Source organism: Galleria mellonella, unplaced genomic scaffold, assembly GCF_026898425.1.
Source record: "Galleria mellonella isolate WM207_F2 unplaced genomic scaffold, CSIRO_AGI_GalMel_v1 utg65, whole genome shotgun sequence".
Classification (NCBI taxonomy): Eukaryota; Metazoa; Arthropoda; class Insecta; order Lepidoptera; family Pyralidae; genus Galleria; species Galleria mellonella.
The window spans coordinates 6,224,937-6,449,466 of record NW_026442138.1 but is presented as its reverse complement, the minus strand read 5'-3'; the positions used below and the strand labels follow the sequence as shown (position 1 = coordinate 6,449,466).

The window sequence follows — 224,530 nt, the reverse complement described above, 5'->3', positions numbered from 1 at the left end:
CAAAATTATTTATTTAATATATGTGTATGTTTATATTATATGAATTTATCAAATATTGCTTTTTTCTTTATTCAAAAATACATCGCCTATGCATTTCTCAGTTTGCCCAATGGTTGACTGTTAGAGAACACCGTCCGGTGTTATGCCCGCTAAATGTACATAGAATTCTACTGTGCATTAAAGTTTAAGTAAATAAATATCCTAACGATAGTTTTTTTTTGTGTTTTCAAAGGTGGCCAACAAGTATACAACCCGCACAATGGTAAACGTTCGCTGTAGCCTATGGACGCCTGCAACACAAGGAGTGTTACGTGCACGTTGCCAACCCTAGTAATAGTTTAATACAATTACTTAGTTAATTGTTGACTGCTTGAAAATCTAAATAATAAATGAATTGAAAGTAAAAAAGTACCTTAAAGAAAAGAAAACGTTTGCTTTCAGCTCTGTGTAATATGAAATTGTAAAGCACTCGCAGATTTATTTTTTTACAGTGTACCTAATGACTTCTAAAAATATCTGATGTTATGTCAAGTTACGTTACTTAATCGATCTCGGGCAATAAAAGGGCTTGATAATATAAAAGATATACTAGGTTATTTATAAAGTGTCTACGTGTTAGGGCAAGTCCTCATTCCTGTAATTGTATTGTAAGAGCGAAGCAATCATGCGGAACGGCAACAAGTTTCGCAAACAATCAGAGGATCTACCATGAAACGTATTTCAGAAGAAGTGCGTACGATGAAAAAGTTCACACTGAAATCGGACGCACAGAGTGACGTTTTGTTATTATCCATGCCACGAAATTGTACCACAGATTTTATAATACATTTTAACAGAATAATATTAATGACTCCGTGCTGAGGTCCTTATGCACTCGTAGGTTAATTTTTTCAATGAATAATAATTGCGCCTCCGGAAACCACAACTGTAAGTGTTATATCCCACACTGTTGCTATGTGTGACGGCCACATAGTGTCATTCTCTCCCTTCCCCTAAACTCTTATAATCCTTTCAAAACTCCACTTAAAAGTCTTTGTAAAAAATTCCAATGCAACCAACTCGTTCAGAGTTGCAACTTATTATATAAATTCCTCAATGAAGAGGACCAATAATGCGTGGTCCACAGGCATTGATGAAAGTCTATATCCATTAATGGATAGATACAGGCTGAAATGATGAGGATGATAATGACTGTCAGTGATGTTTTGTTTCGTTCAACATTGACATTTCTTTTACATTTTCATGATAGGTGGCGTTTTTTGAGATCAACACATATTCTGTTATTTATCTAGTTACCTAGTAAATACTAGATATATAAATTAAGTCGATCCCGACTTTAGCCAACCTATGTTTGCTAAATTTGAGATCGATTTTTTGCAGCAAAAAATAGAGATTTCATTTATTTTTAACTAATAGGGAATAATAATACCTATAGGAAACGTTAAATGAATACATCCTATAAAAGATGGGTCTTCGGTTTAATGAAGTCACGACAGGTTGTAAATTGTAACATTCACAGGGTCCCATGATTTATAACCTATTAAATGTCGGGTCCCTTTTCCCCAATTCGTTGGTTTTCGGACAAAACTTCATAGTTTCAAACTTTGATATTTTTAATGTTAAACTAACATACATATAAACTATATATAAATTAATATATAGATATAATATGCACACTAACACTGTGATTTGTGTGACGATCAATCACAGTTTCGTTGAATTGATACTGTAAAAAACTAATAGAATAATCCACTTAGCTCCTTCATTACTGATCTCTCTGAACTAAGAGGGTAGGTACCTAAATTTGATTTGAAATATAATTTATAAAGTTTACGCTTACAAGAGCATATGTAAGCACACATATCACAAAACACTGATTATACTGGTCTACGCCGCCGGCTTCAGTTTGCGGGCAAAAATATATTGAATATTCGCTAGCTAGCCAATACACTGGACGGCCGATGGTGTCGAGAGGTGTAGGGGGCACCCACCTCCCAACCGGTCCATTAAGCTCCCCAGCGCGTTTATTCGCAGGAATAGTGTGCAATAAAACGCGAGCTCCACCGGCCTCTGGCCGCAGCAAAAAATACAACCTAAATTTATTATTCTTTCGAATTGTACTAGCAGATTCTGAGTATTACCAGAGGGAGACTTTGTACAAAAGTCAATTGCTTGGGTACCTCTATCCTATTCGTGTTTCAACCGTGAAGCAGTTGTGTTTGCATAGCTGTGTTTCGGTTTGAAGGGTGGGATATGGCGTGAATTTACTGGGTACAGAGGAATAACACCTGAGTCCTCAGGAATGGCAACGTATGGGGGGTATCATGGACGAAACAGTATACCCTGTTATGTCCATGGTACTGCTCATGTCTATAGGCGACGGTTACCACTTTTCATCAGGTGGGCCGTCAGCTTGTTTGCCATTCTAAGTTGTATAAAAAAAAAAAAAAAGATTCTGAGTAGCAAATATGTACGCGCTGGATATATTAGTGATACCCGTAAAACTAATTTATTCATGGCATAGAATTTTTTGGGACAAAATTTCATGAATGATATATTAAAAAAATTTGAGCTTGTACCGCTTTAGTATGGAAAAACAAATTTTGTTTGGCGTTTATCGACCTATGTTCCTATGGTGAAATATTCAATTTCACTATTAGAACACCCTTAAAGAGATGTTTACGATTTCACCATGTGTATGCATCTTAGGCAGATGTAGAACTTTTACGACTGGAGAATATTATATACAACTAGTATATAGTATAAATAGGTTTTTTGAAGTCTAGAATACCAAGTTAACAATTAGGTAGGTACTCTTGTTGTGGTAGTTTCTAGGTAATTATTATCTGGATTTAAATTACTGTCACGTTATAATAATACATATCTAATATATTCAAATATTGGGGGGAAAGGGATTGTTAGTAATGGGGTCAAATAGCCCCATTACTAGCAATATAGGGTATATTGCTAGTCAGGTCGACCTCCACGCATGGTTCCCCCTGGAAACCATCGTGGCTAATTCTAGTAGAATTCGTCAGGATGGGCTAACTGACCTGCTTTCATCCTCATTAGTCATCTATCATTGGTGCCCGCTATATATATATATATATATATATATATATATATATATATATATATATATATATATATATATATATATATATATATATATATATGTGGTACAAAAAAATAAACTAAGAAAAAATATATGTCTACTATTGTATTCACTTTTTTCAATAAGTCTTAAATAACAATTGAAGCAGTTCTCTATTTTATGTGTTTTTGAAATTACAGTTGTCTTTCTAGATAGTGACTAAAGTAATATGTAACAAGTATAAAACTGTCAATTTTCTTATTTATTGGAGTCGGAAGTATATGAGGATAAATGGAGACTACACACTCCGGTACTACCAACATTAAAATTTAATATTGATATAACGCAGGTTCAATGCAAACGCTTTGTTTATTTTCGCTTACCATTTTCAGAATTGTCTCGAAAGTTCACAGTAATTTAATTTCTCTCTAAAACTGTTGCATGTTATTTTGTTTGGTTTTTAGGGGGGTGAAATGTTCATGTGAGTGCTGCGAACGCTCCGCCTGTCCATTGCACGCCTGTTTGGCGTTCTATGCAATATGTAAAATATTGTATATCAGACGAGGGTCATGTAAAATGTGAAAATAATATTTGAAATTGAAGTAGGATTCGTAGCCGGTTATGAAATTCAATTCCTTTTTCCATTATTTCGTTACCCAAAGGTTGCAGAGGATACCTCCTCTGCTGCCCAAAGATTGTCTTGAAAATATTTCTTTTAGCTATAAGCATGCTTTGTTACATTATCAGTTACTAGGGGGGGGGGGGGGGGGGGGGATTGTTAGTAATAGGGACTAACAGTCCCGTTACTAATAAAAACCATTGAGGTTAATTTTTAGGAATTTATCACGATAGACGAGTCTAAAAAAAGTAGTATAAAAAAAAAGACCAGTCAGACGATAGATCACATTTTTTTTTATGGATGGCACGGAATAGTTACCGCACCTTTTATCAGAGGGAGACTTTGTACAAAAGTCGATTGCTTGGGTACCTCTGTCCTATTCGTGTTTCAACCGTGAAGCAGTTGTGTTTGCACCGAAACACAGGCAGTTTCAGTTTGAAGGGTGGGATATGGCGTGAATTTACTGGGTACAGAGGAATAACACCTGAGTCCTCAGGAATGGCAACGCATGGGGGGTATCATGGGCGAAACAATATACTCTGTTATGTCCATGGTACTGCTCATGTCTATAGGCGACGGTTACCACTTTCCATCAGGTGGGCCGTCAGCTTGTTTGCCATTCTAAGTTGTATAAAAAAAAAAAAAAAAACTATCAGTTATTTCTATTATCTTATGTGCGATTCCTATTTTTATTCTTACCTAAATATGTGTGGTGTAAATAAAGCTTATTTTCTCATATTCTCTTAATTACCAAATAGACCAAAGGGATGTAAATAGACAGCTCAGACTCATTTTTTCTTCAATTTATTGTTATTATTATTTCTATGAGTTTATTGAGGAGTTATATTGAATTTGGGTGGTTAAGATTAAATGATTCATTGATAATTCCACGAGAGATGTCATTGTTTCAAGTAATACTCGTATCTATGTACTTAGTGCAGGGATTTTGTTTTATTTTAAAATACAATACTAATTAATACACGTTTAATTACTTAATTAATGTTGTAATTTTATTTAGAATTAACAACATCAATTAATACCTACATATCAAAAACCATAGACTGATTGGGTTTTGGAATGCTTGTATTAACAATATAGTTGATAACTTTATACCAATGTATTTTACTCACAGAGCTCCATCTAAATCAAACAATAGACGAATATATCTACTGTACAGTCGTGAGGCTGTGAGTAGATACCTTATTCTATGCTGAAAACCAAGCCTACCATATTACATCTATGTACGTATTTGGTTATTAAAGAAATGTTTGATGGCAATCTAATATTTTCGTGGCACGTTTTATCCTTAAGCTATGAATTTCGTAAATACATTAATCATTTTTATACGAGTATATAACAGAAAAATTCTAAGTTGTCTGTTGAAGTCAAATTTGTTTAAAAAAAATTATATAGTATAAGGTATAGTATATGCGGTCCTAATTTTGAATATAGATTTTCAGTGTACAAATACGCGAAGTGATAAAAGTATAAAAAAAAACCATTCGAAATAAATGTAGTTGTGGAATCACCAATTCAGATGTATATCTACCTATATATCTGTTAGTGGGGAAAGTGGTTGATTTTTTCATCCTTCCATCTCGCTAGCGTGGCACGTTGTATTATACTGTAAGTAATTTCTCTGCGTTACCGAGTAAAATTAAAACAGCGAGAATTCAATTAAATGTGTAAATGGTGCTCGAGCAAAAATCGCGGCGGTGAGCCCGCCCTCACCAGTCGAGTGCCCACTGCATCTGACTTAATTCATTATAGGCAGATTTAATGCATAGGTAATATAGATGGAGATTTCGCAAATTTTCCATCGCTGAATTTAAATATGGAATTATAATTTGAGATTGCTTCTATTATTACAAATGCCGGGTTTGAGTTCTATTTTTAAATTGAAGTAGGTACCTGAACACCTGTTATTTTCAATTCCATTTAAATTTCCAGTAAGTATTTCAATGGACTCCAGGACGTAGAATAAATATGTAGTATAAGAAATTTCAAGTACATACCTATATAATGTTGGTTTAAAAAGGGGTGAAATAAAAAAAATAAAATAAAATAAAGCTACTGATATATGAGAAAAGGGGAAGGTTTTCAATTATCTTGTATTTTTCATATGTACGTTACGAGCTTAGGCGACATCATGATTCTAATATTATCATAATTCTATTCATGATTCTAATTACGATTCTAATACTGTACGATAACTTTGGCAATTCTGCAGCGATTATTTTGTATCACTACTCATTGACAAGCTATATTATAGTATTCAGCAATTTCTAGACGATAAACTATAAATATTTTGTATATGTGTTTATTAACTTATTTATGTTTGTGAAGTTTTGTCCTTTATTTGTAATTGTATTGTGACATTTCATAAAATTGTATATATGTAATTTATGCGATATTTTTTTTAAATAATAATGATTGTATTTAAAAAAAATATGGATATAGGTATACTATCTTAAATTTTGTACATTTCTATATTGTAAACATCATAATAATCGGAGTTTCTTGCACATAAAATATTTGATTTGAATTGTATTCGATAGGTAGGTTTACAGTAGATAGACTTGTGCTAGTTTCATATACGATTAAAAAGTTTTATTCTGTAGAACAATAGCTTAATTTGGTTTCAACTGTTGCAGGCATCCGTTGTGATTTGGTATGATAGATGTGAACAAATGGACGATATGCGACAAAATAATCCAGATTACTCTGGGAAACCTTATAAAAGCTGGAATTATACACAAGCTTAGACACAAGTAATGCGCGATGTGCATTCAAGGAATCTATTTTTTTATTATTTTAGGCATTAGCTGTTTACTGCTGGACATAAGCCTTCCTCATAATGGGAGTTTTGTCAGTAGTGGCCACGCTTGGCATGTGGGTTGGTAACCGCAGTTAAGCTTTTGAGGATGTTTTAAGAGGGACGCTGCTGTCCATCCTTCGCCCTTAGTCACATCTTACGACACCCACTGGAAAGGAAGGGGTGGCCTATTCTATGCTTAGCACATACAGCAATCAACAAAGCAACAAAGGAATCTATTAATAACGCATAAAACGCATTATATTTTAGGTGGTAGCCTGTGCTCCTAAGAAAATTTACTTCCAAATTCTATTACCTTAACAACTATGTATCTAAACAAACAACATCCAGTCTTCCGTTTCCTCGCTATAGCGGCATTAAAGAATTTATTTTAAAGTGTCATGTTTATGGAGCATCTCGGACGAGCCGAAGATTGCAGAAATGTTAAACTTCCTTAAAGAATAAGGTGTCACATAAACCGTGGCTGGCATCTCGCGGGAAATGAAATTGCAAAATACGTCCTCGAGATGGAAGAGGCGTGTTTGTTACGGTTAGTACAGCAAGAGGATTTGAGCAAATCTACTGTCAGATAGACGAAAGTACATTCGGGGTTTCACACCGCATATCATTGGGGTAATAAATATGTTTATTTAGTTGTGTTGATTTCATATATTGGTAGGAGTATAAAAGTTTTAAATATTACAGATAACTAATTTTGCAGAATGGAAATTAGTTAAATTCGTCACTTTACACGTAGATTTAGTTTAGGGTAGTCTCGCGTATTTGCGTCTTTTAGTTTTTGTTTGTTCTGCCATATGTTTGACTGTGACTAAGTGACTAAAGGAACTTAATGATCGAGGGATTTATTTTATTTTATGCAACTTAGAATGGGAAACAAGTTGACGGCCCACCTGATGGAAAGTGGTAACCGTCGTCTATAGACATGAGCAGTACCATGGACATAACAGAGTGTACTGTTTTGTCCATGATACCCCCCATGCGTTGTCATTCCTGAGGACTCAGGTATTATTCCTCTGTACCCTGTAAATTCACGCCATATCCCACCCTTCAAACCGAAACATAGCTATGCAAACACAACTACTTCACGGTTGAAACACGAATAGGACAGAGGTACCCAAGCAATCGACTTTTCTACAAAGTTTTCCTCTGGTTGTGCTGGATGTGCAGCAACGTCTGTCTTAAAATATCATCAAAACAGAACTGCGGTTGCCAACCCGCCTGCTAATCGTGGCTACTAATAATAATAATAATCACCTCATGGGGTAGATTTATGTTCAACAGTGAACAATCAAAGGCTGATATGCTGAGATGATGATCATAATGATTTTTTTGTAAAAACCAATGACGGTAGATGGACTCATCGGAAGCCTGTTTGCTAATCACGTAATAACATGGCCATCTTGGTGAAAGTACAAGTAAATCTCACACTGCATTCCCAATCAGTTAAATTAAACCCAATCATATCATTTTGTGGCGTGCTTTATAGTTGAAGCGCGAATATAATAGTATAGTCAGTGCTGACCTTGATAAGCAGGAGCAGACTGCAATGTAAGTGGGATTTCCTTTGTCTCTATTCTTTTTTGGGTAACCAGTTTCTCTACAATCCTTCTAATTCGTGAGACACAGAAATGTTGTTGTTTAATTTCACTATAACTGACTGCAAGGTATAAAATTACACTGTAACTAGTAATCTGTGACACGCACTACACAAATGTAGCAATGCTGCAATTATTTATGATTAGTTATTAAAATATTTAAAAATAAAAATCATATTCCTATATTTGTAGTAGGTATGATTCAAAATATTGGCTAATTAATTTGGCAAATTTAATGTAGATTACAGAGGTTTTTAGTGAAGGAAAAGAGTGTAATATGGATTGTATAATGTGTCTATAGCTAAAGTCAACTAATATTTTTAACAATTATTATTATGTATATACATATATGAAAGAGATCGTTCTTAGCCTATTGTTTATTTAGTAATATTTTCTTGTAATTGTTTGTATTTATAATAGTAGTTTACTATTGTAATTTTATGGAAAAAACAATAAAGGATATCTATCTGTCTATCTATCTGCCTATCTATATATACACACATGTATGAATTAAGTTTACATGATACATTATTCACAAATTATATAGACATCAGTATTCACGAGAAAATTCTTGGATAAAAATGGAACGACGTAATGTTAAACATGAGATGCTGTCGAAAAAATAATACTGAATAAACATTGCTGGTTATAAATGAAGTGTTTAGCGAGATAAATGATTTAGCGAACGTATCGCATCACTGTCAGAAAATGAAAGTACAAAAACTTAGTTCTCAAAGTTGAGTTTTGTTTCGAGATTCAGCTTTCTATTTACCTACATATTTTGATAGTTTTTTTTTAAGGTTTTCAATTCTTTTATTTGCTATCTTTTACGTTATTTCGTTTGTATGACCGGGATATATAGTCATATATGCATTTTTATTTAAAATTAGCTGCTCGCCCCGGCTTCGCATGGGTGTATTAAATGAAGAAAATATGCAATATCTTTCATTTTTTTAATGCTGTTAACGAGTATGAACTTGTAATTTATCAATTTTTTGTTTTAACTTCCTTTTTGAATTAGAATACAGTCACTGAATTACATATGTTGATCTCACGTCACCAATACCTACTTGGTCGTACAAACACAATCCGCATACGTGGAAAGGAATATTTTTTCACGTGATCCCAGTAGTGATCTGCCGCGCCGGATCACGTCCTGAATTTATTGACCTCTCTAATAAAACAGAACACATTTTCTGCATTCTGGCATGACGTGCGCGCCAGGACCCCGGAGATTCGCTTGCTAATCAAAGATAGCTTAGATGTTTACATACAATTCGTGTAATTGGGAATGTTTCTTCGAGATTAGTTAATATATTATCTGTAGTTATGTATTTGTAATGATATACTATTATATTAATTTATGGCTTAGTGTTTCGAATGTTAAAGTTTTGAACGATTTACAAAAACATGAAAGTCCTTGATTAGTCTGTATTGTTTTATGGCTATATTACACTGTAATATTGGCAATAGTTTGGTATCATACTTAGATTATATAGTTAGGTAGTTAGAGTACGAGTATTAAGTGAAAAAAAAACGGGTCAACTTTTAATCAACCAAACGTCAGACTGGCTGATATTTTTTTAAAACTCACGACAAATGTACTTTTCTCAGTATTGCAAGTAATTAATTTAAAAATTTCCCAAATCAGGTTTACTTTTAAAATTTAGAATTGAGAACCATTTTTCTTATACAAATTGGCTTTTCTATAATTTGGCAGTGGTCCCAAGCCACCTATTGCGACTAGCTCCCGTGGGGGTCCTATATTGTCCTACATTGTGTATGCCTGTATGGAGTTGGGGCTGGAGAAGCATTTTTTCGTATTTGTTTTTTTGAGTTACGTGGCCAGCTTATTGTCACTTCATCTTGATTATTTTTCGGGTTATATCAACTACTTTGGTTCTGCAATATCCCCATTTCAGATTCTATTATACAGCGAAACTTCGAGCATAGCCCTTTTCACAGCTCGCTGAGCATTTTAGAACTTCTTACAGCTACTCCTGTAGGAAACTAGCTTAAAATCATATAAAATTACAATTAACTAAGAGCTAATAAATAGAACTTTTAATGATATGAATGGTCGAGGGATGGGCAGTAGCGTCTCTCTATAAGTGTCACCATAACCTAACTGCGGTTGCCATTCCACCTGCCGAGCGTGGTTACCACTGTTAAACTCCAAAATAGGGGGAAGTCTATATTCAGTAGTGGACGGTAACGGCTGATATGATGGCGATTATGATGTACTTTTTTATTTTATTTATCGTCGCTTATAAAGAAGTACAGAGTACAGAATTTTTTTTTGGATGATAATGGAATGACAAACCCGCCTGTGCTAACGGTATACGCTGGCGGGATACCAGTGAGGGATGATAGGTGAGAATGAAAAGGCAGTTTAGTTAGCCCATCGTAACGAATACACCTGGAATTCAGCACGACGGTTTCCAGGGGGACCACGTAGATGTCGACCTGATAGAGTATATTATTGTAACTGTAACTTTAATTTTTTTAACAAATGATATTGGAACAATTGAAGTCGATTTTTTTTGTAGAATACAGTTTTAAATTCTAGAATTATTTTAATGAAGTCGTTAAATCCTCAAGTGGTATATAATATATTAAACCAACATCTTTTCACATTTATAATATTAGTGAGAGCAACATAATATAAGTATCTCAAATCTGTCAATGGCAGGAATCAAATGTTTAATTTATGTCATGTATATAGACCTATATAAAAAGCAAGAATCTTTGGAATACGTATCGCCGCAATTTAGGCGTCGCCGAGAGGAAATTTGGTTTGGAGCGTTCAGCAAACAGTTTATCTCAATAAGTCATTTCAACTTACCTTTTCGATTCGGAGTACGAGGATTATGGAACTTGGTGCTGAATTTTTGTACTCACTTCGACTGTCATCTCCACTCGTGATGATAATTTATGTTTCTCGCTTTTATTCTTGGTTCTCTTATTATATTAAATGAAATAAATATTTTTTCTTTTCTTCTATTCAGACTTTTTTTATTACTGTATCATTAATTTATTTTAGACATTATTTATTTGAGATTTATATTAACTATAATACCTATTTATATATTATAATTGAAATTAATTATATTATTACTGTAAAGTGATTTAATAATATTACAGTTAAGAGAGGTTATTTGATATCGATTAAAAAAATAGAACAAATTAATACTTAACAAATAAAATAGTATTGTGCAATATAATTTATATGTAAAGTATTTGTACTGGCTTATTATATACTAAGAGGTATTTATTTTATAAAAAAAAAATCAATTTCCATACTTATTTCCTAAGGAATATAGCTTAAAATAGATAAATATTATACAAATTTTCTTCCACAAAGAAAAACAGTTTTTTTTTGTAATGACAATAAAATAAAAAGTTGAAATAGATTGAATCTCTACTCTCAATCCCTGACTAATGAACAGAATAAGTTCATTTATAGTATAAATAATTTAATTTATTCGATGACATATCATTGTAATGATATATTTTATTTTGAAAGTAACAAATTTGTTACAAATTATTATATGACGGGAGGTAATTTTTATCTTCCTAAAAAACAAAAAAAGACTATTGCTAGTTTACTAGCGTATAACATTTATGATCCCATTATAAGTAGTATAACGGGTTTAATTAGTAATATTAGTAATTATACTAATAATGTGACATGTGTTAATTTAAACTAACATCTACGACATTGGTTAAGCCACAGGATATGGTCATTATTCATCAAAATATTCGTGGCTTCTCCAGCAAAGAATTAGAATTAAGTCTTTTCTTAGAATCTAACAATGTACGGGTGTTATGTCTGACAGAACATTGGCTTAAACAATATGAAATAATTTGTCCTTTTGAACATTATAATATAGCTAGTTTTTTTGCTAGGAACAATGCCATTCATGGCGGGTCAATTATTATTTTAAAAAATGATGTAGAATATAAAAACCGTCAAGACATTGTAAATATTTCTATTGAGCAAACAATTGAACTATCTTGCGTAGAATTAGTTACTTGTATAATAATTTGCGTTTATCGTCCGCCATCGGCTTGTTTTGATTCTTTTGAACTGGCTATGGAGGAAGCATTGAGACGAGTCGCACGGAGGAATAAAACATTATTTGTATGTGGCGATTTTAATGTTGATTTATTATCGGAATGCTCAATAAGCTTAAGATTGATTAACTTATTTAAATCATTTAATTTGCACAATCTTTTTTTAGAACCCACTAGGGTCGCAGGAAATTCTGCCACTTGTATAGATAATGTTTTTTGTAATTGTGAAGTAAAGGTGAAAATGAATTTCGACTGTCTTGGATCTGATCATTACGGACAAAAAGTTATAATTGAAACTAAGGGATCCAAAGGGACTCAAACAATTACATGCAGACAAATAACACAAAAGAATTTGGCACGTTTTAAAAATAAAATTGAACATAAAATATCTAGTGTCATAGTACCTCAATATGACCCGGACATTGTATGTGAACATATTTTTAATTTAATTGAACATGAAGCTAGCAGTGAATTTAAAACAAAAACATTTTCAACTAGTGTAAAATCAAAGTTTTGTGACTGGGCCACGTTTGGTATTTATAAGTCTAGGGCTAATCTTTACGAACTTTACGAAAAACGAAGCTATATATCCGATCCCTTATTTCATGAACATGTAAAATCTTATTCGAAAATATTTAAAAAGGTTTGTCATACAGCTAAGTCTCTCTATTTAGGTAAAATAATAACTAAATCTAAAGATAAAATAAAAGCCACTTGGAAGGTAATAAATAGCGAAACTGGAAAAGTTAATTTTCAAAATAGCAAAATAGCTTTAAATATTAATAACAAATTGGTAAATTCCGACACAGAGGTCGCGCATACATTCGAATCTTATTTTACTAATATTCCATTAATTACGACACAGGCTCTAAAATCTTCCCCGTCTGCTGCTGAAACTTTACTAACAGACAATGTTAGCAAGTCATCAGCTATATTTAACTTTAGACATACATCATCAGTAGAAATAATGAAAATATTCAAACAGCTTAATAATAAAAAAACAGAGGATCTATGGCGTATATCTGTTAAAATACTGGATAGCATAATGGAAATTATTGCGCCCTCTCTTGCTTTTATTTTCAATAAATGTATAGATGAAGGTAAATTTCCTAACATAATGAAAATTAGTAAAATCATACCGCTTTTTAAATCTGGAGATAGGAGTGACCCAATAAATTATAGACCTATATCCATACTCCCTGCACTCAGTAAAATTTTTGAAAAAATAATCCTTATGCAACTTGTCAGTTATTTCAATTTAAATAATTTAATCCACAATAGTCAATTCGGTTTTTCCAAAGATCGTTCAACTACAGACGCAGGTGCAGAGTTGCTTAGACACGTATTTGCTGCATGGGAAACTAAAATGGATGTGATAGGTGTTTTTTGTGACCTTTCTAAGGCTTTTGATTGCGTTGATCATAATACATTGCTAAAAAAACTTGCTTTTTATGGCGTCAAAGACAATGCTTTAAATTTAATAAAATCTTATCTATCTGATAGAATACAGAAAGTGAAGATTAGCAACGCTACGTCTGACGGGTCACTTGTGCAAATGGGTGTACCTCAAGGATCTATTCTCGGTCCATTTTTATTCCTAGTTTACATTAATGATCTCCCATATGCCATGCAGGATAGATGCGGCATAGTATTATTTGCAGACGATACTTCATTGATTTTTAAAGTTAATAGAATGACTAATAATTATGACGATGTAAATAGTGCTTTGCGGCGTCTCCTGCACTAGTTTACAACTAGCAATCTTATGTTAAACGCTAAAAAAACAAAATGTGTTAATTTCTCTCTGTCTAAAAGTTTTAATACTAATTGCAATATTAAATTAAATGACGAATCTCTCGAATTTATAGAATCTACTGTCTTTCTAGGAATCACACTAGATAATAAAACACAATGGGGTGCACAAATTCAAAGCCTTGCAGCGAAACTAAGTTCAGCAGCTTTTGCCGTGCGTAAGGTTAGACAGTACACTGATACTGATACTGCTAGATTAGTCTATTTTAGTTATTTTCATAGTTTACTCTCTTATGGAATATTACTATGGGGAAAAGCGGCAGATATTAAGAATATATTCATATTACAAAAACGTGCCGTTCGAGCGATCTACTGTATGAAGAGTCGTGACTCATTAAGAGAGAAATTCAAAGAGGCAAATATTCTCACCGTTGCTTCTCAATTTATATATTCAAATATCCTATATGTTCATAAAAATCTTGACTTATTTCCAAAAAACAGCAATATTCATAATATTAATACTAGATTTAAAGACAAACTTGCTGTCCCCAAGTATCGTTTAGAAAAAGTTAATAGGTCTTTTATGGGAATAGGTATAAAAATTTACAATAAGATACCAAAGGATATGTTGGAATTACCCTTAAATAAATTCAAAACATCTGTTAAATCATATTTACTGAGCAAAGCCTATTACTCACTAAACGATTACTTGAATGACAAGTGTGCATGGCAATAGTTGTTCATGCACTGAATTTTCATTTAATGTTAGACATAGACACCTATATAAATATACATTGTAAATAAACTGGCTTTAAAAAAAAAAGTAATTCAATTGAGTTTCTTGCCAGTTCTTCTCAATTGGATCTATATACCGAACTGGACGGTAGGGAAAAAAATAAAATTATAATGTAAAAATTTGACGTTCATAAGCGGCTAAAATGTCCTACATGAATAAATGATTTTTGAATTTTGAATTTGAATTTTTTTGAAATTTTGAATACAAAATTAATTATAAAAATCGGTTAAAAATTGGCAAAAATCGTAACATACACACAAAAAAATATCTGCGAATCGAAAACCTCCTATTTTTCGAACTAGATTAATAATGAGAAGTTCGAAATATTTATTACTTATTCTCGTACTGCGTGAATGTATTTATGATGATTTGTCGATCTGTTAAACGCTAAGAAGTAGCAAATAAACTATTGTAGGCGTACCTCAAGGAATTATTTAAATTAATTAGGTTAAAAAAGTATTCCATAATCATGTTAATTTAGAATATGCTTAGTGTATCAAATTTAATTCAAACCATCTTTTTCACCTCTACGAGGTGCATTAAGGTTTTTTCAGTGTCGGCAACGCACACGTTTCGCCTCTAATGTTGAAGGTTACTGTAACCGTATACGAATAGAGGGGCTGTATGCTTCTATGCCACTTTCGTGGTACAAAAAAAATCTGTCTAATCAGTATTGCATTTTATGTGTGATTGAGTAACAAACATCTAAATATCTATACACACAAACTTACACATTTATAATTTAGTAGACAGGATTTTCACCTATTCATTTTCCTTGATGATAAGCTGAATACGTGTGGAAGTTATGTAGCGGCTAGAGATACAATTTTCGACAAGAATATGCTTCAGCTATCACAACACCCATAGACGTGGCGGGCCATTGAAGCGTACAGGTAAATTGGATTGGGTAAGGCGTTTCAAGAGTGTACCGTAGCTACATTTTTTCTTGGTTGGGATAAAGATGTTGGGTATATGTCCTTCATTTCGCTCTATGAATTATTTGATTCTGCTTCTTTCAGATTTCCTCTTTTAGATAATTACTGTTGGGTACGACTGGGTCTTTTTCCTTAATCTCCACATCGGTCGCTTTTATTTATTTACTTTCGCACGGCAAGATATTTTATGATATTACCATTTCGATATTTTTTTATTCCACTTTGATGGAAAACAAGTAAACGTCTATTTGATGGTAAGCGGTTGTCGTAACCTATGAACACTTGCAATACATTCATTTTTATGAAGACGCTTCTGATTTTTTATTACGATATTGAGGAGTTGCATGGAAATTTAAACATTTTGCGTCTCTTTAGTTTCATAGCTAAGTTACTGCGCCATGCTGTTATGGTAGGTTTGGAATTTTTAATCATTTCTCGATCTAGGTTTCTTTGAGAAAAATGCTTAATCACTGGAATGTGTTATTTGTTTATATTATATAGCTGAATCTCGTGGCTGCGGTCGCGTGAATAATATATAGAATGTATAAAGTATCCTATGTTTTAAATTAGGATATAACCTATCTGTATGGTAAATTTAATTCGAATCCGTTCAGTGACATGTGTATTGTGTGTGAAAGAGTAACAAACATCGATCTATACCTACACGCTTACAAACATTTGTATTTTTCTATGTAATAGAAGTTGCATTTACTTGTAAGTATAGGTACGTTATGTTCTATTTATCTATTTTATTGTTTTTTTCTCAATTTAAAATTTATGAAAGTATAAAGTCTTATATCGATGGAATATAAATAACATATTAGAAGTCAATTTAGATTCTTACGATCTCACACAGAAGTATGTTCGCGGTTGAGAAATATTTTTCTTTATATAACTAGGGTATTGATGGCCTTAAACGAAAGTATATTTAGGATAAATATTATATACATTTTTAACCAACTCCAAAAAGAAGAAGGTTTAATAAATGTAGGTACACATTTTGACACAAGATGTTTAAGAAAATTTATATAATTTAAAATAAATATCTAACACGTGCGTTGCGTTGTCAAGTAAGCTGGTGGAGCTAATTTCTTTGATTACATGACTGATAGATTATATGAGTAGTTTGTTAAAAGTTCTTTATATTTTTCAACAATCTTCAAAAACAAGAACGTTCTCAATCACATCTGAATTTTTTTTTATGTGTTTACCTCATTACTCTGTCTGGTATAAATTAATTTAGAAATGTCTTTTTTTATTTAAAAGGATATATCCTTTTCAAATTTTACCAAAAATCGCTTTAGTAGTTTAGTTCTTAAATTAAAATAGTTGCCTTTGCCGCAATTGAAGACGGTTTTTTGTGGATTATAATTTTAAATGATTAGGTAACAAATTGATCAGAAAGAGTAGATATAATTTGAGTTACTTGGATGTGGATGCTGACAAGATACTTATATAAAAAGCAAATTTCACACAGTTAAAGTAACAAACACAGCGATTATCAAATATTTACATACACTTGAAAAGTGAGTAATAAAGTTTTATTTAAGATCCGAATATTTTGTTGCAATCACGTTAATGGTTTTTGCCTTATCTTCCTTTTTCTTGTCATTCACGTTGGAATGTTGAATTATTCAGATAAGAAAGAAGCACGGAGTAATGTAATGGAAATGTCTCGAAGTTCAAGGGAAAAAATGTAATAAAACCAGTTTTTTTTATGTATGTTCAATTAAAATTATGTGTTCTGACATGCGTATGTAGCAGTATTTGGCTGCTCTCCAAAGTGTCGTTTGTTTGCTTTTTTTGTAGCAGACTTTTATATAGGTACATATCTGTACATAGGTATTTATTTATTTATAATATGTTATAAATATACACAACACATACTAACAATTTGTTTTGTAGGTATTAAAGATTTTATGCAACTTTAAAACAGCAAGCAAACTCGATGGAAAGCGGTAATTATTGCCTATAGATAAAACCAGCATAATGGGCATCATAGAATATTCTGTGACGATAATGGTTATCCTAATATGTTGCCATACTTGAGGACTGTGATGTTGCTGTATGGTCCCAGCATAGAATGGGCCACCCCTTTCTTTCCCGTTGACATCGTAACAGGTGATTAAGGGAATCTGAATAGTCGAGGGATGGACAGCAGCGTTCCTTTTAAAACATTACCAAAGTCTAACTGCGGTTGCCAATCCGCCTGCGAAGAATGCCAAATACTGTAAAAAACCCCTAATAGGGAGAGGCCAGTGTTCAACATTGGACAGTTAACGCCTGATATAATAATAATAATAAAAAAAATGGTGTAACGTCTCTGTACTGTGCAATTTCACTACATTATCTCATTTTTAAAACCGAAACACAACCATGCAAATATAGTTGTTTTATTGAAGAAATACTAGGAGGGCAGAGGTATCAAAGCAGACTAATTTTGTATAAAGTCTTCCTCTGGTAGAAAACGTGATGCTTAGTAAAATAAAGGTAAAAGTAAACTTGTTTTGAAAACATTTCGATGCACATAAATGAGAATCTACACCACGCTCATACTTTGTATTTTTCAGTGATTATAAACAAGGTAGGTAAATAAATTAATTTGAATCCGAAGACAGAGATACGAGTAGCTTCAACAAAATGTGTGCAAGTCTAATATTACGTTCACTACAACGGCATCAGTTAATAAAATATCTCTAAAAATCTTTGATTTTAGTCCTAAGTAAAATATAGTTTGGTTAATTATTAATATACAATGTGAAATAAATATTGTTAGTAAGTCCAACAAAGATGACGAAATAAGAATATTTATTCAACGTCGTAAAATTGAAATCTCAGGTGAGCGAACCACCAGTATTGTAGGTCCACTGTAAATTGAACTTCGTGTTTTCTCAAGTCAATACATTACTAGGGGAAAAAGAGATGTTTCGAGACGTTCGAGGGGTCTATTGAATTGGTTTTCCCACTTTAGATTTGTTCTCAGCAACGTGCCTTGCTTCCGGCCATCCGATCCGTTGTGATTTGGTAAAATCCCTATTGTAAATTGTTTTATTTTGTTCGAGTATGCATGGGATTTTAAAATATGGTAATATATAATTTAATGTTTTCTTATTTGAACCAGTATGGAGTTTTAAATATATTATATTTATAAATAAAATGACTTTTTTTATAGCAAGGTTTTATTACTCGTATATATTTATCTGTTACCTATAGTATAAATACAGAAACAGGTTAATGACCTCATCGAAAGCCGAAGGCTTAATATTCGTCCATAAATCTGTAGGCACCCCAAATGTGATGTATCTACTGAAGTTCGGTTATGGCTATCGTATGCTATAGATCTTTGCTATATTATAGAAATAAGTCTATTTATAAGGGGCAGTTGCAAAATTATGCCAGTACTGCGTATCACGTAAAAAAACTGAGCACAGCCCTCTCTATTAGTTTGTAACGTATACATGTCAAAGAATATACAATACATGTAAAACAATTTAGAATCAGTTCTAATAATAATATATAATGGGTATGTGGATATCTATTGCATTATAAAAGACCTGCAGGTAGGTAATAAAATGTCGATATAGACGGGAGACGAATTTTGCACGAAACGAGCACAAATAAGATTTGTAAGGGTACGTAAGTATGAAAGCGAATCAGTATATATATTGTAGGGATATACGAAACAATGTCTGTACAGAGAGCACTGTAAAATGTTCAATGTATTGGATGCTAGAAAAATCCAGATATAGTGTTATATGTTTAATACATAATACGGTTATAACTTGGATTTATTTATTAGATACCAAGTCTAGGTGTACAATACTGAGGTGCCGAGTGGGTCTTGTTTGGTGTTTAAATTTTTTTATAACATAGGCCGCAAATGAGTATACTTAATGGTAAATAATTATCACTGCTCCGAAACATCAGAGAAATTGCAAGTCTGTTGTGGGCCTTTTAAGATGGAGTGTAATTTTTTCTTGAAGGGTTCTTAAAAGAACTTATATGGGTATTCAAGTACTTCGTCGGATTCGATTAGTTTTTCAATTGGTTTTTGAAGCTTACATTTTAAATGAATGTAAATATTCAATAATTTTGATATTGAATTAGTAATCCCGTCTGCACTATCTGTTTAAGCTGATGGAGCACCAGTAAGGGATGATAGGCAAGTGTTAAAGCAGGTTAGTTGACCTATCGTAACGAATAAATCAAGAATTAACCATAATCTTTTCTAGGGGGACCGTGTGGATATTGGTCAGACAAACTATATTTATAATAATGGCCGAGTTACTAATAATCCCTCCCCCCACCAGTTAATCAGTTGTTACGGACGTATAAACGAAACATACTAGTAGTACTTATATATAAGCCTTTGTACAAAAGTCGATTGCTTGGGTACCTCTGTCCCATTCGTGTTTCAACCGTGAAGCAGCTGTGTTTGCATGGCTGTGTTTCGGTTTGAAGGGTGGGATATGGCGTGAAGTTACTGGGTACAGAGGAATTACACCTTACAAGAGTCCTCAAGAATGGCAACGCATGGGGGGTATCATGGGCGAAACAGTATACTCTGTTATGTCCATGGTACTATTCATGTCTATAGGCGACGGTTACCACTTTCCATCAGGTGGACCGTTAGCTTGTTTGCCATTCTAAGTTGTATAAAAAAAAATATATATATAAAAAAATTACTCGTATCATTCTAGTTAGGGAAGAATGTTGATTCTTGGTTCTATGTTGTAAGCAGTATATTTTATTACTGCAGCATATATCGAAGGAGAGTCGATCTGGAGAGGCGTCTGCGGATATTGGGATATAGGGAGTAACTTGTAGACTTGATGTTGCGTCAAGCGAGATTCTTACTGCTATGTCTACTATATGTTCTTTAGTGAATGTTTTTACCATTTATTTGATAACAGTTGTTATTAGAAATTTTCCAAGAACTGCAAAGTATATTTTAAGTAATATTTCTGAATACCTTAATATCACTACATAGTATAAAACAAAGTCGCTTCCCGTTGTCTGTGCCTATGTATGCTTAGATCTTTAAAACTAATCAACGGATTTTGATGCGGTTTTCTTTAATAGATGCAGTAATTCAAGAGGAAGATTTATATGTATAATATATCCATAATGTAGTAGAGAAACACTGACAACTTAGAGGTTTCTAATGTGATGTCGTAAATAAACGCATTTTTTTGCGCTTACATTGCAAACACTGGCTAAACCCAACGAGATATATAAAAATAATGTACTACAGTATTGTACACCTTAAAAAGGTCAACAAAAAAGTCCGCGATGGTGTATATTACATGCAGACGACTTTTATATTAGTCTTTTGTAATATTAATTCAAGAAATTAGTGTAAAGATAATTATGATATATGATAATAATGGTTTCATAATTCCTAATTATAAAAATTACAGACGAATTGATAACCTTCTATATTAAGTCAGATAAAAGGTCACCAATTTTACTGATAGGTAAGGCGAGAGTGACATTTAAAAATTCATTGTAACTACAGCTATTCATTTTACGAAATTGTACAGTCCGACCTCCATTTGACATAATTATAATTCGAATTGAATAGAAGCCGAAATTTTAATTGAAACATGAAACAGGGGTCTTTGGGGCGCGCTGTGGTTTTAACCCGCTGATTGAGGGCAAATACAATATATTATTTAATAAGGCAGTTGCTTATATACATATAAATATTTGTATATCAGATCTACTAAATACGAGAAGTAATTATTTAAAATTGTAATTTTTATATTTCCATTTTCAACACTACAATTTTATTTGCCACAAAATATTTTATAAAGACATTCTAAAAGTAGAAATATTCAATTATCCTTGTTCTTTCATTAATCCCACTCGTTTCTTTAGCACAGTTTTTACCCTTACTCTTACAAAATGATTATTATCATCGGTAATGGAAGTTTCCCACCGACGACCGAGCACCGTGAAAGATTTATTTACGCTTAGAAACTCATTTGCGGGCGAACCACGAAATAAAAAGCAACTCAACAGCTTGAAAAATATTATTTTGTTAAACGTGGGCGAGCGGAGGGCGTATCGCGTAATGTTGTCCTAATGTGCACGCATAAAAAACCCGCTCACAGCCGCTACCGGAGTACCGGCCGGGGGTATTCTTCAAATGGACTAAATTTTATGTAAATTTCTTTTATGATCTTTTGGCATTTGTCGCGAATTACCGCAATGGATGGTTCCCATTCACGTTATTCATTCACGAAGAAATATAACCACATTACGGAGTTATTGTATTTTGTTGGATTTATATAAATTGAGAATCGCGACTGAATGAACGCAATGGCATTATAGTATTCAAGTTAAAGTGGGTGATTTTATATAATATATAAAAGCTATCTAATTTAAAATTTTAAGTCGACATATGATACACATTATTTAAGGTTTCATATAAGTAATATTGCACTTTTTACGGCGTTGATAAATTTATCTTTTTACTAAGTTATTTACATGACGGGCACACTGAATAGAAACTTATCCTTACTTTCCATTTCTTGCTTTAGCTACTTTTATAACATAGCGTTTCCACTCTCCCCTCAAACAGCACACGGTTAATCAGATTATGAATGATTAGTAGGAATAAGCTTTTTTCGGTACATGCATCCTTGTACGTAATATGAAATACATTAAATAAATCAAAATAATCCGAGCGTTAGTGGTAGGTATGTTCGCCTACGCCACATTGAATTTGAATATAGCGAAATATGACAGACGAATGATATGTTCTACATTAAGGTTACACTGTTGATAATAGGTACAAACATTATATACATACCTACATACATTTCACTACATCACTTGAGGGCAATTTCTTCTTCTCTAGAGCGTTTTATTTTTAAATACCTATCTAAACTAAAATTATAAAGAGAACAGATAGAAAATACTTTAGTCGATTTAAAAATTATTTTACCTATAGATAGCTACATTATTAGCAAGTAATATGAGCTGTGTTTTGTTTAAAAAAGATTACAAAAAAAATTGTGGGTTGCTAGTATAACAACACTTATAGGAGTCAGATAAAATGAAAGTTAAAAGCCAATTAATTTTATCACTGCAAGGACTCAGGGAGAAAACTATTATTATTATGAAAAACTAGACAAATATTTGGAACATACAAATGTAAACATCCTGCTTTAAATTATCCTATTGAAAGCTTCGTTTCCTTCTTACTCTTTCTATAGGCACCCAAAATCGAATACGGAAATTAGTTTGCACGAAGCAATATACGAAGGCACGGGTGTCACGTCGCTATGTGAGATGCTAAATATTTTATAAAATATTACTATTTGCTGCCAACATTATTTGTGGTGATATAAAATTATCCATGTGCAAATAAAATAACATGGGGTTGTTTAATTTTATAAAGGATTAAATATTTTTTTTAAAACCTAAATTTTAAACTTAGAAATTAAGGTTCTCGATTCGATTTTTTTTCGTGTAAAAATACAGTATATATGATGACTTTGCCATTTATATACAGATTTTAATGATTCTGTCTACACTTGATAAGCTTTATAGAGTGAAAACAATAATGGTATCTACTTAAATTATAAAAGATTTAGTACCTAAACATCCGAACTTTCATTACTAATTTTAGCACATATTACAGAGAGACGTACATCCCATTGTACACGAACACACACGAACCACAGACACGAAGTTATTGTTTTATTTTTTATTCTATACTAATGGGTAAATGAAAAGATGATGCGGATAGAGCCACGAGATTGGAATACATTTAAAAACTCATTTCACTCAGCAAGTCATGTAAAAAATGCTATTTTTAACATGGTGCGGAACAATTTACCACTGTCTGGTTAGTTCATGTAAAATTATAATTTAAAATGTTGTTCCATCAAGAGAAAAAAAAACAATTTTAAGCTTCAACTTTAAAATAAAAAAAATATTTTAAAAGACTGTAGCATGAAGTTCTTCAAAAATGAAATAAAGAAATTTCATCAGAGTCGGCAGGCAACGCGCGTGTACTGCCCCTGGTATTGCAGGCGTTCGTAGGTTACGGTAACTGCTTACCATCAGGTAGGTTGTATGCTTGTTTGCCACCTGAGTGTTATAAAAAAACATGTACTAAACATATTACTACTAAACATTGATATTGATTGGTTAAGGATTAATTTCTATTATAGTATTGAATGAATATTATAGACAGTATTGTACTGAATTAATTCTTATCCAAAAAAATACTTTTATTACTTATACTATGTACAAAAGAAACAAAACAGTTAAAATATATACGAGATGTATGACATTTTTATGAATAAGGGGTAAAGATTATCTCTTTCACTGTACTAAGTTGTCTGAAAGAGATTTCTTACAGAGATAAGTCCACCCTTACTAACAAGTTGTTATAATAATCGCTGTGTTATTTTTTGAAGTGCAATAAAGAATATATATATATATATATATATATATATATATATATATATATATATATATATATATATATATATACATACATGTCACGCCTGTCTCCGAGAATGTATAAAATATTCAAATAATACTAAAGAACTGTACCTACAACTCAACGAAATCACATATGGCAACATGAAATAGACATCTCTCAGCCAGCAGTAAAGTCTAACTTAGCTATTTGCGGTTGAAACAAAAATCGTAAATTTCTTATAACAAGAGAAACAAAAGAACTGTTTGGCTACTTTATACGTTTAGTTACAAACTTTCTCCTATATCACGAATTACAACACTTGTGTAAGCTATCCATTTTATTTATTAGCTTATCTATTGGGGATAGAATAAATGCTTTTATTATTTCTCTCAATAGTAAGGTTTATTTTAAAAAATAGTCGTTATACCAAGATTCCTTTTGTTAAAGAAGTTGAATTTGGATAGTTAAGATGTTTGCTACTATTTCATGCGGCATTGCATGAAATTTATCAAGATAGATAGACTACGTGTATATTCTACAATTTATTCAATGAACCTAAAGGATCATAATAATTTATACGAGAAACGCCACGGGATACAGCTACATGATATAACTCGATATCTATTTATGTGTGTTCAAGTGATATTTTAAGGCAAGAGAATTGCTAGTAATGGGTACTAGCAGTCCCATGGCTAACTATACTCTGTAAGGTTCAGGTAATATAAAAAAGCCAAAATGTTATAAAATATCAAGACTAATAGAAATGAAAATAGCAAAGTCCTGCAGAGATAATATTTGAAATAAAAAGATGTTTCAAATAATGTCTCTGCCAATTTTTATTGAGTTTGGCTTTGAGTTCTAAATTCAAATATTTTAATTTTGATATATATAAAAAAACGTAGATGCTTAATCTAAGCTAAGAAACATTGTTTATTGATGTGTAATTTACGTTTTAAAATAGTTAAGTCATTATTCTATATTACTATTGATTTCAACATGTTTTGGTATTAATATTATCCACTTTAGGTACCATCATATCTGGATTCTACGGCCTGATTATGAAAGTACAGGGAAGTCGTTAGGACCGATGAAAAACTCGACGGTTACTCCTTTATAGGATTTGGTCTTAATTTAATTTGTAACGTACCTACCACAGACTTCACAATTAGTACAATTCGTTTAATTCGATTTTCTTCTAACCTTTAAATAAAATTTGTACTTCTAATTTTAAATAAAGCAATTAAGGAGGTAACAGTATTATGTGTCTATAATCCGGCTGGTTGATTGCGTTTCCTTTGGAGATGCCGATACCTAGTTTATCTAAATTTCCTTAAATTAAATTGAATCTTGGCCGGGTCGGTGACAGTTTATTGCATAAATAGTATAGGATAAATTTTGTCGAATTTGTATTAGAAATAGCAAAGGAGAGGATTGTTGATAATTTGATTCCCTGAAGATTATCGTGGTCAATTTCAGTTAATTTCATCCCAATGGGTCAACTGATCTGAGTTTATCTTTATCTATCATTCTCCACTGGTATTTCACCAGTGTATATCAAGAGTCATCATTCCAAAAATATATACACACACATACATACACATACACACACACAATCAAACACACACATATATATAGCTTCAAAATTTCTGTTAAATCCTACTATCTCTCCTTTTAAGCACTATATTCCTGCATTCTCTCTTCATCTTCCTCCTTTAATCTCTCCTATTGTAAGCGTGCTAATATGTATGAATATGTTTATATATTATTCATATATTAGTATCTATATTATACTGCGTTACCTACCCTTTGTATATTCTTACATACATACATACATATCTGTCACGCCCGTCTCCCATTAGGGTAGGCAGAAACAATGGAACGCCAAATGCTTCGATTCAAACAAACCTCTTTCGCTTCTTCCACATTCATCAATCTTGTCATACACGCTCGTCGGTTACGGGTACTTTTAATTTGGCCCTTCTTCATATCCCCTATATATTATATCTATCTACATACATCTTTATAGAAGAAGAAGATTACTGAGCGAGGCCGCTTTTGTATCGTCTCATTAAAATTTACTGTATTTATTTTATTCTTATAAATAGCACAATGTAATGTAAATAAATAATATGTTAACTAAAAATCTATCTGATTCTAAGTAAATATGGATAGTGAGTATGCATATTTTGTTGAGAATTATGCTAAAACTTTATTCATCTGTAAATGAAATACATTTTCAAGCAAATGGAAATATTAATTTATTAATCATTCAATTATATGAATATTGCATGAGATGTTTTGAACGGCATAATAAAAACAAGATCAAAAAGAATAATCAAAATACTTTCAGAATTGATGAATATCACGTAATATTATATATTTATAGGTATAAAAAAATACAGATGAATTAAGAATCTCCTGCTTTTTGATATAAAAATATCAAAGGTAAAGCAGGTATAGCTAATAAATTAATATGGATATAAAATTTTTACATGTCTTTGACAGTATTTGAATAAGTTAATCTTGTAGGTACTAAGGGATTACATAATGGAAAGAACATTGAAATTGAAAGAGATTTTATACGGAATCGTAATATTCAAACCTACTGTAATAAATAAATTACATTATTTTTAATGTAACTTCATGGTAACAATTAGTACCTGTAATTGTTCATTGATGAAGATAAAAAGGGGGGTTTTTTTTTAAGAAGAAGATGAATAAATCATCGTCCTTTAATAGGTAAGTATATTTTATAGAGTGCCATGTGGTTCCAGTATAGAACTCCACAATAGCCACCATTTCCTTTCCCGTGGGTGTTGTAAGAGGCGACTAAGGGAACTTAATAGTCGAGGGATGGGCAGCAACGTCCCTCATAAAATATCTACAAAAGCCTAACTGTGATTGCAAATTCATCTACCGTGGTAACAAATGGCAAAATCCCCCTTATGGGGGAGACCTATGTTTAGCAGAGGATAGTTGTTGGCTGAAATTGATGATATTTTATGGGTATATTTAATAGTAGTATTATATCAATAATGATTGTTTCAGCTTCATTTGGAAGTCTTCATCAGAAAGTGTACTACGCTTTACGACACAGCATCTCGTCTTGCAATTTTTGACGACAGACCAATTAATTTTATGGAATTTCTCGTTTATACTTACATATAGACATCGTTAAAATTGAACATAAGTTTTAAAAATAATAGTAAAATTATTAAGCAAACGAGGTGAAATTGATATCACTATCAGTTTCTTAAAATAGTATTTTATCAATGTTCATAGTCCTCAGGAATGGTAACGCATGTGAAGTACCATGAACATTATATTCCTATAAAGGCGACGGTTACCACTTTCCATCAGGTGAGACGTCAGTTTGTTTGCCATTATATGTATCATAAAAAGCGTGAAAATAAATAATTATCTAAAGAAATATACACTGAATAACGACATACCATTTTGAGCATCTTATTCTATCATAAAAGATGGATGTACTGTGTTAGTTTAAAAATAGACCTCAGTTGTTACAGTTTGTACGTATCTTTTCAACCAGATTCAAAAAAGGCGAAGGTTCTCAATTCGGTAATTTTTTTATATTTGTTACGTGATACTCTATCAGTTATAAACAGATTTGGAAAATCTTTTTTTAAGGCAACTTTCAAATTAGTCCCATACAAGTTTTATTAAAATCGGTTCAGTTGTTTAGTTTTTAAATCAAAATAAATATTTTTTTAATTTAAATGAATTGAATTTGCTACGATTCAAATAGGTTTTTTTTTTTGTGGAACACAAATTTTAAATAATAATAGATTCGTTTACCATTTGTTTAGAGAGCAGTACAAGTACAAGAGCAAACAGCCGGTAAAAGTTTCCTCTTGTTATGCCCAGTTGTGGGATATCAATGTAGAAAGTGGTAATGGTTACGACATTTAAATCAATCTTCGTTAAGGAAATATCAAATAAAATGTATTTTATTGTATTATGCTTGTTAGTTCATCGTTTTATCACTGTTTATTTTAACAATATCTGTAACTAACAATGAAAATTTATTTCACAGCATATGCACAATTTTAATACAGGCAATGGCTTCCAATGGGGGTTTATTGAGTTACCCATTATAAATATATGACGGGATTAACCTGCAGTTGATCGTAAGTCATAATAAGTGTATTGAAGTAAAGAATCGACTTGTAAATATTTGATTTAAAAATAAATTTTACTGCGAGATATTATAGATGGCAAGTGCTATTTAATAAATATTGTATGTACAGCTTGTACTCGTGCATACAAGTGTAGGAATAAACGTATTTAGCGTCTATTAAAAATAATTTGCGATTTCTATTGTGAATAAAAAATTGAAATAACAGTATTTTGTATTTCTTTGATTATATATATATATATATATATATATATATATATATATATATATATATTATATCATAAAGACATTGCTTAACGATGATGTCGCCCCTTGTCGGAAACTTTCCTGGAAAAACGTAAAATCTTATTATTATTATTTATTATTCCCATACAAACAGTTCCTGTTTGTCAATTCAAACAAATATTTGATTGGCAGAATGACGTCTGTTGCGCCCGTTAGTAATTTAAGAACAAGGCATAACATTAGTAACAAATAATAAAAAATGCGAAATGAGATGTTATAACGCTGAAACAAGAGAATGTAGAAATTAAATGGCTATTAAACAATATCGTGAGCATTTTAAGCAGCATATTATAAAGCTAATTAGCGCGTTAATCAAGCGCAAAAGCTTCCAGTAGCGCGGTAAGCGTGTCGGATGGGATGTCGTTCGCCGCCCGACCATGACAATAGGCTATTGAGTTTGAACAGGGCTGGCGATCTCTTTAGGCAATAAATAAATAAAAAAAAAATGATTGGTAAATGCATAAACTTAGAATAATATATAATAATCGATAGTCGGTTATTTAGAAACATAAGAAGACATACACATAGACATACACTCAAATATTTTTATGAGGAAGTTCAAACTTAGGTAAAATCTGGTGTATATTATATCTAGAAGTTGTCTCTTTCATTGTTTTAAATACTGACAAATTTCATGCGTACAAAGTAGCGGACAAAAACTAGGAAGAAATTAAGTTGGAAATAAGTAGTTCACCATCTATATAATTTATTTTTTAATTTAATTTTCATAATTTCATCAATTTGTTTTGGATTTTATCCTATTATTTTCGCTTTCATACAATTTGAAAATAAATGTTTATTCCATTTTCTCGGAGGTGGTAGTTTTTTTTTTACTTTTCGTTTTACTGTTTTTTTCCATGAAAATTTAATCATTGCTAGAAAATTGACATATTAATTTTATATTGACTTTCATTACTGTTTTATTATTTTTGATGTAATAACCACCGGTTTAACTGACGTGTAATTAGATCGAATAAGCTCGACTAGTTTTGGAATCAATTTATGATCTTTAGTCATGACTGTGACGCGATAACAAGCCTGACTGCGAGCTCGGTACACTGGGCGCGAGCTGTAAGCGCTTGCGGCATCGTCGCAGATAAGAAAGACCGCGTTCGGAATTCTTCGGGTAAGAACAGTTGGTCTCCGTAGGTCTTCCTCTTCGTCTGCTGTGTTATTGCTAATAGTTATGTCGATAAGCCATCGTGTATATATAGTGCTCACTTTTTTTATTTTATTTTACTTATTGTATTATTCTTTATTTTTAATAAAATTTTGTCAAATGTTTTGATTTCGACAACCCTATAATTACGGCATGTTTATCAGGAAAGCCGTGCGTGAATACATGTCCTTTTGCGCGATTGTCTTGCACAGTGGTATTACAGTGGTGTGCACCGCTACAGCGCGACTACGTTCAGAGATATACTCGTAATCTACAAAGTGAACGTGTCATTGTGTATACGTTGCAGGATGATCATTCGCTTAGTTTCTATTATACGTGCATATTTATAAATTATTTTCGTACTACAGGGGATGGTAAATAAAGCATAGTCTATATGTTGACTTCATTGTCTGTACTTTTTTTCAAGTTATTAAACTTGCTCTTTTGTCATTCAAATTGAAAAATAACAACGCACATCACATTGTGTTGTCTTCCTGTATCACTAGCTAGGATAGATATATTAGTACTTAAACTTTAAACTTGATGCATTATTCTCAGTTAGTACAAGTTTATTTCAATCAAACTGGCACACCAGAAGACGTGTAAATTTTATGAAGCGACACGCTCTGAGATGTAGGAGCCGATGATAGGTTAGGCAACCGAGTGGACCATAATACACCGACTATTCAGCTTGAAGTCAGTATAATATAGGGGAGCCAATATAGTATAGGCAGTATAGAACGTTAGAGATGGGGTCAGTCAACCAGAAATGAGCGTTGGTGAGCACATTGGCGGGCAGTCTAGCCGTGGGTGTTATGGTATGGTGTTTGCTATCCATTTCTAATAGCTCGAATATTTTTCACGCCGTTTGTTTGAGTTTATTTAGATCTCTAACTAGCTGATGCCACTTACTCGGTGGTTTATATATAAGATGTTTATGTTTATATTTAAGATCTTGATGGAATGAATTTTTCCAAGTGAATATTGTTCTTTCTATTTTTAATTAATTTGCTGTGAAATTTTGTAATAGAAGCAATTGACTTGACTATAAGAATTCTGCTGATACAATAGGTATTAATACAAATAAAAAATCAATAAATTTAATAAACATTTCGATTTGTTACTAATTTTATTTAAAGAGTATCTTTGAAAAATTTTTTGCAAAATTTGGTTGTTATTTCATTAGGTGTATAAGACTAGATAATAAAATTTTTACCTCAATGTATTGTGAATTGATACAAACAAACCTCTTTTTGTTATGATAATTTGTGTAATCATCCATTGTTCTAACAAAAGTCATGAGTATTGAATAAAGTATAGGTACAAGTGACTCTTAATTCAGTGAAAATCCACTGAGTTGAAGTTGGGAGTTTAATTAAAGCTGCAAGAGTGCATTATAAAATACCTAGGGCGGTAAAAGAACCGGGAGAGTTCCGGCTATTTCTTTGCATCGTGTATTTTTTGCTTGACGAATGAACACACACACGGGTTGAATTAAATAACGTGAACTCACCGTTCTTAAATACATATTTTCATGACCGTCATTAAAATTCACTTACCTATTTATATGTAATACAACCATACATATTTGGATTAAAAATGATGACATTTTTACTGTAGGTGTGTGTCTTGCTAAGTTATCGCTTTCTTTTTTTTTTGGAAATGATTGCTTATTTCTTATTCTATTTTGTACACTAAAACAAAATATCAGATACATAATTATTTTAATGTAACAAAGGTGAACTTATTTTCAAGAATAGGTCTATAGGGATATAGAAAATTGCTGTGTATATAGAAATATATAAGAAATAATTTGGTTCATCATTGTAACTAATCTTAATGTACAAAATCCGTGTCAAGATATCTAATCTTCGAAACCGCTCAACCGTTTTTAATAAAATTTTGTATTAATAAATATGTAGCATATTGCTTGCTCTATATCATATTTGAGAGATAAAATATTTTTTTCCGATTAACCCTAAAAGGAAAAATGCAGCTGGCTAGTGGAGGTAGGAGTGAAAACAGCGTTTTCCAAATCAGTTACTTTACTATAATTTATTGTTGTTGTTTTTTCAATATTCTAAAATAATAAAAAAATTGTAATAATAAAATACAATAATAGTTAACTCGTCTTACTTAAGTCTTAGTTTCTTCCTTTTTTCCAGTGTAAAAAACGGTAAACACGAACTTTACGGGTTCGTAGCGAATATAAATCCGTTTGTTTTCAATCCCAGTGGTAGTAGCACCAACAGATTGTAATTTAAACTAGCGCGGCTTACGTCGGGTTGCCGCTTGTTTCTCAATGAATTTCACTGTGAAAACGCGTAATTAAAGTCAACGAACTGTGAATACTGACGTACGGAAGTACCTACATAGAAATCGTAGACTGTGTCGGACATTCTTTACCTTATATGTTATAGAACTAAGTTTTGTCGAGTTTTTGTTTGTAAATAATAAAATTCAAGCATTAGTTTTTGTAATTCAGGGAATCAGTGGATGCAGGTGGCTCGAGACCGTTCCTTATGGCAGTTATATGTTCGGCAGACAGTTAACGGCTGATATGATTAGGTTTTTGATTGTGGCAACTAGAGCTTAAAATAGTCACTTCACATATTTTGTATAGGTATTATAATTTATACTGAATGCAAGTAGGTTAATTCTTATCATTATCTATTTGTTTGTTTTATTATTTGTTATCGTTTAGCGCTTTAGCAACGCATCCGATTGTCATAAAATTTAAAATAATTGAATTATAATGATGTAAAAGGGCTTAGGCTACTTTTTTTATTACGGATGAAGCTGCGGATAAAAATTAGTAGGTTTATAAAATAAAACAATTTAAAAATTATAAAAAACATGATTAACTTAACTACAACTCATCAACTTACAACTTATTAACGAGTGTGTTGAACATAAATATGTAGTACACGAACAAAACGCGCAAGCATTTCATAGCTATAAATAATAAAAATGACGGTAAGTCTGATGTCGATATTTGTACAGCATTATCCAGCTTTTCCCTTCGCTTTCATTGTTTCACAGAATAAAAACCGAGTTTTAAAATTACGCTGTGTAACAAAAGGATTTATTTGAAAAGGCTGCAGTGGTTTGCTGAAAACTGAAGTCTGGTAATGACCGGTGGGTATGTGGGCTTGAGTTTTAAAGTAGAATAAATTCTAGAATTCTAATATTAAAACTAAAAATTTGAAAGGATTTCAATAAAGTTTGATATCTACTTGGATAGTATGGACAATATATCAACACATAGGAGACTTTTTTATAATACTTCAAAGCTATGGGATACAAGTAGTTTGTGGTAGGTAGTACTATTATAAACTAGTTTTTACCTACAACTTTGTCCACTGGACCGGAACATATTGATTGACCGGCATAAAAGAGAGGGAGAAGAGACTTTTGTACAAAAGTCGATTGCTTGGGTACCTCTGTCTAATTCGTGTTTCAACCGTGAAGCAGTTGTGTTTGCATGGCTGTGTTTCGGTTTGAAGGGTGGGATATGGCGTGAATTTACTGGGTACAGAGGAATAACACCTGAGTCCTTAGGAATGGCAACGCAGGGGGGGTATCATAGGCGAAACAGTATACTCTGTTATGTCCATGGTACTGCTCATGTCTATAGGCGACGGTTACCACTTTCCATCAGGTGGGCCGTCAGCTTGTTTGCCATTCTAAGTTGTATATAATAAAAGGACTTATTTCTTTCTTCATCTGAAATACTTCAAATATACAAAATTTCATATTTGTTAAGTGCCAAGAGATACCAAAGAAACATATTAATATAATATTTATTATATTTGTAAGGATGTAAATATTTGTATTTTATGTTATTGTATCAACTGTAATTGTTGTTACAATAAATCTAGATAGGACTTAGAGGTCTTTGGACATGTTCCATCGTCGTATTACAGAAGCATTTTTACGCGGTTTGGATCGTGTCCAATTGTTGATTAAAGGCATCCATTTTTTTTATAATAATAATAATAATAATATTTCTTTATTTACGGATTACTAAGATCCATTTTTGTTAGTAACAATTGACTTAAACTATGTTAGTAGAGAAAAAAAAATACAAAATTCATTTTATGGCCCCTATAATAATTTTGACCCACAATGAGAGGATCGGGCTATCGTATTTATTACATAATGCCCTCAGAATGCCGTTACTGCTGCCACGCAATCAGTATAAAAGAGATGCAATCCGTTTGCGTCTGATGGCATAGAAGTCATCTGTCCATGCCGCTGCAAACATTGTGGATGCACTACAAAAACGTGGCAGCCGTAACAACACCCTGAAAACATTATTCTATTGAACACGCAGAGCGCTGTATGCCCGCTGTGTATAGTCAACCCACAGGCTGCTCATGTAAAAAGATTGGCAATATGCCTTGAACAATATTATTTTGACTTCAGTCGAGCAACGAGCAAACCTGCGAGCCAACATATCAACATTTTTAAACACGAACTAAATGTATCTTTATTCGTTTGTCACGTTAACTTATCAACATTGGCTGGTTAAGTCTATTGTTGGGACTCTACAATCTCAATTAAGCGACTTAAAAACTTATATAATGTTTGCGTTCAATCGTAGTTTTTTACAAATGGAAAAGTATTCCAAAAATAGACGCCCATCAAGCATTGAGCAGTTACAGTCTTCTAGTTTAATCTCCGTCGTATAAAATATCTTGCAATAAAGTTATTGCTCGAGGCAAAATTGATTTCTTCAATATTTCTCCTCCAAATACATGTGAGTGGGCTCGTTACTTATTGGCGCCTTAACAATTCAACTGATCTTCATGAAATTCATCAAATTTGCCATATGGGTAAAATGTAGCTAGGAGATTTAGATTACTTATTCTGTCAATTGTTCAAAATGAAAGCACACGCATAGTTATTTGATTATTATAATTTTTGTTTGTGAGTAGTAAAGAATCAGCTTTCTTACTTTTTACTAGTATAATAAAATTGTATTATAATTTATTTACTCATTTTAGGCAAAAATACAGTTTTAACAACACATATGACAATTACAAAATTAAATTATCAGCCAATAAAATATAATATATATGTTATAGATATTTAAGAAAAAAATATACAGGGGATCTTAATAAAAACAAGTAAAGCTAAAATAATTATTTTTAGAAGTTTTACCTGCCTAGATAGACATGCGTTTGTTCTGGAAATTATTAATTCAATTTAAGCATCTTGAAAAAACTACTGTTAAATTGAATGCCGTTTTTTTTTTATTTGGTACGAGTAGTTGTGGGTCGCGAAAATGGCAGAACAACCCGTCCTCGTTACTAGATACGGGCGATGGGTCAACTGGAAATGTGGGAGAATGAAAGTAGGAATGTATAGAGACGATGTAACAGTTGGATACGGTGTGGAGGAATTGGAGGGAAATTTGACATTAAAGTGTATTTAATTGAATGGATAATTATCGTTATGAATGTATACATAGGGTATAGTTAACATGGTTAGGTGCAAGTGAGGTAAGTGAACATATTAGTAAATATATTATATATTTGGTTTTATTTACACATAATTTTGATGGCGACGATTTGAAAGATTGAGAAGTATGGTTGAAGTGTGTTCAATACTCATGTATATTATACTGGTATTTGCAAGTTCTGCTGGCGGTGAAGATACTGACGAAGGATGTGATAAGTTAATTTTTTTATATTATTTTTTATATATCATCATCATCATCATATCAGCCTTTAACTGGCAATAGTTGCCATGCTTGGCAGGTGGATTGGCAACCGCAGTTAGGCTTAGGAGATGTTTTAAGAAAGACGCTGCTGGCCATCCTTCGCCCTTCTTTAGTCGCCTTTTACGATACCCAGTTTAATATTCATATTTTTATATGCAAAATGTACAATATATGCACTTATGCGGTTTACATTGGTTCCTGAGGATCTAACTTAAAAATCTAATATATGCTTAATTCTGATATGCTGTCTAGAACCGGTTATCTAATTTCAAAATCATTGCGATCAACGTTGCGGACAAAAGCTAGTATAGAACAATCATGTAACACAATTGAGTTTTCTCCTCATCAATTATCACTTTTCAATACTATCAAACAAAGAAATCTAACTCTTAGCATGAATACATAGCTATAATTTTTCAATGCAGTGTCCTGTGTGAATAGTCTCTAATGGCGGGTAATAAAAAAGCTTTCTTTTTCTTACTATAGCTTTATAGTAGGTGGTGTGATAAAGTTTTGTTTCCAGTGTCTGGTGAGTTAATAAATATCTACTACCGCAGCCACCCCCAGCTGGTTTTAGTCGTAAATCTGTTACTATTGCACAGGTAGAATTCTCTGCTGATCGCAGTAAACCACTCTTTGTTGTTGTATCTAACAAACGCAATCAAACACTAGAAATGACAATTATATTTCTCTTTATCTAGGATTTAATACAATTGTTTTCAGAGACGTTAAAATCGAAATTAAATACCTCCTATAACTTATATAATCATAAACAATAACTGGCTGTCTGTTCCGGCTTCATACGGGTGTACTTTTTTTATGATTTTTCTAACGTTTTCTTTTATATAAGTCTTGTTCTGCCATTTATAAACACAATTAAAATAAGAATTAGCTAAATAGGTGTAGCCATTTTGAAGTGATTCATTTACTTAAATTCGGTGATAAATTTTTAATTATATTGTTTCGGCAACTTATCAATTATAAAAATGTGGGCGATATTATGGATTGTATGTTGATGTAATTTAGTATAATTACTAGTGGGTATAAAGGAAAATGCTATAATAAAGAAAACTACAGAAGACAGACTACGAAAGTGATCATTGTCGTCGCTAAGTGACAATTATAAAAACAAAAAAGTATAATAATATTATAAAAGTAAAGTCTATAAAAGAACTAAGGAGTTTGCAATTTAAAAATATCGGTAGTATTATTAATAAAAATATGGATATGTGAATATTTAATTGTAAAAGGAGGAAAGCGCGTGTTTAAATGTCGCTCGTTTCAATTTTTTTTGCATTCGTGCAATAATTTTGAGATCGCCATAAAATAAACTAGATTTTCGTATAAGTTTTCATCGTCTCTATGCTCAACAAAAAAATAGATAGAGCAACAAAGTTATGAAAGGTCAGTCTGAGCCATGATTAGCAATACATATTTATAGGAATTATCGCGTCGAAGAGAAAATAATAAAGATAAAGCAAAATTGGTTTTCGGTATACATAAAAATATTACTTGGCTTTGCAGCATTGAAATTATTATTTATCCACTTTATAGACCACGCCATAATTATTTATTAGTATTGATTTGATTAAAATTTATGATCTTTTGTGGCTCAATTACTAAATACTTATAGTTTATTATAAATATATATCTTTTTTTATTTCAAATTCAATGTAGTATTGGGTATGTGCTTCTTCATTCTTCATTAATAAAAATTTATTTTATATTTTCGTATAATATACCTATAGAGAATGTCATTATCTTTATGCTGCATATTTGTAGTAAGCCATATCAAGTTTGAGTTTTATTTTACATTCGAATAAAATCAACGAGTACTCTCAGGCATTGCGAGTGTAAAAGTTGGTGAAGGCGTAACTTCGCAAATTGGATAGGTCGGTCCGAGCGAGTGCTTCAGGGAACCTTACTTTTTATTGAACATTTTTGTTCATATACTTCCCATTAAAAAGCCGAGACAAGAAAGTAAGAAATTGTTTTTACTTTCTTTAGCTTAGATTTTTTTTATTCAACCAACGCTACATTAACTAACTATATATCCAAGCTTTGTCCCTGATAATTAAAAGGAATGTAAAAAAAATTAACAGCATAATTTTTTATAGAAAACATACTAACGAGAATTAGTAAATGTGTTATGTTTTAACATTTTTTTTTCTATGTTGGACATAAAGTCTGCAATGTTATTTAATTTTTGTCAATCGAATAAACAATTTGTATTCAATTTACCAAAATGAGGAGGCTAACTTTCTTACTTCGGTGTAACAATATAGTATTATTAATAATTATTAAGTGCCGGATGCGATCAGGTCGAATTCAGTTTAATTTTTGGAAAATGTTTTATATTGTTCACAATCTCCGTTTTGCATATTTATCAGTTTAATAAAATATCATAATCGTTCGTCGTTTCCAATTCATTTTTACAAAAGTGCCATTTTCCATTTCGTTTCATTTGAATTACTTAATTCATTACGATTTTAATCTATTCCCCCCACCCCTTTCAAAGGTCCGCGGATTAACAAGATTGCGTTTGTGGACCCTTATTGAAAAACGTAATTTATAACACAAATTTTATATTCAAATTGTAAATAAATATAAAGGTATTTTATTATAATTATTACATTAGCCGTTAACTGTCTACTGCTGAACATAGGTTTCCTCCTAATGGGGAAATTTGCCAGTAGCTACCAAGTTTAACAGAAAGGTCGGCAACCGCAGTTAGGTTTTGGTGATGTTTTAAGACAGCGTCCCGCTGTTGCATATTTCTTGGCCATTAAGTTCCCTAAGTCGTCTCTGATGACACCCACGGGAAAGGAAGGAGTGGCCCAATCTATACCGAGATCACACAGTATTAAAAGTATAAAAATGTATATTTGATATATAAATATAATTAATGTTATTTTTTTAATAATGTAAGTATAGGTTTAACAAAAGGTAATTATTTATTTATTTTTATTTATTCGCATGCTACGTGATACAAATTGGTTATTATAATAAGTAAGCACATAAGACACGTGACACCCCGTAAGGGCACCGCAATTTACAGAGAGAACCATCCACTTTTGATTATATATTATAATTCTCCCGGCATCTGCATTTTCTGATAATAATATCATTATTCCTTATTTGTAACCAAAAGAATAATCAATGCTAGTGCATTGCTATTGGTCTAAATATCTATCTAACAGACTACCGTTAGGGAGATTCTTGAGTTGTATATATTTTTTGTGACGTATCACGCGATTACGCTATTAGGTTGCCGATTCTGAATCGATTTTGATTTTTTTTTGTAATCGATCCTAGTTATTAATACTCAATTTTTTACGGAGCAAACTCTTGTTTATTGTGAAGTAAAATTTACTCGATGAAAGTGTGCGTTCTAAATTCAAATATTTCAATTTAGTCTGTAAACAAAAATCATGTCGTTTCTTTAAAAATAATGAGATCATTAATCTGTGATAATTTTGTTACGACAGAAGATTGAAATACGAGTAGCTTTTTATTTGTGGAGCAAACTATTAAGAGAATTGCAATCTAGTAATGTAACCTTATGAGGAAATTTTAGTTCCATTGTAATATTAACTATTTACGAATAGAGAAAATACATTGTATTAAACACGCCATGATTCTAGTAGTTGTTGTGCTGGAACGTTTCGACATTTATTTATTGCAAAAGCATCCGTGAGAGTAATGCAGAAAACCTATATATTTTCAGGTAGATAAATAACATTGTCAGTGTATTGCTATATCATAATACATACATATATATTATCACTTATATTTTTGGAATATTAGACTAGCAGCTTTATTCCAGATCACATGGTTTTGCAGCGTTTGTTTTTTCGTTAATAAAAAAGTAATAAAATTTAGTACAATTTTTATTACTATATAACTAGTTATATCCTGCGGCATTGCATACTTAAATTAAAGTTAAAGTATTCTCTTTTAAATTCGTTAATCTTAAATATGAACTATCTATATATAAAATTTATTTTAAATCCGTATAACCGTTTTGGCGTGATTGAGTAATACCTTTTTTCCTATTTAGAATGCCAAGCAAACTGATGGCTTATTTGATGGAAACTGGTCTCATTAGACCAGGTTAACTAACCTTTAAGAAATGAGCATATATCTACATAAAAGCTTGGCAGTAAACTTGTTAATTTCTTCGGCGTTACAGTATTCGGGTTGCGGGCGGCGGTAGTCACTTAACACCTCTATGAGTAGCTTGCTCGTTTGCAACCTGTGTTATAAAAAAAGTTGTTGTTTGAACAGAACATGAACGTCATAAAGTGCGCTCTACGTATAATAAAGCTATCTATATGTATAATAACATAAATAGAATCCAACCAGTAAAAAGAAATAAAAATTCACGAGGATGAAGTTTTTATATTATTATGTACATAATTAAAAACAAAGAAAATATTTTTAATTAAAAAGTCACAGCGTACGTTCGCATTGATGGTTTCATTCATTATATTTTTCATATAATTTCGTAATAAGCATAATAGAGTTCTACTATAAAAGTAACGAAGTAAAATAAATACAATTAATATTGTATTTGTATTCTCATTTTGTATTTATGGTTTCGACAATATTCGTACACTATCAGCTTTCATAAAATAATATTAAACAAAGTATTTAATAAATTAATAAATGTTTATATCCTTTGAAAATATTATTCTGCAAAATTACAAACAAAAGCGATACAAGTAATTCAATATGTTTTCATAGAAATTTAATTTATGTTATTATAAAATAAAATAGATTTATTTTTTCATCAAAAATACCACAAAGTTTAAAGACGAAAATTTTTAAATAGTGCGCGTTGGCAATTGTGACTTATAGGACTGGATGGACTTGGAGGATGCTCCAAGTAGCTCAGTGAGTTCTTGGAGTTGGCTATTCTTGGAATTTCATTGTGTGATAGAATCCAAAATGAGGAAATTGAGAAGAAATAGTCATCGACATAGTTCGGAGAAACTACAAGCTGAAGTGGCAATGGGCTACAAATTATTTCTTTCGAACATATCTAGGCGTTGATTGATTTTTGAATAAATAATGATTTTGTGGTCAAAACTCAGTCGGTAAAAATAAATTATTTCATATTGTCGATGTAGTCTCGATTTCCGATAAATAATTTCGATAAGAATCTTTGCTATTTTTTTTTCATTCTTGGAAAATACTGTTACAAGAGCGATGACCTCGTTTTGTCGTCGCTCTGATTTTGTTGGGAGAACACTTTACGTCAAATTGAAACCATTAGAGGAAAACGTGTTTTTCGGAAGGGATAAGTACCTAAGCTCGTGCTATTGATGGAGTCAAGCCTGGCAAACGTATTTTTTGCTTGAATGCATAGGTAATAGCTTAATCATGTATTGGTGAATGGTCCTCATAAAACATGACGACATTTATTTAGTTAAAGAGATAGCTAATATATTAATAGTGCATAACTTCTTTATCTTTAAAATATATAAATATCTAGTACCTATTATATTATTTACGTTTGTCTATTAGTTTGTTTTACTTATATTATAGAAATTAGCTGGACGTTTTACTCTTGGCAATATTTAAACAGAAAAATAGGTAAATAGGTATTTTTGGTTAGCAGTTACGTATATGCAGCTTCTGTCAAAATCCATACACACGTCGTCAGATTATATACGTAATTTAAACAAAAATAATGAATAGTATGTTAAAATAAGAGATGACAGAACAGACAAACAAAACTTTGCCATTTGCAATTCCTAAGGTGATTTCATTACTATATCCCAACCTTCAAACCAAATCACAACTGCTTCACAGCAGAAACACATATGAGACAGAGGTACCCAAGCAGACGACTTTTGTACAAAGTCTTCCTCTGGTTCTACCTTAAAGCAGTTGTATTTACATGGCTGTGTTTCAATTAAAAGGGTGAGATTTTTTATGAGATTGCATGGCAGTAATTTTTACCCTTATAAATTCAAGCAAAACAGTTATTTAAACATATCTCACATCTTTATAGGCCAGAACACATGTACATTTTTTTTACTCTTTGTTCTTCTCCTCAGTTTTTTTTAGAGAAAACTTGTACGTTTTCTCCAGAGAAAATCACGAAGGTTACCAGTAACCTTCCTGGTTAATTCTAGACAAATTAAACATGATGGGCTAACCAATCTGACTACATCCTCACCTATTATCCTTAACTTGGGTCCCGTCAGCGTATACTAATAGCGCAGATGGTGCCACTATTTTATTAACTTTTTTATTTATTTATATATTTTTAATACATAAAAATATATAAATAAATAAAAAAGTTTTTTGTAAGAAAACTAATTAAAAAACCACTTCTAGATTATTAGATATTAAAATGTAAGAATACACCAGATTTTAAGTTAGACCTTTAAGAATACAACTGAGTTTATGCAAGATACCGTACAACGTATAGACAGACAAAGTGATAGACAAGAGTTTTCAGAAATTATTGTTTTGGCAGCTATTAGTCTTATCAAGACTCCTTGTATTAATTTTTTTAGATATCATGTACAGACGTCATCTAGTTTACAATTTTATTGTATTAAACAGATATTGTCTATTCAGTGTCTGTCTGTCAGACCAGTTTTTTTCTCCGTATCCACATTCTTTCACATTTTATATCTGTTTCGTAAACCTTATATCCGACATTTTTCTGCATGGCTGAACCACAGTACCTATATCTGTGTCTCTCCATATTTTTATACTGAAACTTTCTTTCAAAACAACTCGTTCTCGTATTACGTATGTCAAGATTATTTATTTATTTATTCATTGGTACATGTACATGTATGTGAAGACATTTAAAGAGCATACTAGAAGGAAAAATAAAGGGGAAAAAAGGAAGGGGAAGACCGAGAAATAACTGCGTGGGACAGATAAGGAAATCACTAGGTGTCATGTCGTTTAGGGAGATCAAAAATATAGCCTGAAATGGAGATGGCGGGAATAAAATACATGAATTGATTGCACTAAAAAGTAGAAACCTTTTAAATAAAGAAAGAGAGAGAGAGAGATAGAGAGAGAGAGAGAGAGATGCATGTGTACAAAGCGTACTTAATGCTAAAATATTTTCTCCCAGTCAATATTAGGAAAATGTTAGAAAAATCGAGTGCTGCGCTAGTAATATTTGATAAATTTACACACTACAAATTAAATCAAGGGTTACCAACCGGTCGATCGCGATCGACCATTAGTCGAAACAGTATACTCTCTTATGTCCATGATACTGCTTATGTCTATAGGCGACGGTTACCACTTTCCATCAGGTGGGCCGTCAGCTTGTTTGCCATTCTAAGTTGTATAAAAAAAAAGAGTATTCGACTATTAGTCTAGTCGATCGTCACAAGGCAAAAAATATAATATTTTGCTAATCTAACGGAAGATGCTCAGATGCAATACTCATACATAATAAGTACTTATTTAAATTAATTTTCTGTCTTATATTTTCTCTCTTAAGAAAATAAAAAGCACTACTATACTACATAATTGTGTACTGATCTATGTTGTTTCATTTGAGATTTCAAGAAGACTTTGTAGATTGCACAGGGTTTCGTCAGTAAACAGTAGATTTTGGGTCTAGTCAAGTCGGCCAACTCTGATTTATATTGGGGGGAAAGGGATTGTTAGTAATAGAGACTGAGAATCCCATTGCTAGCAATATACCCGACCAGGTCGACCTCCTCGCGGTTCTCCCTGGATACTATCATGGTTAATTCCTGATGAATTCATCATGATGGGCTAACTGGCCTGTTTTTATTCTCATCTATCACCCTTCACTGGTGCTCCGCCAGCGTATCCCGTTAGCGCAGGCGGGGTTACCATACCATTTTCACCCATTGAAAAAAAAAAACTCTGATTTATATACATAAACAAATAAATATATATGAATAACAAATGTACTTACATGTTAATTTAATTAAATATCTTTATCAATTTTCACATTGATTATACAGGATATAACTGGAATTTCATAGTAGAATGCCAGAATGGTTTATAACGAGTCAGTCAGCCGTAGCACGTTGTAGCGGCGTAGCATCGTAGCGGAGCCGTAGCACTGTAGGCTCAAGTAGTCTTTATGCGGAATAAAATGCTTGCAGATGTGGCAGTGTTACTCAACTGTAGTTTATCGTGGATTGCATATATGAATAAAATTATTTTTTTACCGACTTGAGGAGGAGGTTCACAATTCGCTTGTATTTTTTTAAACGTTCGAACCTCAGAACTTCGTCATTTATAAATTGGATTTTATTATTTAGAAGGATCTACTTTCAGATTGGTCTCATTTAAATTTGATTTAAATTGGTTCAGTAATTTAGTTTTAAGTAAAAGTAACTAATTTTAACGATTGGAGTCAGTGTTTTTTTTTGTAGGACATAATCTATTAATGATTTTATTAAATTCAAATAAAAATAAAATATTTCCTGTGTATAATATTAGTTTAACCATGAATGCATGTTTGTTCCTTTATCATGTTACAAGTATTTATGTCTGGAGAAATTCTTATGAAATTTTGTAAGTATATAAGTACGTATTATATGAAATTTATTTTAGAAACTTATTGTCTTAAGACAGACGCCGAAAGTTTCAGGTCAGGGTTTAAATTTTTTATTACTATATATTTGATAGATATATGTTATTAGCTGTAACTTTAATTTCGCTCGCATAATTGGCACATATAGAGTACCCAGAATACAAATAATCACATGGCCAATGGTATTCATTATTTCAAGTGTGCCTGTATGTGCATGTGAGCGTTTATGTGTGTATGTGTGCACGCGCGTGTACGAGTATGTGTGTGTGATTGCTTGCACTGTATTCAATACTAAATGCCATTCAAAATTTATGTCCTTAAGGTTTCAAGTTCTAATTTTGTTTTTAATGGGTGATAATGGAGTGGTAATCGCGCCTGCGCTATCGGTATATGTTGGCGGAGTACTAGTGAGGGATGATAGGCGAGGATGTTAGCCCATTGTGGCGAATTATATAAGATTTAACTAAGATGGTTTCCAAGAGGAACTAGAAAGTTGGTCTGATAGAGAATATGACTAGCAATGGGGTTGATAGAACCCCATTACTAATAATCCTTTTTCCCCGAGTCCGTCGTTTAGGGTCGCATTTACATGCGACCTACAAGTTGAGTACTTCTGATATATTCGCAGTGACATAAGTATAGTAAAGGGTGAAGAGGGTAAAATGGATATGAAATACTTATTATTGGATTTTGTAGTGCCATTTTTCTATGTACCATTTCTATTGTAATTTGTACATTTGTTGCTTTTTCTTGGATTTTCTTGCTCATAATTCTGAGCTTATCAGTTTAATAATATACGATACTTTTTTGTATTCTGATTTAGAGCAATTCTTCGGTATATAATTTAATGTTATTTTATTAATATTGTAATATTGTAAATTTAATTTATAATATTCTGTTTGTTATAAGATATATTAAAATATATACAAAAATAATTTAGAATTGAAAGCCTCTTTTACAATATGAATTTGTTTAAAGTAATGCACATTTCTCGTAGTACCTGTTTATACTCGGATTTGTTAATATGTAGTAGAATAAAAACATGTAGGATATTTTATGTAAATATTAATACTATATTTATATTACTTAAATAGGTATTATCTTACTTATTATGAGTTATGAATTATTTTGTTTAATCCCGATAACGTTAGTACATATGTGTTTGTCAACACTCGAAGATTCACTACCATTATTACTACCAGAAGTTCCACAACCTTCCATATTACCGCATACCGTTCTGTTCGTTCATTGGGTGTTCGTTTCGTAGTTTGGGTGCCAAACGGTTAATACTAGGCTCCGAGCAGGAATTTCACAATTTGTCTGAAGATTTTCATTTATCGGTGAAACACATGTCGCAAAACGTGTATAGCTGAAGTGTAAGTTGGAGATTGACGACTAATATGGAAGGTTGTATGAAGGTAAGTATACATACATACATATATATACACTTAGGCAATTTAAAATGGTAAACAAGCTGATGACTAACCTGATGGAAAGTGATAACCGTCACCTTTAGATATGAACAGTACCATGCACATAACAGAGTATACTATTACGCCCATGATACGCTCCATGCGTTGCCATTCCTGAGGACTAAGATATTATAACTCTGTACTCAGTAAATTCACTGCCATATCCTACACTTCAAATCGAAACACGGCCATGAAAACATAACTGCTTCACGGTAGAAATATGAATGGGACAGAGGTACCCAAGTAAACGACGTTTGTACAAGGTCTCCCTCTATGTATGCTAACATTAACATTTATAAAAATATGAGCGGGTATAAAAGGTCGGTACCTGTTTTTGTAGTGCATGTAATATGCATAACAGTAATTATTGCTATATCGATTTATTTTATTGTAATCTTAGTACTTATATTTAAAAAGGTTAATTAATTTTATTATTACTAGGTTTTCAGAATGTATAATTTTAAATTATATATTCTAAAAAACCTATAACAAATATATAATAAAGTTATAACAAATATATCATTTGTTGTAATTTTTAATAGTATTTTTTTTTTGCGTGTTTCCTTCACTTGTATTTACGCATCTGTATGTGCACACTTTATTGGCTGATAAATTATTTAATTGTATAATTATAATAATGTATTGTAAAAGTTGTATGTTTGCCTTAAATAAATAAAAAAATAAATATTACCCTGAAAAAATAAACATAAATTCCCAAAAAAGAAGGGATAATATTGACAAAAACTGCGAAATTGAATAACTTCGTTAAGTTAAACAGCACGATTAGATATTGTTGACTTTGAGATTTTCGTTTGCTCGTACCATGAGATCTTCATTCATGTCGAATTTCAAGATTCTGGGTCAACGAAAAGTGCCCTATAAGTTTTTATGATCAGACAGTCAGTATGCAAATCAGTATGAAAATACATGTTTGCAGTGCCATATCTTTTTATATTGGAAACCATAATGTTTACTGTTATATGTTTAAGTATAATAGGTATCATTTGCCATTCTGTGGAAAAACAATATTGTCCAATGATATTGAGGGAAATCTTTTTTGTTAATGTAATAAACTTTCTTACTAATGTAATAAAATTGTAACTGGGGGGGGGGGGAAAGGGGTTGTTAGTAATGGAGACTGAGAATCCCATTGCTAGCAATATACCCGACCAGGTCGACCTCCTCGCGGTTCTCCCTGGAAACTATCATGGTTAATTCCTGATGAATTCATCATGATGGGCTAACTGGCCTGTTTTCATTCTCATCTATCACCCTTCACTGGTGCTCCGCAAGCGTATACCGTTAGCGCAGGCGGGGTTACCATACCATTTTCACTCATAAAAAAAAATTGTAACTAGGCGATATCTGTACATGGGAGATATTTAAGAAACATTGTTTTGGAAACATTGGTACAGGGGTTAGGAAACTAAAACCATTTTTTTTTACTTTGTCTAGCCACATGTTTGTTCCGGCATCATGCAAAATTTACTGCTCCAAATTGGATGCGGTTTTCATAGTTATATTAACCTAAAACCTGGTATACGTTTTTTTTTACTTGATATATTATCTAAAAGTTGACTGTTTCATTTATTTCACAATTTGTGTAATCAATATGTATGAAGTAGCGGGTGAAAGACAATAAAGTGCATTTATAATATACCATTAAGAAAATGAAACTTTAAAAATAATAAGGATGTGCGCAAAATAGTAATTAGATTTTTTTCTTTCTAATAGAATGGAAAATTATTGCATTAAAAATATTAATTTTCCTTAAAAGTACCACGAAAAATTACTTTTTCGGTCTTGTTTTCAAAATTCTTTCAATCTCTATTTAATTATTTATAGGCCGTTCTGACAGATGTCTGTCCAAATAAAAATTTCGTCTTTTCCTTTACGCAAAATAAATTTATAATATTTGTTATTATAGACATAAAAAAAAATGTTAAATTGGTTCGGTCATTACCATGAGTTGGGTTTTTTATATAGATTCGAGCGACTGACAAGATAATAATAATTTTTTTTTTTAGAGTTTTCTCTTGTCGGAACAACTAATGCATCTTTCAGCCAGCTCTATCCTAGTCCATATCTTTGACTTCCCTATACGACATGATACCTAGTGTTTCTTTTATCTGTTCCATGTAGTTATAAGATAAATTTAATTACATGAAAATAATTTAACAATGTTAGTTTAGTTACTGGTATGGTATAAAAATATATAAAGATATCTGACAAAGATTACATATAAAGATCCGTCAGTATTCTACGACTATGACGATATTTCCAAAGCCGGATACATTTAAAAAAGTCAAAATTTGAATAATGATGACGGTTGTACTTTTTTATATGTTATATAATGTAAATAAAATATAGTAATATGTATTAAGTATCGTATAGTATATTAACATTTGTTTAACATATATACTAGCATGGTATTCCAATTTTAATATTTTTAACTTTTAGTCTTTACTTGTGACTTCGTTTGCATGATAGGGATATTTGATTGACTGGAATATACTGGAACATATGTAGTACTCTATATATAGCCGTCTTAAATAGGTACTATAATGGTGTGCGCTTAATTTCATGACGAGTAGTTGAAGCATTAAGGTGAGAAGAGGCAACAGACAAATAAACTCACTTTCATGTTTATAATATTAGTAAGATTAATGTTAATATATAAACGTAGTGAGGAACTGTGGCTTTTTATAAATGGATAATAATGGAATGGTAATCCCGCTTGTGGTAACGGTATACGTTGGCAGGCCACCAGTGAAGTATAATAGGTTAGTTTGAAAAGGAAGGTACGTTGTGATGTATTCACCTGGAATTGAACATGATGGTTTCGAGAAAGAACCAAGGTGGATTTGCTAGTAACGGGGCTACTAATCCCCATTACTAACAATTCCTTCTTCGACTAGGACTGTGGCTAGGTGGATTGACGACATACGTAGAGTAACTAGTAAAAACTGGAAATAAAGAGTAGTCGCGTTCAGTGGTATGCCTTATATGGAGAGGAGTATGTCCCGTAGTGGCCTGCAGTAGGCTAGTTATGTTGATAATGATATCAATATATTCCAAAAAATAAAAGTTAAAAAAACAAACGAGTAGTGAGTTTTTTTTTTATCGGCATTAGGTACATTTTTTAAGCACAAACAAGTGGCTTAAGCTTTGTGACGGAAATCGTTTCCGAGTAACTTTGTACAACAAAACTTTGGCAACCGTGGAAAAGCTTTTTACATTAATGGACCAAGCGTACAGCTTGTATTTGCATAGTTCTATTACTTCAAAACTTATATAACAATAAATATGGCGACCGTAAAAATTCACAATTCATTTTGCTGTCTGTTTTTTGTGTTTATTCTTTAAACCTGTTGAAAATGAAGAAATAAAAACAAGTTTATTTAAAATAATATCTTTTAAAATAATTTATTTATTTATTTATAAAAGACACACCAACAATATGCTCACAATAATTAAGCAGACGATATACAATGTTATAAGTAAGTAAAAGAGAAACACTACTATTCAAAAATGCTTAAATCTAAGTTTGAACAAAAACATCTTACTCCTCATTACCAAGCTTAAGGCCATATGAACACGTCAATTAAAGGTGTATACAGCTCTCACAGATAAGCGTCAATGTACACTAAGTAACAATTATAAAATTAGAAAAGACCTAACTACCAATCCATATTATTAATAAGTCTAGCAAACTGCACTAAAGAATTACCAAAGATACAAAATAGGTATATTTACTCATATTTAAAATCAACTTACAGATACTATATTTACTGACTGTAGTTTTTAATTATACTTTTATTTTATGAAATTTATTCAAAGAAAAATGTAGTTTTATTGAAATTAATTTAATATATTTAAATAAATTAACATTCAAATTAATCAATAACTGAAATTTTACTTTTTCTGTTTGCAAATGAGTGAAAACATATATAACAAGCTATCTACAATTATAATAAGACAAAATAAAGTAAATATCACGTATAGAAAAAAAAGAAAACTCATGAAAAGGTTTAAAAATATACAGTAAGTATATTTTTGTTGCGTACATTCGTATCGCATTTAGTAGAATGTTGTTGAGGTTGCCAAAACCACAAAGCCTCCAAACTGCATTTTAAATGTAACTTAATTTATTTATAGTCCCACTATAATATTTAATTCTTAAAAAAATAAACGGTTATTTTGTGTTAAACAAGAGTTTATGTTTTTAATTTACTATATTGAATAGAAACTGCTGTGTGGTTTCGACGTAGAATGGGCCACCTTTCTTTCTCGTGGGTATTGTAAGAAGAACTTAAGGAATATAAGGGTCGAGGGATGGGCAGCAGCGTCTCTTTTAATGTTACCGAAGAGAACCCGCTTGCTAAGCGTGGCAACTACAGGCAACACCCTCCTATATATTCTATGTTTAGCAGTGGCTATAAAAGTTGATACGATGATATTGTTATGGAAACAAAAACTACTCTACGGATTTTATCGAAACATAGTACAATTATTCTTCATACTCCTGGGCAGGTTATAGTATACTTTTTATCACGCTACGATCAATAGGAGCAGAGCAGTGAAGGGAAATGTGTCTGCTACATCAAAACCACTGAACCGTCTGGAAGGACATAGGCTACTTATTGTACGAAAAACGACAGAAACGCGGACGTAGTCGCGGGGAACAGTTAGTTCTTAAACTAAATTAACATGAATGACCAACTGTTTTGAATTGATTATCGGATATTAAGTTACATCAAATTATTTCTTTACTAGCTTTTACCCACGATTTCGTCTGCGTGGCTGGGATATGTTCACTGATCGGGATAAAAGTAATCTTCTCCATCCCACATAGTACGTGTATATAAAATTTTATAGTGATTGGTTTAGCCGTTAAAGCGTTAAGAGCTATCATACAAACTCACTTTCATATTTACAATATTGGTATGGATTAGACTAACAGAGTTTGTGTATCTTAATCTTTTAACTTTATTTAATATAAAAAACATAAATGCGAGTTTGTTCGTTTATTTGTTTTTTATCTTTTGGTGCAGTCCTGATGAAATTTGGTGAACACTTAGGATTTTGCATAGTAAAGGAAATAGGCCATGTTCTAGGTCCTTGAATTAATATATTCCGGTCACACGGATAAAGTTTAACTATATACATATTATCATTTACCGATAAAATAAGTAGGTAACTATTTTTCTATGCGTTTATTTAATTTTTTATAGTTTATAAGCTATTGAGAAACTTGTTAATATTGTAAATGCCAATGTTTGTAAGGACGGATGTACGAATGTTTATTGCTATTTTATGCAAGAAATATGGAATCAGGTTATGGAATAAGCTCCCTGCCGAGGTTTTTCTAAGAGACTATAGCATGGGGTTCTTCAAAAGGGGGATAAACAGGTTTCTTCAGGGTTGGCAATGCATACGTAATATCCCTGGTATTGCAGGCATTTATAAGCTACGGTAACTGCTTACCATTAGGTAAGCCGTATACTTGTTTACCACATTAGTGGTATTAAAAAATTTACTTAATGGATTTGAACGAAATTTGGCACACGGGTAGGTTGTATCCTAACTTAATATATAGGATACTTTATATACTGATTCACGCAGGAAAAGTTGCGGTAAAAATCCAGTATTAAATAATATATACCCAGTAACTTAGTTTTTACAGTAATAATAGCCAATTTTTTAATCAATATCAAACTAAAGTTAGCATTTAAAATCCATTAAGTAAACAAATTCAATTACTAGTAACACAATTTTTTTTAAATATTAATATATATTAAGAATCGAATGTAGGAAACATTTGAGTGCTTTTACGTTCGATGAGAGTAATAAAGAGTGATCGATGTTTCGGACAGTGCCCTCCCTATGGGAGGGGGCCACTCGAATTTCCCCTCAACGTAGTGCCAAAAGTCGTAAATTTGCAATATCAACGGTGTTAGCACTTCCATGTGACCACTAAACTTAAATCGTAAACATATTTTATTTAATGTACGTAAGTAATGATTTGCAGGATAGTTAGAAAGTGTATGTATATATATATATATATATATATATATATATATATATATATATATATATATATATATATATATATATATATATATATATATATATATATATATATATATATATATATATATATATAACGTCTAGTATAACAAACAGACAATTTTTTTAATAATGAAATAAAAGATTTTGTTTAATTTTAATATATTTTCAGTAATCTCGCGAGATTGCATCAATTTCGATGTAAGTTCTATTCGTGTTTGAAGTATTTTTAAGTTGTAAATTATACGCTTGGCTATAGTAGAACACTTTTATTGAAACAAAACAGTCCACCTAACTACGAAATAGGTGTAATAGCTTTTGGTAGGAAATTGCAACCGCACGCTCCGGAAATAACTAAAATACTGACATGCCGTGGTTTAATACTGTGCAGCTACAAGCGATAACAACTACAATAATAATTGAATTGGATCTCATGGTTAATTATTCGATAATATACATTCATTACTCGTATACATTTTCAATAATTAATAATACCAGATTTACCTTTGGCTTAAATGAAAACCATTAGCGTTCTTTTATGGCAGTTCTTTGGGTAAACACTTTTACCCAGAGAAACATGGGTTAAAATTTCTTAAATAAAAATAAAATTAGAAAAAGATTTACTTTTTTTTTATACAACTTAGAATGGCAAACAAGTTGACGGCCCACCTGATGGAAAGTGGTAACCGTCGCCTATAAACATGAGCAGTACCATGGACATAACAGAGTATACTGTTTCGCCCATGATACTCCCCATGCGTTGCCATTTCTGAGGACTCATATGTTATTCCTCTGTACCCTGTAAATTCACGCCATGTCCCACCCTTCAAACCGAAACACAGCTATGCAAACAAACTACTTCACGGTTGAAACACGAATGGGACAGAGGTACCCAAGCAATCGACTGTTGTACAAAGTTTCCTTCTGGTAGATTATTTTAAAAGAATACCAATGATTTTGATTTTATCTTGTTCTTTGAAGACGGTGACCACGTGCTGACAGGTGGGTTTCAAGCATCTATTTTTGCGTACCGCGAGGGTTCACAGATGTTTTGCTGAAGTTTTAATACTGGCTGTTGACACTAAGGTTTTTAGAACTTGTATTGTTTTTACAATTTATTCTGTGATAGTTTTTTATAATTTTTTTTTTCATTAAATTGAGAATATATTATGTTAGAAATACATACACGTTTTAATAGTGCAATTTGCTGTTTATATCATGTTTTTTCATACGAATCCTCAGGTTATGGAATGAGCTCCCTGTCAAGGTTTCCCAAGACGGCATTGGGTTCAAAAAGGAGCGAAAACGTTTCTTTAGAATCGGCAACGTGCGCGTAATGCCACTGGTGTTGCAGGCGTTCATAGACTACAGTAACTGCATACCATCAAGTGGGCCGTATGCTTGTTTGCCACTTTAATTGTATAAAAAAAATACAAAGTAGTTCATTAGCTCTGTTACATTGGTTCACACCCACATAAATATAGACGTAAAGAATTTTTAGCTTCAGTTGTATTAGTCTGTAAGTCTGGCGTTCCTTTGAAAATAAATTGCTACAGGTAATCAATTTTATTCAAAGGTACAAAGTAATATAACGTTAGTATGAGTTATGTATTAACACATACATGTTGGAAATGTTATATACTTGTATATATATATATATATATATATATATATATATATATATATATATATATATATATATATATATATTTGATATCCTCATTATCATATCACCCTTTAACAGTCCACTGCTGAACTTAAGCTTCCCCCTTGGGGGGTTTTGCTAATAGTTGCCACGCTTGGTAGGTGGATTGGCAACCGCAGTTAGAGATGTTTTAAGAGGGACGCTGCTGCCCATTTCTTGCCACCCTTAGTCGCCTCTTACGACACTCACGGGAAAGGAAGGGGTGGCTTATTCTATGTCGGAACCACACGAACATGCTGATATTTTGATATACGTAGAAGAAAAAAATGTTATAATATATAATTCATAGTAGAGTAGGCAGCTTTATAGTTGTATACTTTTCGGTACATATAGTTACTTATGAATATTTCTGTTTTACTTTATAATTTCTGTTTGATTATGCACCTGTAATGGTGAGTAATTAGGGATGGGTAGCAGCGTCCTTATTGCAACATCTGTAAAACCTTAACTGCGGCTGCCAACCCGCCTACTAAGCGTGGCAATTACTAGCAAAACACTTCTTATGGAAAAGGCTTCATGTTCAGCACAGGACAGTTAACGGTTGAAATAATAAAAAAATGGTGAGTAAACAACTTATTTATATGTTTACAAAATCCTAAAAAGGAATGGTTTCATTCAATTTAATGGAAAGATTATTTCCGAATAACAAGTATTCAGGAAAAACGTTGGTATACTTAATAGAAATATATCTAAAGCGTTCCCCGACGGCCATTCAGGTGCCATAGCAATCGCTACAAATTGATAAAACATTCCAACCGAAAATATAACTCACAAAAATGAAACTCATAAATCGAAGCGAAATATTTCGCGGGCCGACATTCAGAGCATTGCGCTCAACTACAGAACGAAATAGTAGAAAGGAAAGGTATAAAAGCTTTACCCTTTCTAAAAACACGTAAATAGAAACGCGGAGCGTTCGAATGGTGGGAGCACACACACGCCGCACGCGGCAACGCTGCCCGCGCGCCTTACATACGAGGAATAAACGACGTGAAATGGGAAAAAAGTTAAATATGTATGAGTGCGGGTAAATATATAAATCGGTATATAAAGGCGTTTATATAAAATAGATGGAAGAGCGCGGGCGGCCGGCTGCTCTCGACTCAGTCGCGAGCGACTCTCTCAGCCGCACGCCGTCCGATTCGCGCGACCTACGCGTTGTTCGCTGCAATGTTACTTGCGTTGAGTTTTCGCGCGAAATTGACACGAAATATATTAGTGCATTATAACATAATTTCTTTGCTATTACCAACTTTTGAAGACGATCTTTTGTAAACAACAGTGAAGTGACTTGACTCTATGTTAACGTATGTTTGGAAGTTATTGTGAAGTTTCATTAAGTTGGTAAGTTGTTTGTAAAGTTTTAAAGTAGAAAACAACGAAGTAATATTTAAGGAAGAATTCCTTGTTTCGTAAAACAAATTTGGTACAATTAATTTTGGGTTGAAAATAAATGTCTCGCATATTTTGTGTACGAAATTATCGTTAAACCCTGAAACTGTGAGCGGCGGAGAAGGAAAAATGAATATTTAAAGGAAAAACTACTAAATTCTAATTAGGTTTCGCTGAGTGAGATTTTTTTCTTTAACTCATTCGTTGTACACCTCTTTGAAGACGAAATTATTCAGGAAGCCTTTCATTATCATTAGTTTTTATGTAAATATTAAATAATTTATTATAGTCTCGAATAGTACTCATATGTATGTTATCTAAAATGCAGTTTGCAAAAAAATATATTTTTAAAAAATATGTTATAAATACGTTCTTTCGTATAAGTCTTGTCTGACAATTAAAAACACGACAAAAAAGAAATTGACAAATAGGTGCAGTTGTTTTCAAATAATGCACTTACATACTGTTGATTTTTATTTATATAGATTAAATATTATTGAAAGTTATTAAAAACCTACCACCGTAAATAGTCTTTAACAGTTTGTAAACTTTTGGGTAAGTAAAATATGTGTATCATTACATAGAAGAACAGTGATCTGTAAAATGTGAAGTTGAAGTTAATTTATGTTTATGAGAATTTTGTTAGAGTATTTTGGTCAGACTCTTAATCGGTGCACGTGCTCAAGACCGTATTTGAAGGATGGTGATGATATTAATAAATAACTATTCTCGTTAGACTTATTCTTCTGTATAAATTTATATGTATGTTTATTCTTCTTTATGAATCTGTATGTATGTTTATTATTTTATATGAATGATTAATAAAAGTAGTATTTTAAATTTAATTAAAAATTAGAATACTAAAACTAAAATTGTGTAATTTGTCAAATAGATCCTCTATTTGCAGCATTTTTACCAATGAGTGCTACGAAATACTGTAGATAAGGCTATCGTTAGCTTGTTCGCCATTCTAAGTTGTATAAAAATATATCTATATTGTATAATATTATATATTGAAAGTTAATTATTGTAATACTAGAATTATTTATAATTCCTTCTACTGATATTTTTGAAACGTTTAATTTTTTGTAGTTTATATCTAATTTCGCTCTGGACGATAATGAAACTACAAGTTTTTAATTTTACAGTATAGGCGTATATAATTGAAATCCAGAGTAGATAATGTAAGACGTTGCTGAAAATAAATCTCAATAAGTATTTGTTACCTCTCGTTTCTATTGAAACTTTGGAAAGTTCTTTTTACGTCATAAAGGAACTTATATTTAAAATTACAATTTGACAAGCTTACCATACTTGGCAAATCGGTCAACCAGTTGGAAGAAGTCTTCTAATACTTACAGTAACTTAATAATAATAAAATTAAAGATTATTTTTTTCACAATAACACTAGTAGTTATTACAAAAGATTTATTTGGACTGAAGAACTGAGGGCCTACCATGAAGTGTTTTGCGAAATTTCGGAGCCAAACAAAACACTAATTTGATGTTAAAATTACATAATACATACCGTTTGGAAATATTAAAAATGTTAAAATATCGTTCCTTTGGACTTTTATGATAGGATGTATGATAAACGAAATGTTAAATTCTATTTATTGATCCGATTTTGGTATAAACAAAAACACGAAATTAAGTCCGAAATTTCGGAATTTCATTTCATGGTAGCCCTGCTGGTGTCTGAAGTAGGATAAACCTGTATTACAAATCAGCAGGTCCTCACTCCACCTCTTACTATTATATAATTTGATATGAATATAATAACAAGATTATAGTATAAACTTTTTATTATATTCATAAAAAGATAAGGTTATATAATCGATATAAATTAGTATACTATTTATAGTTTATTGTAGTACAGAGCTCTGAATGCCAAATAAGAGTACACAGCCAATAGTGACCAGTCAATAGTGATCGATTCACAGTACCAAAGTTTTAGTAATAGTTTTAAATTCTTGACTTCCAGTTTCGCAAGTACATATATCCAATGTAAGTTATTACAAAAGATTTATTTGGACTGAAGAACTGGTGTCTGAAGTAAACCTGTATTACAAATCAGCAGGTCCTCACCCCTATTATGTTACTCAATGATAATATATCTTTCTATGGGTGAAAAAATATTCAAAATCAGTTGAGTAGTTTTTGAGTTTATCCATTACAAACAAGCACACAAAAATTTATCCTTCCTTTTTAAAATATTGGTATCATGGGCGAAACAGTATACTCTGTTATGTCCATGGTACTTGCTCATGTCTATAGGCGACGGTTACCCCTTTCCATCAGGTGGGCCGTCAGCTTGTTTGCCATTCTAAGTTGTATAAAAAAAAGATATTCTATATTTAAAAAAGAAGAGAATAAATAAAGGGAACGATAATTAAAAATCTTTTTCAAAACATTAATAGTAGGAAGTTATATACGGTCACCTATTCCAAGCAATGATAGCTTTGTCCATGGAATGTTTGACTACGTTCCAGGGATCACAAAATCAAATTCCAGCCTAAGCCTTTGAATTTTTAAAAACTCATGTTTGGACTATAGAAAAAGTTCACTTCTAGGAGTCACATAAAGCCATGTCACTGTAAGCTACTTATAAGGCCTTTCTGTATATGCACCTACCTTCTCTTGAAACTATGAAATGTTTTCACACTATCAGAATCATGATTGAAAGAATTATTTTTGTTTTTAACTTTTTGATGACATTCGTGTCGCAATGGTAGGCGTTTTGCAAATAAGGTTTCGGTTCGATTCTTGCTTGGATTAATTTTGGTAACTACTTTTTTTTTAAAGAGCGCTGAGATCCAGTGCAATATAACTCCGACATAGACTGCTAAAGTTCTGAGTTTGCAGGAAAAAAATTTTAAATTTCTGTCCCAATTTTCGATGATGGAAAATACAGATTTTGATAAATTTGCTTTGATTCTTTGATAGATAATAAACCAAACTAAACTGAGCGGACGTTGGTAGACTCACATATAAACACACACTGAATTTAATATATTCAGACAAATGTCGGCATATCACATCGGCAAAAGTGGGTAAATGCTTGTGACTACCCCATTTAAAATAGAAGCCGGGAGCAAATTTTTATATTTTATTTGGTTTGCCAATATCGTGCTCATAGCCCATGATTCATGGAACAGAAAACTAGGCTTTGTATTACTTCGTATTGTCAAAAAGTGAAATTACTCAAATACTGAATGTTTGTTACAGTTTCAGGGTTGTTTTTATATAAAAAAGGATTATTTTCTGTTACATAATAATAATATGGTTTATCTCAGAAAAACAAATTATCTTTGATAGATTTCATAATAGCGGAAAAAAATGTGTATATAACTTCATGTTTTCACTCTGATCACGTAAATTTTTATTAAAATATTGTAACCATTATTAATTTTTTGCAGGAGTATTAACAACTTTAACTGGGTTGACAGATAATCCAATAATATTACTGATAAAATCTGTAAACGGGATAGAAAAATTATATTTAATTAATATATATTTGGAAGAAAGTTTATGCATATGCGTTAAGTACTTGAAATAAATTACTGTAACGAGTTAATGAAGGCACATGTAAGAATACATTCTTATTAATACTTGTAGTATGAACTATGAAAAAATTATCTATTTTTTATTTCTGACAATAATTTCAGATCATGCGGACGAAGTCGCGGAAAAACTGCGGGTCTACCATGAATGAAATTCCGAAATTTCGGACTCAATTTCGTGTTTTTGTTTATACCAAAATCGGATCAATAAATGGAGTTTAACATTTCGTTCGTCATACATATCATAAAAGTCCAAAAGAATAATATTTTAACATTTTTAATATTTCCAAACGGCATGTATTATGTAATTTTAACATCAAATTTGTGTTTCGTTCGGCTCCGAAATTTCGAAAAATATTTCATGGTAGGCCCTCTGATTTAAACATAAGTAGACGGTGATTATGATGTACAAATATTCATTAAACTTGTCGAAAAACTTAAAACTTATAACAGCGTCAGCACACGCCGTGAAGATTAGTAAATAATGAATATTTAACAGGCGCATAGACTTTTTGAATAGCACTCATTAGAATCAATTCGACCGGGATTCCATTTCCGATATTGAATATTTTACCGTAATATCAGACGTTAAATTGAATATTAAGTGAAAGGAAACCACTCGGGAATGCTTCATCTGTTGTCGTAATGGCACCCGAGAAATAATTTGTTTTTTCACCTTCAATGATTTTGTTAAAATACATAATGGGGCATTATTATAAAAAAAGGTGTATTATTAAGAAAATAAACAAAGAAGTCACTATTTAGTATAATCTATCACCAGAAGGAGACTTTGTACAAAAGTCGATTGCTTGGGTACCTCTGGCCCATTCGTGTTTCAACCGTGAATCAGTTGTGTTTGTATAGCTGTGTTTCGGTTTGAAGGGTGGGATATGGCGTGAATTTACTGGGTACAGAGAAATAACATTTGAGTCCTCAGGAGTGGCAATGCATGGGGGGTATCATGGGCGAAACAGTATACTCTGTTATGTCCATGGTACTGCTCATGTCTATAGGCGACGGTTACCACTTTCCATCAGGTGGGCCGTCAGCTTGTTTGCCATTCTAAGTTGTATAAAACAAAAACATCTATTTAGTGAGGTATTTACCTCAAGCATTAAAGTGACTCAAAGACTGCTAGCTTTCTTACTTTGGGAAGACTATTAATAATTGTCTTGGTACTAGTATTAGTTTTATAAAGTTGGCCATATGCAGAAGTTTCAAGTTGTTCAGCGAGCTATGGAGAAGGCTATGCCCGGAGTTTCTGTGCGTGATAGAATCCGTAATGAGTATATCTGTAGGAGTACCAAAGTAACCGAATTGGCAATGAGCTGGTCACATAGCTTAAAGAACCGACAATAGATGGGGAAGAAAGATTCTTGAGTATATCTAGTAAAAGGTTACTAGATAGAGCAACGACCTTAAATGCATTGCAGGGAGTCAATGGATGCATATGGTTCAGGATTGTTTTTTATGGTAGTCTATGGGGGAGGCATCTATATTCAGCGAAAAATTAACAGTTGATATAGTGACGATGATTATTAGTATTTATGAGTATGTTATTATTATTAATTGTAGCTGCAAAGTCGATGTAATATTTATCAGGATTATTTTAAGTCTAAATCAGTTGTTAGGAGTTTTCACTTGAAACATTTTGGAACTGGTTGTTTTGCGATTAAAGATATACCTTTTGACAGATTCACTTACACGGTTTGTAATTAAAACTGTCAGTTTTAATCTGTTTCAAATGAGAATTGATAGCAACTTACTACTTAGTAACAATCGAGCTGTTGAAACTTTCCAAAAGTTTTGTTTGAGTTTAATTGTTGAGACTATAGGATTATTTCATCTTAAACATTATATGTAATATATTTTAATAGAACTAAGAGATAATTCAAAAAAGAAAGAATAATTAACCGAACTTATTTATAATAAGACAATCTGTTGATGTTCAATAATAAGTGTAAATAAAAATCGATAAATTGATTTTTATTATTTAATATAAAAATCTACAGCTCTCTTAGAAATAACTTATATGCTAAGTTTCTTATAAGTATTGGTTGTATTAAACCATCAAGAAAAGTGCATATTCCTTTTTAAAACGCCGGCAGCATACTTGCAATGCCTCTGGTGTTGCGGGTAGTCATGGGCGGCGGTATTCACTTACCATCAGGTGAGTCGCATGCTCGTTTGCCCCCTGCGTTATTAAAAAAAAAAGTGTGCTTCTGTGCTAATTTAAAACTAACTCTGTTACCTTTTTATTAAGTTAAATTGAAATTGTCTATAGTTTGTAACAACTCGATCGGTATCAATTGCAGTTTTTTGCTAACGCGTCAGTAGTCTTTTTTTTTATTTTTTTTAATGGGTGATAATGGTATGGTAACCCCGTCTACGCTGTTGGTATACACTAGCGGGGTACCAGTGAGGGATGACAGATGAAGATGAAAGTAGGTCAGTTAGCCCATCCTGACGAATTAAATTACAATTAGTCACGATGGTTTCCAGGGGGAACCACGTGGAGGTCGACCTGACAGGGTATATTGCTAGTAATAGAGCTATTTGACCCCATTACTCACAATCTCTTTCCCCCCACGCGTCAGTAGTCAGAGCCTAGCTCTCTTGATAGCAGTCGTGTTTAAGTTATATTTGTTTTATTATATTTATAAATAAATTTATATTATATAATATTATATGTGTAGATACCCGAATTTAAGAAATTTTATAATGTAAGAAAGGAGTATGTCTATCTATATTTTACTAATACAAAAAATTTGTGACATACAAAGTTTTAATATATATTAGTCAAATATGTTTTCAGTTTTCGTATGGTCCTGGCATGGAATAGGCCACCCCTTCCTTTCCCGTGGGTGTTATAAGAGGCGACTAAGGGAGAGCAACAGATGGACAGCAACGTCCTTCTTAAAACATCTCTAAAGCTTGACTGCGGTTGTCAATCCGTCTACCAAGCGTGGCAACTACTGGCCAAACACAAAAAATTAAAGGGTATTCTATGAGTTTCATCTATGTAAATGAAGTGCAACCACAGGTGGTTACAATAGCTACCTAGATTTGTTCTCATAAATTTATTACCTCACAAAAGTAAGGCTAACACCACATTAGGGGATATTTCCTTATGAAACTTCCATAATATTGAGATCTTATTTTATATACAGTCATATAAACCGTCCAAATCGTCGGGTAAAGTTAAAGGAATGGTATTAACAATCATCCATTATTAAATGAAATCTATCAGGCTCATTGCTAGCAATATACTCTATCAATATACTAATGTCAGGTCGACCTCCACGCGGTCCCCCCTGGAAAACATCGTGGTTAATTTTGGTGGAACTCATTATTAAGGGCCAATTGCTCTGCTTTCGTTTTCACCTATCATCTCTCACTGTTACCTCACCAGCGTATACCTATCGGTATACGCACGGCACAGGCAGAGTTACCATTCCATTTTAATCCAAAAAAAAAAAACAGTCCCGTAAAATAATCGAATATAGTTTTATATATCTTTTTATTATATATTCTTTTTATTTTGGTAAATATGTATATAATTAGTCGGAATAAATATAATTGAAATCGGAAAATAATTAAAATATGGCGTGCACTGCTTGAACTGCGTGCTGCATGAAATAAAGGAATAAAATATATTGCAAAAATATTAATTGTTTTTAGCTTTACAAAAATGTCCGTGACGCCATATATCTAAGTTTAATATCTCAGCAAAAAAGGGGGCTTTTATGTTAAAATTTAAATAAATTTTACAAACCGTTTATTTTAAAATCTTAAAGAATCTGGAAAATAAAGAGGTCGCAAGTATTAACTATAAATGTTAATATTTAGATGTTTGTTTATTAATCATACAAAGGCGCTCTCACGGATTTAATATGCAGAAACTATGCATTTCATATAATAAAATACGTGAGCAAACCCGCAAAATACATCTTATGTATAATAATATTAACCTGTTTTAAATTGTAATTGTACTAACTATCATGATATGTGATGCAATTTTTGAATAAATGATTTTGATGTTCCGCCACGACAGAATCTCGCTTAATGTGTAGCTAGCCTAAACAGGGTTGGCAATATTGCGTAAATGACATTGCATTCGCCAAGAAGAACAAAGGGCCGTGTTGTTCTTTAGCATCTTGTAACAATTAATCAGATGTTATTATTTGCGACTATAGATGTCACCGCAGCACATTGGAACAATTTGTTCACGTAAGGCGCAATTTCTGTCTGACAGTTAAATTAGTCGACAGAAATAAATGAAATTGTATACTCGTCGTCCTTGGCTAAATGGTATACACCTCGCCAAGCTAAGTTCAGCTTTTAAAAGTAATTCGTTTCAACTTCCTCCACATTCGTCTGTTAAATAGATTTTTATCTCGTTAATTTATATTTAGCTTAGGGCCACTTTATATTTACACTTAACAAAAAAAATTGTTATGTTGTGTGTTTTTATACAATTTAGAATGGCAAATAAGCTGACGGCCCACTTGATGGAAAGTGGTAACCGTCGCTTATAGACATGAGCAGTACCATGGACATAATAGAGTATACTGTTTCGCCCACGATAGCCCCCATGCGTTGCCATTCCTGAGGACTCAAGTGTTATTCCTCTGTACCTTGTAAATTCACGCCATATCCCACCTAATGAAATTTAGTATACATATAGTATGCAGAAGAACCAAAGATACTTTACAAGTATATTATCATTATCATCATCATCATCATCATCATATCAGCTAACTGTCCACTATTGAACATAAACGTCCTCCATAAAGGGACTATCTACTACAGTAGTTGCTACGCTTGGTGGGTTGGCGACCGCAGTTAGTTTTGTTGATGTTTTAAGAAGGACGCTGCCGCCCATTCCTCGACCATTAAGCTGTATTTGCGAGTAAGGGTAGTCAGCTGTTATGATACCCACAAAATAGGAGGTAGCTCATTGTATGCTTGAACTACATAGAAAATTTACGAGTATATATAATATTGACAGGCATTTTAATATATTATTAGCATATTTTAGAGAAATTATTATTATTATTGCATGTTATAAATATCCTACATTTATCTATTTATTTGTTCATTACATAACACCATTGTTTTTTATTCCACTCTACGGCTGACTAGTAGATAACGCCATATGATGTTAGAAGCATCTCTTACACTTTTATTAAAGTTCAATAAATAAATAAATTAACAAACGAACGAACAAACAAATAAAGAAATAAATTACCACACATTACGAGTAGAATAAGAGGAAATACTGTTATTTACTAATTGCTGTTATGTTTACCGTCCAAATACAAAAGTATAGCCTCCATTTTCGTCCGCAATGAATCTCAATTCATTACCGCCTCTATTTCATTATGTTGTCAAAAAGTTGCCAGGTACGTTTTGGTTCAGCGTTAAAAATACGTATTTGTCTTCGTTTGTATTTAGGATTTTTTATTGATACTAATCAACATATATTACCTGTTATTGAGTAATTTAATAGTATTTCACCTAACATTAAGAGAAAGTAACTTTTAAACTACTTCTGTATACCTATATAGGTATACGTATAATGTGATGGCTTCATTAAATGAATTTATTTGAAATATTCTGTTTTTATTTAAAATTTTACACATTCTCATGTATGTTTAAATATTCTTTTAAGGAATATAATAAGCTTGCTAATAAAATTTACGAGATTTTAGTCCACTACTTCGTACGCGTCGATTTCAGAAGCAGAAAAAAATAATAAATGACTCCTATTAATAAGTTACTTCTAAATGATGAAACATACACCAGAATTTAAGTTAGAAACATATAGACGAACAAACTGATAAGTACAAGAGATGATTGTTTTGGCATCTATTGGTCTTATTAAGATTATATATTATTATTTTTTAAATATCCCCTATATACAAAAATCGTATTATTAAAATATAATTTATATTTTTACAAAGGATTTGTAGGTATGTATTTTATTCTATACACACAGATAATAAAAGACGAAGTAAGTGGTCATTATCTCCAGCATACTTATATTAGGATATAATTTAAAAACGATTGAATCGATTTGGAAAATATCCATTGAAATCTACTGATGGACTCTGGAACATACATTACTACGTGACAAAGGACATCCGCCTTTTGTTGCCGAAAGGACGAGGGTTTTACAATATTATAGAGATAGATATGGCTATAAATATTATAGAAGATACATCTTACGAATATGAGAGGAAGTTATTACAAAATTGGAGTTAAGAAAGAATGAGATTGTTAGAATACGAATAAAACATATCAATTTGGTTAACTTTTAAATAAAATTATAATAATAAAATAACAATAATAAATTAATAATAAGTAATTTTTTTTATACAACTTAGAATGGCTAACAAGCTGACGGCCCACCTGATGGAAAGTAGTAACCGTCGCCTTTAGACATGAGCAGTACCATGGACATAACAGAGTATACCGTTTCGCCCATGATACCCCCCATGCGTTGCCATTCCTGAAGACTCAGGTGTTATTCCTCCGTACCCAGTAAATTCACGCCATATCCCATCCTTAAAAACCGAAACACAGCCATGCAAACACAACTGCTTTACGGTTGAAACACGAATGGGACAGAGGTACCCAAGCAATCGACTTTTGTACAAAGTCTCCCTCTGGTATAAAACAAAACCATTTTATTTACTTACGTTCCTCATATAATAGTTGTATACTATGCAAAGTATTCTTTCTTACGTGAATGCGGTCATTGTTTTGTGTTGTGGCGTGTGATGTATTAATAATGATGTATTACATAATATACATTTATAAAATCTATTTGTTCTGTACTCAGTAAGTGTACTCGTAAACAGAGTACGTAATTTTTAACAATAAAATTGTTAAGAATTTATTAAATACTAGCTGACACGGCGGACTGCCTAACAGTCTAAAAAAATTTTTTTTTATGTGAAATTTTTCGATAATTTAATAGTTATTTTGCTATTCAGATTGGAGAAGAACCCAACAAATCATAAATCATCAAAATCTGTCTAGTCGTGCTGGAATATATACACTATTTATAATGTAACTTACCCGAGTTTATTTTATTTATATAGATGTATGTAGGTCCAAGGAGCTAGAAATAAAATTCCTTCTATACCCAAGCGATTTAACCTTTATATAACTTCAAAACTAATTCTTAGAAATAATTCGTAGGAGCACACACACACTTGATCATTTGTCGTCCATCTTAATCTTTCTCTCCAACCGTTCCTTTCTTCACTCCACATAAGTCTTTTTCAATCTTCGTATTCCAATCTATGCATACAACATTCATTTTTAACATACGTTCCGTTTTATACCAATCCCACATATATAATACATAATATTATAGTATAGCTTTCACCTTTAATTAGCCGTACCTTAGAAATCGTTCATGTGGATCTCTCAATAAATTCGTTAGAGTCTCGTACTAATGGAAATCAAGAACTAAGGGAAAAGCGCCGATCCTCTATTACTAATGGAAATAAAAATAATATTAAGTCACTACAGATCCATTTATTAATAAGCTGCTTCTGATCCATATTGGAATCCGGCTATTATACCATCTCTAATTATATTTTAGAAATCTCTATATAATAATAAGTGGCCTTTTTATAAATATGTAGGTTTACACATGTGTGTGTATAGATAATTATATATAGGGTTATAGACTGTCCCCTTAGAAATTATCGCTGTTAATATTTGAAAAATGGTCGTGATGGACCACCTGACCTTCCAATATCCTTAAGTATTAACTTTATAAATTATTATATATTTTCCTCTTTTTTTCATCCTGTTTATTATGTTTGTAGCTTAATATTGTTAATTCTGCATGTACAAATATAAAGTATTAGTTCTTGTGTGTTGGAAGGAACTGGCTTACAAGGCACAGGGGTAACTTTGTAAGCTAGGGCAAAAAATATGTAACAGTGCAACCCTGTATTTGTTAAAAAAGTATTATTATTATATTGTTATCTATTGAAAATGACATATATGTATACATACACATAGGGTCACCACTCACTCGAATTTTATCGGACATGTGCTCGTTTTGTTTGTTCTTTGAGTTTGTCCCAATTTGAGTACCAAAATCATTTCAGGTTTAGGGTTGAATTAGTTAAGTGTCAATCAAATTGAAATCGTCTTTATTTAAATCTTTTAAATCGTTAGTTTTTATAATTTTACTGCTTTATGCTCTACTGATCGTTTCGGATTGTTGTCATCGACTGAGAAGAATCCGAAAAAAATTTAACAGTTACTCTTTTAAATAAATTTATAATGTTAATAGAACGTTACGTGTTTAATTATTATTGTATATATTTAATTATATTTAAATGTACTATGTCTAATAACATGGTAATTTCAACAAACGATCAAGTATTCAATCGATCAATTTTAACTTCTGAGCTCCTATTATTTGAATATACTCGTATCGGGCAACCCTAATATCAGTATAATACTATAATAATATATACCATAAAATAATATAATAATTATTATCATTTAGTAAATAATCAATCCTTCATATATGATGTGTGTAAAAGTTGACTATTAAGTATTTCTGCTTGATTTAACAAACTTTATTAGCATAAATAATGTACAAACGTATTGGTGAAAGTATATTCCATCAAAATTGAAATCCATTTGAAATTGGAATATTTTAATTAAATTTCGAATAATCGAATCCAAATGCTCAGTTAACGATAGTACTAAAATTGAAAACTGTGTCGGGGTGTATTTAATAGGCGAACCAAATATTTATCTGCAATTAGTCCCGGCCGCGTTCGGAATTGGATAATAATTCATTATTTATGAACTTACTTGTTAGTACTGTATACATCAACATATGTATATACGTACGCAATTACAACATTTCTTGAAGTGGAACTACCACGATATATTATATTTGTGAAAATTTATATATATAAGTGTGTGCAAATGGTGAAGTAGAAATCATTAGCATATTTAAGGAGTAAGTACTAGATGTCTGCTCCGGCTTTTCTTTACAATTAAAAAGAAAATGTTTTCGTACAAACTTTGTTCTTACTATAACAAACACATTATTTATTTATTCATTTATATATTAATTGCAAGCCGGGGGCTTCGCACGAGGATACTAATGAAGTAAATGAGTCCAAATCTTCTTTTTAGGTACAGTTAGTGTCTAGTCGCTCACTCATTTTTATGAGGAGATTCACTACGATTTTTCAAACATTTTCTTCCATACAAACTTTATCCTGACAATTACAAACCCAATAAAAAATCCTAAATAGATGCAGCTATTCTAAATTGTTGCGCTAACATACGTTCTGTAATTTAATTTTATTTATATGTATACAGATATTATATATAACTGTTTTACAAAAGTTAGAATACTTTTGCAAAACAAAATAGCTTTCAATTTTTTGACCCATATAGTTCTTTGGAGAAATATTTTACTTTGATTAATTAAATGCAATGCATCAAATTAAAGTTTATGATTTTGATTTCAACTTGTATAATTAACCAACCCTACCTACGAGTACATCAATATCAGTTCATAGTAGTCACTCTCATATAAATGATCGACTAATTGTCCAAATATCTGTAAGAGATTAATTTATGAGACACAAAGTACAATGTAATGTTTTTTATTGTTCCTAATTTTAAGCGACTTAATAAAGAAGATAGATTATTTCATTTGTATTTTTCTGTGTATATTTTACGCGATACGTTGGCTAATTATAAATCGGTAATTATTATTGTAATCGATAGAATTTATTACCGTTTATCCGCAAACAATCTTCTACTAAATTATAGGTGCGGTCATTACTATATAGACAAATACTATTCATTATTTGTAAAAACAAAATCGAAAAATAAATCTACAAATATTATAAATTGCGCAACTTTGTAATTGATAGATGAATGTTTGTTAGCCTTTCACGCAAAAACTACTGAACGGATTTTAATGAAATTTGGTAAACGGGTAGCTAATATCCTAATTTAGCACATATAATACTTTATGTATACCCGTGGACAGAGTCACAGTAAAAAGCTAGTTTATTAATATGATGATCTCATATTGTTAATTTCGTAACGATATTTTGTGTAGCAAAGTCGTACTCTTATTAAAGATTTCTGTTACACGATTTACAAGACAGCCTTTGTTTTCCCCCGGGACTCTGATGGGCCTCGCCGTTCCTTGTTTTCAGTATATTTGTCATTGTAGATGTCAGCTCTACAGTAGCACAGATTAAATAATAATTTAGTAGTGACATTGTTACGGGCGTCTCGATACAAGTCGTAAAATAATAATCAATTTAATTTATATTTACATTTATAATGGATATCATTTTGTATTAATACGAGTACAACTTTTAATTTTTAAATCTTTAAAAAAAAAGGTGGTTCTCAGTATAATTATTTAGGATAGGAATTTTTCCACACTAATTTGTTCCAGGTTATTTATGTCAAGTGTGCTTGGCAACGAATGTCTGGGGATATTCGTTGCTTGCTTTATAATTCTGAACTACAATAACCATTTATCCAAGTTTTAAGAACGTTTTGATTTGTATTAGATATAATTATTATTATTTCAAAATCAAAGCGTGGAAAGATAGATACTCTTTATTGTTTGATACTCTGATAGATAGTTTAATAGATTTTCTGCGTCGTGATTCAATGGTATACTATTTCAACTTATTTGTTTGTTTGTTTGTAACACTTTTTTTTTATATAGTAAAGACTTAAATTATAGAACACAGAGTTGTTAAGGAAATAATGAGTACAATGGCGGACTTATCCCATAAAAGCGATCACTACCAGTCAACCTTTGAGTGTTTAATAGAAATTGTGAATTAATAGAGACGAACAAAAAATAATAGCTAATTAAAAAATATTATTATTATTATTATTAATAGATACTTTATGGTATTGATATAGGTGATATGATATGGTATAGATATATTATTAATATATATTTGACTAGTTTTAGAATTTGGTTGGCTGTAGGCATCCCCTTACTACGTAGGATTTCAACATACTCGGCAAAATCTGGGTATAGCGATTATTACATACGGTATGTGTGAAAAAACTAGATATCAATAATAGCAAAATTTAACACAAATAAGGGTTTTAATATAATATGATGGCAGGCAAGCACTATGAAACGATTACATTTGCTGAAGTAACTGTATCGTAGAATTGTAGGTTCGCTGTGTCGATTTGAGCTGAGCAAGGGATTTTACATAACAGTTCTTGGACCTATAATATCGAGTATGTATAAAAAGGTATATAATTTTATATCAGTGTGCTATATAAATGTTATATAAAGAATACGAATAACCACAGAAAGAAGTGAAGAATTGTCTATATTATTGTACACTTAGTTAAATTCGTAATTCAATATCAAATTTAGTATTGTTATTGAGTAATATAGAGAACATCGTAAACTGAAAACAATGTACACCGATTTTAATGTAGTTTTTTATCTATTTTATTTTATATACTGGCTTTATTGAGTTCATTATTAACTTTGTTCAATGTAAATACATATATTAAAGATTTATATATAACTAATGATTTTCGAGTGTAACTGTGAAATAATGTTATTAACATAATTTTTTTTTTATTTTACAGGTCGCATCGAAATGGTGACAATTATTTTGATAGCAATCTTCGGTAAGCACCAAGCTTTATGTTTATTACTGTCATTATTCTGTTTTTATTACCTCAGATGTAATAAGCCTCCTATTTACTGTCCAACCTTTCTCGGGGTCTGAAATAATTTTCATCTCTTGTGATGATAGGTGGCTGTGGTTGGCGTAAAAGTAATTGCAAATTACCAAAACGTTGTAATGTTTTTGGAGGCTTATTATATATTTATTTATTATATGTACAAGACAGCTTTAAAATATTTTAACAGTATCAATGTAACTTATATATATCATGATAGGTTGTAAGGCCAGATATAAATATATGCATTTATAGAGGCATAACAGATGAGCAAAATTCACAAGTAACATATTTTAACACTAGTATAATATTGCCATGTCGTCCCTGCATAGAATGAGTCACTCTTTCTTTTTCCATGGGTGTTGTAAAAGGTGATTAAAGGAATTTAATAGTCGAGACATGGGTAGTAGTGTACTTTTTAAAACATTCCTAAAGCCTAACTACGTTTGCTAACTCGCCTGACAAGCAAGGCAACTACTGGCAAAACCCTCCTTATGGGGAGGCCTATATTCAGCAATGGACAGTTAATAGCTGATATATTGATTTTTTGAATACATGTAAACATTGCAGACACTAAAAAAATAAGACAAAAAAGAAAGAAACTGTGAACAATAATTAAACTAATCTAACTCGATTATCCTACTAAGATGTTATGATAGGAATTTATAATTAAGTCTATAGAATAGTATTGTACATTATAAAACACAATAGCCTTGTAAAAGGAAGCGAGAACTAATTTTCTTATATACACTTGAAGTTTGACTGTCGATGACAGAGGTCGCCCTTGAGGCAAAAGGCAATTATTTTTGCTGTTCCACGTGATAATGACATGAATTCCGTTCTCTAATTTATACGATATTACTGTAATAATGAACTTATTAAGGAAGAATTGGAACGTTGCTTACATCTAATTATTATTGATGGTTGGGGATTTGTTTTTTAAGCAGTTTTTGAGTGTAGAACATTTACTTTTATTGTTTGGATAACAAAGTCTGCGTAGACTTAGTATGGGAGAGACATAGACTACTTTACATTCCGTCAATATATCCTCTTAACGCGAACAAAGTCGCGAGTAAAAACTAGTGAAAGATAAATTATTATTTACTGTGTGTACTACTACATGATGATTAGTTGTGCAGTTAAGACGCCAATAGTTTACAAATAACATAACAAAAACTCAATTTCTCATTTATAATTTTAGAAAAGTTATTTTGACATATTGAGCAGCTAGGAGTATATATTGTTTATTGTCTGAGCAAACCAAGTTCTTAACTTAATTCTTGACAAAGACCCGGAACTGAAATTAAACAGGTGCGTCAGATATGGAGGCAATAAATAGGCGATATTATGGGCGTCCCAGAGGACCCCGCCGCTCCTTAGGTTAAATCAAATATTTGACGCACAAACAGTCGACCTCGATATGATGTGCTCGTCGCTAGAATGGTCCAGTAAGCAAGATCCTATTAATGCTATTGTCATCGGCCTAAATCAGCATCGGTTCAAGAATATGAAGGAAGTAATAGGTATCTACAATGTATTCTGCATAGATACTATAGAAATTATATCAAAATTTGTTTCTGTTTGTTAGCAGGCATATTTATCAAAGGAAACTTTGTACAAAACTTACCTGCTTGATCACTCATTGTGAAGGATTTATACTTGCATGGACGTGTTATTGTTTGAAAAGGATATACGAATATAACAATGAAATTACAAGGTACTGAGGTATGTATATTAGTGTAGTTCTCAGGAATAGCAACATTAAAAGTATCATGGGATTACAATATTTTATGTTCATGATATTGTTCATGTTTACCATTCACTATAATGTTACTAATGCTACTTTTCGTCAGTTTGTTTGCAATTCTAAATAGCACAAAAAATATGGTGCATACCTAGAGTTTGCACCTTTATGGCCTGCGCAGACGATGCGGTGAAAATTTCTCTTTGTGTAAACCGTTTACTTGCACAACACGTGTGTGCTGTAGCATGCAATTTTAGAGGTTTCATTAAGACCGGCCTGAAATTTATGCCGAGGATTGTTTTTAGTAGGATTTGATTTAAAAGTCCGGGAAAACGATGCAAACGACGAGACGAGGGTACATACCTCTCATCTCTTCTTACATAAGTAACGTTGTTAGGATTAACATAAAGAAAAACTTTATAACTTGAAATTATATACATATATAAAAAAGATTAAAATTGGCATTTGTCAGTAATAAGACAGAATAAACATAATCGTGAACATATCACCCTTTTATTATTATTAAGAAAAAAGAAAAATAAAGATATTAACCGGCTCGATCGATTATCGATCGAAGACGTGAGAAGAAGAAAACTCTTTTCTTATACAGAAGTTTGTCACCTGGTTGTATGGAATTATATGGTGAGGAAATTCGATTTAAAGTAATAAATAAAATTGTCATTAACGAATAATAAAAAGCTATTAAGTCACTAAGGATGTCACGTGAATGTTTCAAATATATTTTTCACTGTTTTATTATTTCGTTAGATAGATATAGATTTTTATTCTATCAAAATGATTATAGTATTTATAAGACATACATTATTCAAATTGAACGTTGTGGAAGTAATCGTGAACAATTTGATCGGAGACAGGACAATTACGTTACGTATAGTATGGTGTACTTAACTACATTATATAGTTTACACATAATATTGCCAGTAGTTGCCACGCTTGGCATGCAGTTTGGCAACCGCACTTAGGCTTTGCTGATGTTTTAAGGAGAACGCTGTTGCCCATTCTTCGACCATTAATTTCGCTTAATCACCTTTTTCGACACCCACGGGAAATAAAGGGGTGGCCCATTCTATGCAGTGATCACACGGCCAAGTACAAAATTATTTGGCACTTATTACTAATTCATTACAGCCCAAATTTATCACAAAGAATCTTGTGTTACTTGCAAATAATAGCTCCCTGCAGCATTTTTGAGTTACATCATCTGCTGAAGTTATTATTTTTTATGATACTTATGAATACGAATTACGAATGAGCAAGCAATCTAAGGACCAGGTAATTGGTGTAATTCTACTGACTACGACCTCCGCTAGGGTCAGTATTGATTGTTAGCGTAAATTTATGATCAAAGATAACACACAACTTAGATATGACTTTGGTGTATTAAAAAATAGAATACTATTGTAGTAAATAATAATAGATCATGTACAGATGATGTCTTTCTCTAAACCTAAGCTGTGTTTGTCATAGTAAAGCTGGAAACATAAAAAGATCATAAATTTATGTACGTAAAGGGAACGTGTGACGCGTAAATGTTGACGGTAAATTATTTCACGATGGATTTTGAGGTTCATAGAGATGAAATATATAACAATCAATAAAAATGTAACTGTATTTTCATTGAATAATTAATTATTAAGTAAAATATAGTTTCTTTATGGTTTGTAGTACAGTATTTAAGGCTGGATGTCCAATTATTCTGATAACGCGAACGAAATCGTTGGTAAAAGCTAATTACGGTCTAAAGATTTTATTAATTTATTTACACTTTATTGTTTAAAAAAATGAAATATGGTTAAATTTTAAATTATGACAAGTTTGTCCTAAAATCTTGTCGTGCAACATATAGTTTGATGTAAAGTGTTTCATACGAGTTGGCATTCCAAGTCGTGTAAAAAAAAAATCTAAAACAAAAAAGATAACAGATACCTATGTTTGTAGCCAGTAATTACACTGCCACATTGGCTACATCCCTTCTTTTAAATCATCATTCATTTAAAACTCATACAATTCTTTTTTCATAGTTAATATTGTTACAATATGGTGCACAATACTTTCGTAAAAAGCGACTAAAGTAATTAATGGATTAGTCTTGTAAAATATACGAATATACACGGTGAACATTGTCAGGATTTATTGTACAATATTTTTCTTACGAAGAGTCTTCTCCCCTTTCTACTGGATGACTTTCGTATAAAGGGTAGATAGTAAATAGGAATAAGCTTCACTTTGCAAAGGGTAATGTTGTTCGAGTCACCTCGGCTACCGTTAATTGTTTGCTATTCACGTAACTAATACTGCAACTAGAAGGGTTAATGGGGAACTAAATCTTTTATGAAATATCTTTACGACTTGAGCTGTTAGATGTTACATTGTTCTTTATTTGTAATTGGAATTTTGTATTATCACTTCAGTACTATTTTTAGAGTTTTTAACATTACCTTTTTAATAACTTGGAAATTAATAACTAACTACAGTTATTATACCTCTAAGGACATCAAAGAATGATTATTCTATATTTTGTAATTTTTGAGGACTATGGATATAGATAATGTAATGATAATAAGATATACAAGTATCTGTCATCATTATTATACTGCGGAACACTGTCTTCCTCATAAAAAGAGGTTTTGTCAGTAGTTGCCATGCTTGGCAGGTGGGTTGGGCAATTCCAGTTAGGGTTTGGTGATGTTTTAGAGGGACGCTACTGCCCGTTTCTCGACCATTAGTTAGATTAGGGGAACTACGAAGGTAGTTCTCTTAGTACCCTATTATAATATCCATGGGCAAAGAAGGGTTGATCCATTCTACACCGGGACCACACGGCATGAGTTTCTATATAATTTCGTTTCATGGAAATTAACGATATGACTGAATATAGATCATCAGTATAGATATAGTTCAATCAGGGTACGTTTATTTATTTATTTAAAAAGTGTATGTCCATAATACAAATAAATTTTGCGTCATCTTAGGAGGAAAAAAAATATCCTTACTAATATTATAAATGTGGAAGTAAGTTTGTTTGTTTACTTGTTTGTTACCTCTTGACGTCTAAATTTGGTATACAATTACTATTCAGGATTTTTTATTCTCAGCCTTCTCTATTCTGTATACCAAATTAAATGTAATAAATAGCCTATACCTTTAAATACGCTGCTAATTATCCTGATTACGCAAACGAAATCGTGGGTAAAAGTGAGTATGCGGTGTAATGATTTTGTTTATTTATTTTATTTTTTATATTTATACTTTATTTTTCTTTGCCCACAAAGATTACATTAATAATTAATTTTGATTAAAGATGTGCAATAGGCGAGCTTAACTCTGTAAGAATTCTCTTCCCTGCAAATCCTGAGTGGAAAGGAGCATTAATTATCAGCGGGTAGTGTCCGCGCAAACAAAAAGAAGAAACAGTGTGGTTGTGATGTTTCATTATTAAGACATTACGCTTCCCCAAATACAAACTAACTTATAACAATCAAATATATTTACGTTCAAAATACACAAAAAATTGTGTAGAATGATAAATATATATAAAATATTATACCTATGTATGTTAAATACGGAAATAAAGATTATGTAAAGTATCAATTATACACTATGTAAGAAAAATTCGAACATAACGTAGTATACGTTTTTAATTTATAATACTTAGACCTATTCAATTCTGAATATATGAATTTCGAGCTTTAAGCTTAAAAGACAATATTAAAATATAAATTAGTAGTCACAATATGTATTATCCATTATTATATCTTAGATTATATAGATAGAGCATCGAGTCTTAAAAACGGGTCACTTTTTGTCAGTTAATTTTTCAATTAGCTTACTCGTTTTTTGTATTAATGTTTTATATATTTACGCACACAATATATCTATATTTATTATTTAATAAATAAAATCAGTGTTAACCGTTCTTTTTTTTTCTTATACAACTTAGAATGGCAAACAAGCTGACGGCCCACCTGATGGAAAGTGGTAACCGTCGCCTATAGACATGAGCAGTACCATGGACATAACAGAGTATACTGTTTCGCCCATGATATCCCCCATGCGTTGCCATTCCTGAGGACTCAGGTGTTATTCCTCTGTACCCAGTAAATTCTAATATTCTAATACAAAAATAATAAGTATGATGGTAGGTAAATAATGAACACAAGAGGATAATGAAGGTGGAGACCACTGACCTGAAGCTTTATAGTTAGCAGGATTCGGTTCTGGCTTTAGGTTTCCCAGAACTTCTGGCTCGTTCGAACTTACCCTCAGATCCGGGTTACCTATCCACCGCCTTGAACCGACCAGCAGTGCAATGCCCTCCTCTCAATCAGCCTCTTGGTTATCTGTTATATAATTAAAAGCGATACGAAATGATACATATTAATTTATACGACATTCGCGGCAATATATGCATGTGCGCGATAATATTCGAAAACGAGAACGACGACAACGAACGCACGTTCTACCGACACATTCGATAACAACAGACAAGACATTTTTTACGATATTGTTGCCAGGCGAAATTTATTAAAGCTACAATTCTTAACAATCAATTTAATATAGAAGTTATAAAGGAGTCACTCATAACTATTTATAACGCAAAATTGTATGAAAAAAGATGACCCGCTTTTCTCGAAGCATTTGTATGGAGAGACTTTATTTATATAATTTAAGTATTAAGATGTTGATTATTATAAAAATAATTTAGCTAAAACTTTAGGTTTCCTAGTCACGTAGTAGAAATCTTGAGGCACTTCCAGATGAAGTATATTTTTGTAGTTTATTCTGTTAGTTTAACGAGGCGCTGAGTAAACACCGGCAAAGGTGGTCTTATACGATTCAATTGGACCTCCTCAATCTCCTAAGTGGGTAGGAATGTGGTATTAAACAAAATAATCGATTGTTGCTTGAAACGTAACAGCGCTGTTTAATATTTCTTTTGTTCGGCCTAGCAACGAGAAAAAAAATATAATTATATATCATAACAGAATTGTTGATTTAATGTAGTAATCATGGGGGGAAAGGGATTGTTAGTAATGGGGTCAAACAGTCCTATTACTAACAATATACCGTGTCAGGTCGACCTCCACATGGTTCCCCCTGGAAACCATCGTGACTAATTCTAGTTTAAATCGTCAGGATGGGCTAACTGACCTATTTTCATCTTCATCTGTCATCCCTCACTGGTGCCCCGCTAGTGTAATACAATACCAATAGCGCAGACGGGGTCACCATACCATTATCACCCATTAAAAAAAATTTTGTAATCATCAGACTTCTTAGCAAATTTACATGTTTATATTATTTTTTATATTTATATGTCTGTAGTTAACTTTTTTTAATGGTGAAAATGGAATGGCAATTCCGTTTGCACTATTGGTATACGCTGGCGGGACACCAGTGAGGGATGATAGATGAGAATGAAAACATGTCAGCTCATTATGATGAATTCATCAGGAATTAACCATGATAGTTTCGAGGTGACACGCGTGGAGGTCGACCTGGTTGCGTATATTGCTAGTAATGGGATTCTTAGTCACCATTGTTAACAATCCTTTCCCATCCAGGTAACTATGTAGGTGGTACAACCAATGATATTTAGATGTAAAACTGCTATCATATTCCACTTTTGCCTTATGTTGTTACTAGTTTCATTTATATATATATATATATATATATATATATATATATATATATATATATATATATATATATATATATATATATATATATATATATATATATATATATATATATATATATATATCAGATGACTGTGAAAACAAAAGATAGATATTTAAAAAGTCTATAGAAATGTGATAATAATAATACGTAACTAAAAAGAAGTAAAACAAAAATGGTTCCATAAATTGAAATAAAATTTACGGGTACTATTCCTGGATTTCAACAATTTTCAATCATAAGGTTAAATAATATTATAATTTTTCAATGATATTTTTTATATTGCTTGGTCACGTGATCCCAGCATATTTTTATGTTATTATCAATGATGAAAAAAATAAAACGAAATCATTGTTTCATCATTTAATTTATATTTCATCTTTCTGAATCAATAAACACTGATTGTTTTGTATTTCTCCGGTATTGTTTTAAACAGAAATTTGATTCCAATAATTATATAACATCAAAATATAAGGAGAATTAAATTCTAAGAACTAATATTTCTTAAGTGACAAAATGTTTACTTGTCAACAGTATCAATTTAACATGTTTATTGCTTTTCTTTATACAGTATAATTACACGACAACAAGCCGCGAACGCCTCAGGACCAGCTCGAAGGCAAACATAATATTAAAAAGAATATCTTTAGCTTACGTTTTATTACTGGTCATATTCGTTCATAACAGAAATAGGTAAATTAAAAACATAGATGTAAATATAATAATTGTTTGGTTCCGGTATAAAATGTGCCACTCCTTCTAAAATAAATTATGGTTGAGAGATGGGCAGCAGCGTCCTTCTTTAAATATCACCAAAGGCTAACTGTGGTTGCCAAGCGTGACAACTACTGGCAAAAACCTCCTTGTGGTGGAGATCTGTGTTCAGCTGTGGGCAGTCAACGGCTGACATGATGATAATGAAATAAATATATCACAGATTTGTCTATTTTTATATATAAAACAATATTCAAGGTTTTTAGATTAAAATACTATGTTTATAAAGATAAAAAGAAATTATGCCTTATAATATATACCCACTAAATATTATAACTGAATGAATAAAAAACTTCGGGCATGCATTAATAGGGGTCCGTCTTAATGAATCGCAAAGAATGTTACTAGCATTAGACTTAGTCCGCCTTTTGTACTATATTTTCTTTCGGTCAGTTATTTAAATAAATAAATGTTTCTACGTCAGCGATTTGTAATAAAATCTCTGTTGTACTGAAGAAATTCATACTTTTATTTTACTTAGTAAACTTCGATTAACTACAACAATGTCAACTTGATTGTCTTATAATACGAGTATATAATACAAAGCTCTCTATTCAGAAAAAGGCAATTTGTCGGCTACGATCACTTCATTCCGTCGGGCATATCACAACTCATAGTTAATTAAGTGTTAACAGATCAAGTAATAAATACTGTTTTATTGGATTATAGTGACAGAATAAAGTGCTTTATTGTTAGGAAATAAGATGAGGTAGCTAGTAAAAATATATTGTAGATTAGCTGATCCGGTGCACTTCGTTCCGCTTAACAGTTGATTCTTTAATTTTTTTTTTATTATGATACTTACTTAATTTTATTTTATTTTTACTTATTCGAAATTAAGTTTTATTTTTATTGACGATAGTTGTATCCGTGACTTCGTCTGCACGTGACGGCCCAGTGGTGGAATGCGATGAGCTGCGCTTGATACTAGACAGTACTTGGATATTGCAACATTACTTTATTTTTCTAAAATAAAAGATTTTTCTAAAATAAACGTAGCCTAAGTTAATACTTATTACATTAGCTACCTGCCAATAAAAGTCCCGTCAAAATCGGTCCAGCTATTTCAGAGATTAGCCGGAACAAACAGACAGACAGACAGATAAAAATTGTAAAAAATGTTATTTTGGTGTATGTAGCGTATATATATTCATATATATGTAGTAAAAAACGGTAATTTCAATATTACAAACAGACACTCTAATTTTATTTATATGTAAAGATTCGAAAAACTCTTTCTTATGAATGATAATGTAGCCAATTCTGAAGCGCCGGTTCTCTGAAACTATCTCTTAATCTAATATATTAATTTGTTAATTTCTCGAAATCACTCTTCTATAGATCAATGTAAAGTAAAATTACAATAATTTTTTTCGCTGATTGCTTAATATCAAATAGAAATTTTAATTTTAGAAATAGAGTTACAGCCTCAGAATCGATTCCATTGGTTGAAAATTACACAAAGTGAAAGGATGACATCATGTACAGTAATGGAGTGTACGACTTCGCATAAATAAAGTTTCTGGTTCGATTCTTCGTTGAATCCACATTTATATATCGATTCCAATATAGTCTTATATAAATTCAGTTTCATAGTATATTTTCTTTTTAAACAAATTATTAACTTTACTGAGAGATTTTATTATAACATGCAGGTTCTACTGGAGTCTCTAAAGACTCAGCAGTCCCTAGGGACTGCTGAGTTTACCGCACGTTCTGTTTGTGTTTACTCTTATAATATAGTGTCGTACATAACTATATAACAATAGTAAATATTTTGTATATCAACATGTAAATAGATTTAGACAGGGTTTCAGAACGATTATTTAGATGTTGTTAATATATTTAGGTTAGATATTAAAAGCGGATTTTCGAACCAATAAGAGTTCGTAAACTTTAAAAAGAGCATATTCTTTTTTTAAAAGCCAGCAATAAATTTGTAATTCCTCCGGTATTGCGGGTGCTTATGGGCGGCGGTAGTCATTTCCCATCACGCGAGCCGTATATTCATTTATCCTTTGTATTATATAAAAAAGGAAAGGGATTACTAATAGACCATGTTTTAACTTATATCTTTTTATTTTTATTCTAGCCTTTGTACACAATTTATATCATAATCATTGATCGATAATATAAACTTTTTATACTTCCCTCCAAAAGATTATAATAGAATATTTGATAGATTGTGTTTCACAAACAAATCGACTTTAATTGTGGCAAAACTTATTATTATTTTGGATTAAAAACTAAATAACTGAACCGATTTCAATAAAATCTGTATGAGAGCAATCCGAAAGTATATCTTTTTGGATAAAAAAATCTAATTGGTTTATATTTGCGGGAGTTATGAGGTAACAAATATAAAAAAAAATACAACCGAATTGGGAACTTCCTCCTTTTTTGAAGTAGGTTGAAAACTACAAGAGATTTTTACTAATATTATACCTAAATATAAGTGTTTGTTTGTTTGTTACCACTTGCCTTAACGATTAGATTAATCACTATAAAATTTGGTATATTCGAACACTATACGGAACGAAGAAGGACATTAGCTTCTTTTTACTCCAGTCAGTGGTTATACTTCAGTTACATGAACGAAGCCACGGGTAAAAAGTAATAAATATATCATAAAGAGAAAACAATAGGCAGCTTTATTGCAACACAAAATTCCTTGGAAGTGTTAAATAAAGATTATTATAGAAAATAACTGATTACATCTATATCAGTAATATTGTTTATAGTTTCGTAACGGCTCTACCCTCATAATTGCTTTGTCATTAAGATATTTGTGTTTTTGTCTTACTTGTTTGTCAAAGACAAGGAAAGAGAGAAAGTACACTGGCCTTTTTACTCAAAAACAGATTAAATTTTGACGTTATCCTTTGGGATCAAATCGAAAAGACATCAAACAATTCAGAAATACCTAGTGAGTTGGCATTGCCCAGCTGACCGTTAAGAGTAAAACATTCTTTTTACGGTCGATCACATTATTATAATCAAATATTTTGCCTTTTGCTATACGGAACCCTGAAAATATAAGTTAAGCCATTAGTTGCCTTCTGTATGCCCTATCAGGTCGACTTCCACGTGGTTCCCCCTGGAAATCACCATGAACAATTCTTGTTGAATTTGTCACGGCTAACTGACCTGCTTCATCCTCACCTAACATCCCTCACTGGTGCTTCGCCAGTGTATATCAATAGTGTGGGTGGGGTTACCATTCCATTATCACCCATTAAAAAAATATGCCACTCTAAGGATTTAAATAATCTCTAATATTCGTAAAGTCTATACAGAATACCTGTATTTGCAGATATATATATTTTTGCTCTACAAATTGTAAATAGCAATTGTAACGTGACAAAATTATTGTGAATGTATAAAACGAAAACGGGAATGAATTCTATTAATCCAAAAAGAATTACCGAAATCCGTAATAAAGATATGACATATATACAAAAAAATACAGCTAAATTGAGATTCGCCTCCATTTTGAATTCTGCGTCCAATCTAGTCAAGCAGAATTTACCAGAAGGAGATTTTGTATAAATGTTGTTTACTTAGGTACCCCTGTCCCATCCGAAATCTACCATGAAATAGTTGTGTTTGTATGGCTATAATTCGGTTTGAAGGGTGGGATATAGCAGTGAAATTACAGGATACAGAGGCATAACAACTTAGTCCTCAGGAATGGCAACAATTGAGGGGTATTATGGACGACACAGTGTACTCTGTTATGTTCATGGTACATACTATTTATGTCTATAGGTGATGGCTACCATTTTCTATCAGATGGGCCGACAGCCTGTTTATCGTTCTAAGTTGCAGAGAACAAAAAAAAAAAAACAAAAAAGAGAAGTAGAAGAAAAAACAAACGAAAAATACGCGAGTTTACTATATACTATAGAAATGTGAAGAATAAAATATTTTAGATATTATATTTTATTGCTTCTGTGCAGTGGATAATGAAACGAAATTGGATCTGGAATTAGTTCTTTAATAGATATGAATTTCGCTGAATTACCACGGCTTAATTTTCTTTGTAAATTTAATTTAATTAGAAATATGCGTGTTTCATTCTGTAAGTAATCCTAACTTTGATAACATTGTTTTATATAAGAATCTCTGTAAAGTATGTTAAAAGCTAATAGAACATTTTATGTGTTGCTTTTAAATGAAAATATACGTTCACCACAGTGGTAGTAATTTACAATGTAGCACGAACTAAAGGTTATGAGCATATTCTAATGAATAGCCACAGTAGGTATAAAAAGACCAAACGAAATAATAGATATAAGTAATCGGTAAATATTTCTTACTCAGGATTCTGATGGGGTAGGTAGAAATATTGAATTGTTTAAAACCCCTATTATTACACACGTCTCTTGGTTTATCCACATTTTACTAGTAACTTTATTTATTTATTTACAAGAAACATATATACCCGCCAGTTTCGGATATTCTTGATTCATACTTCTACTCCACGTGATAAGGCAAGTATGATAACGATTGGTTGCGGTTTGGGGATTCTAATTTCAAATTTGTCTCGACTAATCTCAGCCTAAACTTTCAAATTCATGTTTGGGATCATTGAGAGCATTAAGGGTCTTTTCCAAAAAGAAAGACATAATAATGGATTTCATATGTAACGAAAATGGGTAAGGAACTCTTCATACCAGTAGGCAACTCTTCCACGTGAATAGTAGTGATAGTACAGCATTGTATAACTAAGGGTATAGGGTAGCCCGGGCCGTCTCCGGTTCTTGCATCGTTCCACTTTCGCACTGTATGTTTTGTCCTTTCAACTTGACATTCTTTCCGCATGCTCGAACTAACTTAACATCCCCTTTGGAATTTTAACACTGACACTTACTTTTAGCGAATTTCGAATATCACAATTTTCAATCGGTTCAAATAAAAAGAAGGTTCTTGATTCAGCTTATGTATTGTATTTTCAATAGATAGAATATATTTCTCTCAAACATGCTTGGAAATGTGAGCATTATTTTGACAATCTTCTTCGAGATAAATCAAAATTGCTGCACTGGCCAGATATATGTGGGGAGAGGCCAGCAAAAGTTGTATGAAAATCCATATCTGTCGTGTTTTGCGGCCAGATAAATTACTATGTAAACTCATATCTGTCCTGTAATTTAAAAATGGAATGACCTTTTACTTCGAAACATGGCTACCAAGGAGGTAACTAATACAAGATTTTATTTAAATTTCGGACTGGCTTGCAAATAGAAAGCTGTTGAAAAAAAACAATGGAACATTATGGCGCGTGAAAAATTATTATTGTTCGTTATTCGTCATTGAACTTAAAAAGTAAAATTGTGTTTTTGATTTCCGTGCATTGTTTGAGAAAAGTACTATACAAGCCTTGGCTACAACTAGGTATTGATGGACTCACGTATGTGTGCCTCGGCTGTGCCTCGGCCCACATTTGCACGTTCGTCCATCAATGCCTCAGTTGCTGGCCGCTGCAGTAATGTACTATAAGTGTATTGGTCCCATATTAATTTTCACTTCACATGTTTTTAAGAAACAGATTTTTTTTATTTACTTACTAGTTTTACCATGCGGCTCCACTTGGGTGAATCACTATATAAAATATTCTTTATGCTAAGGTAGAATATAATGTACCCGTGTTCTAAATTTTATACAAATCTGTTTAGTACTTTTTGCGTGGAAGAGTAACAAACATCTATCATTCTACCCATCCATTCATCGTTACAAACTTTCGTATTTATTACATTAATAGGATATTATTATTGTCTATATATAACTAAACATCAGTTACATATTGGCAACTAAATTAAATTTAACTTGCTTTGACGTTGGCAATATAAATTCATAGATATAGTGTGTGTTTTTATGAAATATTAATTTTATTAAAACGAGTGCTATAAAAATCCATATCCAAAAAGCCATTATTATTTGACTGTCGGTTTGAAACATAATGTACAAAATGTAGTATTTCTGGACTCTTTGATAAGTTTATACAGGCTTAAGTCGAAATCATTAGTATCCTTTAAAGGAAGTATTCCTTCACTGAAAATGTATCAGTATGAAAAATATTTTCTAACCGACTTCAAAAAGGAGGTTCTTAATTTGGTTGTAAACGTCAGTTGCAAATTCGATTTGGGGAATTCTTTTTTATTTGAAAGGATATAGGTACTTACAGATTGGTCTCATAGAAATTTTATCAAAATCGGATCAGTAGTTTAGTTTTTTAATGTTTTTAATTGGTTTTGTCACATTTGGAGTAGATTTTTTTGTGCAACTCAATTTTTATTTATACTGCGGTATCAGTGTTTCTTGAGAATTTTCAGTTTTACAGTTAATATGCTCCAATAAAAGAATGCTGATGATTTATATTTCAACCTGTTCATGACAAATATTGTAGCTATTTGCAAATTATGTTGTCTAAAAATAGACGCGGTCTTTACAAAGTCTTTACCTTCGTGGATTGCAAAGGTTAAACGGCATGCGGTATTTCTATCCCCGAAATATAATAATATGCTAATGTAGATCCAGCTTAGGTTGAATAAAGATGCAAAGGAAGATCCTCAAACATAACCGATAGTTTAGTGTAGCATAGTTTTTTTTTTTCAGAATTCACAAGCATTTTATAAAGTAGAAAATTACATTTGTTGAATACGCCCTATTTGTATTTTTATCGTTCTTTTTTATTATGAGTTTGTAATAAATTATGAAATAAGAACTGAGTATCAAAAAGATAAGCGTTTATTTTTTGGTCCACACATTAATTTTAAAAGCGAAAACGCAGGATCATGTTATGGACACTCTTATGTTTTACCCACCTATACCATGTGCAATAATAATACAAAGATAAATATATATGATAAATATATATTACACATATGGAGTACAAAAGGCGGTTTTATCGCTAAAACAATCTCTTCCAGATAATCTTTGAGTTGAGAAGAAAGAAATTTTTATCTAGGTATAGACGATGCTTACTATTTTTATGGAATGATAACCGCTAGAACATTGTTGAATATGTCTTCTGGGTTACAGAATGGATTTTATTTTACATTTAGATTCCGAATAAATCTACGGGTTATATTTCCAAAAACTATCGACTTGTCGTATTATGTTGTTGTCCTATGACCAAACCATAATTATCCATTTTCGTGGAAATTTCGGGAAATTTCTTCTTGCTATATAGTTACATGTTTTTATAAGAAATGCTTGAGTAAAACCATGTTATTAGATTTTAGTTTCGGTTTGGTGTTGATATGACTCTCAGCTTTTTTTTAATCTTCTATATCTATTAAATATAAATAAAAATGAATCGCTAAATGTGTTGTTAAGCGCCTATTTTTTTAAAATATTTCTCCAAGTTTGAAGAAGGTTCTCACGAAGAGAAAAATTATAAATAGACAAGAGAAAAATTAATAGAAAAAATATAAGAAACTTATTATACCTAATAGCTTTTTATAGATCGATGACTGTAAAAAGTGGAGTAATATATAATAAAAGATAATTTATAAAAAAAGTATGCTCATTTCATCTAGAAAATAAAAGAATGCTAAAAATACGTTTCACTATTGAAGATAATCAAGTGACGGTAATAAAAGTTCTCAAATAACATATATACGTACTCAAAAACTTTTTGCATTGTACTCGAAGATAAGAATATTAAAATAAACGACTAAATAAAATGAGACAAATACTAACGAGTGGGGAATGAACGTTATATTACCAACAATATTATTTCGCCAATACCATTTTTACTGACTGAATATAAGCCGTAAAGAATAGGGAAACATTTTAGTCTCACTTTAGAACAATCAATCAATCCCTCTAGAAAACTGCACGAATATAAGACGCGTGTGACCGATGACAAATTGCGTACTAAACTCGTCCCGCATTTCACGACACAGCCAGCTTTTTTCTAAGAAAACACCACGCTTTTATGAACATTTGTTTTCCCTTCGGTAACGTCTTCGAATATATTTACATTAATTATGTTAATACATACAGAACCGTATACAATAATTCATGTAACTAACACAGCGTGGAAATTATTCATTTTAACAAATTACTTGTACTATGTGGTTAGGACTTGAAACTAGGACGATACAAACGCGGTAGAATACTAACGTGAACCTATAGCTTCAACAATGGGTGACATAAATTTTTAGTCAATAAGACTTTACATAGTATCTGCTCGTCTTCATCAGGACAGATATAGTAGTATATTATATATTTTTTATTGAGTTTCATGTTGAGTAAGTATCCGGTAATACCTGCAGTTATTTATAAAAGACGTGTAAAAATAAGTATTTGTTTACTTTTTTAGTATTAATATAATAATATTAAGTAGGCGGGTTGGCAACTGCAGTTAGGCTTTGGTGGTATTTTTAGTGATGTATTACGTCACCTACGGGAAAGAAAGGGGTGGCCCATACCGAGATCATAGGGCAGTAAGTATTTATAATGCAAATGAAAATTTGTGTAAATACTTGAATTATCAACACCATTATTACTGTCACCTTTTATGGATCCTTTATTAGGTTTATGCTTTTTTTAATTATTACGATCTACTTTTACGAGTTTCAGTCCATCTTTTCTTTAATTGTTTCTTCTCTCTGGACATTTTGTCTGTTATTTGTTATATTTGATATGATTATTGTTAATAAAACGTGGGAAGAGCTAATATTCTATAATGGGATTTTATCATTTCACCAATTCAAGAATTTTATTAATATTAACTTACTGTGAGTTGTATGTTGCGTACTGGAAGCCATATTTTAGTTTCCCTGACAACTTGTTCGATATGTTTCTGTTTTCGATATTCTCTATAGAAATGTTTACGCATTCTATCAAAGTACTTCGTGACCGTAATGTTTATATTTCCATACTCGTACGTCATATGAAAGATATTATATTTTTCAGAAAAATATTTATTTCGCATAATCGTTGTAACCAGTAGGCAAATTAAAAAAAAACATTAGTGTCTTTACATTAATATTACCTACTGATCCAGAGGGAGACTTTGTACAAAAGTTGATTGCTTGGGTACACGAATGGGACAGACCCATTCGTGTTTCTACCGTGAAGCAGTTGTGTTTGCATGGCTGTGTTTCGGTTTGAAGTGGGATATGGCATGAATTTACAGGGTACAGAGAAATAACACCTGAGTCCTCAGGAATGGCAACGCATGGGAGATATCATGGGCGAAACAGTATACTCTGTTATGTCCATGGTACTGCTCATGTCTATAGGCGACGGTTACCACTTTCCATCAGGTGGGCCGTCAGCTTGTTTGCCATTCTAAGTTGTATAAAAAAACCTACTGATCATAAAAAGGGATCTTAAAAGCCATGTGGTCTCTATTTGCTATGTGATCCTAACGTAGATTATCGTGTGGTTCCAGCATAGAACGTGCCATACCTTCCTTTTTCGTGAGTGTTGCAAGAGATGGCTAAGGAAACTTATCGTCGAGGTATAGGTAGCAGCGTCCCTATTTGAACATTACCAAAGCCTACTTGCCAATCCGCCTGCCAAGCCTGGCAACTACTGGTAATACCCACCTCCCCTCTCCTCCTATAAGGTAAGGCCTATGTCCAGCAGTGGACAGTTAACGGTTGATATGATAAAAGGGATTTCTTTGATTTTCAAATATATAACTCTGGATACCTCGGATATTGAAATACTGATATTATATGTATTTTGCGCAGAGCCGCGAGATTTAATTTCTAACTGGTGTAGTGTGGGGATCTCTTTCTTTTTAGAGACATTGAACTACAAAATGTGCTGAAAACAGTTTCTTTTTTTTATATATATTCTTTATTGCACTTAAACAATATATGCGACGATTAGTTTAACAACTTGTTAGCAAGGGAGGACTTATCTCTGAAAGAGATCTCTTCCAGCCAACCCAGTGTACCATAGTTAGAAAGAAAATAATTTAATTTGGGTAATCCAGTGCAGGTAAGGTACCGGTATACAACAAACACTATTGTGAATAAATATATAAATAAATACGTAATTAAGTAAATAGATAAATATATATACATATGTATAAGTGCATAGAATTATTATGTACAATTGGTTAAAAGATGTAATTTCAGTCTTCTCTTGAAGGAAGTAATGGAAGGAGTATCCCGTATGTCAGCAGGTAGCCACTGTTGCGCAGCACGAAATGTGAAAGAGTTTTTATTATTAGTTATTTTTCTTTTATGGTTACAAAATGAAATAATACAACTAAACATAGGCATATGACGGTCCTTAAACATGTTTGGATTCGTATTCGTGTTGTAATAATATTGTCATAAGGAAAATATGGTATAAGCAAATGATGTATAACATCATGTTATTACAAATAAGTACTACTCGTGTTGTTATTTTCTTTTTTCTATTTTCATTTAATCTGTAACACGTGTTCATGTTATTGAAACATATAAGTATAAACTACATATTAGTGTTAAGGCTTTTTCTATATTTTTATGCAATATACACCATATTGAAAAAATATTAAGAATTTAGTTTTTTTTTTTATGTACAGACATTCGACCTCTACAGTTTTATTATATGTATAGATAATTTTTTTGTAGCATTAGTAGTTGCTAGAACAGGAACGTAAATGTTTCTTTTACCGTTTTTGTACGGAACCTTAAAAATGCTATCTATAATTAATTAATTAAACTGTAGCCTAGAAGAAACTAAAAGAGGTCGCGGCAAAAGCCGCAGGGTTTTCGGGATAATTGGCTTCGAGATTTCGATCTAAACTTTGTTTCTGTTTAGTTTGAACACAGCTGTTTTGGTCGTCGAAGTAATAAAATTAAGATATTATAAGGGGGAAAAACGCATTGTGTAAACAATTCTACTTAATAAGAACTATAAGTGTTTGTACAATATTTGGATATTTGTTATTTAATTATGCTTAATTAGCTAAATGGGTAAATAAAATTTAATACACAGATATTACTTACGCGGAAAATGTAATGGAACTGTTTTTTATAACACGAAGGTGATTTTACTGTAGCTTATGGACGCCTGCAATACTAGGGGTGTACCTTGCGCTTTGCCGACTCTGAAAAAACCTTAATATACTCTTTTTGAAGAACCCCATGCTGTAATTTTTAGGAAAAATCGCGTATATATCTAGCATAATCGAATATAGTTAGTTTATCCACTTAGCTAATAGTTAATCCAAAAGATCAAACCAGTGATTTAGATTTAGGCTAAGTAATTGTATATAGAAAAAAAAAAATTAAACCGGAGAATAACAATTGGAAAGGGTTGTCATTCTATTTTCATCTCTCAAAAAAAGTTGATATAGGCAAAAACACGAGTTAGTCAGAGATGTCCAAGCTGATGATTTTTGTATATACCATAGTCTTGCTCTGATAACATGTCTAGTTTTAATTTATATTCGTGTTAACCACCGTTAAGTCATTCATTCCATTTAAGTTAACGGGACGGCTTTAAACCTATGTTCTCGCTAATGGAAAGATAATAACTGTTTAGCGGTGATCGCAATATTTTGTTCAGTGAAGCTGAACACTTGATTTGCTAATGAAATTATTAATTTGGTAAATGACAGGCGCTGTTTGTACTATTAAAATGAAATAACATTATTTTACGCGTACGTGACACCCTCAGCGTTTCAAGCGTATATAACCATTTACCATTAAAAAGGTTTTATTCTTTATTGTGCACGAATACAGAAAATCGGATACAGAGTTATTATAATAAATGTATAAAGGCGAATTCGTTTCTAAAAAGCTATCTCTTTCAGAAAACATTTAGGAATAAAGGAGTATAAAAATTTATATTTAAATTAATAGGTATTGAACTAAAATAAATCTTTTGTTGTTATTGCCGTGTAGTCCCGGCATACTCGTAGAATAGATAGATAGATAGATAGATAATCTTTATTACCCGTATTAAGAAAATAAAAAATTAAAACAACAAAAAGAAAAAAAAAACAATGTTGCTGGTAATAGGAGCCGGCTCAGCTGTTGCTATACATGTACAGCTCCAGCAAGATGTACCTATATAGCGCTGATTTTTAGGCGGCCCCTTAACTCCTACCTATTTCTCGGATGAGAGACTCAACACGCTTGACAACAAATACATAAAACATTACAACAAATAGATAGGCCACCCCTTCCTTTCCCCTGGGTGTTCTAAGAAGCAACTAAGAGAGGGCGAGGAGCGGCCAGCAGCGTCTCTCTTAAAACATCTCCAAACTCTAATAGTCAATCCGTCTGCCATGCGTGGCAACTATTGGCAAAACCCTCCAAAAGGAAGGCTTATGTTCAGCAGTGGACAGTTAAAGGCCGATATGATGATGATTGAAGTAAAATAACATTATGTCGTATATAAATGAAAGATTGAAATATATTTAATCAAAAATCGAGAGAGATTGCTTATTATAATTAAATCCAATTTTGCATCTGTGTAGTAGAAGTAATATAAATATTTTAATGCAAATAATTCAACCTGCCTTTTTTCATATTATATATATGATTTTAATTTTTACATTTATTTATAAGGCTTTATTTAAAAATTGATTTAAATGCCAACTGCCAGATAGTGTAAAACAATTAAATTATTATGAACATATTATTATTACTTGTAAATTGTATTATTGCCAAATAAAAAGAAAACGCGAAAAAAAGGCACGTAAAACGTTTCAAATATAAATTCAGTGTATATGTACAGCAAATTGCGCCTTGAGTTTTATCGCATGTGAATTGTTTTTTTATGAGTTCCGTGATTTTTCCTGAAAATCTCCATTAGCTGCTATTGCAAATACAAAGTGGTTATGTTCAAATTTATAATAGTCTTTACCTATGATGTATTATTTTTTAATTATTAAAGTTCTTGTTTTCTAATCAATACAATTTTCAAATTATTATTTATATATAATAAGTAAATACAATATAAATTTTATCAATAATTTGCAGGTTTAAAAACTTTTATATTTTTTACAAAAATATCAACATACTTATTAATGTTTTTGTAAAAAATATGAAATATAGCCAAATTTTCTAATGTCTGTCACTAATTAATAGTGTAAAAGCAATTCTGTTTTTTTTTTAATGAGCGCAGATGGAATAAATACCTCGTCTGCGCTATCGGTATATGCTGGCTGGGCACCAGTAAGGGATGATATATATGTATGTGTTAAGACGTTATAATATGTGATGAATCTACTTGGAATCGACCACGATGATTTCTGGAAGGGACCGCGTGCAAGACGACCTGACAAAGCATATTGTTAACTATGAGAACAAATTTTTCCTTTACTAACAATCTCACTCAAGCCTGGTGGTCTACCATGAAATGAAATACCGAATATTCGGCCTCAATTTCGTGTTTTTGTTCGTACCGAAATCTAGCCAGTAAATGGAGGTCAACATTTCGTTCATCATAAATCTTATCCTAATAGTCCAAAGGAACGATATTTTAACATTTTTAATAATTTCAAACGGCATGTATTATGTAATTTTAACATCAAATTTCTGTTTCGTTCGTCCCCGAAATTTCGGAAATCATTTCATGGTAGGCCTACTGTTCACATTTAGGTATACGCAACGGTTACCACTTCAGTTGGGGTGCATCAGCTTATTTACCATTTCAAGATGTTTGAAATAATTCTATGCTAGTGTCGTCTATTGATAAAGGGGTAAAGGATTTCTTATGTTGGTAGAATATAATATTACATACACAATTTTATTAATATCTTTAATAAAGTTGTAACTAGACGATATCTATATATGGGAGATATTAAAAAAAAAACTTGATATGAGGGATCATAATAAGACCAATAGAAGCCAAAAACAAATATTTTTTTCAGAAATTTAGTCTGTCTGTCTTTTTGTCTGTATATTTGTTCTGGTATCATGCAAATCTGATATCTATCACATAAAATGTGATAGATATCAGAAGATTGAACTTAAAAAACTGGTGTATGTTTTACCTTGGCATACTATCTTGAAGTCGTTTCATCAGTTTTCCTATTTCTGAAATCCACGTGTACGAAGGTGGCAATAGCCAGTGGTAATAAATAATAATTAAAGGCAACGAATTCCAATACTGTACGTATCCCAACCGTTGAAACAGTTAAATCGAATTCTATTCTGCGCGTGTTACTAACAAGCCTCAATTTGTTGCTTACAATAGAATGTTTCTCAAAATCAATTTCCTTATTTCTCAGAGAAAATGCGAGAATCACTAAAATGAACCGATCGCGAGTCTGCAGATTTCATTAATTTACCATTGTGGTTATTTACGACATGTGGTTTATTTTTATCGTTCTCGTAAATGTGAGAATAAATTTGTCTGTTTGTTTGTTACATTTTAGCACCATAACTGTTGAACCAATCAATACAATTTCGTATTTATGTACTGTATGAAATGGAGAAGGCCATACGGTGCTTTTTATTCCGTTTCATAAAAATATTCTGATGATGATTCAATGCGTACGATGTCACGGGTAAAGGCTGGTTAATTATAAATGTGAAAGTGATCATAGTTTACCTTTTGGCGTTTTAAAGGCTCAACCTATTGATATGAAATCTGGCATTCACAATGTATTTACCCCAATTATTTGGTACAGAAAAAGATACTGGTAACTGTGCACCTTTTTAATTAATATCCTTTTATGGATGACTAGCTGTATTCAGCGGATCTGTCCGCATGAATTAAAACATAAAGTATCCTATGCTGGATACTTAATTGTGTACCAAATTTCATTCACATCGGTTCAGAAGTTTCAAACGTCCAAATGATTATAAACTTTCAACTAATAAGATAGGATTGATTGAAAACATTTTTACAAATTTTTACAATTATGTTGATTCTAGTTTAATATACCTAGGTACTAGTCCGTGTGGTCCCAACATAGAATACGTCACCTCTTTCCTTTTCCGTGGGTGTCGTAAGAGGCGACTAAGGAAGGGCGAGGGATGGGCAGCAACGCCCCTCTTAAAACATCTCTTAAGCCTGACTGCGGTTGCCAATCCGCCTGTCAAGCGTTGCAGCTATTGGCAAAACCCACCAAGGGGGAGGCTTATGTTTAGCAGTGGACAGTAAAAGGCTGATATGATATACTTAGGCACTGTGATAATGATGTAAATTTAATTGTGTGATTTTTATGTGATACATGTATATGTTAAAGCTTGGGTTAGGTATCGTGTTTTCGCCTACAAAATTGCGAATTCTAGTTCAATTCAGCTGCTAGCTTGTAATTTCCTTTTACATTTGTTTTTATCAAGGGATGACGATAAAACGCTGGCCTGTAATTTCCTCAATACCTTTTGATACGATTTAACTCAGACTATTTACAGTTTACTATTTGCACTTTCTGTATACCAAACAGTATCTTATGATATGTTAAAAAAAATTCAGATTATTTGTTTCCTACTATGTAGCATGTATAAGTATGTAGATTCCCCATAAAACACTATAAATATTTGGTAAAATATAATAATCTTTATAGCAACATATACTTAGAATTTGTGAAAGAAAGAAAAAAGAAAGAAAGTTAATTTTGAACATATATGCGACAGCACCAAAATTAAAAAATAACTTATAATAATAAAGAAAAAAAAACTACTAAAGTACGGAAGTAAAAATACGGACGAGAAAAAGCGATAACATTCCTAATTCTGTCATAGTTTTGATAATATTTTTCCTTTTTTGGGTTTCCCTAGAGACTACACTATGGGGTTCTTGAGAAAGGGTATTACGGTTTCTTCAGGGTCGGTAACACGCACGTGACATTCCTAGTGTTGCAGCCTACAGTAACCGTATATCATCAAATGTATCGTTTATCATGCAGCCCGTATGCTTGTTTGCCATCTTCGAGGTAAAAAAAAATTGCAGTATATATCACAGTATTATTGTAAGTAATAATTGAGAGCATCGTGGCCCAGTAGTATACCATAAATTTTTTTATGGTTTGCGGTGTAAGGTGAGCCGAGCCGTCCGCGCTATGAGGTACGGGTGACATGATGTCTATAGCGTATTAATTGGTAGTTCGTTTGAGCGCGATATTTGAGGAGCTTGAGGCAAGTGTGTAGATAGCCGGAGATTACAACAAATGTGTAAGTAGTCGGCCTCCGAACCTCTGCTGTCTGTATGGGCTATGTGACCACAATGCTTTCAAAATACTCGTAAAGTGGAACACCACCATGAACATAATAGATTGTACTGTTATGTTCGTGATCCATCTCTCACGTGTTGTCATTCTGAGGACTATGGTATTACACCTTGTAATTTTGCTGCCATATCAAATAAATAGCCCTACAAGACAGTATAAACATGAGTGTAACAAAGGTGCCTAAGTAAATAGTTTTTGTACAAAATCTTTTACACATCATCATCATCATCATCATCATCATCATCATCATCATCATCATATCAGCTGTTAACTGATCACTGCTGAACATAGGACTCTATCGGGGGGTTACTAGTAGCTTGGCTTTGATGTTTAAAGAGAGACGCTTCTGTCCGTCCCTAGACCATTAGCTTTCCTTAGTTGCCTCTTACGACATCCAAGGGAAAGGAAAAGGTGGCCCATTCTGTGCCAGGACTACACAGCGAACACTTTTGTACATATGTATTATCGTAAAAATAATAAATGCGAACACGATACTAAGGAAAATAGCGCAAAATGCAAGTGAAATTCGCTTTACGATGTTAGGCACATAGCTATCTATATATACTAGACTGAAATCCAATTCGGATGTGCAATAAAAGAGTTGCGAGAGAGCGTTTGTACAGTTTCGAAATATAGCGTTCCTGAACTAATCATGCAGTTGCAACAATGCTTCGTTTATGCATGCAAGCACTGCAAATGACAAAAGTAGTTGATATACTATTAGGTACCAACTAAGTTTAAAGCTTGGTGAATAGTTGAGCCAGAGGCGGGGTAAAACTTTAACTTGTTGTTCTTATTAAGAACTATTTTATAATATATTGTCACCAAAACTAATTAGTAAAAAAATATGTTTATAAGCTATAACGGGCCATCTTTTCTTTCTCTTGGTAGTCGTAAGGGACAACCAAGGAAACTTAATGGTAGAGGGATGGGCAGGAGGGTTCCTCTTAAAACATTATCAAAGCCTAACTGCGGTTGCCAACATGCCTGCTAAGTGTAGCAGCTACTAATCTCCTTCAATAAGGAAGGCCTATACTTAGCAATGAAACTAAAATATTGAAATAAATTGTCATCTACTAAAATTACTGAATTCTAGAAATTGGGTTCCTGTAATAATAAATAAACAATAATTTATTGAATTTTCATCCGTTTCTCTATTTGTTTCTCTATTTATGTCTCTCTCTCTCTCTCTCTATACTCGTATATAATCATCCATCTCGCAAAAAAAATATTGTAACAAATTAAATAAGGTACACAACCTTATTCAATTAGATGCAATATTTTTTCCCGAAAATCTCATTTTAAAACTCGTATATATTTTATCTAGGCTAATGTGCCTAACAATATATATATAGCCATTGCTAACAATATACCTTAACAAGTCGACCTTCCCGTGGTCCCTCCTGGAAACCATCGTGCTGATTCCAAGTGTATTCATCACGATAGGCTAACTGACCTTTTTATTCTCAGGTATCATCCCTTACTGGTACCCCGCCAGCGTATACCGTTAACGCAGGCGGAGTTACCATTCCATTATCATCCATCAACAAAAAAAAAAAAATATGTACATGTTACACGTCAAATTTGGAGAAGTGTCGAGCGGATTTGGTGAGCGTACTCAATGAGAGTTTATATGAATTCGTAGCGCATTTGGCGCTGCCTAAGGATATATAAGATGTACTATTTAAATATATCATACATTTACTAGACTAACATTTTACAGCTCACGGCAACTTCTTAAACGTCGAAGAAGCGCTGCGTGATCAGTTCATTATGTTACCAGGTCAAGAAAAGGAAAATTTGTATCCCATCCTCGTCGCCACTATTACGTATGGGACACGAGTGAAACAGGCGCTAGCTAATGACACAGTGTTTATTGTTTCCAATGCAAGTCGTGGGCGCAGCCACGCACGTTAAACTACTTAGGTATGTCTACCTATAGAACAATATTAATATGCTATTTATGTGGGGTCCGGACCCCACCGACCGCTGTATCGTTCCCAACATGCGACCGGTCTGATATTATTAAGTGTATGAAGAAATATATTAATGAAAATAAAGCGAAGGAAACATAATACATAAAGAAGTTAATGGAATATTGTGGTTTTCCTCAATGCTGTATAGAGAATAGGAGTTAGCTTTATAGGTAATTATTTATACTAAGATTTATTTTCTTCGAGTTCCAGTATTAATGAAGGTAGGTGTAACCAAGATGATTTAATTTTGCATACTTCAGGTCAGGTGGACAGACTAGTTTGTTGTTTAATCTATATAATATACGAAAAATAAAAATAGGATTTTAATACCTAACTTTTCGAAGATCACATAAAAAATAAGATATAAAGTATTGAAATTTAGGACAGGTAATTGTGTCTTAAATTTAATTCGTTATCTAAGCACTCTTATATATTCTGTGGTGTGGTGGTGCGATACTGTATTTTACTCTGTAATAAGAGAAATATTGTTCCTCAAAAAAAAGACGAGCGTAAATTTTATACTGTAGATTGCAAAACAATTATCAAAATCGTTTCATAATTATTTAAGACTAGCAATACGGCCTGTCTTCGCACGAGTAGGTAGAACGTTCGAAAATATTATGTAGTCCATATTATTCGCTGATGATGTAGCATTCTATAGGTGAAAGAATTTTAAAATTGGTTAAGTAGTTTTTAAGTTTATCCATTACAAACAATAAAATTTTTCTTCATTATAATATTAGTATAGATATTGCGTATAAAAAAATAAAGATAAATCGAGAAATTCCTTCTTTTGGAAGGTTCACTCATTTCAAATGGTAACTCGAGAGGTTCAGCATTGATGTATGAGGTCCCAAGAGATTTATACAACGGGTCAGGGTAATAAAAATAAAACACTGTATTGAGTATAGACAGTAAAGTTTTATGGGTAACGCATATTTCTACTATATAGACGTGTTTCGTAGGTGTTTGACTTTTATTACAATTCTTAGATAATATTCTTATTTCAAAGTTCCAAATTATTCCAAATATAAATAAGTTACAAAAATAATTTGAGTTTGACCAAAAAAAAAACCGTCTTTAATTCTGGCAATATCAGTTATTTTGGTTTAAAAACTACTAAACTGATTTTGAGAAAATTTCTATAAGACCATTCTGTATTCTTACAGAATTTTTATCTTTTCAGTTTTGAGGTAAGAATCGTAAAAATAAAAGTAACCGAATAAAACAATCGAATTGAGAGCTTCGTTCTTTTTGAAGTCGGTTGAAAACAGACTATCCGTATTGCATTTATCATAATTCCATTTCGACTGGACGCAATTTCCGTTTAACTTGAGGTTTCTACTGTTTTTATTACAAGCTATTATTTTTAGAAAGTAAAAGAGAATACTTAGTATAATGTTTTTTTTCTATCACTTATACAGAAAAAAGTCTTAACAAAGCTTGACAAGCACCTGTCTTTAGGGGTTTTAATAACCAACATTATGAAAAAATGAACTTTATCTAACGGGAGTATCTGACTTGAAAGACCTTTTTTCATAAAACCATAAACAAGATGTCGGCCGGATCTCGTTTTTTCTTTAGAAATATCGTTCGCAAATTGACCTTACTTATTGCTGACAATGGCCGCCCTGCGCATAATCGCTGTCGTCAGAACAAATAAATCGGATGTCTTTTTTCTAGTGGGCGTGATGTAAACAGATGACCGCGGGGTCAAAGCACCCGTTTCCGCGGGCCGCGGGGATGGAAACAAAAGATGCTCGTTTCCTTCGGTGTTCCGAACCAGGGGTTGCGGAGCGGGGCGGGGCGCGGGGGGCGAGCCTACAATGGAGGCATTGTTTGTGCCCGGTGACAGGAAAAACTCCGACCTCCGTGTTTCTCTGCATTTTTTATTTCTCTCTTTCACTAGAAGCTTTTTTTTTTCTTTTCTCGTTAAGCTCCTTTGACTGTGCGAAAGGAAATCTAAGTTGTTTTGAGGGAACTATCTCTGGAGGTTTTATTCGGCTCGAAGATTTGTTCATTGATCTATTGCGGCATAAAATATTAACTAAATAGGATCTCGTAATGTATTACTAATACATGTGACTTGGTCTGAAAAATAATATTTTTATCCTTCGTTTCATAACGAAACATGTCTAGTATAGTACCTATTGATTACACGTAGCTAATTCGATACTTACTTTTATTTCGGTTTTTAATTGTCCACTGCTTCGTATAAGGGGAGTTTTGTCAGTAGTTGCCACGCTTGGCAGGCGGGTTGGCAAAAGCAGTCAGTCTTTTGGTGATGTTTTAAGCGGGACGCTGCTGCCAATCCTTTGACTATAGTTCTCTTAGCCACCTCTTTCAGCACCCATAGGAAAGGAAGGGGTGGCCTATTACATGCTGGGACCTATACGGCGATGGCTATTAATGCAGAGATTTACTTCATTGCTAGCAATATATCCTATTAGGTCCATGTCGTGGACGTGGTTCTCTAAGAAACCATTGTAGTTAAATACTAGAAAATTCGTTACGATGGGCTAATTGACCTGAGGGCCTACTATTATAATATTTTCCGAAATTTCGGAGCCAAACGAAACACAAATTTGATGATAAAATTACATAATACATCCCATAATACATGAAATATTAAAAATGTTAAAATATCGTTCCTTTGGACTTTTATGATAGGATGTATGACGAACGAAATGTTAAACTCCATTTATTGGTCCGATTTTGGTATGAACAAAAACACGAAATTGAGTCCGAAAATTCGGAATTTCATTTCATGGTAGACCCGCTGATTTCACCCACACACTCCATAGGTATGCTGCTATTGTGTACCGTTATCATGATGGATATACCAATTTATCTATACAGAAATACATAATAATATAATATATCTATGTATGTATAATACATAAATAAATAAGTATTATGTGGGCTATCATCAGGTAAGTAATATAGTATAAACAATAGTCTAAACCATTGTATAAGTAAAGCCTGAAACCTTTGTATATATAGTGGTAACCAAGAAACTCTTGATTACAAAGGACGCCACTTTCGCAATGTATGCGACGCAAATGTACGTTGAATCTTTTACCATAGTGCAACTCATCCTGCACCATGAAAAATAAAATAAAAAAGAAATCGAAATTTTTGATTACCTACAGACCGTTAGTAGGATTTGTATGTTTCATAAAAGTGCTCTCTGGACCGTAGCTCTAGAGAATACACTGGCGAGCCGGTGGACAGTTGTACATCCGCCGGATGTAGCTCCCGCCGCCCCGTGACTCGCCCTATCCTGTATCCGGCCCTGGCCTCACTCTTGGAAAGTCAATGCGATTCCAGTTACATTTTTTTCTTTATTCGTACCTTTGTACATCTACTTCACATGATTATTCAATAGGGTTTCAGATATTTTTTTTCTTTATGGACAGAAGATTAGAGGTGGGCAATATATAGTAATATCTATTGTCATTACAATATATATATATATATATATATATATATATATATATATATATATTATTAGCTCTATCATGGATATATTAAATATCGGTTATCCAATATTCGTCCATGGGACCACATGTAAATTAAAAATTTAATAGAATATTATAATCATCTATTAGCTCTAATCCGGGGCATTGCGTGGAATATTTCTCAAATTATTTATATTCACTAAGCCGTTAACCGTTATTGACAGTCATTGAACTTGACATTGATCAGACACATAAGTCATCCAAATATCTTTACAAATTTTTATCTTCATAATATTCGAATTTATACAGTGCAAAAGCATAACAACTAGTCCTCAGGAATGGCAACGTATGAAGGGTATCGTGGCGAAACAGTATAGTTAGTTATGTCTAAACTACTCATGCTTATAGGCGATGGTTACTACTTTTCATTAGGGGGGTCGTCAGCTTGTTTGTCAGTCTAAGTTGTATAAAAAATTAAAAATTAAATTATATGGACTCATGACTCCCACTAGGGATGCATGAGTCCCTAATGACATTCAGAGGTATTTGTTGGTGGCCATTGTTGTGATTATTATATCTATATATAATATTCGTTGCACGCACATTTCGCCGAATATTAGAATACAAAATGAGATAAAATATACGAAGGTAAACCAATATTCTCGCCTGTTTTCACCGCGAGCATAATACGAAGCACTATGTTTCGTTATTTAACAGTTTTTCCTTATCATACCGTACCATTCGTAACATATTACCGGGCTCTTGGTGGTCGGATTCGAGGTTTTACTACGTTGCGGATACACAGATACATAGGGCTATGTGTCTCCACTTGATCTTACCAATTTTCTGATTTTATCTTAGCTTTTACGGGATTTTGTTTTACGGTATAAATACGTAATATATATGTGATACTAATATGAATTGCTTATCTATATATTAATACGTGAAGCAAAATCTTTGTAGTTCTTTTTCCGAAAATTGAGTAGACGGAGAAATATAACATTTGGCATATTTATAGTTTATATAGAGAAGTAGTACAGAATGCTAATATTTTTTTAAAAATATGCATAAAATACATTAGATCAATATAAAAAATTACACATACAAATACAAGGATTTTTTTTATATCACTTAGGTGGCAAACAAGCATACGGTCCACCTGATGGTAAGCGGTTACCGTAGCCTATGAACGCCTGCAATTCCAGAGGTATTACGCGCGCGTTGCCGAGCCTGAAGAAGCCCCTTTTTGAAGAACCCCATGCTGTAGTCTCTTGGGAAAACCTCGGCAGGGAGCTCATTCCATAACCTGAGTATTCGTGAGAGAAAACATCTATGAAACCGCGTTGTACGCGACCCTTTAGGCTGTAAGGTATGAGGGTGAACTCCTTGTCGATGGCGAGCCGTACGATGATAGAAAGTGGCCGTAGGTATCATGGTGAACAATTCCTCTGAGCACAATCCGTTGTACAAGCGGTAGAACACGCAGTGAGGCAAAATCTCTCCTAAGACTTAAGGGTTCGATACCGTTTGCAAGCCTGGGATCATCGACATTTCTCATAGTTCGTCGTTGCACTGAGTCGAAGGGTTCAAGCTGGTATCTAGGTGCTCCCGCCCATAAGTGACAGCAATACTCCATATGGGGCCGGATTGGCGATTTGTAAAGCATTAATCGCTGATCCGGCGTGAAGTAATGCTTCGCTCTATTAAGCACACCGAGTTTTTTGGATGCCAGCTTCACCTTATCTTCGAGGTGGCCACGGAACTGTACGTCACTAGAGATGTCGACACCAAGGATCCCAATGCTTTTAGAGATGTTAAGAGACGTGCCCTGGAACTGTGGGACCACAGCAATGGATTTGACACAACACGCATTTTGTGGTCACATTGAGAATAGATTAATATTGTTTGTCTTTATTTGGTCTTTAATAATATTTGTCTATAGTTAAGAACACCGAAATCTTTGGTCTATAGTCTTATTGAATGTCAAACATAACCATAATAAGTTCACTTATTACAATATATGTTATGGTCGAATTTCGACCACTGGGCGACCATTAGTTTAGAATAAATAAATATCTTTAATGAATTAGTCGAATGCAGTTCACGACATGTAATAAAAATCAATGTGGTAACAAGCGGAGTCGACAGTCGTTATTAGGATTAATTTAATTTCTTACCGATGTTTTTCATCATCGAAAAGTTAGTTGGAAATTTGAATTGATACACAAAGTTTTTGTTATCGACCAGATACGAACTTACGAGTTTTGAGGTTTATAAGTAGGGGATCACTAGACCACGAATCTCTTAAAAGCTTATCCTTACTAGTATTAATGTAAAAGTGAGTTTGTTTGTTTGTTACTTCTAGACGCTTTACCGGATCAACGAATCGCTATGAGAAATTTCGTAATGATTGTTATAGTTATACGTATTATTTGGGATGTAGAAGAATATAAGTAATTTAACACAATCTTGATTCCAAAAAAAGTTAAAGCTTTAAATTAAAGCTTTAAGCTAGTAAAAGCTAGTTTGAAATAATTTACGAAATAAATTAATAATAATTTATGCTTTTCTTACGTCGTTAGATGATACGTTTCTAGATTAGTTTTATTAAAGTATAATTTAAAAATATGGTCAGGATTTTTTTTATACAACTTAGAATGGCAAACAAGCTGACGGCCCACCTGATGGAAAGTGGTAACCGTCGCCTATAGACATGAGCAGTACCATGGACATAATAGAGTATACAGTTTCGCCCATGACACCCCCCATGCGTTGCCATTCCTTGAGCACTCAGGTGTTATTCCTCTGTACCCAGTAAATTGACGCCATATCCCACCCTTCAAACCGAAACACAGCCATGTAAACACAACAGCTTCACGGTTAAAACACGAATGGATAATATTAAAATATAATTTCATTTTAAGTATCATAATTAGTATAACAGCAACACTAATTCAATGCCAGGAGGCAGATTTGTCTTTATTCAAAATGGCAGGATCGCTTTCAGTTGGGTGGACGTAGCGTTCTATTAAATTCGAACAACTTACGTTATGGCCAGTTTGTTGCATTTCTATTGAATTAGGTACAATCGCCGTGTAGATCCCGGTGTAGAAAATTCCACCCCTTCCTTTTCCATGGGTGTCGCAAGAATCGACTAAGGGCGTTAACGATCGAGGGATGGACAGCAGCGGCCCTCTTAAAATATCACTAAAGCCTAACTGCGGTTGCCAACACGCCTGCCAAGTGTGGCAACTAGTAACCCTCCGAGGAGGAAGCATATGTTCAGCAGTGGACAGTTAACGGCTATATAATCAACATCATCATATTTTATTAAGAAAAGTTTTTGCAATGTTTTAGTTCGACAGTTTCACTTCTATTTATGTGTAGTATGTATTTCTATACCACAGCCTCCTCTCTGTAGCGTACCGCATTGTGATTCATGGTTTTAAAGCAACAAAAATGTGCCCCCTACAGCCAAGTTCCATTGTTTTCAGCCGCCGTTTGCGTTACAACATCATTGTTGGCACAATCGCTTTTTAACTTCACAATGACTTCCACAAAGTACGCTCCATTCAGTTAACTTTTAAAGTTACCGGTCATGATATTGTCATTTGAGCTGAGCTATCAATAACCTAGGTCAATTTATTTTAGCTCGATTTTTCATAAATAATTTTTAACTTCATTTAAAAAGATAACATTCATTTCCTTTCATTCGGTTTTATCATATTTTAGTCAAAGTAGCATACTATTAGTGAATAGACATGAAGATAATTTATTATTTTCATTATCGTCATCTCAGCCATTATCTGTCCACTGCTGAACATAGGTCTCTCCCATAAACTGCCATAAAGAAAGGTCCTGAGTCACCTGCATCAACTGAGTTTCTGCAATTCATTTGAGGTTATCACTCCATCTAGTGGGGGGTCGTCTTACACTGCGTTTGATCCTCCTGCACTGCATTGTAAATAATTGCTACATTTAATTTATATTATTTATTATTATCAAATCAGTATCATAAGTAACAAATGATGAAAGTTATTTTTGTTCGGAAAGACCTAATGCCACGCACGTTATTATTTGCTGTTAAAACTGAAATATGAATTATGATTTTCATAATAAGAGTTTTTTTTTTTTTTATATTTTAGCATACTGTATTAAAGTTTTTATTCTTTCGCGCTTTACGATCCAGTGCTGCCATTTTTAGTTATAGGTAATAAGTCCTTAATTGTTAGTGGTGAGAAATAAATATTATACGTAAATAAATAAATTTCATATCATTACTAACTAAGCACAGCCGATTGCTCACGAATAAATCCGAACGCAGGGACAACCTGCTATTTCATTTATTGCTATTTTGTAGCCGTCTAAGGTTGTAATGTATTATTTTGCGTATCATATGATATTTCACTTGTCACATATAATATTCCAAGCGTACTGGTAAATAGCATAATGCTGGTATAATTCTTTAGCGAAAGTAGTAAATCATTGTAATGTTTACACTAGATACAAAGTCCGTAATCCTAACACACAAAAGGGTCAAACGGTGCATTAATTCACTGAAAATACAATTCCGTGTACTTACGTTGCGGATTAGTTTGGTAACTCTTATTTATATCGTGGTATCAAAATAATACGATTTCTCTTAAAAGGAAGCATGATAAAGTAACTACGAAGAGTTAACAAGAATTATTGGTAAATTAGTTTTACCTAATTCAAAATTAATGCTATTTATACTTTTCACAATGAATCTTGCTAACACTGATATTTGATATACAGTCCAGTTGTCGAACTCACATGCTGAGTTATTTTCTGTATTGTGTTTTGAACAGTTGTTTTGTCATTTTAAGTGTCAATATTCTATCACTAGTGTTTTTGTGTAAAATTATGTATGATACTTACAGTCATAGAAACTGTTGGGTCGTCAGACAGACGTGATGAAAAAGTAAGGAACCCTAAAACATTCTGTCCTTATACAACCACGTAGGTGCGGGTCGCGATAACATCTAGGGTTGAACGTACTTTAATAGAATAAGAGCATTATGGATATGCAGATATTATGGGAATTAGAGTTCCATTTTTTTACCCCGACATGGGGAGGACGTCGGAGGGACGTTATAAAAAATAGAGTACATATTTGTGAGAGTCATCTTTTATTGTCTTCCTTTTTATAGCAAAAGTGGGATGATGATGGATATGGTGTTATGTTGTGATAAATGAATATACGGACGTATTATATTAGCAGTGCCATATAGACAGACAGATAGGTCAGATGAAATGGAATAGGTATATAAACATGAGTCGTATGCTTGTTTGCCCCGTGTGTTGTAAAAAAAATGTAAATAAAAAACGAGTGTAACTACCAGAGGGATGACTATGGTATAGCATGACTATTGATTATAGAATGGTGGTGTTACTACGGAATAGAGTTGTGTTATTTGAGAATATTTTTAATTTAATTCTAAAATTAATTAAAAATATTTAATTCTAAATCTTACTAATATAATAAAATTGTAATTAAATGACGTCTGTATATGAGAGATATTCAAGAAAAATTGATATGAGGGATTTTAGTATATAACAGTAAACAAAAAATATTGGTTTACGATATGAATCGGGACTACACACTATATCTATATAAATATTAATAATGCATACAATTAGTACTAATAGATGTTAAGACGCGTACAACGCGGTTTCAGAGACGTTTTCTCCCTCGAACATTCAGGTTATGGAATAAGCTCCCTGCCGAGGGTTTCCTAAGAGAAGATTGGGTTACCTAAGCATTGGGATGGACCTAAGCATTGGGTTCGTCATAAGGGGGGGGGGGTTAAAGAGGTTTCTTCAGAGTCGGCAACGCGTGCGTAATATACCTGTTATTGTAGGCGTTCACAGGCTATGGCGACCGCTTACCATCGGGTGGGCCGTATGCTTGTTTGCCATCTCAATGGTTTAAAAAGAGATAGTAATTTTAAAAACTTTATCTGTCTGTATGTATTGTTTCGAATTTACGTAACTTAAAATCGAGTGCATGCTTTATCGTGATACGTCGTCTTAGAGTGATCCATTTTATTCTTTATCCTAATTTAGAAATTCATTCATATAGTGTAGTGGAGAAAAGTTAAAGAAATACCTTCCGACGATTCGATTCAATGAGATTCGAACCACGTCTCTCTGCAATCTAGGTGGATTGTGTTCCTAGTAATACCACAAAAGGGATATGTCATGCATAATGACATTGAAAAAAAATAGTTGGAAATTTATTGAATGAGTATTGGGTACGAATTCCATTAGATCACTTTATCAGAACGTATTTCTCTTTGAAGTTTTATTAATTCTAAAGTTTTTAATATATTGGAGAGAGAGAGAGAGAGAGAGAGAGAGAGAGATAGATAATTGTCTATTGGTTTACCGAATTTAATTAAAATCTGAATTTTATTGTAATAACTACCGAACCGGTTGTTATTACAGAACTTACTCACGCTTCGGTCACAGCCGCTCAAGAGTAAGGGTCCCGGATAGTTCCGAAACTAGTCGAGTTTTCTCGATCAAATTATATGTAAAATAAACCGGTATTTATTATGTGTACTTTACTATTAAGCTCGATCGATATTTCTTTCAAATACTTATAAAATTGTATTTTATCATTTTATTTAAAATAATGAGCAAGAATGAATGGAGGTGTCGGTAGGGGCCGCCCTAGACGGACGTATGTCGACCAAATAGGCGACGTGCTGAAGAAGGGCCAAATTAAAAGTACTCGTAACCGGCGAGCGTGTATGAAAAGATTGATGAATGTGGATGAAGCGAAAGAGGTTTGTTTGAATCGAAGCATTTGGCGTTCCATTGTTTCTGCCTACCTTAATGGGAGACAGGCGTGACAGATATGTATGTATGTATGTATTTAAAATAATATTGCATTTCATAGCACTGTAATTCTCATTTCCTGTATTCTAAAGTTAAATTTATCTACAATATAGCAGCTTAATTACAGTTACGGCATTAAAATGCCTAGTACTCAACTGCTACCGTTAATAGCTGGATGATCTATTTAAGTGGCGGAAACGGTGAAAAGTGAATAGTGAAGCTTCGAATAGAGGATCGCTGCTGATCGTCTGATTTAAGAATATTTCTATGTTCGATTTTGCATTTTTACTAAAATAAGTTATTGATTGATGACTGAATGATACTTAAAGTTTAGAATGTCAAATTATGATAATAATACTCTTTTCTATCCTATTATGTATATCTTTTTTATTTTAATACATATAAGTTATAATAATATATATACATATAAGTTTTCCTTCGCAATAAGCAGTGTTCTCCTCTATAACGGAAAACGCAAAATTGAATTCTCCGAAAATTAAGATGGAATCAATACGGAAGTAAACAAAAAGAATCATAAAAATCCGTATACAATTGGTGGCTTAATCTGGTGAGATAATAGCAAAAAACCAGTCGAATTAAAAAAATTTTTTTTAGGAAGTTACTTAAAAATAAAAACGGTCAGGTGCGAGTTGAACTCACACAACGAAAGTTCCATAGATATATAAGAAATATTACTTTTATTGTTTTTCTTATACAAAATAGACAATAGTTATTATTATTGATAATTCAATTTCCAATTTCATATGTTGGACCATAACAAATTTATTTTTCGAAGATTTTTGATAATGATTGAAAAACGATACATCGTTTTATTTTTCCTGTAATATTCATATATATACCTTTATAAATCATAATTATTTCACATTTTTTGCTATACAAACTTTGGAGATAGGGGGGAGAGGAAAAGTATTTTTTTCACATTTGCAATTATAAGTCGAAAACTACGAAAAAGAGTTTTAAAATGAACAAATGAAGCCCTTTCGTATGACATCCTCACTTAGACTTTAGCACCATTTTGAAATACCCTCCTTTTGGATTCCCTTTCAAAAATATAAAAATATTTTTTTAATTATTTCCATTATAATATTTGCGGGCCAACAGTATGTAGCAGCTTCTGAGATATAGTGCTGTGACAGAAAAACGGATAACGGACAAAGCCGCACCATAAAGCTTCCTTTGTACCTTTTTGGTATTGAACAAATCCAGACGAATAGACACACACACAGATACGTGCGAGTATAGTTTATTTTAAAATACATATGAGTATGTACAAATTTGATTGTGTTTGATCGCTTCTTTATTTTTTCGTCTCTGTATCTGTAATATAATTTTGTATTAGTCTGAGCTTATCTCTCATGGTAAGTGAATTATGTGCGTATAGATTAAGATATCAAATGTTTCATTTGATGTCAGACATTTTTCCTTATTAGATAGAAACTGTCTGCGAAAATTAAGAGACGAGTAGTATTTTAGTCGATCTTGATAACTTAAGATTACGTTTCATAAAAAAAAATCGACTTCAATTGTGGCAAAACCACTGTGATATAAAAACTAAACTACTAAAACGGTTTTGATAAAATTTCAATGGGACTGATGTGAAATTATAGTTTTTCAGGTAAAAAGAATTTTCCAAATTGTTTCATAACTGATGGAGTTTTGAGGCAATAAACTTAAACCACCGAGTTGAGAACTCCCTACTTTTTTGAAGTCGGTTGAATATTTATAATGGAATGTAAATAGAAGGCAAGTTATTTTTGTATGCTTCGAGTGTGCTTCTAAAATTCATGCGAATACTTAGTCCGGATGTTTAGTCATAATTTCGCAAAGAGTTATTAAGTCACTGCATTATTTTTGATATATGACTGCTACGGAATCTTATTTATAATTGCCAGAAAAATAAAAAAAAATACTTTTTTTTATTGAGTACGACATGTGATCACACCATCCTGAGCGAACACAGAGACAACATGGTCCATGAATGCGATCAACCGAAAAGATATATTTTTATTCTCAATCGTTGGGTACACTATGCCGGCTAAGTGCTTTTTCACGCTATGTTTGAATTAATGTGATTAGTCCTGTATACTAAGAAATGCAATTTGAAAAATCTATAGTTTCTAGATATTCTGTATTATGAGAAACCATGTAATAAAGATCAGGGGCAAAACCCAGAATATCCAGACGTGAGTCAATTAAGAAAAGTTAATTTTCCTAGATTGGTCCGAGACGGAATCAAACTCGTCCTGTGTTTCTTTCGTCCTGTATTCTCAAATAAGTGAAGTAACTTGCTCACTACTACGACACCGAGGCTGTCAAATATTATTCAATATTGAAATATAGATTTATTTTTTAATTGAGAAATCTCAATATTGATATATTTACTATTGTACTATTGAATTTTATTGAAATCCGCCTAAGCGTTTTGAATTATATGTCAGCTTATTATCCAATCAATTTTTTTAGTTTCACCAGAAGGAAACGTTGTCATCAGTCATCAACAACATCAATCAACAAAACAATCAGCAATCAACAAAAGTCATCTGTTTGGATACTTTTGTCACATTCATGTTTTTTCCATGAAGCAGCTGTACTTATATACCTGTATTTCAGATTGAATGGTGAGATATGGCATTGATATTACAGGCAAAGGATGAAAATATCTACAGTCCACAGTGTTATTAATATTTATAGACGACGGTTACTTTCACATGTTTGATTGTTCGACATTCAAACTGTCATAAAAAATTAATATTAAAAAAAAATTAAGATTATAAAGATGTATAACCTATCAAATATATGTATAAACATCAGTTATATAGTATTAAGATTCCTATCAGGAATTATAGAGTGATTACGTCTATAGCCTTCAAACGTAGTGTATGAAATATGTTTAGTGGCCGACGTATCTAGAGCAGACTGTATTTCCGGCGGATGTACGTAACGCTCGACCCCCGGACCACCCGTCTATCCCCCACCCACCCCATTTCCCCCCATTTCCAATGGGTTCGTTTTTTCGCCTCTTGTCCCCACTCACGCGGAACACATCATGTACTTGTAATACAATTTGTTTTATAAATACTTTGTCGGATCGTTGAGTCTGGGTTTGGTAAATAATTTCTAATAAATCGTTAAACACGTTTTCCCCCGCGATTTCTCAATTGAACATTAGGGATGATTGATATTTTGTAAGTTTTTATGATGGAATGATTATTTTATTATATTCGAAATATATCTTTGCTTTTATCTATATATATTAATGTATTATTCGAATTAATGTATTATACAATTCAAATAATTCGAAGTAATATATTATGGAATTAATGTAATATTAATATTACAAAGAAATTTGATTGTTTATTTGTAATGAATAAACTCATAAACTACTCAATAGATTTTAAAAATTCTTTTACATATAGAAAACTACATTATCACAGTAACACGGAACTAAGAGAGAGAGACTTTGTACAAAAGTCGCTTGCTTGGGTACCTTTGTCCCATTCGTGTTTCAATCGTGAAGCAGTTGTGTTTGTATGGCTGTGTTTCAGTTGAAAGAGCGGGATATGGCATGAATTTACAGGGTACAGAGGAATAACACCTGAGACTTCAGGAATGGCAACGCATGGGGGGATATCATGGGCGAAATAATTTTCGAAAATTCAATCTACCCGAACGGAAACGGGGCGGATCGCTGCTAATGCATGAAAATGGAATTATGAACTCACTCGCATCGTTCATTTAATCTCTCGTCGTACCAGTAAAGGATGATGAGTGAGGATGAAGTTAGGTCAGTTGCCCATCGTGACAATCCATCAGGAATTAAACACTGTGGTCTCTCCGGGGTAACCACGTACATCTACGTAGCTAGCTGGCAATATACCCTGTCAGGTTGATCTCAACTTATATAGCTAGCTATGGGGTCATCAGTCCCAATTACTAACAATCCCCTTTCTCCCATAATTATTACGCGAAAGAAGTTTTTAGAAGTTGATAAAGGGCTTACCTGTTAGTTAAAATTGCTGCTATATCACCGCGAAATACGTGCACATTATTCACCTTGTAAAAACCTTATCAAGCTTTCAATGAAGAACTCAATTGTGTAATCTCTTGGGAAAATTCCGTCAGATGGTTCATTCTGTAACTTTTATACATTATTTCGTAAACTTCTATAATATATGAGGAGGTGAGAATGTTAAGGAACCAACATGCTGTTACGATACGAGAGGGTGTAAAATATTCCCATGCATAAGTAATAAAAAAACTTTGTGTGAAATTTACAAGTATATATAATTAATTCTGAACTTGTATAAAAACATGGGTAAATTTATACTGAATATTATATTGATATTATAGTGAAATTTTAAATGTTCAATATGTTATTCGAAGTTTATATAAAATCACTATAAACTTACCAGAGGAAGACTTCGGAAGGTGTGTCGTCAGCTTGTTCGCCGTTTTAAGTTGTATAAAAAAAAAAAACTTATAATAATAATATTATTCTTATAATTTCTAAGAATAAAACAGACAATGTTTAGTTATAAAGCTGAACACTACCTGTTTTATTGTTGTTTTGTTAAATATTTATACATTTAAAAGAAAAGCAATGAAGTTGATATAGCAGGCAACAAAGTTTTTAAACGTGCATATGGATTTTATTTTTCATATATTTTGTAGTACTGAACCGTAAACAATTAAAGATTGTGTTCCATAAAAAAGACTTCAATTGTCATGAAATTAGTTATTTTAATTTTAAAATTAAATTACTGAACTGATTTTAATAAAATTTCTATAGGACTAATCTGTAAGTATATACTTTCGGATAAAAAATAATCTTCTAAATCGGTAAAAGACCTGACAGAGTTATGAGGTAATAAACTTAAATAAATTCAATCGAATTGAGAACCTCCTTTTTTTTAAATCGGTTGGAAATTAAATTAGTTACTGGCGATAGATATAGCTAGCAAAATAATATATAAAAATAATTACGAGTCGTGAGCATCAGATAAGGTAATGAGAAGGGTTACATCTACATCAAATATTTCATACCTTTGTCAACCACGTGTCACGGCGGCGGCGAGGTGTAGCCCGGCCGAGATTAATTCATTCATTTATGTATTATGTAGACATCTAGCAATAAAATATGTTATTACCAATATAGAATATATGAAAAGTAATATCTTGGTAAGCCTTTGCGTTTCCTCCGGAAATCGATTTCTGATATTCCTTCCTTCATATTATTATCTATAATGGAGCCTCACCCTACTCGATAGGAAGTTGGAATCGTATGGATCGAGAAGTCGCAGTACATAGGTTACAGTAAAATTTGGGTCGCAGTCGTAACAAAGAGTGAAAGGAAACAAAACCTGAAATTGGGTAATGTCAGCAACAGCGGGCCGTATTTTAATTTTGAAAGAAGAAGACGGACTCAATTTGTATGAACGAGTATTTTTTGTAAGCACATGTTACGCGATATGTTCGCACATTTTCCAGTATATTGCACCGATATTAATATTTATTTATTCTTTATTTCACAATAAAATTTGTACAAAAAGGGAGCTTAATGCTATATAGCATTCTCAACAAGCTGACCCTTAGGTAAAAACAGAAAGCATTTGGAGGCAGTGATGGTGAACATTTCTAATACATTATATATTTGTTTTTGTAAATTATATACATTTAAGCAACTTATTGCATTAATAAGCATATGAATACACATCAATAGACGAATAGAAATTTCATAAATTTTTATTACTACCTTTTTATTTTTGTCCTATATTTTGTTTCAATTAAAGTCGTTGTTTTTTTTTTAAACCCCTGCCAGAAGAGAAGATTCTCACTTTACCTTTATTTTTTTGTTTGTAAGAGATTTAGGTGATATTTTAGACTATACTAATATTACAATGAAGAAATTCAAATTTTTTTGTTTAATAAACTCAAAAACTATTTAACCGATTTTAAATATACTTTCACCTATGTATATAAAAAGCTACAGTATCAGCAAGGAATATATGTTATATATTATTTTCGGAAATTCTATTTATCCGTACGAAGTCGGGCTAGATCGCTAATCAATTATAAACAGACTTTGATAATTATTATTCCATTCCATTTGGTTTTTTTTGCGGAATAAAATCTTGAATGATTGTTCATAAGTTTTGAGATAGTCGAGACCCTTGTTCTTGAGTAGACGTGAATGCGAGTCTAATAGATTAACTGCGTGCTTTGACACACCGAGCACACGCTGTGAGCCCGCGACATTGTAAAAACAATAAATCAGCAGTTTACTTCGACGGCAGTAAGTATTTTTTTTTTATTTGGGGTAAAGTTGTCTCGTGGTTTCATTTTTATGGAACCATATTTCCATGGAACTTTCTAGATGCAATGTATGAAGGGTATTATGGATAATATATAACGTATTCCATGATCTTAAATAGTATTATTTAAAATCATTGCGACAGCCCATCAGTTTTTTCGTCTTTCCAGCAATTTTTGTTGTGTTCGATAGCATGAGCTCAACTGGAAACCCATTGGATTAAATAATTCAATCTGATTTTCATATTTGAATAATATTTCTATATAAAAAATTGGCTTGAACATCTTTAGTTTTATGCATTTTTATTTAGTATTTTTTACATTAATTTGAAAGTTGTTTCAATTTTTCTTACGGTACATAGGGAACTTTTGTGTAAAAAATCAAAATTTCTTTATACATTTATATATACAATCATAAACTTGACAAATATCGGTCTAAATTATTATTATTTCTGTTCGCAAAAATCAAGGAATATCAATATTAAAAGAAAAAATAAAATGTAAAATTGGTCTCGCATTTATCAATATTTAATAAATATTTAAATTTATTTAAAGACCGACTTTTAAAATGTAGCATCTTGAATATTCTATGAATTATAGAATTACATATTCTGTTTTCATTACTGTATATGCAAATTTAGTCTTAACTAACCTATCTTAATTAGTAAAGATCCGAATCTCTTCCATTTGTACTGAAATATAATTATTATATAGTTTGTTTCAATACAATTTAATGAAAATCTAAACAAACGAATAATTCATCAAACCATGGGGAAGCCTGGTGATGTCTAATAGTAGTATCGTACCGTGACAGACGGCAATTGTCTACTGCAGTACATAATAAAAATAAAATAGTAAATATAATAAATAATATCAGGGGTCGCCGACTTGACTAGACCCAAGATCTATTGTTTACTGACGAAACCCTGTGCGATCTACCAATTACATACTTCTTAAAATCTCCAATGAAACAACATAGTTCAGTAGATACACAATTATATAGTATTGTAGTATTTTTTTATATTATTAATAGGAAAATATAAAACTGACAATTATTTTTAGTAACTATTTATTATGTATGAGTATAGCGTAATTAGTAGTGAGTAAACCGTTAGATTACCAAAATATTATATTTTTTGTCTTGTCACGATAGACTGGATTTAATAGACGACGTGGTCGTGTCGTGGTCGACAGGTCGATCGCGATCGCAGTATGGCCACCGCTGACATACATATATGATGTCATAGTAGTAAAGATGCCATATAGTAGCAAAATCGATTAATTGATTGAATACTCCAATTTGTTACTAACTTCATTTAGACAGTGCTTCTGTGATAATCTTAACAAAACATGATAATCTTTTCAAATTTTTCATTAAAAGTGTATAGAAAAACATTATTAGATGCACGTATTCATAAATGAAATAATCATTTTTAAGCACATCTTAAGTATTTTTTTTTTCTTTACTTTTTAAGACAATCAATTGCTGTTGTGAACCGTACCACTAGCATGTAGCAGCAGGTTCTCATCTGATGCCCACGTCAATAATTGGAGCCGGTTGTTCATGTGTGTTTTTTTTTTTGCAGCTGTGCTCTCTCCCGGGCGGCATTGTTCGTGCTCGGCAGGCGCGCTCGCGGAACCGAACCCCACACCCCAGTCGCCGCCCCACGTAAAACGGTTCGTATTTTTCATTGTTGCTTTAAAGCCTTATAGGTTTTGCTTTATTTATGCCCTTTATAACTCTCCGTGGAAGATAAATGCCCGCGAGCGCGATGTTCTATTTTGTCGCGGTTTAATGGTTATGCTAAACGACGCAGCGTTTAATAGTTTATGCGTAAAGTTAAATGAAAATATTAAAAGGTAGGTTAGATTTATTGTCATATTTATTTTTTTATACCTGAAATAATTAAGCGTATTATGTATTACTAATATTAGGTATAAATGTCAAATGAGAAGTTTTTTACATATTAGCTTCTTAACGGCTTAAAATTGTCATGTTTAGTACGAGTATATGTGTTATTGTATAAGCCCGATCACTGGTAAATCTTAGGTTTAACTAGTAAATTTTAGGATTTACTATATAGGTGGTAAATGTAAGGGTTTTATAAAAAAAAGATTATTTTGGATACAAATACAGTGAGTTCGTAAAATTTTCATTGTGCATGTCTATAATATCGTTAAAAATGAACATAAATTTTAAAAATAAAAAATTATGTTAGTAAAGATAACCGACATTTAATATATCCGTTATTGGATCAATATACAAATAAATATTGTAATTACGATACATAGATATTGCTATATATTACCAATCCCAATGGATATTGATCACAATTATGTCCATGGGATTCACGGATACCGGCTTATCGCATCCTATTCAATACATCTGACAATTCTGATCAATCGAGTTTAAATTGATGATTGATTCATCAATAACTCACTTTATGAATTCCATTTTAAGATATTTACCTGTTGTTTGATAAAATTGAATAAAAACGATATTTCCGTTAATATTTTATCGGCGGCCAGCCGTGAATAATTAATTATATTTTTGTTTTTCCCTTATTGTCATTTTTTCATTCCACAAGATAAATAATGATATTTCTGCCATTGTCAGTTTTGATATTGAAATTAATTATTTACGATACATTTTAGAAGATTAAATTATTAAAACATTTTGTTAATAAAATTAATTATGTATAGATTACGTACGTACGCACATAGGCTACATTTTTTTAACGCGATCATCAAAGACGCGACCACAGATAGTATAGAATAAATATGGTTGCTACAAAATTTCAAAAACCTCGCAAAATCAATATGTGGGTTTTGCAAATTTATTATATTACAATATAATGTTTAAAGGTTTCTATTTTACTTGCGGTACATAAGGAACTATTGTGCAAAAGAAATATATAATTTCCCTATATTTATCATAATAACATCTACAGATTTAATTCAATAAAATATATTAATCGTTAAAATATGTTTTTTTTTCACACAATAAAATTTAGAAAGCATAACATTTTTATTATCTAATATATAAAATTCTCGTGTCGCGGTGTTTGTTACCAAACTCTTCTGAACCGGCTTTACCGATTTTAAGGAAATTTTGTGTGCATATTGGGTAGGTCTGAGAATCGGCCAACATTTATTTTACATACCCCTCAATGATAGGGGATTAGGGACCCACCCCTAAATATTTTATTTTTATTTTTTTGTAATTTTTTTTTATTTTTATTTTATTACGATTTAGCATTGAAAAATACATACAAAAAAAAATTTTCACGCTTATACGATCAACCCCTATTATTTAATCGCAATTTTTATATGCCACAATAGGTTTGCAAGATGACAATCGAATATAATAATTGTAGTATAATATATTTTCATGTATAGTTCTAGAAATAATGTATATGGTACAATAACGTTAACCGAGTCAGCTAGTTTAAGTATAAAGACATAATATCAAATTGTTGAGTGATTGAAAAAATTCAGAGCAAGCAGGAGTTGAACTTTACATCTTGTCAAGCTTAGTATGGTACTTATTAAGAGTTTAAATACGATGAAGTTTAAGTGTAAAAATTTAAATGTCGTAAAGTCTTTTATTTACTATTATAAGCAATAAATATATTTAAAATTCAGTAGGTTTGGTCAACTGGTCGCGAGGGTAAACAATTTTCGTCCGGAATTCAAGTTAGCTTGCTCGCTGAACGAGCTGAATTGAATTTAAAGCTCGCTTATGAAAGATTAATGTCTGCATTTACGATAATATTTTGAACGACACATGTTATAAATATTAAAATCGTGAGACGTAACATAAAATTGAATTTTAATATCAATTGTGAGGATTTCTGTGTTCTACAAATATTTTGGACGGTGTTCTTTTCACCTCCTCAATGGTGTAAAGAAAGAGGCGCAGCTCATGGATGCTGGCTGTATCAATTCAAATTGTCGATATTGAAAAACTCTCTCTGGTCTTTTTTTTCTTTTTTAACATTTCACTTTATTTCTTTACCACGCTGTACAATCAGCTGGATCTCCATCTTTATGTTGTAGACTAGCTTTTGACCACTACTTTATATGCGTCCATTTCAGAAGTAGGAAATTCAATTAAATGGTTTTATATTAATTTAATAGTTAATTTTAAGCTTTCGCGTTGTTTACACATATTTTAAATACACAATCGGGACTTAATGTGATGTACATTTATGGGTAAATAGTACCTACATACTAGCTTCTTTATTGCAACGTCAGCAATAAAGAAGCAAATATATAGGTACTATTTATCTGTAAAGGCTTTTACATCACGTTAAGTCCCGATTGTGTATTTAAGATAGTGGGTGTTTCAGTCTAAAAGTCTAAAAATTGCACCAGTAATGGAGAATTTGCGTATTAAGAGAATGTATTGGTATGGACATATTATGCGCAGAAATGAAAACCATGTTTTAAAGTAAGTGTTATGTATGTAAAGGATGTAAAGGAAAGGGACGACCGAAGAAAAGGTAAACGAACTGAGTAATGAAAATTATATGCAACAAAGAGGAGTGGGCCCGAAGTGGGACAGTTAATAGGGATTTGTGAAAGAAGAAGACATACTGAGCCGACTCCAAATAAATGGAAAAAGGCAAGGAAATGATGAGTGGGTGTTTCAGTTTTTATCTAATAGGTTATTTCTTTTTATTTTCACGCTGGTGAAAATAGAGGGCGCAGCTGGTGATTTATAAATAGATGACACATTTTTGTACCATATAATGTATTACGAATATATTGCACAGTAGCAGCTGGGATTTTCCTGGTGTATCAATATGTATGTAAGTGTCGGTCCGTGATAAATTGATGACAGTCTGTTATTGTTCGTTGGCCATCGATCATTATGGATCTGTTTTGACAATACACGATTGCAACAGGTTGTAATAATTTCCAATTATAAAACTTATGTAATATGAATACATACACATACGCACACAAATGCGCACGCACCCACGTACGGACTATGCCGGACCGTGCCGGACTATTTACACGTATATGAACTGATGATTCTGAATAAAATGTGGGGATTATAGATGTGATAAACTAGCGACAGGTACAAGTTTCGCGCGATTTTATTTTTTAAATAAATTATAACTCATATTACTTGCTTGTAATATAATCTATTAGACGTAAAATAATTTTTAAAATGATCAAATTAAAATGTGAATTGGTTCTTAAATTTATCCATTATATATATATATATATATATTGTGTCTGACGCATTTTAAAAAATATAAAACTGAAGATAAAAAAGCAGTTTATTCAATAACATTAGATTACAAAATATATAAAAGACAGACCAATATCTAGAGGTCTCAGGGGTAACCGACGTCTCACTATCGGGCAGAATATCCTTATTTATGGTTTTCGAGTAGGAAGAAATCAAATCTTTCTCTATTATGACATTAGTGCCAATGCAGATGCATGGATTTTACTGTGATTATACTGTGTTATCTCATTAGGCGTTGTTTCTCCAGAGGTTTAAATTGAAATATAAGAACAGTGTTATTTCATGAATTTAGCAATTAATTCTGGTTATATTCCAGCATAATTTTATATTTGAAAAATGAGAAAATATTACCAAAATTATATGTATTGTATTACAGCGCCATTGTTCTACATTTTTGGGGAGGGTTAAGTGGAAGAAAATTTTATATTGTGTTCCGGTGAATATATTTTACATTAAAATTAGCAATAATTATATTAAACTTTTATAATACAAAAAGAGAAATATTTACTCTCATTTAAAATTAGCCATATCCCGTGACTTTGTGTAGGTCAATCAGTTTATGCAGATGTAGGACAATCTTTGTGTAGGTTAATAAAGTATCCCAAATTTGACTACAGAAAGATTTGCTGGTTTTTAAAGCCATCTATCGTTATGTAGAGACTGTCATGTAATCGTTCGAACATGCCAAAATATATTGGACAATTGGTTGTCGTTTATACTGTAGCAATATGAATTCTAAGCAAATAATAAGTATATTAGCCTTTATTATGTCTGATATAAAATATTAGGGGTGCCCCAGTCGCCCGCTACTTTGGAAATATTGCATGTAGCGACAAAAAAAGGCGAGAACGACGTGGAAAATTGCACATTCCTCTGCTCATTCCCCACGAGGGTATAATACGAATATATCTACAAAGGCAAAGTATGAGGAAATATTTGTTATTTATGATACATATCTATGGTAGTGTTCTTTAGTTTCATTTTTTTTTCAATTTATAATAATTTTATGCAATGGTAACTCCATCTGCGGTATTTATATATATATAAATAAGTACACTATCGGGGTATTAGTGAAAGATGATAGGTGAATTTGAAAACCTATCGGAATGAACGAATCATGATGGTTTCCAGTAGATCCGAGTGGAGGTCGACCTGACAAGTTTTACGAATTGTATTGCTAGTCCTCAGTACTAACAATTCCTTCTCCCCCAGTTTCAAATTAAGTATAGGCACCCTCTATTTATAAATAACAAAAAATGTATTCCCTTACGAATTAATGTGTAAAACTGGTATGCCAGTAAATTTCAAACCACAAATTTGTCTGCACGTTTGGAACATTATTGATTGACCGGGATAAAAACTAGTCTATGTCCATCTCCACCCCATTAATTACGTGACTGATTGAGCCATCAGCTTGTTTACTACTCTTATCCTAAGTTCTATATATAATATATATAATGTCAAGAAATAAATACATACATTACCAGTGGGGAACTTTGTACAAAAGTTGTCTGTTTTTTAATGGATTTTTTTATACCACTGAGTTAGCAAACAAGCTTACAGCCCATACGAAAATATTCACTTACCGTAGCCTATAAACGCCTGCAATACCATAATGCTAATAATAAAATGGAGGATGAAACAGGTCAGTTGGGCTATGGTGACGATATCAACAAAAAGTCAACCACGATTTTTTCTAGGGCAAACCGCGTGAAGGTCGACTTGAGAGTGCATTGCTAGTAAGGAGGTTATTATTCCCTATTACTAACAAATTTTTCAATCCTAAGTCGTCTGTTATTGGTACCTCTAAACGAGTCGTGTTTACACTATGAAGCTTACTTAGCTGTATCAGGGTAAGGAGACATAATATTATAGTTGTCAGAAATGGTAACGTATGAGAGGTATCATGGAGTCACATGGTGTGATGCTCATGGTATTGTTCACCTCTATAGGTAATTGTTATTACTTGTCATCAGACGTAACGATTTGTTTGCCATTCAAAGTAGCATATAAAATGTACGCGTTTAGTACAGTATATACTTGTGTCTTACCTTTCAATGTATTGCAACATCAAAGCGAAATAGCAAATAATCAGTGTGTGATAAATTGCCGGCTCGACGCCATTAAGTATTCCATGGATTTCTCGCTGCGTCATCCATCATGCCTGTCGATATTTTGACGTCGTCTTATGAACAACACACAGTTGCTATTTGCCAAGTTAACAACAGAATTTATTATGGATATCGTGTTGTTTGCTAATGAAAAAATGGAAAGTAATATAGTTACTGTTAGAGGCAAACAAAATTATTTACATTTCAGTAAGTAGTAGTATTATTAGACAGAAAATGGTCATACAAATTTATTTTTCAACAATGTTATTAAATAATCTTATTGTATTACATTATACAAACAAAATTTGCCTAAATATGTATATAGTATATATTTGATTTAAGACTAACTGTATTGTGCAGCGTTATCCGAATAAGTATCTGATTTATTTATTTCTCAGTAGCTTTATGCTATTTACTTCTCACATGTAAGTTTCAGTTCGTTCACTGATCGATTTGAAAATTTATGCAAATGAATACGCTTAGCTTTTTAATACATTTATAGTTTTTATCTGTGACTTTGACTACGTGACCGGGATTACGATGATTACGTATGATAAAAAAGTATCTTGTCTTTTTCCATCCTAAATATAATAACAAAAAATAAACTCACTTTCATCATTTGTCATATATATATATATATATATATATATATCGGATTACTTATTATTATTACGAGTAGATGACGTTGTGTGTTTTTCAATGAAACATATAAAAATATAAATATGAATACTAGAAGTTATTATTATTTACTATAGTAAGTTTATAAAATTCCTTCTAAACATATATATAGAATAAATATTTTTTTATATATTTCGTGATGTATAAAAAGACGTAATTTATTTAGCAGAGTGAATTTTCTTAACAACAATAGCACTTTTTTATGGGAATATGTGTCGAACTAAAGGAGTTGTGAGGATTTGAAAGCGCTCTACAACAATGTCTCTTTGAGAGGCATACTTCAACTGGTATCCTTACGCTAGTACACATAAGGCTCTAAATTGGTGAAAATAGTGAAAAGTGAGTTGACCGCATCCAACGCAGTTCAAGATGATGCTTAAAGATGATGCTAAGAGGTACACGGTAGGTCCATTGTATGAAGAGAGAACGTATTGTGTTCAAAAAGTATACTTGGATACTTCATATTTTATAATGGTTGAGTGAGTGTACTATGTAATATGGATCTGCCAATATAAAATTTCCTCATACAGCGTTATTGACATACTGTATTTCAAATACTCGTATGTTTAAATTTTATATTTTTTTTTGTACTTTTTCTTGTGATAGGATTCTAAATGGGTCAAATAGTGCTTGAAGTAAATTATTATTATTATTGTAATAGTCAACATACTATATAGGACATATATTTGGTTAGTAGATTATAATAAAATGTTGTAATTTTTAGATCCGCAATCATGTGAAATGAAGTGGAATAGAAAAATTGTTAATACTTTCAGATCTCTTTAATAGGAATCCATTTAAAAGATAGGAGGAAAGATGATTATTGAATCTAAATATAGATTTTGATTGTGCTTTCAGGTGAACTGAGGTCAAACTTTTATTATATTGCAATAAATATTTTTAAACGACTCCAAAAGTGATTCTTAACCTTTTCAGTTTGACAGTATTTTTTGTATTTTGCACTATGTATTTGCTAATTTTAAGATATACAGTGATAAATGTAGATTTATCAATTTGTATACGTAAATACCAGTTAGACATTTTTGTTGTAAGAAAACTACGACCCAACAAAGAAAATGGTAAACAACACCTGCGCGACCCAGAATATATTATAACACTATCCCCTTATTTTTTTATCTGCAACGGTTGCCAACCAAACAGATATTTAAAATACTTATTGTTTTTTTGTACAGATGTCGACGGGTGGAGGGAGGCAGGAGCTACTACTACGAGGGAAAACTAGGTGAGTTTATAAGATTTATACCTGTGCCGAGAAAATATTGGCCAATCGTATAAAAGTGAGAAATGTAGTTAACTTTTACAATATAAGGTTATATTCTTATGAAATATGTAGTTACAATAATAATGTTGAGTCAGTAAAGAATGTACACGATTCGATCATGTTTTTGTCTTCTATCACTGAATCCTTCTCTATGTTGTAAAAATTCCACATCCGTACGAAACGGGTCTCTTCTTTCTCTTAACAAGCAACCTGCTAAGGCATGGAATTCTTTTCCTGTCTGTATGTTGCCGGTAAAATACCATATTTGCTTAAAATATTATATGTTGTTATATAGTTGCTATATATATAGCAAATATATAGCTATATATAAAATATATATCTATAAAAAGTGTGTGTACGTTATCTTTAGTACATTAATTTATAATTTACGTTTACATAGTAAATTATAATTATTAACTAGCGGCCTTTCAAACTTTCAACAAGATCAGTGGTTTCAGAGATTATTAGCTAGAAATAGTTTGAAACACAAAATGTAAGACTAAGTGAATTGTGTTGATTTCAGAACCAATGTACAATATTACATCAACAGCAGTTAAAATTGTCTATACAGGACTTCACTAATATGATCAATACCTATATTATTCATATTCCATTTAAGCAGACACTTAATATGTATGCAAATAGACATTATTAGTTGAAAATTAAATCATAAAAGAAAATGTATTTATCAGTAAAAAAATATTTATTTAATTTCAATGAAAAAAAAAACAATAGTAGAAAATGAAAAACAAAGGCATGTTCGTCTGGAATTGAAATAAAAATGAGTTGAAATAAAAAAAAAATATTATATCGCCGGCCTTCAATATTTCATAAAACCTGAACATTTTTAATTAAAATTCTCAAAATCAATATCGTATCTACGTACGTATATATAGAAACAATGTGGAAAATACAAATATATAGAATTACACATTCACAGTACGTTCGTACGACGCAATAAAACAATTTAAACAAGTTTATTTGTATGGTATTCGTTTCGAAACGTATCTCATTAAGTGTGTGCGATTGAAATAAATTGAATAGACTATTTGTCGAACACTTCGGTGGCGCACTTCCACCGCTCGATTTGATTCCTTTCCAAATTTAATTCCAATACGAGGTTGCTAAACGAATAGCACTTTTCTAGAATATATATATATGGCTCTGAAAAAGGTTAGGTACTTATTCAATTAATTGATGTCGTTTTTTGTAAAGCCAAGACCTACTGAATCGCTATTTGTAAAGTTAAATTTTCTTTTACCGCAAATTTATTTACAAATCGGTATTTCGAAATAATGGTTCGGCGAAAAACTTTAAGTAAACAATAATATAATTTAAGTTATAAATGGATATTTATTGATAGAATTAGAATTTATTTATTTATAGATAGAAAAAGAGCAACACGCAAGTTTCTTGCTCGTTCTTCTTGTGATGAGACAGCTTTCCGAACGAGCGGTAGATTAAAAAAAATGTAATGACTTTTCAAAAGTGCTTCAATGTAAGTTTATTTGAATAAATGATTTCTATTCTATTCTATTCTATTCTAATTAAAATGTTCTAATTACATACAAATTTCTAACTTTTTCTGTTAAGATTGGTAATTTACCTAATTACGATGAAATAAAAATTGGATTCTTTAACACAAAATGTGCTTATAGACATTTATACAGCTTAGGATATTATATATTGACGTGGGATCCCGGTGTAGAATCCCTTTCTTTCACTTAGGGGTCGTAAGAGATGACTAAGGGAAATTAACGACCAATGGATGGGCAGCAGTGTTCTTTTTAAAACATCACCAAGGCTAAACAGCGATTGGCCAACCTGCTTGCCAAGCGTGGCAACTATTGGCGAATTCCCCCCAATAAGAGAGGCCTATGTTTTAAGCAGTGGATAGTTAATGGCTGATGACATTCATTACGTCCTTTGTGTGTCATCATTTTGACGTATTTACTAAAATTATCATATATTGTAATATAATATCAAAGTCATGTTTTTGCAAGAAGCTGGAAAATTGTCCATAGTAATTGATAGGTTTTTGATTGCTGTAAAATCTCATACAATTAATCTAATTTTTCAATCTATTTCCACGTAGTATAATTTTCAATCTACCTTGTATACTGGTTTTATTTTAGTCCAGTAACATATTAGAAATATTACGTAAAATTTAACAGCCAGTGATCTCTTTTACAATAGATTTAAAAAAAAAGGATCTTAATTTGATTTTTGTTGTGTAATACGCGATAGTTTTAGTAATTAAAAAAAAACAGATTTTGATGATCCTTTACTTCAATTAAAGTTTTATTGGTCGCATATAAAAATGAACAAAATTATTGAGAAGTTACTGCTTGTTGAATAAAATAAAGTAACTATTTATGTCGACTTTAATCATGTTTTAAATTTGGAAATGACCGGCTAGTTTTGAACTCAATAGGAGCCCTTATTCATGAGTGCGCTTCTAATTTAAAACGTATAGATATATAAATAATTACAACACAAAATGATTCACGACAGTTATTATTGAACGAAATAAAAATATGTTCACGATTATAATTCATAATGAAGCATACAGAGGCGTTTACCAACTGTTAAAATTGACTACAATAAATTTAATTATTATAATAATAATTCTATAGACTAAATCACTAAAATGGTAAATATGTATAAAAAATAGAATGCACATAAATTAAACAACTACCTTATCTGAATTCTAGAAATAAATAAAACCAGAAATGTATGTCTTTATGTCATGTAACTGGCAAGGAGAAACGTGCCGCCATTTTTAGACTAACGGGTTTACTTCCGTATTACTACGGATTCATTAAAATTAAAGCCGGTTTTTTTTGTTGAACATAATGAATGAATAAATGAATGAAACTTTACTGTTCCCTTCAAAGAATGACTTAGACTTATAAAGATTAATAATGTATACACAAACAAAATTAATATTAAATTACATAAACTTAATTATATAAAAGCAAGATAAAGAGGCAACAATGGGCGGTCTTATCGCTAAATAGCGATCTCTTCCAGGCAACCTTACAATGGAGAGGAATAATTAAAATTGTTCATAATTTAAATAATCTTAATTATATAGGGTGAAACCGAAATCGATAGCTGTACATAAGACAAAGAATTTACTCACATAGTTGAACACATCGGAATAGAAATGTTGAGAATCAATAATAAAAAAAAGTGAATTCAAAATACAAAAACTGTGAGTTTCTTACAATAATCAACTAAATTTGCCATGTTAGTATTCGAGGTTGAAAACTTTTTGTAGTTTTTCAATCTATGTTTTTTTGGTGAAAATGCTTAGTTTAACTGGTAGTACACTCTCTAAATATGCTAACGATTTCGATTTCACTCTCTATAGTTATACTACTTTTACACCCAATTTAATCCGCGTGACAGAGTTATATTGATTGACTGGGATAAAAACTAGATCATGTCCTTCATTCGTGCATTCTAAATTTTCAAATACTACGTCAATGCCAATAGTTGTGATTATTGGTTGACAAGTTTTACCAAAATGTAACGGAAAAATTAACAAACTCGTAGTAACAAATATTAGGACGATTTTTTATTAACTGAACGAACAATCTTTATAGAATGAGTTAAGCACAAGCGTTCGATTCACAATTCACTTTAGGAATGCTCCCAACTTAAAATAAAGGAGCAACAATAGGGCATAATATAAAAATAAATAGTTTCACACGGGACGTCATTATTATAAACAACCGAGTAATAACAAATACGTAGAAGAAACACTAATAGGTAAATTTTATTTTTTTGTCAGGCGATTAATACGTACACATCTTATTTTACTTAATACCGACATATTTAAAAATAGGAAAGTTTTAAATTAAGTAGGTAGATACAAAAGTAATAAGATCATATTCACAGACTAAAAGAGTGGCTTATTTGAATTTCAGAAATAAATAAAACCGTAAATCTATGTCTTCGTGTCATATAAGCGGCAAGGAATAACGACAGCCGCCGTCAGGGTTGACGAGGGTACGCAGAGTGTCTATATTGGGCTCTGACGTGACGCTCGATCGGATAATAGGCCAAAAGTTGATCGCCACTGACAGCCGAATTATCGACGCCAACTCTATACGAAAACCGATTTTTTAAGGTTTATTTTAGGGTTGTTCATAAAAAAGGAATTTTTAATATGAGAATTCCTGAAGTCGTAGCTCAAGTCTCATAAGTGGTATATGAATGTAGATCGTCTATCGTTCTTTTTGGGTTCCGTGAATCATATAATAATTGTCGTCCATTTGAAAATTATTCAATCATTTAATAATTTATTGGTAAATGATTTTCATATTTTAACAATATTTCTATTTAAACAGAACAGCGTGGGATTTTTCAAAAAAGATGTAAAGAGATTTCTTCAGGGTCAGCAACGCGCATATAATGCCTGTAGTATTGCACGCGTTCATAGGTTACGATAACCGCTTACCATGAGGTGGGCCATATGTTTGTTTGTCACCTCAGTGGCATAAAAAAAAAGAACTTATATTATTATTATGTTCATTTGTTTGATTTTCGTAGTGCCATCGTATAATGATCAAAATTTATAAAAAATTGTAGGAAGACTCTAAAAAATAAAAAATAGTATGTAGTTGAATTTTTATAGACAAATTATGTACATCGTGATATATCAAATGAAGTATCGTTCGAATTCCCTAAATTTTTTAATAAAGTACCATTTTCACAAGATACGAGCTTCCAAAATGCCTAAAATTTAAAACAGTCTGTTCTCTTAATTCATGCTTTTATAAATAGGTACTTTTAAAATCATTCTGATGGCTATATGTATGTACATGGATGGACATATGTATATATGGATTAAATTGAATTCGTTAAAATACCTGGGGCAGAGACAACATAGTACTAATCTGTGGGAGGAAATCCAAATACAAATCTCTCTCTTTGGTTAAAATAACATTAATCTTGTTTCGGTTTCATGGATTTTTTTATTTATTTCACATGAACCTTAATATTAAACTAATCTAGATATTTCCCATGGCTTTATCCATAATAAAAATTAAATAGAATGTTATGTCAGGTATATTTTGCCTAGGTAGGTATGTATCAAATTTTATTCATATCCATTCAGCAGAGTAACCGTAAGTAACAAACATACATTAAACAAACCCCGTGGCGTAGCGGTGAGCATGTTGCTTCGCATAATTGTGGGCACAGGTTCGACTCTTAGTCGGGCCAATTTAGCTTTTTTGAATTGGCTTAGGTCTAGATATCCTGGGTTGTGCCCCCAGATGTTTGTTTCTTGGTTTCTTATAACAAAGAGTATCCTAGTTTGAGGCCCAGGCGACGAAGTTATTGTGTGGCATTTAGTATTATTTTTTCAAATTTACATCTCCTCTCTTAAGAAAAAGAGGTGGCAAACTAATACGGTGTACATATGTATATTATTGAGCAAATCAATGTTACATTTTCATATTAACATTTTCTCCTTCTTGTATTACGCATTTTCTTTTGTAATATTCATATTTTCTCCGCAGGTGCAAACAAACCAAACGTTCATACGTGGACGGTGATAAAGGATAAAAGAAAAGTGACTACACTTTATGAATGCCACGAGAAAACTCAAGGACAAAACGTCGACATACCGAAGTCATTAAGGTAATGTCTACGTAATTACAACAAAGCTTTTTGTATAGTGATTAAGTCTTTTCAATTTATGTTACAAATTACTATAATTTACTCACAATCATTCAACAGCAATAATGTTGTTATAAGTAGTAAATAACTTTTAAGCATACATAAGCGGTATATTATATATTATAAACTAGGTGTTGTCTGTGGCTTCGCTCACACGAAATAATTAAGGAATAAATGATTGAATGGATGTTTGTGATTTTCAAAGTAATACATTTTATTGTAATTATAAACGTATATACTCGGGGGAAAGGAATTGTTAGTAATGGAGACTGAGAATCCTATTTGCTAGCAATATACCCAACCAGGTCGACCTCCTCGCGGTTCTCCCTGGAAACTATCATGATTAATTCCTGATGAATTCATCATGATGGGCTAACTGGCCTGTTTTCATTCTCATCTATCACCCGTCACTGGTGCTCCGCCAGCGTATCCCGTTAGCGCAAGCGGGGTTACCATACCATTTTCACCCATAAAAAAAAAAAAACAGTATATACTCGTAGCTATGTTTATTTGAAATTTTAAATTAATGATTATTGTTTTAGTAATTTGAAAAATCTGTAGTTTGAATTAATATATTTTATAGTGTCTTAAATGGGTTGAATCAAAATTTATTATATACACGTCTGTAGCTGTAAATGCTTTAGAATGTGTATACGAATTTATTTATTGATTTTGTCTATATAAATTCTTTAAAACAAAAATATAAAAATTGCCACGCCTTTTCTCGTCTGAGGGGTGGAAAACTTAGAAATATGTGTTTATTAGTTCAATCAAGAAGAAACACATATAGTAAATTTCAAGTAGATTAGACCATTTTGTTTTATTATTTATACTAATGTTTCCACTCCATTTCTCCCGTTTGTGTTTTCCTATTCCAAATATAACTAAATACGCATGTATTTATTTCTGTTGAAAAATTTTAACATTAGATGACATAATCTTTTTATGGTGCATGTATGAGACATTGTCCTCTTGGTTTTTTTTTCATGTAGCTTTATAGCATAATACATTCCTGTATAGTAGTATGCTCCCAATTCTTTTGAATTCAAATCCGGCCGACGATAAAAATATTTTAATTTCAATGTTCGCCTCATGGATGGAAATGCAAGCATGCTCGGAAATTTGAAAAGAGTTATTTACTTTTGCAAATTTCCAATTCAATTGTTCGACACCTGCGTGACATGATAAATTATAACCAATGAAGTCATACACAGTACCGGATTTTGATTAATTGATGAATATTTAATTTCATGGACTATAAGTATTGGTTAATTATTCATTTATTTATAATAATACCATAAAGTGCTTGCACTTTTTTTTGTTTGTTTGGAAGGCGTTGATCTTTGGAACTTCCAAAGATTAATGCGTTAAAATAAATGAATCCAGACTGGAACTACCACTCGGATTTGAAAAATTCTTTTTGCATTTGATAGCGTATTTCTTGAAAAAGATTATAGGCTATTCAACGTTACGGTAAGACTACGAGCGAAGTTGCGGCATACAAATAGCAATTTAGAAAGTTATAATTATATCTGTAGTGTACTCGTATATTTTTATAAGCATTTGGTTGGTACTTTTTCACACAGAGTCGACTTTTTGTGAAGAAAACCTTCCAAAAATTACCCAAAAATTAATCGTATACGTGCCTAAATAACATATACGTGTATTGCACAAAGATATATCTATCTATATATATAAAAATTAATGCCACTTTTCGTTGTAATTTTTTTTAACCAAATGTTTAGACTTTGTTCGGACTAGTTTTTGTGTCAAATTCAAACTTTTTTAAGATGGATGGGGATTGTGCTGTCAAATTGAAACTTTTTCAGTGTTGACAGTACAAGCATGTTGTTATGTCATTCATGCGGTCATTAAATTTTTTTTTATTATTTCACTTTATACATAGCGAAGCACGTACCGGGCTGCTAGTTATATATAAAAGAAACTAAACAAAATGTCACTAATCCAGTTTGCGAGTTAGATTAGTTTTCCCAAAATAACCCTTTCAAGGAAGTTAAACTATATATTGTTGTTTTCATTTCCTTAAAAAGAAACAAGGGTCGAAATACGTCAAAAATGTTGAACCCCGCGTATTAACCAACAAACACTGCGCATTCATCTGTCAACTTAGGTATATTCTGCGTATTGGAGTATGTTACGAGTGACAGCTGACATTTTGACAGTGTTTTTTTTTTAAATAACTGCATAGAGTAATACTTTGATGTTTTCTGGGAAAAAATGTTAAATTCATAACTTAGATTTGAATATCTTTTTTATTCAATTAATCATTGCACTATGTAGATAATGAGATATTTAAAATTTTAAGAAAATAATCATATAACATGTATAATAATACATCATATTATATTTTTTATGTAAAATTGAATGGCAAACAAGCTGACGATCCATTTGTTGAAAAGTGGTAACCGGATAGACAGGAACAGCACCATGGGTGTCATAGAAAACACTGTGATAATTCCGTGAGTTGCCATTTTTGAGAGCTAATGTCTATAGAACTAGTCAAGGATCCAGAGTCTAATTTTTCTCTCATATTCCACATACACAATGAAAAGATATCAATGTCAGGAATATTCAATAAGAAATTAATTATTAAGCAACTTTTTCATACACGTATTTGATCAATGTTTATGATTTTACTTTAAAAATATTTTAATACGAACTTTTATTATTTACAGCACAAGTTCCCCCATTAACGTCAGCGAAGACGTATCACGGAGTCAGAATATGAGTAAGTTAACATTCTGATACAAAGTTTGTTTTATATATCTTTATATCATCATGTTGCCTCGAGCCATAATAAAAACTCCGGACGTAACATTAATGCTACCTGGCGGAATGGAAAAATTGATTTTTCTTTTGAAAATATCCCTGACTTGCACAACCAGCCATAACTTTTGTATTAACGTTGTGGAGTACAATTTGAATATAGACTAAACACTCTAAAATTTATAAACTACATTTTGTACTACAAATAATTTAAAATTGAGTTTTATAAAAGAGACTTCATTTATGGCAAAATGATGTATTCTGATTTCAAAATGAATCTACTGGATCGATTATGAAAAAAAATTCTAAGAGATCAATCTTTAAGGTACATACTTTCAGATACAAAATAATTTTCGAAATCGATTTATAACTGTTAGAGGTACAAACATAGAAAAATATCATTTGTATAATAAATGAAATATAATGTATGTCGAGAATACTTGGTTCAGAATTGATAAAACTATCATGTATTGAAAGTACAGTCGATTTTATTACCTTCTACTTTTGAAAGTCTTAAAAAGAAAATAAATTGCTATGTTGGTTGAGTCATATCTTAGTAACAGAATATTCACAGCTAATTTGAATAGAGTCGGCACCTTCCATTGTATAGATAGAGTATATTCATACAAATGCTCCTCCAAAAACAGGTCACCCATATTAACCATGTACGTGTGTATTGGGTTAGCAGTATGTACAGTTAATATGTGGGAGAAATTTATATTACAGGAAAAGTTAAATTGACAAATAAAAACAATATACATTTTTTATAATGATCTTTTTTTACTGAAATTTATATTTGAGAATAGGCATGTAATATGTTTTGATAAATATTTGAAAATGGTCGCCATTTTAATTAATATATATTAATTTACATTTCAATAACACGCGTATATGTATATTATATCAGAAGAAAATAATTAATAATTCAAACTTAAATCGACCTATTCTGAGAAATTTTTAATCCTAATTTGAATTAAAAAATTTCCAGTTTGCAACACTAGAAAAAGTGTGTTTTGTGATAATTAAAAAAAAGTCAGCTAAATGTCAAATTAACTTAGTAAATAAACTGACAAAATTTTGGCATATTGTTGATTTTTATAGCAATATCTATATAATTCAAGATTGGTGCTTCGTAATTTTCAAGTAACCTCAAAAACGAGGCTTTCAATTCGTCAAAATATTTTGTTATGGCTATGTTCTGAATTCAAATAGGTATTCTAAATTTGATGCGTCTATGAAATATACCGTCATTCATTATCATTTACACGCGCGTTCACAATTGAAGTTACCTTTTTTTAGGAAAATGTACTTTCTTTTCAAATAATAACAAAAAATTGACGCTGTGAGAAAGGAAATAAGTATTATGGAGAGGTTTCACTACGGCCACCACAATACGACAAATTACCGGCCTAATTCGATCCATTGCCCCCTAATGTAGGTTCATAAAACATCTTGTTTGTGTGGCCTCAAGTACAATGGGCAGGCAAGAGCCGGCCGTAGCATTAGGGTGGGATCCCGCAATTCGCCTCACTTTGTCTCCATTGCTGACTGTCTCCGGCCCACGACAAATGAGAGATGAATACATAAGCTACGTTTTTCATTGTTTGTATTATCATTTGTTACTGTTGTTTTAGGTGTAATATTATTGTCCTTTTCAAATTATTCCATCAAATTGGAATGAAACGTGTTATTTAGATGTTTTTGTTTTAATGCCTATTGAAAGTTGTGATTTTGAATAAAATTATTAACATTAACAATATTTTAATAGTTACTCAGGTACTACAGTACAGCGGAGACTTATGTTTCTTAACAAAAATATTGAACTTGAATAACTATTATTTAGACTTCAAAAAACAGAAAAATTTAGGCCTAAACTTTGCTTTATTACGAGTATTTTGATAGAAGGTACACACGAATAATATTAGAACTATGTCTGGTATAAGAACTATAAGTTTCAATTTACACAATAAAGGATTACTTAGATTACACAGTTATTTTAGACATAGTATGTTTAAATAAACATAAATATTGTTAACTGGGATTTAAAGAGTACCGTTGAGTTACTTGCGGGCTCTACTCAGCAAATAACAAATTCCGAACCCAGCATTAGAGTCACAGAAGATGAAAATTTATAGGAGTTTTGTAAACAAATCTATTTTAATGAAAATTTTTTTTAATTGGAATTCACTTAATTTTTTTCCAAAAAAGAACTGGGGGCCTACCATGAAATGTTTTCCGAAACTTTGGGACCGAACGAAATAAAAAATTGATGTTAAAATTACATAATACATGCCGTTTGGAAATATTAAAAATGTTAAAATGTCGTTCCTTTGGACTTATGTTAGGATGTACGATGAAAGAAATAACATTTCGTTCATCTCTCCTCCATTTATTGGTCCGATTTTAGTATAAACAAAAATACGAAATTGAGTCCGAAAATTCGGAATTTCATTTCATGGTAGATCCGCTGATTCTATTTTTTACGAAATTAAAAATTGTCATGGAAAGAAGAAAATGGAACGTACAGGGAAAAAAATTATCTAAATAAGTCTACAGAAATACTTTTTGAATTACTTGCCTAAATTTTTAGTATGAACTTATTAGGTATTGTAATCTTAAAATCAAATTGCATAGCATATCAGCCGTTAATTCTCCACTGCTGCTGTGAGACCTCCCTTTATTTAGGAATTTTGCCAGTAGTTGTTACGGTTAGCAGGCGGGTTGGCAACTGCAGTTAAGTCTTTAGGACATTTTAAGAGGGATGCTACTGCTTATCCCTCTCCCATTAGTTCTCTTAGTCACCTCTTACGGCACCCATGGAGAAGGAAGGGGTGGCCTATTTTTAAAATCAAATATATTTAAGTAATTATAAAATATTATAAGTACATAATAAAATTAACAATAATATTATAATAATATATTATACGAAGAACTATTACAATACCTTTTCTATTAAAATTAGGGTATTATAAAAAAAAAAATATTAATGCAATAGCAGATAAAAAAGCACTATACGTAAAATGTTCTCGCCTGCTGTTTAAAAGAAAACTGCATTCCAATTTTGTTCGTTCCTAAGGTTTTCTAGTTTTCAAAGAGAGAAATATTACGCTCCGTCTTTTATTTGTACAACACGAGTAATTCTCGGGGGTTTTGTCTTGCGGGAACACATTCTATAAATGGGAAGATGCCGACATTCAAAGCTGCACGCTTCATTTTAAATTCACCAAGAGTGGCCAGTCCGTTCGCAGTAAAAACTCATGTGGGTTCGCCAACTAATGGACTTTTTAAGCGTGTTGTTTTTTATTCGTTCCCTATTACATTTACATTTGGGGGTTCGAATCCCAGCCAAATATTCAGATCACACGACACACTATACGACTCACTAGTGGTGTGCTGAGTTAAATTAAATCGAGTATTCACTCGAGTAATACCTAAATCGAGTACACGATAAACAAAATTAGAATAAACGTACTCGAATACAGGTTTCGAGTACGAGTACTTACGATATTCAAATACTAGTCGCATGTTCATTATTAATTTTTGTTTCTAATATATTTTTTTTCTTGATTACTAAAAGAAAAAATATTTTTAAAATTATTATCATTTTCGTTCAAAATAAACTCCACATATTAATAAAAAAAATAAGTACACGGGTTTATTGAAGTATTTGAATAAACGAATTTTGAAACTCGAGTCAAAATATTTGAATATAAAAAAATCGACTCGCACATCACTATTCTAAACTACATTCTGTTAAGATTACTTTTAATTTCGCTCTTGGGACACTAAAACTATTTCGTACTTGAGTTTACTCCGAGATCACGCTACTCCAGTGCGATTTATTGCGAAACTTAGCCACTCTCAGTCTTGTTCTAAAATTGTGCTTATTGAGTTTCTTTTCGCAAACCGAGACTTTTTATATTTCAGTTAGGAGGAAGTCTGGCGTAAACAGTTCTCTTATGTTAGTAATAATATTGTAGCCATTCTTGACTATTTATCAGAAAGTTTAGAAGTGCCAATAACATGAAACTCTTGAAAATTAGTAAGGTTTCCTTCGGTTAAGAGATAATTTGTAATATCTGCTTATATGATTCGAACATAGGTATAATTTAAATAGTAAATTGTGAAACAGATGACCTGTTGATGAATAAGTGAATTCTTATAAGGTAAATATGAAGAACAACGTGAAACGACTAAGGAAATAAAATATATCAGTGAAAGAGAAGGAAAGCTCGAAATACACTTCACTCATTACTGTTAAGTATGCGAACATCCGTAAAATGTCATAACACAAAAAGATTTTTCTTTTTTTTTTTATTTAATCTTTTCAAAGACCAGTACGTAGCATCTATAAAAAAGTTCATGCGTCTCAACTTATTTTGTTATACTTTTCTAGTCTGCCTAGGAATAGCCGCTCGAATGCTGCTATACGAATAGAAATTAGAATAAGAGTAAAAAAAAAAGAATAGCGGGAATTAAATTCTCATACCGAGGGTTCTGTACATAAAATAAATTCATAAATAAGTTACTGGTTTTTTAGATGAAAATTTATTAAAATTACGTAGATATGAAATAATTACTATTTAGAGATGTTCATAACATCATCATCACATCAGCCTTCAACTGTCCACCGCTGAACATAGTCCTCCCCTTGGAGTGATTTTGCCAGTAGTTGCCACGCTTGGCAGGCGGATTGCCAACCACAGAAAGGCTTTTGAGATGTTTTAAGAGAGATGCTGCTGCTCGGGATAGGGTACTTATGCCTATATAATTAATAAATATAGGCGTGTGATCCCGGCGAAGAATGGGCCACCCCTTCCTTTCCTGTGGGTATTGTGATTGGCGACTAAATTAATATAATAGTCATCAGTGAAACCTAACTACGGTTACCACCTGTCAAGTGTGGCAACTACTAGAAAAACCTCCCAAGAAAAAGACTTATATTCAGCAATCACAGCAGTAGGACAGTTAACAGCTGATATCATGATACCAAAATGAGGACGATTTAATTTTAACAAACGCATTTTGAATATTCCATATCTCATAATGTTAATCGTATTTCATCATCATCTCAGCTGTCATCTGCTCATTGATGAACATCGGCCGCCCCCATAGACTGCCATAAGGAACGCTGCTGAGCCACCTGCATCTACTCCCACAATTGTATATACCTGCAAACAATAAAATGATATTAAAGAGAACTTATAACTCATTTATAAACACTATACAACACTTATAAACTTTCTCTGTGTGCCGAGTTCCAGGCACTGGTGTGTCTACTAGTCGCCTGACAAGGCACTAGTAGCTGATATCCATACTCTTTATTATTTTAGGTCTTAATTAAAAAAAAAAAACCATTTCTTTTACGTTGTATGCCGACAAAAGCAGATTCATCATGCCCCCACAGACTATGGTACAATGTCTCCTCAATTCAAATAGATTGCATCCTTGTGTATATTCAACAACAGCGGGCGGCGCATTCCACGGTTTCATGGCAAAGCTTTGAAGGGATGAGACAGTGAGACTCATTCCCGCATTTAAAAGCAAGACAGTAATTTCACAGGCCTTTGTCTCGGCCGCAGCGCGTCGGCTTACAGGAAAATATGCGCATTCGAAATGGATTTTTATCGTTTTTCAAGTGGGCAGGCTTTAGTTGCCTAGCCTTTTATATTTTAATGGCCCATTTTCTATGCCATTACTGAATAAGGTCTAGTGATTATAGGGTTTTGATATTCTATAGCCGTTTGGAGGTTTTGTGTGTTAATTTAGCAAAAAAATAATACAGGCATAGGTAATTTCGGTAAGGATATTTTACCAACTGTTTTTTTTTTCAATCAACTTTAAAAATGAAAAAGGTTCTCAAATAGGTTATATGTTTTTAATTTGTTACTTCATAACTCCATTGTTTATAAACCGATTTGTATTTTCTTTTATCTGAAAGGATATACTTTCAGATTAGTGCCATAGCCTTTTTATCAAAATTGATTTAGTGGTTTATTTTTTAAATTAAAATAATATCATCTTAAATAATTTGTATTCTACGATATATTTATCAATTATTAATTGATTGCGATAACTCTTTTATTGTAAATTTATTATTTTAGCCCATATTATCAAAATATTATTTCAAATAGCTAAATAAAAATGTTTGGGAAATAAATATTAAATTTATATACAAATGTAACCATATAAATACTAAGAAGTAACTTTCGGTTTGTAAATTAGTAGAGTTAAAAATTATTACCTCCATTTTACGAGTATATTAGTTCACGCTGCATAATTTTGGTCAAATCTCAAACTTGCAAAACGACGTTCATGGAGATATCTAGGATTAACTATATAGTTATCTACATTCTGACAGTTTATGAGTTAAACCTTGCATTTTTCGCTTTTTCGAAATTGATTTTGACATTTATGTAACTTGACATTCGATTTTATAAAGTTTGTTTAACAATACCTTTATAAGGATTGGTCAATATTATACAGCGTTATTAAAAACTTAAAACATCACTAAAAGTCTATCTGCGGTTGCCAAGTGTGGCAACTACTGGAAAAATCATCTCCCTAGTAAGGGAGGTCTATGTTCAACAGTGGACAGATAATGGTTGACATGAATATGAATGAAAATATAGCATTATCAAAAATTAAAATTGTCTCTACAGTTATATTTGTATTTAAAATAAAAAATCAAATACTGCTGAATAACAAATAGTTTAAATTCAAGCGGATATTTTAAAAATAAATATAAAAATATAATCTGGGTTTTTTAAATTTTAAAATAGACTTTATGTTATTTAAATTTACTTTCGAGCTCTAATATTAAAAATTATCTATCTCTGTGTCACTAACACAGACAAACGCAAAGAAACATGTAACTGTTTCATTATCTCCCAATTGATTGTCATCATTAATGGACAATTTATTTCGTTAAGTACCTACCAATAGTTTATCCTACGTATGACCTTATTCGAATGAAGCGCATGACTAGGTCACTGTACTCTTGGAAAGTTCACAGTATTGATTTTATTGCGCGCGCCCGAAAATATAAATGGAATTTGCTTTCATACTGTACCCCTAGCCATATTCAGCGCATACATAAACACCCACACACAAACATATAAAGTTAATAAAACATTTCCAATATGCGACCCGTAAAATTGTATCCCTTTTCGAACAAACGTACACGGGAGGAAGTGCTAATCCTAAATTGAATTAGCCTAATGAAACGCCACCGATATTTTGTCAACAAGTCTTTGTTTGAGATACTAATGAATTAAATTCAGTTATCGACATATTTTCATTGCAGCAGTAAGTCTATGCTCATCGCCTGTGAGCTTGAGCTCACAGGCGATGAGCATAGACTTAAAGACTCGATGTCTTTAAGTCTATGGTGAGACTTTGCCTCACTTTGTGACATTTTTCAAAATATCGTTATACAAATGGAATAACACCAATTGTATAACGGTGCCTATAGTCACTTTTTATCATCGCACCGCTCACATGCTTGCATCTAAATGGTCACGTACAATGCAGTTTCTAAGGAATTTTCTCCCGCGAACGTTTAGACTGTGGAATGAGCTCCCTGTCGAAGTTTTCCCTAGAGACTGTGCGGTTGTTATAAAAAATGTACATTAAGGTTCCTTCAAGGTTAGCAGCGAGCATTTGACACCCTTAGTGTTGCAGACGTCTATAAGCTTCTCGTACAGTGACCGTTTACCATCAGACGGACTGTATGCTTGTTTGCTACTATAAAACAGTATTATAAAAACAGTATTGTAGTATAAAAACTGTTTATTAAACTAATTCCTTCTCTGTTCACAGAATACATCAAGATAGTAGAAGAGAAGAATGGATTTACATGCGAAACTTCAATGAAGTGCAAATTCATCGAAACGGGACAACAGTGAGTAACACCTTTTGCATACAAAGAACATTTGATTACACAAGAGTACGTAAAAGGCGGCTGACATTTGTTTTGAGCAGATTAAAGTTTATCCTTCGTTTCCAACTCGACATTTCCCCATAAAGGAAAGCTCAGACAGTCATAACATCGAGTTTGTCAGGACCGGGTTGTAGCATTTTGTGTCTTATCAGGATAGTATTAAACTGGAGTTTGCATTGTGGGGTGGGGTAACGTCGCGACATCCTCGTTACGTAATTACTTTAGATGCTCGACGCCGGCAAGGCCGACGACCCCAGCTCGACTTTGACCCACTTCTTACTCTAATTTTCGCATCTCACCCACCCAGTAGACAACTTTATCTGTGCCTTATAACTTTGCGTAAAGCCATTACCCGAACTAATAATCTGTAATAGGCACGTTAAGTCGTATAAAGTTATTTGTGGTAAATATGTTTTATTACTAATATAGTTATAATTACACTGCATATATTATATGGCTGATGAATGGATAATAAAACAGATAAATATATAATATGAAAGTGGAAAGCCTAGTTAGTTTAGGCTTCTAGATAATACCTAGATAAACAGTTAAAAAAACAAATCAAGTGTTTCCGAAATCGGTGCATAGTACGTGTAGGTTTATAAACATATAATTTTAGAGGTTTTATTATGACCAGCCAATAATTTACGTCAAAGATTATCTAATTGTTGAGTTGCTAGACTCAAAAATATCCAATATTTTTTAAACCAGCAACTGGAGACAAACTAAAAATAAAATGTCCTTTGCCAATGACATATACCACACTATATCAGCCGTTTATTGTCCATTGCTGAATACAAACCTCCCTCTATTAGAAGAATTTTGTCAGTAGTTGCCACGCTTGGCAGGCGGATTGACAACCGCAGTTAGGCTTTGATGATGTTTTAAGAGGGACGCTTTTGCCCATCTGTCAACCATTAAATTCCTTTAATCAACTCTTACGACACCCACGAGAAAGGAAGGGGTGGCACATTCTATGCCGAGGCCATACGGCCAAAACTAAAACATTTGCTTTCTTATTTAAATTGTTCGCAATGTGTCATGTTTTAACATGTAGGTATGTTTATACTTTCTAATACGAGCTCCCACTAAAAGTAAGCTCGATATAATGTTTTCTTTCCATTACTTGATTTGGAGGGAGTTTCGGTTAGGGCTGAATAAAACAACATAATGTGGCGAAGGGAAAAGGGTTCTATTTTCATAATAGACTATTTCCATGAGTTATGGTTCGACTATTAGACTTTTGTATTTTAATGGCACTTATTTGCGAGATATAATGGAGAAAGTAATATCTTAGACCTTTGTGTGCGGAAAGTTATTAAACGAAGATGCTTCGAGAAAATAATATAACATGGAATGAAAATTGATTTTATTACCTTTATGCTGGCGGTAGAATTCCCAGATACGTGCTGTTAAAGTATCTATTTCATAGTCTTACTGATGAAGTTGAAATTTATCTGCTACAAGAATTTTAATAAAACCAAACAGGATTTTTTTTATAATAAAATATAATAGACAAATGTTAAATTATTATAATACCTAATATAACGGTATAAGAAATATTATTTGAAAACTGTAAGGTTACATTTTTAAGCGTTGTCAAGCTAACTTTTACTAGAGGGAGACTTTGTACAAAAGTCGATTGCTTGGGTACCTCTGTCCCATTCGTGTTTCAACCGTGAAACAGTTGTGTTTGCATGGCTGTGTTTCGGTTTGAAGGGTGGGATATGGCGTGAATTTAATGGGTACAGAGGAATAACATCTTAGTCCTTAGGAATGGCAACGCATGGGAGGTATCATGGGCGAAACAGTATACTCTGTTATGTCCATGGTACTGCTCATGTCTATAGGCGACGGTTACCACTTTCCATCAGGTGGACCGTCAGCTTGTTTGTCATTCTAAGTTGTATAAAAAAAAGGTATAATCGGAATGGGTTTTTCAAGATTTAGAGATAAGTTAGGAATGGTCTTCGCATTTAATCTAAATATTAATAGTAGAGTTAGAAAAGTAGGTTTTGCTCTGCAAAAAGAAACAACTATTTCAATCTTGACGATACTAACGCTAACTGATTAACTTAATTAATAATTATTTATTTAGAAAAATTTTAATGATCTTTGGACAAATTCAAAATAAAATACGAGCTTTTGAATTTTAAACTTAGAATTTTATGTTAATAAATGGATTACGATACGCAAAGAGGAAAATTTTGTTCTGCAAACAAAAATGTTAGTTTCAACAGCAACTAAATTAATATGAAACCACCATGTGAATGCATTATGCAATGCAGAAAGAATTATTAAAATAATTACAAGTTTAACATGTAATACGGACGTAAAAAGGTACAGGCGAAGTGAGAATCTCTTTGAAAATCGGTTAACAATTGCTTGTAGCGATATGTTTCTACACCAACGTTGTATATGATGAAAGTATCTTATATGAGTATTATAAGTGCCTTTGGATACGGTAAAGTACGTACCAAGGATGCAAGAGAGTTCGTTGAGGGTTTCCTTTTTATAATTTCAAACATTTTTGGGATCCTATTATCCCATAGGGTGTAGATTATATGTATCTATATACATATCTGTAATCGTGGGAGATGCAACATTATCAAATTATTAGATAAAATTTGGCTTTATATTTTTAAAAAGATTTCAAATTTTCGTTATTCAATGAGTTGTATGCAAATAATTTAGTTTCCTCTTCCTTGGGTGTTGTAAGAGACGACTAAGGAATTATAATAGTCGAGGGATGCGTGGCTGCGTCCTTTTTAAAACATCACCATAACCTACCTGCGGTTGCCAACCCGCCTGTCCAGCGTGGCAACTGCCACGGGCAAAACCCCCCAATAGGGGGAGGCATATGTTCAGCAATGAACAGTTAATGGCTGATATTATCATCATCATCAATTTACATTTGTATACATCAGAGACCTCTTATTTGAGACTAGCTTTACGTACAATTGAATCCACGTGACTTTTAAAGTAGTGAACCTGTTTGTAACTATCTTAAAAAGGTACGATGTGAATGCTAAATTTCATAATGTTTCTTATTTATAGTATTAGTACGGATCGATAAAAATGTAGTTGCGTTCAATAAAACAAATTTAGATGCTTCAACACTTTCTAGTGTCGGACGACTTTGCAAATTTACATAGTACCTATACGTTTTACAACTAACTAAATGGTTATTATATTAACGCCTTTATACAATGAAAAGTTTGTGGTCCAAAAATATTTTATTTAAATAAGTGTTTAATAACTGTTCTTGTGCGTAAAATAAGAAGAAGAATTAATCTATGTTTTATTTACTTTAAACAGAATATCGTCATAATGTCAGCAATTTCTATTCACTGCTGAACGTAGGCCTCCACCATAGATTGCTTTATGAACCGATCCTCTGACAACTGCATCCACTGACTTTCTGCAATACATTTGATGTTTTCACTCCATCTAGTGGAGAGTCATCCTATACTGCGTTTGCCTGTACGGGATTGCTACTCAATAACCTTTTATCCGTATCGGTTGTCGATTCTTCAGTTTTAACCTTAGCAGTATATAATATACAATATATTGTATACTACCCGTGTACTAAATTTATTTCTAATTCGTTCAGTCGTTTAAGTATGAAAATGTACTTATTTATAATATTTGTAGAATTATATGTGTAGAGTTACCTATTTACTTTCACGTAGGTCCCCCTATAGCTTACGAGGTCTGTCCGGAAAGTTCGTATAAAAGTGTTCTGGAATGCGAGAAAGAGGAGTGGGGAGGCCAGGTAAGCGCAGGACCCCTTCCTTATGTCCCTAACAATGCTTCAGTTCTGGTCTGACCGCCGTGCGGTGCGAACTGGCTTGTCACGCCATCTGTGAAGTTACCTCTTAACGAAACCCCGTCGGCATGGAGCCCGCTTCCGTTGAAGAGCAGCGCGTCGTAATCAAGTTTCTCTCGAAACTCGGCAAGAATGGCCGTGAAATTTTTGCCGATCTCAGAACAGTTTATGGGGATGATGCTGTGAAGGAACCAACCGTCCACAAGTGGCTAAAAAGATTCAGAGAGGGCCGAGAAAGAGTTCGATGTTCGGGGGATTGTCCATCAAGAATTCGTCCCTCCAGGCCAGACAGTTGATGGAAAATTCTACGTCGATGTGCTCAGACGCCTCAAAGCTCGTGTGGCACGAGTTCGTCCAGAATTGGCGCGAGAGGGGCGTTGGATTCTTCACCACGACAATGCCCCTGCCCACACCTCTCTTGTTGTCCGTGAGTTTTTGAGTAAAAATTCCATTACGGTGACCGAACACCCCCCCTATTCGCCGGATTTGGCCCCGTGTGACTTCTTCTTGTTCCCAAAAACCAAATTGGTACTTCGGGGGCGGCATTTGGGGGACATAAATGAGATAAAAAAAGCTACGACGGGGCAGCTGAGAAACCTACAACCAGAGGACTTTCAAGGAGCCTTCTCACAGTGGAAACGGCGTTGGCACAAGTGCATTATGTCACAGGGGGAGTACTTTGAAGGGGATAAAATTGATTTACCTGAATAATTGTAAAATAAAATTTTTAAAAAACTTTTATACGTACTTTCCGGACAAACCTCGTATATTGTTGCATACTTTTCCTACTTCGTCTACTTTCATAACTCGAAATTACTAATATAATAATTATATACGTAATGAAAATATTGTTACCACTTACCCCCTAACTACGTAATTACCCAACTAGAGCAGCCATAGTGTTGACTTTTGATGTTAACGTAATGTATTTATGCGGCTATAAAGGCTGCGGCCTGACAGGGGGGAGTAAATTGTCAGTAACGGGGACTAGCAGCCCCATTGATTGCAATATACCCACTTAGGTTGACCTTCACACGACACATTCGTGATTAATTCGTGATGGTGGGCCAATTGATGTCAAATTCATCTTCACCTACCATCTTGTACTGATACATTGCCAGTGTGTATATATATCACTACCACAGGTGGGGTTACTATTACATAAAACAATCACTAATTAAATAAAAGAATTGAAACTCAGGTCGAACTCCACATATGCAGACATCGTTGTTAATTCTTCATGAATTCATCACGATGGGCTAACTGACCTGCTTGCCATTTTCAAAACCTGTTGTTATATTCACGATGATGATTTCAAATAAAAGTGTTCTTTATTTAAAATATAAACTTGTTTAGCCATTTAAGCATGAATATAATTGATTATAATATTGAAATATTAAAAAAAAATCATGTTTATAATATGGTTTATTTTTTGATTGGACTTTGTCCGCGTAATTTTATAATTTTTCTATACTCTATATATTGTCTATATAATATACCTATGTTACAATCAAGCCACGCATTTTTATCTATTCTTGTACTATTTTTATATAGCGAAACTGCACGAAAATATGTATCTAATAGAAGAATATCTAAGATACAAGCTAGGCCTAGTTTAGATACTAATGTGCTGGGCATAATGCTACTCTTTATACACATATAATTCACTTTGAAATTTCTGTAAGCCCATGACTGTATATTTTTATGTTATCTAAAACTCACAAACAGTAAAAATATTTAGAAACTGTCATATTAAGATTAATATCACGTATACTACTAGTATATACTCATAAGCCATATTTCGAAAACATTTAATGTATAGTTGTAACATCGTTACGAATTTATTATAATTATGTAAACATATTTATTTTTATTAAGGCTGAGTGATTCCCCCATACTAGAATAATTGACGCAAACCCCAAAAACCTTTTTAATTATTGATTGCCCTAAATTAAAATGCCTTAATTTGCTGTCTGTTTGATGTAAATATATTGAATTCAGCAAACGTGTCTATCAATTACGTATAACGACTCAAATGATTTTCTACATCTCGTATTTCGCTCGAGATCTCTCTAATTACGTTTGTACTCGTATGCTGTGATGTTTTGTGGTAACACGAAATAACTATAAATAGAATTAATTGATTTCATCTGAATTTATAAAGGTGACAAGATAATTAATGGTTTTGTTTCGCAAAAAATATGTCAAGCGTGACAAAATTAATGATTATTTATCTATTATTACTATATACTTATTTTTTGGAAAATATACAGCTTTGTTCAATCAAAATATAGTCATATTACATTTATGTTGAGTTTAGTTTTCACATTTGCTATATAATATGACAATAACGCGCGAGTAAACTCTATCAATTGCAAAAAGAAATCAAATCTTTTAGTTTTTTTATGTAGGTCTATTGTGGATCGAAAGAAAACACAACTTTTGAGCACTTACAATATTTTTATAGAGCATTTAATAAGAAGTACAGATAAATAAGAGAATTCTTAAACAACGACGACGTCATTACAGAATAAAGAGTGTGCGTATACAAATGTAGCCAACATACTAAAAATAATTTTATATTGTTAACATAACAGTCTTCTTGATCAAAATGATCACAATTCGTTTGCATTTTTATGTGCCTATATTTCATAACCTATTAGTAGGTCTTGTCCATAGTGAGTATCTGAGTAGTTTAAAAATTATTAACGTGGTGGTGGGTAATATTAAATTTACATGATGCATACTCAATTAGTTATTCAGAATTACCTTCATATTAACATTATCTTAGTATCTATCAGCAAATATGCAGTATACAGAAAAACTTATATTTATGTTATACTGTATGAATATTATTTTGTCTCATAAATAAAATAAATATACATATAAAATACAAATGAATTCTGATCGTGTTTTTTTTTGTGAGTCGCTTCAAGAGTAGTTCTTTGCTCCTTCGCTTCTTCGCTACGAACCAATTTCTATGGTAATTTTGGGAATCTATTTCTTAGTACTTAGGCTACGTAATAAAAGGATTCAAAATTTAGTTTTTATAACTCTTATAATAAAATTTAAACTGTGAATTGGTAGATTGATTATTGGGCAGAGCAATTTCTTTTATATTACAGATTATTATGTAACAAATAGTAGATAGAAGTCGTTTAGCTGCTTCCTAATAGTATTTACCTCTTTCCATTGTAGTAAGTTACTTCAGTAATTCTTTTCCACGTCTCAAGGGACAGCGACAATTTGCCGATAAAGCTTCAGGCTATTCTTTAATAACGTTCGAAATGGTGTATCGATCACAGCTCCCTTGTGTAGATACTCATATCTTTGTCGAATTGTTGCAATATATCATTTGAGGATTTACATATGTATCTTCGATGTTTTCAATTCAGCGCCACTAGTGTAAAGGGGTCAATCTTGAGTTTAACCAATTTTGTTGTCATTGTGTATCAAGCGAATAATAATTATAATAATTTGGATTGCCAAATCGTGTGGCAACATCTTTTTCCAGAAGTTGCCACGCATGGCAGGCGGGTTGGCAACCGCAGTTAGGTCTTTGGTGATTTAAGAGAAACGCTGCTGCTTATCCCTCGACCATTATGTATGTCTTATTATAATATTATATATTTAATATATTTTATTCACTATATTAATATAGATAGGCAGTAGGTAGTGAATAAATTATAAAAAGGACATAGAAAAATACAAGTTCTTTGTAGGATAAATCTAATCTAGTTTGTTAGAAACTAAAAAACCTTAATTTGTAAATAAACGTATAAAAACTCGTTCATTATTTGTCCATTTGTCTAGAGACTGATGCTCAGTCAATTACCAAGCTTAAAAGCAAAAGAATCTTAGTAAAAAAAAAAAACATAGAATTCTGTATTCGCGGGATTAAGGGTAAATATTTTATTCTTGTCACAAAGGGCCACTCAATCACTCTACCGAAAATTATATTTACTGCTATAAAATTTCGCAGTTGTATATATTTTTAATTCTTTTTCAGGACCTCTCACAAATACCAGTTTCACAACAGCAAAACAAATAAGAAGATGGCCTGTGAAGTTTTATATGACGATGTACATGACTGGCCTGTGAATTACAGTAAGTATTCTTTTCTGCTATTATCATTTACACTTTAAACCAGTATCGTCGAGTAACAATGAGCTAAAGGGAAAAAAATAAAAGTTTATTAATGAAATAAATAACTATCATTTAGTATTAATATGTTTTCTTATTTTAATTTAATATAAAATAATTAGTCTTATACTATATGTGTAAACTCGTTAATTAGTATTCTTTTTTGCTATTATCAATTACCCTTTAAACCAGTATCATCGAGTAACAATGAGCTGACGGGAAAAAAACAAAAGTTTATTAATGAAATAAATATCTGTCATTTAGTATTAAAGTATTTTCTTATTTAATTTAATATAAAATTGTTTGTCTTATACTATAATGTATAAACCTGTTAATTAGTATTATCGGAACGTTTTAGTATACGGCAGATTTTTTTTCACACACTAATATAATATTTTTAATTACCTCGTCAGAAGAATTTTGTAGATATGCTAGATGCTATGCTAAGATCCCTCCATTGATTTCTGCAGGTATAATATCTTTTAATGAAACTTACTTTAAATGAAAGATGATTAAAAATATTATATAATGCACCCGGGTTGCTTGTTCTCAGTTAACCGCGTGAAAATAGATAATAACTTTGTAAATTTAACAAACACATTATGCTTTTTAATAAAATTTACATTAATCGGAAGTTTATTCTTTTTTATACATGATAACAATATGATTGCCTAGAAAAAAGATCGTAAGTAAAGGTTGCTAGCATCTAAACTTTTGTTTTAAATGATAATACTGTTATATAGTTATACGAAATTTTTTTTTTGATAAAATCTACGTTAAATAGTAGCATTTTTCCAATAAAAGGGATCGTAGTTTAATTTTAAAATAATTTAGATTAAAATATAAGCGTTCAACTCTGACTCTACTTAGAATAATAAGCTGTTCCAGAGCCCCTACTCAGTTTAACGTCTGTTAAAGTGTTATCTAGCGACAACAAACTACATAAATGACGTAATGTGCCATCCAGAGCTGAGCAACTACCCAATTTTAGAGCAAACAAATTTTTGTCCGCCATTTCGTACGCGTGGATTATGGAGTAAAAGAATAATTGAAACAGACTACTTTTTAATGGTATATCAATATAAAACATATACCAGTTTTTAGGTTAGACATTCAGAAACAACTATGAAAATCGCCTATAATTTGGTGCAGTAGTTTTTGTGTGATGCCGAAACAAACATATAGACAGACAGATAAAATTTCTAAAAATTATCGTTATATGGCGTGAATTTATTGGATACAGAGGAATAACACCTGAGTCCTCAGGAATGGCAACGCATGGGAGGTATCATGGGTGAAACAGTATACTCTGTTATGTCCATGGTCCTGCTCATGTCTATAGGCGACGGTTACCGCTTTCTGTCAGATGGGCCGTCAGCTTGTTTACCATTCTAAGTTGCATAAAGAAAAAAAAGATAAAGACTACTTTTTATTCCGGTCAGTGAATATACCCCGGTCATGCGGATGTAGTCGCGGGTAAAATTATGAATATATGTACTAATGAAGAAATAAATAAATAAAGCTAATTAGGAATATTATTTGACGTAATTCTATGTCACGGATTTTCTTAAGAGTTCATGCTAGATACATCTTTTATAAGAGGTCTAATTGTCTACTATTATTACTTTGGGCAAGTGGATAGATTATTATGGTATTATTCTTTTCATATTTTCTTTCCTTGTACTGATGTACTTATTATTTTTTCATCTCTTATCCGCCTCTTACAATATCGTAGGGATGAAAAAGAGTGGACACATATTCTTATTTCGTTACCACATCGTAATTGATTGCGAGAAAGAGATTATTAACAATGGGTACTAACGTCTCCAACGTACCCATTGTTAACAATATACCATGTCAAGCGTTCTACTCGCGAATACATCACAATAGGCCAACTTACTTTATTTCATTCGTATTATATACATTTTATTCACCACGGATGCCTCACCATCGTATACCCTTAATATAAGCTAATGGTTTATACTTCACTCGCTTCTTCATAGAAGACTATAAGAAAAAGTATTTGATTATTGACTCACTCGTAAACTTTTTTCTGTAGAACATAGTCACCCCCATAAGGGGGGTTTTGCCAATGGTTACTACGCTTGTCAGGTGGGTTTGCAACCGCAGTTTGGTTTTTGGTAATGTTTTAAGAGGGACTTTACTGCCCATCCCTCCACCATAAGCTCCCTCACTCGCCTCATACGACACACAAGGGAAAGGAAAGGATAGCCTATTCTATACTGGAACTTATACGGCATTGTATATACAATATCATTTAAACTTTCATATTTAGTTCTACTGTTATTCATTATCATCATCATATCAGGCTTTAACTGCTAAACACTGCTGAACATAAGCCTTCCCCTTGGGGAGTTTTGCCAATAGTTGCCGCGCTTGGCAGGCAGATGACAATCGCAGTTAGGCTTTACAGATGTTTTAAGAGGGGCACTGCTGCCCATCCTTCGCCCTCCCTTAGTCGACTCTCTACTGTCATTATTTTTGAATAATTTTGTTATTTATACATGCGATCAGTTTCAATAGAAGCTATCCTTAGGCGTATTTATGTATACAATATTATGTATATACATGAGTTTTATGAAGAAATCACAACAAATAGTAAATTATGCGTAATATTAAATATAATTTAATTACAATATAATTAATAATTAATTAATTATAAATAATTAAGTATTAATATAATTAATAATTAAGTAATTTTATCTGTCCATTTACAGAAAAAATATTTTGTCAGTATGAAATAATATATTTCCCTGGAACAATATGTTCGTACAATATTTCAAATATTTCATGAAATTAAACTATAGTATTTGTTGGCATTCTGTTAGTTGTAAAGCTCGGAATTTGGTACGTGTACCCTATTACCCCGGGAACTTTCACCTTAATACTTTCTGACATTTAGTGGTTTATAAAAATGTACTGTTACAAAATTAAAGAAAAAATATTATATGAAAATTAAATACTTTTAAAAAATACATTTCTTTAGTAAGAATATAAGGAATAGATATATGATTTCTTTATTTATTTGTAACATATATTTTTTATATATACGTTCGAATAATTAACTCCGGAAAGTCCGAATGAGAGCTAAGTGTAAAAAAGAATAACAATGGGCATAAAAATAACAAATAAAATAAAATAATTATAATTATTTTGTTAATTGTTCTAATAAACAACATAAATTTTATATAATTGATAAGATAAAGAAAATATATTTTAATGTAATAACTACCAGTTTAACTTATGTGGAATTAGATTGAAGAAGCTTAACTAGTTTTGGGATCAATTAGAGACCTTTAATCATGAGCGGCTGTGCCGCGAGCGCGAACCTGACTGCGCGCCTCGGCTCGTTGAGCACAAGCTGTACGCGCTCGCGTAAAGAAAACCGATAGTTATTACATTAAAATATAATGTGTGTTTACGAAAATATCTTTATTTTTGATATTTATTATATAATCTCGATAAGAAAAGAAATGGACTTTGTAGGTGGCGGTAGAAGGCACAATAACGTTTGCCGTTTCAGCTGTTTGGTATATATATTTATGTGTTCTTATGAAACAATAACTCAACTTTAACATAGTCGCGTTCTGCTCGGCTGTGTACATTTTTGCTCCTTGAATTCCGAGAGCGCCTTGGAATTTGATGTAGGTAAATAATTTATCATTTCGAAGAGAATGGAAAGTGTTACCCGCTGTTCGTGCCAAGTGTGTAATAAAACATTCATCTGGACATCAGCCGTGTGAAGGTAGAGCAAGATCAGAAATGTTACATTTAAAAATATTTATTACTTTATTCTACCCGCGACTTTGTCTGCGTGAGCCTATGTGTTCTTCGTCCCATATAGTACTTTTATAGTGATTGTTTAAAAAGTTAAGACGCCAAGGGGTAACAAATAAATTTAATTTCACATTAGTTTAATATTAGTAATGACTAGTTTTAACCTGCAACTTTTTTCCCGTGATTGGGATAAAAAAGCCTTCTATTCCAACGCACATTATACCTGTGTATAATAATCGATTAACTCGCTAAGAGATAACAACTAAACGGTTATTAAGGATGTTTCAGGACTATTAATATTTTGAAGGAGGACTATTTTCAGGCAGAAAAACCTGTGACATACTACCATGATCTTCTATGTTCCCTTTTTTTTTTCAAGTTCGCTGCTAATTCCTAACGATGATAGAAATTTCAAGATGTTTTTTGTAGCGATGTTTCTTATGTCCTTAAAATATAAAGTGTATTTTCCAAGGATTTTTTGTCGTCTTTTGATACATGTTTTTTTGGATAAATATTTAGCTTCACATTTAGAACAGTCCCTTAAAAAGATACTAACTCACCTCGTGTGCTGGTAATAGAAGTTTCGGCATAGAGCTTTTAAAATCCATAGGATTATATCAGAACCCTTTCAGCCTAAAACGATTTTCATCTAAATCGAATTATAATAATAAGACTAGCGGCTTATTGCGTACAGGAAAATATTCATATTACAAGAAATATGGATTTATTCTTGTCTTGTTATGGATTCAGAATTATGTTAAATATTTGGATGTAAATCTTGCCGCAACTGCATGTATTTTTTGTTGATTATTTGTTTATGTTTGCTTCAATTCGGTATATAAATTCTCAAATTAAAATATCAATTTGGGTTGACAAGAATATAAACATAAATAAATTAATATAATCGATTATGATTACGATTTAGCTATCGATACGGGTATAATATATACACATAGATACAAATAGCATTGTATCGACTATTCGATTAATTAACGTAAAATAATACTATCGATAAACCAATCGATATTTAAGGTAATTACTATTGATAGTGTTCATAATAAATATACTTAATTTAATTATTAGATTAATAGGCAATTCTGGGGTTTTTAATTGATGATAATTGATTAGTAACCCTGCCTGCACTAATGGTGTACACTGGAGGTGCACCAGTGAGGATGAAACAACTGACAGGTCAGTTAGCCCATCATGATGAATATATCTGAAATTCAACACGATGGTTTCCAGCGGGAGCACGTGAAGATCGACTTTCCAGGATATATTACTAGTAATGGGACTGGTAGTCCGTACTATTAACAATCCCTCCCCCCTCTAACTCTAGGGGTTTGCAATCAATATGTTTTCTAATATTACAAAAAAATATTTAGTATTAGTACTTAGTTTTCATATAATCTCGGTATAATGAAAAATGTCTCCAATTACGAAGTAGGTATCTATCTAATTGCAAGATGTCATAAGAGGTAAAAAGGGGATAACATATCAATCTAAGATAACGAAAACTTTAAACACTCATAGCAAGTCGTTTGACCACATTTACCACTGTAGTCTTCATCTTCGTTGTATGCCAAAAAGAGTCATTCCCAGCAGTAGGATATTTGATAGATTGTTATGGTAATACGTACCAACCATTATTTATTATTCAGCAGGGCCAGCCACTCACGTTTCTATTCCATTCCCCCGGGAATATATTTTATTCAAAATCACTGAAAAATTCAGCGCCTATTGTTGAACATGAAGTATAATGCAATCCAATCATAACGTTAAAACAAATTCAAAAATGTACCCTCGCTATATTTCGTTAGCGAAAACAATATAGCTCGATAGAATTTATGAATTATTTATAGGCCCGCTTGTGCCGCGAGAGAAACACAAAGATGCCAACTGTCATAGCTGTGGGAATAATCCATGAAATTGTACATTGTTGTGTTGAAGGAAAAAACGTTTTTTTTTTTTTCATAATTTCTGAACGTTTTAAATTTAATTTTAAAATAAATATGCCATTCGATTGGAATTCTTTAAATTACGAATTTATAGACCTTAAATTCTAATGTAAGGACGGGCAATGTGAAAGAGAATAACGTAGTAATATGTACGTATATTATGGAGAGATGGGTTGGCAGGTAATTTATGTATTCGCTAGTGGACTGAAGCTGTAAATACTATTATACCTATGTATATTTTTTACAAAATGTATCATAAAAAATATATCATCTTAACAACTTTTAACTGTCTGCTGCTGAACATAAGTCTCCCTTTTGGGGGTTTTGCCAATAGTTACCACGCTTGGCAGGCGGATTGGCAACCGCAATTAGGCTTTGGTGATGTTTTAAGAGAGACGCTGCTGTCCATCCTTAGGCTTAATTAAGTTCCTTTAGTCGCCTCTTACGACAACCACGAGAAAGGAAGGAGTGGCCTATTCTACGCCGGGATCACACAGCTAAAAATATATAAATACATATATATATATATATATATATATATATATATATATATATATATATAAAAATATATAAAAAAAGATTTGATTAGTGGACTAGGTTGCAGTATATGATAATGTCGTAAGTCTATTATTATGTAGAAAATAATACTAGTAATAGCAATACTTAATATAGTTATTTTTAAATCTTATGTTATATTTTATTTTTATAACGAACTTAATAATTAATTAACAGGAGTTGAATGAACTTGTTATGTTTACTTACAGTAAACTCACTGAGGAAGGTTTACGGATGAAGTCAAAACAAATGTAGTAAACTACCAACATAGAATTTCATGATATTCCTTTTAATGAGTTATGTTAAAATATATATAATAACAGAAGTTACAGGTAAATACTTACTATTATACACAGAAGAACTTCTTCACTACGACATTGTTAGAGATTGATAGAATAAAAACCTAAATATATGACGGTAATACATTAACAGAAGAAAATAAATAGTGATGAATTGAACCATACATCTATGTTGTTGACCATTTGTGCACATTTGTTGTCTCATAGCCTTTTGTGTCGGACCACATAAATATTTTTGTTATTCGATTACGTACATAAATTGTTTTTGGCAAAATGAATGGCATACGAATTGCTGACATGCAAAAGTTTACGCCTCATTAAATCAATATTTTTTCTATGGAAATTTATTTTTACTCTTTTGTGTGTTTATATTAGGAACATAGTAATGAAGTTTAGGCAAAACTCAGGAACTTAAAAAAAAGTTTAGGCAAACAGTGATTGAAATTTTGACAAAGATTAACTTTAAAAATAATATCGTAACTGTGGGTAAAATTAAGGGTTTTAAATAATTTATATTTTCGCCTATTGCTAAAACTAAAGCAAGCTTGAAGTTTGTTTACGTTATAACACAATAGCAACTTTATCCGGATAAATTAATTGCCTTCTTTCCTATTCCTTATTATAAAATGAAATATAATAATGCACTGTGAAAAATAGAAAATAAAAGATTTAACAGCAGTCGAGGCATATAAGAGTGAAATTTAAGCGGTTTCCAAAAGAAAGAAGTAATTAATTTGTCTTTATTTTTTGTTATTATTATACGCTTTGAGTTTCGAATTTCAAAAACGTGTCAATATTTAGTCGGCTAATTTGACAATTGGCTATTTTTTTTAAAGTAAGGACAATGAATTTGCGCGTTTTTCAATATTGCCAGTAAATTAACTAAAAATTTACCACATTCGTTTATTATTTTCTATATATCCTTTAAATATATATAAACCATTTGTGAATGTCTGCATGTGACAATAAAATCGGAATACTTTATTATTGTTGTCCATAATTTTGTAGCGCTAGTTTATCACCATAATATGCTTGTACGAAATGTTCTTAGTTTTAATCAATTCAGACCTTTATCTGTCAGTTGCATCCAAACCAATTTATTCGGCAGTTTATTCGTTCGTTCAAAATGGATTGAACAGCTATGGACACTGATATATTAAATGTTTACTAATTTATAAATGTGGGAATGAATTTTTTACCTCTCAATCGTCATTAAATTTGTTATACATAGAGTATTTGGCGTAGAGTATTGTGCACAGACTACTTTTTATCATGAACAATTAATATAAACTGCTCATTTGGACGAAGGCGCAGGTATAATCTATACTAATATTGCTGTGTGACCCCGTCATAGAACAGGCCACCCCTTCTTTTCCCGTGGATGTTGTAAAAGACGCCCAAGGGAATTTAATGATCGACAGATGAGCAGCTGTTCTTCTCTTAAAACATCATCATAAGATAAACTGCAGTTGCTATCTGCTCGCCAAGCGTGGCAATTACAAGCAAAATCCCTCTTATAAAGGAGGCTATATTCAGCAGTGGATAGTTAACGGCTGATAAAAAAAATGCACATACACATGAAGGGGTGGCCCATTCTTTGCCGGCAAACTTTAACTACATGGCAAATAGTTCCATTACCATGAAAAAATACGAGATCAAAGGTTTGGAGGTATAACTGGAAAGCGAACCAATTAAAAAAGTTCGTTTATTAAATTGGCCCAGTTGAAAATCGAGCTCAGAATTGTATTAATTCTATAAAAAGCAAACAAACGCTTTGTATTTTTTTAAATAAATTATTCTTCTAACATGCGAATAATCATAACTGTTCTGTTGTTTATTGTCTTTGTAAATGTTTGTATAAATCCTGTTTCCTAACTAGGTAATATTATAAATGTAAAAGTAACTTTGTTGTCTCTGGGCACCTTAACAGTTAAATTTATCGTTTTCAATGTAGGTATGCACATACCCCGTCATTTGAAAAGACTAAAATGCCCTACAAACCTATTTTTTTATACCACTGAGGTGGCAAACAATCATACGGCCCACCTCATTGTAAGTAGTTACCGTAGCCTATGAACACCTGCAATACCAGAGATATTACGCGCGCGTTGCAGACCCTGAAGAAACCTCTTTACCCTCCTTTTGAAGAACCCCATGCTGTAGTCTCTTGGAAAACCCTCGAATTAATATAGTGTGTTGTTAAATGTTTTTCAAATTGGGAAATTAGTGCAAAAAAGGACAAAACACTTTAATATCTAAAATATGTTTATGATGATTTGACGTTTTTATGAATAGGGGAAATAGTATTTGAGATGAAGAAAGATATGGTTAATTTTTATCCAGATCAATAAATACATCCCCGACACGCGAACAAAATGCATGTAAAAACAAGTTGATAAATATTTATTAATTTTCACAAACAAATCCGCGTTTCAGGCAGTTATTATTGAAGCTTTAAACAGATCTCTCGTAGGTAATGATTGAACCTAATAAAACGTGCATTTATATCATAAAATGGTTTATACCTGCAGATGTCTGTAACGGTTCCCTCCAGCCACCAAGAAACAAATATATTGCGATTCTCTCCTTCATTTTCTCGCAAGGTATTTTATTGCTTTGGGGTCTCTCATAAATTCCGTACTCAGTCGGAGAGAAAAATAAGGTCCAGTTGCTAGTCGGCACAAAAGAAATTGGTGCGAAAATTCTTATTAGTTTATTCTTATCACATAAGACTTGGGGTCATTTTACCTTTCTACATGAACATTTTTGCTGTATTTTTTATGTGTCCTGTCTAGTTAGATGCTCAATACGTTTTGTACAGCTTACTTTTTCTGTAGATTTCGCTCTGTCACAAATTCACGAGTTCGCGATAAAATTGATGATTGGTAATCCGATTTTAAAAACAGAATGTATTTGATTAGCAACGAGATGTTATACGGGTACACTGCATTTAAAGTGTTTGAATTTAGAATGTGGAATCTGGTAATTATAAATAATATTTTGCTTCGCTATAAATAAAATTTTACTTAACAAAATTAATATCGCGAAACATAAAGGTACATGAAAAAAAAAAGGGGGCGAATTAAGAAACTCCATATACTGTATATATATATATATATATATATATATATATATATATATATATATATATATATATATATATATATATATATATATATATATATATATATATAAAACTATATATATATATATATATATATATTAGATAGATATATATTTAATTATTATACATCTTATAGTACCTCAAATACAAATGCACTCAAACTTTATATGTTTGCATTAAACTATAATTCTTTACATGAAATGAAAGGGAGAAACCCGATGTAAATCATTAGTTATGGAATTTACAAATACTCTACATTAAAAACAAATCCTGAAACAAGGAAAATTATGTATATGAATACGTTCAACCAAAAAGGGAATTGATCTCTATTTCAATTATTATTAGTACCTATCACTAGGAATATCCATAAGTAATATATAAATAATAACAAAAACATTTCGTACAATATTATAGAAACACGATCCCTTCTTTCATATAAAATATACATATTTATGTACGTGTTTCTTATACACATCCTTTTTTGATTAAATCGTCATGGGTTCAAAGACATTGCTAGATTTCCTTTGGGATTGTATTTGAATCTTAGGTTTCAGTGCGTTACTGTCTGCTAAACTTACACATATCCAAATATGATTTTTATTATTTACTATTTGTAGGTACTATCGAACAAGGATACAAATAAATTATTTTTATGGTAATAACCAAAAAATTTTTAAAAGCTCTAAATTATTTGAAAATTGAATTCGGTTATTTAATGTTTTTTTTAATAATGCAATAAAATCGATTTTCGAATATGAAAGCCATTGGCGTAATTACAGTAAAATTAACAAAATATTAATAGTACCTATTAGCATTCGCAGCATATCTAATACTTAGATTATAAAGATGCAGTGTCTCCATACAAATGCTTCGAGAAAAGCAGGTCAACTTTTTCACACAACTTTGCTTGATAAATAATTATGAGTGTTTCCTTTATAACTTCTGTATCTGTTTTATCTTATAATTTTTACATTTTTTTAATGCGTAAAAACTCCTTTTAATTATTACATAATTAAATATAAGCACGTCAAGATACATTACTGACAACAAAACGAGTCAGCTAATTTGACAATTAGCTGACAAAAAGGTGACCCGTTTTTGAGACTCGATGCTCTATCTATATAATCTTAGGCCTCATAATGCTTACATAACATGAGTAATATTCATAAAGACTTACAGCATATATCCGCTTTTCAGCTTGGCGTTCATTTTGTTAGCATGCTAGGTTACATGAGAGCAGCTAACTACACTATCAGAACTATAATGCCACTCAGACATAACATAAAAGATGACTGCCTACTGATAATAACCGGGGCTCGGGTACGAAAATCTCATAATAGTTTTCCAAAGCAACGTTACGTCAAACTGTTCTGCCCGTTGAGTTGACTTGGGAATTTTTAAATCGTAACACAATATTCCTCAGGAATGACAATTTATAACGGGGCATCATAATATATTTTGTGATGTTCTTAGTGCTGTTTAGCTAATATTTTCCATCACATAGGCCATAGCAAAGAGGGAGACTTTGTACAAAAGTCGATTGCTTGGGTACTTCTTGTATTCGTATTTTTACCATGAAGCAGTTGTGTTTGCATGGCTGTGTTTCGGTTTGAAGGGTGGGATATGGCGTGAATTTACAGGGCATAGAGGAATAACACCTGAGTCCTCAGGAATGGCAACGCATGGGGGGTATCATGGGCGAAACAGTATACTCTGTTATGTCCATGGTACTGCTCATGTCTACAGGCGACGGTTACCACTTTCCATCAGGTGGGCCGTCATCGACTTTTGTACAAAGTCTCCCTCTGTCAAAGTCTGATCTTTCGTTTAGTATTAACGTGCCAGTATTTTCTTGTTGACTTCGTGAACTTTTAAGGACGTTCTTGTACCTACTTCGCCTTACTACTTACTATTCCCCCTTATTCGAACGCGGTCACTTGAGGATGCGGTTGGCATGGCAATATAATTTCATCTGACTTTGTAGATTCGATGATTCAGTAAAACAATATGAATGTATAATTTATATTATTTATTTATTAGAATAAACAATAGAAGACACCAGGACTCCTTTTGTTAATTTCTAGCTCTTATTTGGTGTAAACAACAAAATGGAGTAATAAAATATATATGTGTTTCTAATATAATACATATATGTTCAATTTAGTGAAAAAATAAACATATTTTATAAAAGATTGTGACATATTACATAAAAATACACATTTTAAAACTCAAATATTATTCAATTAATTTTATTTTACATATTTATTCTTTACTGACCACATTACAAAAAAATGTTGGTACAAAAAGTACTTAATGCATTCTATTTCAGTCAGTATGCTGCGAAAACAAAAATGTAATTATGAGGTGAAAAAATAAAAATTGTTGTAAATAAATAATTACACACGTGTCTTATTGACTTACAAATTATATAACACATACAATGTAGAACATAGTATTATGATTATATAAATATACTTACATGAATACATAAAACAAATATTACTTACATATACAAATATATGTGCATACCCGATAATATAGCATAATATCAATAAAGTAACGATAGAGATCAAAGATGATAATGATGAAGATGATGATGAACTGCTTTCACGGTTTTTTTATTCTTATTTTTTTCTTTTAGTGGAACTCCATCTTTACATTAATATGAATATATTAAAATTGCCAGACAGCATTTAAAACTGAAAAATATTTTATTGCACAATTATTTGAGCAAATAGGACACCTTGTGGACATTTCTAAATTGAGCCAAGCAAACGTGACAGGATCTGTGTACTGTAGAAGCGGCCCGGTTAAACTTTTCAAACGGAATCAGATTTGCAATTAAAATCTCCGCACATGGGACTGTTTACTGGTATATGTACATATATGGATGTATCTATTCAGAATCTTGATATGTACATTTAAAATTGCACTATATTTTTAGTTACAGTAACACTTATTATAGATTTAGCAAAAAGATATTCAGATTAAAATGTAAACATCGTTTAGCATCAGACAGTTGTATGAATATTTAAAATCTTCGTGAACAAAAAATAGATAAATTATCATTAATACCCTCACAAATTTATTATGGCGCTGAAAACGAATTACTATGTATTTTTCTAACACATCTTTAGTTTAAAATATTAGTAATTGCTTTATTTTTACTTTGTACGAGGGTCAAACTGAAAATCCTTAGAAAATCAAAAACTGATTAAATTTGCAAGTTTTTTCTTCGTATAGATCTGTATAATGTAATGTGCGGTATGTACTCCTAGAATACTTTAATTTAATACTTTTTTTTTATTTCTCCCTAAAATAATTTGTTTTTACGTAATAATTGTAAATTAAATAACATATATAGTGTATATATAACTTTTTGTAAATATTTATACAAAATAAGTGTACATTTAGAAATGTATAGTTACAGAGTAGTAAACAACATACCTAGATATTTACGTGAGAGTCTGTATTGTGATTAGGGAATCCCGAATGAAAGCAATCACACACAGGAATGAGAACGATGTCGGTCTAGGTAAACATTACAAATGGGACGGATTTGTAATTAAAGTCTAGTGCGTGAATCCACAAATGTAAAGTATACAGCAGGGGAGCGATTTGTTTCGTTCTGAAAATTATTAATCCTGATTGTGTTAAATTAAAATATATAAAGTATTTTTTCTGCACTAAATCGCTTTCGGGTATCTAAATACTGACCTAGGCTAGTAGATAATGCTCGACCTTCATGCCCTATTTCATTGGTTAATAAAGTTCAAATAGGTAAATAAATTGTAGGTACTTCAAACACCGCTGAATTTTTGCTGCTGACAGTAAAAGTATGGTGCTGGCTGTTAGCCTAAATATATAAATAAATAAATATATTATAGCAAAGGCATTCGATTGAGTTTGGCATCTAAGTCTTTTTATGACATACAGAGAAAGATCATTTTGTGGTTCAGACAAAATTTTGCTTCTTCCAAAGGGCTTGCGAAAACAGACCGTCAGTTTTTTGCCTAGTAGATGCTTTAAAATCATGGTCGATAAAATAGGTCAGTCAATGGTATAGATTTTAATGCCATCGTCCCGCAAGGATCTGCGCTATGTCCGATACGGTCTTCGTAAAATAATGAGACTTGTTGACCATGATTGACATTTATTCTTATACTTACAATAGTATTATAGACACATACTATAAACGCCAACCAAAATCATTTTATTGAGATGATTAAATAGCTCCAGAGCTATTAAATTATTATTTTAGTTTTGAATTAGGCCATGTATTTTGTCACCATTTTTCAAGGGATAATATTAATATGTAAGAGTTTATATATTTTTCATATGGCGTTTAAAATAACATGATGAGTACAGAATGAGTTGCTAATTTGGAGAAAATATTCTCGTATCTAATTACTCGGGCTGACCCAGTAACGTGGTATGTTAGAAAGATTTTTAGGCTTATATATTTTGTTGTGTACAAACATAATGATTTATGAACGAAGTTTTAAATAACATAATAAAAGGGCGTACTCAATTCTGTATTTTTAATATACATTTATATTATGTTGTCCTTGAGCATTGCTAATAAATATAATAATAATAAATATCACAGAATTATATCTATTACCTGATCTTCAAACTAAGATACCCTGTGTTATGAGGAACCAGGTAACATCTGAGGCAACAACTCAGAAGTTTCAGACCTGAGCCAATTCGGAAACTTGTTTCCTAATAATTGGCCTGACCGGGAATAGAAACCGGGACCTCAGTTCCAGGAAGTAATATGTCGACTACTCCACCATGGAGTTTGTCTAAAGATATATATAATATAATTATGTAAAACAGTTTGCGTCTGCAAGTTGATGGATAGATAGTGAACTGTAGAGATAAAGTCCATTGCTCTCATGGTATGCAATATTTCATTACTATTTAGTGCTCACATACATAATGCATACGTATATATATTCTCGTGTTATCATTGTATGGTCAGCATCAAAATTCGACGAATACATTAAGATTATCAAAAACTCTATATGCTGTAGTTTACATATGCGTACGTATTCAACTAATTTTAACTTCATATGACTCTCATTCAATTCTGGCACTAACTTTGTTGTACTGTTTATGTACGAAATGGTACTTACGAATTTTAGAAATCTGTCGGTGTTTATCTATTTTTACAGCTAACTGTACTTAGTTTGTAGGGTTGTCGCGAGTTTAATATATGTATATACATATATCATGTAAGTACGGACTCAAATGTAAAGACCAAATTGTTACAAATTGATAATATATAAGGAATATGATATGCATTAAGAGTTTTATACTATACTGTTTTATATATACTATAGTTTTATACTTCTGCGGATATCATCGTTTTTCAATAATATTGTAACCAATGTTTTTGTTTCAAATAAAGAATTATTATTATTATTATTAGTTATTATTAAGAGCAAAGTATCGGAAACTAAGACGAATGGACAACTTCCTATCCGTAGGTATCGTAAAATGTGATTGAGGTAACTTAATGGTCAAGAGATGGGCAAAAGCGTTCCTTTTTAAAATTATCAAACCCTTATTGCGTTTGCTAACCTACCTGCTAAGCGTAGCAACTATTGGCTAAACCCTCAATAGGAGGAGGGCTATATTCAGCAATAGAAAGTTTACATGGTGATCTTTTATCATCAGTTAGTGTGTTTCCATTTATTACTACTACATGTGGAATACATATCATTAGGAATGTCGAATGAGATGCGGATTAGGCCAGTGTTGGATTTCTTTCACTGTTTTCGATCTTTGTTAGTAATTAGCCCTATATTTTTGCTGAAGAAATTACGAGGTTTTAACTCCAAACTATTGCAAAAATTATACGTCGGTACAAGAGTACGGATGCAAAAATGCTCTTTGCTATGAACATTTAGATAGTGGTTATGCATTACGCAGTTACAGTTAAGTTTAAGTAACTAGTTATGCGAAAAATAATCAACTCTCAGCAACGGTTTCGCAGCGAACGTTTTGAAGTTGTATTTCCGAACAAATACAACATTAAAATCTTCAAGAAAAGAGCATACTTAGTCATACCTGTAATTTCTCTAATGTTGCCTATGATAATCACTTACTAATTGGTAAAACGCATGCTCGTTTGCACTCTATATTATAAAAAAAAAAAAAATTATAGGCATTCTATAAGTGATGGTTTTTTCTGCATAATTATGCATTTTGGAGCTACCAATTAGTGGTAATATAGTCTACATAAGAATTTTATAACATTAGTAATATTAGATGTGTTGTGAATTCAATAAGTAAATACAACAGTAACTTTGTAATTCCGATGTAACAAATCTGGATCCGTTATCTAACATTCCCAGTCATAGCTACGGTTGGCATATGGCAGGTCAATACGAATACAAATAGGACACTGGATCTGTTCAATTCGAGAGATTTGTCCTGGTTTCCATCTATAGTTTTGTCACTCACGTTAGGTGACCTACAAATGGAATCGATTGGCTCTCGAATTTTTTATGTGCAGCCTGTTCTACATGCTAATGTTAGTCGGAGTATGAACCTGCAAAAGCATCAAGTATTCAGTTTATTTATAGTGGCGAGCCGTCTGAAACTACGAGGTCAACTGCCTTCATAGTTTTGTAATGGCTCAAGCCAAACTAAGAGCCTGCATGCTAATAAAAGAACTTTGACATCCCATTTGCTAAAACTTTAATTAAATTGTTTTTATTCAAATTCTATCTCCTCGTATCATATCTAATATTAAATTCTTGTATTATTTTTTGATCGAGTAAATAGCTAACTGCTATTTACTATTTCTTTCGGCCCAAAATTTGACACAGTTGCAACATGTTGTTTTCTCGTAGTTTGTAATGTTGCTATAATTACCAACTTTATATTTGTTTACATGTGCTTTGATTAAAAAGCCTAACTGCGGTTGCCACAGACAGCCTACCAAGCGTGGCAACAACTGGTGAAACTCCTCTTATGGAAAAGGCTTATGTTCAGCAGTGGACAGTTAACGGCTGATATAATAATAATATATAAGATATCTGATATGCTTCAGTAAGAAATAAATAAGTACTAGATTCCTAAAATACCTACCACATTCATAGCAATGTTACCACCCGTACTTATTTCCACCCACTTGGCTGGTTAGTAGTGAATATGTATGTATGTAATATTGGTATGGAAATATTAATTTTTTCAATTATTTATTTAAAATGTTTTCAAGCATTAACATAGTTAAAATTATAATAGCAATTTTATATTGTTGGAACTAACATTGGAGGGCGTAGAAGACTACGTCGACCGCACAACCTTTAAAACCGGTAGTCTCGGCACTATATGCAGTTTTTTGTATTTTTAATATAATACGAAATTAAGCCATGGATATTGAATTTCATTTCACCAAGAATTGATTCTCAGCTTCAGGCGCAGACGAAATGAAAAGGCATCTTTTGCTACTTGCTATTTATTAGCTTCCATTTCATCATCAGCCTATCAGCCATCTATTATCCACTGCTGAATATAGAATAACTCTCCTAAAATCGGAAGATTTCCAGTGGTTGCCACGCTCGGCAGGCAACCGCAATTAGGCTTTGGTGATGTTCTAAGAGGGACGCTGCTGCCTATCGCTCGACCATTAAGTTCTCTTACTAGCCTCTTATGACATCCATCTAAATCTTACTAATATTATAAATGTGGAAATGAGTTTATTCGTTTGCTTATTACCTTATAGCGCCTTAATGACTTAACTAATTACTAGTACTATACAGATAGATTACTTTTTATCCAAGTCAGCAAACATATCCCTGTCACGCGGACGAAGTCGTAGGTAAAAACTATAAGTACATATAAACAATCTTTTTTGTTTAATATTCAACGAAGAAACTCGATCTCCATTTTTTTTTATGTAAAAATTTCCACAATATTGAAGTTTCGTAATCCACCCCATTTAACTCTTCCGCCTTTATACACATTTCAACAATTTTCACTCTTTCTGATATCATTGGGTCTAGTACATGTAGCTATGCTCATGTAATATAGATACGTATAAAAGTTAGATTATAAAGTATATAGATGGGCAATGTAAAAGAGAGGAAACATATTAACTTATACGTTGGAGCGAGATAGAAAAGCAGGACATTAATTTACACAATATATGCTCGAAGCTGATTTGACGGGAGTATGAGCAAAATAAATTCTTATTATTTTTAAATTTTAAAGGGTAATTCGATTTAAGCGAATATAGTCGGCTACAGTTAAATGTGGTGCACTTGAATATAACGTAAATCAAGAAAAAACACATGATTAAATATTTTTTATGTAATTACGTTGTATATACGAGGTCTGTCCGGAAAGTTCGTATAAAAGTGTTCTGGAATGCGAGAAAGAGGAGTGGGGAGGCCAGGTAAGCGCAGGACCCCTTCCTTATGTCCCTAACAATGCTTCAGTTCTGGTCTGACCGCCGTGCGGTGCGAACTGGCTTGTCACGCCATCTGTGAAGTTACCTCTTAACGAAACCCCGTCGGCATGGAGCCCGCTTCCGTTGAAGAGCAGCGCGTCGTAATCAAGTTTCTCTCGAAACTCGGCAAGAATGGCCGTGAAATTTTTGCCGATCTCAGAACAGTTTATGGGGATGATGCTGTGAAGGAACCAACCGTCCACAAGTGGCTAAAAAGATTCAGAGAGGGCCGAGAAAGCGTTCAAGATGACCCACGTTCAGGACGTCCTTCCACTTCACATTCCGACGAAAACGTGGAAAGAATTCGAACTTGTGTTAATGGGGACCGTCGTTTAACGGTCAGACAGGTGGCTGAAGAGCTTAATTTGGGCAAAACCGTGGTCCACGAAATTCTAAGAAACGAACTTCAAATGAAAAAAATTTGCGCCAAGATCGTTCCGTGAGTTTTTGAGTAAAAATTCCATTACGGTGACCGAACACCCCCTATTCGCCGGATTTGGCCCCGTGTGACTTCTTCTTGTTCCCAAAAACCAAATTGGTACTTCGGGGGCGGCATTTGGGGGACATAAATGAGATAAAAAAAGCTACGACGGGGCAGCTGAGAAACCTACAACCAGAGGACTTTCAAGGAGCCTTCTCACAGTGGAAACGGCGTTGGCACAAGTGCATTATGTCACAGGGGGAGTACTTTGAAGGGGATAAAATTGATTTACCTGAATAATTGTAAAATAAAATTTTTAAAAAACTTTTATACGTACTTTCCGGACAAACCTCGTATTCATATCTTTAATCGCAACATTCTACAACAATTAAAAATATTTTGTACAAGAATTGATAGAATTGTACAAGAAGATGTAGAAAAAAATATTTAATTTAATCCAAATAAAGTTCTTAACGTCCCCGGATCGTAACAAATACGTAAAATTATAACAAAAGCATGAATGTTCGCTATTTTTCCAACTTTAATTCCATACAATTTTTTTTATACAACTTAGAATGGCAAACAAGCTGACGGCCCATCTGATGGAAAGTGGTAACCATCGCCTATAGACATGAACAGTACGATGGACATAACAGAGTATACTGTTTCGTCCATGATACCCCCTATGCGTTGCCATTCCTGAGGACTCAGGTGTTATTCCTCTGTACCCTGTAAATTCACGCCATATTCCACCCTTCAAACCGAAACACAGCCATGCAAACACAACTGCTTCACAAATGGGACAGAGGTACCCAAGCAATCGACTTTTGTACAAAGTCTCCCTCTGGTAGATTCTAATTTGTGATGTGTACATATTTATAAAACACGCACACTAGTGTAATAATTTTCTTGTTTCGTTTTTGTGTTTGCATTTTCTAGTCTGTCAGTACATACTACTTTATAAATACGTCCATGGTATAATATAACCAGACCCGACGCGAAACCGGTTTAGTTGAATTTGTAAGTTGTAGTTCCTAGCAACATTGAACCTATCAGAGCAATTTCACGGCACACAAACTTCTATGGCACGTGTAGAAAATAGCCTTGTGATACATCGCCATTCACCATTAGGCACCACTGAGTAAGTAACTTCCTAATTCTAGTTTTGATAATAGCTACATTATCCAGTGCTAGCCGGCGTAAGTTTGATTTAGTTTAATATTTTGTGTAAATACTTCAATGTTATATAGATGGGCGATTTTCAACAAGTTTTTTTTTTATTCTACTTAGAATGGCAAACAAGCTGACGGCCCACCTGGTGGAAAGTGGTAATCGTCACCTATAGACATGAGCAGTACCATGGACATAACAGAGTATACTGTTTCGCCCATGATACCCCCCATGCGTTGCCATTCCTGAGGCCTCAGGTGTTATTCCTCTGTACCCTGTAAATTCACGCCATATACCACCCTTCAAATCGAAACACAGCCATGCAAATACAACTGCTTTATGGTTGAAACACGAATGGGACAGAGGTACCCAAGCAATCGACTTTTGTAGAAATTCTCCCTCTGGTAATTTGTGAATTTTTTTAGTATGGAGTCTTAAAAAAGTGATGATGTTTTCTGAAAACGTTTTGTAATTGCTTCCTTTCATATTCCCGACATTTCAGTTTTTCTGATTACTAGAATTTAAAAAACAATTGAAAGTTGGGGGAGAGAGAGGATTTGTTAGTGAAGGGAATGTTAATATCTACTGTTAGTAATATATCCTGTCAAGTCGACCTCCACGCGGCTCCCCCTGATAACAATCGGGATTAATTCAAGGTCACTTCTACATAAAGGGTTTCATTCTATCTATCTGTTTGCAACTGCATGTATCTGCATTCACTGATACCCCGCCAGCGTATACCAATAACGCAGACGGAGTTACCATTCCATTATCATCCAATAAAAAAAAGTTAAAAGATTCACTGAAATTAGACAGGAGTCGTAATTGCTTGCTTGCTGAAAATCACTCATATAAATAAAAATATGTACGTTGATGCTAATCTCCGAATCTGTTAACCTAACCAATTTTAGTAAAATTTTGTAAATGTATATTGTTTGTTCTAACTAGAGGAATAAAATAGTTTTTATCCCTATAAGAAAAAATAAAAGGCAATACAACATTTGCCGGATCAGCTAGTACAATTTAAAAAAATATTTTCCATTAGCTTTATCCTGCGACTTCACTCACGTGAGTCAGTATATAAAGTATTCTATATGCTAAGTTAGGATATAATCTACCCGTGTATCAAATTTCATTCAAATCTGTTGAGTAGTTTTTGCGTGTAAGGTTAACAAATATTAATCCATCGTTACAAATTTTCGTATTTATTATATTATATTAGGATTACTGGAGTAAAGATGGAAAATATAGGGTGCACATATTTCATATATATGTATTTATTTTTTCATATGAATTACGGAGTATCTAATTGAATTTTTAATCTGAACTTGGTTTTTATAGTTTATATAGGTATGTATATAGATTGGTCAAAATGTATGTAATTAATATTATTTCAAGATATTTATCTTTAATCTAAAATGTTAAGATATTGATAATGCCAACTGAATGTTGATTTTATTATTCAATAATTGAATTTACTAAGTTTAATTGCTTCAAACTTGGAAGTCAAAGATCCGGAATCAATTTTTAGAGTCCATTTCGGGATAACCAAGTGCGGTTGGCCCGAAAGGAAACTTTCCAAATTGGAATAGTTCCTGAGATATTTCGTTGTTCCCCCTTTTTGTGGGTGTGACTCGGTGTGAGGTGAACTGGCCTCCGTTTCCTTTTTTCATACGTCAAATCATGGTACGTCTTTTTTTTTTTCAATAGAAAAACGTGTAGGTACACAAATCTATATATTTTTCTGCCGATTATTACGAATTTTGTATAGTTTTTGCAAGCTTTTATTTTAAATATCGTGGCTTTGACAACGTATTTAAACTTTGCAGTTTAGCAATTTGGAATATGTTTGACGAATAATTTATGAATGAATGAATCTGAGGAATGGTCAGCAGCGTCCCTTTTAAAACATCACCAAAAGCCTAACTGCGGTTGCCAACCCGTCTGCTAAGATTGGCAACTACTGGCCTCCTTATAGGTAAGGCCTATGTTCAGCAGTGGACAGTTAATGGCTAAGATATGAAGATATATCTGACGAATGCTAGCGTTATGTCTGCCAATTGAGTAAGGCCACAAAAGCAGTCAATCGTTGATGACTTATGGAACCGAAACATGATCTTACACCGTTGCTCGTATGCAAAAGCTTCAAATTATTCAGAGAGCTTAGGAGAGGGCTACGTTCGCAGTTGCTTTGCGTGACAGAATCCAAAACGAGGATATCTGCAAAAGAACTAAAGTTACTGACACAAACTTAAGGACAAGCAAACTGAAGCAACAATGGGCTACTCACATTGCTCAAAGAACCGACAACCGATGGGCTAGAAAATTTCTTGAGTGGCGACAACCGCTGTGTAGGACGACCTTTCATTAGATGAAGTGACGACTTCAAATGTTTTACAGGGAGTCAGTGGATACAGGTGGCTTAGGATCGTTCCTTATGGCGGTCTATGGGGGAGGCCTTGGACGGATAATGATTGAGATGATGATGAAATAAATAAGGTCAAATAATCGTACAGGTCTCAATAAAACAGAACTTAATTTATTCAATGAATCAATTTTGACAGTTATTTTTATGAGATAAGGTTTTCTCCTATATATGTTCCATATTGTTTATCACGGTTTATTATTGTGGAGTAAATCCTTAAATTTGACAAGTAATGAGTTTGTAAGTACTATGTACACACACACACACACACATTTGTATATATATATTATTTTACATTTTTATTACACTAAAATATACAGTAACAACAATAAGTTAATAACAATGTTAGCAAAGGTAAACTTATGTCTAAAAGAGATTTCTTCCAGTCATATTTATAGATATTTATATCTGAACTAATTTTAGTTGGTATAAAATTAAAATAATAGTAACTTGTATTGAAATACGCTAGCTAGAAAGTTCCTTTTTGTAAAATATTTCAGGTGCGGAACTCGTTTAGAATGTTCAAGAAGATTAATGTAATACTTAGAAACTTATCCTATTATCTTGGATATTGAACGAACTTTAGAGAATTCAACAATAAACTCTTGCTTCTATTAAATAAAATATACTTATATACTTTTTTTAAAATTTTATATCCATATCTATGTTTAAATCTAGGATATGGTCCCTACGTGTTTAAAAATCTCATTGAAATAGTTTCAGCCGTTTATCGTAATTGACTAACAAACATTCAAATGTCTAAATATAAGTTTATAAATTTTTAATAATAATAATGTTGCAATCCGACATAATTTTTATGTAATGGCAATAATGCATGTAAATATGGACCTGAGTACCTATGTACTCAGGTCCATATTTACATATTTAATAACACGTATTTAAAAATCGTACATTTTCGTTGTAGAATTAAATGTGCACAATTGGTACTACATCGGGATATAATTTCATCTCTCAATAACCAGCACCTACGAGTCAGTCACGGTGTCGCACAATAGTAATATACAAACCACATAGCATAGATTAAGAAACTACTATCCGAATTTCGTAACATTAAACGAAAAAGAGTAAGTAAAGTAAGCTAACTATGATACCTAATCGCGAGTTCCTGGTGTAATTAACACAGATTTTGATTATCACAGCGTTTACGTTTACATCAAATTATTTGTATTGAAAACTTACATGTAAATGCGCCTCTAGCGGATTATTTCGGAAACTCAGATTTCTGTACAAAGTTGCAGAAGTAAACGCGAACACAGTCGTAACATAAATCTTTGCATGACTCATGCAAGGTATTCTGATTTACCGTATATCTAGTTCATTGTTTGTGTTGTGAATTTTTGATGGAATTTCATTATATCGAATATATAATATGTAATATGATAATTCTGTTATCCTCAACATCATATCAGCCGTTAACTATCTGCTGCTGAACATGGGCCTCCTCCTTAAACGAGGGTTTTGTGAGTAGTTACCACGTTTGACATACATACGTTGGCAATCGCAGTTAGGCTTTTAGTGATGTTTTAAGAGGGACGTTGTTGCCTATTCTTCAACTATTAAATTCCCTTAATCACCTCTTATGACATCTACGAAAAAGTAAGAGGTGGATCATTCTATGCCGGGACTACGCATTAAATTCTGTTATAATTTTTCTATAAAATTCAATTTGCAATTTAAATTTGATAAAAACAATCATATTTTTAAAACAAAAAAAAGATATTACAATATTTATATTTTAATATATATATATATGTTAAAATATAAATGTATGTTTTAATATTAAACCTAAAACAATTTATCCTACAACTACTATTCTTACATTAGTTCGTTGTCTCTTTTTAGAAACACCCACTTATACCTAAATTTATAAATAAAAATGAAGTTTCGCAACTGGTCGTAATAAATCGGCGTAAATAGTTTATAAAGAAAAATAATAAAGACAGTGGAACCAAGTACAAGTATGTTGAATATATTCGGTACCGTAAATTTGGTCGAATTGATATCGAGTGGCTATTGTCTCTATAGAACTCATAATTATTTTGCAGATCGCGTACACAACTTGTAATGCTAAAAATATATCTAAATAGAGGTTATTTATGGTGGAAGATAAGCCAAAGCTATCGGGGCTTCGGTTTATCTCGGCAATTCAGGATTCTACATGGCTGTAAATTTTTTGCCCGCTTTTACGATTTACGGCGTTATAAATTCCGAACGAATGCGGATAGTAAAACGAAAAGCTGAGTGAATTTTTCAACGAAACCTCAATTCCACGTACTATGTATATATATGTATGTACTACTATACAGGACGCTGACGGAGCGCTAGTACGATTTTATTGCGTACTCGTAAAATACGTTATATTTTTTCGTACTATTTGAATAAAGAACATTTCATGTACTTATCATACGAACTTATTAATGTCTCACTGTCGAGCGTGGATCTTTTTTAAAGAGGTAGATAATAGATATTCACCCATTGTTACGATTCATGTTTATTGTTGCAATAAACACAGATTATGGCATACAAACTTGACAGCTAGACGTATCATGATATGGGGATCGCAAAATTTTGGTTATTTTTCAACTCATTTTTTTAGGGGAAGATGATCAACTATCAACATTTTTTGTATAGAGAACTGTTGTTATATGTATGTATGTATGTATGAGAAGCTGTGATTATGGCAAACTACTTATATTTACTCCTGTCTCTTTACTAATAACCTAACATGTACCTAATGTGAGGAAAGGGATTTTATTAACGGCTGATAATGGAATGGTAACCCCACGCTATTGATATTCACCGGCGGGGCACCAGTGAAGGATGATAGATGAGGATGAAGTAGGTCAGTTAGCCCATCGTGACGAATTCAACAAGAATTGTTCACGATGGTTTCCAGGGGGAACCCCGTGGAGGTCGACCTAATGAGGCATATTTCTAGCAATGGGGCTGTCAAACTCCATTTACTTTTTTACTCCTCTAACAATCCCTTTCCCCCGGGGAAAGGGATTAGTAATGAGGTCTAAGAGATCATAACTACTAGCTATAAAGTCGACCTCCATGTAGTTCAGTTCCTTCTAGAAACCATCGTAATTAATTCTTGTCGTATTTGCCATGGTCAACTGACCTGCATTCCTTTTCAATATGTTAAACTATTCCAAAATTCAAATCAATAGAATTAGTAGTTAGTAAGATATAGCGCTGTGATAGTCAGGTGGGACGGACGGAGGGACAAAGTCATACCATAAAGCTTCCTTTGTACCTTTTTTGTACGGAACTCTAAAAAATAGGTACATTATAACCTAATGCGTTTGTGCTATGGAGTATTTAGATAAAAATTCAGTGTTGTAGACAAGCAATTATAATTATATAACCTAACTCCTATATTCAATAATGGACACTGATTTTCGAATGCTTACATTGAATTGAATTTAACTTCTCGTTTCAGGTACAACGTATTTTAAAAGCAAGTAAAGATAAGAGTCCTATAAATTTAAACCCAATTTCCAGTATACACTGTAGTTCATTCAATGATGATTTATTTACTATTTCGTTTTGTTTTAGCTTTGTGGTGCTCATTAATCAAGAAAACAAGTAACCAGCGCTTTCTCAAACGAAAACGATTAAAACGTTCTTCAGGTAAGTTTTCTAAAGGCATACATGCGATACGACTTTTTAGATTATAATTAATTTTTATTCAACTTGTAATAGTAAAGGACGGCTCACGCCGTAATGGAAAGTGGTAACTGTCGTCTACTGACATGAACGTCACCATGGATATCGTAATATAATGTCCGCCTATTAGATAATATTTCTGCATGATCCTGTGATAAAGAATGGTTCTAAGGAGAATTCAGATGTTATACAGTATGTGTACTATAAATACATTATCATATTTCACCTTTCTTGCCGAAACACAGCTACTTTGCAGTGGAAACACGAGCGGGGCCAAGGTACCCCAAGCACATGGCATTCCAAAGTTAAAAAGTAGTACAAAGTTTCCTTCTAGTATCATAATTACACAAATGTATTATCTATACAGGTAATTAAACTTAAAAAAAAAATGTAAAGCTGAATTTTGTGCAGTTATTCGTGGCTGAAATAGCGTTCCGAACGGGCAGTATTTTAATGAAAAAAAAAAGACTATTCAAAAATGCTTAAATTTAAATTTAATTTAATGATAATCTTTCTTTTTTTCAATTTGTTCAGATTCGAGGCCAGAGTTGGTGTACACTTTTATCGAGCAAGCGGTGCAGCCGGGCGCGCAGGTCGCGTTGAAATGTTCAGCTGTGGGGGAGCCACCCCCAAGGTTTAGGTGGTTGTTGGATGGTCAACCCATTCCATCGCATCATGGGTAATTTGTTTATATTTTAGTACAATTTCATTCATTGATCATTTAGAATAAACCTTTAATAATTTGATTATGATTAATAAACTGATTTGCTTTCATGACGGTAATCACGTCACGAAAGCAAACTATTCAATTTAAAATTTTTACCACAAACCTAAATTCTGTATAATAATTGATCTGTTCAGTCAGTGAGTATACAAAATATACGTACTATATCTATGAATATGTTATACATTATGAATACGATATTGCGTACTCATTTAATTTCTATAATTATTAATTAATTTATGTTTTAGTTTATATATTACGAAAAAAAAAATACCGAGACTTCGTTTTCGCAGAACTCTATTCTCTCTTTTTAGTTTTTAAAAATAAATTCTTATCATATAGTGTATAAAATTTCAAGAATTTTCGATAATTGTATTGATCTATAGTCACAACTATTAGACTGTTGTATACAGTTAAAATAGTTGTACACATTATTTTGCTATTATATTTAAATTGCTGAAATAATTACAAAAAAAAATAACCATATCTTAGATTTATAACTATGGGGTATGTTTTAATTTGAATATGAAAATATCTTTGCCTTCTCTCCCTGAAAAAAAAAGTATGCCTTTTTTATCTGTGGCAAGCGCCGTTGGCGGGAAACTTCGGTTTGGTAAATTGTTGTTGTTGATTTTTTGCAAACGGACAAAAACCACTAGCACTTCAACAAACTTCAACGTGTATATAATTCGTAATTTAATAATAATTTTTTTATACAACTTAGAATGGCAAACAAGCTGACGGCCCAGCTGATGGAAAGTGGTAACCGTCGCCTAAAGACATGAGCAGTACCATGGACATAACAGAATATACTGTTTCGCCCATGATACCCCCCATGCGTTGCCATTCCTGAGGACTCAGGTGTTATTCCTCTGTACTCAGTAAATTTACGCCATATCCCACCCCTCAAACCGAAACACAGCCATGCAAACACAACTGCTTCACGGTTGAAACACGAATGGGACAGAGGTATCCAAGCAATCGACTTTTGTACAAAGTCTCCCTCTGGTAATTAATACAGTTAATGATTAAAAATTAAAATTAATATATATTATGTGATCAATGGGTTGATACGTGAACATTAATTTGGCACTTGCTTAGATAGAAGTATAGGTATATGTGATTGATTATACTTATTAATATTTTTAACAAAATAATTACCTAATCGTGTATTTATATTTATTGTAGAACTATCATAACTGAAGGCCGCGAGAATGGACCAGCCGGTATAGGCTCGGGCAATAATTACGTATTGTCAACGCTTTCCTTGAGCGGCGCGCGTGTTGAGCATGGGGGTCGTTATGAGTGCCGAGCGACCAACTCCCACGGCAGCGTCGCTCATGCAGCCCGTCTCAATGTTTACGGTATGAATACTAATAAATATCCTTTGACATTTTTATGATATTTAGAATGGCAAATAAGTTGACAATCAACCGAAAAGTGGTACCCGTCACCCACAGACATGGACAATACCATGGCATTACAGAATACACTATGATACCCATTGTACCTCTTATTTATGTTGCCATTATTGAGAACTACAATGTTATCTCTTTATACTCTGTAATTTCAATACCACATCAGATAATACTACTGCCTTTTAAATCGGAACACAACTATGCAAATACACCTGCTTCGTCGAAGAAACACGAGTGGGACAGAGGTACACAAGTTGACGATTTTTGTACATTTTCCCTCCGGTAAGATTACCATAATTACACAGTGCCACCTAGTCTTAAACTAAGCAGTACTTGTGTTATGGGGAATAGATAATTGATATGCATATGAATTCCTAAATGACTTATTTAGTTTTTATTACCTAAATGTTATCTAGTGAGTAATATATATGTCGCAAATCATACCGTATTTGCATCACGTAACGTACGAGTATGTAGATATATTGTAGTGAAAATTATTATCCTGACATTTACATAAGCAAATATAATATTTTACACATCTATGTAATTTTATGATCACTCTTTTTATCACTTATATTTTTTTTATTTAAACACAGACTACTGAAGAGTAATTTTATGCAAAAAAATACGTAGTACTTGAAAATTTATTTATTTCCTTACAAAAATCACGATATAACCACATTATAAGTAATAGTACTAAAATAATATTACTAAAATATAAATATACAAGTAGTCTAACATCTAGTGGTCATTTGGAGAGGATGGTAAAAAGATTTATTGAACACGAATAAATGGAGATTTCAGTAGGGACAGCTCAAGAAGGGTCAAATTAAAAATATCCGTAACCGGCGAGCATTACAATGCGTGAATTTACTAATCAGACTACTAAAATTATTCGACTAAGCAATTCATTCGAATTAATCGAATGATTTTCAAATCATTCGATTACTAATTTCATTCACTAAACGCTTCTACTAATCACTTAGGTAGTGGAGGTAGGGAAAAAATTTCGTTTTCGTTATTAGTAGTTCACATCGGATCACTAATTAAAAAAATCATTCGAATATAAAAAATACTAAAGTAGAAGTCGAATTATAAAATTAGTAATTACTAATTATTCGAATAACAAAATCATTCGGATTCACGCACCGCTAGCGAGCATGTATGAAAAGATCGATGAATGTGGAGGAAGTGAAGGAGGTCTGTTTGGCGTGACAATGACGGCATTTGGCGTCCATCGTTTCTCCCTACCCTAATGGGAGACAGGTGTGACAGGTATGTATGTAATGCTACTACTTATATCGTGATTTTTGACAATGACGAAATATAAAATCTGTACAGAAAAGGCAATAGACATTACATACGACTTATATCGTGTTTACCAGATGTGGTTTATATCCAATATTAGATATTATACATAATATACCATACATATATTTTTTTGTTGGGTGAAAATGGTATGGTAACCCCGCCTGCGCTAACGGGATACGCTGAGAATGAAAACAGGCCAGTTAGCCTATCATGATGTATTCATTAGGAATTAACCATGATAGTTTCCAGGGGAAACCGCAAGGAGGTTGACCTGGTTGAGTATATTGCTAGCAATGGGATTCTCAGTCTCCATCACTAACAATCCCTTTCCCCCCACCATATATATATTAAAATCATCTCCATACTCATGTCTGACTGTGTAGGTATAAATAGCTACATAAAAGCAAATTTCCCATTACCTTATCCTTATATTAAAAATAGGAAATCAATCAAATAATTTTCGGTATTTCTTGAGAAAATGTACTATTGGTATTGAAACAATATTCAATTCCGCAGGCTCCCCGTACATTCGCTCCATGAATCCCGTCAAAGCTGTCGCCGGGTCGGAAGTAACAATCTGGTGCCCTTACTATGGTTTCCCAATAAAGTAAGTTTATTTTCATATTCTTCTAACATTTATTTGCTTGCTATATGATATTAAAATAACAGCATGTATTATTAAGGCTTGATTTTAATTTATTCCCTGTATACAATCTACAATCTAGTATAATTACCTACTTTATTTTTATAGATGGCGTGTTTTATAAAGATTCTTGTTATTTTTTTTTTTAATTCTGCAATTAATCCTACTAATCTTATAAATGTAAAAGTTTGTAAAGACGTTTGGATGTTTGTTACTGAAACACGCTGAAATGGGTGAATAAATTTGAATGAGATTTGGTACACGGGTAGGTTTATCCTAACCTAACACAGATATTTTATATACTTATTCACGTTGCCAAAGTCACGGGAAACAGGTAGTAGTAGGTAAAATAGAAATTCCATGCCAAAATTGTTTGATAAACATGAAAAGTTAAATAAAAAAACAGATTATACTCGTTTTTATTTTATACCCGAAAAGTGGCAAATAAACATATAACTTGTCCGCCCACGTTTTTTAATTGCTTTTTGTTTTTTTCTAATTTACCTTTAACATTACAATAATATTGGTTATTTATATTTATTGCATTCATAGCAAAAATCTAAAATCGAATGTAATAAAAAAAAATATATAAAATACAGATCCGTGAAGTGGGAAGGTGGTGCGGGAATCGATCCTAGATACCAACAATTAGACGGACAGCTGACTATATCTAATGTGGACCGCAATCGGGATAAAGGAGGTTGGACTTGCTCAGTTCTTACGCCTGGTGGAGAGTTAGCCAAGAGAGAGGTAATTAATACAGTAACTCGATAATTTAAAGGATATAATCCATAACTTCAACTTTATTAATAAAGTTTAAGTTATGGCTATTATTAATCTTTAAAACTTTGCTTAGACTTTAATTTTCAAATTAAATCAGAATAATACATTAATAGGCTCAAAAGGTGTTACGGTATACTGATAAGAATTTATATTGTTTTAAGTAATAACAAACCTTATTTGAGTGTATATGCAATAAGTTATTTTGCTTCTCTTAATTTAGTTACATACACATACATATAAACAGGTTCATATATTGAATATGTAACAATTTTATTGGATAGGAGCGAGCCAATTTTAATTGGACACCAAAAATAACAATGAAATATATTTAAAATAAGTCTTTGTAAAGGTGTTTATGACCAAAATAGACAAAACTTATATTTATGTAGTTAACTAGGATTAGATAAAATTGCGATACCATTACAACTAATCATCTATCATACAAATAATTCTTCGAATGACTTTGATAGAATTTGAATAGTATTTGGTATAGTGATTAACCAGAAGGAGACATTCTACAAAAGTCATTTGCTTAGGCACCTCTGTCTCATTCGTGTTTTTACCGTGAAGCAGTTGTGTTTGCATGGCTGTGTCTCGGTTTGAAGGGTGGATATGGCAGTAAATTTACAGGGTACAGAGGAATAACACCTGAGTCCTCAGAAATTGCAACGCCCCATGTATCATGAGCGAGACAGTATACTCTGGTATGTCCATGGTATTGCTCATGTCATTATAGTCCCCAAGATACAGGTCTGGCCTAGTTTGGGGACTGATGGTAATGCAGATATTTCCTCGTTGAATAAAACTGTATCTTTCTTAAATAAATATTATTATTATTATGTCTATAGGCGACGGTTACCATTTTCCATTAGGTGGGCCGTCAGCTTATTTACCATTCTAAGTTGCATTAAAAAACCATTATTCTCATTTATATGGGAAAATATTATAAAATTTAGGTATGTTATAACAAATTATTTCGCAAAGTTTAAATGTAACAATACAATGTTATATAAGTAGCAAATAAAATAATTATCTCGTATAGCATACGAATACGTTGCTAGCTAGTCGCCCCTAATTCTAAATTTTACGCGCCAGATAAATTATGCGGTTGCTTTTGTTTCATTAGCACATTAATTAGTAAGTACAGCTCTTGCGACACATTGCAAACACCCTCCACTCAAACTGACCGCCTTATTGCGATTGCCTTTATGAAAACTCCCCCTCACCGAGAGGGAGGTTCTTTTTTAACAATTTTCAAGAGGAGATTACAAATTTGACGTCTTAAATTATATAGATTCAAAATTTAATCAGCTAAACTTCACTTTACCTAAAAGAAATTTGAAGCACATATTTTTTAAAACAAAAGACAGTGCGTCATTTTGCCAGTATCGCAATTAAATTAATTAATAATTTTTAAAATTAATCCTTTTATTTAATTTGAATTGGGAATTAATATTGCATACAAATTAATATACATGTAGGTATGCAATTAAAATGGCGACAGTTAAAATTCTATTAATTTTACATCGTTTTTATATTTCAACAATCTATATATAGTTTTCTCACATAATAATAGTAATATCTATACATTATGGTATCAATATAATGTAAGATCATTAAGGTTACTTTTTGTTAATTCCGAAATAATACCAGAGGGTGACTTTGTACAAAAGTCGATCGCTTGGGTACTTGTTTCAACCGTGAAGCAGTTGTGTTTGCATGGCTGTGTTTCGGTTTGAAGAGTGGGATATGGTGTGAATTTACTGGGTACAGAGGAGTAACACCTGAGTCCTCAGGAATGGCAACGCATGGGGGGTATCATAGGCGAAACAGTATGCTCTGTTAAGTCCATGGTACTGCTCATGTCTATAGGCGACGGTTACCACTTTCCATCAGGTGGGCCGTCAGCTTGTTTGCCATTCTAAGTTGTATAAAAAAAAATTTGATAAACCTGCTTCGTCTAGTTAGGGGTTGTTAACGGTTGCTAAGGTTGTTTAGATAATTCCCATCTAGATGGAGCGAAGGTTTGTTTTTAATACAAGTTAATGGATGCTATTGGGGGATTACTATCTTCAGTAGTGAATTGTGAATGGTTGAAAAAAATAATACCTTTGTCAATCCAAAAGAAAACAGAGCCAAAATCTGTATTTATTAAATGCATGTTTAATCCTTTATTTATTTATTCATCCACTAACAACTTGAACATTAAATTTCACAATTGCATACATAAAAAAAACATGTGTAAATCTGTTAGATAATTATATATTATTTATTATTTTTATCACTTTTTAGTAGATATAACAGAATATTTAGTTAATTAATTTACAAATTTATTATCAACTATGTTTTAAAAATTATTGACATTGCTTTGGAGATCTAGTCTAGTAGACTATATTAGAGACCTTCGTGTATACCGAAGAATATATAAAAATCTTGACACTTGAAAATTAAATGAGGAATCAAAAATCTTTTATTAATTTTTTATCAGGTACAAGTGACAGTAGTGTCACCTCCAGTGCTCTCGCCTGTCGTGTTTCCACCGGGACTAAGATCTGGAGACCGCGCGCAATTGACTTGCAGTGTCACTTCGGGAGATATGCCTGTTTATTTCTCTTGGCTCAAGGACCAGATGCCCATTTCTAGTATTTTACAGGTAAAAATTACGAAAGAATAATTTTGTAAGTATTTTAAAACAGTCTAGTTTTATGGTTCCGTAGAGGTTTTATTATTAGCTTTATTTGTGTATAATGATTATCATGAACTGTTTTTACATAGTTATTTGAATTTAAAATGAACATTTGCCGTGATCCTGACATAGAATGGGACACTCCTTTCTGTTTCGTGGGTGTGGTAAAAGGCAACTAAGGGAATTTAATAAACGAGTGATGGATAGCAGCGTCCCTCTTAAAATATCACCAAAGCCTAACTGCAGTTGCGAATCTGCCTGCCAAGCGTAGTAATTATTGGCAAAAACCTCCCTTTTGGGGGGAGGCCTATGTCCAGTACTGGACAGTTAACGGCTGACATAATAAAAATAATATAATTATTATATTTTATAATTATTCCTCTCCATCCAAAGGTTGCCTGGAAGAGATCGCTTTTAGCGATGAGGTCGCCCATTGTTTTCTCATTGTGATTATTTCTTGTAATTGTTTGTATCTATGTAAAGTTTACTATTGTAATCTTTTGAATAAAACAATAAAGAGTAGGTATCTCTCTATGTAAATATGAACATTTAGGTAGAGGAACGTGGCGCCGAGTTCTACAGCATGCTAATATTCAAAAGCTTGACGGCCGCTCATAGCGGCGTCTACACGTGCGTTGTAACCAACACCGCTGGCAAAGCTAACACATCCACTGAGTTAGCAATAAAAGGTACTTTGTTAATTACAATTTTTAGTTTTTGACTTATATTAGTAGTATAATTCTAGTGAAAATAATATAGTGCTGACTGTTCAATTAAACAACGCTCAACTGTCCGGATATCTCAAGATTGAATCCTCTGAATTTTCAAGTTCTGTTTGGATAATACAATTAAGATTTTGTTCTACAAAAAAAAAAACATCGACTTCAATAATGATAAATCCAATTATGAATTCTTGCAAGATAGCTACCTAGTTGCCCGCTGAGTTGTATTATCCATCTTATTAAAGTAGAGAGAGGTCGACTCTCTCTACTCTAATTTGATGTAGTAGGGAAAATTTTACCAATATGAACTAAATTTATAATAGATTTAAGTAAAATTTATTATAACTTTAATTTATGATGGCTCATAAAACGGTTAAGAGATAGGTTAAGAAAAATGGCATCACTGGATCGGATCCCATTGTATTTCTTTTAAAAAAGTAACCAAATTAATATATGTGTATTTTAATGTATAGTCAGGCTCACGTCCGCATCATGGCCCTTAATTTATAATTGCGAATGGTCCCAAAACTAATTCAAAATTGTCTACAAAATACATGTATAATCCTTTTACTTTTACAATTAAAAGATATTACCTTTAATGAATAAATTTAGCTGTATTATAAATCATGTAATAAATTATTTGTAGTACCACCATATTGGCAAATGGAGCCTTCAGATGCGGCGGTATTACTGAACGGTTCACTCACAGTAAGCTGTGAGGCGAGAGGTCACCCGCCGCCTGCGATTTATTGGACAAAATTTTCTGGTAAGTATCAATACAACCGTAATTTATTCAACTGGAATTATTTTTTTCATTTAACGCTTTTAGGAATTGGGTAACTAAATCATAATTGTTCAATAATAATTACAATAAATTAAAATCTTTCGTAAAACTGTTGATAATTGATTTATTAATTTTGAGTGCGTTTAATTTCCTAAAATGATGATTGTGGCTCTTTTTGGTGATAAATGAAGATATTAAAAGTTAAATTGGGACAGAATTACAAATTTAAAACAAATTAAAAACTTAAGAACTTTTTTTATAATTTTATATACATATATATGTATATACTCGTACATGCGATATGATTTATCGAAGTAGGCACAGAAAACTAAATATCAAAGGTTCTAAAAAAATCTCTGTTGCTAGGGGAAACAACCCCATATTATATACCCTATCAGGTCGCCCTCCACACGATTCCCCGTGGAAACAACGATGGTTAATTTTTGAATCAGTAAACCTGCTTTTATTTTCTCTTATTATCACGCATTGATATCGCGTCAGTGTATATTGATAATACAAAAAAAAACATTCCATTTTCACCCGTAAAAAATTTTGCTTGATGCACGACGCAATGATTATATGTCATGCATATACTTAATTTTGATATAAATATATTTAATATATTCAATTAAGATTCTTACTTATATGAATTAGTTTATGAAAACAAAACTATTGCAATATCAGTTGCAAGTTCAACATAGACGTTTTGAATAGATCAAACCGACTAATACAATAAACTAACTTTACTATGAACTTATGGAACCACGTTGAGACCGCAAAACTGTTTCACTACAGGCTAGTCTTGAGTTATATGCGAACTGTCCAAGTGGGAAAGTTACTAAAATACTAACAGCAGAGATGTTAGCAAGAATGTTTATTTGAAGGTCGAATGTAAAGAGTCACTGATCAGCATTGTGGCTGCTGTAGGATTATGGTATAAGTAGTAATCACTAGAAACTTAAGACTATTGTATGAGTTTTTTAGGTAACTATTTATCATTCGGAAGATCTATCTACTTTGTATATATTAATGAAGTATAGTCACAGGGTAGTCGAAAAATTAATATTATTAATAATGTAAAGATACAAAAAGATTAGGGTGAGCATAGGGATAACCCATAACATCAATTACTAAGCGACCCTACAAATATACATCTCTGGCCAACTATACTGTACTGGGGGATTGCTAATAATGGGCTTATCCCCATTAATAAATATAAATAAATATATTAATAAATAATTATATTAATAAACTCTATTAATAGCAATATACCATATCAGGTCGACCTCCCCGCGGTTTCCTCTGGAAACCCTCTTGATTGATTAATTGGTAACTAATCTGCTCCATCTTCACTTATAATTCCTTATTGGTGCCCCGCTAGTGTATACTAATAACGTAGGGGGGTGCCCATTCCATTATCATCAATTAAAATAAAAAAAAATATTGTACTTGGTGTGGTCGAGTCTTCAAAAAAGAAACTGTTTCGTTAGTTATATTAGAGCATGAAAGGGAATAGCAAGATTTATTCTTGTTGAACGCACGACATGGAGGACCATGTACACATGGTACTAGTAATTTTATTAATAGCTGTCATAGTGAAATTTAAAATTATTTACGATATTTTTAAATATTTATGTCACATTTTCAAATTAGAAATACATTTTAATATACCTACTAGGTGCAACTATTCTGCGGCTTCGCCCACGTGAATCAATAAATAAATTATTTATCTAATTTCACCTATTCGTGTATTAAATTCCACTCACATCCCTTCTGTAATTTTGGCATGAATAAATAAGAAACCTTCATGCGAAAATATATCCTATAACCTTTTAACATTTATAAAAGTACCTAATGCTAATATGATTTCAAAATAGATAATTTTTCCATCAATATGTAAGTGATAATTGACACATTTAAACTGAGACTTTTAACTTACCATTTCTTATTATAAATATATAACGTACAATTTAATTAAAGACACTCAATTTGATTTTCGATCTATTGTGTTACGTTCAAAATTCTACATTATATTATTCAATTTGACGTTGTAACTTGAGATTCTTCATTGTAAAAAAGATATTAGTTTTCTTATCGGAAAAGTAATTGGATTTCTTTGTTCGATTTTATTATTTCAATAACATTGTTTGAATCTCATAATATACTTACAAGTATATTGTTACTTTTTTTTTAAATTGTGTTATTTACAATTTAATTATTTTGTATGTTATCTATTTATAAAAAATTAACTAATTAATATTATTTTCTTTATTATTATAGTAATTTTATCAAAATTTAGAGAAAATATTTTAATTACAACATAAAATTAAAGATAATTATAATAAAAATAGTTTTAATATTGTTAGACATTAAACCATTCATAGTCTGTGATGTTTTTAGTAGTAGATTACCAAAGGTATTAAATATGGCTCAGAAATATCTGCAGTCGAGTTAAATACCGATAACATAATTTTGTATTTACTATATGTATATTATATGTATTATTTATTATATGTATTATTTGTATATTATATGTATAATTTGTATGTACTAGATTATAACAATGATTTGGTTCTTATTGCTATGAATGAATGAATGAGTTAATTTATAAAAATAATTTTATCGTTCCCTTCGAAGATTGATACAGATTATAAATATGTACACAAACAAAATGAATGCTTAGTTACATAAAAGCAAGATAAAGAGAGAACAATAGGCGGCCTTATCGCTAAAAAGCGATCTCTTTCACGCAATCATAGGATTGAGAGGCATAATTAAAATTGTTTCTAGTCAAGGCGTAACAGAAAAATAATAAGACTAAATAAGGGAGAAAGAGGGTTAAAGATAAATTTAAATGTAATATGAATAATATAAATTAAAAAAAAACTTACACACTTAGAACTAGCCGTTTCCCGCGGTGTTGCCTGCTTCTTACTATGTAGTTCCCTTCATGAAAGCGATTTTATATTATATTATATACTTAAATGATAATTGCATACCTAATATCTTCATAAATTTTCAGCCAATTCAACTAATAGGTTATTTTATTCGGCATTTTATATGTGATTCTTTTGATTGATGTAACTTTTTTTATTTATGAACCGATTGAAATAAAGCAAACACTAAATATTAAGTGAAACAAACCGCAACACAATACTGAAAACCGCATTTAAATCAGTTAAGCCGTTTCTGAGACTAGCGCGCATTAACATACAGACAAACAGACAAAAATCCTAAAAATTGGTGTTTTGGGTTCTATTGCGTTCATGAAGCCCCTCCTATAATAGTTTTTCTTATATATCTTTCAAGTACAGACGGGGATCAGCTACGATTTTATTATATGTATTGATTGATTCATGATTGATATACTGAAATAAATAAACGCAAGTAAATATATAATATAAAATATATGGAAGCATACATATGAATATACATATATAAACTTATATAAAGACAATTATACTAATATGTACAGGTGCTACGACAGAGATGATTTTCTTAAATAGTAATTTTTTTTAAATACTATGATGTTATAATTATTTCAATAAAAAAATAAATAAATACATACTGTTTGTAAAAAGAAAAATAGAAATGCTGTCCTTAATTTTTCCGTATAAGGAACCCGATAATAAATCTATGTTTTGTTGATATCTAGTTGGTCAGAGCAGTTACCCCTAATGAACCGTTAAGGTGAAAATGGCAGGAATATACTGAGGGTGGAATCAAGTAATTTTCTTTCTTCTATTTCTCCTGTGATAATAAAGGCAATTTTATTTTGTTTTTATTATTATTTGACTAAATGTTACGAAGTTAATAATCGTAAAAGAAAATAATCGGTCATTAAAAATGATGCCTTAATATAGTATTTTAAATTTGAAATTATATTTTTAATTTTTTACTGGCAGGTAGTTATTAGGTTTTTATTCTATGATTAACCTTTTGGTTCACAAATTACCAGAAAATAGATATATATAATAATATATACAGTTATCTTTATATGAACATTATTTAAATAAAAATATTAATAATAATATACATATTTATAGATTAAAAACTACTTCAATATTTTTAAAACGTATTGATATGAATGCTTTTAATTGAATTTAAACTTATGGAAATAAATTTACTAATTTCTTGTCGTTCATCAGTGTTTTTCTTTCCGTGAACGAAACAGATCGTCTGGGTAGCAACAGTATGTATAATATAGTTTTTAGTACAAATATATGCCCAAATAAATAAATAAATAATACTGAATATTTTATACAGCACCATCTAGTCTAGATTACTGGTAAAAATATTTAGTTTTTTTTTTAAATATACATATTATTCATAAAAAAACACTTAGAAAAAAAACAGACATATTAATAATTATAAATATTTATATGGTACGGAGATCGAACTTACGACAATCGCAAGGCTACAATACCTCATATAATGAAGCTTTGTATTTAAATACATGCTCAGAATAATGAAATATTATTATTAATTTCATAGGTAGTACAGAAACTACTCTCGGCGGTGTGTCAGACCCAGTGGTACTCACTAATGGCTCATTAAGGCTGGAGTCGGCCCGCGCGGAGCATTCCGGAAAATATCGGTGCCGGGCCGACAACGGCGTGCCACCTGCGCTCTCCAGGACCTTGAATATACATGTTAATGGTATGTACGACTCTATATTTAGTTCTATAATTATTAATAACTAACTTTGCCCTTGACTTCGTATGCTACGTTGGATTTTGAATTAATGAAATAGATCAATTTTAGATGACTTATTAAGATAAAACATACACCAGATTTTAAGTTACATCTTCAGAAATACAAGTGTGAAAATCGTATCTAATTTGGTGCAGTTGTTTTTGGGTGATGCGAGATTAAACATACATACAGTCAAAATTTCTCAAAAATATTCTTTTGGCATTTATTTATCTTAATAAGACTTCTCATATTGTTTTTTCTTAAGTCATCGTCTTGTTACAATATTAGTAATATTTTTTTTTTAAATCTCAAACTAAGAAACGCATTACAACTATTCCTACCTAAGTGCCTAGTAACCGAGTCGTGGCATAACTCATTAAAGTTTTAAAAACATTCTCAGTATCTATGGTGTTTCACTGAAACAATTTCTATTAATACAGATAATGGAAAAAGCTCCGAGCGCCGTCAGAACTTCCATTTACAAAAGTATATTATACACAGTAAGGCTTTAAACTCGTTGTACAAGAATTGTACGATTTTCAATCTCAGTCTAGAATGTATTTTGTAAAGTCAGCGCCGCAGTGAGACGCCAAGATGTGACAGCAGAAATAGCTGGTGCATTTCAAAATATAAAAGTTACTTTATACAATATATATAGGCACCTATGTATCTGACACAACATTGCATTATTATCGAGGCCAGAAATAAATACGGTCGAGTAATATTGAAAGAACGAATCTACTTTTTCTAATACGAGGAAATAATGGATAAAATCAATAAATGTAAAATTTTAGAGGTTACATTGAGTCTTGCAGTTTAACGACGATAGTTGAGTACTTTCGCTTCTAATAATGATACTTGCTCTTGTCAAGAATATTTATTTTTGTATAAAGAATTTATTTTTAGTGTTTACTTAAATGATAATTACTATGTATCTTACAATTAAGGTATATAAACTTAATTTACGAATACAAGGAAAGACTTGAAAGCTTGAAACACTTAAACTTGACTTGAAAAACTTGAAGCAAAATTTTGCACCAAACTGCCTAACTAACATGGTAATAATAGTAGAATAACATTATTCTCTTATGAGAAAATATATGTATCGAATAGTAGTATATTAATGGTATATTTATATAACTTAAAATATAATATACCACTTATTACGTATTATGGCAAATAGGTACTTTAACTACAGACGTTTGTTCTCACAAATTGCATCATATAAAAGTTGCATAAGAATATAAGCTAGTCTCTTGAAAATTGCCAACAATACAAATGCATTTTGTAGAGCCAGCACGATTCGAGACGCCGTCAGCAAATGTGACGGCGAAACTGGGAGATACAATCAGGCTTGCATGTGTCGCGAGAGGCGACAGTCCGCTGTCCACGTCGTGGAGTCACTCTGGGCGGGCATTGCCTAAATCAGATTATAGGTAGGTGCAATTTACTTATATATAATAGGGGTATGTATGTATAATATCTGTATATTGCAATTACAATATCTGTATATTCGTCCAGTAAAACTTATAATAAATATCAGTTCTCCAATGTATAATATCGAAACTAAATACCTGAATAAAATGAATATATAAATCCGTTTCGTATAGATGATACCAAAATAAGTTTCCTTCTTTCCACCATCAAATATTCAGACAAACCCAATATAGAAGATATAGATATAGAAGCGGTATTGATATTAACCATGCCTAATATGTTATAATATGTTAATATATAAATATAATACATAAACGTTATTAAACATTATTTTTTGATGAAATATAAATAAAAACTATTATAAATTTATATTCGATATTCCATATACTTAGTCTTACTGCGTATTGAGCTATCAAGTTAATATCGAATGCTAAAAATGGTAGCAATCTCGTTTGAAAGGATGCCAATTCTTTCAATTTCAAACTCTATAAGTAATAAACATATTATGATTGTAATTTTATTATATTATTTGTAAATTTCTGTTTTATGCCACTGTGTTAGAATCTAGTTTTCTTTGAAATGTTTTTTCTATTTATAATTATATTTTCGTCAGGTAGTAGGTGGTCTCCAATTTCACAATAACTATTATAATTTATTTCAATTCAAAGGTGCCTTATCGAAAATCAACGTCAATTGTCCAGACAGGTCGAGATTGTAAAAGTTATTATATGGTAGGCTATCAAACTCGTAGACTTTGTACTTGATATTATTACTAGACATTTGAAACAGTTCTAGTGGTACTCACAGTAATTTACTTACCAAACAAATACCAAACTCATTTGAATAACAATCATACAAAATAAACTTCTAGGAGTTTGAGTTTATTATGTGGTATTGATACTGAAATAGGCACGTTAATTACACATTATTGTATTGTTTCATTTCAAATATTCATGACAATAATATAGTTCCAATATTATTATAATAAGCAGTACTAAAATCAATATTAAAGAGGCCTGACAAAGGTATTGCTATATTTAGTAATTTTAACTCACTCTTTATTCGACAATTGATTTTGCATTTAGAACTACCAAAAGAATAAAGACTGGGATTATTTATTCACTTAGATTCTTTGTTCTTATGAAATTACTTTACTTAATGGAAAGTAATGACAAAAAGGTAAGATGAAATAAAAATTATTATAAAACAAACAAACTGACAGTCTGTATGTAATCGGAAGTTGTATCTATCATTAATAAAAAATAATGGTATTGTTGACCTTACAATAAATATTGTCACCAATATGGCACATAGGTTGCTATTTTTGTGTACTAAGATCATAAATCTCTAACTAAATTGATCATCTGTGCCCAATAATTTAATTACCATTTACTCTTCGAACCTAAATACTAAATGCAACCAGAGCTTAAGTATGTATATCACTTGTTAACAATTTTCATTTGATACTGATTAGAAATGACAATTTAGCAATTAAGGGTAACTTGACTGTTTCAATTAGAAACTTACTTACACGGTTTATAAATAAAATTATTATTACAATTGCGAAGCTATCAGTTTAAATCTGTTGTATACCAGGATTATTAGCAAGTGAGTTACACATTAAGCCGCTGAACTCTTTACCCTTGCAGTTTTAGCTTTCAAATTTCCCCCTACTAATAATCTTGGTAAAATATTTCCTGTTTAGAATGAGTATATCAGAGACTCGAAGTGCTGAGGGTCTAAGAAGTGAACTGGCTATAGAGCGGGCAGACAGAAGAGACTCCGGTGTGTATCGGTGTCAGGCTTCCAACCCTTACGGACGGTCCGATCACTTTGTACATCTGGCTGTTCAAGGTAAGGAACTTACTGTAATTTTTTTTACTACATACTTTGATTGATATCAATCACTCTTTTTGTACGTAATGTAATATGAACGGCTTCTTGCTCTGCGTTACTTCAAACCAATCTCCCTTAAATGCATTTAAAACACTACCCCTTCGGTTTTTGGTCCGGCCTCAGCGATGATGTCCATCAGTAGACGCCTACTGGGCGAAGATCTTTACCCAACTATTGGGATCCATACGGCTAATGCGAGCGTATAATAAGATATTATTTCTCAAAATTTAGTCACAATATGAAATTATTCCTCGAAATCAGCTGTTCGCAGCTCTCGCAGACGAAACTGCAAAAAACAGCTAGTCAGTAGAATGAAAACTGAATATTTTTGCAACACTGTAGTTCATTATTAGAAGTGTCGTCACCTCTCGGGTTGAATTTAATCACTTAATCGGTCGTACCATTTCAAATAGCGATAACTCGTTGCACTGGAGTGCACTGTGGAGATCCAAGTCACATTATAGCACATGTGCACCTTTTACCTGAATTGCTTCTCAACTACACATTTTAGCACTCCAATACCTGTAAGGTGCACTGCAATCAGTTGCAGATCTGATATACCTAAACATAAAGCTATAAAATAATTATATGTTGTAGCTTGCTACTGAAATTTGTATAATTTCAGTAGCAATTATGATTACGTTTAATTAATGGGATCATAAAATGCTATGTTTTACATTTTACAGTTTTTATATAATATACAACTAATCCATAATCTTGATGTAAATTCTTTATATTGTAGCTAGAAATGAAATTGTTTTATCTTCAGATTTTACAAGAAATGTTGTCTACCAATAGCATTGAATACGTACCTACCTATTCGATAGTAATTGTATTTTTTTTTTTAATAAATCGAGTGTTTGACGATATTTTTGCTTGTATACTGCAAGGGCCCGCAATATTTTATCTATTTCTACCAAAATAAATACTGTTATATATTCTGTGATATGGTTTTAAATTAAATATAATAAAATTATATATATTATAAATATAATATAAATTATAAATATGTATATAAAATATTATAATTAAGTAAAACACCTACCTTACGTGTGTTACAAGTACGTTGAAATTTAAACATTTATTTCATGAATGTACATTGTATCTCCTTTAAAGAATCATTGCTTACTAGATATAATATTAATTAACATCATCATATCAGCCGTTAACTGTACACTGCTGAATATGGGCCTCCCCCATAATGAGAGTTTTGCCAGTAGTTGCTAAGCTTGACAAGCGGGTTGGCTATCGCATTTAGGCTTTGATGTTTTAAGAAGGTCGCTGCTGCCCATTCTTTGAAGTTACCTAAATCGTCTCCTTCGACACACGCAGGAAAGGAAAGGGTGGTCTATTCTATGCCGGGACCACACGGCCAGATATAATATGCTGTAGTAATAATAATTATCTATGACATGAAAATTCGATTATTTGAATTTCAAATTAATTCTCATATCTTAACAGAACCGCCGGAGCCACCCGCCAATTTTCGGGTCCTAGAGACTACATCTAGGTCAGTGCGTCTCCAATGGCGGAGGCCGTACGACGGTAACTCACCAGTACTGGGCTATGTGGTACAATATCGTCGGCATGATTCCACCTCGCCTGACTCGTGGAGGGACGCTGACACGCAAAACGTATCCGTGTCCGCTCACCCTGTGGACACTTATTCGGAGTAAGTTGAGCTAATTTTATGCAAGTAATTTATATTTTTATAAGCATTTTTTTTATACTAGTACGACATGTGAGTCGTTATTTGTCATTTTGTTAACTCTTGTATGAATTAGACACATATTTTAAAATAATAGTATAGCCTAGGGATTCCAAAATTTTCATTTTGCAGTACGCTTACATATTTAGGTAATTAGTATATCATCCGAACAAAAAAGATAATATTAGGGATTTTTTTATGCCTATTGGTACAGCAATTAAAGCAACTACAAGAACATAATTTTAATATTATATCTATGTTAGAGTTAACATACAAAAATATAATAATATCACTGATATTTGCGTTCTTATTCATAAAAACCCCAGATGTTTAAAAATACAATAGATAGTGTATCTGAAAATAGATAATATATTTATTTCACACGTTAATCGTTAGATTTGTAGGGAATTTCAGTTATTATGAATTAAGATAATTAGCTTACAAAAAGCATTTAATCTGTAGATAATCTTTTATTTTTAGGAGATTACATATAACTCTGTATTTATTACTACTATATTTATACTGTATTTATAACTCTGTATATATTTAGGATTGAAGAGGCAACTATAACAGGATTGGAGCCAGCCACAGCGTACTTGGTACGGGCTAGGACGGTCACTGCGCAGTTCGCGTCGGCCCACACTCGTGCACTGTTAGCGTTGACGCTCCACGAACCGCCTGCGCGGGCGCCGATAAGCCTACGTGCTTCTGCGCCCAGGCCTACGACTATTGAGCTGGCATGGCAGGTAAGTTTAAAGGGGTTATTATAATTATAAAGAGTTTTGAAATTGAACGTAATACTTTTATTTTACAATTTTTTTTTCATAATACTATAGTACCAAACGAGCATACAGTCCGTCTAATGGTAAACGGTTACTTCTGAGATAAATAGACACCTGATTATATATATACATATATACATTATGTATTAAAGTTTAAATAAATAGATAAATAAAAATTTCCTATCGTTCACTGCACCTGGAGCATTAAATATATCTAAATATAAATAAATTTTATTAGAATAATGTATTTGGGTGTTTTAAATACATTTTTTTGCTAATAGGCGCCTCCATCATCATCATGGAATGGTGAACTACTCGGGTACACAGTATGGTGGTGGGCGTCAGCAGACGGCTCGCTCGCAGGCGGCGCCAACGTGGGCATGGAGTTTGCAACTGTTCGGGGACTAATCAACAAATATACTATAGAGGGACTTGAACATTACACACGGTATGTGACAACCCTGTTTATGGAATTTAAAATGACAAACAAGCTGCCAGCTCGCCACACGGATAATGGTAACCATTGTCGACTGAGACATAAATGAATCATGGCCATCACATAATACACTGTGATTATCTTATGGGTTATTATTCCTGAGAACTAAGAAGCTATGTCTTTATACTCTGTAATTTTACTGCCATATCCCACCTCTCAAATCGCAATAGTCCTACAAGTACAGCTGCTTCAAGGCACGAAGACCGGGACAAAAGTATCGAAACGATTTTTGTACAATGTCCTCTTGGCAAAATTTTTCAAAGATTGTAATAATAAATAAATAGTACCTAATAAGTAAATATGAACTAAACTGAATATTTTGCAAAACGTCACCTAGTTTCAAACTAAGCAGAGCTTGTATTTTTGGTATTATTTAGAGAAATATTTTGCAATTTTGTTTCAATTATAATTTGTACGGAGCCCTCGGTACTCGACTCTGACTCGCACTTGTCCTGTTTTTTTTTTATAATACTTAGAATAGCAAACAAACTCACGGCTTACATCACATCAACATTATATTCTAATTGTTATATTTTTGTTGCAATTCTCTTAGGTACTCAGTGAGCGTGAGAGCTTTCAACAGCGCCGGTGCTGGGCCTGCAACTGCCCCTGTCAACACATTAACACAGGAAAGTGGTGAGTTCATTTTAATTAAATAATTCTACTAATATTATTAAGATTTCTTCAGGGTCGGCAACGTGCACTTGACACCCCTAGTGTTGCAGGCGTTCATATGCTATAGTGACCGATGACTCTCAGACGGGCTGTACGCTTGTTTATCATCTTCGTGACAGAAAACATATATATAATGAAGTGAATATTTTATTGTTAAAAGTCTTGAAACAATATATTTTTATTGCCACTTTAAAATTAATCGGATTTACTTATTTATATTTTGCCACTTCTTTATTTTTACAATTAATATATAGGTAAAGATATTTGGAAGTTTAATAAGTCTATCTAAATCCTTCATAGGGTAGTCAAAGATCGAATGCTTAAATGTTATAGGTACTTATGAAACTTTTATATACTTTTCGGTTAATTTATCACATAACAATTAATGGAGATAGATTAGATACTGCGTTTTTATGTTGCGTTAGCAACATGAAAACGAGCATTATGAGATAAATAAAAACAGATATATAAAAATAATGCCCTTTCAAAAGAAATTGCGGGCACGGCTAGTACTTCAAGATCGCTTATCACTCTTAGAAAGTTAAGATTTTTTATTAAACTGTCTGACTAAAGTGCAAAAAAGATCTAAGGGATTATCTTTGAATCTTAACGTAAAAATTCTCTTTGTGAAAAGAAATCTTACAAGGTAGCCGAGTTAATAATGTTAAAAATAAGTGCTCGTAAATTATTCTTTATGATTTACATATGTCTGTGCATAGTTAATAATGATTACAATTCATTTAGACTATTGAAATCAACTATTCAAATCAACCAAACAATATTTTTTTTTATACAACTTAGAATGGCAAACAAGCTGATGGCCCACCTGATGGAAAGTGGTAATCGTCGCCTATAAACATGAGCAGTACCATGGACATAACAGAGTTTACTCTTTCGCCCATGATACCCCCCATGCGTTGCCGTTCCTGAGGACTCAGGTGTTATTCCTCTGTACCCAGTAAATTCACGCCATATACCACGCAAACACAGCTGCTTCCCGGTTGAAACACGAATGGGACAGAGGTACCCAAGCAATTATAAAGCATACTAAGTCACTTTGGGCGGGGGTTAGTAAATATTAACTTTATTCATATTCTAATATATGTACTCTTTATCAATTTTAGAATTTAATATTAGTAGCATACTACGATATTAATAATCTGCCCTAGAACGTTTTGTTTATTTTCTTTAGATTGTCTTCTATTCTTAGGCTTATGGGTTGTGTAGACGGTCAAGCATGTACCTATCTATTACAACAACTTATAAGAGGGAGACTTTGTACATAAGTCGATTGCTTGGATACCTCTGTCCCATTTGTGTTTCAACCGTGAAGCAGTTGTGTTTGCACAGCTGTGTTTCGGTTTGAAGGGTGGGATATGGCGTGAATTTACTGGGTACAGAGGAATAACATCTGAGTCCTCAGGAATGGCAACGCATGAGGGGTATCATGGTCGAAACAGTAAACTCTGTTATGCCCATGGTACTGCTCATGTCTATAGGCGACGGTTACCACTTTCCATCAGGTGGGTCGTCAGCTTGTTTGCTATTCTAAGTTGTATAAAAAAAAGACAAAGAGGGTAGAATAGCTCCATCTTAGTCCTACAAGCGCCTTAGATGCGTATTTGGTTTATGCTCCTTAACCGATTACTTTTCTGCAGTTCAGTTACGCTTCTCGTATATTTTTTTACTACGCAAATGTCATGTTTCTGAAACCTATAAGCATAACACTACAGAAACATTCATATTAGAAAGGGTGAAATCAAAACCATTAGCATCTTTTAGAGGTACTATCAATGCAACTGAACATTTTCAAAATGGCTTTAATTTATATGATCAAAATAAAGTGCCTACTCGACGAGCTATGCTAGAATGGGAGACTTAAAAAATTGTTTGCCGTTTCTCGATGCACGTTTCTTTAAGGAAGTAGTCAGTCTCACTAGCACAATATTTCTTTAACAGGATACTAATGATTTAAATTTCAGTCTAAATTTCACTATAAAGCGCTTAACATACACGCTGCACCTTCGTGTGCAAAGACTTTGCGGTTTGTAAACAGTTCTACCGCTTGGCAATCTCCCGCGGCGAAACGCGTGTGTAGTCGACAAATTGTATTAAATGCATTGTATGAAAACTGCTGAGTCACACACGATGGCGTGGCAAAAAGCGTTTTACTATGTTTTTAATGGAATGTTGAAAATAGAATACCGTACCTGGGTTATGGGTATACACTGGCGTAATACCAGTGAGCGATGATAGATGAAGATGAAGTCAGATCACTTGATCCATTGAGACCAATTCACCACGATGGTATCCAGGTGAACGTTTTAGGTGGAAGTTAATTTGATACTAATAAGGATGTTGTTACTAATAAGGTTATTAGTCGTCATTTTTAGCAAACTTTCCTTGTCGCCTTACTTTGACTATAATCGATTGCTGCAATGAAATCATCTCGTGCAATTCGAAGTCGTTAGGCTATTTTAAAAATATACATATAAAAAAGATGCACTGAAACTGTATATTATGATTATACGAGTACATATACGAGTATGTAAATTGCCGTATGATATCGGCATAGAATTAGCCACCCCTCCTTTCCTGTGGGTATCATAAAAAGCAAATAAGGGAACTTAATGATCGAATGGAACTTAATGGTCAACAGCAATTCTTTTAAAACATCACTAAAATCTATAAAATACAAACTGCGGTTTCCAATCCGCTTGCCAAGAGTGGCAACTACTGGCGAAATCCCCTAAGTAGTAAACTGCCATTACGAATGCTCCCATTTCTTATGACAGTCTTAGGGGGAGGGTCTATGCTCAGCAGTGGATAGATAATATCAAATAATGATGGTGATAATGATGTATGATGATAAATAACGGCGGTGGTTGTTGCCCCGTTGCGCAGTGCCGTCGGAAGGCCCGCGCGGCGTTCGCTGCCGCGCGGTGTCGCCGCAGAGCGTCAAAGTGGAGTGGTCACCGCCGCCCGCGCACGCGCACCACGGCGCGCTGCTCGGCTACAAGCTGCTCTACCGACCGGACCACAGTCAGTTCAGTACTCACTTTATATGGATAAAAAAACACCGTGTCACGATGTTCGTTCATGCTAATCTTCGAAATTGCTCGATCGATTTTAATGGTTTTTTTATATATATATATATAGGTATTGTTTGAGAAAAATGCACTCAATATTTGGTGATAGAAGGATAGCCTTAAACTTTCAAACTACTTTTACCGAATCAGATAATTAAAGTACGTGTATGATTATAGCCTATAAAAAATTTATATGTTCCAATTATTTATAATACCAAGGTTAGATATAACACTATCTACAAATATATCTACATTTAAAAGCTACACCACCAATACCAAGGTTGTTGTTAATCGATCGAATTAATATTATATCAATTTTATATGTGTATGAAATATCATTTCACTAATTAACCATGAATTTATAAACTGAAGGTTATTTTACACAAATATAATAGAATATTTTCTAAAAAAAAATATGAAGATTTATTACAGCAAAAAATAGGTAATTCTTATATAAAAGGGCAGGCTTTCAGCTTATTTATTTACTGGCTTTTACATTATTATACTTTAGTGATTAAAATTATTATGTTTACAACTCCAAGCTGAGTGATGGCAGTTGTTTGTCGGCAGCGACAGATTGGCTGGAGTGGGAAGTTCGCGGTGGTGGTGGTCCGAGTTCCGGAGCGGGAGCGGAAGTTAAACGCGTCGCCGGCGTAGAAACGCTCCTACTTGCGCTTAAACCGCACACTAACTACACTGTGCAAGCATTAGCTTATACAGCGGCTGGAGACGGTGTACCTGCTCATCCTATACATTGCACTACACAACAAGATGGTAAATTATATTACTATTTCAATAATGCTTACATGATAACAAAATTTTCAGCGATAAATTTGTTCCAGTACCCGGTGCTCCAGCAGCAGTGAAAGTGGTGGCGACATCTGTCACGTCTCTAGCTGTCAGCTGGTTGCCACCAAGTCGACCTAATGGACCAATTCTCTATTATACTGTTTTTTATCGAGAACTGGGCAGGTACATATACAGAAACATGTTTGTTGTTTTGTGAACATTAGGAAAAATAAAAATTATGTATGAAAATATTAAAGTATTTTGAAACATTCTAATAAACACCATGCTATAACTTATTTATGTATATATATTTAAAAATATACATGTGGAAGTTTATTTTAGGGACAGGCCACCACAAACAACTACTGTTCAAGCTGAAGACGGAGATCCTTCAGTGGGTTTGGGAGGATCGACTGAATTGCGTTCCTTATCTGAGGGCACTACTTATGAAGCATGGGTAGCAGCTCATTCTGCAGCTGGCGAAGGGGAACCTTCAGCACCACAGCCTGCCACTACTACACAAAGAGGCAATATAACATTTTCATACACTTACATACAATTATAAAAGTGTATTTTATTTACTATCTTAAATATTATTAGTTGTAGTACTTTTTAGTATATTTAAATTATACGTATGTCACTCATTTCATAGCTGGAGCCAGACTTCTTGCCTTCGGTGTATGGGCGAGAGTACAATGTGGGCATTCATTACGCCTAGCATGTGTCTGGCGAGGAGAACCGGCACCGAGAGCTCGGTGGTTACGCGGAGACCGACCAGTGACACACGATCCTCGTGCGCATCTCACACCTCATGGACATCTGGCAATACATGGTAAAGTTTATTGTTAAATTCAAATAGTTACACATTTCAAATAAATTATATTTAAATTAGAAATGTGGCAAAGTACATTAATTGACTTATAATCTTAACTAATAAGAACTATATATAGGTATAAATTAATTTCTGATAGATAAATTATTTATGCTACTCGGTGTGTTTATTTTGCTTTGAAACAGACAAAGATACAATACAGCATTTGCTGTACTGTATTTTTCATTCATCATCATCAATATTAGATATTGAAGTAACTTGGCTTCTTTTGCATATTTGCCTATTTGTAACTTAGCTCTTAGTCTTGTTTACATAGTTGTGTATTCATTTTAATATAATGTAATTAATATTCAATAAGGTTAAAATCCTTAATGTTATAAAATTATTCTTAACTAGAAGTGGACGCATCAACGAGTGGCAACTATACATGTACAGCTCGTAACGCATTTGGTTCTGAAGAAGTGACGTACCGCATAGAGTGCGCTACACCACCATCTGCTCCTACTCTCACTTTGGACCACGCGACACATAAAGAAGCGCGACTAACATGGCGGACTACACATCACCCGGCCGCGCCGCCTCACGGTAAGTTTGCCTACCTTATATTGAAGATAAATATATATTTGTTTTCCTTGATTGTTTTGATAATATTTTGTAGTCAATAAATTAATGTAAACCCCAATATATATTTGCCAACCTCAGGACTATAATGTGAAACTAGGAGCGATATATGTAATATACTTATGTACCAGTAACAGCACCATGTTACTATGTGAAAATTTAATTCTGTTTTCAATTGACTATTAGGTTTTACATTACATAGACAGAACATATATATATATATATATATATATATATATATATATATATATATATATATATATATATAGGGCATTCAGCCTCAAAACGGATCAACTTTTTGTCAGCTAATTATCAAATTAGCTGACTCGTTTTTTTTTATCAGTGTTCTATATACTTACGCACACATTGTATCTTGACTTAAATATATTTAATTATTTAAAAAATAAAATGAGTTTTAGCGTATTAAAAAGGTGTAGAATTTATAAGACATAATAAATATAGAAGTTATAAAAAGCACTTATATATTAAGTTGGATAGACAAAAATAATATAACAAATCTATTTATACATTAATTTAAAATTACACACATAAATTGACGCTGTCTATGCGAACTAGAATTACATTAATGCACCAAATATCACATACATTTTACTTGGTGCAATAAAGTGTAAATAAATAGCTTTACAATTCCGCCGCCACTCATGAATTGACCCACGTGCTATTTATGAAGCCCAAGTGACATGATGGAAGATATACGACACTGCTGCACGCAAGAATTATCTATTATATTTGTATAAGTAATTAACTTGATACTCACAATAATTAGAAACGCCAATGTAATAAAGGTACAATTTATGGTATGTTAAACTATTAAATTCAAATAATCTTTTTTCAAATAGATTTTTATACAAGCTCTTTTAAATTGTAATTTTTTTACTGCAGAGTTCGGAATATTGTTATCTGCTGAAAATAACCAACAAGAAAATCAAGTATTTTTTTCAAATTTTTGCTAACATGTGTATTTATTTAAATATACTATGTCTAGAATTACATGGTCATTAAAAAATCCGTGCATTCGTACATCCTTGATAGATTTTTTACTTTTTTGAAATATCAGCTATTTATTTTTACGGCATATTTAAATTATATAAATTTATTCTTGGACCATAGATTTTTTAATTGCGTATTTTTAGTAAAAATAATTAATTAAAATTACAATTACTGTTAGTTAAAATTTTTTACTAACAGTCGCTCATTGAAGAAAAAAATATAAGTCCGTGTTTGCACGACATAAATTTTGTTGCCCAGTGTTATTGTAGTTTACAAATTAGTTACTACAAAATTATAATTTGTTCATATAATTCTTGCTTATGATTGTTATATTATACAGCTATTTTGTATATTGTACATAATAAATAAATAATTGATGAAAAAATATCCTGTATGTTAATTTAGAATATTTTGTTATCCATTTGTCTTAAAACATTCAAATCCATTCAGCCGTTTATGAATAATTTTATAACAAATATCTAGCTTTGAACGAATAGCTTTGCAAACATTTACAGGAAATTTATTGAAAAAGTAAAATCATGTTTGTTTTTTTATTTATATAGGTATCTATAAAAATCAATATTATGTTTTTAAAAGCAAATTTTAATATATCTTTTTTTTGTGTTGAAAATTTAGATTGGCGACGATCGCATTAAGTTAACGAGAACGCGAAATCTGTAATGAAACTTTGTGATCGAATTATGCAAAATTTGATAGATAAATCACAACCGTAAATTACTTATTACGACTTGTTAATATTATTAACAACAAATCTTACCAGTGTCACAGTATAAGGAGTTTTTTATACTGTGCTAATATTATATAATAATTACTAGATTGTTTCATTACCTAAGAAGGTATTATATATATTTTATAGTTTATTTTCATGGTATAATAAAAGTAATACAATACGCTACTTATACTAAATATAAAAGTTAAAGACATTATTTTAATGAATAAATAAATAATATTTTACTTTAATACTATATTTAAACAGTTTTTTAATTTGAAATTTGGATAAAATATATTACACAAATCATCATCATTAACTGTCCACTGCTGATCGTGATGACTTCCTCCTAGGAGTTTTGTCAGTAGTTGTCAGGTTGGCAACCGCAGTAAGGCTTTTGGTAGTATTTTAAGAAAGACGTAGCTACCTACTAGACGTGATGGTAACAAAATTAATATAGAAAGTAGATAACGGTAAACTTTATCTATAAGAAAATAAGTTCAGAAAAATCATTCGTTTGAAGTGTCAGCCTTATCCTTGGTATGTTTTCCCTTTAAACGTGAAAAATATTAATGTAGCATTATATTCTAAGGCGACTAAGGGAGGGCGAGTGACGGGCAGCAGCTTCCCTCTTAAAATATCTCCAAAGCCTAACTGCGGTTGCCAATCCGCTTGTCAAGCGTGGCAACTACTGGCAAAATCCCCCTGCAAGCTTATGTTCAGCAATGGACAGTTAAAAGCTGATATGATGATGATTATATTCCATAAGGCTTCACAATCTGGTGGGTTCGGGTCCGTGATGATTCCGGAGAAGGCATTGAGCCGGCAAGTACGCGAGGAGAAGAGGAACGGAGGTTAGAAGCTGGTGGAGAGGCAGTGAGTGTTATGCTGAGAGCTCTGTCCTGTGGCGTAACATACTCTGTAAGAGCTGTGGCCCACTCCCGAGCTGGATCTTCTCCGCCTTCTCAGCCATTGTTGGTCAGGACAAAACCTCCTGGTAAGTATTTGTACATTAAGCAGGTACTAAATAAATCTTAGCTTATATATGTACAAGTATGTAAACCAAAATTTAAATTGATAAATCATTAGTACCACATACGTATCAGACATTAGTGTTGTTCGGGACAATAATAGAGAAAGGCTGGGCCGTTCAATGTTTTTAAATATTTATAATAGGTTTACTGTTTTTATGGAAAGAAAATAAATTAAAATTCGGACAGGATAACGCCCGTCGAGTTATCTAAAATAGGTGACATAAAACTCATTACTTCTGTTGCACAGCGATAAAGCGTTGTTTAGTGTAATTGAGTTAAATTCAGCGAATTTTTAACGTTAATTTCCTTTGGGTTAAGTCGCCTGAATTATATGAACATTGCTTGATTTTGGAAAAGGATTTTTTTCAAGAATAAGATTCTTTTGTCAAACCCTATTACAATTTGATATTCTCAAATTAAAATATAAATAATTGAATTAAAAGATTAAAAAATAAATAATAATATTTTTGGAATAGTGCTAGTATGGGAAGGTGGAGGGGAAGTAGACGAAAATGAAGAAGGCGCTGAAGCGGCTGTATGGAGTAACAGCAGTGCTCTGGCAGTTGATGCTCGGCGAGCGGTTCGGTGCGGAGCTCGGCTGGTCAGGTTGCAATGGAGAAGAGTAGATGCTGGAGGCTCAGGGGTCTGGAGAGACGCTGATCTCACTTCGTTGCATCATCATCGAGAGGTAAGTAGAAAATTAATTGTTTAAATAACTATGTTCAATTCAAAAATTGTTTCAAATGACCCAAGTCGCTATACATTGGACTGGACATGCGGGTATATGCGCGAAATGCGCGTGAATTCAACTGCATTCAATGAAAAATTTGTCAACGACCTAACTAGAATGGCAGAATGCGCATAGCCGACTGCCTAACTGTTTCTGAAGAATGCACATTTAAACAACTGCATTCGGCAGCCAGCTGATTAATTCAATACATTGCATATCGGTAATTCATGTCTAAGCAGTTGATTTCTAACTATAGTTTACAACGGTTTCATATACACGTTTGATGTAAACCGGAAATTAATTTATCCAAAACGTCAATACCAAAGAACAGAAATGCCGTCTAACATTCCAATCCGACGAAAACAAGGCGTAAATTGAAACCTTTATTAGAATTCCATTCGAATTTGGGCCCTCGGGGACGAATAAAATAACTTTTTTGTGCAAATAATCAACAAGTTTTCTGTGTACCTGTAAACTTTTGTACAGGAAATTTGTCACGGGTGGTGTTGAAAACCGGAGCGGGAGAGAAACTTTTGAATCAAACACATTGTCAGCCGACTGTTACTATGGAATCATGAATATATTATTGTATTCATACAATAATTACATTGTACGTTGGATATTTACAGTAAACTATCTTCTCTGTTTCGTGAACGATTACTAACGAGCATAACATACCTTTTAGTTTGTAACAAATCAGCAATAAAATTATCAATTGTTGCTTCAAAACTTTCTGTTTTAATAAGAAAAGCTGTCTTTAATTAGTGTATTTAATTAAAAAACATATAAAACTATTTCAAATAATAGTGGTAATAATTAGTGGTATATTATTAAAATTTATTTTAATACTTTTGATTCCAGGAACAACTAAAAATATTTCAATTTTTGTTATTATGGTGTTGTGATTGAAAAAATTAAATTGTCCAGCAATTACCATATTTGGCGTGTTAGTTTGCAGTGCTATATTATTAAATACGAAAAATCGTCGATTGGCATATTGTTTAATGAACGATAGAAGAAAAAAACAATTAAATGAAGCCGAGTGGCAAATTTTAATAGGTGGTGATCGGAGGTTTGACTGCTGGCGCGTGGTACGGCCTCCGCTTGTGGACTGCCACGGAATCAGCTCGACATCAAGCTGTTCTATACGCAGCCACCACAACACACTCTGGAGGTATTAACTAAAATATGAATAGGCCATTTTCTACTACGTATCTTATATATTTTAATCCCCTTATTCATAAAAACAAACCTATTTTAGCTATTGAATATTATATATATATATATATTGAATATTGAATATTATATATATATATATATATATTGAATATTGAATATTATATATATATATATATATATATATATATATTTATATATATATATATATATATATATATGTGTTTTCATACAAAATTTTTAATCGCGCATTACCACGTCCTGCCACGTGTCCGTACTGAAGACTGCAGACTGCGGAGTACTTGCACACGATGATGCAGGGCGTGTGTCATGTGTTTGAAGTATTTAATCCTTTGCCATTTTTGCCATATTTGTTCAATTAAAAAAAGTAGTAAGTAAAAAATATCTTTCACTAATTAATAAGTAAATAAATATATTTTTTCTCAAACAGAGCGTCTCCGGCGACCGGTTGCTTTTCAATCCGGCGAAGGTGGTCCAGTGATCACGAGTGGGACCAACGCGGACGCCGACCGCGTTCTGGGAGCAGTGTCGGTGGCGTTCGCTGCACTCGCTGCGATAGCAGTCACAGCGCTGATACTAGTCTTACTGGCTAAGCGAAGGTACATTTTCTATACTAACTACTAAATCAGTTTAATATATAAATTTGGCAAATTAAATTACTATGATCAATGCAACCAAGTTTTATTATAATTATTACAGAAACACTGACTAAATAAAATTCGTACACATGTCACACACAGGGACAAGTTTTGTTAGTAACGGGGTCTAACAGCCTATTTGCTAGTAATATACCCTACCAGTTTGGCTTCCATACGATTCCCCCTGGAAACCATCATGGCTTAATTCTTGTGGAACTTTTCACTATGGGTTAACTGGTCTGCTTTTATTCTCACTTATCATCTCTTACTGGTAGGTACCCCGTCAGTGTGTACAGGCAGCGCAGGTGGGGTTACCTTTACATTCTCACCCATAAAAAAAACTATATCCACACACTAATGTGGTTTTTATATTGTAAGATATTTTTAAATAACCCGAAAAATACATTTACACACATTGTCATGTCTCATGCTGATTTCTATTGGTAACAATGCGTTTCTTTTTTCAACCCTAGCATGCTGTTTCCATGTGGTACTCAACAAGATGAGGAGACCCGTCGTTGTAGCCACTCCGTCGCCAGCACGGACAAGTCCGTGTGTCCCGAGCAACAGAACATACGGAATTGTCAGCATGATTACAAACATGATAAACTGTCGCCGGCTTCTGGTAAATAATATATAGATAGATAGAATAACATTAATTTAAAAAATTACAGTCACTTACAAAACAACATGAATATCATTAGTGGAAATCAAATTTATGAACTGAGTTAATGAGTTAATATGTAGTGTTTATTATACTTTGTATGTATTTCTCTTGCCTATGTTTAGTAGTCACCCCGTGGTTGTAATTCGACCATGTATTCTAATAAATGATTTTTTTATGGTTAATAAAAAACAAATAATATTAAAGACAAACAATATTAATATAGTCTCAATTTGATCACACACTTTAACAATAAACAAAAGAGTATATGTGCGTGTGTATGTAAAATATATAGTAGTGTGTGTATTGTTTTTTTTATTGATTTAATGTTTGTTTATGCATAATTAAAAAATAAATTTAGCATTCTGCACTCCTTCTCTATATAAACTATAAATGTGCGAAATATCATACTCCTCGGTCCGCGCAATTTTCGTAAAAAGGTGTACAAAGTATTTGCTTTATGTATTAATATATAGATAATTGTAATTGGTTTTACTGTAAAGTACACAAATCGTATAACTGCTTATATTTATTTTTAAATAACAATTTAATTCACATGAAAAGGTTTATTAGAAGAAATCTCTTATTAGAAACAAGCTCGCCTTTGTAGGTACATTACGTTTGAAATTAAATGTTCTTATCACTATGCGTACAATAAAGAAAAAACAATAAGAAACTGCAAAAAGAAATTGTATCTAATTCATTTGCAGGGAAGAAAATTTGAAAGAAAAATATGTATAGTATTTGGTCTTTTATCACACAAGATCATTGCATTTAACGAGTTAAAAGTGTTACAGTAGCAAAGAGATTTTGGTTCGCTCTAAGTTTTAACCTCTTAAAACATCACCAAAGCTTAACTGTGATTGCTAGCCCGCCTGCCAAGCGTGGTAATTATTAGCAAACCCCCATTCTCGCCCCCCTTAATAGTTTATATCATGAAGATGAAGATTATAGTAAAGTTATACGCAGTAATGCAAAAAATAACACGTAATATTACTATATAGTACTATATAGTAGTCGTATTTATATGTACCTATTATATATGCACGTTTTTTATACCAAAGTTACAAAAAAATATCGATAAAAAATTTGGTGTTACGCTATTTTCAACTGATTTATAAAGTAGAAGGATCTCAATTCGGTTGTATTTTTCTTAATGTTTGTTACCTCGATCTAAACCGATTTAGAAAATTTCTTTTTTTACCTGAAAGGATATATTTACAGTTTGATCCTATAGAAATTTTATCAAAATCGGTTCACTACTTTCGTTTTTTAATCAAAATAACAAATTTTGTCACAATTGAAGTCGATTTCTTTTATGGAACACGATCTTTAATCATTCATAATAAGTTGCTTTATAACAGACGTGTACGAGATAAGTCCGTACGCGACGTTCGCGGTGGGCGGCGAGACGGCCGCGACCCTCGACCACACGTTGCAGTTCCGCACATTTGGCCACCGCGACAACGACGCACCGCCGCACCGGCCCTGCAGGAAGCATCCGCAGCGACACCGCGACAGGGACGGTAAACATTCCAGCTCATTACAATATGTAAATTAGAATGTTACATTACATCTTTTATATTTATTTACATTTATTTACGTCATCATTATCAGACTATTATCATCATAACAGAAAATTGTCATTTTCTAATTATTAGAAAATGAAAATTTTCTAATCATTAGTCATTCTCTAATCTAATTTAAAAATATATTTATTAATGATATTGTAAATCATTATATTTAACCAGTTAAAAGTGTTACAGTAGCAAAAAGATTTTGGTTCAGCCTAAGTTCTAAGCTCGTAAAAAAGGGGTTCAAAAAGTGTTCAGGTAGATAGAAGAGATTATTAGATAGGGTAATCATCATCATCATCTTCCTGCCCTTATCACAATTATTATTTGGGGTCAGTGCAATATTGTTTTTATCTATATTACAATAAGATTTGGCTTTTAGTTAGAGTAATATTTTAGTCTTTTTACCATACTTAGTGGGCTGATTCTGAAATTTTATCTTTTAAGTTTCTATTATATATAAGAGATCATTTAGAGTAGCAGTTGCAAAAAAATATAATATTTTGCTAATTTGCCAGTAGATGCTCACACGCAATACTAGTAGTTACTAAGAATAATTTTCAGCTTTATGTTTTCCCTCTTAAGGAAATAAAAAATACTACAATACTACATAATTGTGCACTCAACTATGTTGTTTCATTAAAGATTTCAAGAAGTATATAATTGGTAGACAGCGCATGGTTTCGTCAGTAAACAGCAGATCTTGGGTCTAGTCAAGTCGGCGACCCCTGATTTAGAGAATATTATTTTAATATTAGCTCTACTCAATAAGACCAATTAAAATATTATTTTTCAAAATTATATATTTATAAGATTAGTTTAGAAAATAACAATTCATAATCTATCCTGTTATTCCAAAATGGGGCAGAATCTCTAATTGTCATTTTCTAAATTTATCCAATTAAAAAAATACAGTGATTGCTATTTCAGAAGTAGTCACACCACATGCCATAATAATGACAGGGATATGTAAAAAATGAAATACATTCTTATATATAATAAAATTTATAGTAGAACAAAACTATAAAATATTCAAAAATATACAGGAAAAGGTACTTACTTGTTTTTAAAATTGATTTTCAAAATTTCAAGATTTTTGTTTATGAAAAATGCTTGTAAATGAAGTTATAATCAGATGTTAACAATATAACATAGTAGATAACACATTTTTGATTGACATGTTTAGCCTATACACAGAAATAAGTAGGTACATATGTAGATAGTTTAAAATTATACATAAAAGCATTTTTTCTTTATAATTATAAACAATTATTATATTCAGATTATAAGATACAATTTTAAAAACGTATGATAGAACCAGTGTAAGAACAATATCGTAATTAAATAATTTTAATAAGTATAAATGAATATTCAATGTAGAAATATGTTGATTAAGGTATAGAAAGAAAGAAAGAAAGAAAAAGCAAAAATACAACCAGTTTCATTACAAAATAAAGACAATAATAATAATAAATAAGGTAAATAGTTCCCTTCTCCGTCTCATATAGTAAGTATATCGTATAAAGCTGTGGAATAATTATATATAATGTCTTTTGGTGTGACAGTGGAAAAGCACCATTCCGACTGCGAGCTGCAGCAGCTCAGCCGGTACGAGAAGGTGCGGCCGCGCCACTGCGCAGGAACCTCCTACTGCGTGCCGCTGTCCCACCACGGTGACGTATTTTTTTATCAACTTTTAAAGGGAGCAGTGTCTCAATTCAGCTAGTTTTTAGTATGTATTACATTGCTATTATTTCTTATTTATTCGTATACGAATGAATGAATGAGATGAAACCAAAATGGTTCTGCTACACGGTTGCCGTGTGCAAAGGCTTTAAAATACTTAGCGTGCTATAAAGAGGGCAATGGGATGGTCATATACTTCGAAGAACCAACAACCGATGGGGAAAAATGGTTCTTGAGTGGCAACCCCGTACAGGCAAACGTATTGTAGGACGACCCTCCCATTAAATGAAGTAATGACCTCAAATGCATTGCAGGGAGTCAGTGAATGCAGGTGGCTCAGGACCATTCCTTATGGCAGTCTATAGGGTAGGCCTCTGTTTAGTAGTGGACAAATGCTGAGATGATGATGACGATGAATGAATAACAAATCTTTAATGTTTTTCTCATAGAAAGATAGATTATATATTATGTATATGTATGTATTTGTATATGTGTTATATATATATATATATATATATATATATATATATATATATATATATATATATATATATATATATATATATATATATATATATATACATACTCCTCTCCATCCAAAGGTTGCCTGAAAGAGATCGCTCTTAGCGATAAGGTCGCCCATTGTTTTCTCATTGTGATTATTTCTTGTAATTATTTATATTTATAATAAGTTTACTGTTGTAATCTTTTGGAGGAAACAATAAAGAGTATCTATCTATATATTACATAAAAAATATATGATCTTTTTTAACCAAAGGTGTTGGTTGTCATTCCAAGTTGTGTAACTAGAAGGTATAGAAAACAATATCCTTCATAATATCATAACAGGTGGCGGTGGCGGTAGCGGCGGCGGAGGCGGCAGCGGAGGCGGTTTCTCCGAAGTGTATGCGGGCGATTCTAGCGTAGAGTCCGGCCCTGGATCATTATCACCGCGGACGCACCACGAGCATAGCTAGCGGCGCATCCAAATACGAAAACCGACCATATCCGATAAATAACAAGTCTCATTATTAACTGCATCCAATTAGTATTATAAATAGGAGAGGAAAGGAGATATAAAGAACTTTCCAGTCCGAGCGTTTCGAGTGAAATATTTGTTGATTCGTTTTTTTTTTTTTTATAATGAATTAAACTTTTAAATATTATTTATTTTATAATTGATTTATGTTCTTTACACATAACAAATATCCTATCATATCCATATTATCACAATTATATTATTACTTTTAATAATTGCGTTGACCTTCGTACAATGCTTGTGTGTAAAAAAGTTTGTTTTAATTGAAACGACATAGTTAAAAGAAAATACAGCGGGGGCATACGATTTCATAATCAAAATAGGTTCGTTGAAATGTTTTTACCAGAACTCAAAACCAAAATTATTGCTAATAGTACTTAGCGTCCTAAAAACTGAAAAATAGGATTTTTTGTTAAAAAACAAGGAATCAAATGTAATCAGCGTTATAGTATTACAAATTAGGAGTGAATACAGCAATATCTATGTTGAAGTTAAAATATCTATATATTGCCTAATACAAGATATGTTATATATCAGTGTTGTCCAATATATAATATTAAATTAAAACACCTGATTGTAACGAATGGAGATATCAGACTGGTATAGATGATATTAAAATGGGTGATAACCTTTTTTTTGCTATTAATTTAAAAAAAAAAACAATGTACAGATATCGGAGCGGTATAGATATTATCCATGCCTATACAAATATCTAATTAGTGTCACGTTTATGATAACTTCAAATTAAGAATACAACAGTATAATAGATACACATAATAGATTCTAGAAAATTGGCCAACTATATTGCTAGACAGCAAATAACGGCAAATATCAAATTTACAATAGTCTGTTTTGATAAAACATAATGAAAATTTAAACAAAGAAGTAATTGATCTGTCCGTTTATATTTTATTGCATCTATATATTAAAATCATAATTAAAGATTGCGTCCCACAAACACCGATTTCAAAGTGACACAATCAGTTATTTTGTTTTAAAAACTAAACTACTCAATCGATTTAGATAAAATTTCTAAGAAACAAATTTGTAAGTATGTCCTATGAAATAAAAGAAGAATTTTCCAAATTGGTTTGGAATTGACGGAGTTATATGGTAACAAATATAAACAAATACAACCGAAATCAGAACCTTTTTGGAAATAATAAACACAATAAACTTTTAGATTTAATTTAGATAAAAAAAAAATTAATTGATAAAATGTTTTGCTTTGTTACTATTTTCATTTAGCGTTTCCGTGACAATTTCAACAAAATTTGATTTATAACATTTCATTAAATTTTAATAAAACAAACTATATATACGAACTTTTACAGTAAATAATTAGACACTTCCGATTGTTAGTCGAATAATTCAAAATACAGTAAGCTTTTTATATCTCTACAGTCAAAACATAACATTTATAATCACTACTGACATAAAGTTTTATAGAAAATCAGTTAAATCAATGAATTAATTAAAATAAGGTTTAATACTAGGTAAATACTCAAAGAACTGCCATATAATGTTATTTAAACATACTCGTTCGTACTTGAAACAAAATAGATAGGATAAAATGTAACTAAACAAATTGAATAGAATACCTAGTTGCTTGTCTTTTTATTACGCGATTCCTCAGATAGTAAACATCTTTATACAGAACGTTATTTGTATTACATCTTACTGTTTAATATAACAAGAATTCTGATTATTTATACAAAGAAAACTCTCTATTTAGTATTTTCTATTTATGCAACTTAGAATGGCAAACAAGCTGACGGCCCACCTGATGGAAAGTTGAAACCGTTACCTATAGACATGAACAGTATCATGGACATAACAGAGTATACTGTTTCGGCCATGATACCCCTCATGCTTGCCTCTAAGTATATCTTTGTACCCTGTAATTTCATTACCATGTTCCACCTTATTTTTTTTTATTTTATCTTTTCAAATTAAGTTATTAAATATATAAGTACAACTTGATGTCGGATCATCATCATCATCATATCAGCCATTAACTGTCCTACTGAACATAGACCTCCCCCTATTGGGAGGTTTTGCCAGTAGTTGCCACCGCTTGTTACAGACTATAAAATGACTGTTTACATCGAACAAGTTTATTTTATTAAGAGTATCGATAATTCATAGTAACTACGTCTACATTATGACGATCTTGGTGATTTAGCAATATAATACACTGCCCTTTTTTTAATGATCGCAGGTTCGATGCCTGTTCAATAGACGTAGGTACAGTCGACATCAAAAGTCGATAGATTTTCTAAACTCAGTAAACTGTGAATTCATTCATATCACCTTATATATATCGTATAAGGTTATAATTAGTTAAATATATACAATTGTATTAAGTTTGCTACAAAATATAGGGGTTTAATCTATTCTAATTGATTCTTAATGTATTCATCGACTTTTGGTGCTGACCATACATGTACTTAAAAATAAAAATAATCCATATTTGTAGTAGGTACGAATTACATAAATATTTGTATTTAAAATCATATAATTTCTAATTTCGCTTCGAGATTTGTAAAAATATTAGAGAATGTGTTAATTTTTCTTTAATTACAAAATAACAATAATAATTTTTGTGTGTCCTAGTCATTTTCGTTTGTTTTTTTTTTTTGTATTATTTTCTCTTATTAATTAATTTACATAATTTAATAAACGGATTGGAATGGTGTTATTAATTTACGCTGATGGGGTACAAGTGATGGATAGATTGGTGAAGATAACAGTAGGTCAGTTGATCCATCATGAGGAATTCACCAGCAGTTAATCACGATGGTTTCCAAGAGACCCCGCGTGCAGGTAGACCTGACATAATATCACTAACAATTGTGCTACTAATTCTCATTACTAACAATTAATTCCCCCCCCCTTCCCACTAGTTTAGTTTGTTCCATTTTTTTTCCAACTTACTGCACTTTCTCTCCCTCTACCTATGTTTTTATAAATAAAATAATATACTAGGTAGATAGCCAACTTCGTGTCAAAGTTATTATATAAAGATGTAAATAAATAATCTAGTCAGACTGATATTTAATATCTATTTTAATTCGGAGCTTACATGTGTAAATAGGTTTTGTAGATACCATCAAAACTAGTCAATTTTTATTGAATGTTTTATGACAATATGATTGTATTTTGTAAATAATACGAAAATAAGTATCTATGTGAGAATCTGGTTAATATAAAATAAATTAAATATATTTAACGCAAACAGTTGGTTTTATTTGGGCACAAGTAAAAGCTTAGGTAACGCGAGGATTATTTTATTATATATAATTTTCTACAACACAGGGGGCAAACGAGCATGCAGTTTACCTGATGGTAAGTGACTGCCATTGCAGGTGTGTTGTCGGAAATATGCTCTTTTCTTGAGGGTTATTATGTCGTAACCGTTCGCAAAGACTGCTGCTGGTTGATTACAAAGAATGGTTGTGCGTGGAAGAAGATGCAACGCACGGTAGAGGACCGGCACCTTTATCCGTACACTGCTGAACAAAGGCTTGTCCTAAAATGGCTAAAATCACGATAATGATTCAATCAATTGTCAATCGAAATATACGTCACTATCAACTTTGTCGTATTAATATATCACGTAACAATTGATTGAGTAATTAAAGCGCTACAAGAACACAAATAAACTAATTTTCATATTAAATTTATAAGTAATATTAGTAAGAATTCTACGGACCTTATACGGAGTGACATTAAGGTAAAGAACGGAAGGAAGTTTACCTCTTCTTTCAATAATGATACTTTCAAACTTATTATAATATTATAATGTGTTCTCGACCTTGTTGTTGTTTTCCTTTGGTTATGAGATGTTTTATAATAATAAATAAATATTCCATTCCTTTCCCGTGGGTGTCGTAAGAGGCGACTAAGGGAGGGCGAGAGATGGGCAGCAGCGACCCTTTTAAAACATCTCCAAAGCCTATTACTGCCATTGCCAACGCGCCTGCTAAACGTGGCAACCACTGACAATCCCCCCCCCCCCCCCCAGGGAGACGCTTATATTCAGCAGTGAACAGTTAATTGTGGAGAACTGATATGATGATTGCATTATATTGATGGTGCGAAGTTAGTTATACTAAATTTCATCAAAATCCGAGCAATCTAATTAGGTACTGATTTATTCCAATGTATTGATAATATATCTAAATAATCCTTACCAATATTATAAATATGAAAGTGGGTTTGTTTGTTATCTTATATTGCCTTAACGGCTTAACCAATCACTATAAAATTTGACATACATGTACTATATGCACGGAAAAGAATATAGAGTGTTTTCTGTTCCCGTCGACGAAATGACGGGTAAAAGCTAGTATAGAAATAAATTTGAAAGTAACGTTATTAATGAAAAAGCAGAGAGGTAAGATATAACGACACTGCAGTAACGTAAATAGCAATAATTTTTATACTGCAAACACAATACATTGTAGAAAGGAGTCAGAGACTTGATCAAAGAGAACGTCAAGTATAGATTGTTAGAGTATATAACCTCAATGGTATGGTAATATTAATTCTTTTTATATTTGACAGTCTACTAATAAAACTTGAAAACCGATGTCTTTTCCTGTTGCAGATTATTTTAATTTAGCTTTATCCAACATGGTAGCAGAGCGTAAAGTGAATATATTTTAATTTAAAATCACTGTATTTGCTTGCGGTGACGATTTACGGTGTAAAGTAAATTTTCAATAGCGATTTGAGGAAAAATGGCGACTACGAATTCGGTCGTTGTTCCGGCTATAGAAAGATTAAATGGGCTATTAAATTACACCCAATGGAAGTTCAACATGCGTATGGTCCTAATGCATGAAGATTTGTGGGACTGCATAGAACGGACAGATGCTGGAAAACCTCGTTGCAATGACAGAAAAAAACAACAGAAGGCGCTAGCGAGAATTTGTTTGAGCTTGAGTCCAATGGCTGTTGTACATGTTCAGAATGCCCTGACTGCATATGAAGCTTGGGAGAACTTGGAAAAAGCGTACGAGGATAAAGGTCTTACAAGAAGACTGGGTTTGTTACGTACACTTTTTAGTCTAAAGTTAGAACAATTTGCAGACATGGAGACGTATCTATCACAAATATGTAGTATTGCTCAACAACTGGTCGACATTGGCACTCCGTTAGATGATGAATTTTTGGCTGTAATAATGCTAAGTGGATTATCACAATGCTATGATCCACTAATCATGGCACTGGAAAATTCTAATCTGAAATTATCTAGCGAATTCGTAAAAATGAAACTATTACAAGAGGATTTGCGACGGCGTAATGGCGGTTCGGAACCGGCTGAGACAGTGTTAACGGTGAAACGTCAACAGAAACCGATAAGGTGTTTTCGCTGTAAGAAACCTGGACATTATGCAAATGATTGTCCTAGTAGGTTTACTAAGAAAACCGAAACATCCAGCGGTTCATCGGTAAAGGCTACGATGGTATCTGCTTTATCGACGACTGTACGGCAAGATGCGTTCTACATTGATTCAGGCGCGAGTTGTCACATGTGTATTAGTGTCGATATTTTATCTGATTTTGTACCGGATGAAAGTGTAGAAGTTACTGTAGCAAACGGTGAAATACTTCGTAGTGCGGGTCGTGGTAGTACTAACTTTTTAGTCAAAGCGGGATTAAAACATATAAATGATGTATTATTTGTACCGAATTTGTCATGTAATTTGTTGTCAGTCAACGCATTGACAAATGATGGGTATAAAATTTTATTTTCGTGTGATTTTTGTCAAATTCTGCTAGGTGACAATATTATAGCGACTGCACGAAGGGAGAATGGTTTGTATAAATTACAAATGTGTGAAGTTTCACGTAATGTTCAGCATAGAGTAACTGATGCAAAATTTGTACATTTCGATCTTTCTCTAGCTCAAGAGAAGAATGCGGTGATATTGTCATTGCCGTCAACAACGTCAGATATGTCAGCGTTTCCTGTGTCGACTGGTAGGCGTGTTGATCAAAACACGTGGCATCGTAGACTTGGACACCTGAATGCTAAAAGTATGGGATTACTGAAGCGTGGAATGGCAGATGGAATTTCGTATGGTAATGAGTATGAACCGTGTGTTACCTGTATAGAGGGTAAGTTACCAAAATTACCTTTTCCGAAAAAATCATTTAATAGAGCATCTGACGTATTAGGGTTGATACACACTGATTTGTGTGGACCCATGCCTAAAAGTTTAATAAACGGGGCTAGATATTTATTGACTTTTATTGATGATTTTTCGCGGAAGACGTTTGGTTATTTCATCCAAACCAAGGATCAAGTTTTAGATTGTTTTAAAGAATTTAAAGCACTTGCTGAAAATGAAATGGATAAAAATATTAAGGTTTTGAGAAGTGACAACGGGGGTGAGTATGTAAATAATTCATTTAAAGATTTTATGAAGACCCATGGTATACGCCATGAAACTACAACTCCGCATTGTCCGCAGCAAAACGGCGTAGCCGAGAGGGCTAATCGGACTATTATTGAGTCAGTTAGGTGTATGTTGCGTGAGGCAGGTCTGGGTGATGAATTTTGGTGTGAAGCCGCCAGGACGGCTATTTACTTAAAGAATAGGTCACCTACAAAAGCTGTACGAGGTGTTACACCGCAAGAAAAGTGGAGTGGTCAGAAGGTAGATATTCAACATCTTAGAGTTTTTGGATGTTTAGTGTATGCAGTTGTAAATAAACGGAAAAAATTAGACTCTAAAACGAAGATGTTTGTGTTTATAGGTTATTGCGAAGCGAGTAAGGGATATCGTTTAATAGATCCAGCATATCCTACTAAGGTGATCGTTGCAAGAGATGTTGCATTCCTAGAAAATAAATTTATCAAGGATGCACAAGGAAATCCTACAACACGAGATAAGTTACCTTTGGAGATCATGTGGATTGACAATGCCACTTTTACAGATTTAACTGCATCCAGGCCAGAGCAAGAAACTCCAGACGTTACTGGTTGTCAATTAGACCAAACCTTAGATAACTTAGAAGAGAATCAATCGTCCAATTTTGACTTGAATACGTCAGATTCAACGTATGTTCCAAGTCCATCGTCATTTGATACGGATGATTCACGAAACTTTAGTGAGTTTGAAGATGCTATTCACTCAGCGTTTTTTATAGGTAAGAAGTTCGATGACGATGAACCAATGAATGTGAGTGAAGCATTGAGTAGTGCTGAGGCTCAACAATGGAAAACAGCAATGAATGATGAATATCAATCATTTTTAGATAATAACTGTTGGACACTTGAAGATTTACCAAAGGATAAGAAACCTGTTAAGTGTAAATGGATTTTTAAGAAAAAGAGAGGCCTGAATGGAGAGATTTTACAATATAAGGCACGTCTTGTAGCGAAGGGATATACACAGAAATATGGTATAGACTATTTCGAAACCTATTCGCCAGTTGTAAGATACTCTACATTGAGAATGCTATTAGCTCTAGCTGCTGAATTTAACATGGATGTTGACCATATGGATGTCAAAACGGCGTTTTTAAACGGTGATTTGAAGGAGATAGTATATATGGACATTCCAGAAGGTTTTGAGCTTGAAAATAGCCATAATAAAGCCTATCGTTTACACAAAGCTGTATATGGTTTAAAACAAGCGCCAAAATCTTGGAATGAGAAAATTAATTTGGTTCTTGTAAATAAATTAAAATTTAAAAAATTATTATCGGAGCCATGTGTGTATTTGAGAAGGGGAAAAGATAGCTTAGTTATTATAGCTTTATATGTTGATGACATTTTTCTTTTCAGTAACTGTGATAAAACTAAGATGGTGGTAAAAGGGACCATTGATTATTGTCTTAACTATAAACAGTCAGGATTAAATGTTACTGGTTACACGGATGCAGATTGGGCTGGTGACGGAGTTGATCGGAAGTCATACACTGGGTATGTTTTCAAAATTGGTAATTCGATAACATCGTGGGAGAGTAGAAAACAACGCACTGTAGCTTTATCGAGCACCGAAGCAGAATATATGGCACTTTCTGATGCTTGTAAAGAAGCTGTATTTATTAAATCTTTTTTGAATGAGGGCTTAGTTAGTACACCAGTTGAGATTGTTGTATTTAATGATAATCAGTCAGCGCAGAAATTGTCTGAGAATGCAATGTTTCATGCGAGAACTAAACACATTGACGTGAGGCATCATTTTATTAGAGAATTGGTTGAAGCTGGTGTGCTGAGCATTAAGTACCTGTCAACTGATCAGATGGTTGCTGATGTCTTAACAAAGCCTCTCTCTGTTGAAAAGCATCAAAAATTTGTTTCGGAATTAGGCTTAAATGTTGTAGACAAATGCGTTGGTTGACAACTGTATTATACAGTGTTATAGTTTTATGTGTTTGTTGACTATTATTACCATTGCGATTAAGGCGGCGTGTTAGAGTATATAACCTCAATGGTATGGTAATATTAATTCTTTTTATATTTGACAGTCTACTAATAAAACTTGAAAACCGATGTCTTTTCCTGTTGCAGATTATTTTAATTTAGCTTTATCCAACATAGATAAGTAGTAACTTAACACAAAAGGTACATAATTAAGTAAGTTATACGTTAAAAATGTAAGAAATATACTTAGTTTAAACGTACAGATTTTCAAAAATAAAAAATTACATAAGTACGTTTGCTATCTATTTTTGTAACAATATAAGTAATTTCTCTGATTTCGACATTTATTGAATTGCTTTTAACCAAATAATGGCAAAATTTATATTGAAAAGAAATGCAGTTTTCACTAATTGTCTATTCTGAGTACGTGACTATCTACGCTATACTACGTCTATAAGTCTTTCCATACCTATAGGTATAAGCAACACTTATAAGCATGAAATGATCGAATGAAATGGAATTGATGGTAAATTGAATTGGTCCTCTTTTATTGATTGTAATCGACGAACAAAATAGCGATTTAATTTGATCACCGTCATGAATAGAAAGAACATGATCCTTCCCCAATATTTTTTTCTCATTCTACAGGCAGTCTTTTGTAATGGGTGAAAATGCCTGCGCTATCGGTACATGCTGGCGAGGAACCATTGAAAGAAAGAAAAAGAAGTTTTTTTTGACTGACAAACAAGCTGATAGCCCACCTGATGGAAAGCGATAACCGTCGCCTATAGATATGAGCAAAACCATGGACATAATAGAGTATACTGTTTCGCCCATGAGTGAGTCCTCTGTACCTTGTAAATTCATTGCTATGTCCCACACTTCAAACCGAAATACAACTATGAAAACAACTGCTTCACGGTAAAATCAAGAATGGGACAGAGGTGCCCAAACAAATGACTTTTGTACAAAGTCTCCCTCTAGTGAGGATGAGAGCAGGCCTGTTGGCTCAACGTGACGAATTTAACAAGAATTAATCAATATTGTTCCAGCGGGAATAATTAGACCTCCGTTACTAACAATCTCTTTCTTCCACAAGCAGAGTCATAACTTCGCCTATACTACTAGTATACAATGGTTGGGTACTAGTAAATGATGAAGAAGGTCACTTGGTCCACTGATCGTGACAAATCTATCAGGAATTAACTGGTCCTTATAGGACTATTAAATCCCGATCTTAATAATTATTTTGTCTCTTATCCTTAAATATTAAATTTTAATATTGATGGTGTTAAAAAGTAGACATAAATTGAAAATCTAAAATCTCTATTTTAAAATGTCGAAAAATCTTTTAACGAAATATACATTAGGTACATTGACGTCCGCAATCCAGGGCGAATTCCAATATGGAACTGTTATTTCAGGAATGCGATCCCCCGGAAATTCTCTAAACTCGGACAGCAATATACAAGCTACAAAGTTTGGACGGTGTTTTAAGAATTTGGGGCAAGAATTTTACTTCACTCAAAAAGAGTAAATATAAAAACGAAGTATCACTCGCTGATTTGGTAAATAAATAGGAAACCTGTACTTATAAATTCTACAAACTAAAGCTCTGTAATATTTTCCTCTTGTCAAATGTGATTTCAGACAAAGAAAGTACAAATACATATAGTTAAAATGCTGGTTTGATAGACAATTATAATAAAGTCAATATTGGTTGATATTAAAGACAACTAGCTGAAATATATGGTATATTTATAGTAGGTTTAAGCTAACCAATTGCAAATTTTTCAGTGGATTGCCTTTATCTCCAAATAGACCAGATGTTATCCACTATTTGTCGTGTTTCCAACTGAACTGTTTATAATTATTCTTTTCTAGCCATGCATAAAAAACACTAATAACTTGTCCATCCGACTGACTAACTAACATGGCCAGTTTGACCACTTTTTAAGAATTTTTAGAACTATTTTGAATATTTAATTAGGAAAACCATTGAAAAGGGTCACTTCTATATGGCATATCGAAAAACATCATACTTATACCAGATTTTAAGTAACATCTTTAGAAACACATTCGTGAAAATCATATTTGGTTTTGCATAATTAGTTTTTGCATGATGCCGGTACAAACATATTGACAGACGGACAAAATTTCTAAAACTTATGGTTCTTATTAAGATCCTTCATGTTATTGTTTTTTTTTTTTTTTTAATTTTTCGCATATACAAATATCGTGTAGTTACAATTTTATTATATTAGTAAGATAAGAAAAGAAAATAAATGCTTAAAATTTTAACCAAATGCTTTTCCCATCTTTATAAAATAATATATCTTGGCACTCTATATCGCTGAGGACCTTTCCAATTATCGTCTAATATGTATTCTGCCAGTCTTGTCTAAAATTATGGAGATAATATTAAAGAAAAGTATGGTAAGACGCTTTGAGGAAAACAATCTTTTTACTGACAAACAATATGGCTTTAGAATAGGACGGTCCACGACAATGGCAATTATAAATACTATAGAATTTATATTGGAGTCTTTGAATAGGTCTATGAAATGTGTTTAAGGCACGACATAATATTAGCAAATTACAATACTATGGATTTGAATAGAAATCTCTAAAAATGACGCAATCGTACTTAAATAATAGAACTCAAGTAGTAACATTAAATGATAATATTATATCCCAAATAGATAATATTAATAAAGGCATTACTCATGGCTCCATACTTTAACCAATTCTTTTTCTTATTTACATTAATGATCTTCCGGCAAATTTACTAGAAGAAGCATTTGTGACTCTATTTGCTGATGATACACATGTAGTTCCAAGAAATAAATGTAGAACGGAATTTAATAGAACGATGGATAACACCATAAATTTATAAGATGTTTGGTTTCAAGCCAACGGCACTATACTAAATACAGCGAAAAATGTTTTAATTCAAAAGGGGGGTAAAGAGGTTTCTTCAGGATCGGCAACGCGCGCGTAATACCTCTGGTATTGCAGGCGTTCATAGGCTACGGTAACCGCTTGCCATCAGGTGGGCCGTATGCTTGTTTGTCACCTCAGTGGTATAAAAAAAAATATCTTCCAGTACTCGTAAGAATAGAAAATCACCTCCAAACAATGCTTATAGAGTATACAAAGTACTACATTTATAGGATACACAATAGATAGTACAGTTAGTCATGAATCACATATTGAAAAATTATATAATAAACTAGCTTCCGCCAATTATGCCTTGAGTAAACTTAAGCAATTAATAACAAAAAAGCTCCAAGAATGGTGTACTTTGGATATGTTCAGTCGTTGTTATCATACGGAATTACAGTTTGGGGCAATGCAGCTCTCGTGTTGAAAGTTCTAAGACAACAAAAGCGAGTTACGAGGATTTTTTGCGAATTTTCTTACGGAATTCATAAACGCACCTCTGTTAGAACTCATTTTGTATAATTCTTTACTCGAAATATATGATAAAGGAGATACTCTTCGCAAAAATTCAGCTAATCATAGTTACGCCCCGAGAAATAAAGACAAATTGGAGCTTCCAAGAACTAACTCACAAAAACTATGAAACGAGGCATTCATCTAAAAATAAAAATGTTACCCAATACAGTAACACAATTGCCGAAAAATAAATTTAAAAATAAAATAAAGGCATATTTTGAGCAACATCCTTTTTACAATGTGACCGATTATCTAAATGCCAATATTAAATTATGACATATTATTATTTACTTATATTCGATTATAATAAGTGTGACAATGTAAAATTTTATAACTTGTAATTATCATTATTGGCATGTAGTTATCATTATATTGACATGTAGTATAACTAATTTATAATGTTATTTCCATTTTATAATTTAAATATTATTATTATTTATTTTATTAATTTAAAAATTATAATGTAAATATTGACTTGCCATTGTGTGACGAAAACTGTTACATTGGTTAATAAAGAAATATAAATAAATAATATAAATAGGTAAAATAATAATAAAAATTAATTGTCTAAATAATTCAAAATAAATGCACCCTGTCCTTGCTGGAGATAGATTATTCAAAAGATTTTATTGTAATTATCCCATAAACCTCATTCATTCTAAACCTCTCTCAGACGCTGACGTTAATGTTTTTTTTCTTATTTGACTTTTCCTATGAAATATTTCATAATCCGTTCATCCAGTGGTCAGCGAACGGGGAGATAGGGGTTTACTCCTCTCTCTCTCTCGCCTGCCGGGTCCATTTAACTAACGCCTCCCGTTCCCGGGTGGACCCCGCCGTGGGGTGGGAATCGTGCACGTTTATTCTGGAAAAATGCGCTCCAACAAAAATACGAATTGAGCGTTGTATGCGAATCGAAAATTAATTACGGCTTTGAGCATTTTTTAATATTGCGCTTTACTGTGAAATCGGCATTTTTTTATCTCTATTCAATATATAGATACATGCAGGTATAATTAGCACTTTTTATACATTTTAAATATCCTTTGTGGTTCAACAAAGCTTCAATATAATATAAGTAGCCTACGGCTTTAATTTGTATTATATTGGAAATTAAATTGATTGATAAATAAACGATTTAATATTATCTCTATTACTAATATAATAAAATTGTAAAAAGACGATGTCTATATATGACAGATATTAAAAAAAAAAATATTTGAAGTCTTCATAAGAGCAACAGAAGACAAAATATTTTTTAGAAATTTTATCTGTCTGTCCGTCTGTATGTTTATTCTGTCATCACGTAAAAACTACTGCACTAAATTGGATGCGATTTTATCAGATGTATTTCTGAATCTTTAACTTAAAATCTGGTAGGTATACATTTTGTGTTGATACGTCATCTACAGTATTATTTTTGCTATTTTTTAAATCATCGCGTACGAAGTAAATGGTATATTGAAGCAGATAATGTTCTTCTTATATGTACTTTCTACACAAATTTTTTTCTTTGTCCTGGCAAACGCAGGATCTTCGTCGCAACCCACTTCACACCCTCATCGTGTTTGAAGTTAGTTGAACAGGTTTTACAATATTAAGATTATTATTATATCAGCGTTAACTGTCCACTGCTGAACATGTTACCAGAGGGAGACTTTGTACAAAAGTCGATTGCTTGGGTACCTCTGTCCCATGCGTGTTTCAACCGTGAAGCAGTTGTGTTGGCATGACTGTGTTTCGGTTTGAAGGGTGGGATATGGCGTGAATTTACTGGGTACAGAGGAATAACACCTGAGTCCTCAGGAGTGGCAACGCATGGGGAGTATCATGGGCGAAACAGTATACTCTGTTATGTCCATGGTACTGCTCATGTCTATAGGCAACGGTTACCACTTTCCATCAGGTGGGCCGTCAGCTTGTTTGCCATTCTAAGTTGTATAAAAAAAAAATAAAAAAAAACATGGGCCTCCCCCATAAGAGCTTACCTCCCGTTTTTGTCAATAGTTGTCATACTTTGAAAGCGGGTTGGCAATAACAGTCGGGCATTGATGATGTTTTAAGGAAAACACTGCTGCACATCTCTTGACCATTACATATAGTAATATTAAAATTATTAATTAATATTCATGATATTTTAGGAATAAATTACAAAAGGACAAGTGGTCTTTTTGTTCCCAACTTTTTATTCTCCTTACTCATAAAAACAACAAAACTCTGCATAGTTAATAATGGTTTGTAGGTTTATTAACAATGCAAAGTTTTGTCACTTTCTTTCAAATTGGAAATTTGACTAAAAAAAAGAGACAATAACAGTTTAATAGCTAAAATAGGTTTATGACACGTTTGATCTTTTTATGAATGGGCTAGTCTTTACATTATCTACAGATAATACGCATTATACTTGACTAACTGTAATGCGTATTTGGCTGGTACAATTATCAACCAATTAAGAGATTTTAATAATAATAATAATAATAATAAACTCTTTATTGCGCACAGTAAAGATGTATACAAGGAGTATTTATACAGAACGTGCATATACAAAAGGCGGCCTTATCGCTACAAGCAATCTCTTACAGACAACCTGGCATAAAGAATGGATAAGTACAGAGAGAAAGGTAGATGGCGCAAATCAGACACAGTAAATGCATAAAAGGAATCAGACAAAATGCAAAAAATTCTAAATATAAAAATAAGATTACATAACCTAAATAAACATACATATATAATAAAAATAATAATACATAAACATACATATATAATATAAATAATAATACATAAACATACATATATATAATATAAATAATAATACATAAACATAAATATACTAAATAGATCAAGATAAATCACACATAGTAAACGTCAAAGCAAATTAGAGAGATAGGAAATGAGATTTTACCTGCCTCTTGAACGAGGCAAGAGATTGCGCTGATCTAATAGAAAGAGGTAAGGAGTTCCAGAGACGGATAGCTTTTATAGTGAAAGAATAGGAATAGAATTTAGAAGAATGAATAGGGGTTACTAAACGAAAGGATCTCGCGCTGCGCAATGTACGACCCTGAGAATCGACATGAAACTCAAAGCACATTTTGAGGTAATCGGGAGTTGAAGGATGAAAAAGAATAGTGTAAAGAAGAGATAGGATGTGCCAGTTCCTGCGAAGGCGAATTGGAAGCCACTTGAGTTGATTGCGGAAATCAGAAATGTGGTCATATTTGCGAAGATTAAATATAAACCGTATACATATGTTCTGAAGTCGCTCAAGTTTATTTAATTGATCTTCTGTAAGATTAACATAACAGGAATCAGCGTATCAGATATTTGATAAGACCAGGTCAGTGTTTGATCAAAATGTATTCCGAGATTTTTCACACTAGTACTATATTTAATTACTTGACCGTTAAAAACTACTGGTGGAAGATTAATTGAATTTAATTTAGATATATAATGAGGGCTACCGATAATAATACATTGCGTTTTTGATGGATTTACGGTGAGGCCGTAAGCTTTGCTCCAGTCTGATATACGGGAAAGGTCTTCATTAATGATACAAATTGCATCAGTGATATTACTAAAACTGGCTTGAGAGTAAATTTGGAGATCGTCTGCATAGAGATGGTAGGAAGATCGAAGATTATGTGTAATGGAATTGATAAATAATGC

At 32.3% G+C, this 224,530-nt stretch overlaps 1 protein-coding gene across 2 annotated transcripts; it reads left to right on the top strand.

Moving 5' to 3' along the window:
• Positions 1–54,365: 54,365 nt before the first annotated feature.
• LOC113519801 (cell adhesion molecule Dscam2-like) lies at positions 54,366–212,403 on the top strand. 2 transcript variants are annotated; one of them, XM_031914193.2, is made up of 37 exons: positions 54,366–54,625; positions 69,892–69,933; positions 114,573–114,663; positions 122,232–122,281; positions 127,855–127,975; positions 130,711–130,763; positions 138,623–138,704; positions 146,582–146,679; positions 172,515–172,589; positions 173,160–173,304; positions 174,538–174,713; positions 176,595–176,685; positions 177,321–177,471; positions 179,993–180,157; positions 180,744–180,879; positions 181,559–181,678; positions 186,191–186,355; positions 187,683–187,827; positions 189,534–189,682; positions 191,186–191,396; positions 191,983–192,178; positions 192,496–192,662; positions 193,264–193,346; positions 196,290–196,427; positions 197,045–197,248; positions 197,317–197,446; positions 197,606–197,790; positions 197,916–198,095; positions 198,492–198,680; positions 201,227–201,454; positions 201,968–202,179; positions 203,281–203,395; positions 203,849–204,017; positions 204,530–204,681; positions 206,085–206,246; positions 207,860–207,967; positions 208,830–212,403. In XM_031914193.2, exons 2-37 carry the CDS (start codon positions 69,903–69,905, stop codon positions 208,955–208,957), a joined length of 5,001 nt encoding a protein of 1,666 aa, XP_031770053.2. In that variant the 5' UTR covers positions 54,366–54,625; positions 69,892–69,902; the 3' UTR covers positions 208,958–212,403. The 2 variants fall into 2 exon arrangements, with proteins under 2 accessions (XP_031770053.2, XP_031770055.2); XM_031914195.2 differs by lacking the exon at positions 196,290–196,427.
• Positions 212,404–224,530: the final 12,127 nt, after the last annotated feature.

Bases quoted from the DNA above. Each gene is read 5' to 3' on its own strand.
- LOC113519801 (XM_031914193.2), top strand. From the start codon at position 69,903: ATGGTGACAATTATTTTGATAGCAATCTTCG. The intron at 177,472-179,992 runs GTAATTAATACA...ATTTTTTATCAG, and splicing joins GAGAGTTAGCCAAGAGAGAG to GTACAAGTGACAGTAGTGTC. The intron at 207,968-208,829 runs GTGACGTATTTT...ATATCATAACAG, and splicing joins CGTGCCGCTGTCCCACCACG to GTGGCGGTGGCGGTAGCGGC.